General features: G+C 40.2%; 7 protein-coding genes and 1 long non-coding RNA gene across 37 annotated transcripts; 5 read left to right on the top strand and 3 right to left on the bottom strand.

Moving 5' to 3' along the window:
- Positions 1-49,490: 49,490 nt before the first annotated feature.
- KIF20B (kinesin family member 20B) lies at positions 49,491-84,186 on the bottom strand. 4 transcript variants are annotated; one of them, XM_020583822.2, is made up of 34 exons: positions 84,098-84,152; positions 83,112-83,181; positions 81,562-81,718; positions 81,019-81,105; positions 80,777-80,893; positions 80,446-80,584; positions 78,167-78,351; positions 76,853-76,901; positions 76,024-76,218; positions 75,057-75,168; positions 74,542-74,613; positions 73,956-74,102; positions 73,367-73,529; positions 72,147-72,401; positions 71,245-71,384; positions 70,521-70,671; positions 69,366-69,591; positions 68,734-68,795; positions 68,456-68,542; positions 66,635-66,800; positions 62,424-63,621; positions 60,560-60,698; positions 60,154-60,276; positions 59,627-59,687; positions 58,907-59,032; positions 58,505-58,641; positions 57,390-57,545; positions 56,314-56,490; positions 55,581-55,745; positions 54,063-54,266; positions 53,597-53,674; positions 52,714-52,861; positions 51,247-51,389; positions 49,491-49,730 (listed from the first exon to the last, which is right to left on the bottom strand). In XM_020583822.2, exons 3-34 carry the CDS (start codon positions 81,715-81,717, stop codon positions 49,653-49,655), a joined length of 5,442 nt encoding a protein of 1,813 aa, XP_020439411.2. In that variant the 5' UTR covers position 81,718; positions 83,112-83,181; positions 84,098-84,152; the 3' UTR covers positions 49,491-49,652. The 4 variants fall into 4 exon arrangements, with proteins under 4 accessions (XP_020439411.2, XP_020439409.2, XP_010408993.3 ...); XM_020583820.2 differs by having other exon boundaries at positions 68,423-68,542; XM_010410691.4 differs by lacking the exon at positions 83,112-83,181 and having other exon boundaries at positions 68,423-68,542; positions 84,098-84,186.
- A 213-nt stretch (positions 84,187-84,399) lies between these two features.
- Positions 84,400-127,730, top strand: PANK1 (pantothenate kinase 1). Of its 19 annotated transcripts, XM_019293082.3 has the most exons (12): positions 84,400-84,489; positions 84,590-84,773; positions 85,408-85,571; positions 91,541-91,627; positions 92,857-92,927; positions 96,691-96,803; positions 109,217-109,569; positions 118,267-118,520; positions 120,074-120,250; positions 120,655-120,778; positions 125,477-125,602; positions 126,236-127,730. In XM_019293082.3, exons 4-12 carry the CDS (start codon positions 91,577-91,579, stop codon positions 126,293-126,295), a joined length of 1,329 nt encoding a protein of 442 aa, XP_019148627.1. In that variant the 5' UTR covers positions 84,400-84,489; positions 84,590-84,773; positions 85,408-85,571; positions 91,541-91,576; the 3' UTR covers positions 126,296-127,730. The 19 variants fall into 19 exon arrangements, with proteins under 19 accessions (XP_019148627.1, XP_019148651.1, XP_019148631.1 ...); XM_019293106.3 differs by lacking the exons at positions 91,541-91,627; positions 92,857-92,927 and adding an exon at positions 95,554-95,619 and having other exon boundaries at positions 96,691-96,800; XM_019293086.3 differs by lacking the exon at positions 85,408-85,571.
- A 9,505-nt stretch (positions 127,731-137,235) lies between these two features.
- Positions 137,236-171,661, top strand: SLC16A12 (solute carrier family 16 member 12). Of its 8 annotated transcripts, XM_039553621.1 has the most exons (9): positions 137,236-137,357; positions 137,887-137,994; positions 158,907-159,115; positions 160,840-160,943; positions 162,242-162,385; positions 164,779-165,370; positions 166,460-166,719; positions 167,831-168,089; positions 170,975-171,661. In XM_039553621.1, the coding sequence occupies exons 3-9, from the start codon at positions 159,006-159,008 to the stop codon at positions 170,994-170,996; spliced, it is 1,491 nt and encodes a 496-aa protein (XP_039409555.1). In that variant the 5' UTR covers positions 137,236-137,357; positions 137,887-137,994; positions 158,907-159,005; the 3' UTR covers positions 170,997-171,661. The 8 variants fall into 8 exon arrangements, with proteins under 8 accessions (XP_039409555.1, XP_039409554.1, XP_039409557.1 ...); XM_039553620.1 differs by lacking the exon at positions 137,236-137,357 and having other exon boundaries at positions 137,615-137,994; XM_039553622.1 differs by lacking the exons at positions 137,236-137,357; positions 137,887-137,994 and adding an exon at positions 138,126-138,200.
- Positions 171,662-173,520: 1,859 nt separating this feature from the next.
- On the bottom strand, positions 173,521-177,769 carry LOC104696486 (interferon-induced protein with tetratricopeptide repeats 5-like). Its single transcript, XM_010410870.4, has 2 exons — positions 177,699-177,769; positions 173,521-175,589 (listed from the first exon to the last, which is right to left on the bottom strand). Exons 1-2 carry the CDS (start codon positions 177,701-177,703, stop codon positions 174,155-174,157), a joined length of 1,440 nt encoding a protein of 479 aa, XP_010409172.1. The 5' UTR covers positions 177,704-177,769; the 3' UTR covers positions 173,521-174,154.
- A 3,173-nt stretch (positions 177,770-180,942) lies between these two features.
- Positions 180,943-195,809, top strand: LIPA (lipase A, lysosomal acid type). 2 transcript variants are annotated; one of them, XM_039553619.1, is made up of 9 exons: positions 180,943-181,572; positions 183,029-183,149; positions 186,072-186,270; positions 186,559-186,668; positions 187,280-187,416; positions 188,841-188,987; positions 189,294-189,365; positions 190,401-190,472; positions 191,227-193,174. In XM_039553619.1, the coding sequence occupies exons 1-9, from the start codon at positions 180,958-180,960 to the stop codon at positions 191,464-191,466; spliced, it is 1,713 nt and encodes a 570-aa protein (XP_039409553.1). In that variant the 5' UTR covers positions 180,943-180,957; the 3' UTR covers positions 191,467-193,174. The 2 variants fall into 2 exon arrangements, with proteins under 2 accessions (XP_039409553.1, XP_039409552.1); XM_039553618.1 differs by lacking the exon at positions 191,227-193,174 and adding an exon at positions 195,513-195,809 and having other exon boundaries at positions 180,988-181,572.
- An 885-nt stretch (positions 195,810-196,694) lies between these two features.
- Positions 196,695-201,028, top strand: CH25H (cholesterol 25-hydroxylase). The gene is made up of 2 exons (XM_010410881.3): positions 196,695-197,560; positions 199,535-201,028. The coding sequence occupies exon 2, from the start codon at positions 199,655-199,657 to the stop codon at positions 200,477-200,479; it is 825 nt and encodes a 274-aa protein (XP_010409183.1). The 5' UTR covers positions 196,695-197,560; positions 199,535-199,654; the 3' UTR covers positions 200,480-201,028.
- Positions 201,029-250,985: 49,957 nt separating this feature from the next.
- LOC104696508 lies at positions 250,986-259,951 on the top strand. Its single transcript, XR_005602204.1, has 5 exons — positions 250,986-251,929; positions 252,653-255,133; positions 256,270-256,397; positions 259,380-259,530; positions 259,644-259,951. It is a non-coding gene; the product is annotated as an uncharacterized LOC104696508 (long non-coding RNA).
- A 3,174-nt stretch (positions 259,952-263,125) lies between these two features.
- Positions 263,126-276,925, bottom strand: FAS (Fas cell surface death receptor; the record flags this gene model as incomplete). The annotated part of the gene is made up of 9 exons (XM_039553993.1): positions 263,126-264,338; positions 265,157-265,181; positions 265,661-265,725; positions 265,865-265,942; positions 266,290-266,354; positions 266,838-266,949; positions 269,609-269,743; positions 270,289-270,436; positions 276,734-276,925. Coding segments are annotated over 9 exons (1,236 nt in total), but the record flags the coding sequence as incomplete, so codon positions are not given.
- Positions 276,926-285,264: the final 8,339 nt, after the last annotated feature.

Here is a 285,264-nt window from a genome sequence, read left to right on the forward strand (position 1 = left end):
GTAATTTTAAACTTTTTTAAAAATAAAATTGTGCATCAAACATTTAAAAAGCCAGCACATGGTTGTTTTCTAAATGGGCATATTATTTTCTTAGTTAAATTAAAGAAACCCTTACCACTGGCATCAAAACAGGAAGATCTAGACCAATATGCTGAAAACTATTATTATAGAAGAATTCACACAAAATGCTAGGCTTTGCATAATGTATTATGCCCAGATGGAAGGCTACTTGGAAAATATCAGGAAAAATCTAACACAAAACCACAACTACTAAAAAGCAATTGTAATAGCAGGGTAAATTTCAGTGAATGTTTCCTTGATTCTGCTATACCACAGCTTCCAATGTTTAACTAAATTAAACTGCTTACACAGAATATTCAATTTTCACCTTTGTTTACTATGTCTAAGGAAGAGATATTAAGTAGATACAAACTTTGCATTAACTCAAGGCTTTCAGTAGAAATGTCACTGGCACAGCAGAGAAAATTTTCCTCTTTAGCATTGCCAGTACTTCTTTTATCTCTACATAGAGTAAAAGAGATATTCATGTTAAAAAATACCTGCCTGAGATTTATGTCTTAGTTCTGTGGCTCCCACCAAAGCAAACAAGCAAATCTCAGAGCTAAATCAAGCATATGTTTGTGTACTGTACACAATTGTGTGTGTATCTTTTATTGGTCATTAAAAAAAAGGCAGTGAATACCTTGCATTCCTTGTCAGATAATTAAGGCAAGACTTGCATATCTGCAAGTCAAAGTACCACCCATTTAACTCACCATGTTTCATCTGTTGATTGAGTTCAATCAATTCAACATCTATTTAACCACCTTGTTTTCAAGATGCAATTGTTTCATTCTTCTTAAACAGAACATTAAACAGCTTTTTGAAACTACTGCTTTCTAAAATGAGCACTTAAAAAAAAGTTCACAATTGGTTGGGATGCTGTATCCTAGACCAATAGTCATTTAATCACCAATTTCATAGGATTATATACCATTATAAGTTTACTGGTGTAGGTACACTTTGTACTTCCTGATCTTTGGCTTTTATGCCACTGCCCTGTATATTCAGTTCACAGTGTGTGAACTGCAATCTGGATAACATGTAGGACCCAGGTACATGATGAAATTGAAAAGAATATCAGTGGTGGTCATATTTTTATTTTACAGAGAAACTGATGTTGAAGAGATATTAATATACTGAACATCTGTGGAATATTTAATCCACTTGTCCTGTTATTCTAAAGGGAGCTTTATCCCTGATTTATGATTTCTTTTTAAAACAAGGCTTATAAATATGCATAATAAAGCAAAGAAGAATTCATCATCTTTATAGCAGCAGAAGTACAATTAGAAATAGATTTATCATTCAGAGATTAAATGAGACTTTTATAAATATTTTTCAAATTTCAGAGCTTTCATGGATGTGCAGAGAACAGTTTTGATTCAGAACAGATTCCCAGGACTTTCAAGAGCATTGGATGCTTTTATAGCTACAGCTGTTTAAAGAGCTAAGAAGTGCTTTAAAAAGCTATAGATAACTCTTTTTAGTCAATGCTACTTAATTCAACTAAATCTTAAAAATAGTTTGAAATCTTTTAGAAAAAAGCCAAACAAACCAAGCATGTACTACTCCTTTCAGCAATTAGTAAAAAAAAAAAAATAATCCCCAACCAAACAATGACACTAGAAACCATGAAAATTTCAAGATGGAACAAACTCTGCACCATTGTAAGCCTGAGCTATTTTAAGTTTTGATCTCCAGCTGATCTTTATTTTGCTGAGTCACAAGGCATCAAAACCTTCCCATCCTAGCACATCAATAATGGAATCAGATCAATAAAACATCTGAAACAGACATTAGCTCTCAGCAGTATATAATAGTCTGTTTTAACAAAGATACAAGAAAAAGTAAAATGCACTGATTTAATAATATGCCTTTAACATTGGTCAGCCCAAATCTCTGAGTACACAGAACCCCTCGTGGCTAAGCTGTATATGAAGATTTTTATATGCATTACAGTATTTTAGGATTTATTAAAATAGCAAATTTACTCAACTTTTCCTTTAAAAAAAAAAAAATCAATACAAACTAAGGTTTCTGTTTTATACCCTTAATGACTGATGGAATAAGACTATAAGTACTTCAGTATGTTCACAGTTATTTACACATCTGCTTTAGCTTGAGCGAAGGCACACAATAAGAGGCAAGGCTATCAATTTAGCCCAGAAAGAACCATATCCTATAATCCTTAAGAATCAGGTAGAACCACTCTACTAAGTTAACTATTCCTTTTGACCTTCCAAGGGCTGCTCTTGATAAAAACCCTGCAACTTCACACAAAGATTCGGCCATGTTTTGACCCAAAGTCTTACTTACAGCATCATTTTGACATCAGCTTTCAAAATAAAGGGCAAGAACAAGAAATGATATTTTCCCATTTCTTTTAATGATTTAAGTCCCTTAAAGTCACAATGGCTAAAACTTTGGAAAGGAAAAGTCTTTTGTTAGAAATGGTCCTTGCTATTACCTCCAACTAAAATAGGAGACATTACTTTCTGAGATAACTGTCCCCAAAACTGTCTGGAAATATCACTGTGCTACACAAACACAAGTGGTAAACACACTTGTAGCTAACTCATGAAACACACTGAATAATGACTGTAAATAAGCATTTTAAGCCTCACTCTAGTAGCACTGTAATGACAGATCGTGAGTGAATCTAGCATTACATCTTTGACCTTTGAAATTTGGTTTCAACAAGCTATTTAAAATGCAGATTACTTGAGGCCAGATTAACATCATTAATTTTAACCTGCTTACTGATATCAGCAGGGCTAAGCTTAAATCCATGTGTTCATGATTAAAGCACTATATATATAAAGACATATATAAAGTTTTGCATACTTCGTATTTTGAAAACTGAAGATAGAATCCTGGAACAAGAACTGCAAATGGATCTGAGCATTGCCCAGTGAGATGAAGGTCTCATCCTGTGTGAACATTCGCCTTTTATTCTGTAGTTTTGTAACAAAACTGATTAACAATGTAAATTAATAACAAAAACAATCAAATTGGAAAAAAATCACTACTTTCTTCCCTCAATAGGAAAAACAGTATTTACCAGGATAATGGAATGCCCTTCGTCAGCCTAAAAATCATGACAGCATTCTAGGAGAAATTAATGATTGATTGATGGAGCAGATATTTTGAATTTGAGTTGCTCTCAGATCACTTCACAGAGCTTCAAAGATACCTCCCATGAATTTTCTTAAAGTAAGAGTAGATAAGCAGGCAGATTGGAAGCCAAGAGAATCAGCTTTACCCTAGACACCAAAGAATAAGCAACAAAATAATTAAATAGAAACATCGGAAGTTATTGTGTTAAAGCAGAGGCTCTTTTGCCCCCACCCCCTTTATAAATACTGTTAGATAAAGGGCAGGGGTTATTTTTGCCTAAAGCAAGCCAAACGAGTCTTGCTGAGAAGGGAGCATTGGTCATGAGAGGGGACTTCAGCACTGTAACCAGTGTTTCTTTAAAAGATGCTGCTGCTGAAGTCTCTGACAGAAATATTTCATGCAGAAAGCAGTGCTGTAAAATCATGTGGTTCTGCTCACTATCCAGTTTTTACACCAAAAAAAGATTTTTTCCCCCCCTTTCTTGTGCTCTATAAATCTAATATGGCCCAGTCACATTCTGTATGATAGCAGCCTCCCTGTCAGGCATAATGTCACCAAATTCAGGTATTGGCCTTTTGTCCAGAAGGGATTCAGGATGGAAAGGAGTAGATTATCATCAGTGCTGCTGTTCTCTGCCAGCAAACTCCAGCTCTAACTTGAAGGTTTATCAGGGAAACTTGCCAGTCTGTGCTCTACAGGCATGGTGATCAGCCCCCAGTTCTGTCCCTACTGTGTTTCATGGGCTTCTCATTCAGCTCCTCAGGGCTTCAGTTATTCTCCTCTGCTAGAGAAGCAAGCAAATGCACTTCACAGCTCCCAACCAAGCCAGTACAAGGACACCTATTTGGTAAAAGCTTCAGTAATGTATAGCTGAATTCACTCCAAGGCCCATTTCAAAAGTCAGCAAACATATTGAGTACATCCATTCTTGAAGCAGCTTTGGAATAATTGGCAGTATTTATCTCTAGTGCTCCAGAATCAGGACTTCATCTCTGTCTTCTCCAGGGACCTATTTCTTGGGTTTTCTGTGCACCTGCTGTAGCTTTTGGACCACTAGATCAAATATTTTTTCACTTCATTTCTTTCCTCAATTAAGCTAATAGCAAGTTTTGCTTAGAACTGCTGGCACAAGGTATAATTACAATGACAAAACAATTTTAGAAAGTTGCTGTAGCTGTATTGTATGTGGTTAGCAAACTAGTTATCTCACAAATCAGAGTGCCCATGAAGTACAAGCATTTCTAGATTGTCTGCAGTAATTACCATCATCTTCTTGCAGCAATTTTTTCCAAATATAAAAATTTGTCACAGGTATTGCACAATTATTAACATCAGCGGGTTACTTGAGTGCATTCCCTCCTGGTTTATCACAGGAGATGAGCAGTGAAAGTGTGAAAAAAATTAACTACTGATAATAGCAACTATAGAGACATACTATCTTTTACTGTGTTTTAAGAAAGGAGTGAAAGATTCTTTGGGACATTCTTAATTCAGTCTTGTGAACATTGTATGTTTAGCTGGTCAATCATACTTGCACAAAAGTACAATAATCCCAGGGAAACAACTGTGTTGCAAATCTTCACTGACCAAGTCTCACCTGGAGCAAAGTAAAATTATTACCAGTTTTCCAGTCTAATCTGTATTTTGTCCTTTTATTATCTGAAATTTTTAGACTGCGCTGGTCGGTTCTTTCCCACCAGTTCCAGATACAGCTCCAGTGCCAAGCAGGCTCAGTTATGAAAGGCTGTCGTTATAGAAAATCTAAATCACATGAATTTGTTATAGACAGCATGAAATCCTTGTTAGAGTATTTAAATGTGTTTAGCATTTGTGAGCAGAGGATTCAGAGAAAGATTCTTTTTGATATTCGTATTGTTATAAACAGATTTTGTGTTTGCCTCAAGATGCAGCAAATACATATGGCTAAATAGTTATGTTATGGAAGTCCCTTTTCAACAGCATATTCAGGATTTAATCAATGGGAAGAATACTAAACTCTGAGCCAATTTTAAGGCCCACTTTTGTCAAAGCAGTTGATCTTTCTTAGAAGAATTTAGCCTTTGAAAGTCAAGAAATAATTTTCTTTTTGAACAAGAGTTGAGTGAAATCCTGAGAAGGGGGGTGGGTTTCTTTTTTTATTTAGGGAAGAGCCTGCATGCAGAGGATATTCTTATTAATATCCAGCATTGTAACAGTAAATGTAATACAGTAATTGGCACAACTCCCTTAGCAGTTTGAATTCACAACCTTCTCAACACATTGGCAGTTTGGCCAAAGGGCTGCCCAACGTGCTGCAGCAGTCACTGTCAGACCAACACTGTGGCTGTTCCCAGCCAGCTCTTCTCCAACTGCTACACCAGAGTCCAGGTCTCTGAGCATTTTTTTTCCCCACAGCTCTGGTGCTAAGACACTCTCTAATTAATGCAGCTCTACAGCAGAATATCAAACTGCTACCTTTTCAGCATTCCAGTTTTCAGGCATCTTATGGAATACTGCAGGGTTTTTTCTATAATACAAATCCAGGACATGTGCTGTACTTGGCGTATCTTCAACATCTGGGGGACTTTGACCTGGTTTCACTGAGCATGTTCACAGGAACATTCTCTGTTCACTGCTTTGTCACCTCAATATCAGATCTGGTGCATGGTTTACAAAGAACAGATGATACAAGTTTAGTATCTGATTTAGCACCTCACACATTTGCAAATTTGCCCATTTCTTCATAACAGCTTTCTTCCACTTTTACCATACTGCAGATATTTTCACTTTGAAATTTTAACCTGCCTAGTTTTTTTCCACCTCCATAGGAGACAGAAGATAACTCTCTCTCTCTCTGTCGTAAAGCAGAAATCAGTAACACCATGCCGTTCCAGATGGATGCCTGATGATGATCTTCAAGAACATGTTAGACATAGTGATTTTAACAGTCTCCCTTGGCTGGTTACTGAAGTGCTCCCCTTTTGCTCCTTAGAGCTTTTCTCAGTGCCTAATAAACCACTTCTGTTGTAATTCAAGCATGCTGCTCATTATTTGTACACAGAGAGAGAAAAGTTTAATCCTTTCTTACCTTTCATTTATCTGAAAACTGTAGTGCAATAGACCAAAGTTGTCTTTTTGTCTCTGGACAAATTCGGCACCAATTCCTGAAACCTTTTTTCACAAGTCATTTTCTAGAAGTTCAATTCGGCCTTTGCCCTTCTCAACAGCACAACATTGTAGATACCTCTTCAACTCTTTATCCACTGTAAACCTCAGTCCCTCTACACCAGTCCCATCAAGCAGATAACTCCTGCTTCAACTTGGGGAGGCAAAACAAAAGAAGCTAAGCAGAACAGTTCATGAAATCACTTCCCTATCAAATCTCTACTGCACATGTACAGATTTAGATGTCCTCTCCAGACTGGGCTCTTAGAACAGCCCTGCTTAGACAGTTTGCACACATCATTCTCTAGGAGACACAGCTTCATTTTAAGGCATCCATAGTATGGGGTAGTCAAAGTACTCATTTATAGACTGCAAAGACAGGTGTGCGTTCTAAGTAGTATACAGTACACTTTGTACACACACCAAAAAAAAAAAATCAATGACATTGAAGTGAAAAACAGAAAGCATTCAGATATTTTGCCTTAAAACTGAATATATAGTAATAAACACCTTTTTTTTTTTTTAGAAAATACATGTTGTCACTATGATTTCAGAAACAGACTAAAGGGTAATGCAATTGACATTAATTAGAGGGACTGCAAAATCTTCAGAGCCCCTGACTACAGGACAATTTTACCTGTGGAAAGAAATAAAATTGCAGCTTCTCGGCCAATTTCTGTCATGGGCATCTAGATTTTCTAAATAAAACATGTATCACTTCCTTCTCCACAAACAAAAGACTGGGATGAAACAACATGGCCAAGAACACACGGAGAAGTTTACAGATCAGTTTAGAAGCAAACCAGATCTGAATTCCAGAGAACATAGCTTCCTGATAACATTCTAAATATTGAAGGTCTTGAAAAGGAGCATGCATACACAATTCTAACAGTGTGTAATATTTACAGACATTAAGCATCTGGAAAAATCAAACTCCAGATAAGTTTGGCCAACAAGCATTTCTAGAAAATGCAGCCTGGAAAAACCCCATTTTTTACTTCTTATCTGACAGCAGACTGCATCATAGCTTCCACTAAGCCTGACAAAAAAGAGTTTGTAAGAACATATCTGTGCTTCATGTTATTGAAATCAATGCTTTCTTAATATTTCCAAATAAAAACCCAGCTAAATGGAAAATTCCCTGGTTGAGGAAAAAAAATTTTTAACTATTTCAAGACAAAAAGTTTTGTGCACTGCAAGCCTTGGGGAAAAAAAAGGTGTTCTGGAGCTTTAAGTCTGCACTTTTATAGTTAAAACACTTTTTAGCCTTTGAAATAGAGTGCACATTTAGCTTTCTCTGAAACTCCACAACTTGCAGCAGCATCTGATGGAAGTCCTGCAATTCCCTAAGCTCACATTCTGTTATGATTGAACTCCCCAAACATTCAAGGTGGAACAGGACCTTTTCTACAACAAAAATGTGGAAGATTATTGCATCTATGCTGGTTTTTACAACACTATTCTAGTGTTGTAAAATGGGATCCAGTGCAAAATTAGAGACTGACTGGATCTCTGAACAAGAGCTCCAAGTATGTTAGCAATACACATTATTATATTCAGGAGCATATTCTGCTTCCTGCATAGTGTGCCTGACACGGCTGTGTCTGCCTGTCACCTTCTAGGGCACTTATTGGGGTCACTGCTGTTTGTAGAACACCATTTTCCCTTGTCTCCTGCAGTGTCTATATATGTTTATTTCAATAAGAGTCATCAAAGATGAAAGTAAACAGCATTTTCTGTTTTATGTAGTGAAAACAGAGCCATTATGAGACTGTCATAAATCAAGGGATTGAGTAGCAAAGCAGCAGCTGGGGAAAAACGCATATACACACAAACAAATATTCAATTCCAAATATAAAAAAGGTGGTTCTGTCACAAGTAAGGAAATGCTGATTGTGTTGAACTGAACAGCAGGAGTTTGTATTGAATTGATCTGAATAGGTATTTTGTGCAAAGTGGAAACACTGAAAATGTTGAAGTAAATGTGTGGAGGTGAGTCTACAAAAGTATCTCAGTATAACTAAGCAAAATGCAACAATTATTTTTGCAGATCTTAACACATGGAGCACAAGGACATAAGGGATACACATTCTAAAGAGATTCTTTTTCTGGCCAAAGAAAACAAAGATCTTTATTTCTTCCTATTTTATAGGCACACAATCAGGATAGATCTTGACAAACAAGCACCCCCAATGAATTTGGGCAAATGTAGTAGAGCTGAAGGAACACAGCATGGTTTAAACGTATTGCACTGACTAGCACAGGCATCCTTTTTAGTTTTGTTTCAGTCAACTGCAGAAACTATGTTAGCTGCAAATGTTGCCCAAGCCTGTCAGATGTCACCCAGAGGAGAGAAGAGCAAGAGAAAAAGTCACTAATGCCTGTAGCCTTTTGTTTAGTCAAACAACTGAATTACCCTGACATAAGTATCAGTGAGCTGGGCTTTGGCAGGTTATCCTTTGCATTCTCACATTGTGCTAGAAACTCTGCTGAAAATTAGGTAAAAAGCTAAAAACACCCTTTGCACAGGGTTTCAGCTTTGCACTGATAATAGTTATTAACTCCTCAGGCTATGCAGCATTTTCCAGAGTGATGCTACCACTGCCTCACTGCCTTAGATATTCAATACATGCTTCATAAGGCAACATCTGTTCTGCCCCATGGATACACCATAAATGCTTTTATATTGAGGTTTCAAGATTTATAGCCTGGCTTGAACATGCAATTAATTTCCGACTTAAAGCACAAGTATATCTTCTTATTTCAAGCCTCCTAAGTGCAGCCCCCTAATACTTTTCCTTTTGAGAGAAGGATAAAGGAAAAAATGTTATGTGGATCAATGCAAACTTACCTGTTTGATCAACTAAAAAGGATTATAAAGTATTTATAATCACACTGGTTATTAAATATTTCCATGACTGTTGATTTTTGTTTCTGCAGCATAAACTAGTGCTTTCATACCAAAGCCTAGATATTTTTTACGTAGTTACTTCTATACTTCTATACAAACTCCTTACTTTTGGTTTTCAGGTTTTTTCTGGGTGTATTTAAGGTTATGGTTGGTTTGAAAGGCCACTAAGAGGAAGAGGAGAGTAATGACAAAAGGAGGAAATGTTTTCATATACCAAGCATGTACAAAGTTTAAACTTATCAGTGTTTCCCCAACAGTGGGATACATCAGGTTACCCGTGTTAGGTTACCCTGGATGTGCTGAGTTCACACTCAATATTGCATTTCAAAATAATAATTTTCAAGAAGTATCCTCTTCATACGCACATCATTACTGATTCATGATTATCCACTGGGTTGCTTTACAGCTCACTATGTTTTATGCATCTGCAGGCAGTGGAAAGTTCAGATAATAGCCAATATGCTGAGGTATAGAGCTCCTGGCGCTGAGCAGTTACTGCTCCAAATAGGCCATAAAACTTCAAAAGACAGATAATACTCAGAATTAACTTTGTTTCCTGTTTTTTCTTATTCTGCCATTTCAACTTGAAAATGGTCTCCAAAAGCATTTCCAAAACCCATATGAAAGAGTAAAATGCTATAAAAATGTCTGGTAAGCTGAAGGTCAATTTTGCTCATCACCTCCTTCCCAAAATTTTACATCTGTCTTCTCAGTTTAGCCTGCACAATGAATAATGACAGTTTTGGAAAGTGCTGCAGTGAGGAAAAATTCAGACAGCAAATACGAATCAAGAAAACTGAAGAGCTGTAAGAAGAAGAGAATCTTAAGGATATTTCCAAAAACAGGCACCTTTCTGCTCTCCATTTCACTACAAGGACACACAACACACTAAAAGATAAACACATCTGTCCAACAAGATCTAGTTGAAGTTCCCATAAGTCAGTGTAAGGAATTCATGTACTTGAAAATACAACAGTGGCAAAGATTCCTTACTTATAACTTACACAAACCAGTATTTTAGGAACAAAACAGTGCACTCAATTTCAGCTGCCTGAAGGCAAAACAAGAGAAGCATCACTTTGACCTTAGTTATTCATAAGGTTCATTACAACAGTCATTTTTAAAATCTGTCTTCTGGACTCCAGGACAGGTAGGAGTCCAGAAGGATCATGACTTGGAAGAACAGGTTCACAAAGTTTGCAAAACCACCATATATTTGGGAATGTAACTTCAGTGGTAACAGTTTGGGACTGGCTTTCAGGTATCAGTCCCATATACACCTGGAGGCACACAGCTGATCCGGTTACCATCCGTACAGCCATGTCTCATGTCTTTGTGCAAAAACAAGCAAATGCAGGTATGAAGATGTGGACAGGGCTGACTCCTGACTGTTGAAACCCATCTCCGTAATCATGTTCATCATCACACTCATCATTAACGTATTACACATGCTACATTAACTTTGCGTTAGTTCAGAGCTTTCAGTACCTAGATGGAAATCTAAATCATTGCCCATCTTCCTTCTACTTCAGTAAGTTCAAAGGCACCTGCCTGCCTTTTTCTGGAGAAGAGGAATATAAAAATGCCTTCAGCTTTTCTAATCACATACACAGTACAGTAGCAAGGATTTACCTTAAAATAGGCTACAAGCAATAGCAAATTTAAAACCAGGAATAGCTTGGGCTACACACTTCCATCAGCACTGATAAGATGTTGCCATCTGAGGTTTTGGCCAATATTCTCTTTACTAAGTTGTTAGTCACTGTTGCCTTCGACAGATAATTATTATTTTAAATATTTATCCTATTTAAACCCTAAATATCAAAATAGGTAGACAAGATGTCATAAGCCAAGGGGTTTTCCCAAATATGCTTGTTTTTCCATATGCACAATATGCACTTTATTAAAAATTTTTAAAATTTCAAAATCCAAGTAATCTAAAGGTAACACCTACTTTCCAAAACCCTACTAAACTTTACCAGGGAGGATACTCTTAATAACACAAAAAAATTTTTTGTCTCAGAAGAACATTTGTTTTTTTATGAAACGGGTCAGTGAGAGATTTTGAAATTTATATGTATTTTTATATGCGTGTTCATCATACGCACATATAAGATAAAAAAATTACACTAATAAATATATTACATGGTTTGTATGTTTATTATGTATAGATTAAATAGTTATAAAATACTGTATTATCTTAACAATGCACTGCTTTGTAACATGTAAAGACTTGAAAAATTGCTGAAGAGATTAGAAAAACATTTTAGAAATTCCTTGGGTGACCTAAGATAGTAGTAGAGTCACAGGTCACTTTAGCAGTCTTGGGTCATGTCAGTGCCTCAGAATAGTTTAAAGTGGTTTTAGAGGCATCTCAGTTGGAATGGTGCTTCACAGTCCCCCACCACCTTTATTCTTTCAGTGGCCATTCAGATGGCCGTGTGCAAAACTGAGACTTAAAACAAGTCATGAAATGATTGGAGAACGGATGAGCATCTGCTTCTGTTCATAGTGCATCATTGCTTATGCTGGTGGGTAGGAAGCAAGAAGAAAATGCACTTTTGGAAACACCTGAATGTCTTTAAGGACACCAGTGAAGCCATTCTTCCTCCATTAAAGAACTTGCCTTTTCTTGAGAGATTTTAGTGATGTATCATCCCACTTCCCTCGCTTTAGTAGCAGCAGTAAATCCAACATTATGCATTGTTAGCACAGCAATTACACTTTCCACTCCACAAAGCAGCCTGTCATCATCTGGAGCTCGGTGCCATCTGGAGGGCCAGCTGACAGCACGCTCACCTGGGACCAGCGGAAACCGAGCGCCAATCGCACGGCTCGCTCACATCGCAGCCAACAGGCAAAGAACAAATTCTGTCAAGCCATTCAGAGTGGCTTGTATTGAAAACAAATTTTGTCAATTAAAATATAACTATGAATGCTCATTCATTTAAAACAAGAAATAAATTTTTCATGCTTTGAACATTCTTTTTCCAGAGCCTTTGTTTTTCTCTTCTCATCTAGAATGGCTAGAAGCAGCCTCAACTCCCAAGTGAAAGATAGCCTTTTATTAGTTATTCTTTCGGTACTCCTCAAGGAAAATAAGATTTTTGAAATGACCTGCACGATTTAGGAACAGAAACCCCATCTGAAATTGAAACAGGCACACAGAACCTGGAATGATTATATATTCTGGGTTATGATGTTCCTTGTCAAAAAGAGTTCTGGGAAATAATAATGCACCAAAAAAGTTACACCCTACCTTGAATCCCTCCCCAGCTTTGTAATCTTAATGTCAATAACCAAAAATTAACATACTGAGAAGTTTTGAATCCTGCTGTAAGACAGTTTGACATTTCTGTATTTTTTAATAACCACAGGAAAAATTATCATCATAGCTACTTCCCAGTAGGATAAATCAATTAGTAACTAAAAATACAAAATCAGATTCAGAATTTATCAACTGATGCCTCTGTGAAACCCACACACACTGCAGCATCAGCTGTTATTATGCATGTTCTGGTAAAGCAACTCAATTTCTCTGCATATGCTTCAGCTGACAATATAGTTTCTTTTTTATGTCCTGCTATACAAGACTAAAAAAAATTCTGCTGTGAATAGCTTTCAAGTGGCAAATTCTCTGATGTGTGAAGAAAACATTGTTCAACCTTAGGTTGCCCCTAGTTCACAACAAAATTTATACTTCAAATTTTTTAAAATGATGCTATGACTGCATCTCATCAGAGCAAGCAGAGAAATCTGTTATGACACTCTTGGGCAATGCCACTGGAGATTTATGTCTTATCTAAAAGCCATTACAGCACAGGAACAATGACTTTCTCAACCACTGAAGAGACTTGAATGCTCTAATAAATGATCTTTGAGCCACCAAAGCGACTTAGTTCTACCCATAACTGCTCCTATATCTTTGCAGTGGCTATCTGTAGTAAGTACTGTTTGTACATATAAAATGGTTGTGCACAATGAATCTTTGCCCCAGACTACTTCCAACTGATTAACAACAGCAAAACTACTCTTACTTTTCAAGCTTTACTGCAGACCATCTAATTATTTTGTTCATCCTAATAAGATCTGGGGTCTCTGAAAAGCCTGCAAAATAACTCAGACTATACAGCTTAAATAAGTACCAGGAACTATCACTACAAATTAACTACTTGTGAAAGAAAGATTTCAGAACCAGGAAGGTTGGAATCACATTACAGACAGAGCTCTATGCTGGGAAAGGAATAGCGCAATATTAAATTGAGGTGAACATAAATGAAGTGGCAGAGTCTTACTTAGTAAAAATAAACCACCAAGAAGAAACCAAGCCATGATAATAACAGTTTTGTCTGCATATTGCAGCTTCATTAGGAGTTTTGTGAGCACAATATTGCTCATGATTTACTGTTTCCCCTAGGGAGCAGAAATTAAAGATTAGAGCATCACTGTTTTCCCAGTGTCATTCACATGTGCAGATAATTCTCTTGGCTGAAGGGATAACTGCTCCCACAGAACTCATTGCTGCAGTTTCATGTAAGGATGCCTGCTGACATCTTGCACTCTCCTCTGTTTCTCAGTGAGGTGTCCTAAGTACAGCTTCTTTTTCAGCCCTAAGACCAAGAAAGAGATGAAACCCATAAGTCTTATACACAACAGCCCTGCCACACAGAGCTTGCACTGTTTTCAAGGAAGAATATTTCAACCTTTACAAAACTGCGTGAATAAAGTTTCTGTGAAATGACTTAATTTCTTAGCATATGGATTTCCTTTCCTGGCATGCTACTGCGATTCAAACTCCTTTAAAAAAAACCCAACAAAAAACCACAACCCCCAAAAAACCCAAACAAACAAACCCACACTATATAAAAGCAGTGAAGCTGTGTCAAGGGAGGTTTAGATCAGCTGTTATGAAAAATTTCTTTTCCCAGAGAGTGGTTGGGCACTGGAACAGGCTTCAGAGGGAAGAGCAGCACCAAGTCTGCCAGAGTCGAAGAAGCTTTTGGACAACACTGGTGTATGTTGTGATTCTGAGGGCTGCCCTGTGCAGGGCAAGGAGCTGGACTTGTATGATCTTTGTTGTTCCTTCCAGCTCAGGATATTCTATGATTCATCTCATCACCAGTCCCATTTTTTGGTCTGCCTTCTATCATATACACAAACCACAGCTTTTATAACCTGGTGGAAGTGAGCTGATGACTGCACTACGCTCTGCCTGACATATCCATGGCTGACTGCCCTTGGAGACAGCCTTCAGGAACTTCAGGGTCCTCTACTCCAAACCCACAGTGTTACACCAAGAGCTTACTTTAAGAGCAAGAAATTTTCATTTGATTTTATCCCAGAAATCCTTCTGGGTCAATGACTCCCTTGAATACTAGAGGTACTAGCTAAATCCTTTTAACCTGATGTTTTCACTCCAAGAAAGACTATTCAATCTATACTGTAGGGCAAAAGAGGACCACTATAAGGAAGAATGAAAAGATGGTGATTATTCTTTTCTTTTCTTCTTTTCTTTTCTCTTTTTTTTTTTCTTTTTTTTTTTTTTTTTGATTCGGGGGTTTATAGAAGTGTGAGATGAATACTTTAGGAAGGGGTTTGGGGGGTGTAAAGGTGATCTAATGATGTTGCCAAATACCAATCTCTTGATTGCAGACTAACTATGTATTAACAAGTCACAAGAATCTCAACTATAAGGCAAGGTTCGAAAAACACTCAGTTGTGATGGAAAATAAACAGTGAGTAAAATTTAGAGACCTCAGTCTTCCTTTATATTCACTAATAATAACATTTCCCACAATATTTGTTCCACCAGCACAAGGCTTACGTCCCCAATAAAGAGCTTTTGTGTTCCTAATCTTTCTTTGGCACCATATTCAAGACCAGCAACAGTGCTCAGTTACTACAACTAGAGAGAACTGCAATCTTTGGCAGAAAGTAATCATTATATTAAACATTTGCTCAATATTCAAATCAAGAATCAGGTATATAACAAGGTAAGTATCAAAGAAGCATGAAATACCATTGAAGTTCTAAAAAAATTCCTTAGAAATTATTGATATCTGACCTTTTACTGTAAAATTGAAAAATCAAAATTGTTCATTGACCTTGGCTGGTCTGGGTACAGATATATTAAGTATATCCACGTAGGTTAGGTTTGGTGGATTTATATCACTGACAAATATGGTGAAGAGAGATTACTAGCAAGATTTAGGAAGAGGTGGAGAGACGCTCTGGAAAAAAACAGGAGCCCATTAGATCTTTTCATAGATTACCTTTCACATTGTAAATAAAGTCCTCCCAACGCAGAGTACCACAGGAAAACCATATTACAGCCAGGTCCACAAATTCAATTAAGGCAGTCATTGGTTTACATTATTAGTCTCTTTTCAGAGAAACAACTACTTGGATAATGGATGAAAACAACCTTAAATTACACTAGAAGTTTTTTTATAGAGCTGTGATTTGCCATAGTAATTAAATAATAAAAAAAAAACATGCTACATTTTACAACTAGATGGCACTGTCCAAATAAACTGTTCCGGTCAAGCCCATTTATCTGCTCATTAGACTGAGTTTTCTGTTTAAACAATTAGTTATATTTAGAATAATAATTACCAATCTTCCCAAGAAGAATTTAAAATAGGTTTTTTTTTTTTGTAAAAAGAGATTCTTTGCTAAAACAAAGCCCCAAACAAATTTTCTCTAATTTCAAGTATTGACAGAAATTCCAGCCTGAGAGGATTCAATGGCAAAATTCCCAGGTGACTTAGGCAAATATGGGGTTTGATTCATGATGCCAGCATTCATTAGTGGGATTATATAAGTTTCCCCAAACTTTGGCTTCTTTTAGTCTCTCTCCCCGCCATACTAACACACATAAACAATTATAATATTCAGACCAAGGAAATGATTGATATTGTCCACAGTATAGTGGAGTCTGATCGTGTTCTCTCTCCAGTAGAAGTAGGCAGGGGTTCCAGGTACTTTACTGGCAGTAATTCCCAGCATTATGGGAACTGATTGCTAGTAAAAAAGAAAACAACATCATGAATGAAACACCAGAGAGTCAACTTTCAAAAGCCTTCAAGCAGTGATCTGTACAATGGGATGGAATAAAAAAAGCTAGCACTTCTGAAAGGGCTGAAGTTAGCTCATGTTAGAGGTATTTTTGAAGAATTTTCTATTATTTTTCATGCTTTGCTTCTGTTTTATATATGTATGCACTCATGCATCATTTAAATTATTGCCTGGTGAGTAATACAGCAGATAAAAAGGAGAGCATTTGGTGCCTATGCACAGGACTTGTGAGAGCATTCAACAGTAGATAGTGCTCCTCAGAGGCAGCCTGGCTGCCTTGTTTAGCATCCATCCTGTTAAACTTGGAACTTATATTCTTTACTAGCTTCCAACTTATGTGCTTCAAACCACAAAATGTGCATGAGGTAATTTGTCTCCTGTATTACAACTACTGATAACTTTTTTGGTGTAAGTTCCAGCTTAAATGCTAATTTTTTTTTTTTTTTTTAAATCAACACAAAGCCTATAGAGGTAAATAATTACCTCAAACCTGTGTTGCTTGCTAAACTTCATCTCCTGCCACAAGCCTGCTGCAGAGATGCACAAGCCAAGTTTCCAGAACAAGAGACAAACAAATGGCCTTTGTTAACAGCCCTGACTTTTAGAAACAGGGAGAAACCCCTGCAGCATCAGGAAAGTGTCCCTTGCATGCAGTCACTACCCTTGTGAGAAGAACATCGGGACAAAGTGCAGTGAAATAAAGCCAGAAGGGAAAAACATTCAAGGTATTATAGTGGTACTCCTATAATTGTATGATAAATTTATTTGCTCCACAGACAAATAAGTTTTGGTCAATTTTGAGCAGACAAGCCTTGTTCACCATAACCCTGCACTGATCACTGCCAGTGGCAAGCTTTCCAGAAACATGGGGTTGCTCTTTCTGAAGAGGACACCGGGAATAGTGTTATCCCCCAGGTACATGGGCGTCCCTTGAGCGAGCCAGTCATGCATATTGAGAGAGGTACAAGCTCATTTCCTTCCTCCTTTTGGCTGGATTTTGTCCCACACCCTGCTTATCCTGGAAATGCCCTGAATGCAGGAATGCAGTGGGGTGTCCTGGCAAAGTCTCCTTTCAGTAGGAATGCTTTGCCTTTATGCTTGCTTACCCTCTCCAAACATACACAATATAGTTTAATGAGAAATTTTTCTCCTGTACACTAGCCAAGATCTGGAGAGAAAAAATTAAATAAGTAATAAAATTACTGGAGCAGAGAATAGAAGCTCTGTGTCCTGGCTGAAGAGTGCATCCTTGCCGGCAGGCTGGAAAGCTATTCTTTTCTCGTTCCATCTGATCGCCTATTTAATTTTTTTTGTACAAGATAGGACAGGTCTAACAGGAAGGCAGGGCATCCTCCCAGGCAGTTCAAGTCTCCCACTTGTCAGGTAGTCACCTTCACTACCAGATTATTACAAAACAGATCAGCCCATTCCTCCAGCATAACAAACACAGATCTCAGTTGTCTTTTCTTGCAAGTGCAACAACGTAGTTCCGCATGTTATAAAACCTGCTTTTCTCAAACCTAGATTGATTAAAATCTATTTTGAGCTTTTGCCTTTGATTCCTTTTTCTTCACCTCATAACAGACATAAAGGTGGTGATAGGATAGGAAAATAAATTAATTTATTCCCATCACTCACAGGACCTAAACAGATTTCCCAGTTGGGTCTGCTGAGGTCTCAGAGGAGAGCTGTGAGCCAAGGACTCCAAGTACAGTGAATACGATTTTACGTGAAAGAACAAGCACAAGCCTGTGAGCTAAAAAGTTGGGTCCACATAGAGGCTACACAAAGGCTCAAGGAAACAGCTTGCCCTCAACCAAATCATGTCACACTGCTTTGGTTCACTAATCCTTTTACAAACCACATGCTTTCAAATGCAAACACAGTGAATGTTTTAGGGGAACTTTGCTGGAAGTATCCACAAACCAAATACTTCAAAATATTATGCAGATTGCAAGTTACTGTCATTTTGATTGACTAATCAGCTTCCTGAAAAAGAGCCCTCTATATACTACGATTACTGTCTTGATTGGAATTCAGCTTTGCCAGCCTCCTCTACTTTAGCAAATCCATACACTTCTCTTCATTAACAAAGATTCTGGAGCTTTTTCTTTTGTTGTGATTGCTGTGATATTTTTTTCTTTTAAACTAAGTTAAAAAAAAAAAAAAAGTGTTATCCAAGATCAGTAAAACTTTTATGTGATTGTGTTTAAAATGAAACATGATCATATTGAGACTGACAACTCCTGCAACACATTCACAGTTTGGAAAGCATCTGAAAGGTTTTATTTAAGAAGAGTGAATTTTCATTCCATGCTTGCTTTTGCTAACAGTCTGATTCTGAAGCTCAGCTGAGGCTCTTTGGCTCAGCTCTTCTCAGAAAGAAGAGTGTTAATCTAGAAGAACTGTTGTTTTCAAATGACCTTCTCTCCTTGAAAAGCAGATGAAGCTAATGAAGGAGAAATTTCAGGGCTCCCCCCATCTTCCTCTTTTTGTGGGAAATACTGACAAACACAGGCAAATATATAAAAAACCTAGATCATTATCAAAAATAAACATATACTCAGGTCAAATCTCCTTGTGCCACCTGTTCAAAGTCACATTATAGATGCTCCATTTCCTGCACCACAGCCTACAACCAGCAGATACTCACAGCTCTTCTCTGCATGCCACAAACCTTGCAAGCTCCAACTTTCAGATTACTTCCTCTACCATCTCTCCCACTGGAAATCTGAGTCTTTTTCCTCTGGCATCCAAAAAAAAAAAGCCCAAAAAAGCCTCCCCAACCCCCAGCTTATTTCTGTCCTAACTTTGGTCATGCAGCTGTCCTGCTATCAATATGGTTGGGCTAACTAGCTAGCTCTTCTTTCTCCTGTAAACCTCCTACCTGGTGTTCATAAGGAAAGTAGATGGATCTACACCAGAGTAAGGTCAAGCACCTCAGTAATCACACGTAAAGGGAATAAAGGACAACAGGGGGAAAATAATAGAAGAAAACTCTTTTCATGAGCCTTCTCTCCCCCTTTCTCTGTTAACAGACCAGGCTAGGTGGACCTTTGAGCAACCTGGTCTAGTGGAGGGTGTCCCTACCCATGGCAGGGGGTTTGGAACAAGGAGATCCTTAAGGTGCCTTCCAACCCAAACCATACAGTGATTTTATGACAATACTGATGATCTCTTGTGGCTTTCCTTCCGTGATGTCACTGTTGGGTTAGAAAGACAGCTTTTAGAAAATGACATTCTAGGAGACAATTCAGAAGGGGAAAATCTACACTACATGTAAGGAAAAACCAATTAAGTAAAAACAGAAAAGTGGTCCATTCTCAGCAATTTGAAATATACATGACACTGAACAAATTAGTCACAGAATTAAAATTGACTTCTTTTGTTTCAAAAGAGTTTTAAAAACCATCTCAACCACCTGTTGCCATTATGTGATTACTTATGTGTAGAAAACCCTTCCAGAATTGTTTTGCTACATCGAATTTAAGTTACAGAGGGTATTTTAATTTGCACAGAATATCTGCATTCTAACAGGAATGAAGTTGCCACTGAGCTGATTTGTGTTTGGGTTTTTTGTTTGTTTCCTTTGCTTTTAGTTTCACTATTAACATTTAGGTCTTTTCTCTTCCAAAAATTGAGGAAAGTTTTCATTACATTTGCACAAGAAGTCTCCAAAGGACCATGGCAAATTAAGTACAAAAAGCCTTTTTGGACGACACTAATAATGACATGAAACAAAGCAGCCAAGAAGGCAAACAGAATACTGATTGTGGAAGTGTAACTTGTGTGAACAAAATGACAGACTTGTATTTATTAACACTTGTCTACACTTGGAATTTTATCAGAATAGTTATCCCAGAATAATTGCTTTGATTGAAACCAAAATAACTATTCTAGAACAATTACCAAGAAGGTTTCTTCAGCATGGGAACTAGTTTAGTGTTATAAAAGAAATACTCTTAAAATTTATTTTCTTCTTAATTCAGTAAATGTGTTTGCACATTTCCAGTACAAGATCACTACTCTATCACGGCCTAATTCCATCCTCAAATGCACTTTGTTCAGTGCTATGGACTCTGCTGAGAACAGGGTCAAAGCATTGCAGTCAATGAGGAACAACTCACCTTCTGTACCAGAACAATTTAGGACAGTCTCCAGACAAAAAACCCCAAGGGATGGACCAAGCAAGCAAAGGTTCCACAGTAAATGAATCTGACCCTTGAGAAGGCAGGTGAGGAGTCAAGAGTAGAAGAAATTTGGGGTTCAGCTGCCTAGTCTGGAAATCCTGACTTGTTATCACAGAGTCAAACAAAGCATATTGGAATGTCCCTTGGGGAATGTCACCTGCATGAGGAGCTCTGCCACAACTTGTCTGCAACTCATACGTCTGTTCCCAGGGAGGTGTCCAGACAGTGATCTGGGAGTCCATAATTGATGGCAGAAACAGTAAGAGGAGGAAGGCAAAATTTCATCAACAAATTTCAGAATATCCATGCATAATTTAGAATTTCAAAATTATTTAAGCAGAAATATCAGCTTATTTAATAGCTTTACAGAACCAGCAGAGCTTCCTCTCATGTCCTCACTGTGGTCTTGACCTCCTTTTCATATAAATATTCACGTTCCAGTCTAGTCATAATAGGCAGGCAGGTTATTTCAGGCTTCAAAGCCAGGCTGGATTTGTCTGGGGCACTGCTGAAAGCCAGCTGGCAGTCTTCCTTGTCTATTGTTGTGCTTCCCTTTGCAGAGGGGGATAAAAAGAAAAGAAAAAAAAGGCATATTCATAGTCTAATCAAATATCTTGCCTTTGCTTCCCTCCAAAGCAGTGAATTACTAAAGAATCAGGATCAGTGCCACTGGAACAAACCAACACTATCTCTCAGCAAACAGTGCCCTGAGTAACTGAGGCCACTGCTGCTTAAAGCAGAAAGCAACACAGGAAAAGTGTACACACATGCCTGAGCACCCCTCCTATTTTGTGTGTCCATTTGTTTTGTTCACACCTGAGGCTGCTCTTGCTCTTAGCAAATTTTCTCCAGGTTGAACCTACACATTTTAGAGGTGCAGCCTTGGAAAGGTGTGAAGCATTGTGCAGTTGGGGTAGAAAAACAGAAAAAAAACCTGCCAGCAACAAAAATAGAAAATCTGCAGTTATGTCAGGCCGAAGTTCAAAATTGAAAAGCAACAAGAGACATTTTATTTTTGTAGTCTCAACTGAAATATTTGAACATCACCCTAGAAAATACGTTCTCAGAAAACTACCAAATAAACCTGTTAGAAAACTAAAAAGCTCATGAGAAAAAAATTTGTCTGATAAAGCATAGCTATGAAAAGTCGTTCTAAAAATTTATAACTAAGAGACAAGTGAAAGTATTTTGGAAGAGTCTGGCATATTCTATTTAGAGGGAAAGGGTAATGATAGGAGCCAGCACAGTAAAGATACACATTTTAGCCCATTTTTCTCCTCTCACATCCACTTAACTATATTGTCTCTGTAGCTCTCTTTAAAGGTAAACTTTTATTCAGGTTCAACTAGGTTTTTGCTGGCTCTTACTGTTGCTCTTCATTTCTACTCTAAGAGTGGCTAGGCATCAACCACAAACAGAAGTCTATCGTGCAAGGCATCACAGACAGAACAGCAGATAATATTTAAGTGCTCCCAGTACAAGTGTATGGGAGGAATAGGATGGGAAGAAAGGAACCCAGAGCAGCAAATAGAATGAAAAATGACACACGCTAGACTGGAGTTTGCCAGGGGCTAGATATGGCTAAGAGGTATGGTAGTCATGGGAAATGAATACAACCAGGTGGAAATGGGGAGACAAGGAAACACAAAGTGAAGCCAAGGTGAAATATCCAACTCCTAGCAATTCTTCAATTCATAAACATATGGGCTGTAAAGCTGCAAATAGGGACTATAAAACTTGATTGCATACCAAAGCTAAATTTCAGTTGATCCAGAGTAGATATTAATCTCATCTTGCTCCACATCTATGAGAGCCCACCTTTGCTGAGTGGCCACTGAGAGAGGCCGCTGATAAGTCTACTCACAATATCTATGATTGCTTGGTGAATTTGTTCAAACTAGGAATCTTTGAAAGCCAATTTAAACACCAATTATTTTTGCTAGAGTTTTCACAAGGTTTTCCCTTATGAAGACTGTTTTCTTATCTGAACTGCCTGCCTCTCACTGTTACATCTGTAGAACTACAAACAGATTATAGCCTATAGTACTAAAAAGAGACAAAGAATCATTTGCACCTAAGTTCTGAAACCCCAAACATTGTTTTACTGTCTTTGCTCAAAAAAAATATAAAATAAAGAATAAAAATTAAAAACCCTACACACACACAAGAGCTAGAGAATGGAAATGGTGATTAAAGTATCTTCCATGCCAATTTTAAAGCTTGAATGAGAATGGCACAAAATGCTTCCTGCAATCAACCTGCTATTCTGCAGCTCCCTGTGGAGGGACTGGAATAATCCAACTAGTTTCACATCTGTGAGCAAGACCTGCTTGCCTGCATTAGCCTTTCCTCAGAAATAAGTTATCAGACAAGTCAGGAAAAAGTCATCTAAGGACAAACGTTTTGCTCTGCCTACTTGTACATAAATTATTCTTTATGTTTGACGCTTCCGATTTCAATGGAATGCCATCTACATGAAGTTACTGTCCCCCTTTTTAGAGGGGCAGAGTTTTATAACTTATCAGGATGAACTGCTCTTCACACGCAGAAGAATGAGTAAGAGGGAAAGGCCAGATCATTCTCATGCAGAACACACTAAAACTGTAATATAAGCCAAGGCAGCAAAACAGAAAAGAATGTAACAAGCTACTTTTTGAACCAAAGAAATAGTTTGAAAGACCAGATTTTCAACAGCTAACCCTGAAGCTTTCTTCTCTTGCTTTTAATAAGCTAGACTTGCCCGGGGTTGCCTTGCTAGGGTGCACAAACTCAGCTGAAGCCTTCAGTTACTATTTTGCTGTTTGCTTTGGTATTAGGTTGTTTTGATTGGTTGGTTTGGGTTTTATTGCTGCTGTTGTTTTTAACATATGCATTATTTATATATCCTTAAAATACCAAAAATATATATCCATGTCTAAATCTTCTAAGACTACAACTACAAAAAGTCAATTTCTTCACAATCAAAAGCATGAGGAACAAATGATTTTCCAAATGCCTCAGCTGAATCTGACTTAATGGAAAAAGTCACTCAGTAATAGCCCTATGTAATAGAGTTTGAGGTTATCAATTAATTTCACAGTGAGACTCAGTAGAAGAAGTACACTTGAACCAGAAGAGGAAAAATAATTTTCCAGTGAGTTGCAAGGAATAGTGCATATCCGGACCAGACATCCAGACAGATACCCAGGCATAACAGCAAGTGATATTGCTGATATTGTAATCCCCTCTCCTTAGACACAATCCCAGCAGAGCAGAAAATCACTTAGAATAAGTTAATCTTATTTAAGCAACACAAGTTAACTTTAATTACTAATTAATCCCCCAAGAACTTTCCTTCTTCTGCTCCCTGAATAGATAATCCATCACCATTTACCATTTTTCACTTGAAGAAATGAAAGGCTTATTACAAACCAGGGTGAAATACTTCACATCAGGTTTTTCCAGGACTCTATGACTGAAAAAGTTGATTCTGAAGTTAAAACTTCCCATTCTATTTTTCAGTTTTGTAATATTTTTTGAGTCTTGTCTGATAATTTTCTTATATAAATTTAAAGTCAGCCATTTTAGTTTGTCATACTCTTACCTTGGCACAGACCAATCAATTAGAAAGTGTTTAAAAGTTGATAATAATCTAAAATTATAATATGTAATAATTATGATTGATTAAATACAAATTAAATGGTTTGTTTTTTTAAAACAGTATTATTACTGATTATATTTATTTTTAAATGCTCCGGAGTTCAATCCAAAAGTTTCCTTAAAATCGTTTTGTCTTGATGACCACCTGATATTATTTTATGTATTAATTTTGCAAACTGCAGAGCCTTATATACATAGGCAGCTTTTGTCCTCAAACAGGAAAAACAAAGCCACATCCAGCCTCATTTAGTCTTTTCATTTATATCAGGAAGCACTATTGTAGAGTGCTTTTTTGTAAAAAAAGAAAAGAAAATGAAGCAAAATAAAACCAAAACCACCACACTAAAACACCACACATTGAACAACAACAACAAAAAACAACAAAAGCACCCCAAAATCCAATATAAAATGTCTACCCAGGACAAACACATAATTAATCTTCACATTTGAGGGTGGAAAATACACCCCTGCACAGAACTAAGCTTTCTGTTCATCAGTGAATCAGGTCCCAGAAAAAAAAAAAAAAATAGACTACAGGCTATAATCCCCCTTATTTTTCTTTTTTTTTCAAATTCTTTATATAGATTTGACTCATTTGCCCAATATGTTTCCAAAGCACTTTCTCCTGCATTGTTGGAAGGGATACAATTGTGGAACCATTTGTTCAGCTCAGCTGTGCTAATCTATTTTATTTCACTGGTTATTTTCAGCAGCAGAAATATTCTGTGTTTATTTTCATACCTCCAAATAAGAAGCTGGGGAGTGTTTGGTGAAGAATATTCGTCAAGAAAATGACAAGCTGTCAGTCACCCCAGGACACAAGCATAGCATGACCTTTTCCCACCTGCCAATTCTCGAGCATTAAGCTTCCATCTGATGTCACAGATGATGAAAATCCTAAACATATTTCCCATTCACTTCCAAAGGAACAACTTCATTTGCTAAAACATTCTGAGCCATCTAGTTTAACTAATCAGAGGGTACATCCTGACACTTTCCAGACGACTGTAGTAATCTGACACTAAGCTACCTGAGGTGGTAGATGTGACATTCTATTTCAGCATGAATTGTTTAGAAAATTCAGAGTTAAGGACAAAAAAAGATACCTATGTCAAAACAGAAAATTATTTCAGCAGGCAATCGGTTACATCTTTATGTATTCATAAAGCTGCAAACTTTTCCCTTACAGCATTGAGAGCCCACTCTCTGATAGCCATAGGTTCAGTTGTGAAAGAGGATAAAAGGCAACTTGGAGGTGACTTTACTGCTGCCATCCATAGCAGCGCATATTCACATTTACTGACCCCGCAGACCTCAGAACAGATGACATCTAACCTGTATACTACGAACTATAGACTCTATCCCATACTGACAGCAGGCCCAGTTTTCTACACCCCATGGAATACAGATGGCATCATACTCTATTCATAAATGACTGAGGGAAGAGAAAGCCAATGATAATAAAACTAAACCAAAATTCACCACAAAAAAACTTCACATCACCACAAGGCATGTAGAAAGATACACTTTCTTCTGTGTTCTTAAAAGAAGTTCATTGTAGGGAACCTACAGCAGCAGTCAGAACCCTATCTATATTTTTTTCCATGGAAAAAAACTTCATAGACCTTTGATATCTTGTTATATTGGTCACAGAGAAAGAAGGCAGAAAGATTTAAGGCAAGACTTAAAGTTTCAGGTTTTAACACTCACTCTAAGTAGGTTCTCTTGGAACTCTCCTGTTACTGGGCTCTTAATACAGACAACCAAAAATCAGGAAATTAGAGCAGAGATAATTTTAATTTCACTGCCTCCTGAAAGGTGTATTTCCAGGCCTACTTTAAAAATAAATACTGTAAAAGTGAAATCAGTAAGTTTGTCACATTCTTTCATGTTTTCAGCTCCTGTTTCCAAGGAAACATAAAACTAACCATCCAGGTGAATAGTGTCTCACCCAGAACTACCAGAACGCAACAAGGGACAGTTAGCAATGGCAAAAATAAAAGCAGCTTGTTTCATAGAATCACAGAATATTTGGGTGGGAGACAAAGGAAGGAGAACAGGAGGAGACAGCTAGAAGAACAGATGACTGAACCCAACAACCGAGAAGGGAAAGGAAACGACTTAATGTGAAAAATACAGCTGGCACAGAGGTGAAACAATAAGACTGATCCCAAATGGCAATTGTATGACCATTTCCACCTAACAGGAGTTCCACAAATTTCCTGAAGGCAGGCAGGACAGTATTAGCAAGCCCTCTATTTTAAGACGAAATGCTGAGGCATCCAGCACTGCCTGTTGTATACGGAGGTTCACTGGTTGAGTATTTTCTTTTTCATGTTTAACTTTTCCGTCCATCATGTGATTTTTTTTTTTAATAGTCTCTGTAATTAGAAAACTTAATAAAAGCTTAACCCTAATATTGGTATCATACGCTTGGAAAAATATGTCAGTTTTCCCCACGACAGAGACATTACTTTCCTCATCCCAAGCAGCACAGAGGCATACCATTCCCCTTAATTTCTCAGGGGAATCAGAGCTAGAGGTTTGACCACTACACCAGAAAGACTTTTTTACCCCCTTATTAATATTCTGGCTCATACCTATTTACATTACAATTCTACCAGACTGAGAGCCAGCTGGCTCTGGGCTTGTCTAAAGCAGAAAATAAATCTGTAATAGCTTCCTATTATCTCAGGGTGATTACTTACACAAGTTTTGGCCTTAGTACTTTACTCATCTTTGATAATATTCTTCTACCTAATTATTTTGCACTCATTTTCCAGTTTTCATGGCTATGGTCTATTTGTCCTTGGAGTGATAGAGCTGCATCAAAGAGTTAACTCTTACTGCAAGGATTTAAGATTTAAAATAATGAGATGTGTAGGAGGGAGCTGAAAAGAAAGGGAGTCTGTAACAGCAATATGACAAATGTTTTAGAAGATCTCCATGCAATTGATACTTAAAAATTATTAAAAATAGGTAACAGACAACAAATTATTTGCATTACTTCTTATAGGTATGTACGAAAATGGAAGTTTTTGTGTTATGTTTTTATGACTTATTTATTGAGTCACAAAGCCCCTCTAATAAGTACTTTAGAACAAGGTAAAAGAACAAAATAAATGAGTATTCACATATGATGGTAATTACGCAAGTTGGCTCTTCGTGCTATTATCTCCTACACAGAGATGAAGCAGAGGTGGTGAAAATTTCTGTTAAGGTTAAGAATGGAAAACATTGACAAAGTGGCAAAATGTTGAAATTTCTGCATGCTGAGTATCACATTTTGGTGCCAACAATGTCACATCCCCATAGTCTCTCGACAGGGCATTGGCGGCACAGGAGCAGCATGCCCCATTCAAGCGGGGCAACGTGGTAGACCAAATTACTCTGAGGTAAAAGAGGTTGGGAAAGGATTTTTTTGCCTTTTTTTTTTTCCCCCCCTGTTCCTTCCTTTCTTTCTTAGAGAAGTTGAAACCAAAGCTCAGCAAGAAACAGAGAAACCTACCAACCTGCTGAAAATGGACACAAAGCCGCAGGCTGAGTCAGAACTACATTTGCAGTGTTACTTTTTTAGCTTGTGTGTCCTGCAGAGTAAAGTACACAGCAATAATTTTATTGGCATGAAAAAGGCACAAGTCATTAGAGAACTAAAGAAAAAAAAGAGAGGACTCCAGTGCTTCATTTTACAAGTGGTATAAATTATTTCATTTGCTATCTAAATAGCATAAAATTTACATACAGTAGTAATAACTCATCGTTTACAGTCTCCTGATTGGGCCTAACATTCCTACCCTTTGCCATGGCATTTGAGCTTTAAAATAGATTTAAAGGTGAGTTTCAGACTGATAAACACAGGATTGTGAGTAATGTTCAATACAGCAAAGAATGGGTATAAATTGGAGAAGACAGAATAGAAATTCCAGGCCAAAAGAAAATTGAGCCATTGTGTTATAAATAGATATTACTTGGCTGAAGGAGATGCACTTACTCAACAGGGCTAAAATCCAGAGCTGTGATAGGAAGTTTCTTAATTGAAAGCTTGACATGAGTAAAACTAATACGTTGCACAATTATACAGAGGACCCTTCACAGGAGGAGGAGATGAATATCCCTGCAGGGTCCCTTAGTATGACATATCTGGAGCCCAAAGGATGATAAGAAAGCACTTGCTACCGGCAGGCAAGGCAGCACTTCCTCACACATGCAGGGGTCCTAAGTTTAAGAATGCTTGGAAATAACAGAGCAGAATATTGGTGAGACAAACATCCCAGGAAATGAGCTCTGGACACTGATAGGTAAAATGATGACCTCATTTTACTTAACTGTACAGCCTCAGCCCTTCAGCTTCTTCCCTTTTTACCATCTAATCACTTTTTCCTGATATGCACAGGATCTTAAGCAAAGTCCCTAAGGATATGGGGTAAAGCTATTCCTGGCCTGAAACAAAAAGGAAGGATCTTCTTTCCTCACTCATTTTAATAAGACCAAAACTCCGCTTAGTTTACAATTACTAAAAAACTTATTTGATAAGACCCACTTGAAGTTCTGTGGTGATTAAGTTTAATGCTAGAGTAGTCATTGCATAAACTACTCTTGTGCAAAATTGCCAGTTATTGTAGCCATGCTCCAAATTCTATTGGGAGTTTTTATTTTTCACTTCAGCAGTTTTCATGATACACCCCAAATCATGATTTTTTTTCATAATCAGTTAAATTAAGGTATTATACATTGAGTACAAGGTGGTTTAGTTTTTATTTTATATTACATTATATTAATGTAAATGAAGACCAGCAGTGTTGCTTACACCAGATCCATTAGGCAACATAACATTACTGGGAGGAAGAGAACACAAGGAAAAACCGAAGTTTTTGCTTGACCTCCAGACCAGAAACATACTCAGCTGATAAAACTCAGTTTTGAGAGTTACATTTTAGGGAAAGGATGAATGTCCAAGGAGAAAGTTTTCAGGGGCTTTATAGAGCTGTTGCACTTCAAAAGCTGGCAGCCCAAGTCTCTCAACAGAAAGGCACTGCTGCAGGAGGAGAGGGGAAGAATCACACTGGTGGAACACGTGCCAGTTTTTCCACAGGCTAATGCACATGTGCTGTCATCTGTGATGTGGTAGAGGACCAGGAGATATGGTAAGATACAAGCAGGAGAAACAATCCCCTATTCCCCTCTGCATTAAGGGTTTCTCCTCATTTGGAAAGTTTCAGACTTGCTCCATTTTAGATCTTTACTACCTGGCCACTGCCAGCTGCTTGGCATTCTCACTCCCTGTACTTCACACAGCTGATAAACTTTATAGCTTTTTCCCCAGCTTTATTGCAAATGGTGCTAGCGCTTGAGATGAAAAATGAGTGCTCTTACACAGTAGTAATTTGCAGACAGAAAGAGTAAAGAAAGGGGTTACTGATACGGATCTGAGCAGCTCCATCCCAAGAGGAAATGCAATCAATATAATTCCTTTTTCTAAAATTGATTAGATTAATTTTGTGTTTAGTAAGAATATTTTAACAGTGCACCTGCTTAATTCTCACTAACATTCCCCAGCAAAACCGTGTGTACATTAAGTACATATTAGTATGTGATAACGAGAAAATTAAAGTTTTGTATCTCCTTCCACCCTGCCAGCACACTTGAAGACACATTTCTTTAGCCCAAGAGTTGTTTTAGCACTCCTGTCGTGCGCATTTAGATGTATTTGGGTATCCAGGAGAAGAAGACATAGGCAGAGAGCTCAGGCTAACTTCAATGTTAAAAAAGTCCAAAACCAAGCCAAACCACAAACACCAGGAGTCAGTTAAAAGTATAAATAATAAGTAGCAACAGTAAGGTCAAGTATCATTCAGAATCAGGGCTGTGACTACTGCAGTTACCTAGGCAACATCACTTCTTCTGTTTAGGATTTCATGTACAGGGACAGGAAAAGTAAGTGTTTCCAGAAATTATTCAGGTCCTTTAATTAAAGCCATAATGTAAGTGTGAATACATGTCTATGTGTTAAATGCTGTCTTACAGGGCAAATGCCAGATGTTATACATGAAAATATGATTTTAAAAACCTCAAAAATATTATTTTATGTATTAAGAATGACAAAAAGTTTAAGGCACCTGAAATGAACGCCTGAGCAAAAATAGGCATCACAATTATTTCAATACAGTGCATAACATTTGAATGATTTATGTCTTGTATAACTAAAGCCAGTTGGTGAATGAGTTTTATTCATTTCAGAGAAATCTAAAATGCTGACAACAAAGAAAACTCAAGACAAGAAATAAAATTCCCACATCATGAAAACCTGTTAAGGGCATTCAGGATTTTGTCAGATTGATGGGGACTATTCAGCTAAAAAATCCAATGGAGAATTCACTGAAATATTTCAGAGTTAATGGAAGAGTTGAATCAATCACCTCTTGTAACTTGTGTAATGGAGTACTCCAGGCAGAGAAATAATATGATTGAATTTGGTTTCCTTCAACACTAATATTTACTACTGTTAAAATCCTTCAGCCTAAAAAGAAAATGCTCAAAGGCAAATTTGTATCCAGGAAGACAAATTGCTGCATTAACTGAAATTCACTAATTTGCCCTAGCTGAAAAATGAAAATAAGAAAATAACAGTTATCAGATTAGAGCAAAGAACAGAATGACATTTCTGAGACATTAATCTTTACAAGATGCTAAATTACTTATAAAAATCTCAAGAAAAATGAAGGAATTAGTCAGACTATCATTTTTTCAAGAAATGAGAGTGACTGAGCTAAATGGATTATGTAACACTGAGGACATAATTCTTCAGTAAGTATGGTGAGTTTAATGGGGTTCAGTAAGGACAGCTGACTTGCCATGGACAAGCAATGAAAATGAGAATCAGAAGGTTTTTGTCACTTGTTAATTTTGTCTTTTTAATTTCCAACCTGATCTTAAGTAAGACCTTGTGACCCTGAAGAGAATATGAATTGAACAATGTATAGGCTTTTGGAGACAGGTGAGAGAAAGGTTTGACTACATAAACTTCAAGAAAAATCTCCCTAATTACGTGGAAAATGGAAGCAGATAATTCCATTGACATTAAAAATGGATAATAACTGGTCTCATCTCTATAATGATTGTATCAACTTTTTGGATAATCACTGCACATAACCTAAATCCCAGATAATCAATGTCATTGTCTGGCTCTTAAATCCCAGATAATCAATGTACCTGTCTGCTTCTCTATCTAAACCTTAATTATTTAGAACATTCAAATTAAAGACTTTTAAAATCTTCACCCAATCACTATGATCTGGTTTTATTTTGCCATTACAAAGGGATGACACACTTACCCTTTTTAACTCTGTGAAAAGTTACCTAGTTTGTTACTACCCAAATGCACATTATAGTTTTGAAACTGGCTTGCAATTGTTTTCCAGGAGTCCTGTTCCAGTTTGCTGAATGTTGAACAACTTTTCTTGATTTTTTTTTTTTTTAAGTATTTGGGTAGCCTTTTCTCACTGGGTCTGTTTTTTCCCTTGAGACCTTCCGTTAAGGATTTTTCTCTCAATGGTGTCACCCCTAGACACAGCCGTGAGTTCTGTATGAGAAGAAACTGGTGGCTTTAACAATGGACTGAAGAGAGGCAGAGAGGAGCAATTTTCCCAAGTGACCAAAATCCTATACACAAGGAAACCTGAGCCAGGTGGGGAAGGTGCCCCTCTGCCCTGCTTCCCCCAGGCTGCTCTCCAGCAGCAGGTGCCAGCTGACAGCACAACCACCCCTCCCAAGCACAGACACTTGCTGCCTTTCCTAACCTTCCTTGCTCACTACTCTGCTTTGTCCCTCAGCCTTCAAAAGTTCTGTCACGCCAGCCTCCCTGGTGATTTCCAAAGAAAACTCTGTGCTCCAACTTGGACAATTTGTTAACACTTCAGAGACACAAATTATGTCTATACAGACCAAACACCAGCTCTCAAACTGCAGCTGCATCTAAAATGCTTTGTGCTAAAATTCTTTGGTCCTTGAGAATAAAGCAGGCAGCCCTCAGGACCAGCCAGGCATAGTTCACATTCCAGTGCAGCCTTTATGTAAGACTGTATAATTGTCACAACAGAGGAGAGATGGTGTCAGTCTCTTCAGTTAGAGATTAAAATGTGCACGAGCAAGGTGGGATATTTATGAAGTACATAAAACCCACATTCTAACCACTGCATTTTACCCTCACACAGAGCAATGATTTACTGGATGTATTTTCTTAGAACTGTCTGAGATCTTCCACTTTTCAGGGGAAAAAATGTACTTTAAAAGGCATCTAAGCAGCTTTATTAACTAAAAATTAAGGGTGCCAAATGATTTTTAGTACTGTTCCAGCATAGCAAGTTAAGCAGTACTTGAGTAGAAAAATCACATTTCCCCTCTCTGAACTCTGGTCTCTTTAAGCAACAGCCCACATTTCTACTGCCCTCATCCCCCACCCATGGGAATGAGCCCCTGTATAATAAGCTTCGAAGTCCTACTGGTTCCCACAATGCCACCAGCCCACTTCATAGTAATTACCTATCATTACATCTCAAGTCCCACTGATACCCACTTTAACCACTGAAGATCTACAGGAGGCTCACCTCCACATCTCTGCAGTGAGGAGCTGCAACAGATGCTTAAGCAAAACCTTCTCAGATGCCAAGCACAGTAGCACAAACCCAGTAAGCTGAGACTCTAAAGCGCTTCATTTTGTCAGAGTCTCACAGCACTGCCATACAACCCCAACTAAACTGACAGCCTAGTTACACCCAGAGCAAACAGAATTACCTGCAGGCATCCTCTTCAGCTACTGCCACCTTCAGAGAAAAGTTGTACAAACCACTGTATACTTCTGCATTTTCAGATGTTTTGCTCTTACTGTAGTGTACTGTTTTGCTCTTCAGTATTGTGAATAAATACCTAACAACTTTTACTGCATTTAATGACAGAATTAAAGTGGATCTATGCAAACAACAAAGCTTTTGCACTGACATGCAGACAGAAACAACTTGCAGGCAAAACTACCCTTCTGTCAGAGTCAGTTCTGTCCCTCCACAGGAAGGCAGGGATTTCAGGGAACACACTACAGCTTGTAGTGGTACTTCTTCATCTTTGTACCACTATTTAAAGTTTCAGACAGGTTTTGCTTTAGCCACCTGCTGAAAGTACCGTCCACAGGTGTCACAATTAAAACACAGCTAACAAAGTTCAGAATCTGAACAGAAGCACCTGATATTGTATTGGCAGAGCCCATACTGACAGAAACCAGACCTACAGAAACCAATCATGGCTTATTGAGCAGAGCTGACTTATAGGTAGAACTGTCCTTCCTTCCCCACCTGCCACAAGATTTGATTTCAGTTTTTAGCCGTTTGTTCTTTTGCAATTAAGTTCCTATGACAATTAATGAAGACTTGTGAGAGGAATCATACTATTCCGGAAAACTCTGTATGTTTTAGCTAACAACTTGGTGTTTCAGACTGTCACATTCCAAGAAAGCCTGTTGTTACTCCCAGCCTGGACTGCTTGCAATGAAAGTCAAAGGACCAAGCAGGTTCAACAAAACTCTTAACAGAAAACCACACTCAAAGTCAGCTATGGATCCTCAAATCCCCCAAATCATTTACACTTCATGCAGCTGTTTCAAGCCCACTTCTACAGGAGAGCATTTGCTTCAAGTGCATCCCTACATTTTGTTTTTCTGAGCCAGTCTTTATACAAGGAAAGACATGAAGCGATTTGTCTGCTCAAATTCACCAAAAGGTGGTTCAGCACAACTCAGGCTTTCCACTTACAATTAAGTGAGAAGAAGCAAAACAAAACCTTCTGTTTAATATTTCATTACATTCAAATATTTTATGCCTTAACAGCACCATAATATTTACCTACACATTTATTTAAAATCTGCTAGCTGAAATACAGATGAAAACAACATATTGCACTTATGAAAACCCAAAGATTCACACAAACTTAATGGAATTCATAGTCAAGTATTCACTTCCACAGCACTGAACACACAGCCCAATACACCAGAAAAGGCAAAGCCTTTTCAACTGCTGCAGCAATAACTGTTCTTTAAAATGTTTACTTCAGTTCTTGTGTAAGCAGAACACTCTTTGAAGTGAAATAAAGTTTTACAAAACACAGGCTAAATAAAGATCAGAGAATCTGCAAAATCTTTGGTATTTTTATCTCTTTCTGCACCACAGAAGATAAAGCCTACATCAGAAGTCTTCTTCAATAACCCCCCAGACAAACAGCAGGAACACTTCACAGATGAGGAAAAGTATTAACCTCTTGAGATTTGATAAAAGATGGAAAGAAGAAAATAAATCCCCAACCCTTACCTATCAGGGAACTGAAGCTACACAATCTTGCTCAAAGTCTTCAGCAGGCAGAGCCCCAAACATGTGCTCAATACTCCAGACCAGAAACTACTCCTCAAAGACTTCCTTTTCCAACATCCACTGCCCTGTTCTTCCACATCACACATCCCTCCTCCCCAGCCCCAGAAAACTTCTCTAGCATCTGATTTCAGTGCTCCTTTATATATCTCAGATCAGGCCTCATCACAAACACCTGAACAACTCCTCAGGCATCAAATTATCCCTGCAAGCTTTCACACCTTGAATCAATTTACCTCAGTAAATAATTCTGCTGAGAGTCAACAAGTAGTAGCACATCTTAGTTCTTATATTTCCCTCTAGAAAATTGTGAAGTGAAAGGGGCATTTTCTACTTTATACAATTTTCAGCAGTCAAACATACAAACAGAAAGAATCCAGTGTCACACCTAAATCTTTGAATATGCTGCACTTTAGGCAGGCACCATGTCCAGGCCTGGTCACTCTGGAGCTAACTTAAGCTGTGCTTTTCTGGATGTTGATGAGGCTCCTTTTCAAACTGAGCTGCAAATTCTTCTAGTCCTTGTTGCTCCCACTCAGGGATTGCTGAGTAGGGTTGTTTGTAAACATTTTCACATCACAGAACATCTTCTGTGGGCTTTTACCTCATCTTGTGGAGCATGTGAAATGGCATCATGCGCTGCCCTATGGTGACATTGCAGGTAACAGGAGCACAGCTACTAACAGCCTTTGCCATTTCCCTGTTTCAGGTTTGAAGGGAACCGAGGCCAGAAGGGTCCATAAGGAGATCAGACTGATCCCTTCTCAGTCCCAGATTTCCTTGAAATTGTTTAGAACATGTGAGAGTATTTAATTGAACCCACTAAGCTTAGGTTTTTCTGCTAAAACATCTTTTCCAGAAAGGCTTGGGCACATCAAGCAGTGGGTTTGCCTGTTCCTGGAGTGATATCCTAGAAACACTTAAGCCTTCTAAGTCTAAAAAGTGATGCCTATTTTCCCCGTTGAATTGCCTTGATCTCTGTAGTCCTAAACAATTTTTCAGGTCCTGAGCTTGTAATTAAAAACAACACAGTGGTGTCTGATCTGCAACCCTGCAAATGTGCTCAGCAACACCATATTCCAGAAGCATTCCTCTCCTCTGTAAGCATGACCATCCAGCATTGCTGCTAGATGCTGAACTTTGTGTTTGTTTGCATTTAACCCACATCTCAGCTGAATGTGCTCAGCTTACCCCTGTGATTCACCTCCCAACATAACTTAACAACATGAAACTGTAAAAGATTTTATATACCTTTGTCATATTTTTTTAATAAAACCCAGGGTTTTTCCAGCATTGGTCTTCACAGCTTCATTGGAAAAACTGCTGGTTTATGAACAGTTTTGTGGATCTGCCAGTCCATACACCATTTCTCCTAGGTTTTGCTCTTACAATGCTATTTATTTTTGGTTGGTTGGTTGGGTTTGTTGTTCTGGTTTGGCTTTTGTGAAGTGACACAGTGAAGTTCCTGGATTCTTAGAAATTGCTGGAACGCCTTTGAGAAACATTACTGAATAGCATCTCTAGCTGTGTTTACAGCCCGTAAGAGAAAGCCTCTTTATCAGAATGTTCTCTCATATAAAGCACGTGGATGCATTAGGATGTTGCAAAATCCATGAATGAGGGGCATCTATAACCTCCCTCACTGAAATATTCAGCAGCTCAGTGCTGCTACCTCTTGAGCTGTCACTTAGGACTGAAATGATACTGCAGGTCCTACAAACACTTTAACAAAGGACTCTTTACCCGATGATGATTTTGGCCTCATGACGAAGGAAAACTAACCAATGCGCGAGGATACAGTTTAATTTCTGTGCCTAACACACTAATCAGATGTTAACCACCCTGGGTTACATGAGGATGGTGAGATCAGGCTGCCTTGAGGGAGGTCAGACTTTGGCACAGAGATTCTGAGCGTGGGAACCCAGTGCTGGAGCCCTGGCTAGAGCAGAGACATCATGCTGCTCCATAAATAAGCCAGGGCAGCTTCTCCTGGCACAACAACGTGCTCTGGCACCAAACCCTGGTGAGACACATTTTGGGAGACTGTCTCTCAGTTGTAAACAGCAACTATTAGGCTGATCAGAGACTGAATTCAGGAATGATTTTTCCTCTACTGGGAGAACCTGCTTTGCAGTGATGTATCAGACGATGTCTGATATAAGGTGCCAAATGCTTCTGTAAATTGCCATGTTCGATAGCTTACAGTGATAAGAAGTGTAATGCTAATTGGTTTACATTACAGATGCTCCCATAAAAGAGTTGATAATTCCTTGTTGTTCAGGTCAGAGCCAGAGTGTGACCGATTTCTGTGCCCTCAGCCCTGCTCAAGACGATAGGGAAAGAAGACATGTCCCCTCCCCGCCTGGAGAGGTGTAAGCAACAAGCAGGACAACAGCCATTTCGGGAATTTCCTTACTGACAGGCAACATTGTGCAGACTTTCTGCGCCCTTCAGTGAAAGATACACAGCAATGGGCTAAAGCCCTCAAGGAATCTGTGTGGAAAATACAGAACAAAACCATCAGAATATGTCTTCTGCAAATCCAAAAGTACTCAAGGGACTGTTTGAAGAAGCAGCAAAACCAATTTCACACTATGGAAAAAAATCATGCACTGCTTGTGCCTTCAAACAGCCATTCATTTTCATGAAAGATCTGTCTCCTGTTCCTTGCATTTGTGTTTAGTTGGAATTGTACTTCACCTGTTTAAATTGAACATGAGGGAAATTTCACTTAATTCTCTGATCCCCATTTCCGAAGTACCAAGACCCTGTCAGACATAGAGACAACACTGTCAAGAAAAATACAGTTTACACTAGGGCACCTTGGGGTGGATGAAATAAGTTCTTTTTCCTTTCCCTGCACACTTACACAGATATGTATTACAATGACAAGATATTTAACCAGCTTTTGTAATCATCTCTTTCCAAACACTCCATGAGACAGTCTCCGTAGTTCTGACATTGAGGCCAGCAGAATTCTGCATTGGGAATATCACATCAACATTTACCTTCTCAGTCCTATAGGGGCCTCACTTCTGTGGCATGTTTAAATCTAATTGTTCTCCAGAGAAAGAACCAAAAACCCCAACATCTGTACCTGGAATTGTTGATATAAGGCTAACTCAGCTTCAGGATTCTCAAATTCAGTGGTAAACAATGATCTACCACAAAATGGGAGTTCTAGACATTAAAAATCACAAACAACAAAACATAAAATGTTAACTTTGGAAAGAATCTATACTTTTCAAAGTCTTTATGGAAAATTTTAACACATAGTTACAGCCCTTTTCTAGCCATTTACAGCTGATTTTGAGGTCAGGCCGCTTTTTCCTATCCTCCATGACTTAGAGGGCAATTCTCTTGAAGATCCAATTATACCATAGAGTGTAGTAGCTATAATTAAATGAGAGGGAACTTGATCTGTGCTCAGCGACACTGGGTTGTTTTAAGGATTTGTGAGTAATTGGCTTAACTGTGAACAGCTGTAAAATTATGCCAACAAATCAGACAGAGCAAAGATTTGGCTACCATAATCGAATTTGGAGTTTAAAAGTCTTTTTCTTTCCCCAATGCACATGCACATACACTACTTTTTTTCGTTGGGGTGTTTTTTTTTATACTGAAACATCCTGAAAAATAAAAAGGAATTCCATAAAATCTGAATTTAGAGAAAATTCCAATAAATCTTACCCAGAACCTACTTCAGATTAACTCCTTTGGACATAATAAATGTTTTCCAAGAATCCTTTGTGGCACTCATTAATGAAAATCAGGATGCTGAACTCTGTGAAGGAGAAAGTTTTGCTGAGAGTGGGGATGCTCCTGGATTTTTCAAAGATAGCCTCATGTGGTTTCTTCCCTAGGGGTTTTAATTAAATTAAATACAAATACTTTCAAAGACAACAAAAAATGCTAAATTACGTCTATTTTTTGACCCAAAGATAGATTTTCTCCTATATTTTTTATAAGTTTTCTAAGAGAAAAATATTTACCAAGGTGCACACCTCAGCACACATCAGGTTATAATGGAATAGATAAATTGTGTGGACAGAGGTAAAGTAAGATGCCAATCCTTTACCAGTGTAGGGCTTCGCATCATAGTTCTGTGTATCACTTAAGCTGCTAAAAGGGAGGTCAAATGGCCTGAGGTGGAGGTAGAGCCATATGATCTTTTGTGGGGTAGTTTTGTGTGCAGAGTTAAGAGAAGTGACCAAGCTCCACCTTGGAGACAGCTGTGACCTGCAAGAGCGCTATTCCACGGGCACATTTGCCTTTCCAGCCCTCAGCCCGAGTAAACCAGCAACCATCAGTGTCTGGGGAGAGGGGATGGTCCTTGGCTTAACCTCTGTGTAAGGCCACAGCAAGGCACTTCAGCTGTCCTTTCCACACCCCCAGCTAGCAGCTGGGGCAATCAAGGAGAAGCAAAACCTGTAACTAAGTAGGAAAAGGGGCATATCTATCCCAAACCCTTTAAGAAAGCAGCCACTCATCCCAGCGTTATCAGGCACTGTCAGTAAGAGCTTCCTTGCTTTGTTTATACTTCCAATATACCCCAACTAAAGCAAAAACTGCTTTTGAAGGAAAGGCTTTCATTGCAGAATTTAGTGCAATTTCTCCCTCTTTTTGCATTGTTGTGGTGCAGGAAGCACAAGAGAAAGCTCTTGATTTATGGCCAGTATAAATCTGAGAAGGGACCAAGAATGGGCTGCACAGAAACTAATTTGTCTGGGAGCCCCAGAAGAGTTTGCTAAACACTAGAAGATTAGCAGTTCTCACTTACCCTAGAGACAAGAATGTGCCTTCAGCACTGATAAATATTCAGTCTATCAGCTGCTGACTGCTTGCTGTGTTTTCACAGAACTGTTCAGATTATCTCCATAGGGAGGCTGAGAGGGACAGAAGCTCAAGCTGTACAAATTCTGAGATTTCAGCATGCTGCAGGGACTGAGAAAACCACAGGTCCATGAATTCAGGGAGACTTCTCCCCAAAACAGGGTTATGAAGGGCAGTACAAGTGCTGTACTCACACAGAAAACTGCCTGAAGCTATTCATAGGTATCCTTTACCACAAATCTACAGTTCTCATTCTTTCAAAGTTACATTCCTATGTTTATAGTGTTTCTATAAACTTATCAATATATCAGCGTTTACCTGGAGATTTTAAGTATAGATGCTGCTGTGTACCTCCACCTCAGAAACAGTATTACAGTTCCAAGCACACCAGAAGCACATTAGCTCTTCAGAAACATTGATTTATTAGCCATTCCTTCACTGAGAACTACATTAACATCCCATTAGAATTCTTTTCCATAATTCCAACTCTCTTCCCATAACACCTGAGGCACCAAGGGCACGACTAGCCATCTACCACCAAGAAATTAAGAGCAAAAAGTTTTGTTGCCTTTTTTATGTGAAACTGTTACTGAAATTCTAGCGTGAGTCAATTCAGATATCTAGAGACATACGCACAGAAAAATAAACCCCAAAATTTAAATTAATGCAAGGAAAAGGTGAAAGGGCAGGGATAATGGGACGGCCATATAATAACTTTCCAGGGCAATATTCTTCCCACTATGTTTGATACACCATGGTAAAAAAAGTCTGGTAACACTAGAGGGGTGTGTTGGTTTTCACAGAAAACATGACTGGTACAGGGTGATCCCCACATTCCTCCTCCTCTCAGGCTTTTTCATCCCCTTTGCATTTCATACCATTTGCTCCCCCAACAGACTGGATAAATTTGGCTGGATGTGCCTCTGAGTACAGCAGTCTCTGTGAAACCCCAGTCTTAGCTCAAAAAGCAGAGAACATTACTACCAGACACTGAAAGACACCCTAACGCCACGCCACGCCACGCCACGCCACGCCACGCCACGCCACGCCACCTCCCTGCCCTCACTGTTGTGGCCCTGTGTTCTCATATCACCTGTGGGCCCTTCACCACCTGACCCTACTCCCTAAATCAGCAGAAACCCACCCCCCATGCAGCAGTGCCCACAGCGGGCCAGAGATGAAACATCTTGAACCTCAGGTGGGACAAACTAAGATTTGCTGTGGAGGAGCACACTGCAGCTGCTGACAGACATCCATAGTTAACTCACTCTGTGTTCTGTGTTTGAAAGCAGGAACCAGAAGCTTGTAATGCTACTCCATCACTTGTCTTCAGCTGTTCATCAAGGTGGAATCTTGTGGATAAAGACTTTGACATCAGTAAGACAAGTGACTGGGGCTATAATTAATAGAATAACCTTGCTCTGTTTTAGAGGAGTCTGATGACAGCATTTCCTGAGAACTGATCTTTTTTTCTAATGAAAAAATTTACCTTAAGTTTTATGTGCTAACATGTGAAAATTACAGGTGGAGCACATCTTGCAACAATTCTTTTTTATTCCCTCTACAGAGTAAAATTATGCTCCATTTACACAAAGTAAAAATTCATCTCTTGATAGAGAGAATTTTTATGATCATTTATGTATTTTATTTACTGTTATTTATCCCTGGAGAGCCTGAAATCTCATAGTTAAAAGCAGATGAAGATTACTTTGTTAGCTTTTTCCTTACAAGCACATAAATCTCATTACATATAGCAAATATTTGTATCTAGAGAAAACACATTTTAACCTCCCCTGAAATTATAAAAGCTCCACTAAAGCAAGAAGCTACACAGAGCCAAAATGGCATCTAAGCCTACCCCAGTCCCCTGTGAAGTGACCAATTCTTCTCATGCTGTCCAGGTTTGGTCTGCTGCACCACAGGGCAAGATGCTGCCTCAGAGCCAAAGACCCTGACCCTGCTCACCCTTTCTAGCCCAGTGTATCAGGCACAGGATCACAGTACCCTGGGAAGAAACCTGCTGGCACCACCTCCAAATCAATCTCCAGCAAGAGCCAGGCAGCAGCTGGTGAGGGAGATGGAGCTGGGCAGGATGGTGACCAGGAGAACCCCCCCACACACTGGATACAACAAAAGGGGAGCACAGGGAATGAGCTGACATCTAGAAAACATGACCTTTCAAGAAAGGCTGAACATCAGAGAACACAAAAATGATTTTTAAATGCATTGAAGTAGTTATAAAGTTATATCCTGGGAGGACAGAACAAGGAATAACGAACTGATATTGCAGCAAAGAGATCCAGAGGGCAGGGAGACCTGAGGGTAAAGAGTTCTTAGACTAGATTTCCAGAAGGGTTTGGACTCCAGCTCTGAAGGTCTTCGGTACTGGATGGGGCTACTGTCTGTTATGGATGCAGCAGAGAGACCTGATTCTTGACAAACCCATCTGATCCAACCCTATTCCAGTCTCTTATTCCTGTAGCTTTTTCTTTTTATTTTTTCCTTTCTTCAAGACATTTTGACTCCACTCAGTTATCCTTCCCCTAAGTTTTCATGGAGATAATCCACCCTATTTTTCCCTTAATTTTCTGTTGTTAAGCCTACTGAAACAGTCAAAATACAAAAAAACCCAAAAAACAAAACAAAAAAAAAACCCAAAAAAACCAACCCATAAACGGCATTTGAAGTCAGCAAGATCAAAACAAATGTGAAATGTTTATGCCTGGATGTTTTCTGAAGTTTGTGTCATTTAAAAGGGAAAAACAAATCTCACAGAGATACGCAATGCAGGGCATTTTCTGAGGATTGTTTCCCACAAAAGTTGACTGCAGCTACTGCTGAAATTAAGAATTAGCTTTAGCCTTTCCAGAGATGTGCTCTCCTTTTGTGCTTTTGTTGTACTCCTCTACAAGAGACAACACCTGACAGCCTGCAGACACTGCTAATCTCTATTACAGGAAAATCACATCACTGACTCAAGAAAGTCTTTTTGCTGATGGGCAACTTAGATAAAATCTAAAAATTTAGAGCCGCACATTCTTATCTTCCCTAGCTTCATGGATAAATTCACAGCTTTCAGGGAATGTTTTTGACAGAATACAGAACAAACCGGGGAGAAGTGTGAATTCAGATTTCTGCCTGGTCTTTGTTCTCACTGGCCACTAAGGGAGCTCTGTGAGGTTTCTCTGGTCCTAAAGGCACTGACACCGTAACTGTATGCAAGAGAAGGTTGATGCTAAATTGTGGAGACAGACTTGCAGAACTGCTTTTTGTCAAAGGTTTGTGGTGTTCACTAAGGGCAGGAGGCTAAAAATGTGGTGGTTTTGCTTAATTCGTTTGTTTTTCATCCCTTCATTGTTTGCAGCTCTACAAAGAAGCACTGCAGAGACTAAGCACCCATCAATGAAAAACTGTTTAAAATATCTGAGGTAGTCTAAGCTTTATGCTTCTGCTGGTTTGAGGCTTTGCTCTTCATAGCAGCTGCCAACAGCTTCCCCAGCTCCCTGTTTAAATAAAATCACTTTCCCAGCACTTGCCTGTCAATGAAACTCTGATAACACCAGCAAGTAATTCAGTACTTTAGGAGCTTTTTTCTGATCAGCATCCATGAAACAGTAACTTTTTGTTATTTTGGCATACACCAAGCCACACATTTCTTACTTTTCATTCAGAACTCACAGGCTGTGTCTTCTAAAGCATTTTCTTCTTATTACAGTCCCTTATGAAACCACAGGGATAAATTCTGTTTGCAGGCAAATGTCCACGGAAGCCAACCCAATCACGTAAAATTGCACTGAAGGATGGATTTTGGCACACTGTGAACAGTCAGTCATGGCAGCTGGAACAATATAGCAGCTAAAACAGACATTTTATTTACCACACAGGCAAATTGTTCCAATTTGATTTACAAATTAAATCAATTTCCAGGCTGGGAGAGGATGTTCTAACAAAAGGAGATGTATGTTCCCAACACAATGATGTAGTCTCCTCTTTCTGCTTTAGTTCTTAGTGTACGTATATTTGAATGGCAGCAGTGGAAAGCAAAGCTGTGATGTATGAAAGAATGATTCCATTGTCTAAAATTTTACAATTGCTACATTCTCATATCAGTTTTCTCTGCCAGTCCAGGGTGCTTGGCTGATAGCCAAGTACCTAGAATATCCAAGTACATAGAACAAAAGGCAACAGGCAGAAACTGATGCACAGGCTGTTCCACATGAATAGGAAAAAGAACTTTTTTACTGTGCAGGTGACCATGCCCTGCAATAGATTGCCCAGAGAGGGTATGGAGTCTTCCTCACTGGAGATATTCAAGAACAATCTGGACACAATCCTGTGCCATGTGCTCTGGGATGAGCAAGGAGGTTGGACACAATGGATGTGTCGTTCCAACCCGATCCATTCTGTGATTCTGCCATAACTGGTGGTCTGCAGAATCTCATTTCTGAATGTATTTTTAGTGGGTCGTCCAACACTGCATCTATCATGACCTGTTCCCAACCATCTGTAGTTAGTTTTAGTATTTCATGTGCCTTTAGTTAATGCAAGAAAAACTGACAGCAACCAAGAGAAAAATATGTCAAAAGAAAGAAAAAGTAAAAGGTAGTTTTGAAGTTCTCTGCCTACTCTTTTAATTCAATTCAATGTTGTGCATGTGGTAATAAATTAATCAGTTTTCAGTCATTTGTGTGTTGACATTAAGAAATACTATTTAAGGGCTCATTTGATGTGGAACCCAGTTTTTGAATAAAACAATAAGTTAACTAATAGACTCTTCAAAATCTGAAAAATTAGATATTAAAAAGATGTGAGAGGTGTTACTGTGCTTTAGCAATAAGATCTCTCTCAGTAAAGTTAAAAACAAAACCAAGATTGATATTTTGATCCTGCACGTAGGCTGGGAGAAAAGAAGTGAAATAATGTTAGATGAAAAGGGAACTGAAAATATTCAGCCCATTCCAACTGCAGTAAAATGTACCTTCAAGTGCTCTTTTACTGTAGATGATACATTATTGAACTGTAAAATCAAAATATGATAAAGAACATAAATCTTTATAAGAGAATGGATAAACAGTGGAATAACACTGCCTCTATTTTGAAAGCTGTGACGTATTAGAAAAAGAGCAAGAGAGGAAAAGAAGGAAGGGTAGAGAAGATACCCACTGAGACACTTGTTTGCTCTCAAGATGGCACAACTTCAGCACTTTATAGGCACCTACAAGAGCAGAAGAACCTGAGCACGGAGCGAGTCAGCCTCTGCAGCAATTTCAGGTGCCAGTCAGGAAACATTAGCCCAGGCTGAGCTCTGTGTTGGTGAGACACCTGCACCTGCAGCCACGGGGCAGCTCTACAGAGGGGAGGCTCAGCCATGTCATTGTTCAGCTCGGTCAGGCACAGGAGTCCAGGGCACTGCTGTCCTGCAGACAGCAGGAACTGCTTAGAGGCACAGGCTCATCAGTACAGCCATAGCCCGGCTGAGCTGGGACTGGCCCATCTGATGCTCCAAAATGAGCCCTGTGATCTCCCAAACCAAAAGTTCAGCTGGCAAAACTTCAGGTACTGACCGTGCTGTAGCTGTTTTAATTTACAACATGTTTTCCCTAGTAGCTATAATGCTAAACAATGAGGAGGTGAAAAAGTTCATTTTACGCAGGTTTTTGAAACTCTTTGTAACTAAAAGTGAAATTTCAGCATCTTTGGGAATTAAATATTATAAACGTGTTTGAATCAAGCAGAACATTTAATTCCTGTAAATCACAAATGACAAGCAAATAGAGCTTGCGTGAAGTATGGCTTGCATATATTTTACTGGAACACAGGTTTCTACCTCCCACAAGACTGAAATGTTTAAGTTACAAAGAACTTTGTATTTTGGCAATATCTGTATAACAGATATTTCTTTCATCAGTTATGTTTATTACATTAGTAAACAGGAGTTACTCTTTAAGGGAAATTCAACTCCAGGATTTTTCTTTCAAAAGCTGTCACAAGAACCAAAGAGACTGACTGTACTTGCTATTTAATTTTTTATTAGATTTGCATTGCTAGAGTCTATGTTTATGAAATTTAATGTACAAGGAAGAGAAAACTTACTTTGTGTGAGACTGTCCAAGTGATTTCCTGCTGGGAACTCACTGTTCCAGCTTTGCTTAAGCAGTGTCTGCAGGAGTCAGCATTTCACTGGGTGTTTTTTCATAAGCAAGAAGTTTAACAGCCAATATTAGTGATGAGAACATCTATCTGATCATCTTAACATTATTAATAGATGCTAGTGGAATTAAATACCATATGGCATTTCACACATGGACATTATATGCCTAAAAAGATGACATAAATTAAGCTCAAAGCAGTATCTCTTTTTTTTTTTTTTAACAGTTGAAATTGCTATTTGAAACACAAGGATTATTCAAATTTATTATTTGGATAGTATGTTTTAGCTGGCTAAACCACTTGGAAAGAAAGACATCCAGAACATCTTGCACACAGAGTTTCCACAAAACCTTTACTTCCCTAATTTCAAAATTATTTGTTGAAGCACCTAAAACAAGCAGTCCAAAAGTGTTTCTTGGTGGCTGGAGAAAGCCCAAGACTCTGGAATCTGAATGCCAGGTGATTTGCACTTCAGAGTGGGAAAACTTAAATGGGTGACTAAAATATAGATTCTTTCTCCTGACCTTTTATTACAGTTAATGAAAGACAGAAACACTTCAACAAGTGAAGCATTTCCCGGGATGTTCAACAGGAACACCTGTGTTCTTTTCCAAAGAGGAACACATGTTATTCAAGTACTCACATGAGTATCAGATATAATGCTATCAGATCAGGGCTAGTGACATTCCTCCCTTCGAAAAGAGGGACAAGTGACTTTTTTAAATGCCTGTGAGCACAGACGTGTCTCTGTAAAACCACTTTCCTCAGGAATTCAGTCACTGCCTCTATTTCAAAAACCAGAAATGCTCAAAGTAAAATATTCCTTCAAAACCACTTTTCAAAGACTTCCCTATTACAGAAGCAGCATGCTTCTGTAAAGGCATGGACCTTTTTATCTCTCCTACAACTGTCTCTTCCTCATGAAGATCTTAAACCCCAGATACAAAGATATAAAACATGTCCAAATCATCATGATTGATAAAGCCAGAGTTTCTTGTGGAAGGAAGGGAGGATATAAACCTGTGCAGCAGCATCTCAACTATCACTGAAACCTCCTTTCCCACAGATGATCATAAAAAGTTTCTTCCAATAAGGAAGGATTTGGAGTGTGATTGTAATATTTCTTACAGAGAAGGAAGGTGTGACCTCATGTGTTGAGCAAAGCCTGAGACCTCCAAACACTTCTTGCATTTAGATGCAAAATCTCAGTTCCACTGAAATCACAGTCTAAATAATTCATCAAAACCTGAAAAGTAACATCATGTTAAATGTTAAAAGGCTGATGTATCTGGGAGTAAATGCAGGTAATTTTATTCCACTTATCATAGGGCAATAGGGAGCTTAGAGACTTTGCAGAAATGACAAGCCAGCCAGTAGATCTGTTCCTGAGCCAACTGCTGTGCAGTGCCCAGGGCCTGGCTCTGGATGAGAACACCGCAGCAGCCCAGAGTGCTGGAGTGAGGAGGCAGTACTGTCATTTGCTAGGAACTTCTGCTAGCAGAACAGCAGTGCTGAAAATAATTTTTGTAGTAATAATGTCTCTGTTGCCTTCATCATCTCTCAAAAGACTTAGCCTTGATGGAACTCACTGACAACATGGTGTCTCAAAAAATTGCCAATAACTTTGTATGACACTACTGTCACAGCAGTTAAAAGTCAGAGGGTGTCAAACTGATTAAACTGTTGTCTTAAATGCTTAATTACTCTTTTAAGTGGAGCAACTTATCTTCCCTGCCAGTTGTGCATTATGAAAATGCACACAAATAAGTCTGAAAACCACCAAACACTGACCTTTTTTAAAAGGTCAATTTTGTAGCAGGAGAACACAAGTAAATACACTGGGGGGGGAGGGGAAAGGGAGGTGTTGTACAGTGGAAATGAGTAATTAGGCTGTTCTCATGATGAAAATACTGTTTCAAAATAAAAAATAGCTCTTTGGTGATATAATCACATATAAATGTTTGATAGAGGTGAAACTGAAATAGCATCTCTTGTTCTAGATTGCTCACTACTAAGCCTCTGCCTCCAATGTCACATAGTCAATAACTGTGAGATTTCTAGAATGGAAAAATCAGTTTAAGTAATTCAGACTGCAGTTAATCAGTCAGTTTTGGCCTTGTGAACACTTCAAGTTACAGTGTTTGATTTTGCAATCTGGTCCTGATACACACTGCTGTCTACTGGAACTATTTGTCCCGGTATCATTAACACTGGAAGGAGACAACAGCTTTTATCTGATTAGATTCTTTTTTTCTAGGTACTTTTGCCTCCCATGTTAGCATTAATTTTTCCCCTTTTCAGGGCTATCCTAAAACCCAAATTATAATAAGTAATATGGGATAGATGTAGCACACACCTTTCACAGTGGAATAAAACATTGATGCATCCTCTTACAGTATTCAAACCAAACTTCTAAAACCTATTTCTCACAAAGTTCAAACAGTGTTATATTGCAATTGTTACATGTGGAACAGGTTAAACCCCCCCCGAGCATAGCTAATTTCAAAGGCATTACTTCTATAAATTCCTTGGTTTAGTACTTGTGTAGCAGCTGCCTGTCTCTCCTGGGAGCATGATTCTATGATCCCTCTCGAGATCAGACTAACTTCCACATTGGAATCCATATGCAGAAGTGTCTGGTTAACACCAAGCAGTTAAACCTAATGAGGTATTTAAATACAAACATGCAATTTCTCTTTTTTTTCACCAATCCTTTTTCCCCAGAACACAAATGTCGACATCCCAAGTCTACAAGCAAAGAAAAACTAATTTATACAGTAACAAATACTGTGATTCTCTCTTCTTCAGAACATAGAAGTATTCTATTGCCAACTGCTTTTAAGGCTCCTGTCAAACACTCTCAAGTAACGCGTTCATGTCAGCTTACTTCCATGCTTCTATCCTTTAAGAAATTGAATCTGTACGAGATTGCATGGGGACATGCTGCCAGCCAAGAACCTTTCAACAGGCTCATCTGACTACAGCCAGCGTTAAAGGTCACTGAGGGCAGCATTAGTGTTTGGTTTTTTGCACAGAGCCTGTGCAATCATTTTTGGTGTTGCTCTGAGGCAGAGCAGAAATACTCTTTAAGGGATATTGACCAAACCCCGCTGCTGCCAGGGCTCTGTGCCCATTGCTGTGTGCGTGGGCAGGTGGGAGCGGGGAACAAAGATCTGGAGGCCTAGGACTTGGGCAAGAGAATACAGTCCTGCAAGGCCCCGCTCCGAATCTTTCTTTGCAAAGCTCGGCTGAAACGGGATCAGAGGCGGGGTTAGCTCCGAAGCAAAGCGAACCCCGCGGTCCCTCCCGGCTGAGTGCCCGTGCCGCGGCCGGCGGGTCCCGGCGCCACCTCCCGCGGGCTTGCCGCTCTCGGCGGGGCTCGCCAGGGAACCGGCCTTGCCACAGAGCCTGCGGCCACGTCTGCTTAAAGCAGTTTTAGTTTTCCTCTCTCACAGCACGAATCAGGTTTCAACCACGTTCAAATACTTGCATTATCTACGGAAACACCCCAAAAATATTCTGCTCCCTTTTTCACTTTAACTCCAGGAAGTCACCCCCCTTTTCATCAGCTGTCTGATCAAATGGTGCCACTGTTCCTCCTTGTTTTCTTTCCCCAAAGATAAAGGCTTGACCTCTATGAAACAGTGTCCTCATATGTTCCTTCCAGAAGCCTTCAGTTTGTCTGTAACTGGAATGCCATAAGGATGAAAAAAATTCACCCCAAAGGAGCTGAAGTTGAGGCAAGCAACTTTTTCAATATTTTAAAAGAATTTAAGGATAGCCAAAGTATCAGTGTGTACTCATTTCTTTCCACTCAAAGTCAAGGTAGATAGGCTGTGTGAAAAAAAATAATTTAAATCATTCCACACAGGCATTGCTCTTACTGCACAATGAGTAAGTTATGAACACTTCCAAAGACACTGTTCCCTAGTAAACAAAAAAGAAGTTTCACACACAAGCTCTCTTGAACTGCTCAATTTTAATAGAGTCAGAACAATTCTATACAACTATATACAGATTTTGAAGCATGACTAAGTATCTATTACTTCCTACATATAATGAGCAAGAATAATACAGTGGGAATAGGTCCTAGCTAAGAAATATAAACACATTTTTGCAAGGTTATTTTGCTATTCTTGATCGCAGCCGTCGCTTGATGATTAGATGATCACTTTCCTTCTTTTTTTGTTCTACAAGGATCTGAAAAAGATGCATTAAAATATGGTTATTCAGCATTTCTTCAAAGATAAATGACATTCACTTTTTAGACCTGTGTGCCCAACACCATATTTTTTCCCAGAATCTGTTTCCAGAGTTTTACCTGAGTCACTCTGGTGAAATTGACCTATTCACTGAGAGGGTGGACAGTCAGTGGAACAGGCTGGCCTGGGAAGTGGTGGAAAACATCATCCCTGTAAGTAAGTGTTCAAATAATGTGTGCATGTGGCCCTTGGGGATATGGTTTGCTGGTGTTAATCCAGTGGTGCTGGGTAAACAGTTGGGCTCAATGGTTTGGGAGATCTTTTCCAACCTTAATAATTCTATGATTCTGTTATGTCTTTTGTCAGAGCTCTCCAGGATGGAGAGACCATCTTAGTGCATCATAACAAGCAACAAATTCCATAAACATACAAAATCCCTTTTTTGCTGGAACAAATAACAAAGTCCAAAGAAAAAGATTATCTGAATGCAGCTCTTACTTCTAGTCTCTAATATTCATTTTCTGATACTGGAAGTGTTAAGGAAACACTTTTAGCTTAAATTTCTCTAGCTTTCTCTGACTTCCCCACAATCCAGTCTTTCACCGCTTTTTTCACTTCCAAACTTCTTGCCTCATTTTGCTAAGCATTTCTGCCATTTTCTTCTTCCTCTTATGGACAGCATTTTGGGTTCTGCTGCAATTCAACAGGCTACCTTGTATGGGCAAATGCTTACCATAGCATAGGGAAGAAAGGACTGAACAGAATAAAGAGATGTACTTCCAACAGAGCAGAAGAATGCTCAGCACTACAGTTAACTGTCTAAAGCATGAAGTTGGATTTCAGAAGCAGTACCTCAAACCCCAGCCTGTAAGACTCTTAGACTGGTTTAGACAGAGCCACACAATTTAAACACATCCAGAACACTATTTAGACTGTGCTTTGAAAAGCATGGATGTATCCACATGCTATTATGCCCAAATATTAGCTGGCCATAAATGGAATTGAAAAATACCTTTGGTGCTCATGTGTAAAGTTAATTGTACATGCAGACCTTTATCGTTAGTGTTTCAACCATGTCATTCCAAATCCATGGATCCCTTACTGGTCTCTGTTTCTATTTGCCCTTTATGCTACACTTAAATGAACTGCAACTACTGGAAAAACAAATTAAGACTTCACTGCTGTAGCAGAGAAAAAGTAATCCTCCACACAGTGCCACAACTAAGATATCTGTGAATCCAGATGTGAAGGTATCTCTGATTGCTCTATCACCTATACAATCAGTCAGCAGTCAATGAAAGATAGGTGAGAAAACAAAAAAAAATAAGTAAAAGAGCAGAAAGAAAAGACCAAAAGGAATGGTTAGGTAGAATAAAGAAATAAGTTGGTATTTTCAAACCTCTTCTGCAACTCGATTAGACCTTCAGATTTGTCTTTTTCCCCTAATTGTTAATTTTAAGCTAAGATTACAGAAAAAAATTACAGTGGGCAAAACAGGAATCTTAATCACTTACTGAAGAACCAGGGATATCCAGAGGGCAAGAAATGTCAGTTGAATACAGCTTTCTCTTAGCCCGTTTTGGCTTCAGCTCATTTTCTTTGACATTTTCTGGTTCTGCAGACTTGGGAGAGCTTATTGTCTCAATAAGCTTCTTTGCTAGAGGACAAATTTTATCATAAATACATGTCATGGTTTTGTGAGCCTCAAAATTCATGAATAAAGCAGGCTTTATTAAAACAGTTTAAAAATTAAACCAGTGTAGTCCAAGGTTCAAATAAAAAAATTCCGAAGTGGTATTTGACTGCAAGTTTTCTGTAGCTGGAAGGAGTTTTCTGTAGCTTCAGATGCAAATGCTTAAAGGACACATTTAAATGGCACATTAAAAATCAATTAGGATTCAGATCTCATTGAGATCTCACTTAAAGACTTTTAAGTTGAACAACAGGCTTAACTTCTCTGTGCAGACAGAAGTACAGTCAATTTTCTCTATACATTTTTATAGTTTTATCAAACTAGTACTAGTTCCATAAAGAGAAGAGAATGTGCACTAGACAAAAATAAGAAATATAAGAAATAAGCAATACTATTATACAAAGAGGGAAACCATACAGGACATGGTAATAAAGGTTACAAAACAGAACTCATTTGCTCAAATTAAGTATCCAAGTTAAGGATGAAATTTTAAGTAGTCTGACTTTGGCTTCCATTGATAATAATAAATACTGTGCTCATGGTACCAATATGACAAAGGTAGAAATTTTTTTAAAATTTCACACAGTTATTAATTGCACTGTATTATGCCAGATAAGATGTACTCTGTAGCAGGACAAGCTTTCAAGTTGGTGAAGGAGTTTATTTTAACTGTCCACCTTAAATAATGACCGACTTCGTTCTAAACAAACAAATGCAAGTGTCTTTTAGAATTAAATACTGGTGATTCTCTGTGCCCTCTGCTAATTTTAATTTTTTTTTTGTAAGAAGCACAGTAACCCAGAGATCATTCTTACTGTAGGAAAAAAGAAAAACATATCCTTCAACAGAAAGTCCTAGCAATTAATCTTCCCAAGGCTATACCTAAATTTAAAAAAATCCATTAATTGCTCTATATTCAGTTTAATGAAGTCTTCCAAATATTTTCATGAGTCACTGGCTTTCAGATTTCATAGAAATAACATACATCAAAAAACATTAATAAAGTTTCCACAGCAACAAGGGGTTGCTTATAAAACAAGGTAAGATTTAGAGTTTGGATTCAGCCCTTGATTTTGTTAGAGCAGCAGGGTGAGTTTCTAAGAAAGCACAGAGTAACTACAACATTTTGGGCCTAACAGTTATCATTGCTTTTATGATAAATATGCACATATTTCACACTGCATCTTTCATATTCTACCTGGTCCTCACAACCAAGACAATCTTTTCTTCTCTGCCATTCTGCAATGGCCAGAGAATAGAAAATAAGCCTTACTTATACTGTACAAACCTTTAGAATGAAAAATAGTAGGAGAACTTTGGAAAAAATCACCAATTTTCTGTAATGTCCCATCTTTCTTCTTAGCTGACTTTTTACTTAGAGTAGATTCTTGCCTTCTTAAGGGATATTCTTTTCCAAGAGATTGTGTAGTAGACATCTGTACAGAAATACAGGATCATTGTTTAAGCTAAGAATTGACTTAAGCTTCAAGTTTAATTTCATTTTATTTTACTTCAACGTTATGTCCAAGCTGACACATTGAACAAAGGTGTCAGTAGCAAACCTCATTTTCATAATATCACTACAGCAAGTAAAGTAGACAACCTCATTTTACACCTAGAGGAAAGAAAATTGCCGAAGTTTCACAGAATGCATTTAAGAGCATGAGTCATAAAGGAAACAGAGAGTTGGGTTTTTTTAAATAAGGCAGATTCGAAGTTGTAAAGTATTTTATTAGACAAGCTGTTCTAATTATAAATAAAAGAATCTGGTGGGGCAAATAAATCTCTCACTCACCCTCTGAAGCTGCCCAGGTTACTACTATGGCCTAAAATAATCTTAAGGCCATGAATATAGATAAACTTTAGTTTTACTTCAAATGCATTGCCTATAACAGCACATTTTAATAGCATGCTCTATAGTCTTTTTAACTATTTAATATGCAACATCCTTCCCCTTTGAATCACTACACACTGCAGCTGGGACACTACACATTCTTGGCAAATACAGACCCTATGGCTTATAGAATTTAGTAGAAAGACAACATAAATGTTGAAGAATCCTACTGAAATACATAGATAAGGATAAGATACTGCTGGCATGAGAATATTTGCTCCTTTCACAAGTCTACCTTTACAGATAAACTAACTTCAAAAATGGAACAAAATCAAACCATTTTTTTGTTGCTTGCAGAAGGTGAATCAGCCATAGCAGGTTTTGCATTTCTTTTGTTCTCACTTTTCACAAAATCCTAAAGAAAATTAGAAGAAACTATAATTGATACCAATATTTTTATACCAATGACTGGCTAAACAAAAAGAAACAATTTGGCAGAACTGATCTGTAATCCCACAGATCAGAGCTGGAGACAGGAAGAAATGGCACTGTCTGGGAGAGAGAAATGTAAAAGGTAAAGTACAAATCAGGCACAAAGGGACAGAGTTTGGATCAGTTGAAGTCTATGACCTTATTCAGCAAAGCCCAGAGATCCACCACGTGGGGAACATGGGGTTTAAATAACACCCTACTTATATCCCTGGGATCTCAGCAGAAAATCAGAAGTTAGAGTTTTAACAAATGATCAGAGTAACAAACAGAAAAGTTGCACAGATGATTTTGTCAGTTGGTCTAGTTCACACCTCATTCATCTCTACACTCTTCCTTTTCCTTCTTGGCCTGAGCATTTTAACTGTAACTGGTGAGGTGCTGCCCTGGTGCTTCACCTCCATCTTATGGGGTTGCAGAGGTGTGAACTGGATTTCCATCTCTGGTTTTGGGAACCGACTAGTTTTTCCATCCTCTGTGGATACTTCTGTAGAGTCAAGGACAATTTCAGAATGGTCCTGCAAGTATATGGAAATTGTAAGAAAACAAGTTTTAAACTAACTATGAGTTAAATACTATATAATACATATTACATGCCCCCCCCAGTGGATTGCAAAGTAGGTGTTCTATTTTCCAGCTGTTAGCTTTCAGAACACTTATAACAGAAGTGAAGAAATCTGCTTCAGTTACAGCAGAGTTTAACCCTTATTATCTAAAACCTTTTTTGTTAAATTTTGAACTTATTTGGATCTATGATCACAGAACTTTCCTTGCTGAACTCAGCCTGATACTTTGTTTCCAAGTCATTTTTCCTCAAGGGTAGAGAGCCTTAGTGATTGTCTCCATCCTAACTCTGCTGCTCCTTAGAAAAGTGTATTTCTCTAGCTTATCTTTAGGGATTTCTCTTCCCCTCTTACACTAGAGAATTCCCGAGTAGCTGATGTTCCTCCTTACATTGGTTCACCCTGAAGGGTACCTCCTTCCTCTTAGAAAGGAAAATGATAAAAGTTCATGGAACGCCAAAAGGTAGTTCTCCAACAGGCTCTGCTGGGATTCTGAGAGGGAATCCCACCCAGAATCCCAGCAGCACTGCATTCCCAAGAATGGAGCAGACTAATAGGGTTGCCCAGGAATGGTTAGTTCATTAGCTAACAAAGCTACACACAGGATTCCTACAGTGGAAGAAAGCAAACCGCAGTCTGCCCTGCTATTGGTCATCCATTTAAAACGGTTTATATTTTTTTCCCAGACGACTTATCTAATAATCAGCCACTTCATTTGCAGCACTGAGAGGTAAGTTTTCAAGAGCACACAGCTGAATTCAGATATAATTATTCACATGATTATATTATACAGCTTTTATTTCTAGCTTTGTGTACACTTCAAATACTATTTTGGTTTGGTTTTGAGTAGGATGTAAGATACTGTTTTGTTCTTATGAGCCCCCATATGGACTGGTTAATTACAGAATCATCTCCCTACGTGACAGGTGACATCGTGAAAGTGCTGTGAGTTGAAATTCCCTTAACACTGACATAATCAAACTGAGATGACACTACAAATACCAGGTCTCCAGATCTCTAGAACCTGGATTAGTTAACTAGTTTTTGCCTCAGGTGTAAAGGTTCTATAATGTATAGAGAGGTAATACTCGATTAACTAAAGTACTTATTTTCTGAGAGTGATTGTGAAAGAATGAATAAGAACTTAGAACTGAAGGTACAGGTAAAGTACAAAGAAGTTTTGGGAGATTTGCAGAACTATATACAGAAATATATACTGAAAAAAACCCCAGAATTATTAACATATCATTAGTACATAAACAAACATACCTCTTTGTTTACAGACTGATCAATTTTAACTTGTCCTTCTTCAGGTAAAGGTACTTCTGCCAAAGACTGAAGATTTTCATGCTTAATCTGCTGTTTCATATCCTTTATAAAGTCATCTTTCTCTGCCAGCTGTTTCCTTAGATCTTCTATGTCAGTTTCCTTATCCTAATAAACATAACGAAAATTGCCACAAATTTTAGGACTGTCAAAAGAAAGTAATATATATCACGAGCATCATTGTGATTACTTGGTCATACCAGTTTTATAACTGCAGGCTAAACCAGCCAGGTATCCAATACAAAGGCAATAATTTAATGCCTCTATGTAAAGTGAAGAAAAGTTTTCTAAGAGTCTGAGGAAACCTAACGCAAAACCTTCTATTTTACTATACTTATTCAGAATTCTAAGTTCACCTTCCATTTGCTCATGAAGTTCTTAGTGCAGTGAAACAGACAACAAATGGGAGAGTTGTTTCAGATATCCAGTCCAAATTCACAATCAGTGTGTTTACTTGCACTACTAAATATTTTCAAATTCCAATTACTATTAAAAATTCAGTTTCAAACAAACATAAAGCTTTTCTTTTTAAATTAGCTGCAAATGGTTTCAATATGACAGTGTTTAAGAACAAAAAATAGAGCCAGAATGCAAAGAGCAACTACAGTATTTTGCAGAATTAATGAGTAACAAAAAACCCCCAAAAAATCACACAGAAAGAATAAAGAGAATTGACCTTTTCTGAAGCCATTAGTGCAGCCTGTTTCAGCTCTTCTATTTCTTTATCTTTTTGTATGACACTAGAGGCCAAAGTCTTGAGCTGTACTTCCAAAGCTTCTACTAGTTCATCTCTTTCTTCACGCCACTTCTGAAGATTGCTGTCCTTCTCTACCAGCTGTGCAGCAAGTCTTTCCTAAATATTGAAAAAGGTAAGTTAGAATAGAACACCACTTCTAGGCAGTATCTGAACTCTTCTGCTAGTTTTGTTTTGCAGTTAGCACTATTTTATGGCTTTAGTCAGCCTAAGAGCCTATGCAGCTCTTATAAAGCTCACATAGAACTAGTTTCAGTACAAATATGCAAGAGTAAGCCATGTTGCAATTAGAAAATCTGTATTTATACTCTTTGTGAAGAGAATTTTCTTTTTGAGAACCACAGCTCCTATTTGCTCACTTGAAGATTTTATTAATAACAATTCTCAGGCAAGAAAAGTCACAGATAAAGTAAAAGTAGTTGTAAGCTCCTAAAATCCTCCTGTACTGATTGCAGGTCCATAAAGGCATTGCTACCTACTTCTAGATGCAAATGCAATTTTAGATTGCAGAAGTTCATATAATAATTTCATCTGATAAAAAAATTACAACCTTGATGGAGTCCAGTGAGCAAGCAAGGTGTCTTAGTCAATAACTATCAGTCTCCCCAGTGCTAGCACATATTAGCACAGCATACTGACCAAGTATTTTCCAATGTAAGTTTTCTTTGCTTTTAAGGAGCAATTCATTAAAGTGTAGGTTATTTATTGGTGTTTTACACACAAAAGGAAATCTGAAGACTTCATAGAGAGGTGGTAGTGATGGGACAGGAAGGAACAGGCATGTTAAGCTCCATTATGTACAAAGTTTTTTCATTTTATGATCCTCCTATTCTTCCTTTTTCGTATTGAGAACATCTCATTTGGGCTTTGTCCTGTGAGAAAGTCAGGGAACTGACTAAGGCCAGCTACTCTCAAGTGCCCCCACTGTTCAACACTTGACATGTTATTTACTCTGTACTGAAGACACCACAGGACCCTGCTGAGACAAAGTCACTTACAATTTCTGCTTGTTGCTTTACATGATGTTCTCTATCCTCCACAAACTTTCTCATTTCCCTATTGCGATGGTTCTCAGCTTCTTTTACTTGATTTATGAGTCCCATTTTTTCCTCAAGCCACTTTTTTCTATCAGTTTGATACTTTGCCTCATTTTCCTAATTTGATGAAACCAGAAACAAAATTGTAAGTAGAGAGAAAAAAAAAAGACTTAAAATTCAGAATACCATTGAATGGATTAATTTCAGAAACATAACAGAAGCAGTAGCATAGTTTTACTCTAGCATGCTCCAAGATAAAAGTATTATACTCTCATTTGTTCTTCTATATTGAAAAAAATTATCAATTTTAAGCATTTCTTATTCAGATTGACACATCTTCATGGAACAGAGTTTTTTTTTTTTCCTCAAAGCATTCTGAGTAAATCACAGATACTAGAAAAGTTACACCAAAAGTAATGGTAAAGAGACACTTCTACCTTACAAATCCCCAATCTTTTATGCTACCTTAAAGGTCATGTTAGAAAACTAACCTCTGCTTCAAGACTGAAAGTGAGTACAGTTCAATGCAGTACAGTTTGAATGGCAGGCAGAGATAGCATGTACCTACAAATGCCACTCTAATCCACAGCAATTTTGTCTCCTTTTCTATCACAATCAAACCTGTTGTCAGACATTCTACCATATAAGGCAGCAAGCACCTGTAAAGTTGCTTAGAAAGTAAGTCTACTTTCCATTGCAAGGAGAGTTAAAGGAAAGTCCTCAGCATTACAGGAAGGGCTTACAGGTTATGCAGCAAGCACAAGATCTTGAGAGAGTCTGGTTTAGCAACTGATAGGAAAGATCTCTGGAGCTGATATCAGGAGTTGGATTAAGACAACTAAGAGGAGACCAGCTACAGAATCACTGTGCATGGCAGTAGCAAAATGTAGGGCAGGGTGCACTCCATTATGGGGCATCAGTGATGCCGCATGAAAAGATTCTTCAGAGGAGGTTTCCTTTACCAGTGTAATAACTTGTCATATCATGCTCTAGGCTCTTGAAGACAATGATCCCCAAAAAATTTAGACTCCTAAATGGCCTTAGATTTAAGTATGAATTATATCATTATGTTTTACCTTCAGCTCTTTTTGCAGTTTTATTAATTCCTCATTTTCATTGATGGTATTCTCCTCATTTTTGCTCATCTTTTGCTGCCAGTCACTATTGCACTGGTTATTCAGCTCTCTATATTTCTGCTTCCATGCTTCCAGTTCTAGTCAGAACACAAAATGAGATCACATAATGCACAATTTTAAACATGTATTTAAACATGTTCACATCCTTCTACTAAAGTTGCTTGGGTTTATCAGCTATGATCACAGACAACAGAAGCCTTTTAGGAAATTGCTACTTGTTACATAAAACTAATGCCTAAATAACAATTGACAAGTAAAACCAGAAATGTAAAGCACTATTCAAATGTAAAACACATTCAAAACAATTTTGCTTCCCTGCTCCCTTTTCCATGGAGAGATTACCCAAAACTAATCTGTTGGTCTCTTCTAATTTGGCTTCAAGCACTTGATCTTGTTCAATCTGAGTCTGTTCTTGTTCTTCTAATGTCATCCGCATATCTGCAATTATTTTTTCCTTTGCACACAGATCTGAAAATTTGAAAATAAATTTACAGATGAGCCTCCTAGTTGCCACCATTTGCTCCCAAAGTGCTTTAATTACAAGTCATTACTCCATTCCCTGAGATCAAAAATTCTATTAGAAGGAAATAGAGCATCTGTCCTGAACTATCCACATCCCAAACTCTTAAGCAATTCTATGCTCACCAACTTAGATGTGTGTTTTGGTGTTAAATGTCAGACTCTGGCTTGTATGCCTATGAGAAACTAACTACTTCAACGACTAAATGTTTATTAAATCTGCAGAAACATCATGCCAGCATGCACAATATTGTGCTAGTTCATGCTTTTGTTAAAATGGGCAACTAAAATAGCAAGTAAACCCCACTATTTAATAAGTTAACGCTAACACTTTATCCGAGGCTTATGTTTCTTTGCTTACAAATATATCTAATAACAATTCAATAAAAATTACTTTCTGACTGTGAGATTTTAATGTCCAGGTTGGAGTGTCTTGGTACTCTAAACATACAAGACTCCCCAAATTTGTTATTGGCATGATCAGTCATTATGTTGTCATTGCACACACACAAAAAAATTGGAACGATAATGGTTCTTTCTGACCTTTATGTGTTTTCTCGTATTGTTTGGAGACTTCTTCCAGCTTTTCTTTATTCAACTGCTCCTGAATATCACATTGAAAGCAAATTAAAGAAGTTAAAACATGCTGAAAGGAACAAATACCTATGCTAGAAATTAATAGCTTTTCATTTCGAACTTAATAAATAATGAATAAAGTACTTGAGACAAATGGTCCCAATGAATAAGTTCTTCATCTAGTATAAAGTAGAGTTCCAGCTGTTTAAAAAAATAAAAAGAGACATTACTACTAATGTATCTAAGTGCCCTAATCAGAAACTCTGCAGGTATTAAGTACTTATTACTAGACAGATTGTCAAATTGTTTTAAATAATGTCCTTATTGAGAATTTCTTTAAACATTTTTCATTCATCTGTTAAAACTAATTTCAGGTGGCTACTCTTATTTTTACCCCAGCTTCTGTAAGCTTTCTCCAGCTGCTTGGAAAACTTGCCTCGTTAGTAGATTAGTTAGAAAATTAAGGGCAGGTAAAATTTTAGAAAACAAAATACCTTTTTAAGTTGCAGGATTGTGCGCTGTTTGAACTCTAATTCTTCACTAAACTGCTGTTTAATTTTCTCAAGTTCATTAACTTGTTTTCTCAGGGATTTTTCCTCAGTTTGCATTGTACACACCTGCAAAAAGACAGCAAGCAAAACCTATATTTAGTTAAAAGCCTTTTACAATCTCTGTAAGTTACCTAGATAACCAACTACTTTAATCAGAGTCAAATTTTTGCAAGCATCTTCACTAAATTTGAGGGGCTGGTAGTGCACAAGCAAAGATACTCTAAATGTATCACTCAAAATAGCCTTACTATGAGTTTCTTTTAACATCCATAGATTGAGATTTGTGAAAACAGGTTTCACTAACAGAAGTCCAAACTTGCAGAAAAACATTTTGCCTATGGTTACCAACCTCTTTTTGTACTTGCTTAATTTGTTTCTTGGCATCATAAAACTTCTCTTTCAAATCTGTGTATTCTTCCTCTTTCCTCTGCAAATCTTTTTTCAAACTTTGTACCAGGGCAGAGCTCTCCGAAAGATCTTTACGTAGCCTTGGGTTAGAAATTAAGAGACATAAATAAAATTAGTCTTATATATTAACTCAGGCTCTTCGCTGGTTTTATTTGCAAACAGAATCTCAGCTCTATCAGATCAGTGACAAGCCTTATAATTTTATGTTTGGATTTCCATTTCTTATTATATGAGCTTGAAGTAACAAACTGCTCAGATTCACTTCTGAACACTCAATTTTTTAAAATATTATCTTCTAAGCACAGTAGAGCAACCATTTTTGTCATTAGGTGACCTTACAAATTAGAAAAACCCAAGGTTAATATCAAATAAGTTTGAAGTTGATAACTACATCCTAGTTCTTGTAAGTATCAAGACAAATAAAAAGAAAAATGGAAAAGGTCAATAATATTGCAATAACTCCTGCCATCACAAGTTCTGCAAAGTAAACAATAAGTTTGATGGGTTTATTTTGTGATCACATTTATTTCAAAGAGTTTCTAAGAAGACATCTTGGACTTTTAAACTAACTAAAGGAAGGTTTTTTAGGTCCTATAATTGGCAATCCAATACAAGGCCTCACAAAAAGAAATCCTTTCAAAGTCTCACCAGCACAGGGTTGGGGATCATCAGACCTTCATGCCAGATTGTACTTTGGAGCATGTGCAGTTTGCACAGATATGGCACTAAAGAAACCATAGCCAGGAGAAGGGCTGCATAGCATCTTAAAGCTATTTTTACATAATTGAAATTTCCTTGCCATATAGCAAATATAATCTCTCAGATACATGTAATCTCCTATTTCTTAGAGATTTAAAAAGTAGAGGGTACTAGGGAAAGTTCTACCCTCTACACTGATACCTTAGGTTTTAACTTTTATATTTTTCAAATCCTCTACTGCCTAGTGTGCAACTCTGAAGTTTCTTGTGACCTGTTAGCTGCTGTTATGCTGGTTAGACATAACAAGCCTCTCTAGGCTTCCACCTCAAGGACAGCAGGCCCCAAAATGTGTAAACTAAAAGCCTCTGAACGGGGGGGCCAACTTGGGGTAATTACATCACGAACTGAGGTTATAATTGGAGAATTAAGCCTGAGATGCAAATGGACCAAACTTATAAAAGGGTGAAGAACCCGTGACTCATTGTCCATCTTGGGTGTAGCCTTTTGACTGCCCAGGGTGTACCTTTGAAGGCCCTTCAAACAAATACCTCCTTTCATTCTCTTACTCTTGTCTAGTCTCTGTGTTTTAGGGGGCCACCTCAGGCATCAACACCCATTATTCCTTTGAGTCTTACAGTAGAATAGCCATTACCAAAACCATCTATTTATCATCTGCTTCCCCCCCCTTTCTTCCTTTCCTTTTACCATTCAGTCCTTTCCAAAGAAAACATATCCTACTTTTATACACATTATAGGATATAACATTATACTACATAATTTCTTTCAGAAAGTATCTCCAACAAAACTATTAGAAATCCCCAAATAATTAATTTCAATGTATGCTCCTATTTCCCTGCACAATAGTTCCACATGATTTAGATGTATATTTTTGAAAGAATATACAAACATGTGAGGAAAACATAGCCAGCAGAATATACAAATATAAAATTCAAGTAGTATATTCAAACTTTTCAAAGAAGCAGTTTGGTTAATCAAGTTTATAAACATGCAAATATGTTATGTCAAAATAAACTGATGTTGACATAAGGGAGTTTTAACTTAATTTTATTCTCAAAGGGTTAGGAGTAATCTCATTATTTACTTACAGTTCTGTAGACTGTATTTGCTCATACTCATTTTTCTCCTTTTCCTGAAGAACATGTTTCATGGTCTCCAAACTGCTCATCAACTGCTCAACTTCATCCTTCAGATTTTCTTCTCGATCACTGAGTTCTTTCAGTTTTTTGTCTAAACTGGTACATTTCTCTTGCAGAGCTACGGTATTACTTTCTAGATTTAAAATAGTAGATTCTTTTTCTTTTAGTTTTTCTTCTAATTCTCTCATGCTGTCATCTTTTGCCCTAAAAGCCTCCAACAGGCATTCAAGATCTCGTATTTTTCCCTCGTAGCTGGTAACTTTCTCCTGAAACTGTGCAATTACTCTCTGATCTTCTGCAGCCTTGTTTTCAAAATCCTGGGTTTTCTTCTGGATTTGCTCTTGTAATTGATTCATAAGGTCTTTTTCCTTTACAGACTGATGATCTTGATTTGTAATCTCATTTAATTTTATTTTTAGTTGATTATTGTAGTTCTCACTATCATAAAGTCTCTTCTCTAAATCTTCAACTCGTTGAAGTAGTTGTTGAATCTGATGACTTTTTTGTGAGGAAGCCTTAATCATAATTTTGCATTCTTCCCAAATACTTTCAATACTGTGGTGAAAGGAGCTCTCCTGTCTCAGATCTGCTGTAGAAGCAGTTTGGAACTGCATGGATAGAGGACTCATCTGAGCTGTTTGTGGTTCATCTCTTTGAGGGTCTAAGGAATCCTTTAGGTTAACTGAGTCTATATCCACAGCAGAAGATTCTGAGTGACACTTATACAATTCATCTACCTGGGACTGCATTGTTTTAATTTGTGACACTTTATCAATTATATTTTGTTTAGCGCCTCTTACATCGTTATTTAGCTGAATAATCTTCTCTTCTTGTTCCTTATTTATGGTTTTCTGTTTGTCCAATTCAGAAACAGTCTCCTGATATTCAGCTCGACATTGTTGAAGTTCTCCACTTAAACCAACAGCCCTTTCTTCAGAAGCAGAGAGCTTGAGCTGCAAGCTTGCTATCTGCTGATTTAACTCTTCTTTTTCCTTTTTTTCTCTTTGGCATTGTTCTTCAAGTGCAGCCATCTGACCTTCCAAAGTTTCTGTTTTTTCCTTCAGTGCTAGTATTTCCATGTAGGTGTCAGAATTATTAGCTCTCTTTAGATCAAGAGAGTAATTTTCCCAATTCTCCCTCTTATCTCCTAAAAACAAAACCAAAATAACATCAAGAACAAGTAAATCCCCATATAGCTGAGGTTAATTAAAATCAACAAGTCCCTAGCAACATCAAATTGTAATTGCTGTGTGGAAAATTAGCACCACCTAAAAGCCAGACTCTTAGAGCATTTTAGAACCTGGAAGTTGTTATAAATCTCTGAGATGTTTTATATGCAATAAAGTGCTTCTTGGACTTCTAGGCATAACTTGCAGAAAGAGGTGTCCAGAAGACTTAAAAAAATTTTGCTACAGTTCTATTCCAACCTTCTATTCTGCCCCACTAGCAGAAAAATCTAGCTAATTTTACTAGTATTTGCAATGCCTATGAGCTAGATAACATTCACAGTGATATCCAGTTTCCACCTCCACTGACTCAACAATCTCTTTAAATAGAGCCAGCAATTACCCATCCTCCATTTAGGGAAGCAATGGTGTCATATGCTTTTCTGAGAAGTTTTATGCACACTATATCACCTTACTTTAAAAACAAAGCTAAAAATCCAGCACAAGTTTGTTTTGGCTTTGTGTTTGGAACCTTCCTTTCTTATGTATTCAATAGGTTTCCAAACTAGATAAAAGGATAACTATTAATGCCCACACCTAATACGTTGCAGGTAAAGTTCTCCAAGAAAGATTTACAACATATCATCCCAATCCAAAATTTCCATATTTTATTAAGACTATTTTCACAAAGTAATGAGCCATTCTAACTAAAACCACATGTATTTCATCACTTTCCAAACTGACTCCAGCTGTATTTCACACAAGTGTTTAAGAATCCAGTTGTGTCCCTTTAGTAACATTTCACTATTAAATCAAGCCTGACTATCTCTAAGGATTAGGCCATCATAGCTATGCACTACAGGAAGCTGCTATGGATTCTTGCGAGTACTGCACCTACAGTAAGGTAGAGTTAGTTAGGCAACCATCTCACTTTGGGACCATTAAGCACATGTATACTGCATGGAAATATCCTCTGAACAGAGCCAACAAGTTGTATAGTCACTAAATTTGAGTCACTAACAAAAGGCCATTCTGAAACATTAGCAATAGCGATTTGGTTTTTGAATAATCAAAGCCAACAGGACACTTTGCTCCTGCTTGCCCATAGTTTTCCTATGTTAACAGGATACATCAAGGGCTTCTGCTAGCTCAGCCACAACAGCAGCTTTACTGTAGCATATAAGGTCATATTTTTAAATCCTACAAGATTAAAAATTTTGGATTTGGAAATGGTTTTCTTTGAAAGCCCAGTTGTGTAGTCGTAAGAAAACAGATCAGACAAAATATTAGATATTCCTCTCCCTGGACTGGAGTTTTGCAAACTTCACTAAAAGGGAGAGGTCCTGAGGTGTCCTAACACATGGTTTGCCAAAGTCACTAGTCTTGGCTTCAAATGGCACTTACTTCAAGCCGTACAAACAACAGAAGTGCCCTACTGGATCCCACAGCATCAGCTGACCTAGACTAATATTTTTATCTCCTTTTGCTACTGCTGGGAGGCCCAGCCATTTTCTATGGACTTTTCTTGACACTGAAGAATTGAGACTATACTGCTTCTTAACTCTTTCAGTCTCTATCCATGAACCTGTTGGCTGTTACCTTGTCTAACTATGCCAGCAATCTGAGAATTACCTGCCTCTCCCCACCTTCTAGGGCAGCAAACATTAGAGGTGCAATACCCTCTGCATGAAGTGCTTTGTTAATGGAATCATAGAAGATCTTGAGTTCAAACAGACCCTCAATGATCATCAAGAGCAGGGCTGCTCTCCAGCTTCTCACTCCCCAGTCTGTACTTAGAGCAAGGGTTACCCTGGCCCAGGTGCAGAATAAGGCACTTGTCTTTGTTAACTTCATAGGGTTGGTGATTGCCCAGCTCGTTCCCTCTGCAGGGCCTCCCTGCCTTCAAGGGAGTCAACAGCTATCATGGGCAAACTTAAGATAGCTTTGGGTCCTGCATCCAAGTTGTTTATGAAGATAGTGAAGAGAACTGGGCTCATTATGGAGCTCTTGGGAGCCGCACTAGTGCCTGATGTTACCCCATTGAGTAGAACTCTTTGCTCCATAAACTTAAGACTGATGTACTACTGTGAGTGGTCCCTTGTTCTTTCACTGCACAATGTAATAAATGACAGTCCAACATTCAGTTTATTCACTGTATCCTCATTTTTCTGTGAATATGTGAATTTGACAATTCTCCTTTTACAGAAAGGAAAGGCCTTTCACCTTCCTTTTGCATATGCTTTCCATAGTTCTATGAGAAACTAAAGCAAGCTGGGCCCTGAAGTCATGTTAGAGGCAGACAGCTCTTACAAATACCATTTTGCACAAGTCCTATATAGCCCACTTATTAACAGACTTTATTCATCTGATAAGTTGACAGATAAAGCAAGAAACGCAAAAAGACTGAAAATGCAAGCATGAGAGCTGTACAAAATATGCCATTTGTGGACTTAACCTTTCCACTTGAATGGAAGTAAAATTCATTTTCCTCCTTTACCAGCCCCTTGACCAGAGCTGGTGTGTTCACAACATGCACACAGAACGAAATATCAAGGTTCACAGCACTTACTATTACTGAACAATCAGTAAGTCATTGACACCTTTGATGCTTGCTTAGGCAATTTTCAAAAACTTGAGCAGGAGTTGCTACTTTCTCAGAAGTCCAGCAACAGAAAATTTAGTACAACAACAACTGTTAAGAAATTGCCTGAGAACTACAGCTGGGTATGCAGGTATATACACAGATAAGAAAAAGCATCAGAAAGGAAAGAGTCTAAAAACTAACTTTTATTTAAAGCATTTAGGAGTAAACGATAAAGGGCCCTCTGCAAAAGAGATTACATTTACAGAACAGTTATTTCCTTTTACAGTTTAACAGAGCAGATTTCCTCCTCAGAGCATAATGTTTACGCTTCCCAGCTTTTTGCTTCTGTTCTGGAATAGTAATCAAGCTTTTTTTGAAGGCCCGCTGTTGAGTGATGGTAGAAAATGTACCTTTCTTTGTAGGTGGCTCTTCTTCTGCAGTAGGCTTATTTTCCAAGCAACGTTTTCTTCCCACTTCCAATACAGTTTCCACACAATCCTTTAATTGGCTGCTTTCAATCACTTCCTTAGAGTTCTTTTCTGCTAATTTTCTCTTAATGGTAGTCAAAGTGTTCTCCTGTGTTAAAATAAGATTAATTGCTTAGAAGCTGTACAAATTGAGCACTTAGAAAGCTTAGTATCTCTTTATTTACAAATATTTTTACAAAACTTTATGGGTAAGGTGCACAGGGGTTGTCAGAGGAAAAAAGTCAGTGACATAAGTTAGTTACACCAAGACCTGGTGTACCTTCAGATATGAAGAAACACAATACTTTGCATTGTACAGGAATCAGAGCAAGAGACTAGAGACCTACAAAATGCAAGACTCACATTAAGAGGAGTTAGTTTACCATCTGAAAACCAGCGTCAAAAGAGTTGATGTAATTCCCAATTTGTTAAAAGCACACACAGTCAATTCTACGAATTTATCCCTTTCTGATCATGGTTGATAGAATTGGGAGCTTTAACAGCCTTCAGAAAAGCCACAAATCATTTTTGTCATGACACATTTGATGTGATTTGAAAGCCTAGTCAGTTCTGCCATACATACTTCATATATCTATTTGACTAAGAAAAAAAGTTGTTTACTTGCAAGATGACACCAGTGGCAAGCCACGTGGTTGTCAAGGACCAGTGATTCATCTATAATTATTTCATTAAAAAAACCACAATAGACTATAGAATAGAGTTGAGATTTGTGGTCATGTTTAAAATTTAATGCCACACAGCCTCATAGAGATACTAGACAGTTAAAGCCTTGCTCTTGGAAGGAGCAGTAATAGTAAGTCATCACAACTCCACTCACTCTTGGAACATTCTCGCTATTGACAAGTTAAGCAGCTGTTCGGCAGAGAGAGAGAGAGAACACAAGATTAAGTATGGCCAAAGCTTTGAGTTTACAGCGTAAGAGAAATGGATCAGAGTACTGACTAAGTTTCATTTAAAATGTTCTCAGAACTACTTCAGGTTACTGGACAGCAGGCTCAAAAAAAAAAAAAAAAAAAAACAAAAAACCAAAAACCCAAAAAACCTCTAACAGCACTTTTTGATTTTTTTTTACCTGTATACATTTAGCCAAGCTAGTCTTCTGTCATTCAGCAGACATCACTAGACTAGATAACTCCAGTTTTATTAATCACATCAAAAGCAGAAATACCTATGTCACACCTTCTTAATTCAAACTCTGCTCATTACATTCATACTAACACTCTTCCCTTGGAAGTGTGCAAGCATGCTGGTGGTGGGTGGAATACACTCTTTTTCCCCCCTCAATTTAGAAAATTATTGTCTTTTTTACACTCTTAGAATCTAACTTCAACTACAATTGACCTATTGTTGCAACAAAACCTCCTATTCCTCTTCTTTCATTCAGGCAAAAAATAGAGACAGTGATGAACTTCCTCTATTCCCACTGTTTAACTCTGCACAGTTGGAGGTGGTCTTATTTTATTTAATGGCTCTTCAGAGTCTCACCAGGAGTCCTCCAATAACAACTTCAGATCACTACTTCTGAAAGTCCCATTATTTACACACATCCCTGAAAACATTTTTCTTCGGCTTTAGTTTCAATGCCAACTGACCTGCTATCATTTCAACAGCAATTATTTAAAGAAAACTCCAATTTTCCAAAGTGACATCCATTATAAGCACATACTAAGGCTTTTTTGTATAAACACAATAGAGATGCTTAAGACTTACATAGTCTTTTATGATTTCTTCTGAACGTGTTACCTGACCTTGTAGTCTCACAATAGCTTCATCTTTTTGCTTCACAATATCAATTAGTTCTTGAATCCTTTCATTTTGTATATTCATTTTCTTGAAAAAGAGGAAAAAAAAGTAGTTCAGTGTTAAATTGAACTCTACCATGCTTTTAGAAGCAAGATCAGTTAAACTACGCTTGATATAAAAAAAAAAAAAACTAGAAGCATAGTGTAATAGCATTTTAAATTCTTAGAATTTAGAATTAAAGCAAATAATTTTGCACAAGTCTTTTTTGAGAAAGTTACCTCAGTTGCTTCTTTAAGCTGCTCAGCAGACTCATCCAATTTAATCCTCTGTGTTTCAAAACCTGCAACAGGAAAAAAGCCTACATCAAATAATCAGCCACCACAGTTCACTCAGTAATCCATTTCTTTGTGTCTTCTGGTACTTCAGTAGTTTCTGAATACATTTATTTTCAAGTTGACTTCTACTTATAGGAAGTTTCAAAAGTTGTTTATGTTTTCTGAACTGGACATTTGGGACTTGCAACTCACACAAAATACAGATTGTATCACAAGACCTCTGCTGAGATCACTATGAGGTACTGCTAGTTTTCCCTCCATCAAAGTTCCACATGATGTCTGAAAACACGGCATCAGCAAAACAAAGAAGTACAGGGATTACAATACAACAAGGAAATCAAAAACTTTCACGTTTTACCCCACAATTCCTAAGTCTGCAATTGACAATTTTAAGGTTCATCTTAAAAATGCAATAAGGCCTGTAGAATTGTTTAACATACACAAAACAATGGATTACCACTATTATATATATGATTTGGTCACACAATCCTGCTCAACTAGATTATTATTCCTGTTTTACAGTACTCAGTCATTTCTTTTTTGTGTCCTTCACATCACACTTAGATCCAGCTTACCTTTGGTTTTCTTTTCCAGCTCTTCCTTAGTCTCAACTAGTTCTGCAGTTAATTTTGCCAGCTGTTGTTCAAGACAACCTATAGTTTCCTGTGGGTCCTCTAGGGACACAATGTACTGGTGTGCTGCTTCTGCCTGATTTTTGATATCAGTGATATCATTTTGCAGAGAATCAATAACACCCTCAAAATCAATGTAGGCACCTGTGTCTGTGCTGTTTTCTTCATTCTGGAAGATAATTTATATTCATTTAGAAGTGGCAAATAATTACACAAAAGCCACTATTTCTACAGAAAATATGGAAGATCACTAGGAGTTCAAATATATAAGCACAGTTACTTCTGACTTTAAAACCATCTTGTAGTTTCATATGCATTGATTGCCAGGTTCTGACTACATTCACACACTGGTCTCCAGTACCAAGAGCTACTTTATTTTTACAGCATTTAATGACCCACCATTACATTCCCCCTTATATCTCCACATCTATCCAAGTTTACCATAAAAGTTAGCATATTTTCAACCAATGAGAATATTGAATGAACAGAGCATGCAAACAGTTTTAGAAGGAATACATCTGAAATTTTCATATAACAGGAAAAGTTTGTGAGGTCAAATAAATCTGAAGTAACTTATAACTAAATTATACCTGAAAGACTGACTTTATATCTTCCCTCTGTTTTTTTAAAAACAAAGGGTTTCAAAGTCTCAAGAGACAGACACAAGTTAAGAGTCTAGGTATGGCTTAAGTGGATAAATAATTCTCATTGCTTCAGTTGTAGCAACTACTGCCCTAAGAGAGAAGTCTCTGTGACTACTCCAGCACAGTCCATATATGGGGCCTAAGAAGTCAGCCTCAAAGATTTTAAATAGGCACTAAATGCAATGGATTTTATATAACAAAAAATGATTTCCCCCCCCAATTTCTTTGTATAGAACGATTGTCTCTTTGTGCTGGATAAATGCAGAAAACACCAAAAATTCCTGAATCCCAAGGCTCAGCAACCTCATCTATTAAATAAGATAAATATATCTTGCTGATGACACAGCTACAGTGTGTGCAATTCCTTGAATTCATCCTTCTAACTCTTGAGAAATACCATGACCATAACAGGTAGTTAGTAAAAGGGACATTTGGGGCAGGCAGATAAAAATACCAGAGGTCCAGCTTGCTCACTGCAAGGCCGATCTTGTAATTTACTTTTTTCATCTGCACTTTTAGTATAACTATTTACAAGTTCCTTGAAGATTTCCAGGCGTTTCTCAGAATTTTCTTCAAGCTGTGCTCGTTCGTGAGAAAGGCACTCTCTAGAGTAGAAAAAAATAAGTCAACTAAAAGCTAGCTATGAGAGGCTACAAAGTTATTAGCACAGTTGCCTACAAAGATGCTTTCTTCTTTATTTTGGCACAACAAAACAATGCTGCTACCCTAAACCAGAAGTATATTTCACACATGCAGGAAGAACAAGAGGGAAACAAATACACAGATTATGGATAGCACTTAACAACAAGCATTTTTTTCTAAGCTGCTTGAGACAGTATGTTTGGAGTATCACTAAAACAAAAGGGAACCAAAGAATTTGCACATCATTCTTTCTACAGACAACTTATCAAAGCAGCTCTTCCCTTAGAGTTCTACAGGAAGAAACTGCTTACAAATTATACACACATTCCTACTCATCCCACAGAAAAATCAAAGCCTTTTCTACAGAGCATTTTTCTTGAGCTCATAATCCAAACAGAAACCAGCACATTAGCTGACGCAGTAGAAGATCAGATCTAAGATTGTGGTCTCTTACAACCAAGAGAGATTTAATAAATAAGTAAATTTACTTTCACTTTCTTAACAAGTAACTTTAAAACCACTTAAAGACAGCTTACTTGAAATCTATTTCCCGCTCAGCAAAATATTGGGTAAATTCTTGTATCACTTCTTCACGAATTTTTATTTCCAGCAGTAACTTATTTTTCTTTTCAGTAATAAGTTTGCTCCTCAGGTCTTGTACCAGACTCACCAGCATCTAGAATTACAATCAGTATTATACTTTTCATAAAGAAATACTTCCCACAAGTGAGATTTTTCCCATTCCTCTAACACTACAACACTTTACTCTGCAGCTGGCAAAAGTTTTTCCATTTCTTTTATTAGCTTATTCATAAACAGGAGGATTTATGAGTAGATTGAACTAACTGTTTGGTACTAACACAGCAATTTAGGTTTGCACAGAGTGAGTATTTCCAAAGAACACCAAGTTTATCACAAAAATTCTTGAAGTTATCTTTAAAGATAGGCTTAAGATCCACAGAATTTGGCCTTTTTTTCCAGATGCCCCTTTTCAGGTATTAATGAAACCTCCACAAACTGGTTTCTAGTCCTCTGTTCCCTACTCCTTATCTTCTGCACAAGTGACTAAAATTGCTGTTTCTTAAAGAACAGTGTCCAGAGTTTTCTTGTGCATAAAATAATAAAGGAAAAATGTTTTGTGTTGGTAAAAAACAGGTAATATTTCCTGTGTATTGACCATAGGATACCAAAAGAAGAGAAAGCCAATGCTGCAATTCTTACTGCTCACTTTGCACTTTGACACATTTCATAGTTTTCCCACAATAAGCACCAAGTTATAAGTAATCCCACTTATAGTTTTAAACACTGGATTTAGGTAGAATAAGGTGATGAGGAGGGGAAGAAAAAAAAAAGAAAGGGTGAGATGGAAGAAACCAGAAGAACACATTGCTTCAAGATTCCATGCTATACTAATTCTTAAAATAGCCCTGGCACATACCATATATTTTTCTTTCGCAATAACAACTTCACTTCCTTCATTTTCCTGCACTGCTTCTTCTCTTGACACACTGGGCTGTTCCTCCATCTCATCATCATCATCTTCAAACACATCTTCCAAGGTTCTGTCCCATAGGATAGTACCTCTTTTCCTTGGGATTGGCATTCTAGTGACATTAAGCAATGATGATTCTCCTGCCAATTTCTGGCCAAATGACTGATCTTGGGGAAGAATAGATGTGTCCATAACTAAAACCTACCCAGAAAATCAAAACCAGAAAGTTATTGTTATTTTTTAAAGCTCCATTGGCACTTTGAAGACCTGCTGCACTCTCCTATATGTCTTCTGAGCAGAGCACTCTCCCAGCTCATCCTCTGTTCAGAGTCACTACTTAGACCAGTTTCCAGCTGGAGTACAAAGTTGTCACTTTATAGCCTAACCCTTCTTTTGATCCCAGGAACACCAAGTTTCACTAGCTGGATAACCTACAAGAGGCAGCAACAGACTGTCCATTTCCTGTAGTCTGAGTTTCCAATTGCATTACATGAATGCCATCCTACAAAATCTATTTAACAGCTCTATAACCCCTATGGTCTGCTCCTTCTGGTATTGTCCTTAACCTGCCCAAAGTCCAAAGGTATGGACTTAACTGTCAACAAAACTTTTCCATGACTTCCATTAAAGCTACAGCACTGATGTTTCACACTTTCATCTTCCAACTTTGCCAAAGATACATCACTGCACTTAGTCCTACTGACTCTGCTTCCACCTTCCCACTGAGGCCCCTGTGAACATAAAGATGATCTTTCACACTCTCTGGTGCTCAACCTATTTTATCATTTTAACATTTCAGGTGAGCAATATTCCAAGTTAAGAAAGCAGTAGTATACGGGACAGCTAGAAGTGAGAGCATGCTGTACCTGCAGAAGAAATTTAGCTAAATCTCAGGGGAATTCTTCCAAATATAATAAGTTTCTTATTAGGCTGGATGTTTCCTAGGAATTACAAATTTTCAGTAGATGCTTCCACCCCCACACTCCAAAGGGAAAAAAATGTCCCAATAAAGCCTTTTTAAAAGCTCTAGGAGATAAAGCTCAACCAGTGTAATTAGAAATATGATTGCAACATGAGACCAAAAAATCCAGTAATTAAGTGAGAGAACCTGCTCTTTAAAGCAAATCAAAGTTACTGATCAACAAGACAGACTACAACACACTTACTTTTTGTGCAATGGCTGAGAACTTTAGCACATTGAGTGTTTCCTCATATGCTGAAGCACATTTGCTTATGTTTACTATCATGTACACCTTCCCCTTTCCACTGAAGAATCCTTGAAGGAAATGAGTTAACTTACTTTCCCGAAAGGGTATGTGCTGTTGCAACCTTTAAAAGACAAAAGAACAGATGATCAGAAGTTTAGTAAATTCCAGTCAATTAAGAGCTATCCTGCCTGAAGACTTGAAAATTTCACTCTTACTATGACACTAGTGGCAAGGGTGTTTTAAATTTAAATTTATTCCAAAGTTTCTTTGATAAGCCAAGCTCAGAACAAGTAAGTTTCAAAATTGTTAACATCTACCATAGCATGTTTAAAGGATGTTATAATTTAAATTATTTAATTGAAAAACAAATCAAGTTTAAAGATAACTTTGGTACATCAACAAGACTATGGTATAGACTTCAGTAATCTATACGTTTCTCCTACCAAAAATTGAAATGTTACTATTGTACATTTTAAACAATAGCTTTTAAACATTGTAGGAAATACCTAAAAAACACAACCAGTTGGTAATTCATAAAAGGACTTACTTTGACTGTTGACAGTTCTTGAGTGCATTAATACACTTGCCTAGAGTCAGGAGAGAGGTATTTATATTTCCACTCTCTTTCAATCTGTCACCCTCATTGCGGGTCTTGGTGTATCTTTCAGAACCAGCAAGATCACACAATGACAGTCTGAAAGCACACAAGAAAAAAATCACCGTATTTACCTTAAAGATGCACAAATTACCCACTTTTAAAAATTATCACTTCTCCTCATCCTTATGAAGTTTGCTTCCCTAATCAAATTTCCCACTAAATATTTCCTGCTAAATAGTTGCCCAACATACTTCCTATTTCACCCCATCCATCTCTTCATCCTCTTCCTTCTGGGGACTTGCATGAGTTCAGGAGTAAAGATGTCTGGCAGAACTTTGTGCTGAACAGAGGTGACAAGATAGAACAGCATTGCAACCTGATGGCTTGAGGGAGAAGGCCAAGTACTGTACAAGGGTAGAAGTGGGGAGCCACCATACATGCAGGATGCTCTGCCAGTGAGTGCTGGGTGCAGTACCAATACATCAACATGGAAGATGAATAACAACTGCATCACAAAAGACTGTTCTGAACTTACTCATTGACTCGGGTCACCCTTGGTGTTCCTGAATCTTCAATTTTTAGTACTTTAACTGTGAATATGCTGTGGCTAAAAAGAGAAATTGAAATAATCAGAGAAGTGATAAGGTAGACCAGTACTTTCAAAACAATTTTAGCCTCCACAACATCTGCTCAAAATGTTGTTGGATTTGTCAACATATCTAATCATATACAAACTTTTAAAGAGATGTTTATGTAGCACGTGTGTATTTTGCTTTTTTCTCAGATATTTAGATGGCATAAAGTTAAGTGCTTTTGTATAGTATTTGATAAAATACTATGAGCTTTAGTACATGTTCATCTTAGTGAAGGATTGAATCCCTTTGGCACCAAGCATTGTATCACATACTGCTAAAGGACACCAAAACTGAAACCTAGAAATCCAGACCTTGTTAAAGCCTCTTCCCTTCCTAAAAACCGCAAGACATGTTTTACTTTCTTCTTCCTCCCACACACTATCCTATACCCAATGCTATTCAAAATGTTTCTTACCTTCTGCTGGAGCAATTATTTAGTTTTGTGCTTGCAATACTCTGGTGTTTCAAGCCAAGTTTTAGAAGTCTAAAAGCTTCTTTAGAGTCAGAAACCTGGACCCACTGCAGATCTTCAGGAAGAACATATATGATAATTTTTTAGATAACATTACCAAAATAAGTATTATGGGGATAATGTATGCACAGCAAGGACACTACATTTAGGCATAGAAACATTTTACTACACCTGCTTCAGACAGAAGTTATATGATGACAAATCATAAAAATGCCTCCTCTCATAGGAAAAGAAGGGCAAGTACATCACATCATTTCATCATTTTATTATCACATTAAGTATGTTCCATTCAAATTAAGTGAGCAACCTTAGCCTGAGCACAGACAAGTCAAAAATGTTCAGTCTAATATGAGAAGAAAGTCACATTCAGCAAGGCAGAACTGTCTGAACAGCTTCTTTATTTTATACCTCAGTCAGGTGGGGAGGGAAAAGGGAAGAGGAGGAAGTCATATGGTTATTTTTCAGGGCCATCAACTTAACTGAAAAAGATGAGAATTTTGTCTGCAATATGATGACTATATATCTGAAGTCTGCTTCTCTACAGAGAATACTGAAAAAAGCCCAGGAACAAAAATCTAAAAAACTGTTGAGCCAATTATAAGTACAGTTAAGAACTATTGGCATCTTTAAGAAAACGGAAAAAAAGCAAACCACTTAAAAAGTTTGTCAATTATTTCCAATATTTTTTCCATTTCAAAGAAATATCTAGGGACACAATGGCAGTGGAGCACAGGGGCTTTTAACAGTTACAGTCAAGAGTAAAGACAAAACAGTATTAAAGGTATAGATACTTCCACGTATGTAGATTATAATAATTTTGTTATTATTTTGAGTTTTCTAATCTAAACATCATTACAGGTAGACCAACTTCTCAAACTATATTTGGCAATTTGCAATGTGTTCTATTTACCTTTTAGAAAAGAACATCCCTTGATGTCTTGAGCAAGGCGCAGTGTTTTTCTTTTCTTGTCGTTCGATATAGGAATCAGTAGATCATAAAAACATTCATTGTAAATCTCGAAAAATGAAACCCAAACAGAAAACTTGATGTAATTTCTTGCAGTTGTGATAGATTGTTCCGAGTCTTCTGAGATATCTTCCAAATCTACCAAGTAAAAAAATATTACAAGTCATTATAGACCTAGGAAAGTAAGTTTCATTAAAAAATTAATAAGTAAGAATTTATACTACAGCAACCTTCTAAAGAAACACTTAATCCATTCAAAAACCCATTGACATTCCCATCCCCTTTCTTAAATATCTGGAAGTCACATACTTAATTTACATATTTGCAAGAGACACCTACTCTACTGCTTCCTTTTCTGCTTTTAAATCCTATCGAACACATACAGCTTGCTTAAAATTAGCCAAGTCTCTTCAATATCTTCAGAAGACAAACTTACAAGACACTTCATTTTGACTTTTTAAATCAGACTTAATATTTAGGTATTTTTTTAAATGCTGGAATTAAGTTAATGTAATTACATATAGGTACTCTAAAAGCCTGTCAGGGTACTACTTTTCTCTGCTATAACTTCAGCCCATCTAACATCTGTTCAGGTATTCTTCTAACCATTTTATCCCTGGGTTTTCTGTCCAAATTATTTGCTTGCTATCCAATTCACAGGCATATAAAATTGACAAATAGTCATTCTATTAACATAGGCTGGAAGTCAGTTATTGACCTTAAGAAAGCTTCTTTGTCAGCTTTAATTGCAAACCTTTTATATAAAACATACCCTTAGAATCCATAGGTGCTTTGTTGTTGGTGTTAATCTGGTGGTCTACCTATAAAAAGAAAACAAACTTTAAAACATGCTTAAGAGAACTAACATGAAATAAAAAACAGGTATGGTTTGGTTCGGGTGTTTTTTAGTTTTTTCAAGAGTAGATCTCATAATAAATTTTTCAAATAAGAATTCTAGGTATTAGGCTATATACACATATAAAACACCCACCCAAACCACACTTGCAGTAGATGCAAACTTTGCCAGCAAATTTGTAGGTTTAAGTGTTGTTCTTATAAACAGTTTCAGGAACTAGAAGGTGTATTCAAACACACATGAAAAGTTTTTCTGAAGCCCCTTCTGAAGGCTGACAGAGCTAGATTTAACTCACTCCTGTGCTTTGGAAGTCACAGTGTTTTGCTGCCACCTACCTTCCACACTAGAGCCCAGTAAACTAACAGATAAAAATCAAGGCAACAGATACATCCATTCCTTTCAACATTAGCTATTACAGCCTAGCATACCACAAGTGAAATGCTAAATTCTTTTTGTTAAAAACAATTTTAAAAAACCAACAGAACAAAAATCAAAATAGTACCTTTTCTAGTTCCAAATCCTAATGTATGCTCGGCTTTATTTTACATTATTCCACTCATTTCAGAATTAAGACACTAAGAAAAAGGTATGGTTATGCTAAGCACAAATCCCCCATAAATGTAATTGGACTAAACAGCTTTTAGGAGTTGACTCAAATTCTAAACTGGAGAGTATCTCTGGACTGCTCAGCAGTGAACTGTAAGAAAAAAGTCCAGCAGAAACCCATGTTTTATTCAAACCTTTAAGTCCACTAGCTCTATAGCTCTGTTGTTTCAAACACTTTTGCTTCCTTTAGGGATATTTGTCCAACTGAAAGGGCAGCAACCGCAAAACTACTAATTTTTTGCAAGTATCCTGAAAGACAGGATGTTCTTCAAAGGATCAGACCTAATACCATGCCCACAAACAGAGAGGGGACTATTTACATTCAGTTCTTATTAACCACCAGTAAACCCAGAGGATAAATTACCAGGTGCCCAAGCTACAGGAAAAAGGAAAAAAAGTTTAGAGTTTACATGCCCATGAAGTATTCACCCACAAGACAAAAATCCCCAGGAGAACAGGGCTCATCAGAGCTACTGCTCACTTTACTGCTAATATGAACAGTTGGCTGCCAGCAAATAGGCCCGTCCGTGGTTAAATACAGCCACTCTTCCCACTGAAAATTAAGAACATGGAGCTATCCAAAGATGCATGTACTCATGAATATAGAAAGAAGTGCTCCTCTACCTCTTTTATTAGACGAAGTAGTGAATTTTTAATAGCAGTTTCTTCTCTCATTTGGTTTTCAGTCAGCTTTATATAATCTCTACACCGATACGGTTTGAGATCCATTGCTGTGTATAGCTTTCCTTGAATACTTTTAAACAACATATCCATAGTCCTTGGCAGAATACCAACATCATCTTCTGTCCCTGAAAGGACATACAAAAGAAAAATCCAACTATTATATGGTATACAGATAAATGAGGACAGAAAACTAATATAAATCTCAAGGCATACATGAGGAGTTTGAAGACAACTTACAGCATGAAGTGGAGTTTTCTTTGTATTCTCAAGGTAAAAAAACATTACAGTTTTGAAAAGTATTTGGCTTTCAGGAACAGTTCATGCTCTATATCAATAATGGGTATAACAAAACAAAAACTGCTGGAGTATTTTGCATAAGCTTAGCCTTAAGGGAAAACAAATAAAAACTCCACGACCAACAGACATTCTTGATAAAGATTTGCAATTTTTCAACTGTATTTCATAAGCTGCCTTCACTCTGTCAAGGAAGTAATCTTGAAATAAATTCATGAATAATCTCTTAGCTGCAGTCCTGTACTAATTCCACAGAATCTCCAAAACAGTTTCTAGAAGCCTTGCAAAGACTCATTCCTTTCCCTGCCCCAGACCCTTTTCTCTGAACATACTACTTTTGTACCTAGAAGACAAGGAGTCAGATAAAAGCCTCAGTGTACACTTGATCTTTCTGAATCCAAATGCAAGTTTAAAAAGGGCTCACTTCCATTGATTCCTAAACCAGAGAAAAGGGAAGAGTGGAAGAGAAACTACTGTCCTGCCTCAGGCTGATAATTTCTCCTGCTTTTGAGACAGATGGACATTTAATAGTTACAGCCCTAGCTGTGTCACCTAAATCAGAATTTATATAAAATTTGGTTGGCACTCAGACCCCTAGCTAGTAGCCAAATACCACATTAAATTCAGGTATTCTTGCATTACATTTGTTTCTCCTCATCTCCTCTCTAATAACTTTTTGTATGCTGCAATGCCAGCTGTAATTCAACCCAATATGAACAAAGGAACAGTCACCAGTGAATAAGGAAAAGCCCTGAAAACCTGCTTCATCCTTCACTTAGGTCCTTTGCCACTGACTGAATACAGGCTCCAATGTTCAAGTGCAATAACAGAAGAGTAAATCATGGCACCCAGTAAGCAACACTCTGCCCTGCCAATTTTTATCAAAGTCCTAAAAATACAATACCATGAAAAAGCTTCTAGTCTAAAAAGATGTCAATCAAAAATTCTTGAGACCCCATACAATATACCCCAAACTTGTCAAGCACAGGGGACTGTACATGTGAGGAATTGTTGGGGTTTTTGTTACTTACCTTTATTTATTAGGACAGAAAAAACCATCCTATTATTGCTCCAGACAAATGATAACTGAAAGTACTGGCAGTTAGCTATAATGCAGCTAACAGAGGACTGCTTAGAAAATAATGTCACTTCAATAAAGACCAGTTTCATGTGACACAACTTATTGTCCTTCTACTATTTTTTGGTATAAAATAAGTGGTATGGCATCCAGATCTGCCATTTCATTATAGGAGAAACTGTTTCCATTTGAATCAAATCACCTCGTTTGTTAAAATGCTTCAAAAAATAACTGAAGAATGACATCTTCTGACCAGAAAGGATATGGAGATTTAACAGAACAGAAATAGTGCACCAGGAGACAAGGCTTCCCAAGATATTATTATGCTTGGGAGCTCAAGCCAAGACAGAAATACATGAAAATAACCAAATGTTTCAAAATATTTATTCCCTGCCTATAATAATTGAAACACCCAAATATTATTTCTTATTTGTGCATATAACCTTTATAATAATAAAGCTCAAGAAAACAATAGTCTGGTATAGAGTGACATACACTTTTCAAATCCTGTTCCATAGAACATGTATTTTTTCAAACTCCCCCTCATCCCTAGCATACTAGATACTTGGAGAAAAATAGAAAGACCACAAGTACCTGGCTGAAATTATAGAGCCTTACAAAGTAATATGACTATGTGTTTATGCTAACTCTGGTAGTGACTCCATCTGTTGGCAGTTAAATTTGATATAGGAGACTTTCAAGGAGTCTAAGTACTATTCAAGAGAAGCAAATGTATAGAGACCACAATTTAAATGCAGGAAAAAGTTACAATGTTTCTGCTAGAAGTAAGCCTTGCTTTAAGGAAAAAAAAAAAAAAGTGCTTTCAAGAACTCATTTCTACTCATACCTTGGAAAGTGTAAGTTTTCCCAGCATTTGTAACACCATATGTAAAGACAAGACGATTATATCCATCCAGGAAATCTTGCACTGGTTGCTTCATGGTACCTTCAAAGAATTCTTCCTGGGTTGTTTCAGGTCCAAACACCTGAGTATTACCAAGAAATATTTCTACTTTGAGCAATTAAGAGACTTTTAAAGAATCTTTTAAATTCTGTTTGTTTATAATGTTAAAGACTATAGAGTTAAAAAACATAGTTTGCTTGGTATTCAATAATGTAAGTTAAAACAATCTGCACCAGAAAAAAAATAAAAAAGCTTTTAAAGAAAACTCATTTACTTGTGAAAAAGTAAACTTCTGTAACATCTGTCCTGCACTTTTTTCACTTAGTCGACTCAAATAGTGTTGAGGGGGCTTCAGTACGATATTTGTTGAGTCTTCAAGTGAAACACAGTCCTATTAAAAGGAAACAAGCAATGCAGACACAAAGAGATTATAAAAAGCTCAGCTTACAGGGAAAACAAACAAAAAAACCCCACAAAACAAATTTTAAGTGTTTTTAAACTAAGTAAATGTCACACCTGCGATCCGTTTTCTCTTTCCAGTGACGTAAATGGCCTGATACGCAGGCAGACTTGTATGTGTCCCTTAGACTCCAAACTGCTCCTCTTCAAAAAAAAAATTACAACAGTTAGAAATTTGGTCCTTTTCTTGATAATTAGCATGTCAAAGCAGTTTTATTTCATCAGGCTGATTTGAACAGATTTATCTGATAACACCGGAATCAAAACTACTTTACTACATCAGTTTTTACAAGTGTTTAGGCCCCTGCAGAAGTTTGCTGTAGTAAGTTAATGTTGCAGCTCATATACGTAAACACTGCATTCGGGCCAACAAAAACATTCTATGAACTGGCAATCAGCCTCAGTCACAGAAAACTGATGTGCCCAATAGGGCATCAACAAGTGCCACACAACTTAGTCTAAATCCTATGCATCTCTTTCAAACTAAAAAATAACAAAGCAGCTTTTCATCTTCCCTGTAAAATTCTGACTGTTCTTATCTATGAAAGCACTAAGCTTATGTTTTAAAAAATAAATATCCAAACAGAAAAGTCTTCTTACCTGGCTTGTGTCTGAGCTTGAAGAAACCAAAGAAAATTCAGAGGAGAGATCTGTTTTAATATCTTCCACACTTACTGGTCCTGCTCTTGGAGATGGCTCAATGCTAGCAATATAGGATGGTCTGTAAAACTTCTCATTATCCAAAGTTGGTTCCATTCTGCAAGAGAAAAAAATTATTTTGTGCTCTCTGATCATAAAACATAGAGCTCCTGAAGCCCCTTAGAAGACAATGTGAAACTGGTAATTTTTTTAAGGAGAAAGTTTTCTTCACCCTATTCATAATTTACATAGCAAGTTTCTGATGGCTGGGGAGGGGGTCTGCAGGGGGTTTTGCATCATGAATCGGGAACAGCCACTCTTCTTTAAACGGAAAGGAAACGTTTACCAGGGAAAAGCCTTACATACCACAAACTTGCTAAAAACCATGTCTGACAAGAAAGATAAAACTTTAGAAAACCCTAATTCCACATCAACTTCATCATCCCATTATAGTGTCCATTTAGAATGTCATGGTTATCTCTGCAGGACCTGAAAAATACTTGGTGTTATAAAGATAGCACAATGTAGCTTAATACAAGACACAGTTCAGAGACATTCCAAAGACTAATAGATAATTTTAAGCATTAAAAGGGCATGAGTAAATTAGAAAACCTCATGCCAGAGTACAAGTATTGCTTTTTAGTAACTTTACGCTCAGCAATTAATTTATTAATCTATAATTTACTTATTTTTGTGCATTTCACAATTTAAGCAGTGAAAATTTGCTATAGATAATAAAAGTAACATGATTCAGTGTTGATAGCTGACAGGCAAATTTCAAAATAGCCTTTAAAAAGGGCATTTTATTTTAAAATATTAGTATTTTTTTCCCCGCACTTTACTCTCCTACTGATTTTTCCTGTGATATTATTACAGATGTGATGTGGCAGCTTTTTTTTACAGATCAAATTTAAAATAATCCACTGGGCAATTACTAATAGACTATGGCAGCAAGGGATCCAGCAAAAAGACACCTACCACATGACTGCCTACATTTTGAAGCTTTGGACACAACAATTGAAGAGCCTATTAGTGCTACATTGTCATGTCTAGGCTACAGCAAAGCATATAAATTGTTTTACTAAATACTAATGGAGAACATGAAGTGTTCATTAAAGCAATGGACAGAGTAGGGCTGGTTCAAAATCCTTTTGCTCATGAAGAGTGTTGGTTTCCTGCCTATAATGCAGTCCCATTTTAATTTCCCCCAGCATAAAACCTGAGTTATGTCTGCACTTCAGTGTCAAAACACTTTAAGTGCTCAGTCTTCCCAGCTAGGCTGTAAAAGCCAGACACAACTTTAAGCAGTTAGACAAATACCACCAGGCTGCAAGAGAGATAAAGGTATACATAAACTAAGCACCAATATTTACTTTGCTTCTTCTAATCTACTTTTTTTTTTTTTTTGTCCAGGCATCTGTATGAAAACCAGGAAAAACTTGGCCTGGAATATCATCATGGCTTGAACAAAGACTGACCTGTGAATAAGCTACTGTTGGAAAGAAACATACCTGTGCTGTCACGATCTGGAAGACTCATTCATCAGCTACACAAAGCCACACTGCAAAACTCTTATCAGTCCTTTACAGGAAATATATTTGTTAGATGACTGACATTTAATTGCTTTAAAACTAAGCTTAAAGTGTGATTTGTCAAGATTACGCTCTAATTCTGTATCTTTTTCCTTAAGGAGAAAAAGACAAATATTAAGCTGTGTATACAAAGCCAGAACAAAAAATATTTGCACGGCCCAATGGTCAGAAGAGTGAGGTTCAAGCCCTCACAGGGTGCAAAGCCCAAGGTGCGGACTGTTTATCTGCCACCACGTTGAGTCACGCAGCATTGTAAATACTTCAGGTATTCTGGTGTGAACAACTATACGGCCCGGCTGCAGGCACTAAGAGGTACTCGTATCCTGGGATGTATTATTATAAGCCTGCTAACTGTGGCAATAGAATTTAGAGCTGTAAACACCCTAAAAGGGGATCCCGAGAAGCACACAGTAAAGTACGGTCACAGCACACATACACAGACTGTGGTGCTGCCAGGCAGAACAAAAAAAGGTAGAAAGAGCTCCAAACTACACAATAAGGATAGCAGCTTACACAAAAGCTAAAGCACCAGCCCTTACACCTACAAAAAAAAAAAAAAAAAAAAGGAAACTTTCCTCTGTGCAGGTATCATTCTTTCACTTCCAGGCTTTGCACTACCTGCCTGCTCCTACGGGACACAACTGCCGCGGCTTTGGCAGCAGCACAGCCCTGGGCCGGGGTTACCCAGGCCCTGTAGGCCCCACCGAAAACTGCTCACACCCCACAGCCCCTCCCGCGTAACCGCGATGCCAGCGGGGTAAGCCGGGGGAGCGGCCTCCACGCCGCCGCCACAGAGACCACCCACGCCTCTTCCCGGCCTCGCAACCCCCGCGTCACAACCACCACGTCCCCTCTACCAGCGAAGGCCCGCCGCCCCCACACGTCCCGGTCCCGGGCCCGCTCACCCGCCGGGCCCCGGCCGCTCCCAGGCTCACGCTCCGCTCCGGCCGCGGCTTCTTTTCGAATCCGACCAATGGCAGCGCACGGCGCCGCGCGGCCTCCTGGGAGGACGGCCCTGCTGCGGCGCAGGGCTCGATGGGAAGTGTAGTCCCGGAGGGGCGGGGCCGCCTGCCCCGGTTTGCCCTCGGGCGGCAGCCGCGTCCCGGTGGGTCGGAGCGCTCGGGGCGGCTTTGCAGGGGCTGCGGGGCCGCCGCCACACAGGGCCGCTGCCGCCACACAGGGCCGCCAGCGCCCGGCCCCGCGGTGACGGCAGGAGCTCGGCTGCCGCGGAAAGGCGCCCTGGCCCCGCCGGGCCTGCCTTCACCTGCCTGCGGCGCCCGGACTTGGCCTCTCTCAGGTGCGGCAGAAGGATGAGTGTAAGTTGGAGCTCGTCGAAGCTCTGGGTGATTACAGGCCTTTTGCTGTCTGTTTATAAACAGGATAATCACTGTTTGCAGGTGGTGAGAGGGAAGAGGCCAAGTGACCTGCTGGATGCCTTCTACCAGAACCGAGATCAGCTGAATTGGGAAACTCCCGTTATAAGATGAGGAGGTGCTTGTGCCTTACCCTGGGTTCTACTGCTGACAGGTGACAGCTGTGGAAAACACTTAGTACGGCACCTTTGTTTAAAACCTTCTCCAGGTAGAAATTGTTGCTATGTGCCAGGTTTGCATGATGGGCATTTAATTTCTTAATCGGCAATAAGAGAAATTCTTTGGCTTTACTTTCAAAACAATGTCATAATGCTGATCAGATCATCGGTTTCTGGAATGTCAGGGTATGGAAATGTATAGGATTTGGTAACAAAAACCACCATGAGTTTCTCTTCAGAATCAGACAGAAAATCTTTTCAACCTTACAAAGGAATGTCTGCCAGTTTTGAATTGAAATAAAAGGACAAGTAATTTGAAAGTAGTCAGCTTCTGCCAAAACCAAACGTTTTTCATTTGAAGAAAAGAATGCCAGTGAAAGTAAGCAATTCTGTAAAGGAATAATTCTGCACAGATTTTGTAGTAGCTGCTTTGGTGAGGTTGTCTTTAACATTAAATCCTATCTTTCTTTAAACAGAGGCCGTGTCATATCAGTAAGAGAGCTATACTAAAAGATTTTAGTTCAGTTGAATGTCACGTTGTAAGAGTTGGACTGTTTTAACAGCAGAAAATGATGCGATGTTGAATTTGAAATTGTTTGCTAGCAAAACTGAAAAGTTCTTGAAATCGTACTCTAGGACTCTGGCTAATCTTTTCAAAATTATCTTGGTTTCTATCCTAAACAGAATTCAAACTACTGAACTTACCTAATGCCAAACCACCTTTTTCATACCAGGAGGGGTCTAAGAATGGCTCTCAAGGGAAAAATTAGCTCCTGGGAGAAAACTTGGAAGTTACTGTCTTCTACTTGTTGGAAAGGAAAACTGAGGATCTCGGAATATTTTGCAAGGTATATTCTTAAAAACGTTGGGGTCTATGTCCTGCAGAAAATTATTCTTGCTAAGTTGGGACATAACAAAGCTCCTGGTACAAGCAATATTTTGATTTTGTTTGAGTATTGGATTTCTGAAACTGTTTTTATGATACTGCACATGCTGCATAAATTAAACTAGTATCTCAAAGGACCCCCATCAGAATACTGAAAGAGCAAACTAAACCACAATCTGACATGTGTTCCTAGCCTCACACAAACCATGATAAAACATTAGGTCAATGTAACCAACCCAGCCTGCTTTGGAGTGGGAGATGATGAAACTCCATCTATGTAAATAAGCTTTATGGCTTTCTACCAATATATTCTTCTTAAAATGGTTTTTGCAATAACAATAGTTGCAACAAAAATACCTGCTGCTAAAACAGCATTCAGCAACTCATTTGCCCCTGAAATTTGATTGTGATTCTTTTCAAATTCTCTGTAACTTGTGTAGCACGTTTGCCACTCAAAAGAGGAAAAGGTTTTTATAAAATACTTGTTAGAACTGTTACCATTACCCTTAGAAACTTCTGTTCCTTGTATTTGAGACAGGATTCAAAAGTTGTGGATAGTCTGCCCATGATGGTGATGAGATGATGCCCTATGAGACAGCATATCTCAGCTTGCTTTTACATTGCTGTCAGAAGTAATTAGAGACACAGTCAACATTCCCCAGCATCCTTCAGAACATCTGAGTAGCAGCCAAACCTGCACTGGCTTCAGTTTCATTGTACTCAACTCACCTTCCCCAGGGAATTAACCAAGTACTTGAGTTTTCTCTCATCACTCTTGGTTCTGCTGTGCTTCCCCATGCCCTGAGAGCACTGCCTTTCATCCTGGGCACAAGCCAAGTCCTTCTGCAGGGGTCATTTGGAGCTGACTGGCAAGAGCACTCCTGTTCTTGTCACAGAGATGTCTTGGAGGAAAATGGTGCATCGTGTAATCCTCCTGGTAGTCTGCCATGTCAGCCCTTTTTAATTCCTATATTTCAGGGCAGTGCATATAATTTATCCTGTTACTTGCACAGTCTGGTGGATGCATTTCACGCTTCCTTTAATTTGATCCTGTACCCTCATTGCCCCACTCCCATCAGTTGCCTTCAGGCTTCTAATGTACATACAGCTGATTTTATGAACTTACGGATTCACTTATTTTTCTTTAGCAATGTAGGTATGTTTTCTGTTATCATCTGTTTTAAGCAATGAGCTACTTCTTCAGTCTCATGGGTGCTCCCTGGCTTGCAAGGCTTTGCCTTGGGGGACAGGTGTTGGCTTTAGGGCAGGGTGCTGGACAAAGGAAAGCAGTTGGCTGAGGCATCAGGCCCCCCTCTCTGGGGGAGGCAGGAGCTTTCTGTCCTCAGCTTGCAAATGCTGCTGCTGTTTCAAAGCTAGTTTTGTTAACTGAATAATTGTGGGGTTTCAGGTGGGGTAGGAGAAAACCTTCACTGGAAGGAGCTCACAGATGGTTGTGAGGCTGTTCCTTTGAGGTGCTGTAGGAATATAAAATACTGTTTGGAAAATGAGTCATAGCCTCATTGGCAAAGATGGGACTTCAGGAGTGTATTCAAACATGACAGCGCCAGTCAGGAGCCCAGAAAGGAAGGAAGGGATCACTGATGGACAGCTGGAGGCACCTGTAACACCTGGTGCTGGACTTAGGCCTTAATGCTTGTCCTCTGGACACTGCCATGCTTGTGCTTCTCACAGATGCAGTGAGGCCAGGTCCCATGCTGGTGTTTTATGTAATGAAAATGTGCTACATGTGCTCAACATACAATTTTTAAATCCTCAGAGGTTCATGTGAAAATCTGTGCATGGCAAACAGAGTATTACTCCTTCAGCAAGAGCTGTGTTATCTTAGATAGGAGGAGATTTGACATTTATTTTCTGAGATGTATTTCTTTCTGTTTGCATAATTCAAGACTTTGTCTTTGGAAAGAGTGCAGTTGAGACAAAAAAAAGCTATTGCTGTGTCTTCCTGTTTCTCCCCCAACCCTCTGGAATTCCTTCTGTCCCTCTTTGAATTATTGCATAATTCTCTGATGAGCTAAAGACATCATTTCAGCTGTAACCAACGTCTAAATCTTGTAATTAAACCAAAAAGTTTCAATTATTCTCTGTAATGCTTTAATATAAATAATGTCTATTTTTAAGGTCAGGTCATGTATTTTGAAATCAGAACGTTCTACAAATGGTAAGAACTGTTTTCACATTGTGACACAGGTATTTGTCCTATAAATGTATCAGCTGTTTTATCGGACTAATAGTCATATGGTGAATAGTGTAGTTCGTTTTTAGGTGTTTAAGATATGAGTATTCAATAGTAAAACTATTGCTAATATAATAATACATAATAGAAAATAAATAAGAATGTAATTAATAAAATATACAGTCAATGGTTTTATTCTGTGAAATTCTGTGTATTTTTATAAGAAAAGATGACTACTCTTAAATTGTATGCTGTCCAAGTTTTAGGAACAAGTGTGCACAGGTAGCTCTTCCGTAGAAGTCTTTTCCATAGAGATGGTTGCTAAATATAGTTTGTGGGGTGGTTGTGTTGTGCCCCAGTAAATGAACTCCAGCCCAGCCAGACCAGCTGTAGGTCACAACCCTTTGAGTTGTGATCATGCTGAGTCCTGTAAACGAGGCATTTTTGAGTTACTGGTAATCACATAATTGAAAATCTTGACAGAGAATCCATGAGCAGGAAGGCTGATGGCTGGTATTGAATAGTTTAATATTCTTTCCTCCTAGTAAGCATTATACTGATAGCTCAGGACATACTCTTAGAACTGGCTCTACAGGTGGAATAATAAATTGCATACTGTACTTGCAGTAAGTCAGGATGAGCTTTGGCACTGTTTTCCTGTAGTCTGGATCTTGCATCTTACTTTTCCTGTGGATTTCAAGTTCTTGTATCCTTTTGTCATAAAAATGCAGTTGTATTGCTGATACAGAAGATACAGTCCAGAAACACTGGCTACTTCATGAGATTTTTTTTATGTGTGTTGCTTATATTTCATGAAGGATATTTGAACTGTGGATCCAAATTTTGTTTGGTTCCTTGAAATTCTTCCTGCTTTTTTTTTTTTTATTTTTTTTTTTAATTTCTAAAGCTGTGCCTAAGTTCTGCAAAGATTTGCATAATGTCTTTTTAGCTTCCAGGTCTGAGCCTAACTAAGTCTGTTGCCACTTCTTTGTATACAATGTTAACTATTTTGTTTGCAGACAGTGTGCTAGCTCCAGGTTAAGGGCTGGAGATGCATTCCAAATCTTATTAGTAAAACTTTATTTCTCCCCATGTGCTACTGATTCTGTTTCAATCATCTGCTGAGCTGTATAAATACCAACAAGGGTAACCATAATTTGAAGGTAAAATCTCAGGGTTGGCTTTCCCAGAAGTGAAACATATGTTTGAGTTTTATTTCAATTGAGGTTTCAGAAATCTTATTTCAGTTCCAAGTTGCTTGGGGAAATTATTCATGGTGTAAGAAATTCAAGCTTTAATCCTTAGTATTGCTTTTTGAAGAATATTGCTTGGGCTTTTTTGTAGTGTTGTGTAAAATACAGTCTCTAAATAGCTGTCTAATGGTCCCAGAACTTTCAGAACAGTCCCAGAAAATTTTACCGAAGACATTCTATTAAAAGTTACATTCTCAATTGTTGCTCTGTCATCTTAATAAAAACTTAAAAGGATAAGTAAATTGGAACATGAAGTCAATACATATCTAGACTAAGGCAATTCTGAAATAGGGAAACTGGCCAAGATACAAGTACATATCATATATATATATAGCTGTTAGGTGAAGAAGCTGAAAGAATTCCAGTAAAGGGGTGGGTGTGTGTACACACATATGTAAGTTCTCTGCAGAAGCCAGAGGACTGGACGATTCTGTGTCTCAGAAATATAAGGTGCCTCAGAAAGACATGGATCAAGAGCAGGAAGTTTACTGCTCAAATAGCATGGGCTAAATCCAAGGAGCAGGCTATGTTAGAGTGTAGTATCACTCATCTTGCTGGCTCTGACACCCAAGGCAGAGTTGCTTTCATTCTTGCCAAATGTCAACCATCTGTCTTGACCTCAGGAACTAGCGCCATTCTCTGACACTATGTACCTTTCCTTGGGATGTCATCCTGGCTTTGGGCACTCAGGGCTTCTGCTCTAACTCACGTGAAGGTGTGATTGGTGTGGGATAGTCGCACCAATGACCTTCAGATGTTTTAACTTGGGGTTTCTGTACAGCCTGTGGTGAGAAACGCTCAGAGTGGATTTGGGCCTATGTTAAATTCTTGTTCTGGAAGTGCACTTATGCTACATGGTACAGCTAAGCTATGTAATTGTAACCCAAATTACCCTCTGGAGGAACCTTTCTTTCTTCACTAGCCTCTTAGTTTAGGTACCAAAACTAATGTCTAGTTTTGGGTAACATGGTTGTCCTACCGCATGATAAAAGGGTGAGGAATGAACATTGAGAAAACAAGTTTCTTAACCAGCAACATACCTTTAAAAGACTGGAAAGTAATGGTTCTTTGATAATAACAAATGGCCAGGATTTACATTTTACTGTATTACCAGCTGGGCATTGCCCATCCTGTTGGAAAAACAAACCTAAGGCAGAGAGCTTAATACATGCTAGACATCTGCCCTGCATAGAATGAAATCATACTCCTGAATAGAAGAGCCTGCATTTGTGCCATGCAATTGGACTGCAGTGCTCCTTGCAGTCCTTGAAGAGAAACAGTGTTCTTCACTCAAAGTGGACCAGCAGATGAAATACTATGAAAACTCATGAAGTCTCAGTTGCTTCTCAAAGGGTGGATTAATGAGCAGCTAACTTTTTTCTTATGCATTCTTATGCCATTATTTTTAGCCAAATCGGCAAGTAGATCTGTGTGGCCAAACAGATGCTGGGGCAGCAGAAGAGAAGGCAGAAATGCTGGTAGGACAGGAGGGCAGGGCTGCTTCTCTTGCGTTAGGCAGTCTTGGATTGGCTAAATTGTTTGTAAAGTTGTGTGTTTGGCAATTCTTCAGCAAGGACTCAAATATGCAGGTGGCTGCTGGGATTGCAGCCTCTGGCCTTATACAGGCTTGCAGAGTTATAGAGTATTTCCAAAGGTAGTTATATGTCTTGTTCTCAATTTGATGCTGCCCTGCCTGATGTTGTCACAACATGCTGCAGCCAAGGATGAGCAGAGTTTTGAAACAGGCTTCCTTAGTGAAACTTTGCTCACAGCTGAAATCTGAAGAAACGGAAAGGTTGAGTGCTACTAAGTACTGGCTGATCTGACCCTCAGCAGTCAGAATAAACCCTGTTTTGCAAAAACTGAGGTGTAAATGGTGAAATTCCATTGTTTCTAATTCAGTTTTGTGCAACTGAATTTTCCTGTCTTGTTTAAACAAAGTACAGCATCTGGCTGCAGTTGCAGTCAGGTGCTTTTGTATAGTGTTGCCAAGTACTGTCATACTGCCTCACTTCATTGTACATGTGGATGCACTGAAGAACACACGTACATTCAGAAATTACTGAGAGATCCTTCTGGGTGAATGGCATTATAAAAAAAGAAGATAATTATTTCAACATTTAATCCGAATATTCTATATAAAGCACATTTTGGCATTTTGAAAAGAACCAAAATTTAACAATTTGGGGGGAAGAGAGGAGTCCTTTTTTTTAAGGATAATATTAGTATAAAGTTAAAAATGAGTCATTCTCTTAATTTCTCTAACTTGGTGACTCATGCTCTTGGCAAACTAATTACCCAAGACAAGTGACTCAGAAATAAATGCCATAGTTTTATGGCTATTGTTGTTCAACTAAACATGAGGCTTGATTTTGGGTATAACAAAGGTAGCTATATCCTGCAAATTATGCCACGGTGCTGCTTGAGGGCATATTGCGCATGCACATTTCTTTAATCTGATGTGTTTTTGTCATTCTGAGGTAGGATGGTGTAACTAGCTTCTGGGTGTCTAAAGCAGCCATGGCCATCAAGAATCTCATGAGTGTACTTGGACGAGGAAAATCTAATCTGGTATGTATTTCTTTCCATCCAGGAGCAGTGATTTATTGAAGCCTCACCACAGGAGCATTTCTCTGATTAAGCTTTTCACTTCAGATTCTTAATAAATTGTTTGATGAATATTACTGAGAATGTTGATATGGGGATGATAGGAAGATCATGCCATGTTTGCTTGGGATGAGTATAGTACCAGGCTGTTGGCCATAACGCTCTCTCTGTCTCGTTTGTTTTTCTTTCCATGCCCTCCCTGCTGCTCCTTGGCTGCAGTCTGTAAGGTACTATCACAATGCAGGTCTGATCTGATGAAACCACAACTAATGCCGATATCTGCCTACAATGGCAAGAGAACCCAGACTATAAACTTGGGATTTCTGGCCTCTTAATAGGCAAGTCTGTTGCTCATCTTCCCCTTTCACGCCCCTCGGTTCCCTTTGTTTCTGTTCTTCCTCTCTATTATTAACTCATATTGAAGTTCTGTGTCACTGTTTTCTGGGAACCCAATTTCACTTGGGTATACATACACTCTAAAAAAGTCATGTTACCTCCATGGTGGGAGTTCATCATACAATGAAAATAGGAAACAATTTTGTTTTAATAGTTCTGAATGGTTTTCAGCTGAAGCAATGAGTAGGAAAGTCAGGCATATTTTAGTGAAACGTTTATGTTTCTCAACTAGGATTTTTAAATTGAGAGTTTAAGTTTATAGTAGCATTAGAAATTAATCATAATTATTGCAGATACCTATACAGCCTTATTCTCAGAAAGCAGGCTATTTGCTAGTATAGCTGAAATGATTCCTGTAGTGAGACAGGAGATTGTCTTAAGAAAGCTGCATTGAATAGTAGTTTCTATTCTCTTTGTTTTGTTCAGTTGTAAGTATAGCAGGCAACAGATGAAATAACTATTGACGTAGAGAATAACACAAATCATGTCAAGCAAGGACTTCAAACACCGTGCTTTGAGGTCAGTTACCTGTGTGCCTGGAACTTTGATCACACTGGTAATGGCCAGATGACATAACTTGTGTGGATGCACATGCAAAGATAAATAGGCAGCTTTTCATTGAATTTTACAAGCAGAACAAGAAAATGTCAGTGAGGCGAAAATGCATGTTTCTAATATGCTCAAGGAACTTCAACAAAGGAAGCTAATATTGATGAATTAATTTGCTTGAAACTGCAAGCAAGGGGTTTTGTTTGCTTGGTATTTAAACTTAAATGGATCCTGTTTCCAATAAGCAGCATGAAGGAGGAGTCTTTCCAGGGCACTGCCATACCAAATGGAAGACAGCAGGTTCTCTGCCTGATGAAATGTAAGTTTGACTGCTAATCAGCCTGCCTAAAGCACTGCTAGAGTAATAGCCAGTTTTCCTGAGAATGCAGCTTCTGGGGAACTGAAGCTGTTTCTTAAGTTTGTTTTTTTTTTTTAAGAAAATTGAGATATTCTGATGTTTTTCAAATAGAAGTCTTTTAGATTTCCATTTCAGCACTTACCCTGCCCCGGCAAATGAGTTAAAAATCTGAGAATGACTGGAATTCTGCTACTAAATTTTTCAGTTTAGGGGCATGGGCATTTAGATTTCTGTTTTGGGTCAAACTGATCCGAATATAGATTTCATTTTGGAAGTGAGACCTGCCTACAAGTCATTTCTCAGCTCTCTTGCTACCTTTTATTTTAGCATTGTTGCTTTTCTTTCTTTAAATGGAAGGTGAGAAGAACAGTTATTCGCAGTTTGTAAAGCGTTTAAAGATCTCTGTGCACAGAGCACTACGTAGGTGAAAATTATTATTTGAATTCAGAACTATGTTTTGTCTTCTTCCTTTTTGCCTTATGTCAGTCTGTGCTGTGACTGAAGTCAATCTGCTTGTAATCAAAACATGGTTGGTGATTAGGGATGGCGACTTTTGGGATTTTTGTTTTAATCACAGACTTTCTAGTTCACTGAAATTAGGGTTCCAACCTGATTTCTCTCTGCACGAAAGATAAGGTTTTATTCTTAATGTTTTCATTAATTGTTTGTCTTTGCTTTTCCTATGAAAATAGTCACGATGAGTCCATCACTGGTGCTCTTTGCTTCAAAATGTGGGAATGAATCAGCTCTAAATCTTACTTTGTCTGTGTATGTCTGTATATGTTCTGGGAGGATCTGGGGTCTGAAAACTGTCAATGATAAGGAGGTGATAAATCAGACAACTTTTTTTTTTTTTAGGATTTTAGGTCACACGTGTCAATTTCAGCTTGTATCAGATTGCAGTTGTGCCTGTGAATGAAGGCTAATGTCATATTTGTGGGCATTATGTTATCTGCAGTCCATGACCACTGATGTCTCATAACCACTGCATCAGTATTTTTCTTATACCTTTATCTGATAGGGTATGTGTACCTTCCTTTCTGATTTGTGTGCTTGTTTGCCTGTTCTTCTCATTCCCAATCTTTTTATTTTCCTTTTTTTTTTATGTGCATGTGTATGTGTGTGTGTGTGTGTGTTGGGTTTTTGTTGGTTTGGTTTTTGTTTGGTTGGTTTTGGTTTTTCGTTTAGTTTCCCCTTTCCTTCTAAGAGGAAATGAAATGAAGATAAGATACATGTCTCCTCTGGTATAATCATTAAATTTTATAAATGAAGAGATAGCAAACCAATTGGTGCTTACTACTTTTAGAGCAGTCAGGAAAAAGGTATGAGGGATAGATGTCTTTGCTGTATCTGTTCTGTTTTCAGTGGATATACAAAGGTTTCGTAAACTGAAAAAAAGTATCTTTGTCTCCTATTTTACAGGAGATACACAATGCTTTTGTTTTCTCATTCGATGTGTGAGATCACTGGCACCAAAAGAAGCTGTAGCTTCTTTATCTGATGTCCATGTCAAAATTAGGGATAAATATAGTAAATTTGGTTAACAGTGTTCATGAGATCAAGGAGTCTGATTTACCATTTTGGGTTGGAAAGCACAATAAATGTGTATAATCAGAACTTCATACGTGAGTGTCAAAGTAATGTCCCAGGGAGTTACACCGTATGTTACAAGACACTAAATCTTTCGTGCTCCATGGTACTTGACATTTGTTCCTTAGACCCTTTCATGTTAATAATTGATTCAAAGAACTTGTTTTGATCACCCATATGGTATCTTTGAGTCTTAAATTCCCGTTAGACCAAGTGTGTGTTTGTATTAGATACGTTTTATTACAAGAAAACAAATATTTTGGTGGCACTAAGATCCCTGCAGTGAAATACAAGTCACCTCCTATGCAAGAGAGACCCTGAAAGTTGCTTGCTGTTGTAGGGGTTTTTTCACAATGTATCTAATGAAGAAAACAGAAGTCTATGACTATCATTCTGGTATTCTTTTTTAGTGTATACATAGTTTGTATTGACCTTTTGAAAACCTGAAAGCTCTAAATTTGCGTCTTGAACAAAATAAAATGCACAGCACAGAACGTATTTACTTTAAGGTAGAGTCACTAGTTCCAGAAATATTCAGAAGATATAACTATGGCAAACCCACCCAATGCTAGCATAAGGTTCCCTTCTTTGTTACCAGGTAGTTGGAGCATTTAGGGACAAATTTCTCATTTGTAGCATAGCTCCTTCCTACACAAGACTCATTCTTTGCAAACGTGGATTAAAAAGGTATATTTAAAGCAATTAGCATTTGTGTATTATTGTCTGTGGTTTCAACTTAATCTCACAAGGATGTACTAAATGTTTTTTTAGCCTAAACAAATCTTTGGTTTATCTGTCTGAAAGCATATATTTTACTAAATTTTTAACTGCAGATGAGTTGTGGCATTTGAATTTAAACCCTGTGCTTAAACATTCATTCAGACAAGCTTCCTTGCTACTGGGGAAATACTAAAGGTGTGGTGTGTTTCCATTTTACACTAATCCCCATCTCTGGGCTAGCTTAAAGAGGATAATTAAACCTCTGTGTCCTTTCTAGGCTCTGATGGACACTCTCTGTTCCCTCCTGAGTTAGAGGAGTAAGCCAGTTTTGTCTGCATTGGAGGTATGTGTGTGCAGCTAGAATAGTTTAAAGATTTGCCTTTTTTATCTCTTCCATACACAGGCATAGGAAATCAGGTTCCCTGTTGTTACCTGATTCATTATCATTAATATCCATGGAAATTTCATGTCAGCATTTAAGCTCTGGAGTACAGAGTAATGCAAGTAAAAAATCTCTGTGCAGCTGACTATTGATAGGAGAACCAGTTTCTCCTCCTGTTTAGATGTGGCAGTGCAGAATAAGGAAGAGGTAGTCTTTTGTACTTCTCAGCCATTCTTTCTTTCGAAGTGCTTGTTTTGAAACTGTCACTTCCTGATTGCATTGTGGAGGACCACATAAAAATGCTGAGTTGAAAAGAAAGTGAAGACATTCGGCTGAGCAAAACCAGTATGTATACATACATGAGGATAATTGTCTATGGGGGAGCAGTCAGGAGAAAAGGCCATTGTTTTCTCTACCAAGTACTCTGCCACTTGTTGTAATTTTTTTTTTTTATGATGATGAACAGTATTTCTCAATCAGTGGATTGTGAACTTGCATGTTTTCCAATTACATTTTGTATATTTAAGTTTGATAGTTAAAGATAAGCAGCAGTACACTGAGCCAAATACTTGGGTACAAGATAGAGTTTATGGGGGCAAAGGAGAGTGTATTTGAAATGAGTTTTTTAGATTTTTTACATACCTAATACTTTGAATCCATTACCTGTTTGTTTTCTTTTTTAAAAAGTTCTCTGCAGAATAGAAAATATGGCATGGGGAAAAAAAAGATTATTTGCCTCCAACACCTACTTTATCTTCACTGTCTGGTACTCGTAAGAAATAATCAAGGACCCTAAATGCTACAAATTTGGGGAGTTTTATTTGAAATGGCTGAACTAAGGCACTTAAATCTTTCATTTCCTATCAAAGAAGAGCACCAACAGCTCTGCCAGGGATCAGTTAAAGTTGGAGAGAGTAAGTGTAAAGTAAGTTATAATTGTCTAGTTGGATATAGAAACAGATGTATTAGCAGGGAAGGCTTCAGAGAGAAAAGGTTATCACTGCTTTATGACTACTGCATGCTTTTTTTCAGTTGGGATGAAAGACAGCAACCACAATCCCTAATCTCATCTCAGAGCTGCCAGAGGAGAACTGTAGAAACCACCTGGACCGCTGCAAAGTCTGGCCACAGGGATGGGCAAGGTGGTAAGACCAGACTACACCCATGTACTTTTCTGACTATTATTCCCTAGTCTTTTTTGTTGCTAGATGTGTAAGTCAAGTCTGTTACACAGGCAGGCAGTGATTGGACAAGGGAGAACGGTTTTAAACTGAGAGAGAAGAGATTTAGATTAGAAGTTGTTAGGAAGAAATTCTCTGCTCAGAGGAATAGTGGGGCGCTGGAAAAAGTTGTCCAGAGAAGTTGTGGATGCCCCATTCCTGGGAGTGTTCAAGGCCAGATTGGATGGGGCCCTGAGCAACCTGATCTGGCATGTGGCATCCCTGTATGTGGCAGGGGGGTTGGAACTAGATGGAATTTAAGGTCCCTTTGACCCCAAACCTTTCTGTGTCCTTGTCCAGACACATTCCAGGTAGCATTCATGCTGCCTTGCCTGGCCACTGACCTTGGCACTTGGGCCAGGAGATCTATTTATGCCCTATTTGTCATCAACAAAGAGAAAAAACATTCCTCCTAAGGGCTATTCAGGCTGCCAAAGCAAAGTTCCTGCTTAGACAGAGTGCCCTTTTCCATGTTTCTCTCCCTTGATAAAAGTGAGAGGGAGATGAGCTTCCACTCTGTGCAGGGCTTTTCTTCATAACACCAACAGGTTTTGTTTAAGTGCTACAGAAGGCATAATTGAAAGAAGCCTGCACTAGTTGGTGGGTGAAAACGGAAGGAGCTGATGGTCTCAATATAATCTTTATTGGCCTCAATCTGACAAGGATTTAGGCATATGACTAAATTTATGCCATTCATTTCCTCTGTCATCTGCAATCAGTTTCCTCTCTCAGATGCATTAGTATTTGTGGGAAGCAGAATTCTCATATGAACTAGCTGTTGTGATAGTAAGACTTTTTAGCTTTCCTGAGTCACACCAATAATTCTAGAGGTCTTTGGGTCCATTTTTAAATATTCTGATGTTGCACTTTCCAGATAAGAATTTTGCACATTTTTATAGCTGTTTTGTCCCATTTGATTTACACATCTATCACTTGTCATTATATAGTTATGTTTGACTGTTGGTCTTCCAGCCCTGCAATTTATGAGAAAAAGAACTTGAAAAAAACATGTATCTGCCAAAGCTCCTGCGTATACCAAAACAGTATGGGTTTTTTTCCAGTTCTGAAGAGATATTGAGAAGAAATACCAGACTTTTAGCTTGCCACTTTCTATTTGATATGTGCAATATGTGAATATACCTAAAACAAGTCAACAGTATCTGTTTTTTTGTGAGGAACGTTCTCAATAGTTAAGTTATTCTGCTTTACTGCGTTTGCTTTATTTCAAAGAGGAAAAACTGAGTAAGAACCAGTATGACTGGCCTGCAGTATAGAAACAGGATAAACATGGAAATAATTTGAATAGAAATACAAACAGGAATGGCAGAGTGCCAGCAACCACTTGTATATAAATCCTCAGGCAGCTATACCAGAAGTCTCTTTCCTTACATTCTTTGCATTGCATAAAAGTCTGGGTAGTTTGAGAAGATACGTACATGTGTCTCATCACCACTTCTCTCCAAAATATGACCAAACCTTTACAGCTGGTTGGCTTTGAATTAGAGTAGCACCACCGGTGCTCTGTAAGATTTTTGTTGGTTTTTTTGGATAACAGATTTACATATGGACGGCACCTGTTTTATACTTATTTTAGCTTAGCCTTAGACCACGGATATAGGAGGCCCATGGAAAGAAGGAGGAAGAGCTAATCCTCAGAGGTTCCTAAAAAATTTCAAGCCAGGTTGCCTGATGATAATATACCTGAAAGGGTGGTGGTTTGGGTTTTTTTTTTCCCCCCAGTTCCATTGGTTTTGAAACTGTAACACGTGGAGCACAGCACTTTTGATCCATGGCAAAGTATCCTAACTGCAAGGGAGTCAGTAGTTTGCTGAAACTGACAGAGAATTACAGACTTGCCCTCTGTGTTTTTAAGCAAATAAAAAGAGATGATAGAAAGCTGAGTGTCTGAAGCATAGGAAGGTATGGAATAGTCCATGAAGTTTTTGCTGTGCAAATGTGTAATGTCTAGTGAGTCAGTATAGCAGACTTGTTCAGTGATCTAAGTCCATTTGTCCTGGATTGTTCAGCATACAATGTGTAGTCCTTTTCCCACCAGATTGCTGGTTTACAGTGAGATATATAGAAAATATTTTAAAATAAACTAGGAGCTTCCACCTGCTTCAGTTGAAGAAGAAAGACAAAAATACTTAGTAAATGTTAATTTTGAAAGAACTGAAATCATCCTCGATTTTGTTTGTCAATATTGCACCTGGATTCTATTTAGATTGTCTTACAAGTTAGACTGAAAACTGAACTGGCAACCAGGTTTTGTTTAGAAAGTTAGGGTAAAAGGAAGAGGAAAAATTTACTTTAGTTGCACTAAGGTGTCAGAAACTTAACTTGTAATACACACTATGACTTCATTGACAGATTTTGTATGTTCCAGTCCACTTCTATCTGTGGCATAATTGTGCAAAATTAACAGCAAAATGTTAGGGAAATATTTAATTAGAAATAAAAGATTGGAAGGAACTTCAGAAAGATGCTTTCTCCTTGCTTCAGATCTGGATCAGTTCTACCTAAACTGTTCCTCTCAGATATTTAGCTTCTCCTAAAAACTTGCCAGCAATGAACAGTCAAGTCTTCTGGGTCAGTCTTATCCTTGTCTAACTTCATGCTAGGAAATGTCTGCCTCCAGTGTAAAGTAAATTTCCCTTCCTGCAGTTCCCACTTACGAATTTTCTTATTTCTCAGCAACCGTGATGTATTTCCGTTGCTGCTACCTGCTCCAGAATGAATACCCCTCCAAATCTTTCATTTCATAGGCTAAAACTTGATGTTTTCATTTAATTCTGTTTGTTATTCCAAAAGTTTTTTAGAAGCCTAAAATTGGACACAATACTTGAGCACAGTATTCCAGTGAGTCAGTGGAAGGACTGTTCGGCTACCATAAGGAAATTTAAGTGTGTAATTAAAGGTGCTCTTGCTTTTGTTGGAGTGAGGTAATAAGTTGCCACCTTTCAGCTGGGATACAGTAACTGCTCGTGTGTCTGCTCCCAGCAAATGCAGAGAAAACCAGGCTTGAATTCCTGTTCCATATCGGGCTGGCTGTATGTGCAGTCAGTTTCTGTGTCAGGGATGAGAAGGGACAACTGTTACCAGCTGGGGACAGCAGCAGCAAGGATTCCTCATATCCTTGGTTGGACTTGACAAGTTCATAAAATGTACCCAGCCAGCTGCCTAGATCTGCCATCAAAAGGCATGAAGGTCTGTGCCAGTCCAGGCAGCAGCCTTCTGCTGTGTAGTTTTAACATAATCAGGTAAGTCAGGGACTTCTCAAAGAATTTCAGAGTTTTGGAAGAACGAAAGCTCCATGTAGCAGTACATGTGTGTAGCCTGTCTTCCTTCTTACCCTCTTCAGGGCAATCACTTTTGGGCTGGCAATTAAAACAAATGCTTATGCATTAGGATATGAAGAAAACTCTGTTTAAATCATCTTCAGAATATTACTTGCAGGCTTTTAGGAAGAAATTTTTACTTTATTCTCAATCACTCTTTCTTCATTTTCCCAACATGGTGTGCATGTTTTTCTGTTGCTTGCTCCCAGCTACCTAAACATAATTTTCTGGTCCCAGGCAAGAAGTGGAGAGAATACCACATTACCTCTCATGAGGCCATTTCTTAATGCAGTATCCCTTTCTGGAGGCACTTATAATAGCTCTTCATTCTTTGTACATGTTCTGCAGTGGAGGGGCCATGTCCTGTACTAATTCTAGGTGTAAGAAGGAGCCATTACGAGACCTGTTTTACTTTAAGGACAGCCATCCATGTAGTTACTGGCAGTTTGTATAAAGAAATGACCTTCATGTGCAAAGCAAAATTTAATTAGTGTTTCTTTTCAAGTATACACGACACCACAGCATAGTTCACCCAGTTTTATTTTATCTCCACTTGGTATTTGATATATTTCATTCAGAAAAATGTGTTTTTACACTTGGATGTCTCAGCGGTCAGAGAATAAATCACAGTCACAAGATTATCATTGCTGTGCAGGGAAAGCCAAGATACTAAAAAAGCATGAGGTCAAACACATTCAAGGTCACACTAGTCCCTCTAAGCTGTTGAGTGACACGTGACAATGTAGACAAAAACTTGAACGTTCCTGCCGATGCACGAATAACTTTGCGTGAGGTACAAGGTGTACCTGGGAGCACACGCACCGAGGCCTCCGAGACACAGATACCTGAGTCACATGAGGGTGCGCTAGGGTACGCCGAAGCGAAAATGACACCGCGGCCGGTCCCACGGGCAGCTTGCCCAGTATGCACCAGGGTCGCGGGAGTCAGGCCACACCGCAGTTGTACCGGGGACAGCTTGCGGGTGGCCGTACCCCGCCGGGCCGCCCCGATCCCCCGCCCCGACGCGCTCCCGGGGCCGCTGGCGGAGGCCCGCAGGTGCGGGGCGCGGCGCCGGGAGCGCGCACGTTGCCCGGGCGGGGGGGGTCGCCGCGTCCCCGGCGAGGGCGGCGGCCGCCCCTCTGCAGCGCGCTGCGGGCAGGACGCCTGCGCCGTGCGGGGGGGCGGGCGCCGCATCCCTGCGCTCGGAGCTGCGGGCACGGGCGCCGGCATGAGCGGAGGCTCCGCCGCGCCCAGCCGGAGCTGAGTCGGGAGACAAAGGGGAGAGGCTGCCGCCATGGGCGAGCAGCTCCGCGCCCAGCCCGCCGCCCCGGCGGGGCCGCCGCCGCCCGCCGCCGCCTCCTGCTCGCTGGTCGGCGGGCTGCTGCAGAACGGCTTCCACCCCTCGGGCCCGCCGCTCAGCAACGGCGGCTGCGGGGAGGCGCCGCACCCGCTGCTGCTACGCCCGGAGCTGCCGCCGCTCAGCCACGGCTCCCCGGCCAAGAAATGCAGGCTGCGCCGGAGGGCGGACTCGGGCCGGCGGCATAGGCCACGTAAGTGATGACCGCGGCGGCTCTGGGGAGCGACGCCGGCCCGGCCCCCTCCGCCCCGCGCGGCGCTGCCGCAGCCCGGCCCGGTGTCAGGCGCCTGCGGGTCCCGCGCCACCTCCTTCCCTGCGGAGCGCCGCCCGGCCGGGGCTGACGGGCGCCCGGCTCCGCGCCGCGGGCGTTCCGCCCCCCAACGCCGGCTGCCGGGCGGGCGGAGCGCGGGAGCCCCGTGCCGGCCAATGCGGCGGCGCCGCCCGGGCACGGCCCCGCTCCCGCGTGGGCCGGGCCCGCCCTGCGCCAATGGGGCGGCGGCGGGCGGGGAGCGGCGGCCCGGCACAAACGCCGGCGGGCGGCGGGCGGCCGCTCCTTGCCGAGCTGCGCGTCGGGCGGTGCCCAGGGTCCTGCCCGCCTCGCCGCCTCCTCGCCGCACGCATGAAGCTCATAGTGCCCAAGCAACACTGTGAGTAACGCCCGGCCGGGGCCACCGGGGCGCTCTGGAGCGTGGGAAGGTTCTGCGGGCTTAGCGTTTGCTCCTTTCCCAAACGGTGTTCGAATGAAGAAAAAAGTGCATCGGGGAACCCAGAGCAAGTTATTCTGACTGGCGGGGAAAAAATATATTGCAAACATGTTAAATTTGTAGTATGCTTCTCATTTGGGTAGTCTTCGTGAATTGGCTGTCTGTTTCAGGTTTGGTTTTAAGGCTGTGAGACTCAAACATCCTATTTGTTAATTTTATGTTTGCTTATTTCTGTATGGTTGATTGATTAGTAGTCTTGCTTACTTGTAGGTGGGGAGGTATTGAATAATTCCGTGGTAAACTCTGCGAGTAAAACAATCTACGGGAAAAAGTACACCGTTTCATTTCGCTCTCACTTTGCTAGCCCTTCAAATAAAGCCCACAAATGTTTGCTTCTTTGTTACAAGTTCAGCATGTTCCAAAAAGGGTAATCAGGGATAGTCAGGATCACAGCTGCCTGCTGCCAAAACTTAAAGATGTTTCTACTCAGTAGGAAGTAAGTGTGCGTTCAGCTACTCTGGGGTTTGTTTTTTTTTTTTTTTTCTTTGTTTTGAAGTGAATATTTAAAAAACTTTCCTGGTTAAACAGAACAAAATATTCAGAAACAGCTTTGAAGAGCTGCAGCTTTCACAGAACTGCGTATTAGCCAGTGCCTTTTCTGGCTTTTTCAATGCTTTTGGTGAGCTACTCATGCCACTTTCCCTTCTCTGATTGATTAATCATGGAGTGCTTACAGTACTTGTTGATAGTTAATTTAGTCCTCTATCAAATTTAACCTATCAATGACCAAACCATTCTCTGTCACAAACTGGTTTTGTAGTCTTTGTCCTGCTTCACGTTGTCTTCATGAACAAGACCTGCAGAACCTGGGCTAGCTTACATTTTGATTTGGTGTAACTGAGTCAGCACTTGCATATCAGACTCTCCATAATAGTATAAACTATTTTGAAGCAAAGAATAAAGCTTTTAGGGATTCATGTAATCACTTGATTAGGAAAGAATGAGGCTTTGGAATTTCCATCCCATCTTGAGGGGAAAAAAGAGCCCATCAGAGTAAAAAGCATAGGTGACTGACTATATTAGCCAAGATATATGACAGCTGAATCTTCAGGTGTGGGGTTTTAGTGAAATGAGGCTTTAATAAAAACAGCAGCTGAGGGAAGTGCTTTGTAGAACTATTTCGTGGTCAATTTCTTTGCTGATTAAAATACATGAATGCTTGCTGATATACTTTTATATATATATATATAGAGTTTATTTTGTACGGGAAAAAATCTGAAATTTAGTATTAGTCATGCAGGAAATAATGGTAGCATACTGTCACCATCTTTAAAAATTCATTACCTTATTACTCAAATTGTCCTGGTACTGTGTATCTTTCCACTTCATCCTCCCCTAGTGAATACTACACAATACCATTTTTACTGGTTTGTTTGGTGCTTTTAATCCTGGCCTATGCAGATGTTTGTTCTGTTCCTAAGGACAGATTGCAAAATGAAGTGCAGTTGCCACATGGCATGTGAGACCAGTATTGATTGCAGGGTTTGCTTTGTGTGGTGGAGAAGATGAGATAATTGGCATTTCCCAATATTTCAACAAATGAAACCTATCTTTCTGCAGCAATCACTCCTTTAAACCCTTACTTATATGTTCTCTTGATTGTTTTTCCTTTCTGACAAAGTGAGGTAGAATTCTATGTTCACAAGTCTTTTTCCCTCTCGGAAGGGAAGATTCCCCATGAAATCAGTGTGCTTTGCTGATAAGCCTGCAGTGAGAGAGCTTCTGCTGGGAATCCTGTCTTTGCTTTCTTTTTTCCTTAGTTTAACTAGATGGGTTGTCAGGGATATTGGGCTTGTGTCAGTTTTCTTTTTCTTTAGAAATCAGTTTGTGGTAATATAAAAACATTTGTGTGGATGGTCACACCTGTTTAACCAACAGCTCTCTGCTTTTGGGTTTGAAGTTTTTGTGGGGTTGGTTGTAACTTTTGGGTTTTGTTTGTTTTTCTGGTGAGGAAGAAGACAATTAATAAACACTTGCTACCAAAGATGAACTGGAAGGTTTCACCTGATATGTGTGCATGATTTAGCTCTAGGTTTTTAAGGTTTGAAGAAACTGTAATTACTAAGCAGATATAATTAATTTTTTGAGCTACATATTCTATTTTCCTTCAAAGGAAAAAAATGCTTCTGTCTCATTTCTTTTATAACTGTGTAAAACAGGAAGAAGTAATTGAAAAATATGTGTAAGCTATTATCCCTTTATTTTTTAAATAAAAATCAACTTTCAGAAGCTGTAAGATTACTATGCCATAATATGTGTGTCTTGTTCTGGTGTTTTTTTTTTTTTTTTCCTCTGTTACTGTTTTTGGCTCTCACTTATTCTGGACCAAATTAAAACAGGAAGTTCTTAGATCATCAAAGTGTCAAGCAATGCAAATGAAATGTAAAGGAAGTAGTAGGATTTCAACATATGTGTGTCCAGAAAGAAAAGTAGCTGAAACTAAGATAATTCATCTGAGATACTTAAGATATCAGAGTATTAATACCACCATTCAAATTATTGATAAAAAATTGAAATACTGTGCCTGTCTTTGAGGGAATATAGGTCTTGTAAAAGAGGTTTATAAGCTGAAACAGTTTTGGCAAAAGAAGAAACTCCTGCAGATTGGTCAGGAATAAATCCAGGGCTCAGGTAGAGAGAACAATGTTCTACCCAGCAGGATTCAGGCGCAGCCTCTTTCTAAAAGTTGAGGAGTAAAAAGATTCAGCTAGCCTTATGTGGTGGTTGTTTAAATGTATGAAAAGGATTACCCTTGGTTATCTTCTTTAATGGGGGTAAATGTTATTGGATGACCCAGGAATACCCTTTCATTCTTGCTTCTCCTGAGCTCTTGTCCGTGAGGAGAATGTTGTGATTTAATATTTACTTTCCACATGACCCCTATATATTGTATGTTAAGCATAAGATTTTTAAAAATCTAAGGTGTTGAAATCTGAATATAATAATGCCTTGTAGAAGTAGCCTAATACTCCAGAGTTAATGCAGAAAGTAGGTAAAATGTATCATGGAATTTCTCATGAGTGAACCTTTGCCCCAGATACACAGCTGTTGGTGTGCATCAGATTACCTACTTATGCAATGCTGTAGATACCTTCTGTTTGCATTGTCACATGCTTCTGCAGCTAAATTTTGGACTAGTACAGATTTTTATCTCAAGATAACAAACCATTAAGTAGTTGGCACAGTTTATTAACATAAAGGGAATTTAATTTTTTTAAAGAAGATAAGTAGAATCTTTGATTTATGCTAGACTTTTAAGAACACATGATGCATCTTGATGCTTTCTGTATTGGTTCTATGGGACCTAAAACTAGATTTTAGAGTTATTTTTTGACTTACTGCTGTGTAGCAATGCAGTAGAATAGTTCTGTTTTTGTCACAGTTATAGATTCAACTGATCCAATAGGTATGTTGCGTACCTACTTAAAAGAGAGAAGTCAGCTCATAGGCTCATATCAGACAATTTTAGTCAAGTGCATTTTTTTATGTTATGACAACATTTCTGCAACATATCCAATGTCTTTACTGCTCATAGTAAATCACACAGTTTTGACTAACTATGATTAGCCTGAGATGTGGGTGGGAAGGATTTTACTTTCCCCTCCTTGCTTTCCTGGCTTTTTGTGATTCAGGGACACTTACTCAGGTTATCAATGAAATGCTGGACTTCCAGTTTAAAGCAAACCAACAGAAACACTGCTCAAACAACAGAAACAACCCTCAAACACTGCTCGCCACCCCCCGCCAAAAAACCACGAACAACAAAAAAACCCTACCTCCACAATTTTTTCCCCATTTTCCCTCAAGTCTGTGGAAAACTTATCTACACAAATACCTTTCTTTCATACCCCCTGGTTGTAGTACTGGGCAGGCTCTATTAATTTTTGGTGGCTTCTGAATCATCTTTCTGTATTCACAGAGGCAACAAAACCCAGGAGCACCTTCAGTCTGTGCACACTTCCATTAGCACCATGTTTAGTGGTGCCAGGAAAGTTGAAGGGTGTAGGTACCAGCTGAGATGAACTATATATAGATACAGAAAAGAGCTGATGGTGGGCCAGTGGTGCATTTTTATTTGGAACATACTGATAGTAAAAAAAGATACAATGAATACATTTTAAAATAATCACTGGAATATAGAAGTGTTTCTACTGTCACTCCAGTTGTACAGAAGTTCAGTTGTATGAATTTCAGTGTGACTTGTTAGAAACTTTGAGACTTGGTTTTTGTCCTAATTAGTTAACCATTCAAGATGGCTGTTGAATTATTGCAAATAATTCCAACAGAGAGGTGGTGTTAGAAGTTGAGAAGAAAACTAAGCTGTTGTTCTGCATAACTGAAATATCAGTTTTCGTTGACTGATCTTGGGCTCTTTATTTGTGCTGAAGAAAACTGCTGGTGTTCTAAAAGCAAAGTTCATTTCTTTCTATTTGGCTCACAATAAAATGAAAGGAACTTAAATTCACAGAGAGAATAAGCTAAACAAAAAGTGTCCTGGGATTTCTGGTCACTTTATAAATGCAAGCATTATGTGTAGCTATCCCAAGAACTATGCAGAGTTGAAGAAACTTCATAGTTGTTTTCTACAGTACTTATTCTTTGTGAATGATTTGGTTATAACTCCTCAAAATGTTAAGATATAAAATGAAATGTCTTGGCAGTCGTTTATGAATAACTATCAGCTGTTAGTACTTAACACATTACTGGGCTTGTGTTTGATAGGAGGATGAAATGCTTCTTGCCTCTCTTAAAAATGAAATCTGCACTATGGCTTTAAAACAACTGTTGGTGCAGGTAGAGTGTAGCATGTTTTATGCCCTTAATGAAAAATAGTGGAAATTGGCTTACACTTAGCTACAGGCTGGTTCTGTACTGCATAGTCCAACTATGCTGCTTTTAAAATTAAACTTCCTGCTTGCATAGTTGATACATCTGAGGAGGAGACTTACTGTTCCAGTGGGACAGGTAATTAAAGTTCTCATTAGCTTTAATAAAGATTTGTGTAAATCACTAATGGGATTGGCATCCTGAGCTCCACTGCATTGGAATGTTGTGCAGTGTGGACCAGACAGCTTTTGCATAAATATTTACCTTGTGCTTTCAAAAACGTTTGAGTTGCAGGTTAGTCTATGATAACATATTTTTTCTCTTTAAAATAAAGGCTGTTTTAAAAACAGTTGTTTTGAATTCTTCCCATTTCAGGGAACTCTCATGTATCTTCCCAAACCTCAAACTTAATTTTACTGTCTTTGTGCAGCTTGTATAGCATGGAAAAAAAAAAAAAATTAGACCTTACAACAGATAACATCCACTTCATTGGAGTTTGTCCGTAGGGAGCTGGGGGGAGAAACTGATGATTCAGTTACTTGGCATACAGCAGTGGAGTGAAATAACTGTTTTAAATGTCTGACATTTAAGGATTGGTTTGGGTAGGGAGCATATTAAAAATCGGGAAATTTAGACTTTCAAATTATTCAGCCAGATGATACTGAGACACTTGTGGTAGACTCTAAGCCTCTTTCAGCCTGAAGCTGAGTGACTTAATAGTGATCTGTGATCACATGAGGAAGGACAGTGTGATAAGTACCTCCTATGCTTATTGAAGTGTTTGCCCCAAGTTGTTTATTTTTAGGTTCACTAGCAGAAAAATCAGCTATGCATATGGTATTTATGGTTTCAAGTTTGTATCAACACTAAGTTGAGATGCCCTAGTTGGTAAAATCATTTTTCTAGCAAGTCCACCTGATTCTCCCTAAAAAGCAGGGAGGTGACTGTGTGACTGCTATTTTACAAGTGTGTCTTAGATGTTAATTGTATACTCAGTAGTTTTAATTATTTTTCTAAGAAACATTGTTAGCTCCCTCCATCTGCAGTGCCTGTGTATAGATTTTGTATTCTCACTTCTTATTGCTTCATAAAGTTACCTGGCTTACTATTTAAAATGCATGCGTGTATATATAAATATATATCTATAAATATAAAAGTGGAGCAGGTAGACCAGCTTGATTCAGTTACTGTCTTCTGCTGGGTGTTCTCCATAGTAATTTTTTCTTGTTATTAACAAAGCAAAGATTTTGGAGGACCTAGGCCAGCTGTGGCAAGCTGAGAAGCAAATAGTGTCATTTCTTATATAATTATATGATTGACTAACACATATAGCAGCAAAGGGAGTCTACGCTCAAAGGACAGGTCTGTCAGTGGGAAATACTGAACATAAGCTAGCTCATTTTTGGCTACTATCTACAAGTATTGCAGTCCAACAGAGCTGCTGGTTCTGGTGGGTTGGAGTCCAGAGGCCTCCAGCATAATGGGAGCTCTGTATTGCTGCTCTTCAGACACGGCCTTGTGACCGTGGAAATTCTGACTGAGCTTGGAAAGGCAGTTGCAGATGTTACACAGTGGGAATATGAGTTGAGAAATCTTGTTCTCCTGTTTGTTTGGTTGTTTATTCCTCCTCCACCCCCCCCCCCCCCCCCCAATATATTGGCAGAATTGAAGCCAATTGGGTGAAACACAATTTCATTTCATTTCTCACCCATTGGTGCCGATTGGGTGAAATGCAGTAAATGTGCTCTGTCAGGAGGTGCTGACTGAAGAGTAAAATGATTTCCTGGGAAAAAAATGTGTTCATTTTATTAAAACCTGCTTCTTCAGACAAGAATATTTTGAGGGGTTTTTTTTCTTAACTGGGGCTTTATGATGGCTTAACTTAGAGATGTGTTTAAAGCATATGAATTGGACATAAGTGACCCCGAGTTCTCAGGAGTAGATACTGTGACTGCACTGAATTGTGATTCAGCAAATGATTTAAGTGGTTTGTCTAGCCTGTACATTTATAGTGACTTTCTCTTTTTGCCTCTCTAAACCCCTTGTTCTTAGCATTCCCATGGTTTGGAATGGATATCGGTGGAACGTTGGTTAAACTGGTCTACTTTGAACCTAAGGACATTACTGCAGAGGAGGAACAGGAGGAGGTGGAAAACCTGAAAAGCATTAGGAAATACTTGACCTCCAATACAGCCTATGGTAAAACTGGCATTCGCGATGTCCACCTCGAACTGAAAAATTTGACTATGTGTGGACGCAAAGGCAACCTGCACTTCATCCGCTTTCCCAGCTGTGCCATGCACAGGTTCATACAGATGGGTAGTGAAAAGAACTTCTCCAGTTTGCACACTACGCTCTGTGCCACGGGAGGTGGAGCTTACAAGTTTGAGGAAGACTTTAGAACGGTACGTGAATGGTTCATATGGGTTCAATGGGAAGTACTTTGGGAAAACACTGTGAGAGCCCGTCTGTTAAAACTTGCTGGGAAAATAACTTTTTTTCAGTCCATCCTAACTGATTAGGACCAACAGAATCAATTCACATTTGTTAATTGGTGACATTGCTGAGAACATGGATGGGGGAGGGAAGGGTATTCTACTGCTGGGTATTCTACTGAAGTATTGCTGTGCAGGATGTTTTTAGTAAATGTGGAGTTTTTTTAGAGTACAGCTGTGATGATCAGATGCTTCATAATCGACTTAGAGTATGTTATGACAGCCTAGAAGCCTGACACTATAGGTACTTGCAGACTGATTATCTCTTGGAAACCAGGTATGAAACCATACAGGCTGGAGATTTGATTCAGGTTCCCTTCCCTTTGTATTAACCTTCAAACAGACTGAAGTCAAGAGTCTGGAAGACCAACCATGGAGCATGGGGGAGAAACAGTGTGTGGGAGCATAATAATACCAGCTAGCTTTTGATTTCAATTCTGTGAGTGTGTCATTTAAAGAAAGGCAGTTCATGAGATGACTAGATCCCAGATCCCCAAGAATTTAAAAAGAGGCTTTGCAGGGAACTCCAGAAGCTGATGTAAATGTGAAGTTTTGCATTAGAGTACACTTCAAAAATTGGCTGTGGTGGAGAAGCATGGAAGAGCTGTTGTACAAAATGTGTTGGAGAGAAAAAGCATTCAGGAGGCAGTTTTCTGTTGTGTATCCATCTATACTGGGACAGATCTTCATTAATTTTCTGTAAAAAACAGACTAATTTGATTGTCCCAGAGCAGTGTCACTAAGATTAATGTGAATGTTTTACTTGACTGGTGGGTCTGGCACTTCTGTCCCTAACTTTTGACCTGATCTTGAGGGTGAGGGACCTGATCTTGAGGGTGAGGGATGGCTGCTGGGTATCGCAGGTTACAGTGGCTTTTCTGTCTCTGCTTCAGTCTAAGGAACTATCATACTGAATCACCAACTGCTGTTGACTGCAGTCCTTGGCTCTGTGTGCTTCATTTTTAACTCCCAAGCATGCAATTTTGCTGTACAAGAGGTTTTTTTCTTTGTCAATACCCTTCTGTCATCAATATCCTCACATACCAGGTGACCAGGATTCTAAGGGGGAAAAAGAATGCTGTAAGAGCTCAACATGAATTCCAACTGTTATGCTGTTGTGCAGCCACTTTCAGTAAATATTAGGCTGTTTCCATGTCCAAGGAAGGACTACCAAGTTTCTGAATTGGTGTAGTAGTCCACTACTAGTGCTAGATTTCTTGTTCTTTAGGCTGATTGCAAGTCCCTTGCAGTTTAGAGTCTACTGATGATTAAGTCCTTAAAAGCTTGTTTGCCTCGCATTGTGTAAGATTGTTGGCACCACAGTAGGAGGTGAGTTTTAGTTCTAGTAAGTGTGGCCTCAGTTGAGGTGGTTTTGAGTATCTTTTCATGTGTCCTAGGAATGATTCAGGTCATGTTCTTAGTGACAATGGGAGGTCACTTCAGGACTTTCTGAAGAGGCTGACTATCCCCTTGGAATGGTCAGTCTCTCCAGATTCATTCTTCCTGCATCGTATAATAACAGCTACCGTTGCTTGGTAAGGAAGTTCATGTCCCTCACTCCCACAGCTGTAGAACTGGACTGGAAGTTACCTGGTGGCTCTCACAGCTGGGCATTTCTCTCTGTAGCTTTGGCCTTACATGCTGTAAATATGCAACCTACAGCAAGGGATCAGTCTTGTCTCAGCTGCAATATAGCCAATGTAGCAGGGGAGGCCATAGCTGGAGTTTGGGCTGTTTCGCCAGCTATTGAACACAAATACGAGGTCACATAGCAAATGACTGGTGGACTTGGGCATGAAATTCCACATCTCTGCAGTGCTGTTAACATCCTGTCTGCTACAACACTTGATGGTAGTTTAAGACAAACCCTATAAAGGCTGGCTGGGGAGTTCTCTAGCATAAAGCAATCAGTGAAGTGCACTCACACTAAAGTGAGTGCTTTGGACAGCTGTCCAGTTCCACACCTTCCTTTATAGCAAGTGTTTCTTGGCTCAAACTGTAATATCCATGTGGAATTACAGAAGCAGAATATTATCCATTACATGGAAGTTTGCTTCCTTAATCACCCTGAAAGGGCAGAGTGTTCTGGGTACTGGCACTTAAATTGTCACACTTCATTAGCCATTGTAACAGCAGCTGGCTATCAGTGTGTTCTGCTGAGTATGAATTGACACCAGACAACAGTTTCAGGACTGCTCTGTCAAAGCTCTGAAATACCCATTTCAAGTGTTTGACCACTAACACATCTCTAGAAGTGGAGAATATGAGCCAAGTCTAAATCTTGCTATTGCAGGATTCAGTGTTGTAAAATTACTTATATGGAGGAGACTTTAAATGTTCCTGTTTGTTACTTAGAAGCAGTGTGGAAGAACTAAGGTATGTTTGTGACTGTTGTTATTTTCACTAAAAAATCTGGCTGAATGCTAGGAAACTCATTTGATCTAGCTAACATGCTTTTGTTCTGGCCCTTTATTTTCTTGTGTATATGCTTTTACATTACTTGTCTTTCATAGTATTTGTCAATGTGACAGTAAGAATTGCATAGATTTAGGACAGAAGATCCAATATATTGCAAAACAACATTCAAATCCCAAGGAAGGAAGCCTTCTAAGATTATAAAAGCTTTTTCTCCTTAAAATAGACAGGCAAATACCCTGTTGTTACTTGCCTCTGTTTCATTGTCTAGTTGTGAATTCCTAAATGTGTTAAATAGGTTTGATCTAGACATCTCTGTTGCTTTTGTGTATTAAAAAATAACACAAAATGGTGAGACACATTCTGTTTACCTTAAATCTGTTTTTTGTATTAGAAAAAGGCAACTAAATCTACCAAGGTACCTAGGTTTAGCTATTTCACCTCCCTCATATGGTCTGCAGTGTTGGAGAGGTGGATACCTGAAGAAGTCTCCATGATCTACTTGCTGATTGCTGGCAGTATGTTGGATCTTTTGTCAATCAGTAGCTTGGCAAATCATGTGATTCATTCTGAAGATCTGAGTGCTTCCCCTAGAAGTAGGAAAATTGACTCTATTCATTAAACTAGACCACAGAAATAATTTTACCAACCATATGGTTATACTTAATGTTCATTGAAGAGAGCATCAGTAAGTAATTCAAGTAAAAACCAAAAGGACTGTTTCCAGCCTAGGGGGTTTTTTCCTTGGTTTTTTTTCTTTTTTTTACCTCCTTTCTGAATGACTGTTCTATATGGCTGTCTGTCTTTATTTTCAGGTAACAGTGGTCTTAAGGCATGCATGAATCTGCAGCATAATTCTGATAATCCTCCCTCCTTTCCCCAACTACATACTGTCACTTCACATATTCTGCAAATGCTCAAGTATAACCACTTCTGTAAAAGTAAGGAGTACTTAGACTTAACCTGCTTGTGAGATGAATCTCTCTGTGCTCTGTGACTCCTCCATGATAGCACAGGCACATTACTTGCACAGATGTATGCTGTTAATGTAATGACAAATAAATTTTTAGGCTGCCACTCAGTTTTGTAAAGCAACTCAACATAAAGGATGGCCAGGATGCGGGGAGGAAGGGCTATTCAGACTTTTGATTAAAACCTGCTCTATTATAAAATTTTTGTTGATTGCAGTGGCTCAAAGGTGGGATCTTTGTATTCCTTTCCTGAACAGAGACCTGTAGAACCTGACTTGTCTTGATAGAAATTTTAATGCTGTCTCCAGTGGGAGCAGCATCTGGGCTAAAAACCCTAATCACTTAATCAAGAACATTTGGGACAGGGAAAGAGGGAAATCTCTTACCAACACAAACTCAAACTCAGGCCTTGACCTTCCCATAAAGGAAAATGCTTTAAAAGGGAGCTTGGCTGTTGGATAGTGATTTTCTTGTGCCAGTTATTAGCTAATTCTAAGGCTTGACTTTGTGGTATGAACTGAATGCCTGAGGATGACTTATAAACTGTATTCATCTTAAAACAAATAAACTCACTGTCCTGTGTTGTAGTATGAGTAAGCTGTGTAACTCTTTCACAGTTAGTGTGAGACACTCAAAAATCTTTCTGTGGAGGCTGGAGGCAGCTGCTCAGGCCGTAGAGGCTGGGCTGGAGTTGAAAGCAGCATCCAGAGAATGGGTAAAGTAACCTCTTCAGAGGGAATGGGGAGAAACAATGGGCATCTCGTCCCTGTCGAGAGAGAAGAGATCCTTACGGCTCGCTGTGCAAGAGGGCAGAGCTCTGCACGGGATTCCTGATGAGTGCTGGTTTTGCCCAAAGCTGATACAGAGTGAATCTTTTCTTCTGCTTCAGTGAATGTTGGACTTGCAGTTTATTTGCATTAGACTTTGTCTGGTTTGAATGTGAGTGGTTATTTTCAGCTCCATAAAGAGCTCCATAAAGTAGCAGTATTGGGGGTTGAAGTGAAGATAATCAAAATATAAAGAAAGCAAAGTCTTTATGAAAGTGGGGGAGAGGTAATGGGAGGGAGATGGAGGGCAAAGCTAGATTGTAAGCTATTCTAAGAAATAAAAACTGGAGCAATGCCCAGCAGACATAAAAGCCAGAGTGATATAGTAAATGAGGCTATTGTAATTGATAATTAAAACTTGCAAGATATTATGTTCTTAACAGTTTTTTACAGAAAAAAAAATCATATTTCTCATTGAAAGTCCAAGAGAAAAATGCACTTACAACTTCATCAAGGTTCAGACTTTGTGTTTACCAGAGCTCGGTAACAGTAAAAGTGAGTAAAATGTTTCATGAGCTGGAGCTTCACTGAAAATATGTCTGCACACCAATGGTGATACATTAGTCTTCAACCCCAGTGCATATATATCATGGCTGCCCTCAGCTCACTTCTAGAGGACTGGGATGCTTCATGTTTACCTTGCTGAAGTGGAAATATTTGCTCACCCATAGTAAGAAACAAGTGGGACCCAAGTCTTTGACTTATGTCTTCCTTACTTGAAAGCAGAAACAAGCTGGTACCATGTTTTTTCTTTTTATACTGCTTGGTACTTGAATACAACTGATTTATTTTTCTTTTACGTTATGCACAATATTTAAAAAACAAACAAGCCAAACAGCAAAGAAATCCAAATCTACATTTCAGCAGATAACACTATTTTCCGGCACTTCTTGGAAGAGTACAGGAGATGGGCTTTCACTCTTCTTGGAATAGCATCTATATGCAGTAACAACAGACTTTTTGTATCCTTGAAATAAGCTGAGTTTCAGGAGTTTGTTGCTAAGGTCATAGGGGTAGGTGTTGGCTACTTTCTTGGTGTGTTGCACCTGCCTGGAAGCATGGTTGAAGTCCTTAGTCGCTCCTTTTGATGGTCCTGGAGAGTTTCTTGAGGTCTAAAGTGTTTTGTTCCCTTCCCCAGTATTCAAAAAACAGTCTTAAAAAAAAGAGGAGTATCTATAGTCTGGTTATAATGCAGAAAAATTATTCTTTTAAAAAATGTGCATGTGGTTTCCCTGTAATTATCATAAATTTTCCCTCCAGAATCCTGTATACTGCTTTGTTCTGCAGTTGTTCTCATAGCACAAATTTCTGACATGACCTCTAGAGAGGCACTGTACTGAATATTGTTACAGGAGTGCAGAGTAGGGTAAGTTGACCATTTTGCTGTCTGCCTTCACATTAGGAATTGTAAAGGGCTGGAAAATATCCGTAAATGCTGTAGGAAAAGCATCCAATTAAAATGTGCTTCTAGACACAGCTTCTGTTTTTGTTATGCATATTTGCACATAAACTTTGGTTCCTCTAAAGAGATGGGATTTGAACAGCTGAAAGTTGAGGGTAAGTAGAGTGTGGCAGGTCAGGTGATGGCAGCAGGAAGAAATGTTTGCTTACTTGTAAATTTGTTACAATGGTTACAGGCACGTCTATTCTGCAATGCAGTTTTGCTGCTTTGGGACATTGTGAGCAAAAAGGTAGTTCTCTCTGCAGGGAAAGGGACTGACTTGTGCCCCTGGCTCTATCATCGCTTCTTGTACACGATTGGGTTACTACATTACTTGAAACTTTGCCCTAATTTCTGTTTAGACGTAAGAACAGTGGTGGCTCACAGAGCTATTTGGAGCCTTGGGTGTCTGGTGGCTGCAGAGCTTTTGGTTCTTTGAACGAAGGTGGATTGACGTAGAATACTGATGCCTGTCTTGCCTATTCCAGAAGTCAAAACCTGACTGCTGCAACAACACAGGAAAATAGTTTTCAGTCTGCTATGAATATCATACATGAAAGAAAGCAGTAATAAGACTTCTCTGCCTACAATATATCAACTGTTAAATATAGCACAGAGCTATAAAAAGCAGAACAAATTTCAGTATGTCTTTTATACACGGAGGGCTGGACCTAATAAAACCTCTCTGTGTAGTGTTTCAGGAAGAACATGATTAGTTTCTCTTGTTCTGTTCTTACAGAATTGGTGAGCTGACTGGAGAGTTTGTAGAATCAAGGATTTTGTCTGTGTTTTTGCACTGATGCCAGAAGTGTTTAACTCTGATTTGTATTACTTGTTTGTGTCTTGCAAGGTCTCTGACTAGTGCTTACCTGTTTGTAAAAGTGCAGCATGGATCAGACAAAAGTAGCTTGTGGCTGGGTGTTTGGCTTACATTAGAATAGAGGTTTTGATAATAGGGGGCATAAATCTGCTAATGACTTGTCTTTGTACAACAGCTCCTGGTTCACAGCACGTTTGTGCATCTGTGTTAGATCACGTTTGGTCATGCTGCATCTGGCTTATACACTGGGGTGAGGAAACTGACACTGCACAGCACATAACCTAGGGAAAGATCATGGGTAGTATAGAATATTTCCTTATGTCATCTAGGTATGTGCAATGTTTGTTGAACTAAATAAATCATGTAAAGAGTGATGACTTAGTGGACTCAATGCAATGGTCATTGTGATAAAGAGTGCATGAAGGGTTTATTATGTTGATAGCTTGTGTTGTGTACATCTTGGAGCTTTTCCTCGGTCTAATGGTAAGAAATTGATTAAATCCAAGATATTTGCAAAGTAGCCTTAAGAATTCTGTAGCATTTCTTGAAAAACTTTTTCTCATGAATTTTGCTTATTCTTTGTATTTGCTAGCTAAATGCATTGTTCAAGTCTTTTATGATGCATTTCTCTAATTTAAATTTGTGTACCTATGTGGTAGCCAAGAAAAAAATATGAAGGGATTGCAAAAGTTGCAGGAGGAAATACAGAAACAAGGAGAAATGATCTCCATCTCTCTCACTTGTCCTGTGAATAACTGGATTGTATTGAGGTCTTTGAGACTGCTGATTTGGGGTTCTTTTGGTCTTATTTCTTTTCCCTGGTTACAGGATTTGAGGAGTGGCAAATAAAACAAAAGGACGGACCCAATGAGTGGGATGGCTTTCAGTTGTGCCAAGTTAGAGCTGTGTACAAATAGAGCAAAGACTTTAACAGGGGAGATTTAAATAGCTTAAAAGAATGTAACCTATTGACCGTGCCTGTTCCACAGAAATATCTTCCCTCTTTATAGTGACTTAATATAGCTTCCAGAATTAAAAATAGGACATAGTTACCCATGTAAATCTGCTCCATTAGCTATTATAAAAACATCCTGCAGTATGCAAATGCTGGAGAACCAGCTGTGTATAACTCCATTATACTCCGTTGCTTTTTTTTTTTTTGCTAGAAAGTAGAGTTAGACGTGACCTGCTTTGCATGTGTGAGGATGAAAATGACCTCAGGGTCTGGACAACCTTACAGGTTTTTTCACCCTCTCTTCTACCTAAAAATGGAAAGGAAACTTTCTACAGTTGGTCAGTGTATCCTGTTTTGAGAAAGGGATGTTATTTCTAATTCTAGTGAATAGAATGCTATGGCAAGTAGACATGTCTGTTGAAGTACAGTCATGGTGACCTGCGAGATCGCAGAGGGAATGTCTTTTGTCAGCTTCTGTTACTCGTTGTCTGCCTTTTCTTAAAGTGATATTCTGCTGCGGGCATGGGCCTGACAGTCTTTTTGTTTGGACGTTTTATATGGTTTTTCACCAAACAGGGGTTATGCCTCTATTTTTCAGGAGGCATTTTAAAGTGCTCATTGTAATTTAAAAAAATAATCAGATTAACTGGTGACATATACTAAAAAAAAAAAGGTCCACTGTATATTTAGTGCATGCTAACATAATGTGCATATCATCACGTTTCTATTGAAAATTTCATTAAATTGTTGGGAAATACAGTTGGATGATGAGCTAAAGTACTTTGCATCCTGAGGAATGCTGCCGTGTAGGCATATGTCAGATACTACCCAAAAGCTGCAGAATATGGCTCCTCTTGGATTGGGAATGAGGGAAAGAAATTTATTGCTTCAGAATACTGAGGGGAAGACATAGTTCCTGCTTGCAGAGCCCAGAATGTCTCAAAGGCAAAGGAGCTAGATGGCATTACTGCATAGCACATCCTTGTTTTGTGAGGTACCTGTTGACAGGCAGATAGTGAACTTTTATTTCAGACTTCATGCTTAGATCTTTGTACTGCTTAAATAGCATAATGTGTTATTATTAAAGTGATTAAAGTGCTTCAGTGGAGCCTTTTGTCCTTCTCAGTGTTGTATTATACTAGGAAATGTGTGTTTATTAATTTCTTGTTCTTTTACAGATGGCTGATCTACAGCTCTGTAAACTGGATGAATTGGACTGTTTGATCCAGGGCCTCCTTTATGTTGATTCTGTTGGTTTCAATGGCCAACCAGAGTGCTATTATTTTGAAAATCCTACAGATCCTGAACAGTGCCAGAAAAAGCCTTACTGCCTTGATAATCCATATCCTATGCTGCTGGTTAACATCGGCTCAGGGGTCAGCATCCTAGCTGTGTATTCTAAGGACAATTATAAAAGAGTTACAGGATCCAGGTGAATTTACTTTTGTTTCTTTTAATTGTTTTCTTTTCGCCTTCACAGTCGAGCAGGTGGAAATTGGACTGTGTGATCAGTAGCTACAGCCCCAAACTGTGTATGTCTTCCCATTTCTTTTAAAAGCCTGCCAGTAGCAAGGCTGAAAATATCCTTGGATTCCTTCAGAGAGGAGATCTACATCAGGGAAGTCATTGATCTGTTCAACTTTAGACCTGCCTTAGTCTCTTGTTGGTGTTCTTACCTGTTTCCCATCTTTTGCTGTGAATTACCAAAACAAAGCTGTCCCAGCAAATGAATCTTCTCTCCCCCTGCATTCTGTTCTATGGTACATGTTAAAGTTTCTCCTGTATACTGCACATGACTTGTATATATGTCTTCTATTGCCTGACCTAGGGCATATCTTTGCCACAATGGTAGCCATGAGCTATTTTTCTTAGACAGTACAGATGGACACAAGTTCTATGGAGGACATTGGATTTCCTGCAGTTCTGGGTCTTTTTCAAGCACAGAGATTTGTCATCAATAGGCGTGCTTCTAATCCTTCCCACTATGGAAGGAAAAACATGACTGCAGTGGTTTGTTGACTTGTTATAGATGATGAAATCAATACTATCTTGTGGCTGGTGTGCAGAGCTTTCTTCTGTTCAGATACTGTCTATTACAGTGCTATGAGATGTGTTCTGAAAAACTTACCCAGTAATCCAGGAGCATGGACTAAACAGTGTTCCTATCTGACCTCCTGTGCTTTTTCATGCAGTCCAAGTGTGGTTTCTCACTGATCCTCTTGTTTGCAGTGGCTCCAGTTGCTGTGACTGCAGTCACTGCAAATAAGTGAACTTTGTCAGTGGCCAAGAAAGAATGAGGAAGGATGTAGAGGTTAGTAAGTTGAAGTTCATGTCTATAAGACTGAAAAGTCCAAAGTAGAACTTTAATGAGTTAGCAACATATTATGCACAGTTAAATACTCCCTGATAAATTTATGTAGTCAGTAAATATTGTACTTGAGCCTTTACAAAATATTCAAGTGAGTGCTCCTCGCTCAGAGTTCTTGCAGGGAAAGAACATTCGGGACTGATGCTGCGCTTGCTTTGAAAAGGAGCCAACCAGACTGCTTCCTGCCACTGACTAGGGGGACAAGATCTGTCTTGGCTGCCAGCCCTGTATAGCTTTACCTTTGTTCACTGTTCATTCTTTTCTCGCTTATTTGAGTGCTCTGCTGGCTAATTATTCTTGTGCAGAAAACTTGTTAGAGTGCTACGAATAGGGAAGTGGTATCTGTGATGTTGGATTGGACCTTATTTTTAGCTAACCCTTGAGTATAATTTCTCCTATTTAAGTATTAAAGACTCAAGTCTAGGTCAGTTAAAACCACACTGGATGACACTTGTGTTAAATAGAAACTCAATGTACGGTGTCTGTGTCAACTCCTCTGAGGGAGGAGTTGCTAGATACAGTTGGCACCTGTGTACAGCATGTTGTAAATGGCAGTCTAAAGAGTTGTGGTAAAAGCTGGTTCAAGCTGCTGGTCTGAAGGGAATGTGCTTTTCTAGCCTTGGAGGAGGAACGTTCCTGGGCCTGTGCTGTTTGCTCACTGGCTGCGAGACATTTGAAGAAGCGCTGGAAATGGCTGCAAAAGGAGACAGCACCAATGTGGATAAGCTGGTGAAAGATATTTATGGAGGAGACTATGAGCGCTTTGGCCTTCAAGGATCTGCTGTAGCATCAAGGTATGTGTTAATTGAGCTGTTTGTAAGGAGTCCCTTAGGAAACTTCCTGTACACGCTAAACTGCGTGCGTAATCCCTGGACTATGCACTGTGTCCATGTGGGAACGTCTCTGGATGTATCATGGGGTTTGTCCTTAGATCTCTCACCTACTTCTTGCTCTTTTTTTTTTTTTTAAACAGGTGTAAGTAATGCCTGATGTAGTTTGCTTCTATTTAAATTGCAGTTATTTTGGAAGTGTCCTTACTCATTGTTCTGCCTTTGTAGTGAGATCCTTTTTCACATTTCAAATCTGTCACAAATGAATGGATATCAAATCCAAGCAAAGCTTGCTAAACGGTAAAATTTTATGGGCTTTTATCACTCCTAAATATCTCATATTAAAAGACATGATCTTCCTCACACAGCTTTGGTCATATGATGAGTAAAGAAAAGAGAGATTCCATCAGTAAAGAGGACTTGGCCAGAGCTACTTTGGTCACCATCACCAACAACATAGGTTCTATTGCTCGCATGTGTGCATTGAATGAGGTAAGTTATTTACCATGAGCTTAAAACCTTTAGAAACAACATAGGGAGATTATCAGGATGCAAAAATGCAAATTGCTGGCATAGTAGGTGTGTCACTGGCCTTGGTAAATATGCATATGTTTAATGTAATGTCATAACTCTTGTGATGTGTTATGTGTATGCTTTGATGCAAAATGTAAGGCTGTTTGAGCTTCAAAGCTAGGGGAGAGGGGAGAAAAATTGAGTGTAAAGATGTCTTTGAGGCATTGAGCTTCAGCCTGGAGTGTTCAGTTGTTCTCAAGCTGTAATACATTAGATATTAAAATGTTTGTAATACTAATTATCTCTGTTACTTTGTAGTTATGTACAGATTTTACTATAGCATGGCATAATTTATTTTTAATACTATTTTACTTGGATTGTTTCCATAGCAGGATGGGTTCAGATTGTGTATTGTTTTAAATGTTTGGATAGATGTAAGTTCCATTGCATTGTGTCAGAAAGAAGAAAAATGTAGCTCATTTCCCTGCCTCAAACTCCTATCAGATGCTTATTACAATCTTTTTGTTAGGCATGATAAATATGGATGGATGTTCCATCCATACACTACAGCTTCCAGCAGTTAAAAAAGAAAAAACAAATGCAAAAATCCCCACCACAAACCCAAAAATTTAGGCCCTTGTTTTTATCTGCAGATTGCATCCTTTAGTATTACGTGGTAACTAGTACCTTTTATCGGCTCTGAGCAGATAATGAATTTATATCAAGTTTAAAAAAAAAAAAAATTTACAGGTGTTTTACCTGCACAGCATTCTGTTGGTAGAAGAAATTGCTGCTTCTTCTATATTTTTCATCAACAACACACACACACAGAGCCAAAAAAACTGCCAACAAAACAAACCCAAGAAACTCACCCAACTGCCATCTAATTACTTTAATGGGTCTCATCTAGCTTATGGCTTTATGAGAAACAGTAAATAATTAATTGCTAGTACTTTTGGTGGGTGTAGGTTTCAATTTGATTTTTAATAAACCTTTGCCACATCTCCCTCTTGTTCTTTCCAAGACAGGAGGTCCTAGTACTTAGTCTCCTTTCCTAAAAAAAGAGAAGACACTCTTTTTGCACTGCTTCGTTTTGTCTTTTCAGTCTTTTTATGGTTGTAATTTTAAGATTGAATTATCAGATCTTCATATGGTATTCAGAGTGTGGATGCTCAATGAATTTATGTGATGGTATATTGATAAATTTTGTGTTCAGAGTTCCTTTACTCACAGTTCATAATATTTCATTTTTGTGAGCATGGAACTCATTTCTAAGAAATGATCAACAGTCCCTCCATGATATCATCTTAAAGTGGCTAATTTGGAGCCTGTCATTGTGTCTGCATAATCAAGTGTCTCTCTTTCCCATTTTAGTTGTGTCATTTCACTTTTTTGATTTGAACTTCACCTGCTATTTTTTCCTCAGTCACAGGATGTGTCTTCAGCATTGCTATGCTGTTAATTTTTTATTCTCTTTTGATTTTCTATGCCATTTTTATGGTTTTTTCTCATATTCCTCTCTAGAGGACTTTTAAAATATATTGAACAGCACGAGTTGTAGTGTATGCCCCTATCAAATGCCACTGATAACCTTCCTTCGTTGTGAAAAGTGGCTACAGGCATGCATATTTCTTTTTTTCTGGGCAATTCCACTCTTTCGATCAGGATGATTCTCTTTCAGTGTTCTCTTTGCTTTCAGCTTCTTTACAGTGTTGCCTTGTGGCATGGAGTTCAAGCAGCATTGTACAGGGCTATCAAAGCATAGAGAGTTGCAGCAGGGAACCACATGCGGTGCATTCAGAGGAGGAGATAGGCTGCTAATGAAACTAATGCTTCTGAGTCATTGTGAGAAAGTTCCTAACATCTTTGTTCTGGGGGCAGGCTTACTTAAGAATTGGATGTGATCCATAGAATCTTGTGGAGGAATGTGGATTAATGTGTTAAATAATCTTCATTTCACAGTGTCAAAGTAGAATTTCTCCAACATTTGAAGTAAATTATTTTGTAGTTCTAAGGAATGAAAACTTCATTTAGTCACTTTACATACTATTAAAAAGAAAAATCAAACATGCAGTATCATTTTAAGTAAACTAATCTTCAGATAGCTTGCTCTTGGGAAAAAAAACTAATGCTATAATTCTGCTAAGTAATCTAGACACTAAATTGCCTTTGGGAGACATAGCTCTGACTTAGAGCAAGCTTGATGAATCGAATCACTGAGTAAGAGCTTAATAAACAGTTGAATATCATATTCTTTTGTGGAGCTTGTATGTATCAGATTAGGGTTATGGTAAAGCTCACTTTTAGGTTGACAGAATCAATTTATGCCCTGAAGCATGACTTTTGATAAGTTTTTCCCAATGATTGCAGCTTTAATATTATGTTGAAAATGACTTGCATATGTGCAGGAAAAAATGAGGCTGGGGGATAAATGAAATATTCTGTCTGCAGAACTTCAAAGCAAATTTGCTTGCACAAAGTTGGCAGTGGGGTAGAAAAATTCCGTAGTCTGGAACCATTTGGCCACAGACCCTTTGAAATGGCCTGTCCTAGGCACAGCAGAAGTGCATAAAGGAAACCAATCTCCTGGTTTATACTTTCCTTACTTGCAGAACATGTAATTTTGCATCTGAACAAGCTGCCTTGCAAAAGTATGTGCAGGGTTTTTTATTGTGTTATTGATTTAGATTTCCCTATTCAATTATATTGGCAGATATGTGAATATTCTGTATTGAAGGTATACTGCAGCTTTCTGCTGCAGGGTAGTTGAACAATTTAATGAGACCCCACAGAGTGAAAGAGTGCATGTCTTTTCCAGGATGTTGTAATTTGATTAGCTTAAGTAAGCATGTCACCACCATCTCTTCATCAGTTTAAGATTCCTGTCTTTCAGCTTTGAAAGTTTCAGCAGTGGACATTGACAAGACTCCCTTAAGAGTAGCATTTCAACTTCTGAAATATGCTAAACTTGTTTTTAGTTCAGTTCAGAAAATCTAGGAAACTTGATATTATCAATACAATTTTTAACCTTGTCAACTCAAGGAATGTCGGAAAACAAAATTGATATGAAACTTGCATGTTGATATGCACTGTTATTCTACTTAGATATGACTAGTACTTTTAGATTCAATATACTCTGCATTAGGTATTGCTTCTGGTAACATTTTTATATTCAGAAAAAATCATATGCATGTGAAACTGAAATGTAGATTCTAATCAATTTTATGAAATGGCATTAAAGGAAATTAATTAGTTGCATATTTGTCCCTCCTTTGTCCCGAGTTACTTCAGAGACAAAACTGCCTTATCCAAGGATGCAAGGTGCTCTTGGCCGTGTTCCATAGCAGCCTTTTGAAATTTAAGAAGTTCTTATTTTCAGTCATAAATTCCTAGGAATGAGTATGAATGCGTGGTGGTGTGGCTGCAGAGCCTAAGGAGACAGGTGACTGAAGCTAAACTATTTCAGTAAAGTTTGTGTTGCTGTGTTTGGCTTGAGGGCAGTCAGGCATGTCCCTCAGGCAGCAGACTGGATGAATGACTTACGGCGTGTGGGGATCGGCTCTGTCCAGCACCGAGTGTTCCAGTGAGGATGTTCCCTGGGCTGTGTCACCGGCGCAGTCCGGGACACGGCACAGCTGTGGCTGTAGCACAGGAATTGCTGCAGAGCCAGCTGTTGGGCTTTATAGAGCTGGATCAATGCAGAGGGGTAGCCCTTGCTAACCCTAGCCTTTATGCAGCTTTTCTGGCAATCTTCTGTGGAAGACTCTTGAAGATAGCCGTTCTAGGGCTCTTCAGGACTCCTGTAAAAGCTTTTGTCTCCAGGATGTGGCCTCCTACTGAATCTTCTAGACCAGTTCTAGTGTCTGGTCAACATCATCTGGTACACTAACGCAAAATGCAAGTGCAGTTTTGTGTATAACAGGCAGAATTGGGCTTGGTGAGATAGTTATGGGCATTGTTTAAACACCACACAGAGCCACTGCTCACTGCAGTGATGTACATACAAGTAAGGATAGTCTGTGGCTTTCTCATTGGCAGCCTAGTGCTGATGGTTCAAAAAATCTTAATTGCCTGAATGAAACCTGAGTTCAAATGAGCTTTGAAACAAACGAATGCCATACATGTCAAGTATTATGTCAGCTCCATTTCACTTGCTTTTTGAAAATGCAATCGCAGTCCTGATAATAGATAATGAAAGATGCTTCTTCCCATCTATAACATAATCCTTGTCAGATACCCTTCAGAAGTTCTCCATCTGGACTTAATAATCAAAGCGATCTCTAGAAAGTTGCTTCATTTACCATGCAGGGGGTAAAGATGTCTTCAGTGCAGCCATATACAATTAAAAAAACCAAAGCCACCATCAAAACACTCATAATTTGAGTCACGTTGGGAAGGTCCTGATATTTATTCAGTATTTTAAGGAAATATTGATCATCTATGATAATAGCCTCTCATTTTCTTTGGAATAAAACTCTGCACCTCCCTGCTCTTGCAGCGTCTCTTACTTAGCGGTCAGTAACTGCAATATTTTTTGACTTTTCAGTCTGAAGTATTTAAATGTAACCTAAAACTCCCATTTAACTTCATAGTAGGGGCAGAGGTACATGTTGAATGAGGGAAATAATTTAGCTGAATATAATTTTTCTCGTCTGTTTTTCAAATTCAATTTTACAGAACATCGACAAGGTGGTGTTTGTTGGCAACTTTCTCAGAATTAATATGATTTCTATGAAGGTGCTAGCATATGCTATGGATTATTGGTCCAAGGGACAGCTAAAAGCTCTGTTTTTGGAACATGAGGTGAGGAAATATATGTTGAACTTATACTTCTATTTGTAAGTACAAAATTCTTGTAGTTCTTTATTTGGTGAACTTGAAAGGGGACAAATGCCATTGCTTGGAATTGAATGCACAAGCTAAGTTCTGCATAAATGCTATTTAGTTTACAAATTCATTTGAAAATATTACTTGTTAACTCCTTGGGTTGATTGCTAATCTTGTGGTATGTGTTGTTAAACATTGCCCATTTCTCATATTTGCTTTCTGACCCTGATGCCAGCAACGTTCATTTGTGTGGGCTGGTATATGAAAACCCCAAGTATAATTAATTTTTGCAAGCATAATTCTGAGGTGACTACCAGATGGACAGGTCCATCATGGAAACTTCCCTGCCTCAGTACAGCATCAGTATTATGGTTCTGTAATTTCTTTTTTTTTTATATAATTTTGGGGAAGTATGTAAGACTTCTTCCAGTATCAGGCCCTTTCTTCTACCTAAAGAAGATCTTATTAAATTGTATTTTAGCTAGAGCAAATATTTGGTAGGGCCGATACTCCTTTCGTTGCTTTAACAGAACTGAAAAGTTTGTGTTCATGCTTATGTCTTATTTTGGAATTTGATTTGTTTTGGTTTTCTTTTGCCTTTGTTCAAAGGGTTATTTTGGAGCTGTTGGGGCTCTTCTAGAAATGCTTAAAATGACAGATGATCAGTGATGAAGCTGTCTGAAGAGATTCCTACTGCAGATGCTGCTGGATAAGAGTGAAAGCCACTACAAGGATGGAAATGAAGCCATTACGGTAGTTCTACCTGCTGGATTTGTAAATAATTTAAAATCCTTTTAGCTGATCTTTAATTTCTGGGTTTTGACCTTATACTTCAGAATTCATACTGGGAATTACGAGATTTTTTTTCTGTACACTGTATTTTTTAGGGGAAAAATGTGCAAAGTGGCCAAACATACAAATTTTATGAATTTATTTTAAAAAATTGATACTGTTTAATGTTGGACCTGTGATATGAGGCATCTGCTTTTCTTCTGGGGTTTACTGATTAGTGTGGTAATTTTAATTTCATTTAGTAATCACTCTAGGAGATTTTTTAATCTTATTTTCATGACGTTTCATGATTTGTTCTTGGTTTCAAATGAAACTACAAAGCTGATGCATTTTACTGTGAAAACTAGTCATTTATTTTTTTGCCTTTTCTTTCCTCATGAGATGAGACACTTTTTTATTTAACATCTGTCTGCCCCCCCAAAAAAAAAAAATTTGCAAACCATTCTGTGGCTAAACGAGTTTCTTCAAAGGACTGTGAGGAAGCTTGGTAATAGCAGGGGGTTTAAGACTGTGATTTTTCAGTAGTCATAAATTGCAACAGGAAGAGACTGCCAGCTGGTTTTGCAGGACTGATTCTTCTCTATAATAAAAATTTTAAACAAGATGTGAACTAAAGTTTTAATTATTCAACTGACACTAAAATGAAAATCTGTTTCTGATGAAAACATCTGATCAACATGAAGAGTTCTGTAGTAAAGATGTTATTCACACTTGGTATTAGATGACAAAGGGAGATTGTTTTCACTTATTTTTCTGTAATCTGCGAGTTTTAACTTGTTCATAATTGAAAACAACTGATAACAGCATTATTAAAAGCCCAATTACTAAAATTAGAAATATACTGACTAAAGTCTTTTCTGTTTTTAAACTAGTGTTAACTTTCCCTCCAGGACACTAAAATTTGAGTGTTTATTCCAATACAGTATTTTCTACCTTTTCTGATTTGTGGACCTCTCTAGATTTTTTTTTTTCCAAGTTGAATTGAGATCCCTTTGAAATCTATGTACTTAGCTTGCTGCAGAGCATGTATAAACTTGCTTTCTGTAGACACCTTGAGGGCTCACAAATGAGAGGCTGAAAAACAGTTCATAAATTATTTTGTCTTGCAAGACTATATGTGATGTCACATAATGTAAATGACTCATAAGAGGGACAGTATAAAATTCAGTATATTTTTGGAAGGGGACTTATTTCACTTTTTTAAGTCATTAACTTAGATATCTCCCAAATGTTGAAAGATGGTAAAATGAACTGAAGTGTTAACTTGTCTGATGGAAATAAAGACCACTACTGTTTTGACAGTTTTAATGTATCTGTGGAATTCATTTCTTGGAAGCAATGATGTGACATATGTAATACTTTTTTTTGTGACATATATGACTACTTACTTCCATGATAATTGTTTGGTTCTTGACATGTTTTTAGTCTTCATTACAAAGCTTTAGTCTTTGAAGCCTTTCTCCTGCTTGAAGTTGACTTTAAAGGACTGTAAACCAAAAGCTGAGATATTAGTGTGTGGAAGTTGATATTTTCTGTAATATTGAACTTGAGATAAGTGCAGATGGTTCTGCTCAGTGCCTTTATTTTTTTAATAAAGAAAAAAACCCTTTGATTTAGGTTATTGGCTAAGTTTTGCCTGTGAATGAAGATTCATTTGTACACTGTTTTTTCTTAAGGAAAACTTCAGAATGTTAAGAGGTAACTGTGCTGCTTCTGATAAACAGTAGAGGGAAGCACAACATCAGCCATGTAACTGCTTGGTTGGTTTGTTTCAGAGAAAGATCCTGTCGTTTTCTCCATTGTCTTTTTTTGAAGGGAATTTGATATGGGAATGTCTGTCACCTAGGTGTTCTTGAATTCTTCACATTTGAACTTATGTGAAAGAAGACTGTAACGTTAAGTAAACAAATAAGAAATAGCAGTTCTTTTAAGATTAAAATCCTTTACTTCAAAAAAAAAAAAAAAAGAACAACAAAAAAACCCCAAACAAAACAAAAACAAACAAAAACACCCCAAAACAACAACCAAAAAACCCAAACAAAAAAAAAAACCCAGCAAAGCAAAAAACCCACACACATTCAAAAAAACCCTAGCAAGCAATTCAGAGATATATAAGGACTTTAAAGATGCACAAATTGAGGCTGTGTGGTTGAAGAAGAAAAGCACAATTATGGTAGCCCTGAAGTTAGCTGTAAGATTCTAGGGACTGTCAGGTAAGTTGATCACAATTCTAGGAGAAGCACAAAATAAAACTTTACCTTAAAAATGCTGATATGAAATTTAAAATGCTTAATAGGTGAATTGCTGTAGTTAAAAGAATGAGAAAAAGTACTCTGAACTGTATACTACATAAATGAGTACATCTGGTTGGCAAAAATATTAGCAGACTTAACAGGATAAAGAGTTGTGGAAAGTCAAAAAATAGGAGGAACTAGAGGAAAATGACACTGTAAGTTTAATTCTTCCTTTCCTGAGGGAGAAAACCCTACTGCAAAACTATTTCTTTGTTGCCTTGAAATCTACAACTGACTGCTTTTTTCTGTGTCCCCATCAGTACCATCATAGCGATGTGCTAGTACTGTAACTTGCTACTTTGCCTGCCTCCACTAATCCCAGCTCTTGTTTTCCTCTCCATGTTCCCCCTCCATAGTTAAGGTAATGGATGAATGACAGTGTGGTTGATTTCTGGCACTGTTACAATATTTTTGCCATAGGGGAATACTTTGGGGCATTTCTAAGATCATTGGTGTTGTCTTGAATTTTTCTGATTGGGTTTGGTATCCAGTTGCTGTCTACAATCATCTGTTGGAAGGGGTTCCCCAAGGTGCCCCACTTCATCATCCAGAAGTATCTAAAGTCTGAAAACAGCCTTGCTCAGGTACATAGATAAATCTCTACTATAACTGGTACAAACTGGAAGTTTGTGCAGGCAAAGTTCAACTCCAGCACTATCGAAGAGTATTAATGAGAACCTAGAAATACCCAGATTCTTGGATCTTTTTTGTTTTGGAAATGGTGAGGTTGAATAAGCAGCCTTCCCTAAGGTAGATCAGCGAGTCTGCAGTTTAGTATGTGTTGAAAATACTTGTTTTGGTATAAATTAAAGAGACCTCTTACCAGGCCAAGCCTTGTTAACCTAGCTTCTCTTTCTGAAACATGGTAAGGTAATTACTCAGGTAAGTTGGAGTAGAATGCATTGGACTCGTTGCTGTTGATTGTCTTGTCCTGTGCTGCTTTTGGACTTGAACATTTGTTCTTTTATCACATGCTACTCTCTTTATTCTTTCTGCACCACCACCAAGAAACCCCAATTTTTAATGGTTTTGACAAAAAAAGTCTAATTGCGTCCCCTAGGAAGAAGGGTCTGTGTTTTAAAGTAAGATTTTTGGACTAAGGTACTGGGGGAAAATCTGTAGTGCTGGATGAAGAGTGAGAGACGACTAAGAGTATTTACTTTGTCAAGTTTGGTAGAGAAGGCTAGCATGGGGTGCAGGGGCCAGTACAAGAATCTGACTTCTAGGACAAGTAGGGTGCTTGCAGTTCATTCCAACCTCAGCGCAGCTGTCCTGGTGTTTCACTGTTATCAGCACTTCTGTTCCCGTTAGACTGTCACAAGATACTTGCAAGTGATTTTTGGCAGGACACAGCAGAAGTTTAGAGGTGGGAGAACCATATGGGGTTGAATTGATGACAAAATAAACATACATGATTGTTTCCAGTCGAATGAGGAGTTCTACTGGGTTCTGTTTTTAAAGTACAAAAGGTATCTTTGAATTTGGGATTAAATGGACGCTATGAAAAGGACCGTGGTCTGGTTTGTGTCTCGCTACCTCTTGGTACCTGGAATGAAGGAGGGTAAACAGCATGAACTGTCATCATGCTTTACTTAAAAGCATGTGTCATTCCCTGTTCTTAAGTGGTTTTGCTTTATTTTGTTGTGATGATCAAGGCGCTTCCACCTTCAGAAGTGTCTTTCCAAGTTGACAACTTCATAGTTTTCCAGGTTTTTGGGTGGGTGACCCATTCATCTCTTTTCAAACTTAAAGGTTTGAGTGAATCTGGGCATTTAATACTGATGCCTTTTCCTGGTCTTAAAATCAAGAATCAAACATGGTTAGAAGGGAAAAAGGGATTTTACCTTGGTATTTATTTTAAGGATCCTTAGGTGCATTACATCCAGGTCGAATGCACCCCAATGCACACCACAATGCACACCTCCAAAAGATCTGGTATAACATTATAGGTGTTACTAATTAGCAGATCTATCAAAGATTCCCCAGTGAGAGGCTTGAGTAAGCCCCCCTCCCCAAGGAACCTTCCCCTGGATGGTTCTATCTTGGTTTACAGAATGTGTTCTGGAGAGCACCTAGGGGTCTGGGGCACACTAACCCCTAGCTATGAAGCTTCTAAAATGTTTAGTCTCCCAGCTGAACAAACAAGTCCAAGAATGTAGGCAAAAAGCACTAAGAATACAGAACTTATAAAAAGGTATACGAAGGATATAAAAGAAAAGGCAAAAAATTATCATGGTGTCAATAGGAAGCAGAAGTTGCCCTTGAGCAGATGCTGCTCTACCAAAGCAGCCTTGGCGGTGCAGGTACAGGGTTGAGTTTACCTGTTACTGAGATTTCCATTTATGCCCATCCATGAGGATGTCGTCTCAGCTAACCACTTTTCTCATATAGTATGTTAGATTTTTTTTTTTCCAAATGGCTTTTTTGGGTTTAAAATCTTTTGTGAGATGACCTTTTCCTTGCAAGGAAATACACGTTTTTTCTTGCTTCTTTGAAAGCGTCAGGGAACAGTGCTTAGAGCAAGACAGAGTTTCATTGTGGACAGACACCGGTTTGATAATGCCTTTTGTCACAACAGACATATCAGTTCTTCAAGCCAACAAGATGGTGTGGCCACTGGTATGCTGTGACTTGTTCAGAGGATTTGTTTTGCATTAATATGTTAGCAAATTGCACGAAAATAAAACAGCTGGTCTCAGCTTGTAGGAATTTCTAATGCAGATGCTGGGTTGGGTGGAAGTTGAAATACGTGTGTTTCAGTAAGGATGAAGAAATGAATGTCTCAAGCCCAAGGAAAGACATGCTGACCAAAATGCTCTTTCCTACAAGCTTTTATAATAGCTGCATCATTTGGGAGGCTGCGATTGCAATAATTCTCCTGTAAGGCAGTAAATCATTACCAACCTGCAGATGTTATACTGAGTTGGGATAGCGATATTGTTATCTACATCTGCCCCCTCTGTCCTCCCAGTGGAATTACCCCACTGATATACTGATAGTCAGCAGGAGGCAATGGAGGCAGCACACCAAATGGGGTCGGTGAACATCGGTTTTGTGAAATGCAGTAGTGTAATGTGGGCAAGACAACTGAGAAGCTGTGAGAGGCTTCTCCTCTGAAAAGATTGGATAGGCTTCATCTGGAGATAAAAACTTATTATTGGTGTTGATTTGAACAGTAAGAACACTCTCCTGTTTTGAAAATTGTTCTTACTCTTTTTATATTTTAAAAATTAACTGTGAACTAATGCACATTAATAAAAAAAACCCCTAAATGAAAAAATGAATTTAGCATTTCCAAAGATGGCTGGCTAAATGATTTACAAAATGCTGGGTGTACTTAAAAATTTTTTTAGTTCCTTTTGGTAGAATTGTTTTGTTTTTTGAGCAACCTGACCCCTACTGCTATTTGAATAAGTGAACAAAAACATGCTGTTCCTATGTCCTAAACACGGAGCATGCTGTTACCCAGCTAGCTTTCAGCATATTGCACTTGGCTATAAAAGGCTGTGCATAAAAGAATCCAGAAATATTTACAAGATAAGCCAAAAACGCTCCCAAATTTCCAAGTGTTTGTCACTTCTTTTTCAGCTTAGAACATAAGTTTTCTCTTCAAATATAGGAGGTTTGTAGACTTCTCTCCAGCAGATTTGCCTATGCAGTGTAGCAGCCCCCAAGCATCACTGGTTTGCCTCTTCTTTGAGGGGGAAAAGCAGTGCAAGGGAAGCTAAAGCTGCTTCCTGATTGTTCAGCTGCTCGCTGACCCATAACACACTTCACACTTGCTCTTTTACAGCTAGGGCAGAAAACATTCAGGAACTGAATTTCTCTCCACTCCTTGCTCTCATCACATAAGAAATTGTATCAAAAAAAAAAAAAAGAGCAGAAAAGGCACCAAACCCTGCAGACTAATTCACCTTTTATTCGTGGGTAGAATCATAGAGGTCAGCTTAGTTTTAGTCAAGAAGACTTCTTTTTTCAATTTCCTGTCTTTTCCCCCTCCATTTGGAGCTTGATTTTCTTAAGGTGTCATGCAACGTCTCTCTCTGTTCCAGCTCTCCTACCCGAAAGGCAATTATAAAAGTGCCTATGTGAGATTTTCGTGAACATCTGCTTCACAGCATTGCAGGAATTTGCTTAAAGTTTCATTTTATGTACATTGCTATAAAGTTCTAAGACACCAACTCTGGAATTATAAGCCCCTTTATCAGGCTAGGAGCAGAAGAGCTGTTACTGACACCACTGTTGAGGCCATTGACTATGGGCATAAGGCACTATAGAAGTTCGTCTGTCCTGTGTATGGTCATTGTTGGGCAATTGAAATCTTTTTATTCACAGAAGTATAAGAACTGGCTTTTCCTTTTCTAACCTATTGCCTTTCAGACCCATGGGAGGAGAGAAGGTAATTGAGAGTCAGTTCCCTTTCAGTCCCTGACCATTCCACTTCCCCTGCTGTGCTAGGAAGTAGTGGTGTATGACTGGCAACTCAATAAGGGGAGCTTTGGGACACACAGAAAGAAAGGCAGAACAACAGAGAACTTTTTAAAAACACAAACAAGAAAACACTTTAGTAAAATATTATTCAGGCTTGAATCAGAAATCTGTCTATGAAGTTTGTGTCACCAGTTATAAAGCTAGCAGCACTAGTCTTAGAGGAATGAGATGCTAGGTAATACTATTGCCCTGTGGGGAGAAGAAACAGAGCCCTGGCACGCAGCAGCCTGGCCGGCCTTGCAGCCACGTGGCCGATACCAAAATGCAAGGCCATGGATAATCAATGTTGTAATATTTACCAAAATATTGTTCTACTCAGAGCAGATCATTTCTGATGGACTTTTAGCTGACTCTGGTTTAGGCCTCTGTCTGTACATGCTTAACTTGGAGAGAAAAAAGCAAGCAAATGAGGGGGAAAAAATGTTGCACCAAGCATAGGGTGAAAAAAAAATTATCTGTAAGATTCTGTGTTGCATAAGTGCCCCTGGGACTAATCTGGTACATCTCCAAATAAAACAGGAATCTTTGGTGCTTGTAACTTTCTGTGTGGAATGACAATAGTTTCTGTGTTTGTTAACTCTGTAAATGTTTGCTGTAGATACTATCAATGAGAATATTTTATTTAAAGGAGTGTATTAAAGTTTAAACCAAAGAAACTTTCCCCCCAGCCCGTGAACACAACAAATACAACAATTAGGTAGTAAAAGCTGAATTGAAAGTAGGTCTAGGTGTTAAGCTGTGTATTTTATAGGTGAGCTGGAGCAAAAACTTGTCTAGAGGCACAGCATACCCTGGGCTGGATGAGGAACTCTCTCTGAAAGCCCCAGCAGTCAGCAAACACCAGCCAGAGTTTTGTCTGAGGTACAGCAAATTCTTGTCAAATGACTGGTTTTCTGTGTTGTGGAGGTGTGAAGAATTGGTGGTGGTTTACCATCTTCTTTTACTTGGTTTTGTGTGCTGATTTGGAGAGTAGGATAAAGACCACCTGCACTGCCTTCAGGCCTTGATCCCCAATTCAACCTTCTTTAGCTTGTGCATTTCCCTGAGAGCTGGGACAGGCAAGGGTGTTGATGATGAGCAGGATGAGCTGCTAACACCATTTCTTCTGCAGAGCACAGCAAGCCATACTTTTCATCCAGAAGAACAAAAGCATAATGCTATGAAAAACTATAGAACGATGGAAATGGTTAGGTCTCCTCAGACTGGAGTGACATTACAGCCTATATTTGGGGTTACCCTACTTGGGGTCAGATTTCTGTATGGATTGAAGTAGTCCAAGCTTCTGGTCCACAGTGAATATGGAAGAAAGACTGGAATAGCTGTGCAAAGGCTTGCTTCCAAGTACAACTAATTCAAATTTATTATTTCCATGCTGTGAAAAAGTGCAATGTCTAATTAAGTTTTTCTTCTGATGGGAAATTTCAAGATGTCTACATTTCATTTCACTTTTTCCGCCAAAAAAAGCCTGCTAGCAAGGAAACCTAGCAGGCTGCCCAAAGCAAGTCATTTGAAATATAAGGACTTTTTTTTTTAAAATCTTTGGCTGCATTTTTGCAGCCAAGTTTTGTTAAATGATGTTTCCATAGGACATTTGGAGTGATGAATCTGTGTTTTCCATAGGACATTTGGAGTGATGAATCTGTGTTTTCCAGTGAAAAATTGTTGCACTTGCTAGCTGGAACGTAGGTCTTTGTAAAATAAATGCATATAAATATGTCCAAAAATCTTACAGTGTGTGCTTGGACCAAGGACTTCCATGACACACGAATAAAGAGGAGCAACGCAGGAGATTTGAAATGTGGAAGTTTTTAATCAGTAAAAGGAGGATGAATTATCCTCTTGTTCAACTAATATTGAGTATTGATTTACCTATATTTATATCAAGAAAGAGAGGATACTTCTGCCAAAATTTCCCAATATTCTGGAAGATGATGCACTCAGTAGGTAGCAAGACATACCCTCATCTAGTTTTGAGTGTCATTAGAAACTGCCTGGTTTTAAATGCATCTTTTGGTCTGATGCCGAATGATGGTCTTATGTTCCAGGAATTGCTAGTGCCCATGAAAAAGTGAGGAGGCCATTACATACCCTTTTTTTCTATCTTAGGTTACATACGTGATTTACACAGCCACATATTTTTAGGAATTTATCGCAGTCTTTTGATCCCTTGCTAAAATCTTGTGTGTTGGTAAGAAACAGAGCTTGCCTTCACCTCCAGAAAGGAGCCTCAGCTCTCAAGTGGTGGGTGCTTTACCTTCTTGCCTTGGAGTTGGCAAAATTTGGACTTATAGCTGCAGAGAGGGGGCTGAAGGAACCATAGGGACCTACAGTTTCCTCAGTCCTTGGCTTAATTTTTAGAGATGCCAGGGAAGCTGTGTTCCCTTGGCTATAGGATGCCAAAGGTTGTAGATCCAAGTGTTAGTGACCAGATCTGGAAATGTTACTCTGAGCATGCCGTTACAGCATTTCCCTGTACTGTTGGCTGGCTGCAACAGGCAGATGGGAGAAGAGGGCAGTAGAAGGATGGTAGTGAGGTTTTCAGTTTCCAACAGGTATTTCTACATAAAGGTTCAGTTTAAGAACACTCATTGCATAGGAAGGCCATATATCAATGCCATGTATCATGGCACCTAACCATCCTCCAAATTGTAAAAACATTTATTTTTACCTGTTGAATTCTATAGTAGTATACTTTCTGTTATTTTTGTGGTTTGCGAAGTGTGAAAGAGTGTAAAGGAATTACTCTTGTTTGCACAGGAACCAAACTAAAACAAGCCCTTCCCCAACTGTGTTGTCTTTGCCCGGTCAGACACTCCAGGTGAGGACATGTGTTCCTGTCCTATGTTGATTGCAGCTCTTGAGAAAGCAACACGCATAGTCCTCCAACTTTGGAAGGATTAAGGCCATTATTTGTGACTTCTTTTGTGTTGTTTGTCCAGCTGGTGTCAGCAGTTGAAACTTGCATGAGAAGAATTTGTGACAAAAGGAAGCCTGTCATGAATGTGTAAAACACGCGTGTAACCCAAACCCTGGTATTTCTATAGAGTTTTGATCCAAGAACCAAATGAAGGCATGCATTTTGATTTGGCAATATCCAGCTTCTGATACTTCAGTGCTTAAAATGAATTTATATAAAAATTAAATAGCACAAAAATGTTTTAAAGTTGTTGTAGCGCCAAGGGCAGGTCAGCAGGGTGTGAGTGGTATTATTGCCTCTCTGAGTTTCCCTGGCATGTACAATGAACAATGGGCTGTAGTGCTCTGACAATATCCTTCAATATCCTTTCCACACCACAGAAAAGCATTACCTGTCATTGAGCCAGGTGTCAAAATGTCAGTAGCCAATACAGATAACCACTGTCATTCCCACTGCTGATGGGGAGTTGTCATAGAGGTGCTGCCAACCAGACTTGCAGAGGAAGTTTGCTGCAATTTTGAGATCCCCAGTCTCTTGGCTGGTAGCTTAATGCTCAGACCATCCTGTTCAGAATTTTATCTTGCAGTGTTAAGGAGTTCAAATAAAGCCTGCTGCAATTATGTTAGCAGTGTATTTTGGCAAAGGAAATCTTCCAACATGAAGCACAGTTTAATACGCATAAGATTAAAAATCTTTCTAAAATACTGAAGAACTATAAAAATGAGGGGAAAAAAATCAAAAACTCAACAAGAAAGTAAGAGCTGCACTTTTTTTGTTCAAGGACAAGTTTTATTAACCACATGCATGGTGGGGAAAACCTAGCCCCTTTTCTCTTGAACTACTGTGGGCCACACGCCACAGGAGGAGGTGTACCTGTATTAGGGAAGATGTGCACAGGTGGTGTGCAGCTTCATCCCACAGTGTGCAGAAGGAGGGGAAAGATCATTCTCTCCTAGCTCTCTTGTGCTGCTGTATGGCACAGAGCAACTCTAGTCACCTAGAAAGGGAAGTCTTTTCCAATTAATAATCTACCCTGAAGCTGCCATGCCCACGCAAATCATGTATGCTTGAACTTTTCCTGAAGACCAGCAGGGCAAACACTTCTCTGCCACCCTCCAAGGGCTCTGCTTGCATGCTGCTGGGAGCTTTGCACTTGCTCTTTATAGAAACACTGGAAGGCAGCAAGGTCCCAGGGGAAAGACAAGGACCAAGCAGCTCTTGTCTGGCAACAAGAAGGGTAAGAAAAGATCCCATTTTATCTTTGTTCTCATGGAAAGTGTCACAGGATGTTTAATGTCCTTTCTGAGCAAAGACCTGCTGCTTTCCAGATCTTGCCTGAAAACACATGCAGTATTCAGCAGGCCACTTAGTTTATCTTTCTTGGATAAACAGAAGGCTGCTGGAATTTGAAACTTGTTCCAAGAGTCTAGGGTCCAAATCTACATGAGCCCTTCCCCTGGTCTGGTCTGGGGTTTTGAACTGTTTGAAAATTTAAAGATTGCCAAACTGCAGCATGATTCCTAATGGGGAGGAAGGGCTGGTGTCTGTGACAGAGGGCCACCCTTATGCACAAGTTCTGGTGTTATTTCCACTCTTGAGTGTTGCCTGACTTTGGAACCGTTTAAAAATATCTTATGAAATGCCTGAGAGCACTGATCCACAAATCCCAGTACTGACTTTGCTTCCACGGGAAGAAAAAAAATCCCTCTTAATGCGATGAAAGCTCCCGTGGCACTGCTGAGACGCACTTTTTCGTGTTGGTGAAGGTACCACGAAGGAGAGACTCCGATGACAGCTTGACGGAGCCGGGAGAGGGGCAGCGCTCGGCCGAGCCCACCGGGGCCCGCTGCGGGGAGCGGCAACCAGTCGGCCAGGTGGGCGACCGGGGCGGCCGGGCAAACTGCGGCAGGGAGGGGAGCTGAGCCGAACCCAGCCGCTGCCCTGCCTCCTGCGCCGGGGGCCGCGCTGGCGGGCGGGCGCGCCCCTCCCCGGGCCCGCGGAGCCACCGCCCCCGCGGGGCAGCGCGCACCGGCGGCCGCGGGGCTCCTGCCGAGCCTGCGGGTGGGGCTGCAGCCTGCAGGTAGGGGCTGCAGCCTGCAGGTAGGGCGTGCGGGGCTGCGGGGCCCGGGAGCAGCGAGCAGGGACAGAGGGGTGGCCGGAGCGGGGCGCGGAGCGGGGCGGGCAGCGCGGCACCCCGGCGGTGAGGCTGCAGCCGGGTCGCTTTCCTGCCCTGCCTGGCTCGTGGTAGAACTGCGGAAACATTGAAAAATCAATAAAAATGAATGTAAACGCCACTGTTTAATGAAGGAACTGTATATACGTGCATACGTAGGTATAAGTTGTTGGTCTGGTGAGATGTTAGTCAGGTAAACAGCGCTTAAGGATAAACAGCGGTTCAAGTTGCTAGATGGTATGAGGAAACTCAGGTATCTTTTATTCCTGTTGCATAAGCAGAACGAAAGTACCTGTTTCAGAAGCAGGTGTGAGAGGCAGTGCTGCACCTTGCCGTCGTCCCCGTGTGTGCGGACCCGCGGCTGTCGCCGGGATGCCCGTGCACGGGGGTGTGTGAGTGTGCCTCTGTGAGTGTGTGTCTGTGTGTGTGTGTGTGCCTCTGTGTGTGTGTGTGCCTCTGTGAGTGTGTCTGTGTGTGTCTGCGTGTGAGTGTACCTCTGTGTGTGCCTCTGTGTGTGTGTCTGCGTGTGTGTGTGTCTGTGTGTGTGTCTGTGAGTGTGAATGTGCCTCTGTGTGTGTCTGTGTGTGCCTCTGTGAGTGTGTCTGCGTGTGTGTGTGTGTCTGTGTGTGTCTGTGTGTGTGTGTGCCTCTGTGTGTGTGTGAGAGTGTGTGTGAGCGGCTGGCTCCCCAAAAGCTCCAAAACCCAAGGCACAGGCTGCTCAGATGGGCTGGAGAGCTGGCCTGTGGCCTTCCACAGGGATAGTTAACTAATCAAAGCAATCCTTATCCTGAACAGCCTTGATATTTCTTCTGGGATATTAACCCAATTGATTTCCAGGAGAATTCTTACTCCCTTGTAGGACAACCAGGTGTGCAATAGACTCGGGCCAAGTGGCACATGTCTTGTAGGAAATTGTGTGCTCACAGGCTGACTAAATTCAGGGAATCTATTCAATGAAAAAAAAAAAGCCAGAAGATACAGTGAGTATTATCCTTATTTTGAACTTTCTGATAATTTGCCACTCATTTATCAACCTATTCTGTTTAATACCTCTACAGGTAAGCTGTTAAATTGGTATTTGGGATGAATTTAGGATTGTGTGATATCATTCTGACTAAATTGATTTCATTAAGTTAACAAGCTGGTTGGGACAGCTGAGTCTGTTGTTGTAGGTCTGCTCCTACAGTGGCAATGAGGAAACGTTTCCGTTAGTGCTGGGAAATTGGAGGATAACATGAAACTTAATGAAGTGAAACAGAATTGCAGTTTCCTCAGAGTGATTCTATTATGCCTCAGTTAGGGCTGTGTTATTGCTCACCTCAAATCATTAGCTGTTACTGTCTTTTTGTATTTTTTTTTTAGTGCTGCATAGCACATACTGTGTTCTTGTTTTATATTTTTTCAGTTGCATTATATTTAATGTTTACTTTTCCATCTTTTGCAGCAGTGTAACTGAAGCTGTGTTTTAACAGAAGGTTTCTCTGGGCTTCCCTAAGGGGGTTTCTACATTAATGCCTTTAAAATTCAATCATTAACTACTGCCTTAACCTGAAGCTGGAAAGTGATGATGAAAAATAATATGGCACAGTGTGTAATTTAATTTTACAAAGCTTTATCAGAATTGATTCAGCTGATATGTAAACAGGGGAAACCTCAGGAACTTTCTTTTCGCCCCAGCTTTCACATTGACTTCAGCTTCAAGCTGTGCACCGTTTACCTGACAGCTGCATTGCTACAGCACTGACTGATCGGATCTGCTGAGTTGGTTCTTGTCTGCAGCTGTGAGGAAGGGGACCAGGACACCCCCAGGGATCCCTTCCGGATCCATATTCCCAGGCCAAGGTCCAACAGACTGGGCACAGGGGGGGAAGATTTTTCAGATGTTTTGGTGCAAACACAATTGCTTCCTGAGGGAGAGATTTGGCATGTGTTTCCTGAGTGAACTGTGCTTGCGTAAGCAGCCCCCTGCCACCCTCTGAGCTGGACTAGCACAGCCATTTGTGGGGCTCAAGGGGAACTGCATCGGGGAACTGCAGTGGGTTCAAAAGTGCCTTTTCTTCTTTTTTATTGATTACTTTTAACTCTGATCTGTCTGACTGTGGGGTTGCTGTGTTGGGGTTGAGAAGGTGGCCTGAAAGGAGGGAACATGTGGCAGGGAGTAGGAGGTAAGGGCTGTTTCTGCTGGCATCACTGCTGCTGAAAGAAGTAATTGCTTATCAAGCTGTGGTCAGAGGTGGATGACATGTGGTTATGGCAGTTGCCTGAAAAATGTAGCTGAATGCTCAGATATCTTATTGCAGTTAGTTAGCTGTATACACGAAGATATGATGCTCTGTTTCTGTTGTAACTCTGAGTTTGCACCTAATGATTTTACTTTCGTGATGTATAACTATGTGTACAACTTCAGGATACGTTCCCTACACTATTCTCTCTTGGAGTATGAGCATTTTAAAAGACCATTTTTCTGGAAAACAGACCTAGGCATCATAAGAATATGAGTTTTATTAATCAGATTATATTTAGCTGGATAGGTGAATGCCTAAAATTCTAAACAGGAAGATTAAACCACCCCTAAGAGGGTGCCTCTAATCCTAGAGACCATAACTGTGACATGCATGCACTTGACTCTGTTTTACATGTACATAAAATGTTAACTATACTTTTGAATGTAGTGTAGACCTGCTGTTAAATTATGAATGACAGAAGAAATTAGACAAGTAGCACTGTTTTAATTAGTATGGTGAGACTAAGAAGTCAGTTCAATGTAAACTTTTCATAATCTGCTACAGTTTATTTTAGTCTGGAAAGCATTGATGCTTTTGTGCATTGTTTTAGGACTTGTTCTCATTCTCACTTTAGACACTTTGTTTCTCTATCATGATCCTATTGTAACTAGTAAAAAACCACTCAGAGCATATTGTTCATTTAGCACAAGTGCATATTTAGAGAATGATGGTACTCATTCTTGTTCACAGAACTTGAAGGTGAAATTATGTGCTATTGCTCTCTTTATTCAACAGAGAAAAATCCCTTCTTCCTTCCAACCTAAAACAAGAAACTTCACAGGATTGAAGAAAAGTTTCTTACCTTTACTGTCCTGTGGTGGGTCACTACATCTGCGGTTTGGATTATCTTTGTAGAGTCTCATGTAGATTTTAAAAAGCAGATTAAAAAAAACCCTAAAATTTTAATTTTTTCCATTTTTTTTCCTAAGAGGAAAGGGTTTTCTTTCCAGCAGCCTTATGAGAGCAAAATACATATTTTATGAGCTATATTGTTGTGTGTGTTAATTGACACACATTGATGTGACTGTGAGTAGTAAAACTGCAAGCTACAGCTTGCCTGCAGGAAGTGGGCTCCCAGCCTGTGGGATGGAGAAATTTGGAAAGGTGTCATTTTTAAAAACCAAAACTGTAGCTGTCCAAACTAATCACTCTGTTTTTCTTCACTGGAAATGAAGGTGCTTCCTACTGAGCTTATTGAACTGATGGTTTTGTTTTCCTCTCTGGAAGTGTTCTGCACTTGCAGTGGAGTGGAAGAGCTGTTGCCAATGGGGCTGTACACTGAGTTGGCTGCTCTGGGTGAACATACATACCCAGGTGAAGACTCTCTTTCCCTGGATTGGCTCCCTGTTCCTCCTCAGCTTGTAGGATGCTGGGTATAACTACATACAGGGAAAGCTGTGATTTTCTAAGTATGAAATCTTCGGTGTTCAGGTTCCTCATCCTCCTGTTTTTGGAAGAAGCATTTTTCAGTACCAGAGGGTGGGTGCTGCTCAGGTGACACCTGTCTGGCATGGTCACAGACACCATGGCAGGACAGAGGAGCCCACAGAATTCAGGTGTAGCCAGGAGGCACTTATCTTTCCTTACACCGAAAGATCAAAATCCATCACTTTTGTCTCCACAGCGTTTTAAGCTGTGCAAGCCCCTGAGGCAGCAGATCATCTCCTCAGCAGCAAGATGAGCTATTCAGTGGTAAGATTAGCCAGCAATTTGTGGCAAATTTCTTCCCCAGAGCCTGCAGCAGCTGGGAATTGTAGAACTGGCTTGAGGGCGTGCAGCAATGTGTTTTGTCAGCGAGTTAGGATAAGTTTAGTCTTCATTAGTAAAACTCTATCGGTTACTTTGCATACAATACAAATGCTACTGAACAGTCATTTCTCAGCTGCAGTTCAATGTTGGAGAACTACAAGTTATCCACAAACCAGGATAATCTTGCTGCTTTTACTTGACTTAAAAAAAATGAACAGCATTTTTTGTTCTTATTTCATTTCTGTGTCATATTTATTAGTTTTTGCTTGTTCTGTTTGATGAGATAATGAAGTGAGAAGGCAGTAAATGAATCTTTAGTATTTACTTTTAGACAACATTACTGGTTTTCACTGAAAAACTGTTGGTTTCTTTTTCCTTTTTTGGTGTTTTATTGTAAGATGATTTTCTGGGCTTTGGTGTGAATGCTGTCTCACAGCATTATATAAATAACAGAGAAAAATGAAGCAACTGTATTTATTTAATATGTGTTGTATGTCTGGTCTGTGCAGGGGATGTACACCCACACACGCATGAGGAATCAGGCTTATGTTTTACGTCAACTGGCAAGTTAGTTAGTGCTATTTAAGTGGCTAGGATGAAAAATTAATGTAAAAACAAGACATGGGAAATAATCTGGGCTCCTTTTACTATTAAACATCATTTTCTTTGACTGTTCTCATTGTCACTAGAATTTATTCAGTTTCTGGGGAACACTGTCCTTAAATGCTTTTTGAATGGTAAATACATTAGTTGCTAGCAGAGGGTTGTCATAAGTGTCCAGAAATATTGATCATGGGAAGCCCTAGACCGTATGTGGATATTTATTTATAATGTACATTTTTGTTCTTTTAACCTACTGGCAGGTAAATAAGGAGAACTGATTTGCCGCCCTTTTCTTTCCAGCTCTCCAAGTTTCTTGTGCAATCTGTGAGTGACTGGGATACCATCAAAATTATTGCTATATCTTGCCAAGAGATGTGACCAAACTTCAGGGATTCCTCAACTGTCGCAGTTTGCCAGAGTACTCGCCTACATACCATTTATTTTCCATTTCTTCTGGGATAACAGTGTACCTAATGTTTGAAAGCTTTTCTCAAATCCTTTTGACGCATTAGGTGAGAGTGCAGATGAAAATAGGGTGAAAGAAATTTCAGTTCTTGATTGCAACGTTAAAAGCAAAGCTCCTGATTAGAAAAAAAAATAGAAGAAGGAAATATTTTCTTTGGATGTTTAAAAAATGAAAGTTGTTTCCCAGCTATTGCAGAAGGTCCTAGAGGCAGGTTTTGAGTACCAAAACAGAGAAGATGTTTAAGGCTAGCAACCACCAAATTCCTGCATCCCCCTTTCTGAATAGGACCTGAAAATATTTTTGGAGTTGGGAATTCAGCTCCTCATCCTCAGTCCTCAGCAGGACAATGCTGACATTTTTCTCTCCCTTTGTTCAAAATGTAAACAGTCTCCTGTCTTTCACCTTTTTTTCCAAACTCAAAGTTTCTTTCCTTCCTGCTATTTCTGGATTTCTCCCAACGTTGATGTAATGATACATATTTCCCAGATGTGAAATGCAAATGTGGAAAGTGGGATCTTTCTCCTGCCTCTCTCGGGGTTTCTTGGAGTCTGTTATGCTGTTGAGTTTCCTAATTAACATCTCTCCTGATTCAAATGGTTTTCCTGCTGGCCATAATGTTTTGGAGGCTGTTTCAGTACTTAATAAGTCATGTCTTGGAGTGTTCATAGTAAACATATCTTAAACTATGTTGGCTTTGAGAGCTTCTTGAAGACCTCACAAAAGCCCCTAATTTAGTCTGTAGACATAGTCAAATACCTCCTCCTGTCTGTTTTAGGCCTTATCAAGTTGTCATGTTTGACAATATCAAGCTCCTTCAGCAGAGGAACGTTTGGAGCTTGTTCAGGCAACCTGCTGGTGGGTGCACAGCTGAGAAGGTGGCAATGCAGGGCTGTGCTGCTTCTCTCTGGTCACTGTCCCAGCTCCTCTCTGCTCTGTCGTCTTTGGATCACACTGCAGTGGAGTATGGATTCCATTTGTGTTACTCCTATGCGTTCCTAAAGGTATCGGAGTATTTGGATTGGTAATTTCTAGACTTTGTGTTTATTCCTCTCCTCCAGAGGCCCCTGTTATCAGCCCTTCAAGCTCTTCACCATTATTTCCCATAAAAGTCATTAAAAAAACACAGAAAGGGAGAGCTGAAATAAGAAGAATCAAACCCCAAATGGTTCCACATTCAAGGCATGTGCCAGCCTCATCTTTCTGTCACTGAAATGCTGAATCCAGTCTCTCAGCTATTGAGCCTGAAATTTCCTGGGCTAGGGGTGTCACACTCAGCCTTGCCTATACAGGTGGGCTTCAGTGTCAGCATTCAATAAATATTCAAAGCTGGTTTTAAAGTGAGTTGATGCACTGAACTAGATGGGAATAAAGGTTTCCCTTTCATCATATGGGCTAACTGATCTGAGTCAGCCCTTGAAGAATTGATTTGATGTGCTATTTGCCATTTGAATGTGTTGATGTTGTTACACGTCTCATAGGCAGCAACTTCTCATGTTTTAAAAGAAACAAACATTTCTTGTAGTTTGCTTTTTGTTTGTTTGTTTGTTTTTAGACATTGCAGCCTTCCAGATGCAGTCCTGTCAGTTTGGATAACAAACCACTGCCTATGTATTCTGACCATGTTCATGTCGTTGCCGCCACATGTTCCTGGAGAGTTCTCTCCCTGTTGACTGTATCTCTTGGCAACCCTGTCTTCATGCAAACATCCTCTTAAATTACACTTTCTTCCATAAAAGCTTGAAAGACACACTATCTGACCTGCTTCATCTAACAAGCCAACACTACTTGTTTTGACTCAAAACAACTTGGGAAGCTTCTTCGTAAAGTGCCCTCTGCCTCTGTTGACTCCCTTCTTGTCTCTTTCTAAACTTCTGTAATAATTTCTCTTTCTTTCTTTAGTCTGAATGGTCCTGGGGCAGCTATAGAGTGATACCACCAGCAGCAAGCCAAAGTGCATTTTTAAAATACTGAAAAAAGTTTTCCTGTGGACAGAGAGAATATTGGAATGGAAATCAGCTGAGCAAGAAAAGCCAGCTGAGAGCAGAAGTGCTTTCCCTCTTGAAAGGACTGAGTTAATACAAAGACCAGGTAGTTTCTCCACTTGATCAGTATCAACACTGTGCTCCAATAGCAGCTGTAGTTTTTTGTATGAAAGCTGTTTTCTATGTTAAGTATAGAATTAACATTTTCTATTTCCTCATCTAAAGCAGTTCAGACTATTTCTCTGTGCATCTGGTATTTTGCATTGAAAGTGACCCAAATATTTAATTTGGGAAATGCAGCTGCCATAAAATACAATTTGATGACAGCAGAGAAATTAGTATTGGATGAAAAATGTGCTGAATGTGGCATCACAGCTAATCACAAAGGACCCTCAAACTCTCAGCAAACATATGCAGTTTCTGTCATTATGTATTGAAGGACCTGGCTTCCACCCTAAATATGTGAAAAAATAAGCAGTCAAAACAGGACGCAGTTGGAGAAAAATTTAATTGGTCAAATTTCATTTTTGGTTTTGCAGGTTGGCGTGTGGCTGTGATGCAAATTGGCAGGGCAAAAATGCTTTGTTAGAGACATCCCTGTGAATCCCAGCCAGAGCCAGCTTCCTGTAGAGACAAACGCTGTTATTTCTGTACCCTATTTAGCTCAGTGGGACACAGCACAGATCCAAAGCATTGAGCAGTTCCCTTTCTGGTTAACTTAGGGATCCAGATGCAGAGTAGGCAGGGCAGTAGCGCAAAGCAGTGCAAGTGACAGTGGGAAATTTAGGATGAACTGTGGCTCATTCCCCGCCTGGTCCACCATCCTCTGCTCTGCATGAAGCCAGTGTTTCGTCTCTTGTTTGTGGTCAGAGTTCTTTCTATCAGTGCCCACTTAATTTAGCCTGATGGAGTAGCAAGCTGGAAAGAATAAATAGAATTATGCCACACAGATGGTCTATTTTTAATGAAGTTAATGGAGTGGAGAGTAATCTCTGAGGGGTTGCAACCCATATGATGTAATTCTGCCTTTGGCTTATGGTGCAAACTCCATAAAAACAGCCCACACGTGGCTGGTGGTAAGATGACACTTGTCAGTTTGCAAGCTTTGTTTGTTTGCCAGAAAGGATGAGATAACAAAGTATTTCAGATTAGAGGTGTTGCATGGGCATCTTGGGCATATAAGCAGAGGTATTCTGCAGAGTACTCCTTTAGTAATCAATTTTTACTTTTACTCAAATGAGAAAGTAAATCTTGGGAGACAGCTGTGAAAACTCAGTACACAAAGCAACTCCTAGAGAATAAAAACCCCCTTGGTTTTATTGCTTCTAGAGAATATAGCAAGCAGGTAAATGCTGTTGTCAGTGTGTCAATGCCTCCTGACAGGATAGGTCTATGTGGTTGGCACTAATGCACCAAATAAAATTTGTGTAGGGAAAAAACCCAGAGGATGTGAGTGTGGTGACAGACAGGACAGCGTGTGAAACAAGCGGAGTGTGTTTTAGGGTGGCGGTGGAGGAGGAAAAGGAAATCTGATGGCACTTGTGGACTCATTAAAATTTGCTGTGATTCTATTTTTGCTTCAGGTGAATTTAGAACTTTGTAGCAATTTAAAATGTATTAAATGCAATCTGCCCTTATGTGAAATACCCACTCAAGGAGAAAAATTATCTAACGATGAAGGATTTGGAGTATGCAAGAGACCTTGTTTAGGTAGGTGCATAGGCAGGCACTGCTGCCAACACCTTTCCAGTGTTTTTCAGGGTGCCAAGATACATCAGTGATACTTAATTGGAAATGGCAACTTAACTCTGTGAGAGATGCCATAGTTGAGAAACAGATATTAATTTAATTTGACCTTAGTTTTTGTTTATCAGTTTTAGCGTGAGATCAAGATTATCCTTTTGTTATTATGGTGTCAATGCATATATGGGTGAACCAATAGTTGCCTGCAACAATTCTTTGGAATGCTCAAAGTTACTCTTCCAGGTAATTCAGAAGATGCAATTTAAATAATACTATCTTGATAGTTATAGTTTATCTCCTATAGGGGGTGAATTTCCATTGTAAATAGAAGATGTTCTTGAAAAAATCACTAGGACCTGTTCATTTTTACAGAAAAAACTTAATTTCCTGTGAGAAGATTTTAAGGAATATCACCCTCAGTGTATCAATATAGGAATAATTTTTTCTGTTAATTCTTGAGTTATTTTTGCTCCTTTAGTCATCCGTGTAATAAGCTGTTTAAAGTGAAACTGATCCCACTAAAAGGATTTTTGATAACGAGATCTAGTTGAGAAACAATTACAAGGTTGGCTGGAATAACAGGATAAGAGGATAACAGTTGAGTTGTCCTTTTAAATCTTGTTTTCATTCCCAAGCTGACATGTGGTGAGACTTTGACCAAAGGATACTCGTATGACTGTCCAGTCAAACCAGGGAGCAAATGCATTTCTTCACCATGGTTCCTTGACCAGTAATGTCAGTAACAAAGCTGAGAGTGAAAAGCCCGGACTACCTGGTTTTTTTATAAAAAAAAAACTTTCTTATAATTCCTATGGAGTACCTCCTGGACCATGGTACCAGCTTGAAAGCCCATACTAAGTTCTACAAGCTATTCTTGAATTTCTTAGCCAGGCTTTTGTTTTTTTAAACTTTCCAATTCAGTGGTTCAAAATGCTGTGATAAATGGCCAGCAAGTTGGCCTGTAGGATCAGATGAAAAAGCAGAGCCTGCATAGTTTGATTCTGAAGTGTTTCCATTTGAGAGTTTGCCCATAGGAGCCTTTGGGTGTTTTATGGGAGATTTGGCAGGCTGTGCTGGTTCTGGGGCTGTAGATATTCAGCTGCTGTAATTAGGACTGAGTTTAATAGGAAGAAGAAACAGAGCATTTTTATCCATGTTTTTATAACCAGTTCTTACATAAATTTCTAGGTTATTTTTCTTAGATAGCATCAGCCTCTTTCTTTTTTCCCTTTTCAAGTACTTTACAATTTCACCTTTTATGGGCTTTCTTATCATTGCTGTCTAACATTTAACAAGATGACTCCCTAACGTCTTGCTCCTCCAGATGGGCTCTTTTCCTCCTCCTTTTATAGCTATCTGGCTTTACAGTGTAGATGTTGAAGAGAAAAGACAAATGTGATACAATCTGGGGAAAGTGGTTTCCTGTTTTTCTACATACTGTCTCATTTACTGCTAGAGTAACTCAAACCTCTTCTGTAAAATTTCTGCCCTCACTACTTACAGGTTTGTTTTCCTGCCAAAGGACCCTTGGGTCCTTTGGTGCAAAGCCCTTGGTCTCATTCTTTTTATGACTTAAGATAATCCTGTGCTTCTTGTGGTCAGATATTTTTTCAAATATTCTTTCCAATTACATCTCCATCACAGGCATGTCTGAACACTTTCTGTAACATTCTTCTTGCTGACAGTGTCTATGGAGCTGAGAGGATACAAACAGGTTATTTATGGGAACATCAGAGAAAACGAAAATGGAGATTAACTTTTAAAGAAGTTAAAATAGAAATCTGGAGAGCAAAGGTAAAACATACTTGAGGTATAACAGGGAGATTTTTTTTTTCTGTGTTTCACTTACCAAAACAAAAACATTCTATGAAGGGAAATGTTCTTTAACATAAAACTGAGAAACAGTGTTTCTGGGCTGCAGTGCTAACTAGCAAGAGTACACCCTTAAGTATCATGGAAAGTTCCTGCTGATCATTTCTGAAAATGATGTCATCAAGCAGCTGCACCAGTATTCACTCAGCAAAGGAAACCTGGGGCACTTTTCTCAAAGCTTTAAACCTTTCCTAAAAACTAAAATATGGTATTAAACAAGGATCTAGCTGAAACATGGATGGCTTGGTGAGGCTGAATGGAAGACTGAGCATGAAGAATGTGCTGATTTGCCCAAGACACTTGGGTTGTCTGTTAACTTTCAGCATGTGATTTCACCAAAACAGTTACTTGTGAGTAGATGCATATTTTCACTACATGCATGCTGCCTAATGCATTCTTCCTGGTTGGAGATATGTTTTGTATGGCATGCTAAGAGTTTTTCATCTTGACTTCCATCTGTTTCCTTGTCATTCATTTCAATATTTCATGTTTCCTTCCCAACTTAGTAGCTTCCCTTTTGCTGCTTTCTGAAGGCTATGTGCAATGACACACATATGAGCCTACTTGTGCAGAGATGTGTTCATGGGAGTGTACCTATGGATCTATTATAATATATTATGCTTTTTTAATAAACTAAATGTGATTTGTACAATGACTTCTCAGAAATACCTAACCTTGTAAAGCCACACTCATCAGTAGTTGCTTTTGGAAGTCTGTTTCAGGAAATGACAGACATCCTGGTTTTTTGTCTTAAACAGTTGTTCGTCCAGTACTTAGAGAATTTTCTACCAGTCCTGCTGGGGATTATGTTAATGCACCATTGTATATACAATAATTATATACTAATGTTATTATAGGGAGAATAATTTGTGGCTCTGACATGATAGTAAGGCTATCTGACTTTTTTACAGAGTTCAAGGTCTCAGCTGAAAACCTCCCAAGAGAAATAATAGTCACGGTGCAATCATATGGTGCATATTGTCCATTAGAAGAGCATGCATGGCATCAAGTGTCATAATAGCTTTGTTTCAGAATGTAAGCTTGTGTGAGCAAAAGGAAATAACCTGCCTTGCCTTTCCATGCCTGATTAGCTTTTTGCAAATATTGCACATTGAAGAAGACAATGAATTGATGCTAACAGCAGCCATAAACCATCAGATAGAGGCAATCTTCTGCATAGCTTGCTCTGTAGGTACAGAATTTGTTTTCTAAAACAGTCATCTCCTTTCCCTTTAGAAAGCACTTGTGTAAGATTCACATCTTGAAAATCAACTGTGAAAAGTATTTTTCTGTGTGAATTGCTAAAAAACCAAACAGTGCCACTTGGGCTCTGAACTCTTCAAGAACATGGGGAAAACATGTCTTTGTTTAAGTGCATCTTACTAAAACCCAGCCAGACACATCAAGGACATTAAAAACCAAATTAGTTTTACATGGCTTGAACAAGGTTTTTCCATGAACAGAAAGGCTGAAAAGGTGATAACTGTGAAACAGCTCCAAGTACAGGTACAAGTTCTGTAAGCGTATCACTGAGACTTCTAGGTGAGGGCATACCAGTGTCCCCTGGGCTTTCCTCCTGTTTTCTTGGATCTCCTCTGCCAAGCAGGAGCCTGGCCACTGGTGGCACCTCTCCCAGGACACTTCAGAAGGGCTGTCAGTGCTTCCCCAGGCTGGGACTCCCCACTGAGGACGTTTGCTGGACCTGGTGTTTATCAGCACTCATTTCTCATCAGAGAGAGACATAGAACTGGAAGCAACCGCAGGTTTTGGGTGGCCTTTGGAACTTGCAGGTATGTTCAGGGAGATGTGTCTCCATGGTTGTCAGCCCCTCAGCTTCACCCAGGTACAGCTGCACTGTTGTGCCTGAGCACTCCTGAGAGCGTCCTAATTGTCTCTGGAGAGATCAGAACAGCATTTGCTTGTTATATGATTCAGCAGGTCATCTCCAGCTAACCTAAGAGAGGTTAATTTTTGGATCCTTATCACCAAAGTAGGGGTGCAGAATCAGTGAAGAAAGGGGAGAGTAGTGATTTCCACAGACTGACTACGTAATTGTCTGAAAAAAAATGTGCTATTCTCACGTGTTCCATAGCAGCTTTGCAGTGATATTCTTTCTCACAGCAAGGTTGTCTTGAAGATGGAAAAAATAATATACCAGATGTGGGGAAAGTGTCAGTTGAAGATCATTTTGATTAAAAAGCTTTTTCAGAATTTCCAAGAAATCATGGTCAGATGCTAGCATTTCTTTAAGGATATAAGACAACACTAACAAGTGCCTGATCCAGAGAAGTGCACAGATCCTCGAACATAGGAATGACTGAGAAAAATTACTTTACTATCACATATTTAGGCTTAACAGTAAATGAGAAGTGTTGGAAATGTTTAATCATCATTAATGATATATTATAAAACTCAAAATTAACAGATATATAATGTAATTATAAGGAAATAGAAACCCTTCCAAAAACCACTGCCTACCCACCACCTGTTTCTATGTTAGGAAATGTAGCAATATTGAAAATGGAGAGATATTAGAAAAATAGCAAACATCAGAAATTTCTGACACATCTGTATGTTGACATCATAACATGGAACATGTGTGAGCATAGCCTTGCTAAGGGTGTGCTCACTGACAGTCTCAGCTCAGATTTTGGGAACAGCCATGTACTCAAGGAAAATTGTCTGGCTCTCTGTTCTTTCCATCACAGTGAAAAATTAAATGGTGAGTACTGCGCCTATTTAAAAACCCTTAAGAGTGTCAATCAAAAATGCACATTTTCAGGTGGGTTTAAAGTCAAGCTTTTCTATGCAAAGGTGTTTTCCTACAAAAATATTCCTTCATGTGTTTTACTCTCTGTAGTTACACAGTATTATTTAAGGGCTAACCTAGCCAGAAACTACATAAAAGGGTCAAGAGGTTTCCATTATCATTCACTTAACCTTTTTCTGTAGACCCCTTCTGTCAGGCTGTTGGTTTTCTGTAAGCCCCACACAATGGTTTTAAGAGACAAGGGATGTTCACATTACATTTCTCATTGCTGACCCAGCAGAGAGTAACTATTTCTGCTGGGCCTCAAGCTGCACCATTTGGTTTCAAAATTTCTGGCAACTTTAACAAATTAAGGAGCCAGCATGGCAGAGTGATTTCTGTGGGAGGCAAGCATAGCCCTTCCTATCTCAGTGACTGCTTGGTATGGGAGCAGCTGATGAACATCCTGCTGCTCTACAATCCTTCCTTTTGCCATCTTTTTCATGTTACAGCTCTGAGTGTTTTTACTTTTGGGTAAAAAGGGAGTCTTCTAAACTCTTGCCCTCATTTTGTGTCACCCCACTCACCTATGCCCCTCTCTACCAGCTGCTTAGCATTCCTTTGCTTTCCAGACTGCTTTTCCTGTTCAATCTGTCTCCAGCAACCACCTCCCTCCTATGCATAAACTGAAGCACACAAAGAGTGTTTGCTGTTCAGCATAGTGATAGGAGTTATTAAGCTGGGCTGCTACACAGTTATCTTCTCTATCTGGATACATTTTGGATGGAGGGCAAGTTTTATCAGATGTTTGTATGATGCCCAGCCCTGTGACACTGCTCCCTGGTCAGAAGCCCCAAAGTACTACTGCAATACAAATAGAAATTATTTGTATACAAATGCAAATACAAATAAATTATTAATGTTGCTCTTATTTGGTATCATAGGGAAATCCCTCCTTAAAAGTATAAAAGTGGTTACACATTTTCAAAATAAACCATCCAGATTTATTCAGGAATATATGGATAAAACAGTAAAAAGCATGAAGCACTTATTACAATCTGTCTTAATGTGCTTCTTGGCTCAGTGTTATGGCAGCAATTAAAAGTCAGGTTGGATTCTGGTTTTGTTTTGGGATTTTTTTTTAATATGTTTGTTTGTTTGCTTTGATTCTGGCAAAATTCCCTAAATGAACTTTCAGGTAAGCAGTTCTTTTTTTAACCATTTGTAACAGTGCTGGAGAGATACTGAATTTATGGACGTCTGAGAAGCTGAATGTGTACCCTGTATGTAGAGATGGGCATAATCCGCAAGATTACTTGCTTGCACAAGGAAAATTTCCATGGATTCATCTGCCATTCTTTTCAGAAAAACATAAACTTTGGTTTTATCTAGAGACTGGACAGACACATATTTAAACAGAAAAAAAGGCTGACAATATAGAGTGACAGCCTTAAGGTGCTCAATGGAGTTATTTTTATTTAGGGACAGAGGGTTTCAAAGGACCTCTTGGGTTGTTTTTAAACAAGTCAAAGTCATAATCATATAATTCTTGATAAATAGACTCTGCTGAAATCAAAAATAGCTGTTCTTTCTGAGTTAAATAGCTAACTCAGGGTGCAGAATGGGACAGCTGTTAACTGCAGGAAAATAGATTGGATTAGAAATAGTGTTTACATCCCAAGAGCTGTACAGAATTGAAGTCTTTATTTTCCGTGTATTTCAGAACAATTTAGGATTTAGCTGCCTGCCAGAATGCTGGCTGTAGTGCCTACCATGGTATGCAATTGCTAGTGTGGGAATATGGGAAAGCAGAAGAGGATGAAAAAGTGTCTTGTTTTCTTCCTAACAACAACAAAAAAACCCCCAAAATCTCCTCTTCTCCTAACTAGAACAGTTGATAGAAGGTTTGCACCTGTCTGCATCTTCTGGGCTCATACAAAATACCATGTTCCATTTAAATGTGCTGTATTCTATGAGTTAAGGGGGCTAGCACACTTCTGGGAGGACTCTGGTCAGCGGTCAGATGTGGTCATCCTTGATCCTTCAAGATGCACAAAAGAAATGAACTCTTTCAAAACCTGTAAAATATTTAATCTTATGCTCCACTCTTGCACAGAACAAGCATCTTTTTGTCAGCTAGCTTTTTCCTTCTTCTGTCTGTGATACCCATACCGTGCCCTTTTTGTTTTTTCTTTTATTAATAGTTCTTAAGTTTGTTTATTTTTCATTTCATTAAAGATGCAGGAGTCAAAGGGAAGAGAAAACAAGAGAGTACTAAAACAAGAGGTCAACATGAATGTAGCAAGTGCCTAGAAATAATATTTGGTGCAATTTTAAGAACAAGAAAGACAAAAGATCTGTCTTGGAGCTATGTGAATAGCGTACATACAAGAAGATATTAAAACTAACCTAGAGCTAGGTGCATGGGTTAAATGCAGTAAATATATGCAATTCTGTTACCTTTCACGCATTAATGAATCTCCTCCAGCTATGCTTAAACTGCTTTATACTTGTTCTTTATAAAATTCATCTGCATGAATGTTCTTACAGTGGCTTTGGAAGCTGTGTGTGTTGTTGTTCACCAGAAAAGAACAATTTAAATTCAATGGTGTGAATGAACCTGTTCTGGAAGAGTGTCCTGGCATTCTGGGCACAGAGACTGTGACAAGTTCCTCAGGCCTTGCCCACCCCATCTTCATGGTAAAGGCAGCAAATGGCACATACAGTTTATCTACCTGTATGTATCTGACACTGGTCCAGAAAGAAATTCTGGGTAAGTCTCTTTCTTATTCTTCTGACATGTGCATCTCCATATTATGGAACAGGTAAAAGTAAGCGTTGGATTCTGTGCCTATTTATGCTGGTAATACATATTTGGGCCAGCTCCTTTGGGATAAACTGCACAGAATCCTTCCATGCAGTTCTGAAAGAAATTGCAAAGGTGTCTAAACACCCACAGCCATTTTGATTTTGTGTAGTCAGGATAGGGTGAAGAATAAGAAAGTAGTGGAGTGGGACCCCCCAGTATGGTCTGGAATCTGTGTGCTCCTGCCTGGGGCAGCTGTGATACAAAGCTCACCTTATGCCTGTTCCTCTGGCTGAAGCCATATCCCTCTGCAAATGGAGCATTTTCAAAAAGCACCCAGACTGTCTGGCACTGGAGGTGGCATTTCTTGAGATGATGCCCAGGTACATCAACACTGCAAATGGAGCAGCTGAACAAGGCAGGAAAAACCCCACCTCTGGTCCCTGGGCAAGCCTGCATGACTGTACCTGCTGTTCCTCTGTCCTTTGTCATACAAATGCTTTGCATCTTCACACTGCTGTGATATTATTGAAACGATTTCTTTAAGAAGGAAGCCTTCAGGGTGGCAGGAGAGGCGGGCAGAGGGAGCAGCGAGCGATTTGCTGGCTGTGAGCTGTTTAAAAGGTCAGTGGCTCCTGTCACTGTGCTGGCTGGTTGCTAAGCTGCTGTGGATTTTTGTGCTCCTTTTCCTGGCTAAAGAGACCTTGTGATGAGGTGCAAGGTTATAGCAGTGCCTTTTTAGTAACCTCACCCGCTCCTTTCTGCTTGCTGAGCAAATGAGTAAGGGAAATGCTCTCAGGAGTGCTTGTTTTCTTTCCAGGGTTCTCAAAAACAGCTGCTGAAGTAACTGATAGGTTATTTGTCCTGCCAAATTAAACCTAATGTTTTAACCTGGGGCAACAGTGTCACTGCTTAGTGAGCTGCCAGGGCACTTTGAGTAACTAAAGCTTTCTAAGGGATGACCAGTTTGTACCATCTTCATCCCACTTGCATCTTTGAACTCACAGCAAATCACATCGGCTTAGTGCTTGAGTGAAAATTATCTAGCAAAGGTTGCAAAGTATAGACTGTTTCATGAGATTGTCCTTTAACCCTGCTTTTCTTGAGATGTCTCAAGCAGGAGGAGCTTTTATGTACATCTGAGATGGTTATAATAGCAGCCGATGCTGCCAGGCCTGACAGTGGAGCAGATGTGCAAAAAGAGTCTTATCCATACCAGAATGGTTAAGAAAAAGATGCAACATGAGAGCAAGCTGAGGTTTGGGAAGGGGGAGGACATGATTGCTCAGATAAAGTGTGCTTTCTTGCTGTTCAAATTCATTTGCAGAATCCATAAGCCGTACTATCCACCATACAGATAATTAGAAAACAGCACCAGGGTGTAAGCAAATGAAGTTTCCTAGCCTCAGAATGAAATTTTCAGGTTGACATAATAAGTGCTTTTAGACATGTGCAGCAACAAGAAAGGTAATTATTTAACTTGCTTATTAGTTCAGTGGCTGTGAAAGTCACAGCACTCCTTGAAGCGAGTGGGGAGTCAAGGAGATGAGGATTGCACTAATCTGCCATAGGGAGGCTGGGTGACCTTTTCTGTTGGCCAGGCATTTCTTATAATATGGTTGTTTTCAGTTGCTTGTAACCTCATTAAATGTTTGCTGGCAGGGCTCTGGGAAAATAACAGCAAGTAACCATGTAACCAAATAGCTAATCTACGTTTACTTAGCCTGATATGTCATCGGATTCTTCCCAAGTACGTTAATGTACAGCTAAAAATGCAAACTAGGTTCTCAACCCTGATCTGAAGCTTGCCTGGGAAGTTGGGCCAGAGATCTAGGCTGAGGCCATGCCACCCAGCTACTGCTGTTTGTGCATTAAAATTAGTTAGGGCTCTGTATGGGGAGATTGTTGACTCCTCTGAACATTTTTGTGTATATTTCTGCTTATTGAAGAGTTACTGTTATCCCTTCTGGCATTCCTGGAAGTTCCTCCTCCACCCTAAATAATCATAACTTGGAAAAAAAATCCTGTAGAAGGGGCAATGAAAGATACTGCTCAGATTCAAAATAAGAAGCCTCTTCTTACCAAGACTGTGGAAATGCTGAAGTGGTATGTCTGAATTGCTCAGGATCCCTCCGTGATGGATCATGTGCTTATGCAAACCCCACCTAGCTATATTACCTGTGATTGCCAGGAAACTCTTAAGCTAAATAACTTGAACGTTATGAATGCCCTGTTAATTCATGGGTTCTTGTGGGCTATTCAATCATCCAGGCATTTGAACATAACTTATTAAACTTGCAATACTGCCATAAATCCACGCTGAGGCCGTCAGTGTTAGATGCAAAATGTGGTGGCCACATGGTACAAAACACTGGTACTGGCTCTGCTTGTTCAAGTGAATTTGACAGGATAAGTTGACAGTAGATTTCACTGACAAATCAGGATATAATCTATTTGTGACCCTCTGGCTTAATGCTAGATTATCTAGCAGGTTTTTTGTGACTAGGTTACACGTAGACACAAAAGTGAGTTGAGCTTTGTTTTCCATTTAAGTAGACAGGGGTGTGGTGATGGTTTGAGTAAATTACACCACTTGATGATCTGGTCATTCACTGATCCAACATGAAGAATCATGTAACTGCTGCCTTAGCCATCAGATAACTTGTTCATCCAATGTTTGCACATATTTTGTAAGGCAGTTGTTGATTGAAGCTATACAGAAAGCTTCTTTTGAAGCTACGATTGACCCTATCAATTAAAAATAAAGAATCAGTCATTAGCTCATGTCCACTTTCTTGAACCATAACATAAACCCTGCAAAACTGTCTGTAGCCTGGATGGAATCTACACATGACAAATATGGTCTGCTCACAGGTCATGGTAGGACTAGGTTTTATTCATCTAAGCTTTCAACATGTTGTGGTTTTCGTTTGTCATACATGTTTTCTCCTATTTTGCTCACCTTTAAGTTTGGCAGTGTGCGTATGTTTTCTTAAAATAACTCTGGTTTTGGTTTTGACGTGCAAATCTGGGTATCTCAAGGTGGCCACAGACGAACACTTCTCAAATGTTCAGCTATGGTGGAGTTTAGGGCTGGATTTGGGGTGCCTTGTTGTTTTGGGTCATGGAGCTCTGGGTTTTCAGAGTCAAGCCTTGAGCATCATCTGTCTGATCAGCTTCAAGGACTGAGGATGCTCATTGTTAGCCATGTATCTGTTTTCTTGAATGGCCATTTTAAGTGGCTCTGTAGCCCTCTGACCTGCTGTAACAGGAAACACTTCCTGGGAAGCCTGTGGTTCTTGTCAGTGGGAATGTTGCAAACATAGCATCTGTTGTAGTTAGGTGAGATAGAAGTATCTGAGCTTTCTCTTCAAGCAAAACTGAAAGACATCCCAAATATTTTGCTTATGCCTTATAAATGTTCAATCCATCCAGAGGCTAAGGGCTTGCTGGTGATGGCAGAAACATGGTCTGAAATCCAGCACTGACAGCCAGCACTGTGTGTTCCTGCACTGTGTAAATTGAGGCATCTCAGGTCCCTCAATCGAGCCCTGCCATTCAGTCACTGATGCAGGAAGGACTAAGGGCTGCTGGTCCCATTAGCAAAGCACATGACTCAGTTACTCACCTAGGGTCCAGTGGGTGTCATTTGGTCTCCTGCAGTGTCCTGCAGCACTCAAGGTGCATTTAGAGACCATTTTATGGCCTGGATGCAGGCACAGTTTTGACTTACGTGGTTAGGAGAGGGGGACAGGCTAGCTGTAACCTTCTGTGAACTGTCCATGCTCAGAAAATTAAGTTGCTTGTCCTGCTGATTATAGCTTTCATCTGCAGTTTATCTTGTGGGAACAAGGAGGTCATTTTATCATCAGATCTGCTCTGGCTGTGCTGTGAATATTCCCCTCTTGTACAAAGGTGAAAGCTGTATTCTCTCAAACAAAACTTTTGTGCTAAATTTTGTATGAGGAAGAATAGCTAGTTTGAGTAGAGATTGCAATCAAAAATACAGTTCAGGCCAGGGACTGGCATGAGTGGGGAAGCCAACTGGGGGTAAATGAGTGACTGGCAGCAGTAAAGTGTGACTTGTACATGTATGTAATGACACATAGCGAGAAAGAGGGCATTGTGTGCTCGGGCAAGTTACCCAAATTATCATGAAAAGCATGATACCAGACACTGGGTCAAATTCTGATGGCCCTTTGGTTTTCAACAAGTTTTCATAAACTTCATGTGAAAGCAAACACTCACTTTTGTGCCGTAGAGCTGAGGCAGGATGTCCTGTCCAGCCTGCCCAGCCATTGAGGTTACAGCCTGTGCAATGTGTCCTGACTACTGCTCTGCCTGCCTTCTCTCCCCAGATGGCCGGTGACCCATGTGCCCAGCAGCCCCAGCCCGTGCTTGGCATGAGGGCCAGAGCCATCTGCTGCCACTGAGGCGAGGAGCAGGCAAGGATCGCCATGGCCTCATCCCGGCGGGCCCGGCACACAGGCCCTCCCGACGGAGGCTGGGGATGGATGATCGTCGCTGGTTGCTTCCTTGTCACTATCTGCACCAGGGCCGTGACCAGGTAAAGGCACTGCTGCTTGTCTTGCTGACCTGTTTGTGGCATCACCTTTTATTTTTTCCTCTTAGGAGGAGGGTTTGGGATCTCCCTGATGTCCTGCAGCTGACAGGGTTATTCTGGCTAGGTACAGAGTCTCTCCTGCTACATTTTTCAAGGCTTCCTAAGGCTGCAGGGAGGACCGAGGGATTATGAGCCCTCTGGCTTTAATCTTGCCTCCTCTGACAGCTGCTGTAGCTTTCAGCACCCACTCCTTGATTTCTTACAGAATCAAGGCCTGGGGCAGGTAGTGCTATTTCAGGCTGTGGTGGTTTGGCTGGGGAAGGAGGAATCATGCAGGGTCTCTTTGGGTTCACTGTGTCCCTCTGACCCCACAGCCATGCTCATTTTTGCCAGTCTCAGCGAATTACCTTGACCCCTGAGTCAATGTGAAAAGCAGGTAAATACTCCCTTCTCCTACTGCAAGCATTTCAGGTACTGTCCTGCCTGAGAAGGTCCAAGCCCTAGAGAAGAGACCCCTCTCTATACCCTTCTGGTATCTGAAATATGCAGAAAATATTTTCTCAAAAATAGAACAGGAATAGACTGCTCCCTTGCATAAACATAATGCAGTCTGGGATGAGATTGCTTTTACAGTGATTTTGATGTCGACTGGAGTCAGAGGAGCCTGGTGTGTGTGAACATGGACATTTTAGCTATATTAAGCAGAGAGATAAGCACCCGGGTAAGTGAGGAAAACTGAATGAGTGTCTTGTTGGACAATCAGTATAATGTAGATACAGTGTTTCCTACCTACAGTTCTTATGTCTTTTAAAATAAAGCTGTCTGGTTTAGGGATCTGAAGTCTTTAGGGATCTAGGGTCTTAGAGTCAACAGCATAGAAGGGCATCGAAACATGGATACAGTGTTAGTTAATGTATACAAATGTACCAGTTCCATAATAACAGTAGAGAATTCCTAGTGGATTTAATTCCTTTTTCATGTGCGAAGTGTATTACATCCCGGAAGTCATCCAATGGCTGGAACACATTAGACTATATAGAAGAATGAAGTGTGTGCAAGAAAAAAAGCTGAGGGAAGTGGTTGTTCACTGATTTTTGGAAAAAGAGAGGGGGAAAAGGCATCTCTTGTAGATCCAGAAAAGAGAATGAAACTAAGAAGCCATTTGATCTGTTCCTCCTCAGGGACGTGTTGAACAGTAACACTTGTTAAGTACACAAAGTAACCCCTCCTGGAAGCATTTTATTGAAGAGTTGGAAGGTCCAGGGGCTCCTGCTGTGTTTTGATTCTCTGGTTGTGAGGAGCTGCTTTGCACTTGTCCATCCATGAACACATAGCGGCAGATGGTGTTTGCTCTGTAGGTACCATACTGACCCTACCCTCACAGTTCGTGCAGGTGTGGAATAGTGAGTGACAAGGTCAGTGAAGAACTGGGAAGCCAGGGCTTTGTGTGCCGGGGAAGCAACATCATAATACGGGCTATAAGTTGCTGGTGAGAATTACAATTTCAATTTCCTTTCAGTTCAAGATACTATGAGTTTTAAAAACTCTAGCAGCAGACACCCCAGCAAGAAACATATGATAATGTTCGTGACCACAATTTTGATTTTCCTTGGAGCTGGAGAGGACTTTCAACTGGGTACTTTTTATACCTAAGGAGTGAGGGCAGTGTTTTCTGTGACACAAATATTCCATGTTCAACAGATTGGTATACATGTTTTCTGTCCTAGGTGCATCTCAATTTTTTTTGTGGAGTTCCAGGCATACTTTGGGCAGGATTATGCCAGAACTGCTTGGATCCACTCCATTGTTGACTGTGCTACGATGCTCTGTGGTGTGTATTACCCTTTTAAGTGTAATGTGGCTGCTTTTGCATCAGCTCCATCTGGTTTTAGCATGCTCACAAGTTGGTGGAGTCAGCTGGGGAAGAGTAATACTGTGGGATCTCTGGGGTATGGTATATCCAAGTTGCTTCCCCCAACATAGTTGTGCAAGGAAGGGAGTGTCTTCATACTGAAGAGAAGAGGCAGAAGTTTGTTTTGTGAAATGATCTAATTTTTCAGAAACGTACTTTTGTTGAGGTCTATTGGGACAAGTCATGTTTGAATGCTGTTAACTGACAACTTGTTTCTTTTGCCTTTTGATCGGAGTTCGTATTTGAGACAGAACAGGATGTAGATCTTAACTCCAGATCAAGTCAAACCGTGCTCCTTTTATCAAAACTGTGTATTTACAAATAGACTTCTCCCTTAAAAGAAAATTTGATATTACTAAAAATTATGTGCATCAATGCAGCAGTTCTCATGCTCTCAACGTAGAATTTCTCGTGGGTTTGCTTTAAAGCTATGCAGCTATGTGAAAATCCATGCCCTAGTTCTGTGGAAGAGGGTTCATCCATAAGAATTGCTAGAAAGGCAGAGGGACACAGCTGGAATGAGATACAGCAATTCACCTATGACAGCCAGGTTATATCTTGGGGGAAAAAAAAGATAAATAAGGGTAACTTTGCCCTGGCATTGCAGGTAGTGGAGGGGAGAGGGCTGGTGATGACATCCCATGGTAGAAGCAGGGTGATCTGGGAGCCATCAGTATTGGAGAAGTGCAGCAGAAGTGTAGCAGCCCTGGACATCTCCAAAAAATGTGAGACCTCTCCTGTTTGGGTCTGATCCAGAGCCTACAAGGCCGGTGAGTTGTGAGGAAGGACACCTGAAGTTACTGAGGGTTGAAGTGCAAATTCCAGGTGGGGAAAGGTCTGAGTGTTGTAAGCATGGAGTAATGAACAGTGTGGGCTGTTGCTGTGGCCTGTCTTGACCCCTTGACACTGCAGGTTAGCAGTGTCCCATGATGACTTTGATCTATGAAAATGGCTGCTGAGAAACTTGCTGTAAGTTTCAGGTTTATCCTGACTTTCAGGACAATTACTGTTAGAAGGTTTTTTTTTTTTATTCTTTCTTTCTTTTTTTTTTTTTTTTTGGTGCTTATGCCATTGCAATAGGGGGGTGTTGGAATACCACTCTGAAGCTGCAATCATTTTCTTCTGCTTTCTCCTTCTTCCTTTTCCTTTATGACTGTTGCAGTGAACTGTGTGTGAGGACCTGCCATTAACTACCACCTTTATTCTTTTCTTTAAAGCCCCACTTGGGAGTTTAATCAGTAATCATGTATCCTGCCAAGTTGGTATCATGCTAGGAGGGCTGCTTGCCTCTACTGGACTAATTCTGAGCTCATTCGCCACCAGTCTGGAACATCTCTACTTATCGTTAGGAGTCCTCACAGGTAGGATGCATTCAGCCCCTTTGTTGCTCCTGGAACACAAGACAGGAATATTAAAAATGATGGCTGATCTCTTCTTCATGTCATATCAACACTGCACTGGTCAAATAAGATACTCAGACCTGTTCCCACCATTGTAAAAGAGAGGCTTTGGCTGCCACAGTGAGAGCTTCAGCACTGACTGATCTCATATAACACAAGTGCAGCACCCTGCAAAAGCAACTCTTACCCTCTATTAGAAAGAGGGCTGTGAATAAAGTTCTGAAATTATGGGAGGTCAGGAAGGACTGCTGTTGCAGTTGATACACATGAAAAGGTTTCCCTGTTTTGCCTGGGATTTGGGAGCAGTTTGTTATAGCAGGAGTTCTAGGCTGCCTGAAAATATTTGCATATTTGGAAAAAAGTTTAAATCAAAACATAAGTGTAAGTAAGAGATAGAGGAGCACTTGGGGAACACCAGGCACCTCAGCCTTACTTTTGTCTGCATTACATTCGAGTGGAAAAGCAAAAAAAATTCTGGTTGGTAGTCTTGCTGTAGCAACTCTTCCATTTGTGCTCAGGTATGGTGATAACAGATCTTTGCTCTGTCCCATCTGCCTGTGTTTGTTGTGCACAGAGGAACTTGAGAGGGGCCTGTGCTCACGCTGACATTCCTTCCTCATTAATACTGACCTGGTAACCACGGTGATAAAAGGCTTTGTACTTGGTCCCCTGGAGTTTAGTAACGAGTTGGTGGAATTACTGCAGTTCACATGCTGCCAACAGCTTATTTGTTTAAAAAAAAATCCTTATTGTAGCCCATGTTGCTCCTGTATTACGATGTTAATCTTTGACAAATGTGTTCATAACAAATAAAAAGGCTTCTTGTAACTTGAGGGACTGTGCTACATACCATGCTAAAACCTCTGAGGCTTCCTTAGTGGGAGCTGCTGTGAATACCAAGGTGGAAAGGCTGTTACAATTTGTACATGGAGTTGCAAAGAGCTAATTCTACAAGCAGTGAACTTCTAGTTTGTGGGGACTGATTAACAGAGAGGTGAACTGTTGATAAAGGCTGGACGTCGTGCCTTCACCCCAGAGAGCAGATGGGACCATAAAAAGTGAATGTCTAAATCCATAAAAGCAGCTGGACTTGAAACCAAAAAGTGAAGCAAGGGAGAGATTGGGAAGTGTCAATAAGTAGCAGAGTTCCTTCTAACACATACGAAAATGTTTTCAGCCCTAAACTTTCCACTTTTCACAGGACATTTGTTGGCTTTTCTGAGACCTATTTCCCCCTGCCAACTATCTGAAAAATAAATGGTGTGTATGCCTAATAGAGTATGATTTTCACAGCACTCGAGTGACGATGTCCAGCCCAGGGCTGCTCCTCTGGCTCTGCTGCCTGTACAGGTCCAACCCCAGCTCTGTGCCCTGCTTCTCCCCTTGCCTCCTGAGGGGTGCCAGACTGGGCACCCGCAGCCTAGAGTCCCTCTAATCCACTTATTCCATCCTGGCAGGTTTAGTGCCTGCCCCACACAGTGTGGCCTTTGAGGAGGATGTGGCAAGCTGGTTATGGCACTGGGTGATTATCTCCTCTATCAGCAAGTTCTGCCAAAGGCACTGGGGACCGTTTTACCCTCAATGTAGGACAAGCTCCAAAACCATAGTCAGGAACTTGTTTCTATTACTGATTCAGAAATACATATTTTAGTATTTTAACCACTTGATGATTAAAACCTGCTCTTTGATTCTGCAGCAGAAAGCACAATCTTTTTCTTGGTCCAAGAGATTAATCTTATTTGTTCACTCCACTCAACCTGGCTTTGTTTTCAGAGGCTTTTCTCCTTCCTTGCAGGCAGGGATTTAAAATCATCAGGGCTCCAAGCAGCTGTTGCATGGAGTTTGTTTAGCTGACCAAGAGAGTTTTTTTGTAGAATGTTAGTAACAGAGACAGGCTCTCTGTACTCTGTTTCAGAGAACTGAAAATTAATGGTCAGGGTTGCAACAGACCAAAACACAAAGTGGTGCCTCATCAGGACATGTATCCAGTGCCAGCATTGGTGCAGACCCTGGGGCAAGACCTCATCTTGAATGCAGGAGAGGCTGGCACACCAGTTCTCGCATATTTAGTGATTGTCCTTGTTCTTGTTCTTAAGTGAACCCCATCACTTCTGTCTGAGTCTTATTATTGTGGATTATTGGTCATCAGTTAGGTTTGTCAAGTCAGTGACCCTGCCAGTGGAAGAAACACGTCATCCTAGTTTCTCATCACACTCAAACTGGGCTGCGTGATACAGAATCAGAAAAGGCTTCTATTCATTTGTACTAATGAAAATACATTGCGTGGTTTGATTTAATATATGTCATATGTCATGCTTAGTATTAAGCCATCTGCACTTTGCTTTCTCTTCTAGGGCTTGGGTTTGCACTTTGTTATTCTCCAGCCATCGCGATGGTGGGCAAATACTTCAACAAAAGAAAAGCACTGGCGTATGGAATAGCCATGTCAGGCAGTGGAATTGGTACCTTCATCCTGGCCCCTGTGGTCCAGCTCTTAATTGAGCAGTTTTCCTGGCGAGGAGCTTTGCTCATCCTGGGAGGTTTTGTTTTAAACCTCTGCGTCTGTGGTGCCTTGATGCGGCCTATTTCTCTTAAGGAGGATTGTAAAACTGCTCCTGAATTTCTTCAACAGGGTTATGTCCCTGAAACAGAGAAACAAGACTTAAAGCGAACGTTCATCTGTTCACCTTTAATCAAATTATGGCCTCATGAATGTTTATGCTACTGTTCATGGAAGGAATATGACTTTTTGCTGATGCCAGGCTTCATGGTGCTGGCAGTGTCAGTTTTATTTATGGCATATGGCTGCAGCCCTCTTTTTGTCTACCTAGTGCCTTATGCCTTGAGTGTTGGAGTGAGTCATCACCAGGCTGCCTTCCTCATGTCCATACTTGGTGTTATAGACATCATTGGTAATATCACCTTCGGATGGCTAACAGACAGAAGGTAAGGGCTTCTGGCTGATCAAGTGTAAGCTTTAGCTGGTGGGAGGCTGGCTGCAAGCGAGGTATAATACATATAGAAGTTAACATGATGGACTCTTTCTGTAGCATGTGTAACTTAAACCCCCAACAACACAGTCTAACTTTCAGAAATGCTTGCTACTTAATCTTTCTGTCTCTTCTGAGTTTGTTAAATTCTGCTGGGTAAAAATTTTTTTTTCCTGGAAAAATGATGTGTTTGCATGTGTGATAGTGGAAATATAACCCCTTGCCTGAGGTATGTTGAGCACGATTCTCTGTATCTAAGTCCTAGAGGATTTCACCCTGCTTCTTCTGCCTTTCCATCTCTTTTGTGCTGCTGGGGAGGCACAGAAGTTATGGAAGAGGGTCAAGGGTCTGGCCCAGTACCGTCAGGCACATACTAGGAAGGACTGACAGAAAATTGTTGTATGTTTTCCAGTGTGTAAGAACTTAACATGCTTTATGAACTGAACTCACTCCAAATGTCAGTGTACAGCATCTGTAACATCAGTAGATACTGGCTAAATTAACAAGGATTTTGATTCTAAAGCATGCATTCTTTGTGCTTAACCAGTTTGTGGGAAAAATCAATTATTGTTTTTGTGGGGCAGGAAGGAAGGGAATTGCCATCTCGCTTAGCTCACACTAACTTACATTTAAGGGCTGACTGGAAGAGTGACAGCTAAGAGAGGTATACTGCAATATTTTATGCAGAATCCTGGGAGCACCTTGCTGACCTGGGATGTAAAGCCCAATGAAATACTGCTTTGAACATTGAAACTTCAGGGGAATGCAAAATCCTGGCAGCAGGGTTCTGTCACTAGGAAGATCCTGAAGAACACTGCAGGCAGCATGGGCTGCTGCTTGCCAGACGTTTCTACAGCTGTAGGAGGGCAGCTTTCCCTACCTGGGCTCATCAGTGTTGAGTTTTTAATCTTGAAGACTGTGTAAGGAAATGGACTTAAATTTGAGCCTTATAAGAGAGAGAGAGACTGAATCATTGCATGCCATGGCATAGAAGATGAGATACTGGTTTCAGTGATAATTTTCTTTTCTGTTTTGAAATTTGCAGGTGTCTGAAGAAGCATCGGTACTTTTGCTACCTCTTTGCTGTGGGAATGGATGGCCTCTGTTGTCTTTTCCTACCAATTCTCCAAAGCTTCCCCTTGCTTGTGCCTTTCTCATTTACCTTTGGCTACTTTGATGGAGCATATGTAACGCTGATCCCTGTCATGACAGCAGATGTAGTGGGAACTTCTTTGTTATCATCAGCACTGGGCGTTGTGTATTTTCTCCACGCCATACCATATCTAGTGAGCCCACCTGTGGCAGGTCAGTTTTGCCAAATGATTTTTCTATAATCTCATCAGTACTTCAGATTTATCTATTGGTGTGATGTAAAAGGGGAGGAAGAACAGCAAATGCACAGTGAATGAGTGTGGAGGTAGCCTCTGGGTAGAGGAATAACACACCTAGACATTCTTAAGTCTTTAGATGTCCCATCCTGGTTTTGGTGGGATGATTTCTACATATAGAGTGAGATGAAAGTTTTAAAAAAACCCAGTATGGAATGGGCTCCTAAGAGCTATTACATCACCACTTCATGTAGTTTAAAAACTGTGCAAGTAGAAGGAGTAAAGTATTTTGCTGTGAAATGACATAATTTTGTAAAATCTAAATCTCTCTAAAATGAGTTTAATGCCAAGATTTTTTTGTGTGTGTGTATGTGTAAGACTTGTTCTTTTAGTCTCTACATTGCTTTGAACAGGTGGGTGAGTCAGCTCCACTCCTGTTTGGTCATAAGCTCATCCCTGTAATATCTAACCATCATTTTTCCCATCTGTACCATTGCAGTGAAGTAAGGAGGAGAGCTGCACCCATATTATTCTTTAGAGAGCACTTGACACAGTTTTTAATATTGTAGAAGGTCAGAGATCTTTTTCAAACAACCAAGTATATATATCTTGCATATTTTGTCTGATGTTTACATCAATTACCAATTAATCACTGCTTCTGAAGCTTTTAATTTAATTTTCCATAGCAAAAATTAATGCAAAATAGAATTGTTCTAAGCGAGAGCCTAAGGCATAGCTTAATAAATGCTTCTGCATGAGGATCTTAAAGCTCTCTAAGCCTTCTAAAGACTGCCAGTTAAATCCATGCAGTTGGAAAATGTTTATTTAGTAGTGTGGTGGTGACTGCTCTGCCTTTTCTTGTGGATTTGACCTCCAAACAAAAGGCCATAAAGATATTATTTGCCTGCTGAGGACAAATCCCTTCCTGCCCCAGGATGTGGAAGTATAGTGATGGTGATGTAAACCTGTATTGTTTGATCGTATTTATATGTGATAATTCCAGAAGTTTTTAACTGGATCATAGGACCTGTAAATTATCCACCAGAATATTGGACCTTTAAAAAAAATTTTTTTTTTTTTTGCTACAGGCTGGCTTGTGGACACAACTGGCAGCTACACTGCATCATTTCTCCTGTGTGGATTTTCTATGATATTTAGTTCTGCACTATTGTGCTTTGCAAGACTAGCAAAGAAAATCAAAAGAACACATTTGCAGTCCCTCGCTGGTAACACAGCCTTGAAAGAGCACATCTGGACAAATGGAGCAATAGCTTATTCTGTCACAGCAGAATTAGACCAGAAGGATGTTGAATTTTTGGCTGTGGATACAAACAGCTTCAGCAACAGGTGACAAGTGCCATTGAGATTCAGTATGGCACAGCCTGAGACAGACATGGTTCTGTGGTGTTGCACTCTTGAAGATACTTCTGTGAAACAAGACATCTCTCAATTAGAATTTTCTGTCATGTTTTAGTTGGCTTAAATCTATGTACAGCAAGAGTAATACTAAGTTAATGCAGTAATAGAAGAAAGCTAGACTGAAAATAGGGTTTGCATATACAAGTGTTCACAGATTTACTTGAAATGCAATGTTGACTCCACAGGTATCAGTCACCAAAAGTGAACAATAACATTTACATTCACAAATATTAATTACACAAGCTTTTTCATTTTGTGGTCTAGTGTGTTTCAATGGACTAATCACATACACTGTGAAAAAATCTCTGCATTTGTCAGTCTGCATGAAACTCTTTGCAAATCATTGCTTCAAATGTCAAAGTAATAAGTTTGTTTTGCTTTTGGTTTTTCAAGAAAATCTGGCAAGAAATTGATTTATGCTGAAAGTATCTCTGGAGCAGTTTTATTTTTACAATGTGCCTGCACTTTGTACATACATTGCAATTTAATTTCAAATATGGCTTTAGACCTGCTTTCCCAAGCCCTTTACAGCAAAAAAAATTTTTTTTTCTTCTGTATAGCTTTAAAATTTGAATTTCTAAACAGTGACATTCTGGGTGTGATCTTCCAGCTGGTCCTTGTCTTGGAGGGTGGAAAAGGTGCTGTGGTGGCTCTACTATCTGAAGAGGAGTAAATTTGTGCCAGGGGACTGGGTATGCTGATAGACAAATGTGCTTTAGCTGCATTAGTTGGAAGAAGCCCAAAGGCAGCCCAAGAAACCTGAGAGATTCCTGTGTTTGCAAACACAGAGCCTCCTCCTCTTGTAAAATCAGCACCTATTAGAGAATTTGGACCTATCTGGAGTCCATGCAACCAACTGACTGAGAGATTGCCCACCCCACAGGCTGACAGGGGAGAGGATGTTGGCAGAATTGTTTCTGTGTATTGCAGTGGCAAGTCTGTCTCTTTTCAGAGCTGGAAGCTGTATCTTCAGGTGGTGCAAATTGCTCATTGCAGAGCTGTCAGGTCACTTTTACTTGATGGCTAGAACACAAGAGCTGTGATTGATGATTTCCTGCAACTTGTGTGAGGAATATACTCCAATTGGCTGCTTCACAGAAGCTAGGGAGTGAATGTAGCTCATGGAGTAACTTACTGATGTGATGGTCTAATGAATACTGGGATGTTCCTACATTTCCAGAGTGAAAATATTGTCAGCAATGGGGGAACTTCACATTCCGGAAACACAAATAGTTTCAGTGTTTTAATGCTGTATCAAGCTGTATTCTGTTCATTAACAAATTTATCAGAGTCCAAATAATTTTCATTAACACTGAACCAATAGTTTTGTTAGTCTGCAGAGTGTTCAGTGGCTGCTCATGGTGTCCTTTTCCACTCTGTGCCTTGGAAGGGAAAGCAACATAGACTGATGTTCACCAATTTGACTTAGACCAAGAGTACAGCCATAGGGGTATAATATATTTATACATATATACACAAACATATATATATATATATATATGAATAGCATGTGTATCAAGTAGTTTTATTATCCAAGTGTATTTCAAATATATTAAAGTTGTTTGACTTCAATTGCCTGCGTTTAAATAAAGTATTTCTCACTGCCCTGCTTCAGGAATGTAGTCAGAGCCAGTAGCACGATATATGTGCACAGACCACAGAATAAGTGAGAGGAGTGCAAAATCTTCTTAAAGCCAACGATATAACTTTTCTTCAGCTCAGCATGAAAATTGACTCTTGGGCCCCAGTTTTGTTTCTAACATATATTCATAAAAAAGACAAAAATTATCCATGGGTGTTTCTTACTGAGTTAGGAAAAATATGCACTTTTGGAAAAAAATGAAGTGTTTTCATTAATTAGCATTGATGAAGATAATGTTTTAGATCTTAATGTAATATTTTGTTACTAAAAAAGGAATAGTGTGAGCAACAAAAAATGTAAGTTATTTTGAATAAGTTATTAATTACCACTGTAAATAGATTTACAGAAGTTTAATTACTTTGTTTATGACATCACAACACATCACCAGCTCTTCATGCCAGAACTGCATATTGTAAAAGCCTGTTGGAATAATGCCATATGCTTTTTTATCAATGTAAACTATACCATGTAATACATTATTAGCTTTTTTTTATTATTATTTCAAGATTTTTTTCATAGGCTTTTCTCTTTATGTTTTTTAAGCAGTACTTCTTGTTTTAAATATCTTATTTAGCAACAAACATTCAACTGGTTTTATATACAGACCTTTTGTAGAGAATGGTAAAGTTCTTTCAGGGCTTTCTAACACTGTTTCTGCTCTGACTTACGCCAATGGAAAAGAGCTTATATACCAGAATGATAATTTTTGTGCATAAAACACACTGTGAAATATCAGCCCTGTCATGAATGCCCCCAGTAACAAACAGAAGGAAGGAAGGAGTAACGAGAAATGACCTGCATGTGGAAGAAATGAGAATACAATCCAGGCTGGTGAAGCCTCATGCCAAACTTCTAGCTCTTGGTCCACACAGCACAAGATGAACTGTTCACCTTCATCCTGCCATGTGAAATATTTCAAGCAACGCATTATAGAAGTCTCTGGCTTACAATATTTTTGAAGAATGGTTTAGTGTATCTGCAACATTTTGTTTCAGAGATCATAATATTCAGGCTGTCCTCCATGGAGGACATTTCCTGGCATGGCACAGTGTGGGAATAAGCCAAGACACCCGAGCTAGCTGTGAAAAATTTGCCAGACTAACACTGTATGTTTGATGATTTAGGGGTCTTTTCCAACTTTAATGATTCTGTAATTCTATGTTTCCACCAGCCTTGATGGATACAAGCATTGATGGATATGAGCTCGGCTGGAGAAGTGCACTGCTGAGCCTGTCTGGCTCTTTCCAGGACAGTGTGGTGGGACTTGGGGTGACATCTGTCCGACAGAGTCTATCTCAGATGGGAGATATCCTACCTGGGACTATGTTCTGTTCTGTGCAGTGGATGGAAATTCAGTGTAAGTAAGTGAAACTGCTTATGGCTGCTGAAGTTATCCCATCTGTTTCCATTCCATGAGGTTTGAAATGGGGAAATAATAATTATTTTCAAATTATTCATATTATAGCGATAATCTGGAACATTTAATAAATTGTACCTTGAAAAGCTGTGTGAAAACAACATTGGAAAAGTCAAGCACCTTCTGTTGAAAAATGACTCTTTTTTCAGAAAAAGCATTCATTAAACTTTCCTGTCAGCTTGGATAATAATTTATCTCCTGAAAGAAAAAAGCTATGTTACTGTAAGGTGAATGTATTTTATACTGCCACAACAATTCCTTGTCTGCTCTCTAATGTGTTACAAATTTATGTGAGAAGGAAGAGCTTGTTTAACTTAAACTGTAACACTACTTCATGGTCAGCATAGCAGAGTCCTTAGTGGGGTTTGCCTCCATAAATAATAATACCTTCTTTTTAGTGATTACTCTGGTACATTTCAGTAAATTTTTCTATATACTCTAGAAGTTGCTTTTGGTTCATAAATTAATACTTCCTGAAGGGTTGTCTTCACTCATTTTTTTTCCTGCACTGCTAGCATAGGCTCCAGTGATGTATTCATAATTGAGTGTGAATTGAGAGGTGTGTTCAGCCTCTGTGCAGTTCTAGTTTTGCCCAATGGATTTGGACTCTCCAAAATGTGTGTTTCATTTTGTCTACCTCCCGAAGCTCGAGCTCAACCTGCTCCCCGTATCGACAAGCCAGGCAATGCAGCAGCACCCCCATGTGGGAAATAACGTTTCTCCTCATTTACAAGACGGGCAAAATCCAGAAGGCTGTGTTTGCACAAGCATCCCCAGGTAGTACTGTGTTCCAGAGCACTCCTCCAGTGTACAAAAGAGGTGAGGCACAACAAATACGCTTTTTGCTTTGCTATGTCACACAGTCAGTTTCTTCACTGTGCAGATCGAGCTGCTATGACTCTTCATAAAAATTCAGGCTCACTTTTTTTTTCCCAAAATAATTTATAGCTTTTTTTATAGGTTCTTATTCCAGAAGATGTCCTGGTGGCAGAATGTGGAGAGGAGAATAGATGGGCCATGGCTTTGAGAACCTGCGCCACCTCCTCCTCAAATTCTTCCCTGCTGCCCTCCACCTTCTATGCCCTCAGTAGAGTTTAGATAGCAATGGTGCTGAGGTTAGAAGCCCTCAGGATTCACAAAGCCAGTGAGGTGGTCTAACATACCCTTTCATCCCCATAGCTGGGCACACCAATGTAGGTAGTCACTAGTTCCTCGCTGTTGTTCCAGCCAGCTTTCAGGAGTGGTCTGTCAGAACTGTTCCCAGACCTTCCTGTTCCCCATCCTCACCTCTCCTTCCCTAGGTAGGGTTGCTTTTGTTTGTAAAAGAGGAGCTGGCAGGTGGCTGGGAAACAAGGGTGGGTTTTGCTCCAGCTCTTTCTTAGGTAAAGGGTGTTTGTAATTATGTACACTTGATTGCTTTTGCTTGTATTATGAAAGATTCTCTGATGGAGAGCTGAGAGGGAAGAGGCTTATTGATATTTTGTGATCTGGCATTGGTGTTTTGCACTCCTTCATGGCTTGTCATCCTGTCTGTACAGGGGTGCTGTTGCAGGTGCAAGAATGCTCCAGGATGGCTAGAAACTAAGGTGCACATTCTTCCTGATGGACTCTGTCACCAGTTTGCTTCATGCTACACTAGTGGCTAGGGCTCAGAAGTGTTTTGGAAGTGCAGCGTTACTTTTTCCTGAGTACTATGGTCTATCAAACAAAGGTACGTTCCTGAGGAGTTAGGCCAGGGTGTTGCAAAGAATATTGAATTTTAGTTGGACACCTGAAGATAATCACCTTGTCAACCCATTCTGTCATTTCAGCCCTTTCTTCCATTCACGTAGACTCTGTGGGCACGCACTCCTTTTTCCACATGCCCCTTATGTTCCCCTGCCCTGCTCTGTGGTGCTCACCCAATTCTGCTCTGGCTGTGCTCTGCCCTCAATGTCCAGTTCAGGTCATTTCTTGTGTGTGTTTGCTATCCCTGGCTTGTTTCACTAGCATGGCCACAGCCCTCTCTTTGGCAACTCAAAGGCTGCCTTTCCTTCCTCTCCAGATGTTTGCTGTTGTGGTTCCTGATAGGGTGTTTTGGGTAAACTAGACTGATGCTGTTTTGTGCATAGTTTAATTCTTTGGCGCAATGCCCCTGAAGCCAGCTTTGCTGAGAGCTCCGGGAAAATAAAGGGGCTGTCTCCTCAGCCTTTCATATCCTGCCAAAGCTCAATCCTTCTTACTTTTTTGAATGGCTATTTCTCTTTACTTAATCTACTAACATGAAGGCTGATCATCAGAGAGATACCCAGAAGCAGCAGTTGAGGGATTCAATAGACTTTAGTAGTTCACAACAATAATACACATTCTGTAAGCTTTCCAGCGGACCAGCTAAATAATTAAAGTTCTAAATTAAACTAAATAATTAGTTTTCATAATTAAACAGCATACAAGGTAGTAAACTGAACAAGCCTTCAACAAAAGTTTCTTCTACAAAAGATATTTTTGAAATACTTAAAAAACCTTGAGGAATTCTATTTGTGTATAAGCATGCCCTTCAAGTGTACAGACAAAATACAACAATATGATTCCTTTACCTTTTTCTCAGTAGACAGTAATATCTGATTTTCAGGTTAGAAGTTCTCTGTTCTACAGATCATCACTTAAATACAACATCTATACCCATGTTATTATTGAAGAGTAAGTTAGATTAGCTATAAATATATATCATATATGTTATATAGTTATCCAAGCATGCTCTCTATTAGTGAATGAACAAATAAACAATTGTTGTCTGCAGTTTCTACATTATGACTAGAAAGTGATGCCACCTGTGTTTCATTGGGTCATAATGTCTACCTTCAAATGAAAAAAAACCCAACAAAAAAGTTTTGAGAATCTGTTGAAATGTCCTTGCTTTAGGAGATTTTTCAGTACATAGGATTTTTGGGATCTTTAGCTTGAGATGGAAAGTTGTAGCTCAAATAATGCATTCCGATATTCTTCATTGTTGGGATCCAAAGCAATGGCTTTCTTATAGCATTCAATTGCTTTTTGTTTCTCACCATTTAGGTTATGAACGAGTCCAAGTGTACCAATATCTGTAGCATCTCCTAAACGGCTCTCAATCTTTTGTTTCAACAACGTCTCCACAGCTTCCCTGCACTTTCTTCTTCCAAAAGAATCTTTTTCCATTTTCAGACCTTCTATGTAATACTTGATGGCTTTCGATTCTGACTTCATGTGAAAACGCTGAAAATTGCCATAATAGAAGTAGATTTCTTGTTTTTCACCACAGGATAGATAATTTCTCTGGAGCACTTCCTGAAATATCTCTTCAGCTTCTTCATACCTCTTGCATAGTGCATATACGTTTGCTAGGTCAGTATGGGCAGAAATAAATGTTGGCCTTTTGTCTATCACTGTTTTGAAATGAAAAATGGCAAGCTGGATGAGATTCTCCACTTCCTCTTGAGGTGTACATCTTGTCTTTTTCAATTGAAATATCTTGACTTTGTAGCAGAGTCCTAGTTGGTGATGCAGAAAGACAGACTTTGGTGTCAGTGGCAGGGCCTTTTTCAAAATCTCCACTGCCTTGTCCACTTCTCCTTTCTTTCTGTAAAACTTAGCAGCATACCGCAGGAAAAAAGGAAAATCAGGGGTTATCTTCAGTGCCTCCTCAATGTACCTCTCCCCTTCATTAGCTCGTTTCAATTGCTGAAGTTGTAATGCAAGTAATGCCAGAAGGGAAGTGTTCTTTGGATTCAGTTCCACTGCCCGCTGCAGGACCTCAAGGCATGGCCTCACCTCTTCACAATACCGAAAAGCCAAATTTTCCAAGCGATACATTGCTATTGCATAGCCAGTACAAAAATCTGGGTTATCGGGCTCACTCTCCAGAGCTTTTTCAAAGCAATTCTTTGCCCTCTCGTAGTAATCAGACCCAAAACGTAATGATGCCCATCCTTGCTCAGCACAGATCTCTGGAAGCTGAATCTTCCCATGAGCAGTACCTGAAAGCTCTTTGCAGGTGTTTTCCACTTTGCTTACATAAGTTTGAGCTTCTTCATATCTCTGCATGTGGTAATAGACCCAGGCATAGTTCCCCCAGGTAACAAGACTTCTCCTGGCAATTTCACCTGGGGGATGTTTTTGAATAGCTTCTTCAGCTTTTTTGAGATTTCTCAGGGCTTCCTCATTTGAATTCTTTAGGTGACATACATAGGAGAGTAAATTATAATCTGTAATGTTGGATTCGTTGACAAACTTGATATGATCAACTATTGTTTCCTCTAGGGACTCAAGACTTACATGCTGCTTCAACAAAGTCCATGTAAAATGACATTCTAACTGCAGCAGGGAAGTCTTCAAGGAATTCTTGGAAATGGTACTAGAAGAAATCAAAGAAAAAGTTGTTTACATCCCATTTGCTTTTTGCTATTCTTGTTTTAAATCCAGGCATGACGTACTTTAAAGGCAGTCAATACCCTACCTGGTGCCCTTAGTCCCCAATACTTTAAACAAGCCAAAGCTGTAGAGAGCCCTAGGTCTAAAGTGCTGAATAGTGATTTTAGTAATTCTTCTTGCCAGTGTATGAGGGCACCTCTTACATAGGAACAGATGTTGCTGTGGTGTTAAAGTGGAGGGCTGCCCTCTGTAGTAAAGCTGGCACAGCCTTGGGCCTCAGGAACATATGTCCTGCGCTGGGAACAATTGCTGAAGCTTACCCAAAGGACATAATCATATAAGATTCTCCTAAACTATAGAGAATGTGATTTAGTGTCTTTCCTAAATCTTTGTACATGTTATGATTTGTGTTACAAATTTAATTTTGAATTTCCTGCATTTTTAAATCCTTGTATGTTAGATCATAGCACCATTCTTATGTTATGGTTATACGGGTTTTATGGTTAATGTATCCAGGAACTGGCTCCCAGATCTCACCAGTCTCTTCAGTGGCTGGCACTTGGATGTCCAGCCCATGAGTGTGCAACCCCATTCCACTTGCTGGTACAAACCACACACTCACTAACCCTATGGCTCCTCGGGTGCTGGCTCTGGACATCCAGTGGCTGGTTAGGGAGCTTCTCTCTCACCCCTAGACACACACACTCACACACCCTTATTAACCAGACCCTGTTGACATACAACTGGTCCTTAATACCCCTTTATGCCTGTTGTGGTTTAAGCCCAGCTGGCAACTAAGCATGATGCTGCTTCTCACTCATCTCCTCCCCCCATCCCCCACTTGTGGAACGAGGAGGAGAATCAAAAGTAAAAATTGTAGGTTAAGATCAGAATTTAATAATTTTTAATAACAGAAAATAAAATATAATAATAATAGTAATTAATAATAATGATGATAAAAGGAAAATATAAAACTTACAGAAAAACAAGTGGTGCACAGTACAATTGCTCACTACCTGCTGTCCAATGCTAGACTCTCTCCCTGCACCCCAATCAGCCCCCTTTCCAGGTAACTCCCCCAGTTTATATACTGGGTATGATGTTCTGTGATGTGGAATATCCCTTTGGCTAGTTCAGATCACCTGTCCCAGCTGTGCTCTCTCGAGTGTTTTTGTGTACTTCCTCACTGGCAGAGCATGAGACACAAAAAAATCCTTGACTAGGATAAACACAACTTAGCAACAAACAAAACGTGTGTTTTCAACATAATTTGCATACTGAACCCAAACCACTGCACTGTACCAGCTAGTGAGAAGAAATTAACTCCATACCAGATGAAATCAGGACAATCCCTCTCCATCTTTCAATGGCTTTTTCTTCCTGGGGCCTCCGAGCCACCAGGGCAGAATGTTATTTGGGTTTCCCCTGCTGCCATAGCCTACCTGTGTGCCTGTGAGGGTGCACGGACTGGCTTTTGTCACACAATCAAGGGGATATTTTTACAACACAGAAATGACATTTTAGTCCATACTATGCTCTCCCTTAAAGAAAGAATGACATACAATTCTATTACTGAGGCTTCTCAGTCAAATCCTCATTTCTTAGAAAGACTCCCTTGCTGTCCCTCCTGTAACACCTAGCAGAGCTAACAGCCTGTGGAGCACAGTGTGTGCTGCTGCTCAACTGCATAATCAAGCCTTTTGGGTAAAAAAAGGAGTGAGTGGAAAGACAGCAAAATTATGAGGAGGTAAATCAAAGAGGAATGTCACAAACACAGGTTTGAGATACAGATTACACCTCTTTGGCTGGGCATCATCTGCAGCTTGGATTTCACCCCTGAACTGCATGCACAAAATTTTTCTGACTTTCAGTTCTATTCACAGAGACTGAACATCATTGGAGAAGCAATAACATGACAAAATTCAAGAGCATCCTTATTTTATTTTGATTCTTCTCTAAACATTCTGTAAAATATTTTCTGTTGTTTGGATGCTCAAAGGCCCTCACTGCTTACATTTATGTAAATAATAAGCATTATTTTCCCGTGGCATAGAGAAAAAAGCATCTTTCAGAGACTGGGTTGCTCTCTTACCTCATAGTTTTCCTTCTCTGCTCACTTGCCTTCAGGCAGCCTCAAAGCCAAAGGAGTGCTGCCCACTGCTGTTATGCTTTGCATTTTATATAGTCCAGCCCTCATGTGATGTGTGACGAAAATTACTGGGAAACAGAAAGTGAAACTTCAGCTTTTCCCTGGCTTTGCCAAAGCAGAGCAGTCAGTCTGCAGCTGAAGAAATGAAACTTGAGTCACTAAGCTGCTCTTTTTCAGCCTGGCTCTGTGCCATGTATTACTTTGTGTTGTGGAGAATATGGCAACAGCTCCTAATGCTCCCAGCGTTTACTATGTTCAAAGGCAGGGACATCCATGATAAGGAGAATATTTCAGGCTAATATGGGCTGACATGTCCCCTAGTTATCATGCATAGGCTAGGGAAGGGTCATTTGCCCCTTCTGCCTCTGCTGATGCATCTTTGCACAATTCTGTGCCACGCTGTAGGCTCCTGTTTTATTGGTGTTGTGTCACGCACATAACACACACACCCCCTTATCGCCCCTGCCTGCACTCCTTCCTCCTGTGCCTCCACACCACGAGGTCTCTGCTGCTGTACCAGGCCTATGTTTTTCTGCACTATGCCGTTGTCTAAGAGTACTAAATATCCCATCTGCAGGAAATGTTTGTTGCTGCTCTCTACATAAACCCACAGCTATCCTTTCGCAAATCAAATTAGATAGAGGCAGTCAGTTCAAGAAGCTGCTGTCACAGTTGTGCCAAGCAAAAGAAAGCTGCAGGCAGGTCAAGACAAGGTCAAACTGAGCAGACCTGGCAAGCCTTGGTCCTGAGGCCATGCAAAGCCAGTGCAAAGCCTACAGCCTGTTGCTGGCAAGAGCAATGCCATGTTACAGGCTACACACATGGCAACAGAGATGGGAATGGCCTGGGGACTGGAGCATCTATGAACAACGCATTGATGCTTAGTTTAAAAAAATAAAAAATGTGGACCTGTCTCTGTAAAAGTGACTTTGGGGGTAACAAAGAGATACAAGAAATAGTATCTAACATACATACATAGCACTATATATAGTAAATTCAGATGTAACCTGAAACTGCAGACCAGGGAAGAAAAAGAAAGGTGTAAAAGTGTGTTAGCAAACTTATAAAAATGACTCAAAGTGGTTCTGGTGAGAGGAAGAATAAACCACAACCATCAGCATCACGGCAAAGATGTTAGTACCTGGTAACTGTTCTTTTCCCTTCTTTTCTTCTTCCCTTCTTTTCCCTTCTTTCCCTCTTCCACCCTTTTCCTCCTTCTAAAAATCCCAACAAACCAGTGTTACGTATTAGAACTTCTGGTTTCTACAAGAATTTGGAGAGCCTCAGTAACATCTCCCCCCCACACACCTTTTGTGTCTCATTTAAGTGTCTGTGTGCTTGTCTGAATGTGTGGAGGGATTGCTGGAGCTGGTGCTTCAGAGCTTAAGATAAAGGTTAGTACAGCTGCTGCTCTGAGTAGCATTAGAGATTCTAGCACCCACGTATTTGATAGGTGATGAAAAGAGGCAGTGGATTGAGAAGGAAAAGGCTTAGGGTATCAACACAAATCCGTGTATTTTATGGTAAAGAAAGGTTGCAGGTAGTTACAGAAAAAAAAGCGTTTAAAAGGTTACTGCAATGCCAAAACCAGATGTGGACACTAATGATTTATTATGCTTCTAAGTATCTATGGGTTTCTTGTCTCTACTTCTGTCCCAGGCATCTGTTCTCCTTGGTACACTGCTTGGTACATATGAGAAAATGCAGGCATCTTCCTTCTGAAATGCAGAACTTTGCCCCAGTTTCCTTATTTTTTACTAATTTAGTTGCATCTATATGCTATGGTTTAATATGAATACCTATTAAATAAAGTAAATGCAGGAAAGTGCTTAAATTAGAATAAGTAAGAGAACAGTTATGCAGTGCCTTTCTGCAGCCAACTCTGTAACTTGCTAGACACTGCACAGGAAAATTCACAAATCTTTCTACAGCTCTGCTGCTTTCACTTCAGAGCAAGCTGTAGCTGGGCTGACTGCTCTCAGGGAGAGCTGCACTGCATAGCAGCAAATGCAGAAGCTTCTTGGAAAACATGTCCGGAAATGGGCTGGGAACAACAACTGCGTTCATATTTAATACAAAGTCTTTGTTTACTTGAGTGGTCTGTACATACGGAAGAATAGGAAATGTCTTCAAACAGATCTACACATTTTATGAGAGAAAATTCATATCTGGACATTTCTTTGGAGCTGAAATGGATACATGCTGACAAAGAATTCTCCCTGGAATCATTATCCCAGCCAAACAATTGCCTGAAATGCAGTTTTCATCTTTAAAATAATGTAAATGAACTATACCATGGTAAATTACAGGATCCCTTTACATATGCTATTTTATGCTGCTTTCAATTTAGCCTAGGTTAGTATATAATCACTACTTTTGACAGCAGCGATTGTGGCATTTTATAATTTGGGTTTTCCCCTAGGAGGGAAGAGTAACTTGTAATTAATTTGACAAAAAACTCAAGTGAATCACCAAGCAATGATTTTTGCCACCCAAGTTCTTTAAAATCAAACAATTCTAAGAAGTGGGGTCCAGGAATGCAAAGAGTCACATAGTATCTCTGTATCTAGTGACATATCCACATATCAACACGGAGGTGCTATAAAAACTTCAATGATTTTTTTCAATTAAAATCTTAATGCTTTCTAAATAAACAGAAACACTTCTGTTCTTGATGCCCTCTTGCTCTAGCACTGTGTATTTAGTATCAGGTTTCTGTATTATTCTATGGATATTACTACGGGCCTGGGCAGAGTAACACGAATATTTATTTTAAAGGATTGAATTTTGTCCAAGTTTTTGCAAGCCCGGTCACACATCCCCTGACCACAGACACGCTTCTCTGGGAAATCGTAGCTATGCAATGCAGTGCCTGCCAATTAGTGGCCGCAGAGCATGAAGATGAAACAGGTTTGCAGGAAGCTGTGATGGTAACCGCGCCTGCAACTTAAGCCCATTTGTACTAGGTTTGATACGTTTAGACAATGCTCGAAGATGACGGATGGATGATCTGTGCGTGCAAGAGCAGCAGCGATCGCTGTCAGCGCTGTAGGGCCCTTTGGAAGGACGGGCGTGCCCGAGGCGCAGGTGTCCGGCACCGGAGGCACCGGGCAGGTGTCCGGCACCGCTCCGGCCACGGGGAGCGCCGGGCGGGCGAGGCGGCACCGCCGCCCTCCTCGCTGCTGCCGCTGCCGCTTTCTGCATGGAGCCCGCTGCGGGGGCCAGGGCGGAACCCTCGCAGGCCGGCATGGTGCGGGCTCCGGAGGCCCCAGAGGCGGAGCAGATGCAGAAGACCAGGAGGGCAGGGAAGCAAATCTACGGGCGCCGTTCTCGAGGCTGCAAGGCTTCTGGAAATGGAGCCCGGGAGCGCAGGGGGATTCACACCACACAGTACTGCTGCGGAAACGCTGAATCACGCCGGGCCGGGAGGCTCAAGGCCGGCGCTGCGCGGGGCCGGGCGGGCGGCGGCACCGCCGATAGGGCCGCGCCGTGTGGGCTGAGCCCGGCCCCGGCGGCGCCGCCCTCCGCCGCTCCCTCCGCGCTGCGACCTGCGGGGCACGCCCGGCCCGGCCCGGCCCGGCCCGGCCACGCCGCTGCCCCCTCCCCTGTCACGGAGGGGCGGCACAAAAGCCTCGACCGGGCCGGCTCGCAGCCGCCGCAGCGCCGGGTTCTGCTTCGCCGCGGTGTCCCGGCTCCTTCTTGCAGGACCAGGATGCGGGGCCTGGTGGTCGCTGCTCTCCTGCTGCAGAGCATCGCCGGCTCGGGCGCATTCGCCGCAGGGAGGAGGAATGTGGACCCCGAGACGAACATGAACATCGTGAGTGGCGCGGCCGCGGGGAAGAGCGCCCGAGCTTTGTCTGCGGTGTGGCCGCGGGCCGGACCGGGGCGAGGAGCGGGGTGGGGGGAGGCCGTGAGAGCGGTGAGAGCCCCGGCGGCTTCAGCCACCTGCCAGCGGGCAGCCCGCTGCTGCAGCCGCTCACACCCGAGGCTTACACGTCCTCTTTCTCTACTCCTCTTTCCAGGTCGTTCTTGGTTCGCTGTTGCCTACAGCTGATCTTTCTCTCACATTTTTTCTGACCCACACCTGTGGATTTTTGCTAGCGGTTTTTTGCGGCAGTCTGTCGGAACCGCTAGAAAAGCGGGTCTTTGTGAAGCTCCTAGCACCATGCTCCTGTGTTCTTACCCACGGCTGCTTTTCTTCCCGTTTGGGATTTACTCTCTTAACTTTAGTCTCCTTCTGCTGCAGTAGCTAACTCCTGAAATATTTCCTGTTGGTAACTGGTATTAGTTGCTCTTTCCTCACCCTATCTAAACTGTGCCAGTTTTTCACACATGTGAGAAGATGCTTCAAGATAGAAATGCTTAAGGTGTATAAGAATAGAAGTGCTTGGATCATGTAAATACAGTTTCAAGGACTAAATAGTAATTTACTCTAAGGCTAATAGCATTGGAGTAGTCCTCAGCCTTAAAATAATTTTGGAATGTTAATGTCACTGTGAATAATTAAACGAAATAGCATGCTTAATTAAATTCTCCTCCTCTTCCTTGCCCAGCAGTCTAAGAGAAGAACTCTGATCATGTCTTGCATTTCTTTAGATTTTCTCAAGGCATGGTTGGGGTTATAAAATCAATGACATAGCAAGTTCACTGCCCTAGTGGAGTTTCATCAAAATAAAATAACATAAAGCCCAAGCCATAAGAGATGGAAGATTAAACCTAATAATGAAATCATAGCATTAAACAGGTGAAGGGATCTTTATTATTATTTTCCTGTTTGCTTTGACAGCTAAGTCACTTAAAAACTCTGCACTGGGCATAAGGTTTGAGGAGAAAGGTAAGAAATGGCACATCCTTCTCTCCTTCCATATGCTGCAGTGGTGCCAGTGACTTTATTCTGTTCTCACTTGCTCGTTACTTGTTTTCTTGAGAGCAGACAGTTTCAATTTTTGTCTGCCTGATCTGCGTCTTGGTGTTTTGCCCTCTTACCATAATCTCCTTTCCAACACTTCATCTTCTTTCTCTCTGTAAGCACCATGTGGCTGGGACAGTCCAGGGAGTCCTTGTAGATTCCTAGGATTCAATCTGGCTAGTACCTGAGTCTGTACTGGGATGTCTTATTAAGAAGATCTGCCTGATAGACAGATGGTACATTACTACCACACCCTTTAATTCCACATTCCAGCCTTTAGAAGAAACCCAGGGTACTTCGCCTATGTTCCTGGACTGAGGAGCCTGACAGTCTGGTTCCAAGTTGGTTTCTTTTCTCTCCTCAGAGTGAAATTATTACCTTCAGAGGATACCCTAGTGAGGAATATGAAGTAACAACAGAGGATGGGTATATACTTTCCATTAACAGAATACCTTATGGAAGAAAAGGCCGTGAAGGAAGCAAAGGTAGGATTTATGTCTGTTTGGAAAAAGAAAGAATGAAAATGAGAAAAGCTCTCTTTGGTTTATAAAACTTTTGTTCCTGTAATAATCCAGAAAAAGATTAAAGACTACTGTGATTTAGACCATGGAGGAGACGCAGAGGGTGTGCAGGTGAGGCAGTGGGGGAGAGAGAGAATAGGGAGAATGTAAGCTCAAACTTAAAAGGGTTGAATGCTAGGTGCTTTAAAAATGAGACAGATTGATGTGGAAGAGGGGACACACGTACCTTTTGACTGGCTATCCTTGTACAGTGAATATGGAATTAACAGTGTATGTGCAGTGGCTGAATTTGTTATTAGTCTTGCCACCATCCCGAGTTCCTACAGACATTCATATAACAGCAGCCCATTTGCATAGAGATTACATATTCTAAGGACTGCCTCAGAAAACTTTGGACTGAAAAAATCCTAGGATTACAGGTAAAAACATGAAGCTCACAGAAGAAATTTATCATTGTGCTATAGCCTTGGGTGTGAACGAGACCTGTGGAAAAACCCTCTCCCCTGTCAAAGGCCAAGCAACAGCCTTCCTGAGCTTATCTGTGGATTTTGTATGAGTTAGGATGTTTGCACTGTCTGTTGTCTTTACAAGGAGCATGTAAAGATCAGTGCATGGAGAGCCCCGTCAAAACTGGCAGGTGTCTTTGTATTTGATTTCAGAGAAACCCTCAGTAAAAAGGCTGCCCTTTTACCTGCTGATTTTGTTGAATCCTTCATTGATGACATAAGTACACAGAAGTTTCCTGACGTCTGGGAATTCTGCACATACCCCTTACCACACCCTCGACCCCAAGTTCATGTTTTTCAGAGTGCTTTAATTTTAAAAAACAAGGATTACTGACCACATTTGTGGAAGTATGAGCTCCTGGGAGAATGAAGATTTCAAAGTTCATGTTGATCTTCAGTTTTTATAGACTTGGTATCTTTTCTCGGAAAGATACCAATGGTGTGTTACTGCTGACTTAGCGTATATATGCTGTATTTTTCTTTTGCAATACCTGCATAATGTGAATAGTATTCCTTGGAATTATGTATCACATGATGTTTTGGAACAAAACACACAGTTCTTCAGAAAAAAAAAAAAAGATTTTTGGTTTTACTAGCAAAAACCCCCTTAAAACCACTGCATAGCATGGGTAAGAAGGGTGTGGAAGTAAGTCTGTCTTCACCTTCTTGGGTTTGTAGTGAAGAGAACAAAATGGTCTATGCAGAAAGGGTAATTTAAGGACCTAGCTTTTTTATTCCCCCTCTGGGGTTTTTGGGATCACAGGTGATAGAAAGTCATTATTATTATCTAAGTCAGTTTGTCATATGATTATGCAATTCACGTGGAGGTCTGGTGACTACTTGGTAAAGTGAAAAAGGAACTGGCAGAAATTGGAGGTTAACATGAGAACAGAATTAAAGAATTAAGGCAGTTTAACAGTTTTCCCCTTCCAGTGTTACGAAACGGGAGCTTCAGGAGAGCCTGTTCCTCAAAAATTCAGAAGTTGGTTAATCTGAGTTTAGTAAAAGGGAAGAAGATATCAGTGGTAAGTGGAACATTACTGAAAATAAATTCAGTGTTAGGCTTGAAAATCCTGCTTATAAGACAATAAATTATCGGTGCAACAGAGTAAACAGTTATGTTGAACTGAGCTGGGCACTGCTGGCTACTTGCTCTGCTTGCCTGGACAGTATGCCATGTGGATTTTTAAACAAAATGGGAAAAGCAGGCACTCAAAAGGTTCCTTACTACAAGTATAAAGATTTCCAGAGAAGGGGAATATTGTTAATTTGGAATTTGAAACTTGCAGCAAACATTTATGGACATGAGCTGTGATGGACGATATAGGTGACTGAAAGTTGTAATTTATCTGTTTCTGCTGAAAGATCCAAGTCTAAGTTATCAATGGAGGAAGTGCTGTGTGAGTCTGTATCGTAGCAGACTGATGTGTCACTGGAGGAGGTAAATTCCTGAGTAATCTCTGGCATTGAGCTCATTATCATGTTACCTGTTTTCAGTTATTAGAGCAGAAGTAAAACCCAAAACACCTGTGCTACTGTGAGAACCAGAGACAGTTCTTTGTAGTTTCTGAAGGCCTTGATTCCCCTAAGGGATTAGATGTTAATTTTTTTCTCTGTGTAGAAGCAGGAACCTTCCATTTTTAAATCTGTATTCCACATAAAGGTGCAATTTCCCTTTTTGGGATGGGGAAGTCAAGAGGGTCTTCCTAAGTTCTATCTGAGTCTTAACTGTGGTTCTTATAACTACTTAAATTAAAGGGAGAAAGTCCTTTGAAACACAGACTCCTTTGTTGGCTGCTGTACTGCTCTTGAAGTTCTGCCAGAGGTTTGGTGATGGAAAGGAGTTGCACAGAGATAACATCAGTACCATTTGCAGAGCTTTCCACAGCTCAGCACAGTAGTTTGACATTGCTTTGACTGGAAAACAAAGACCTCAGTAGCACATATGAGGGAATGCCTTCCCCAGGTTTGAGGGCAGGGCAAGGTTCATAAGTATTAAAACTACCACCAAGTTTGGGCCACTTTTCTGAGTCTTTGTGAGCTTGGAACAGTTGAAAGGACTACCTGTGCTTTTCTTGTAGCTCCTGCTTTTCTTGTGTTCATCTGTTACATGCTTTTAGTGTGTTTTGAGCTTCAAGTTACGAAACTAAGACGTTTCTAGTTTAAAATTCTTAATGATAAAAAGTAGCTTTTTGTGAAAAAGCATGTGATTTCATGGCACTATGACCATTATACAAATTGCTAGTCTTAGTAGATTAAGTCAAGTAGATTAAATACTCAAGTGCAAATCTAAAACAGACTTTCAATAGCTCACTTGAATTATTCTTAGGTGTGCAATGCCAAATGAACAGGAATCTATCATAAGTGCTTTCTTTTTCAGGTCCAAGGCCTGTTGTGTTTCTGCAGCATGGTTTGCTTGCAGATGCCAGCAACTGGATCACAAACTTGGATTACAACAGCCTTGGCTTTATGCTGGCAGATGCTGGCTATGATGTGTGGCTGGGAAACAGCAGAGGGAACACCTGGTCCAGGAAACACATACACTTCACAGTGAAGGAGGAAGAATTCTGGGTTTTCAGGTATCCTGATTTTTCTATCCACAGTCACATTGTGGACTGGCAGGATATTTTTTCTAGTCACATGTGTTGTCACACATGTATGGACAGTAGAGGGGAGTTTTGAGGTCAGTATAGTGTGCTGAAACTCATAGGTGGTCAGTAGAAAAGTGAAAACTCAATCATCAGTGTTCTGTTTCATGCAAAGGAAGCTTTTCTTTATGTCCACACAACTGATCTGTGCAGGAAAGCTCTGTGCAGCTGTTCCTTGCTGATTACTTACACAACTGACTTTCTGTCTTTGCTTTGTAGCTTTGATGAAATGGCTAAGTATGACATTCCAGCCTCAGTGGACTTTATTTTGAAGAAAACTGGCCAGGAACAAGTATTTTACATTGGCCATTCACAGGGCACCACAATGGGTATGTGGAGAGATGCATTTGTTAGAATATGTTGTGTTTGAAGTGGTATCAAGTTTCACATATGTGGATTAGTGATTGAAAACTAGGGCTCTTGAAAATTCCTGCTTCTGGTTTTTAGTAGCTTTCTGGAATATTCGTCAGCATTAAAATGAAAAGACAATCTTTCTGTGTTTATTTAAAAGTGGAAAGCTGTTGGAATGATAAATTGAAGTCACAGGTAGCTGGCAGTACAGCTTCTATTAAAAAAAATCGATGAATTATACATAATAAAATTAGATTAATCAGACACAGAGATTAAAGATTCCTATTTTCAGGATGCTTTGCTGCATGTAAGGCCTTCTAGTAAAAAGAGGTAGGCAAGCTGGGTTAGTAAGCATTAAATTGCTATTTGGAAGAAGGCAAGTCTTCTGAATTACTGTGTTTAGTTCAGGCTTTGTAGTAACTAGGTTAATTTACATTATCTAACCTAATTATAGATACTGCAGCTGAACTATTAATCTACAAGTACATTTTCACACTCTCTCTCAGATTTTTGTAGAATTACTGCCAGGTAAAATTCTTATCCAACTTGTGTCGGTGAGGTTTGTTAATTATTCTTATATTATTTACAGCTTTTGTTGCTTTTTCAACTTTGCCACAGCTGGCTAAGAAAATCAAAATGTTCTTTGCCTTGGCACCAGTAGCTACAGTCAAGTTTGCCACTAGCCCTCTGGTAAAATTGGGGTTGTTTCCTGACCTGCTACTCAAGGTTTGTATCTGAGTGTAAATGTTTCAAGCCAAATGAGGTATGCCCCTTTCTATCTGAAAATAGCATAGCAGAAAATGTTAATAGCTGTGGATTAGAGAGTAACATATGACAAGGATTCTGGGTCAGTTTTACCATAATGATGCCGTTGAAGTCAGCAGTGTCTTCTCTGGCTTTATTACTGTCTAGTGAGACAATTTGCATCAGTTTAAAGTAGTATTTTACAATTACAACTTAATAGATGGAATGAAATTGGCTTTCCATTTATATGTTTCTAGAATTTAAACTAGAGAAATCATATTATTAACTAGTCACTGTGTCTTAGAGTCATATAATATCTTTATACAGAATACGTATCTTCTGAATTGTCATGAACTTTAACAGATTTGTTTCACAATCAGCCATTTAGTATTGGAAGAGGATCCTTCTGAGGGTGATTAAGAGCAATAGCTTTTTTTATATGCTGTGAATCATCTACTGTAGGAGTTTACCTCTTCCCCATTAACATCAAGGGGAATGAGGCAGACTGCAGTAAGTGCCTGAAGTCAGACATTGTGAACACCCTGCTGTGTGTCTATTTTTAACCATCAATTTTCGTTCCACCACCCATGGAGATTCCCACACAGAGTTGTTTGTTCTGTGACATAAACCCTCTTCTGATCTAGCTTGTACTGATTTAAAGTCTGTCTGTAGTACTAGGTCCTTGCTCTAAAGGCAGTTAACATAAAAGCAACATTAATAATTGTGATCTCCTATTCCTGGCACAGTGAACTTCGTCTAATAAGACTAGCAGCTGATCAGTGCCCTGTGCAGATGTTCATGTTGTGCTGAGGAACTTGATTCTCATGGTGACTTGCAAAAAAACTGGAGTGCAGGGACAACCTGGCAGTGACAAACCCATGGGTCAGTCATATATTTAAAGAACTGTGTCACTTTTAAGGAAGTTTTCAGTGGGACTTTTTTTAAATCCTTGAACATTTTAAAAATACTCATCAAGAGGAAGTGGTCACCACATCTCATGCATCTTGTTTTTCTCTCATAGTTTGAAGAGAGGAAGCTGCAAGTACAAAACCATTTAACATTAGCAGGCAGGGCTTAACATACTTTAGCCTTAAACAATCTGATGACAAGAAGCTGTACAGTGTACCTGTAAATTGACTTCAAAATTTATTTGAATTTGAGGTTAGGTTTGAAATTCTTGCAAGATTTTCCCAGTTCCCAGATACATTTTGTGGGGTTAATGGACTGCACCATTTGTAGCAGAAGTAACTATGACAACACTGATAAGGAGATCAATGATTTTCATATGACACACCTGTCACCAGTGCAAATGGAAATAATTACCTCAAGAGAGTTGTTTTATAAAAACTGAAAATAGGTCATTCTGTGCAATTACATCTTTGCCCTATGTGTTTGTTATTTTGTAGGACATGTTGGGAAAGAAACAATTCCTCCCTCAGAATTCCTTGCTGAAGTGGCTTGCTACCCATGTTTGCACCCACAGAATACTCGATGACCTTTGTGGCAACCTATTCTTTCTTCTATGCGGTTTTAATGAGAGAAACTTGAATATGGTGTGTTCTAGTGACTTGCTTTAATAGCTAAGTTATTGTGAACTCTAACACAGTATTGACTGAATATATAAAAATGCTTAAGGGATACCATTATTAGGTTTAAAATTCAGCTTGAGTGTTCTGTTGTTCATTGCAATTAATCCCCGAAAAGTTTTAACTTCTTATCTGCATGTATGGCTCCAGTTAACTTTTGTTTATGATAGTTTTAAGAGGATTAGAATAGTTTGTTAATTGTTCAGGAAGCAACAATGGGTAGAACTGATGCACTATGATGAGGAGTAAGCCATGTTAATGATCTTGTTGCAGAGCCGAGTGGATGTGTATTCAACACACTGCCCTGCGGGAACATCTGTACAAAACATGATCCACTGGAGCCAGGTAGGGTTTCCAGAATCTAAAGTGCCCATGACTCTGGTTTGTTGGTAGAATATTGATGTGTCTGGTATTTAAATGAAATAAAATGCCAAAATATATGTGCAGCCTAGCCCAAGAGAAATTTGGAACAGCCAAATGTCAGAATGGCAGCTGTTTACTGCAGCTGCTGCCATGATAAGGAACTAATCTGGTTCACCCCTCTTCCCTATTTCTTTGAAAATTTGCCAGCTGTAAGTACCTCAACCAACAAAAAATACAGCAGAATTACTTACCTTGGAGAGATGCTGTAGTGAGTATTTGTTTCCCTTTCAGCAAACCCTGTTTTGATTACAAGTTTTAGCCAGTGAAAAGCAGCAGATTTTCTGTTCTATTCGGTTTGGCTTCATTTTATATTTTATTAGTATGCTAATTTTGATGCTCATCTCAATGCACAGTTTCATGCCTTTGATGCTGTTGTGCCTGAAGCTTGGTCAAAAGGCTGACAAATGAGACATTTGCCATGGAATCAGTGGTCAGTGCTAATTGTGATCTCATAGCTGGATTTGGGCACGTAATCAGAAGCAATGTGTTCTGCTGTACACAACTGTTCAAGTGTTGGCTCAGGAAGAAACTTGTAAAGATTTTTTTTTCCAGATCCCTATTATATAAATTTCTGTTTCTGAAAAATAGAATCATGCAGAGTAGACTTGCTAAGAAAGCTCCCTGCTTTATTCATGCACATTTAGACATCAAGGTAAATATTTCAGAAGTAAACATGGAACTGCCACATCCTGGCTTTGGATACACTAAGCTGTTTTCCTTAATCTTTTCTACCATTGCTATGAGAGAATGTGAAATCTTAAGGGACGAAGTCTAATGGTATTTAATGTTAATGTTTTCCATTCCTGTGACACTGGGCAAAGCAGTGACAGTTGTCCTTGTTAATGTTTGGCATTCCACTGTTTTTTCTGTAGGTTGCCTTGCCAGTTCTCCAGATGATGATGCTTTTTAATTCTTGTGGTAGTAGTGTTCTTTGAATGTGTATTTTTTTATTTCTAGGCTGTGAGGACTGGGGAACTCAAAGCTTATGACTGGGGAAGCAAGACTGCAAATATGGCTCACTACAACCAGGTAGACACCTTTAACATACATAATTCTAGAGTGTCACAGAAAATAGTCCTTGGGCACTTCTCTGGGTGCTGTATTTATGCTGCATGCTAAAGAGCTATTAGTGTTATACAATAACCAGACAGGAGATCTGCTTTTTCCAAAACAACAAAAAGAAACCAGATGGGACTGTAGAGCTCAGAGGTAGTCCTAACTCAGTGTGGGACTCATGTTTGGATATGAAGCTGTGGTGGCACACTCTTTCTTGAGGGGAAGTCCTGCCAGCCTAGATCATGAGATCCCCCTGCACTTCTCATCATAAGGCACAGGCTGTCAGTTCATGCTTATTGTTTATATTTAGTCTGTTTAGTCTCATGCATTTTTGTTTCTAAATTGCTGTGTATAATGCCAAAAATATTTTGCCCCTTCTCTCTTAGTGACTGAAAAATATTGCAGTATCATACTTTCAGAGTAGCAGTCACTTTTGGCTTTAGATTAGAGTTGAAATATCTTGAATTGGATGCATTCTCTGAGATTCTGCTACCCTGCTGTCTTTGTAAACTCCTCAAACCACATACTGCTTCACATGCTATAGTGTTGCAGGACTCTTGCAGTTATATTTTTGGTTGAGGCAGGACTTCATCTCTAGCTGCCCAAGAGGGAAAATGAGAATCTGACACATTCCTGCAGTTGCTAGTATGTTACACTGCAGTGTAGTATCGTACTGAAGATTTTTTTTTTTTTCTAATGGTTTTGTTTTCACTTTCCCTTTCCTCAGTCTACTCCCCCTTTCTACAAAATAAAAGAGATGACTGTACCAACTGCAGTGTGGACTGGTGGACAGGACTGGCTGGCAGACCCGAAGGATGTTGCTATGCTGCTCACTCAAATCACCAATTTGGTTTACCACAAAAACATTCCGGAGTGGGAACATTTGGATTTTATCTGGGGCCTTGATGCGCCTTACCGCATGTATAATGAAATAATCAACATGATTAGGAAGTTATCTCTAAACTGACATAGTAGTTCAGGGTATTAGTTCACCAGGAATTTGTCATTTTTTGGAAAATACACTTTTCTGGCAATAATGCTACATTGCTTAGGATGATGCATTTTTAAAATGCCAGCAATGACTACTATCAATTGGATAATATGAATTGGATTCATATTTGGTTATTTTTTTCTCAGTATTATTTCTCTCTCCTCACAGTATTTTGCTGATTTTGCACAAAGTGACATGGTACTCAAAACACAGCAGTAAGACTTAGCACAAAAGGAGTATGTCAATTTAGGAGCATGTAAATTTAGTGACCTGTCTGAAAGACACATTAGACAAGTTAGTCCATTCAGCACCTCAGGTGCCTGACACTTAAAACAATAAGTATTTCACTTTGCACAAAACACAGCCATTTCTCAGTATGTGGCCATTTCTAAGTACCTTTGAGAAGTACTTCTTGTACTGCAGTGACCTATTTGGTGCTGGCACTTTACAAAGCACTTAGTGATTTTTTTGTTGTGTTGTTATTTTAGCCATCACATAAAAGATCAGATTACTTTCCTTTTCAATATTGCCCAGAAGAACTGTGGTGAAGCCAAAGACACCACTGTCAGTTAAAATCTCTGATTTTGGGACTGATTCATTGCTGCATTTTCTTGCTTTGATGGTGTCCCTGAAGCCTTTTTCAAGTGTTTCACATACCAGCTGTGGACAGAGGTCACAATTTGCCCTGGCAGGTTCCTGGAACAAGAGCAATGGTTCAAACAAAACCACTTTCAGTTAACTTTGTCAATAGGTTGTGGCTTTCAATGAGAGTGATGTAACATGTATTTTGCACTGACCACTAACTAGAAAGCAAGCTCCCCCAGTCTATTGCTGGTGAGAGCCAAAGCATTAATTCAACAGCTTGAGTGACTTAATTTCTGTGGACTTTTCCCTTTAATCATCTGCTGCATTGATGATCTGTTTACTTCTTAACTGCTTATAGGGCATTCCCCACTACTGTGTGGAACTGAATAACAACCTGGAGAAACCTGACAGTATTAACAGCAGTTCCATTTGTCTCAGCTTCTGCTTCAAACTGAGGCTAAGACCCCATTTAATGGGGAAGAGGATTCACATCTGTCTCAGGGGCCTGACTTTGGAGCTCTTTCCTTTGACTGTGCAGAGGACTTCGTCTCCTCCGAGATACATAAAAGTTCTGTGCCAAATGAACAATCTCCAGAGTCAGTTGCCTCAGTCCAGATGATAATTTCTGTGCCATAGTTGGATTCAACCCAGATTTATTCAGTAATCCCAACAGGATAAAGAGCCTTTCTACATGTCATAGGAAATAAGGCATTTTAAATTGAGGCAAACTTATTTTGTAAAAAAAATAAAAAAGAAATAAAAAAAAATTTGCAGAAATATACCCAAGTTTTAAATTAAGGCTTGTTTCTTTGGTTTTTTTTTTGATTCCTAATTCAGACTCAGGGAATTCTCAGGTGTTGTTTAGGGACAGAGTGGTTCAATGGTTCATGATATTTTGGTTGTGATTCCTACCTGCACCTTTAAGTGTGCTTTACATTTGCATCAGCCAGATTTGCTTTACCTATGCTGAAAGGAAGCTTCTGTAGGAATCCAAGGTGGCTAACAGTTGTGAGGGTATGTGGTATGGCAAGAGCCATATGCATCATGTTTATTAAGCTTGAGCTATTTCAATAAACGTAAGACCTGCCTGGAGTTTGAAGTGGTGTGGTGTTTCACTTCTGTTTCATGAATGCATGGGAATCATTGGGACAGAATCCAGAAAGCAAGGTCTGTTTTTCACAACTATTCATCCTTAGAACAAGTACAGGAAAAAAGTAAAATAGCTAAGTAAACTTCCATTTTACTTTTTCCCTGAAAGAAGCTATTCCCAAGCCTAAAAGGCCATTCTTATTCTGGTGGATTTCTCTGAGACTTTTAAGTAAGGTACTAATTGTAAATAATTACTCACAAGATGGAGTCATTTTCTAAGCCTCCAGGTGAGGCTTCTTTTAAACCACTGACATGGTGGGAAGCTGCTTGTATCATATTCTTAAACCTTGGGTAATTGGATTTCTTAACAGACTGTCTGGTAATCTCATAAATAGCACTTAATCACACAGTAAGGCAGGGAGCTAATCTTTGCCACAGTACACATGAACCTGCTTTTGACCTTTGCCACCTTCAATAAAAAATGTGCTAAGGCTATACCTTTCTGGACATTCTGAATACTGTAGTTGTGCAGTCAAGGCAGTAGAGTGTATTAAATCCTATATGTTGCCACCTTTGTCAGCTGCTGAACACCCTGTGTGCCTGGAAATAAAGCCAGAATACTGGAAGCTTTATACAAAAGCTATTATAGAGGTTCTCTGCTTTGCTGGAGTAGGGATGGTTATGGAAATTGGGCTGCTTTAGTTCTCCCTGACTCACTAAAGTTGCAGGCCCTATGTGACAGAAACTTGGAGAGCTGTCAGTGGAAAGAATTGTGCAAAATAAGACAGTCTGAACATAGAGATGAGTGAGAAGCTTGGTCTACTAAGAATCAGCTGTGATGAATTAAGAATTCAGTGATGAACAGTACATTTTTCTAAGCAGATCTTAAATGCTGAGTGCCTGTTCTATGGATGTCTGTGTGTTACAGGTATGTATGTACATGCTGTTGAAGGTTGGCTGAACATTAGCTTTGGACATACCTCCGTATAAAGGTGCACTAGCTTAACAGAGTGCATGGGACACCTTCTGCTGGCTTGGTCTCAGCCAGCAGAAGGTGTCATGTAGTGACTCTGCTAGAAAGCACAGAAGAATGTAGTCCCTGTTCAGCTGATGGATTGTCAGACTCGCAGAGCTGTGTGCAGCTGAAAAGTGCACAGTTCAGGGCCTTGACTTAAGAGATTTACAACAATCAGACAGATGAGGGATAACACGGATAAAAAGCCTTAGTTTTGTCCTCATGTGCTTGAAACGTGACAAGGATTTTTAGTAGTCACCTGCAATTATATTTAGTGTTCATTTCCTGCAGAAGGCCTAAGGGTGGTAGTGTGTGTATGTTAGTGGAGTGTACTGAATAATGCACTAGCTCCATGCAGAGCATTTTTACACTAGTTAGTTATTCCATGGCCAGTGATAACACTGATAAAAGTTTATACATCAACTCAAGCAGTATAGAAGTGCCTCAGCATAGGAAGAGGTGGTAAAACAGAGCTCCTACTCTACTTGGGCCCTGCAAGAGAAACAGTTTTGTCAGCTTGGGAATAAAATTTTTCTATCAATTATTTACGGTGAATGTGCCATACCAAAAAACCCGCAAAACAACCAACAACCCAAAGTCCCCCAAAACAAACAAAAAAATCCTCAAAAGAAATAGAAGTGCCTTAATACCATGAGAAGTTACAAGTGGATTTACTCTGTAAAATGTGAGAGAGAAACTTTGATGGCGGGATAGTTTTTTGGATATCTAGTAAAATGGCTCTTGGTGGAAGATTTTCTGGTAATTAAAGCATTTGTAATGTCTTCTCCCTTTGTTGTCTTATAACTCATGCTGCAGCATTGCCTGTCAGGAGCTTGCCTTCCTTCCCCAGCAGCCTATTTTTATAAAACTTTGCATGACCAAAATCATTGAAATCATCAGTGAAATAAAAAATTATGAAGGTTGGCTGGACAGTAGCCACACCTGTAACATGATTGGCTAAGTCTTATTTTCTGAGCAGAAGTGTCTGCATTGCATTCTCAGCCCTCCAGAAGCTATGCCTGTAGTTGCAGAGAATGCAAATCAATTTCTCATTCCTGAGTTATGACTTCTGAATGAAATAATTTTAGGATCTTTTCCTGAAGGTTATTATTTTGAAAACAGATCCTGTTAAAGTAAAACTTGGGAATTAGCAATTTACTTCACTGGCAGTTTTCCATCATCAGCCATTGTTCTGAACTAATTCAAGTGACCTTTGATTATGCTTTTTGCTGGCTTGGAGAGGTTTTCAGTGAAGCTTGGTTGGGGAGGTGGAGATTAAAAATTTGATTAAATAAATGTGTAAGTTATGTTAAGAAAAGTATTTTGTGTTTAGGTTAAAGTTTTTAATCAAAACTGAAGAGGAATACATGCTCTTCATCCTGAAATTCTCAGCATCCCTGTGGGCTCAGGGTTCAAGCTGCTTACCTGGCATGCGGGGAGGAGAGTTTCATCTCGCTTATTTGTATCCAGATCCTGCACTTGAATATACAGAATAACTAAACAGAAGGATTTAACGGAAGGTTAGAATCGTAGAATCATTTAGGGTTGGAGAAGACCTCTAAGATCGAGTCTAGGCTCCCTCTTTCCCTCCAAACACCTATTAAGCTTGTGACAGACCCGTGCCTACCGACTTTCTGTGCTGCTGCGAATCTGTGTGTAGTTCGTCGTCGCTGAAGCTTCGAGCCGAGGAGCGTGTCCGGTGCCGTGTGGGCGCTGGGCGGCGCTGCCGCTCGCGGGGAGGCCGCAAGGGGCCGCGGGAGCGCGGCGGAGCTGCGGGCGGAGCTGCGGGCGGAGCTCGGGCAGGGCTGCGGGCGGAGCTCGGGCGGGGCCGGGCGGAGCTGCGGGCGGGGCTCGGGCGGGGCTCGGGCGGGGCTCGGGCGGGGCTCGGGCGGGGCTCGGGCGGGGCTGCGGGCGGGGCTCGGGCGGGGCTGCGGGCGGGGCTGCGGGCGGAGCTCGGGCGGGGCTCGGGCGGGGCTCGGGCGGGGCTCGGGCGGGGCTCGGGCGGGGCTCGGGCGGGGCTCGGGCGGGGCTCGGGCGGGGCTGCGGGCGGAGCTCGGGCGGGGCTCGGGCGGGGCTCGGGCGGGGCTCGGGCGGGGCTGCGGGCGGGGCTCGGGCGGGGCTGCGGGCGGGGCTGCGGGCGGAGCTCGGGCGGGGCTGCGGGCGGGGCTGCGGGCGGGGCTGCGGGCGGAGCTCGGGCGGGGCTGCGGGCGGGGCTCGGGCGGGGCCGGGCGGAGCTCGGGCGGGGCTGCGGGCGGGGCTCGGGCGGGGCTGCGGGCGGGGCTCGGGCGGGGCTCGGGCGGGGCTCGGGCGGGGCTGCGGGCGGGGCTCGGGCGGGGCTCGGGCGGGGCTCGGGCGGGGCTCGGGCGGGGCTCGGGCGGGGCTGCGGGGCGGGGCTCGGGCGGGGCTCGGGCGGGGCTCGGGCGGGGCTGCGGGCGGGGCTCGGGCGGGGCTCGGGCGGGGCTCGGGCGGGGCTCGGGCGGGGCTGCGGGCGGGGCTGCGGGCGGGGCGGGCCCGCTCCGGCTCGGCGGGCAGGTGAGTCCGGGCGTGAGCACCGCGTTGTGCCAGCACGGTAACAGCTTCCTTTAAAACGAGAGCAGGCAGTGCTGCTGCCTTCCGCTGCTCTGGTGCCTGTCCTGCTTCCCTGGCGCTGGTTCTGAGCAAGTCACCAGCCCTCTTCCCCACCACGTTTTTCCCGGTAGAAGGCTCAGCATGTTCTGGGATGTTGCCATATCTCTGGTACAACAATACTACCATACAGAAGGGAAGAAGAGGAAGAAGGAAAAAGAATTTTTCCCTCTGCTGCTGCATAGTTTCAATATGTTGATTCTAGTTTCCCCTCCCGCTAACTTTCCTCGTTTCCCTACCCTAGATCTAGTATTTTGCTGTTTGCGTTATAGCTTGTACCTAACAGCGCAGCCTCGGGTAGGTGCCTGTATCTTGTACTCATGTGGAATCTATTTAAGACCCTTTGTGGGGCCTCATTCCAAACTATGTGCCCTTCAACCTAAACTCTGTAGCAGGAGTGAGTTTTTGAGAGAGCCATTTAGATTCTTGTAACACATGGGAAAGTTTGGCAGCAATGTAAGCTGAGTGAAAAAAGCTGGGGTTGTGTTGCTGAATTAGGTACGGAAAGGATTTGCGTGTACTTTGCCTTTTTTTCGTGTCGTACAAGGGAACCGAAGTTAGCAGAGCGGAGATATGTGATAAATGCTATTTGGTGGCTAAGCCAGACGCCTCGCACTCGGATTCTGGAGGATGAGGGTCTGCCCTCTCTGATGCTGAGGATTCATTGTCGCCAGCCGGGCTGCCGGCGGGGCAAGCCGTGCGGCGGAGCCCCTTCCCGGGTGCGGAGCCCGTCTCGGGGCGGCGCCAGCCTCCCAGGTAAGCGCTGCTCGCTTGCGCCCTGCTTGGGCTTTGTGTTGCAGGGTATCCTAGTAATAGCACTGCCGAGTTCCGTTAGTTTTCCTTAAGGGATTTAAGAATATTTTTCTACGACCTTATCTGCAGGCAAAATGCCTATTCTTTAAAATTTAGCTTGTAGGCAGCAATGGCTCTAAAACTTTTTGAGACTTTGCGTATCTGTAGGGATTAGTCAGAGGAGTGTCTTTAAGGCAGCTGAGTAATTTCTGTCAATCTCCCTTTAGTGAGATTTGGAATACATCATAGAAAAAAAAAAAATCCCTGCATAATTCTAATAAGAGAGGATCACTTATCCCATCTGGGAGACTTAATTTCTGATTGTAACTGTATAAATCAACAGAAATCACATGAATATTCTTGAACTCAGGTGGTGATCATGTTATAAATGCCTTACTGTGAAACAGAGGTTAGGATAAAATGCAGTCAGAAGATTGAAATGAAGCTCTTGGATACAGATCCTCATCTATTAGTGTCTTGCACTGGGTTTTAATTTATGACAGTTAACAATCTAAATAAATTAATTCAACAGAACAGTCTCATAACAGCAAAGAATCTGAATTTACTTCCAAAATATATGTGGAACAGGTAGAAACCTGTCTCCAACAAGGAACTGCTGATTGCCTGAATAATAGCACAGATAATGTTACTGTTTAAGTAAAATTCTTGAAGCCTAAGGAGAGAGCAGAATCTATTGAAAACAGTTGAGACTGAAAGCAAACTTAAGTGTTACAAATCCATGTATATTCAGAAAAGGTCACTGCTAATTAATCATTCTTGATTATTGAGAAGCAAGGAAATACAATCTCACACTTCCCCCCTCAGATTACTTTTCTGATTAGCAAAGAACTAAAATCATCTGAACAAGCTAATAAAGTCATCCAGGAAGTTGAGCTCATTTCCAATATTAGAATAAATGCTTTACCGACAAAAGAGGTGAGTTCATAGGAAGCTTATGGCAAGCTTTGTTTCCCTAAATGTTCAAAGCTTTGTTTTTCTTTTTCTAAAAGCACAAAAGAAGTGATGTCTTAGTGGTCAAATCAAAACTTCCATCATTACCGCTAAACGTTTTTAGCAAATTAGGAATGTTGGGAGTCAAGCCTGCTGGCTTCTGCCTGTGGTGTGCTTGCCTGTGGTCAGAGAAAGATCCTTTAAAGGACATAGGTCTAACTGGTGGATCTTTCAAGTTCGTATGTTAGTTTGATACACAGGTAAAGGAGGATTTCCATATCAACTTGCTAAAACAGCTGTTGAGATGTGGAGTGACTATTGTAATAATGTGATAATACTGGTCACTAAGCATCTGTCTGGAAGCATAATGAGATTTTACCCTATACTCTCTGCAACTGGGGGATCTTATGTTCTTCAAAAGTTGTTGGCTCAATTTTGCATCTAGTCATGTCAGGTGAATTTTTCCATATTAAGTAGATACAGGTACGTAAAGGAGAACATGACCTCAAATGTCATGTTAGACAGAGAGAAGTCCCAGCCACCACGTCCAGTCTGGAAGTGTACTGTGGGTCTCCTTAAGGTTTTAACTAAGGCTGTTGTATAACCAAGGGATCATTAAGAAAATATGTGTTTGCACAGAGCCATTATCCACCAGGTATCCACAGGTCAGACCTGGAGTTTAGGTAGCACTCACATTAAAAAAAAAAAAAAAATCCATGGCAATTTGTACTGCTTTACCTATAAAGGCAAAAGGATAATAAAGGATGACACAATTCAAAATTAATAAGAAACAGCAATTTTTTAAGTGTCTGCACTAAGTGGAGTGGAAGATGTTCCAGCTCTCTTTGTCTGAATTCCAGCATTAGAGTTCTGCACTTCTGCTTGTTTTTCCTACAGTGCCAGTCTTTTGTAGAGCTCTGCTGATTACCTTGGCTTGCTAATTCTGTTCTGAGATTGTAATGCATTATATCACATTCTGTATGACAGGAAAGGGAACTTCCCCTTTAAAGCTACACATACTATGTAAGTGGAGTGGGGTGGAGTCACTGCTTGAGCAGGCTGGATAAAAGCCTGCAAGGAGTTCAGCTGCCTCAGACTGCAATCAGCATGAACTGCAGCCTGTCACACCGAGTGCTGCTCAGCTCTGCGATGGAGGCACAGCGGGACAGGTTGTGCCTGCAGTCTCTTTGGGACTTTGTCACCGCAAAGGAGCCACTGATCAAGTCACCGTTTTTTCCAGTGCTGTTTTCTTTTACAGCATACATGGCTTTCTGTCTTCCATATATTGCACTGGACTTTTTAAGCATTAGACTACCAGACTTGAGAAAATACAAAATCCAGCCACAGAACTATCCAAGCCTTGGAATGATGGTGCCTTGCATTATTCAAAGTGTGTATCACCACGTTGTTTTGATCTTCCCGGTGACATTTCTACACTGGTACTGGAGACCCATGAATCTACCAGTGATAGCTCCGGAGCTGCCTGAGGTCCTGCTGCAAGTAGCAGTTTGTCTGCTGCTATTTGATTTTGAATACTTCCTGTGGCATTTGCTTCATCACAAGGTGCCTTGGCTGTACAAGACCTTCCACAAGGTGCATCACAAGCATGTGTCGACGTTTGCCCTTACTACACAGTATTCCAGTGTATGGGAGTTGCTCTCACTGGGATTTTTTGCTGCTATAAACCCACTGCTCCTCGGATGCCATCCTTTGACAGAAATGATTTTCTTCCTTGTAAACATTGGTTTGTCAGTGGAGGACCATTCAGGATATGACCTTCCGTGGTCAACTCACCGACTTGTGCCTTTTGGATTGTACGGAGGAGCACCACATCATGATCTGCATCACCTGAAATTCAAATCAAACTATGCTCCTTACTTTACACACTGGGACAAGCTCTTCGGGACATTCATGGAGTCACACTCTAATTAAGAGTATTTACCTGTGGATGAACTCTTATTTTTTATAGACTAAACTGGGACATTATTTTTTTAAAGATATACAGAAGATTGTATATTTGAAGCTGCCTATAAAAGCAATAGCTATTTATAACAAATCCTCTTAATATATGTGTATTTGTATGTGCACTTGGAACTGCCTGTGCTAAGTGACTGCAAATGGGAAAGTGAATATCTGTTGCTTGAGTTTGAGTCAAAGTTTTAAGGGAAGCATTAAGAGACATTCTCTCTCCTTTCCTTCTTTCCAGCTTTCATAAAGCATGTATCATGTTACTGTATGATGTTTTATACATACGCCAGAACATTATCTACTGTTGTAGGATGATTTATGATGTAAACAGAAAAGGTACACATCATGGATTTTGTGGAGTTTAATCTGCCAGAGAAAATTATTGCGCAATGATTTTGCAAAATACTGCTGCCAAGCCAGGGTGGTTGGCTAACTGTTAAATAATTTTGATATTTATATTTTCAACTGTGATGTACTGTCTCTTTTTAATAGAGAATAAATATGGTCATTTAAAAAAAATCATATTGCATTTCATTTTATTAATTCCTCTGTTCGTATTAAGAACAGGTATGGTTCCTTTTGCATAGGTATCATTTGCTTGAATTATAGAATCATGGAATTGTTTAGCTTGGAAAAGATCACTAGGATAGAGTCCAACCACTACCCTAACACTGCCAAGTCCCCCACTAAACCCTGTCCCTGAGTGCCACATTTACATCTTTTAAATACCTCCAGGGATGGCGAGTCAGCCACTTCATCGGGCAGCCTGTTCCTGTGCTTGACAACCCTTTCAGTGAAGAACTTTTTCTTAATATCCAGTCTACACCTGCCCTGCCACAACTTGAGGCCATTTCCTCTTGCCCTTTCCCTTGTTACCTGGGAAAAGAGACTGACATCAATTTCAGTTTCAGAGTTGCAGACTTTTATTATTAAAGTATTGCAATGTTATTTCAAAAGTGAACCATTTACTTTTTCTCTAGAGTCATATGTTATTTTAAAATAGTTTTCAATTTTATAGAAACATAATATTGAAGAATGCAGTTTAAAAAGTCATAGTGCAATTGTATTATTATATTTTTGAGAAGCCTGAAAAATTTTCTCTAAGCAGCCCCTTAAAAGGGAGCATTGGTCCTTCACAATCATATAAATTAATTGTTACTTGCATGAAAAAACCTGGGAAGGAATATAAACAGGTTTTCTACAAAGTAGATTGTTCTTTCAAGTAGATTTCAGAGGAATAGAATCAAACCTTTCAGGATCCTAAGACATAGAACAAAATGGCTATGTTTTGCTAGAAGAACATTAAATACAGAAGATCAAAATGTAGTCTCACAGAAGTCACACTGAAAAACTTAGGCATGAAGAGATATGCAAGTCTTTGATGTCTCATTCAGCAGACATCCACTTGGATGTCTAATGTCCACTACAAAACATTTTAATGCTTGTAATCATCTATCCTGTATTACTAATAATAAACTTCCCAGGATAATGATGGAAACAGAGAAAGCACAAATAATGTAGAAAGTGTGGAAAGAACACTTACACATCATCATCCAAAAATGTCTTTGCCCTTATGTTATGTCTAGAGGGTTGTGTGACCTTACAGAGGCTGTTTGTCCAGTAGAAGAGAGAACCCTTAGTATTTCCAACAATGTGGATTTATAAAGGGAACAGCACTTTGAGACGCAGCATCTTTTTGATAACAGGAAATAATTTTCATAAACATCTACATAAACAGTAAAAAATGCTGCAATCTTAGTACTTAACTACTCTCTCTGCTCTCTGGATATCATAGAAGAGCAACCCTTCTTTTCCTTGCTAAGAACATGATGCATATTTAGAGCAAAAACTGAGGCTTAAAAAAATACTGGAATCTGCCATTCATCTATTAAGCTGTGAGAAAGAATCCCCAGTCTTTCTGATGGTTGTAATCTTAAGTATTTTGGTGTGTTCTAGAAAGACAGGGAAGTATTCCTTCTTTTCTGCCAAATGCAAGAGGCAAAAAACATTTTCTGATTTCTTTGAGCTGTTTATCCATTTTGAGATGTCCCAAAGTTATCCTTTCAGTTCTAGAAATCTCTCTTAATTCAGCTTAGCACATTCTGATAATCTGTGGTTTCAATGAGTTATACCTTATACTGTGTTTTGTAACTGTACACTATAACAGCCTGTTTCATGTACTGTTGACTCTCTGAGTAAGCAAGGGTAAGGCTAACTGGTACTTGGATATGTTGCCGTAGGAAGCCTATGAGCAAAACCCACAAGAAAGGTTGTAACTAAACTCATGGGGATTATTCTGCTATCTGCATGAAGCTTAAGAGTTGATACAGTACTTTACTCCTGGAGGGAGTTCTGGTCAGCTGCAGGCAAAACTATGCTTGCTATTGTCAAGACAAGTAAGACGATTGTCTGATTTGGCATAACAGCGTAGCCTGACAGCTACTGGGGATGATCAAACTGGCAGTGGAATGTGCTGTGCAATGATCCTGCCTACTCCTCTCCCTCACATCCTCAACATTTGCATCAGTTCAGACACACAGCAAGAATGCATTTCCTCAAATATGGAATTTCCCCCAGGTTATATCTGTACCTAATCTCTAGCCAATCAGACCTGGAACCTCAGTATAAAAGCTCATTATTGCAAGAACTTGGAACACTAAAAAAACCAAAAGTTGTTAAATGAATATTTGACTAATACATGCGTGGATCCCATACTAGAAATACCTGTATTTCGTCCTCATGATGTAATCCTAGCATACATTTTCCCTATTTCTCCAATCCTTTTGAAGGTAGCTTAGGTTCTAAACTCCGAGGGATTGAATCCATTTGCATGTTGTGTGTACTTTGAAGTGCTTTCTGTAGCAGTGTACTTTAGTCAAAGTTTAGATGTACATGTGAGAAAAAAGTTCATGAGCAGAAGACCCAAACAAACACGTAACTTCAGGCCTTTGCAATTCAATGAAAACATATACTGGAGATAAAGCAAATAAGGGTTGACTTTTTCCTGTTTTCATTGAAAGCTCAGCATATACTGTGCCACTGAGCATGAGAGGACAGCAGGTTCTGTGTATTGATAGTGCTGAGATTTTAAAACAGGATTTTACAGATGTTACTTCCTATATTTGCATTTCCCCGTGGCCTTTACCACAAGTCTTTACCAGACAAAAGGAAAGGCATGACACTTGCTTGTAAGGGTTTATGTAAGAAAACCAAACCAAACCAAACTTTCTCTCTTCTGTTCCAAAATGCTCCTAGCTTCCTTCCTCCTTATAACGTGACGTGTTGTTCCACAGACTTCCTATCTAATCTGCTGAAAGCTAAACTGTGGTCCTTGTGAGTAAATAGAGGATATTTGCAGAGACTCTTGAAGCTATAAAATGATTTTTTTTTGCTGTTGCTATTGTCCACTTTGTATCTTCAGAAGAAATAAGATTTATTTCTCTATCTTAATTCTTAGGCACGCATTAAATATTGAACTCTTTGTCAGCTCTTGTGAATTGCAGGAGTTCCCAAATTCTCACTGGCAATTTAGTCCTATACTTCGCTTGAAATTTAGTCTGAGTCTTTCAAATGATACTCAGTTTGGCAATTTTGAGATAACAGTACAACAGTGCAAGGCACAGGTTTTTACTCAGTAGGTGTGTTTTCAGTCCTGCTGTAAAGTGGGCTCCTCATGAGCTTCAGAGTGAGCATATGACACTTAAAACCATGCTGAGCCAATATTCAGCTCTGGAAAAGGCCTGGTCCTCCCCTATGTTGATCAATGTAAGCACTTTACAGGGGAAAGCCTACACAGTTCCGGTCTATAATTATGATTTCTTATGATTTTTTTATGATTTGAAAAATAATCTGTATCATTAATGGATTTAGTGACTTGGTTAATCTAGAGTGTTATCTGGATTAAATTAAAAACTAGCATCTCTTTGGGTAATGCTATGTGTAAATTAGTTTTGAAGCAATTTGTGATGACAGAACATGTCATCTTGCCTCTCAATATCATTGGAAGGAGTGACTCACTGATGTGGTTTTATCTTAGTGAACTCAGCAGTCACTTCAGTTTCACTTATTCTTGCTTTCATGCACAAGTATTAAGCTTCCACTATTACCTGCCTACATCCATGCAGCCATTTTTGAACTGGTAATGGTTCTGTATCTGAAAAAATCGTCTGTCTTGGACTCTCTGTAAATACGAACCCCCAGTGGTTTTATCCTCAAATTTCCTCGGGGAAGAGAACGACTGGAATGTGAACCAACCATCACATTTACATGTAAACCACGTCAAAGGCCCTGGCTTTGCGTGCTCAGATACTGACTCTGGTCCTGCATTGCTCAGTACAATCCAACCTGAAACATCTTTGTAGCACAGCCTGGAGTTGTGTTTGCAGCATGGTTTTCTTGTAAAAGCAATTGCCAAACAATTGTTTTCCAAAACTTAAATGTGTTTCTAATTTATGGAAATTTGAAGTTGTTTACTGAAAAAAGTCCCACACTCTCCCCCAAACCAACCAGCATAAGCATTCCAAGCTTTAAAGGGAACAGAACGCAGAGGGCCCTTTAGCTGTGGAAAATGATGCTGAGTTTTTAATCCTTCTATTCAAATTGTCTTCTTCTTAAAGAGAAGATTTTAAAAGCTTACTAATCACCTTGTCTCCCAGTCTGGAATGATTGCCATGACCAAGGCTATAGGTGTGGGCAGGGGAAGAAGAGAAAGGAGGGTGAGAAAGCACTTCCATTTCTGTCCCTTGGTGCAGCACACAGTGCTGCCAGGCACGGATGGAGTGTTGCACTGATATATCCTTCCCATATATCCCATATATATCCTTCCCAGAGCACAGATGCTTTCATCCCTCAGGTTCTTACTGCTGGAACGGTACAGACCCCACATCCCCACACAGCCTTTCCTTATTGTTATCTCTTTCTTTCTGGAAATTCCCACAGCAGCAAAACACAGTGACCTGCAAGAGGGAACTCCACCTTTGGTCAGCAGAAATGCAAATATATTTTTGTGTCACCAAGCATAGCTTTAAGTTTAAAAGACCTACAGGCACATGGACTGGAGTGCCTCTTCCATGCTCAGTTTTGAGATAGCAGGTTTTACTTGTGGAAAATCAAAAAGCCAACAATCCAACGTGGATGGTTAGTAGGCCAGGCAGGCAGAAATGTGACTACTTTGATTTCAGTCTACTGAGAGAGACTTCAATACTACAGATATGTGATTTACAGGGATGTGGAAGGATGTGTTACCTATACTTCCAGGGAGAATTTAGATGACACATCTTTTATTTGTCCTCAGAACTAAGCAGCAAAGAGTTCAGGGGGTTAAGTAGTCCAAAATCTAGGATGAGCTACAGAAAAAACTGTTTTTAAGGTAAGAAAGATGCACTCTCTTTCTCAAAAGAACATGAAAAAACACTGCTAGAAATTTTATTGGTGTCTATTTACACACCTTTTCAGTCATTCACAGCAGCTGTGAAAAATTACACCCCTAAGAAACAGCACACATGGGTAATTGCACAGCGCCTTTAAGGGGTTTATTTACAAAACTTCCGGAACTAGTCTAAACAGCTGAGACAGTGGAATTTGTCAAGCTCTCTAGAAAAATGAACTCGGGAAATGGAGTGATTTAAAACTGCACAAGCAGCTCCCCTGACACTTGCAACTTACAAAACCTGTAAGATCAGAAGTGGCCTTCTCAGTTGAGCTTACAGAAAAAGCAGATGCCCACCAGCTGCCTTCCCTCTGTTTTTATCCTAGCAATCTCTACTGGTATTCTCCTTTCCTGGTAATGCCAAAATACTTCTCCTGAGCAGCTGCTGACAACCTCCCCTCGTCCCCTAAGGAAACTGGCTGAGTCCTGCCAGCTGCTTTGCCAGGTTTGCCACGTTCTATCCCTTGGGCAGTCAGATGATCACTCCCAGGTGCCTGCATCCCTTGAGAATCTGTAATACACTGCACACACATAAGTCCTGCTGCAAATGGAGGCTTATCCCTCACAACCTGTCCTGGAGAACTATGTCTGAGAAGCCAAGCTCTTGATCTGGCCCTTTTCCTCTTCTATTCAGCTCCAGGCAGGCTGGCTTCAATTTCAGGTATTTACTCTCAAAGTCTTTCCCCCTGGGGGTGGGAGAGCCTCTGTTGCCTTCCCACCTGCCTCTCTAGAACCTATTTGACAGGCTCAGAGAAACAGGGGAGAAAACTTTTCTGTCCTGACTCCTAGTTTAGGGAACTCATGTTGGACTTTGCTGCTGTGGTGGTGGGGAAGATCAAATCCTCCTGTGGTCTCCTGGCTGGGTGTAAATCAAGGGCCAGGTGCTTTGGTGAGGAAGCTGGGCAGACACAGATGGTGAGTGAGGGGAAGGGGCTCTGGTGGGGCCAGCATGGTTGGGTCAGCAGGGCCGTGCTGATGTAGAGCTGCAGGATGCAGCCTTTGAGGGTGTCAGAATTTCTTGTCAGCAACAATTCCAGTGTGATCAGGCCTAACCCAAAATTAGAGCCTCAGCACAGTTAATAATGGCTTATTAGCTTTGCTACTACTGTGGTAAGGAAAGCAAAAGGTTATGTAATTACTTGTCCTGTGTGTTTGATTGTTTCCCATGTCCTTTCTCTGTTCCCACAGCTGTGGCTCATCATTGATTCAGCTGAATTCAGCTCATTCACCCTTGTCTGGTGTTTCTTGTGACTCACCTGTGGAGAACTGCTTTTCCAGTTTATGTCATCTCCATTTTGTATTATGTAGCAGGCCTGTTTCCTGAACCAGAAAGCTGAAGAAAAATCACTAACTTGGACCTTGCCACTGTCTGGTGGGTAGCAAATCGATGTAGCAACACCCTTTTGCAAGTACCATGACTGAGAGTTTACTATTTTGTCTGACCCTGATGCTATGCTCATAAATAACCTCACTTCCCACCCCTGTTGAACCTGGGCTCTATGCCTACTGCTCTGCTTCCTTTTCTTTCTGGAGATCAGTTGCATAGTTTAGCCAATATGCTGTATGCATTTTTTTTGTTTCTCTTTTTGTGACTCAGATTTGTATCTTGAATAATTGAACCATTTTTCAGAAGAAGGAATTTCATTTCCCTCTGCACTTGGCACAGCTTGCAGAAGAGCACTGTTAAACTCTGAAAGCTACGGACAGATAACAAAAGAGCAGAGCATGTAAAATATGGAAAGGCACATGCACTCAGCCATACCAGCACAACAAGCTGATTCTCTGTTTTATTTCCTTTGTCTATTGAACTTCAGCTTACTGCCTCACTGCTTTTCTTTTAGACCTCTTAATCTTAGGGTAGTGGCATAAATTAGTGCTTGTGTACTAGCATCAGTCCTGTTTCTAGAAGTTAGCCATCCTGCTAGATCCTAGTATTTGCAGTTAGAACTAATTCGATTACTATTATTTATTTATAGTATTATTTTGAAACCCTGACAAAAATCTAGGTGCCTGGAGCTATATAAATAGAGGAAAAAAACTGTCCCCCAAGAGGCTAAAGTCGTAGTGTGGGCCTTCTGCATTCAGAAGTTACTTAGTTCTGGTAGCTACAGTGAACTCTTAAACCAAGACTGAAGAAATCTATCATGTGTTTTTTGTGAAAGTTGTATTTACTTCTTTGTTAGAAGAATTTAATCAAAACTTTCTCATCACAGATGCCTAAGTTTGACTTGGCAGTAGGTGGTCCTCTCAGATACCTGAAAAGCTGATGTGTGTGTGTTATCTACAAAGCACTAATACTTAAACAAGTAATGTGGCTTTTAAATTCTTTTTTATTTCCTAGTGCTGTTATTACAAATCTTGGTTATTTAATGTAGGTGTAACACCTACTAAGCTTCCAACTGGCTATGGCAAGGAGAGGGATTTAGAAGTTTGTTTTGCTTCTGGCAACGTACATCAACCGCGGTGTAAAATCCACTGTTATAAGAGGTTTCTAATAATTATGCTGTTGCAGCTGTATACTTAAGGTACTTCTGCCTTTTAATGTAAAAAATCCTGACAGTGGCATAAGAAAAACAGCAGGATTCAAGTTTGGACTTAAGTTACACAAAGGTAGCTGGTATTCTGTCCAACTACCTTTGACAGTGGCTCTCAAGGTCCAACTGCATTTTCATTCTGTTTCAGCGGGAATTCCAGGATGAGATTATTAGAAATGGATGTGTGGCACTTCTGGTGATTGTCCAGCAGTACATATGGTGATTGTCCAGTTCAGGGTAGTGCATATATATCTCCATTTTATTTCTATATGAAAACATATACATATAAATATTATATATATGTGTGTGTGTGAATTCCCCATTCTTTTTTCTTTTGGTATTTACATACATATATATAAAAAACTATGGCATGTAAGGTGCAGTGTGGTGTAAGAAAGCTGCAGATGACAACAAACCAGAGTCATGGCCGGTAGTTAGAGACAAACATCTGCAGAAAGGACCATGAGTGAGCAGTGATGGGGGAGATGTGGACATGCATGCTCAATCTCAGGAGCAACCTAAGGGTTTTCCCCCCAGGTAAAGACCAGGACAGCTGAAACTTGTGTGGTAGTGATAGTGTCGTTTTTCACTCAGTTTCAGAAGGAAACAAGTTACGCAACTGCAGCTTATGTCAGAGTCTTCCAGTAATTTGTGGGCTTGATACACAGCTCAGCACAATTGGACAGAGCAGGAGAGGTCCCAAGATATTAAGTGCTCTCACATTTTGTGGAAATCACTAGCTGGACAGAGGCAAGAGGTATTTGCACCATTTAAACTGCCCGTTTAGGGGAGGAAATGACCCTGGTTCGCTCTGTGTGAAAGCAGTGTGCTAGCCCTGCACAAACATTAACTGCAGCCTGTACTGTCTGCTCCCCTGCTTAAGGCCAAGCAAGATACAAGAGAGATGTTTTGGAGGGGTATATGTGTGGGGTGAGCTCTGGGGACATGGGAGAGGAGTGAGGACTTTGTGGGACAGTATAGAAAGCCTGGAGGTAGCTGGAGACACTGCTGCATCAAGGCAGGCCTGGCAGAGGTTCTGTGGTTTTTGTGGTTGCAGTGTTTAACAAAGTCAGTAATTCACAGGAAATGAGGATTTACAGCTCACAAGCAGTTTCTTTGATTTGATTTTATTTTTCACTGAAAAGAGTGACAAAATCAGGAGCCACTTCATGATCCCAAGTGAGCAGTTCTGCAGAAGAAACCTCATGATGAGCTCAGCAGTGTCACACTTCTTCACAGGAAGGTGAACACCACCAGGGCCATGACCCCTACTCGTGGAGAGCAGCTCTTGGTCAGTGCTGTAGGAGAGGGAGTGGTGGCAGATTGACCACAGGGAAAATTGAGTGGTAGGAAGATTGGAACGAATCCTAGGAGGTAGCTAGCTTCAGAGCCCACATGATTTTACAACTGATGATGGTAGACAATGAAGCCTTCCTACAGAATGTCAGCAGTTCTAAGTGAAGGTGCAGAAATGATGTGATTTAATCGCATGCATGTGTAACTTTCTGTGTTTTTAATACTCTCTGACCAAAAGCTGTTTCTGATATCATTATTGTATATCTTTTTCCTAGGTCAATCACTTTTTTAAAAATTTAACTAGTTTAGATGAGTTTAAGACACAAGATTCCATGATAATAATGTAAGCCAATATAAATTTTGTGAGTAGAGATATTAATTATCAAATTAAGAAATCTTTTATGAGAGGAAAAGTACTGCACATTAAGTGGATATGAAATCAATGTGAAGAATTTCCTTAGAATTGCAAATTGCTTTTATTTGTCTTTGAAAATTACTAGCCCTCACCTCATCCAGCTCAGCACTCCCAGTTCTGCATCCCCACCTCCAGAAAGCCTCCTTGCACAGGGTGGTTCCAGTGCTTTCCCCATTCTCCCTTTCCCCTCTCCTGCTCCTACGTCTCTTAGTACTTTCTCAGAGGGGGAACAAATTCAGTAGCATATCTGAAAATGAAAACTCCAGCTGTTTTTCTTCTTTTTTTTTTTCTTCATATAGTTTCTCTTTAGCATTCTGGTATCATCTTGACCAAGTGACAGCTGACTGAAGCATTGTGTTACCAGTTCCAGAAATCTCTTTTGGAGGTTGGTTGGAACAAGCTGTGCTGGCTTTGTTTGCGCAATACTCTGAAAGCATTCCGAGCTGCCTGCAGGTATTTCATTGATCTGAGTTGTGTCATCCTGGCTGATATAAGTGGTTTTGCCTCTGGAATAGAAAGTTTTGGGGTTTCCTCCCCCTCATTTTGAGTAGGCCCTAATCCTTTCCGCCAGGTAGAAGCTTGGTTTTGGCTTGCAGCATGTCAAGATGAAGTTTAAACCTCCACTTCAAGAAAAAGGAAGTGCTGATGAAGACTTCAGCAATGTTCCCCAAGAGCCAAAATTAACATCTGAATCTGGAAGGGTGGGGAAAAAAGCTTACTCAAAAATAAAAGGATCTGAAATATTTTCTGGGGTTTTCTCAACTTTGTAATGCAAAAGGGGAATAACAGTCTTTAAGGACAGAGAGAGCAGAATTTTTCTTGTGGTGAAGTGGGAGTTTCCTGTTCACGTGAAATCCTGGGTTAGACATCAAGCAGCATTAAAAAGGTAGTAGGATGAAATCTGTGGCAATAACTAGTGCAAACACTGGCTGGGGTTAAGTATCTCTGCCTTTGCAGCAAGGAAAATTGCTCTTCACTGAATATTGATATTTTTGTACTTATAGTTCTCTTTCTCTTGGATGGTTTTCCCCTCAACCTTCTTTTTTTCCTGATGCCATGCCACTCTGCAATGCTAATTTTACCTCCAAAAACTTTCTGGTTCTTGGTCAACTTTACTCTCAGGCTTCCTTTTGAGGAAATGAAAATTGAGAGGAATCAGAAGTGCTGTTAGTTCGCAACTCTTCTAATCACACACTGAGAAAATAAGACAGTGTCTGTCAAAGCCTTTCCTCTATCAGGATTTTTGGGTATCATATTATCAGCCACTGTCAGCCTTTATTGAAAAGAAAAGGCTCACTCATGAATTTATACTTTTTAAAATTTTTTGATAGGTTATAACATTTTGGAACATTTTTTTTCCCCTGGAAATTGGGATAATGGAAGTATTTTCTTGGAAATAGGCACAGTTCTTGTAGCCAGTTCCAAACTTTACTGTGGCTGTTAGGTGACTAGACTTCATTTGATTGAAAATGTTAATTACTGGTCCCCCAGGAAGCAATGAGCAACACAGATGCTAAATCTTAGCCATAGATCTGTGCAGAATATATTCAACTGGTGTTGCCTTCATCTGTTGTACTTAATAGGATGCAGGCTGGCCAAGGTGGAAAAGAAAGGATTCAACTTTAGAGAGGGTTGAGCGATGCTGATGATGTGATGGTCCAGAATTGTAATGAAGAATGTGTGACTCGTGTAGGAAAACTAAGTGGTGCAGATAAAAGTTTGAGAAGAGAGAAACTCACAAGTGGTCACCCAGTGATGGACTTGCTTTCTGTCTAGACAGTGAAGCTGCAAATGGATCACAACATGTGCCTAGCATCCACTGTGACCTCTTTCCCTAAGAGTTGCAGAAACAGAGAGCCGGTCTCCTTGCTCCTTTCCTAGTCAGGTGAGCTGAGGACTAAGCAATTAAAACTGCTCAATACTGGGACATATCAGCTAAGTGACATGCAAATATTCTGCAAGGAATTAGATAAACTACATTTGTCTAATATAAGAATTTAGATAAATTACATTTATGTGATTTAAATTATGTATTTAAAGCTCACTCTGAAGTGAAAACAGAAAGTGAAAACAGAGACTTGTTGTGATTCCATTGGGATGCAAAGCTCTGGCACTTCACTCAAAAGTACTTCCTAAAATGTCTTTTTGGGTTTTGTTTTCCTTTTTGCTTTTATCCCCCTCTATACATTCAGTCTTATCCCATCCTTTAAAGTTTTCCTTACCGTCTCCATATTGCTCCTAATGATGAGTCCCACAGACTCTTGTTCCTCTGCCCTCAAGCTGTTTTTCTCCTCCTTAACTTCTGCTGTTTGTAACCTTGAGCTCCCAACCCCACCGTGCCTGTGGCCATAACTCCGTGTGTCTGCAGGGAACAGCTTTGCAGCAGCACGGGAGGCAGGCTCGGGGCTGGGGCACAGCACTGGGCTCTGGTGTCCTCACCTGCCTCTGCAGGGGCAGAATCTTGGCCTTCCTCTTCCAGGGACCGTGTGGGAAAGGTGCCCAGATGTGCAGAGCTCTCTAGAAACAGCTGCACACAGCCGAACACTAAAATCAGAGCTCTGTGACTTTAATGGCCTCGCTTGGAAAAACAGTCATTTGGAATCAAACCAAGTGGGATATTTTAAGTTCCATTTTTTCAAAAAGGAATGTTACATAATCTATTCCTTGACACTTTAAATTTTTATATTGATTCAGAATTATAAGTTTAATTTGAAAACAAAATTAAAAGCATTTGCTTTTGAAAAATGAAAATTAATCATATAGAATTGTTGCTTTAAAATTTGATCTTTCTCTCAAGCAAGAATAATAGAGAATTCCTAATTGTTTTTAATAACCCAAATATGCATCTTTTCAGCAAAAATTTAGTTTTCATTCTGAAGAAAATTGTCTAGCTTCTATGTGATCATTTAATGCATGACATAATCTCTGGAGGATATGTTCTTGTATTTTAACAAAAAAAACAAGTGTTTTCCTTTCTTTCTTTACCTTTCTTTACTCTGCTTTACCTTTTGGTATTGTATAACAATTAGGAATGCACACAGACATCTATTTTTTGCATATTATTATGCATATTTCATCTAAACCTCATAAGCTCTTCCTAGTTGCACTACTGACAGTGTCTATTTTGGTTTATTGGGTATTTTAATCCTTTAATCTATTTCAATGGATGATTTGATGTCAGGAGGGAATGAAGAATGTAATCAACTTTGAAGGTGCTGTACAAAATCTGTACACTGAATTTACATAAAGCAGATCCTGAAAATAATGACATTTCTGCTACTGGGTGCTCATTCTGCTTGAGATTTATTTTGGCTTTGTGGATTATCTGGAAGCAAAGCCTGTAAATGCAGCTTCTGTTTTCTAACAGTGCAAGCAAGGCTCTGCATCCCGCCACTCCTGAAAGCAGTTGGTAGTTCTGCAGTTTGCAGCTGAATCATCCCTGTGTGTTTATTTTACAGACTGGGTTTTTTTCACCCTAATTGCTGTGGGTTATTTCATGCCCTGGAATTATTTTGCCACATACAAAGCAATTTAATTCCTGCTTGCTTAAATTGCTTAAATCCTGTTCTGAATGCATGTCTTCTAGCTTGACAGGAGTCATAACCATAGGTGCTAGATCCTATAGAAAATACCACATGTAATTCAGAATTGAGGCTAATTATTTACTGAAGAGGTCACTAAAGCTTGTATGAGTTTGGTCTACAAAGCTCTTTTGTTGAACTCTGTTCTTTGCTGAAGGCCAGTGTAATCCCTAATTGTGTATCCCACAAACAGGAATGAGACTGAGCAAAGAATTCCTCAGTAACATGCTGGGCAGGGCAAGATTAAAGAGATGTAGGGCTTCAGCCTGTTGGAAATGGGCTGAAGTGGAGGGTGGCCTGTATTTCAAAGGACTTAAAAGTCACATAGAGTTCAGCAGCCTGGGACACTGCTTTCTGCAAAAAGCACAGTCAGAAACAGAGCTGAGATTCCTAATGGTGCTCTGCAAGTTTAAAAGATATTTTGAATGTGAGACTGAAGGAAGAAAATGTGTTCTGGCATCATTGTCTTTTATTTTCTTTACAAACAAAAGTACCCCACCCCCCAGCCCAAAAATAAAAGAAAGGAAGAAAAAAAAAAAAGAAAAAGCAAGCTTCTGTGAAGGCAGATTGAGTACCTTTGGATACTACTGTTTTCCTTAAGGAGGAAAGAGACAAAATCCTGATGGGTTATTTTAGTTGGGAAACCAGTTGAACCATGGGGAATGTGGAGCTGAAGGAAATCATGAACAGGGAGCAGAACTGAGCACAGTGCAGAGGAAAGGAAGCCGGAATAGCAGGGCTGTCGGATGTGATTTATGAGGGAGGAAGACAGTTTAAGGTGAGCTGTTGGATCCCCAGAGAGGCAGGGGAGGAGGCTTGTAACAGTGGATTACAATCACTTACTGCTAAATTGCCTATGACAAACTTGTCTTTGTGGCATGGGTGCCCACAAGGAGGAAATTGAAAGTATATTGCAACAGTTAGTAGTTTTTGAGTGCTTATAGAAGCATTTTCTCACTTAGAGGTTAGAGATGTGTTCCCTATAAATTCAGCTTAATTAGAAACATTCCTCTTGAATATTAAAAACTTAAAGGAGGATACTAGAAGTTATTAAATAAAATAGGTCAGCACCATCATCTTATTTGTCCTCCCCACTAAAAACTCTAAGTTCCTTGCCACCATAAAACTCTGACTTACTGCTTCCTGGAGAAAATTTTGATACTTTTCTATCTTCATATTATAAGAAATAAATTTTATGGCTCCACACTAATTTATTGTTCCATAAATCACTGTAGAGCAACAGTAGATCTCTGATTGGACCTGACACCAGGCCCAGGTGTGCCAGATGTCTTCCCAAAAGAAGCAGTAGATGACTCCTGTAAGGTTTCCATTGAACTCTGCTTTTGAGATGAACTTAGAAATAAGGACAAAGAAAAAAACAATATTACTGATAATAAGTATGAGATGACTCATTTCCCAAACATTACCAGACACTGGCTAATAACAAACCTAACAGCAGGACCAGGAAATTAACTAACTCTGTTGGGTCAACTGGCTTACAACATTCCTGCTGATATTCAAACAGTGATATAAAATATAAATACCCAGATGCTTCTGTGGAAAAAAAATTCTACTGCTCCCACTCCCTAATTGGATTCTTTCCATCCTCACCCAAAGTCCAGCTCTCAACCCACTGTCTGTATATCTTGATTTTTAATACTTATTTTATTTTTTAACAATTAGAACAGCATCTCAGTATGTATCTGTGAAAGTGGATTGGGATAACCATCTTCTTTATGGGCTTCTAAAAATCTAGGTCAGAGTGTATTCAAATTCCGACTGATGTAATCACTTCTGGTGGCAGAAAGTCTGATAGAGCAAAGCTGTTTGTACTTGAATGTCAACTCGAATGCTTCCCATACTGAGGGTTTTGATGTCGTTCCTTCACGAGCAGCACAGATAATGAAGAAGCCTGTGACACAACGTCTTCATTGTACAAATGACTCTTGGCACTTTGTCTTTTTATTCTTGCACACAGATGAAGAGGCTGCTCGGCTTTCCAGCAGAGAGTGAACTGCATCTCGCCAAAGATGCAGAGAAAGCAGAAGGGTGGAAGAACAACTGTGTGTGTATGGTGGAGATTCCTTTGATTATGGCACTGTGAACATTCTTGTGGTGTGTTCAGCCTAGTTAATGACACCTTCTGTTTCAGTTACTACAAACATTTGACTTCAGCTCAGGCCCTGAAACCCATCAGCTCTCTGAGGCTGGCACAGAAACAAGAGTTCCCTGAGGTATCTAAGTGCTATTTGAAACTAGCCCTGCTGTGAGCAGGGGGCTGGACTAGGTGATCTCTACAATTTCCTGCCAGCCTCCAGAATTACATGGTTTCCTCTGTTTCCATAGGGGCGTGAGACAGCCAGGGTGATGCTGCTTGTGCCAGGCACTGCTGCTCACTGGGGAAGATAGGTGGCTTCTGAATTTTCTCCAGTTCTCTGCTGCCCCCAGTATTTTTCACCCTTACCTGTGCTCAACCTTCACAGTTGGAAGAAGAGCAATGAACCCCAAGTGCAGAGGCTTTTATGTTACTTTCTGCTAGCAGGGAGATGAAATCCACCTTCCCCCGTTCCCATCGCAGTGTGATGCGGTGGCATCACGCTTCCTTCTCTTTGGTGATGTAGTTGAAGTGGGCTCTGCCGATTCCCTTCCCCTAGCATCTGTTGTGATGTCTCTGACCCTTTGAACTTGCTTCAGTCTGTCAGCAGAGTGTGGGTAGGGCAGTGAGCGCAGTCATCTCAACAGGAAAGCTCTTCCTGGGAAGCTGTGAATCACTTTCTGGGCCTGCTGTCATGATTTCCCATCTTCACTGCAAACACAGGAGCACCAGACACCCACTCAACCAGGAAGGGGGTCTCCTAGAAGCTGGGGTGCATCAGTGCAAGGGTCTGCTCCAAGTCCCCAGCTGCCCAGGGGGACACAGCTTTGGGTGCTCCTGTGAGATGGGTGGGAGTGGAGCTGAGTGTTGGGAACATCAGGAACATCCTCTTCAGCGGCACCAAGCTGGAAGGAGAGCAGCTGTGAAATTTGTGCTGTGCTGGGAAGGGATTCAGCATTCCCAGCCTGGATCAAGAAGCCTGTCTACTGGAACATGCTGTTTGTGTTTGTTTATTGTCAGAATGCCCAGGAACTGAGGTGATGGATGAACACCTCTGTTGTGGCTGGAACTGTGTAAACATGTGGTGCCTACATCATTCCTTCCCCTTCTCACACCCTCTCCTATACAGCATGTGCTCTGGCTGTAAAGCACGGGGTGACAGAAAGGCCCAAGCAGTCGGAAGAAGGTAAGGAAGCAGTTTCTTATCTGTGTACCATGGAAAAAGAGTTGTGTGTCCTTGGGAAAGGACAGCAAAATGCTTTTTGTTCCTGTTTAATGGGTACTCCTTGCACGCATGCATTTTTGCAAGAGGTGCCTTCCTGGTTTCACAGTGGTGATGAACAAACTGAATGGTTCTGGGAGCTATTCCTTCTGTGTAGATGGACAGATAGGCAGCAAGCAGGAAGGCCTTGAAAGATAGGATTAAGAACTTCAGTTTTGTGTGGGGGCCAACAAGGAAAGGATGTCATGGAGAAAAGGTGAGAGAGTTGATCTTTTCAGCTGCTTTCTAGGTGAACTGAAGCAAGACAAGACTGTGCTTGATAGCTCCCAAGAAAAGGATGTTGAAATACTCAACATGATGAGAATGTGGGTAGGATTTTTGGCTGGTTCTTTGGGGCAGGAAATGTCATAGAAACAACTGCTGTGATTTAGCTGTGGGCTGAACCTGAAGACTCAAAGAGAAGCCAGTGTCCAAGTCTCTTCCTTTGGTTTTGGGTAGAAAAAAGGCATAGCTTCAAGGGAGAAGACAGGAGGATAAAAGGAATTAAAAGCTGTATTCAAGATGCAAATATAGTAATATTCTTTTTGCTTGCTTGGGAGCACTTTGCAGCAGACATCTGAAGTTCATTATCCTTTCACGATAGCCCCTTCATTGTTTATGAGCATAAATCAGCCATTTGGTGAGCTACTTACTGAAGGTTTCTTCTTTTTGTTGTCAAAAGCAGAAGTCCAATAATTAATGTTGTGCTTCTAGTTAGCTTTATTGAAGCTGCCAGTCTGTAGTGTGGAAGCAAGAATTTCTGTAACATCTAATGTTATATGACTGGTGATGTGGAGTGTTTAACACGGAGTTAGTTGGGGAAGTGGTTGCTAGCTGTGGAAGGCACAGGGGAAACAGGGGTTTGATTTAGATTAAAAGCTAAGCATGTCTGGATAAAAGTAAATGGTTGGATTGGAGCTCCTATTTTACAGGAGTTTTTATAACTCTTTGTTAAGTAGTCATGCCCGTGGTCTGCATTACAGTTCATTGGCACACTAGCGAGGCACATTCCTGGTGGTTTTATTAGGAGCCTGCCTTTTAACTCATTTCCCTCTTCCTGTAGACGTTACTCCCTTTTCAGTTTTATGTACCTTAGATTTCAGATTGCCAAAACCCCTCTGTTATCTAAGTAAAATTATGAGAATAAATAACAACACTTAGAGGTAGAGGATAGAAATTGGTTATCAGGGTGTGCCTTGTACATAGAGGAAAAGGAACAAGGGGTGAAAGGAATGGATACCAAAAGTCAGATATGTTGAAAACAGACTATGGTTAAAATACTGATTCGTAGGAATATAGAAAGTGTCAAGAACTTGGTATGCAGGCGGATTAAGCAGGCTAATTTTGTAACAAGTGTTTCATGGTTATCCACTGAGGATAAAGTCAAAAGCAGAGGGAAGAGCTAAACAGATCACAGGGCATGAGAAGAGAGTTTAGAGAGAACAGTGGAAATCATAAGATGAAGAGACAGAGTTCCGGACTACACTGGAGCATCTGCTTCCTAGTAATGAACAAAACCGAACTTAAATGTACTTCTCTGAACCCTCAAAATTCTGAAAAAAGGATGTGTGGTGTTTGAGTGCTGACTTTCCAGTTGCAAGTCTAAAGTAGGTGGGTTTTTAATGTTTAGTTTTATCACCTTCTGTTTCCCTATGTTTGATCTGAACAAATATAATGAGTGAAAGTGATTAGTGTGTTAAAATGTACCATAGGCTATTTATAGTTTATCAGATACCAGTCAAGGCTAAGATGAATCAGTGCTGAATGATGCGATGACTGTCTCACTGTCTTCTTAGCAGGGCTCAGTTTCCCTTTAGCAAGGGTTTGTCTCTCTCAGACACACTGCTGAGGGGATAATAGCTTCTCACAGACAAACATACTCTTACAGGAAACTGTGTCTGTTCAGCAGGAAACTTGGAGGGAATTCTCTTGGGTTAAGCAGACTGTCTGCCTCTCCTGTATTGAATACCCAGCATCATCTTCACCATATACAACACGGGAAAACATCCGTCCTTGATTTTTATTTAGAGGCAATTACTGTGATTTTATAAAATGTTTAAATTGTTTTTCAATGTTTAGAACCTAAGTGTTATATTTTTAAGAAGATTTGTTTTGGTCAAAGCATAGAAGTAGGTCTTGTAGCCTGGAAGTTTTTTCACTTTCATATTGGATTTGCAAGTTTGATTTTTTGTTTGCCAGATGCATTAGAGACTTTTGGAGTTCTGACAGATGGAAATGTAACCAGAGGCCTGGGCAGCTGAGATGTTTGCACTACAGTTTGTAGATTTTCCCACATGAGAAAATCCCTTGTAAGCACAGGAGAAAGTCTGGCAACTGAAGTATGTGGTGTTGCCACAGACATATCAACTCGTGAGGTAGCAGCACATGTGAGTTGTGATGGTGTGAAGCCAAAAACCTCTGCTCAGCCACAGGTGAGCTGAAACTTTTATTTCCCCTCATCTGGTACACAGATGCCAGGCAGACAGCTAATCCCTCATGTTGCTGCCAGAGGAGATGGCTCCCATGTCTGGATGACATGTGGGTTAGTCCAGTCACAATACAAGGAAGGACGATGACATGAGGCAGTAAGATAAGGCAGCATATTTGCTCCTTTCCTGTGCTGGAGACCAGAGCTCATCAGAGCAATGACGGGAGCACACTTCAGCAGTCCCACGGGTGATTCTCTTGCCTGCCATTTCTAAGTGGCTGGTAGGAGGGAGGGACAGTGGGGCTGAGGGATCTGGCTTCCTTTAACCTTCTAAGTCTAAACCTAATTTCACAGCTGAAAATTTTGTACTGATCAGAATTAGACCCAGCATGTATAATTTTTGTTGAATAATGATGAAGTCCCATTAAGTGCAAAGCACATAACAAAGGTTGAATTTTTATCCAGATATTTGAGTTAATTTCTCATGCAGAATGATGCACACAAACACAAGAAGCAGCTCATAGTGGTAAAGGTTAATGTTAAAGTATAAAAAAACCAAAGTTTATCTTTAGACACATTTAACACTGATACCTGAACACTCCATTCAAACTAGATTGTAGGTAAAGCCATTTGTTACAGAGATTGGCAAATATACCAATAGAGACTCTAACCTTTATCAACTCAGCAACCATAAGGAACAATGGAACTTTGCATTACTTGTTTTTATTATAAGCTAAATGGGAAAAATTACTGAGCCACACTATCAGAGTAATTTTTTTAGTTTGACTTCAGAGAGAGCTTGACTATAGAGAAAGTACTCTGTTTAGTTGGTTTCCTCCGATGACAGTGTAGCCTCTTTACTGTGAAAGAAGAAAATACCTTGTATAGGAAAATATGACCATATACCCATGAAACCTGATGTGGGAACTTTGGCAGGTATAGCTCATAAAACTACGTCGAAATAGTTTCTTCTTGCTTGGTTTTACCCTGACTAGAGTATTTACTGACTGTGCTGCTTTTATGTTAATTTCCTGTTAATTTCGGTGCACAAGCTGTAAGAGTTCTTTTTTGAGAAAAAATTCCCAGTAGTTCATTTGTGTCAAAAAATTCTTCTGGCTTGCACTAGAAGATAGAGTATACAGTACAAAACAGTGAGAAATGGCTATTTCATGAGCAGAATTTCACAGCCTGGTGCTTCTCTCTATTAAGCAGAACTCTGCATGGTTTGTGTTTGCCCTTTGGCATCAGAGTGCCTTGGGAAGTACAATGTCGGAAATGAGCTGCCTTGGACATGTAGGTGTTACTTGCTTCCTTGTCCTGCCTTGTGCAAGGCATGTCTTGTCATCAAGCTCAATTTTCTCTTTATTTTAGTGTTATCTTTTAGTGTTAACAAGCTCTGGGTTTGTGGTTTAGTAGGTTACTGTAGTGTTAATAGGTTCTGGGAGGGGAGCTTGGACAGTGTTGTGTGTGAGGTCTATGACCATTTTCAGTGCGTGGGAGTTAATGCTCCAATCTCAGGCAAGGAGCCAAAAAGGCTGTAACTCCTATGTACACGGTTAATATAGACAGCCCTTGGAGAGCTCCTTGTAGCTCAGGGAGCCTGAGATCTCAAGATCAGTGCAGTTCTTCAGAACATGGGCTTGAACACACCTGCAAAGGGCCTGAGCTTTAATCCTGATTTATATATACTTCAATCCTGATATGTAGGCTGTTAAATTTCCTTTCTGCCCTGCATTGTCTAAGATTGCTACGCACTTGTCTAAAAATAAAGTCTCCACTTAAGAGAGACAGGGGTATATCTTGGGCAAGTGACCAGTATATACCAGTGACTGGTAAATCTTGATGCCTTTCTGCTCTTAGGTCACTGGCCTCTGGGCAACATGTGCCATTGTTTCATCACCCTCACTGTAAAAAAACCTGTCCTTATATCTAGCCTGAACCTACTCTCTGTTAGTTTAAAACCATTCCCCCTTGTTCTATCACTACATGCCCCTGTAAAAAGTCCCTCTCCAGCTCTCTTGTAGCCCTTTAAGGTACTGGAAGGTGCTCCAAGGCCCGCCTGGAACCTTCCCTTCTCCAGGGTGAACAGCCTGAACTTTCTCAGCCTGTCTTCATAGCAGAGGTGCTCCAACACTCTGAGCATCTTTGTGGCCCTCCTCTGGATTTGCTCCAAGAGGTCCATGCCCTTCTTATGTTGGGAGCCCAGGGCTGGACACAGTGCTCCGAGTGGGGTCTCATGAGAGCAGAGTAGAGGGGCAGAATCCCCTCACGCAGCCTGCTGGTCCTGCTGCTTTTGATGCACCCCAGGACATGGTTGGACCTCTGGGCCATGAGTGCACTTTGCCAGCCCATGTCCAGGCTCTCATCCAGTAATTAATTAACACTGTGTAATTAAGTCTGAGAAGAGCACTTGGGAAATGCAAGTGAAGCTGAGGGGTGGAAATTCTGAAGAATTCCTGCAGGGAACTTTGCTTTTGGATCTCATGGCTGCAACCCTTGTCTACATCCTGCAGTTTAAAATCTTTTATCTTGTAAGAGGACACCACAGGCCAAGTGTTGTGCACCAAAGCAAATGTGACTGGTGTGATTGTACCAGTTCCCAGTCTCAAAGGGGTCTTACCAATTCCAGAGACTTCTTTGTTTTTCAGTCTTTGTTATGTACAGCATGAAAAAAATGTAACCAAAGATGCTTTTTCCCCTTTCTATTATTTTTCCTATTTTGACCTGATGTATATCAGATGATTCTGGTTTTTGGAAACACATGTATTTAAAAAAAGAAATGCATGTTTTTCTTTCAAGAATACAAATAGTTCAGTTTAGTAAACCTTTTGTGTTTTGTTGTTTTCTGGTTTTTTTTCCAAATTAAACATTCATTTACAAAATCTACATGGAATAAAAAGCAAGATTCATTTTCTAGTTGCTGAAATGTTTAGCTGCTATAGAACCATGATTCATGATAGTCAACAATTCTAGTTTTATTTCAGCTATGCCTTTTCCACTTTATTATGTTGTTTTCCTTAGTACCATGTTAGTATTGAGGATGTACTGTAACTCTTCTTACTACTAAAATTTTTTCAAGGATGTCTGTCATATACACTCATTTCCTGTCTTGAAATTATTGTTCCAGAAAATTTACCCCTGGTGTGTTTATCTTAATTACCACCCTTATTATCTTAGAGTTTTCTCTAAGGGTTTTGGAAAAAAAAAATGCAGAAATAACCCTTTCAGGCTAAAGATATAAAAATTTCCAGAACAGACTAGTAATAACGCAGTTGTGGAAACCCTAGTGTCTCACAAGTAAAGTCACAGCTAAAATATGTAAACCAAACAAGCCCTGTTCCCTAAAGGCTGTTTTCATTTATGAGAAAATGCTCCTCACTCTTATATCAGATTTCAGATGTGTATAAAAGAGAGGATAGCACACTTGGCAACCGAATAAATTCTCCTGAATGCTCCTTATTTTGGAGAATACCACACATTCCAGTACCAAAATTACTTCTATTCCATACAGATTTATTGTTCCTTCAGCTTTGTTATCAATAATTGCTTATTTGAAGAGCTGTGAAACGGGTTTTACCATTCTCTCCCAGAATAGCTCCTAGAGAAATGTGGTCGCATCCTGAGTCTTCCTTTTGCATCATATCCAACTTCTTGACAATGGAATTCTGAGAAATCTAAATAGAAAAAAACACCCAGTTTGTCTCAATGCAAAGAGCTTAACTATTACCTAGTTCAAGCTCAATGAATAAAGCTGTATCTTGTGAATGATTTCTTCAGCTGACTTTGTTTTTTTCCAGCTCACAAATCTTTTGGTTTACATTTTATTTATTATTATTATTACTGCCAGTATTATTGTAATGCCAGAAAAATGTAGTTACAGAAGAAGGCTCTGTTTTGACCATAGCACAGAGTAAAAGGTTCCTGCTTCACAAAGGTTGCAGTTTAAGTGTAAAACATCTGAAGCGTCTGGAGGACTCATGTGCAGCGACAATAGGACAGCAGTAATCACAAAGAGGGATGGGGGTCATTGTACACAAATTGTTTTCAATATTCTGTAAGTATCACAGCTGGGGGACGGTTTTAAGCAGGTGCTTGAAGAAGAGTAATTTTTATGTTGCAAATATTGATGGAAAGATCCTCCAAGTTTCAAGTGCAAAGTGGATATAAACACAAGGGCAGAAGTTTAAAATGAAAATGTAATGATTAGGCAAGAAGCATGGCTGGCAGTGGAAGCTGTAATCTGACCTTGATTTTGTATGAGAAATGGTGAACATAAATGGATTTTATTATGAAAAATATTTAAGGGGAAGATCTCTACTTGATGGGCTACAGCAAAGTTAAAATGCAGAGGACTAAGAAATTTAACAGAGGAAAGAAACTAATTTTGAAATAGCATGGAGACTATGTATGCAAATGTCAAGAATGTCCTTTTTTAGGGGAAAGGCAGGGATAAGATGACCTGAAGAGCAAGACTTAGATATGTAAAAGACTTAGATATTTATACGCTTCTTGGTGGTGGTGTACCAAAAGAATTTACAAGACTTAGTTATAACCTCAGTTTGAGGACTTAGGGACAAGCCAGTGTCAGAAATAGTGAAATTAATGTTTTAGTAACACCACTGCACCTTATTCATTGTGCCTGCAAAAGGGTGAAAGACATTCAGAAGGGAATTATGAGTTCTTTTTAGGTTTTCCTGGGTTTGAGAAGTAATCTTAACATCCCCAAGAAATGTTTGACATATGAAAGAAAGTTTTGTTAGGACAAAAGGACCTGGTGTTCAGGGGTGGATCTGTAAACTGTCAGATGAGACATGGGAGCTGAATTTGTAAATCTTTGGATTTACTGGATTAAGGTATAAATGGAGAAGTGGAAAGGATTGTGTATTTATGATCTCGGGAAACAGCTGACTCTGAAAAGGGATAAGCATCATATATTGGTTTAGAGGCGAATTAAAATCCAAACTTGCTTTCACTATTGAGTTCAGGAAGGATGGAGGTGATGGATTGTTGCATGAACACCTAATTTTAGCAAGGAAGAAAGGAAGGAAGCCAAGTAGACTACATAGCAATTTAGCCATTATAAAAATAAGTAACAGCATTTGTAGGAAGTGTACAATGTTTTGCTAAACCAGACAAAGTTGTTGGAGAATAGCACACCTATACCCTGGTTTTATTCAGCAATATTGGGTTGCCTAATAGAATATAATACTTGAAATAATGTTTGGGTTTTTATTCTTATAGCATGTTCAAAACCCAAATATATAATGTAAGGTTGATAATAAATATAGGGTTGATAATAAATAAATAAACTGTTACTTTGCTTCAAAGTAAAAGTTTGATATCAAAATAATATAAAAACCTAGAACCCACTTACTTTTCACTTACTTTTTAATAGCTTTGGGACTCCTAACAGCTTTTTTTGACCTCCAAAAAGCATTCTTGCTGAGTGTCTTCTTTGCTTGACATTGGCTTTGTTTTGGTGAAATTGGTTATCTATTTCAAATGTTGCAGAAACATTTATTTTTACATCTGGAACTTTCGATAACTCAGTGTGTTAGTATTACAAAACTTAAGAAGCAAAGGCATCTTTGCAACATTTCTAGATGAGGCATAGTATGGATTTCATAGTTAATTTTATTTTTTAAATTAATTTTGTTTATAATCTTACTGTATAATTATAATAAATAAATGTATTTTTATAGTAGAAAATTAATTGTAGTGATTATATTAATATAAAATTATTATATTTTAGTAACATTATACATAAATATTGTACTTTATAATATTAATATTTGCATTTATTTTAACAAAACAGTTCACTTACTATTTTAAGGTTTTAATTACTAGCTGCTAGACGTGGTAAAAGCAGAAAATATGAAGGGCATGTTTTACAGTTTAACTCCAGAAAAACATGAGGAGAGATCTAAAAAAAAATTGTTGCCCGTCTATGACAGGTAATGGAACAAAAAATAGCAAAAAATTACATTTAAAAAATATGCTCAGAAATTATGGTGTTTTGGGTTTTGTTCATTAATGACTTCACAGGAAGTCTGCTAGCATGTATGTTCCTTCATTCAATCATTTTCTTTCAAGTGCAGTACAAAAGCTTGGCTCAGGAAATATAATGGGGAAAATATAATCAGCAAAGTGAACCTTAATGAGGAAGTGAAATTGTTGTCATCCAACTTCTGAATAGCATTTCTTTCTCCTTTTTTCCATGAACAAGACACCATTCTTACATCATTTGACTAAAGTTATCATTGACACCATTGTAGAGGGTATGAGGTAACCCTTTTCCTGTCCTATTGCTCATCTCTCAGAATGCACTCTCAAAAGTTGGATCTGCTGATGTCACTTATGCAACCCTCAAAGACTGCCCAATTCATGCAGGTACAGCTTGCCCCTCAAGCCTGTCTTGCTCACATGCAGAAGGCTTTGAGCTTTTATCACAGGGGGAAAAAAGTCTTATTCTAAGTTTGGTGGCAGCTGGGATACCTGTGTTAGAGCTAGGGATAGTCTGTTGTTTGGGATTAGGCTTAGTATTTGAGGCTGGAGATGGAGAGGAGGGCTTACTCATGGGAACTATAGAAACAGAGCTGACTGACTGCTTCAGAAAGTATTTTCTCTAGGTCTGGTAGTGACTAAAGTGCTTAGTCTCTGGTTATGGAGATGGGTAAAATAGCGTTTTGGTTAGAGATCATTGAAGAAATCATCCAGAGAGGATGTTTTTCTGCTGGATGTTGTCAGGTAGAGTGGGATCCTAAGCACCTGGGAACAAATACCTTATGCTTGTTTCTTGGAGATTTTGAAATATCTGCTATGTTTATACAAAACTGTGCTCAGGGACAGCACTTGAGAAAGTAGGGCTGGGAGAGCAAAGCTTGTTATTGATATTTACTGTAATGCCTATGAAGAAAAAAATGAATACTGTGATCTCTGAATGCAAATGTCTTTCATTGCTTTCTCAAATGTTAATTCTAGTTCAAAAATTCAAGGCAGCTTTAGCATCATGTAGTGCCTCAGTCAACTGCAGAATGAAGTCTAGAAAGGGCCTTGCTGTTTCATCATGAAATGTTTATGGTAATGCAGCAAGAGAGCTTCTGTGGCCAGTAAAGATTATGCTGATTTCAGGGTCTGCTGAGGAAGGCTTAAGGTGGGGTTTTGGCTTAGAAATAGCCTTCCAGCAAACATATCCTGGAAAACAGTATTAGCTGTTTGAGACTATAGAGACTGCAGAGATAGAAATGAGAGCCTGTTTTGCCTGCCATATTTCAGATACTCGGAGATGGCTGCCCCAGGCATAAGGGTAGGGTTTGGGAGGATCTGTTGCCCTGGTGGATTTGGTTGGGATGATAGTTGATCATTCCTTTTTAGCTGAGTGCACCTAATGTGACTCTGTTTCCATTTGAGCTTTCAAAGTCCTTAGATGTCCAAGAGTTTCTGGAGGATCCACATAAGCTATAAGAGAACTATGAGTGATGTCTATATGCAGATCAAACCAATTTGCTTCATGAACATCAACCCTACAGCTTAACTCTTGAGTATTGAGCTGCCTCTGCAGCTTGTGCAGCTGGACAGTATTTTCTTGATGTCCGTAACTCACATATTTTGTGGATTTCAAAGTGCAGGGTCTTTTTCTTAACAAAAGCACATTTTAAGCTTTAGCTTCTTCTTACTATGATCCTTGTTTCCTGTCAACCCTGACATTTCTTGGGCACCACAATTTCACCAACAAAAAGCCTCTGCATATTTGTGGGATATGGGAGTAGGAATGTATTTTCACATGTAGAAGGATCTAGGAAAGCGACAGGCTAATCCAGTGAGTGTCTGCCTGTGTGGGAGGGAAGGAAGAGGTTGTCAGTGTGGAAGCTGCTGTAACTCCTACAGAACAAGGAAGTTTCCCAAGTTGTGCAACTCACCGGAGATGATGAGATTTTTCATTGTAATCTTTAGAGCCAAGGTTCTTGGAGGACCATCTAGTAGATAGTTCTACTTCCACATCGGAAGAGTAGCATTTCTGATGCTGAAATGGGGCTCCAAGGGATTTTTCTCTCATTTTGAGGATTTTCAGGAATAATTTGAAGTAATTTGAATTAAGGTGAGAACCAGCCTGGCTAGATATACTGCAGCAGAATCTATGTTTAATTTTAAATCCATTCTTGCCATACAGAATTTGTTCATTTGAAAAATAAGTCCAGGGGATTCACTATATTTGAGAGGGTATGAGCAGGATTACAAACATATTTGCAAAATACACTTTTTTCCATTTCATAAAATAAAGCAGAAATTAATTTCTGCACAGATGAGAGAAGAGCCTCCTTCTATCAAAGGATTTCTTTCGGCTGGAGAGCTTGCATCAGCCTTTGCTGGCATTAACAGGATTAGCAGCAATGTCTCTTCTTTCTGCAATCTAGAAAATGCTAATTTCCTATATGAAACTGACTTAATATTACTATGTCAATTTTATTTTTATGCCATATTGCTGTTAAAACATTAGATGCTTTCAATTTTCAGAAAGAACAAGCATCTTGCTTGAAACTGAAGTTTTAGTCCTACCAAGAGAATGCTTCAACAAACAGTTTTATCATTCTGATTATACCCTCTCTTCATGAGGCTTAGCTATAATTATGGGAAATTAGGGAATTTTCTGCTGTGGAAACATAATAATAACTTCTGTTAGTATTTTTAGATCTGTTTTGAAAATGTAGTTATGAATGTTACTTTCAAATCTCACACTAATCAGATCTTTATATGCTGGGAAACTCCTGGCTGACAGAGACAGCCAAAATCTTCTTAGTGGGGTAGATCAATTTGCATGTTCTTATGCTGAGAAAGCTGGAGGTTTTCAAATTTATTTTTTTAGTGGTAGCAAAAAGAGGTTCAGCAGAATAGGAAAAAGAAAAGGATGGCTGGGAGCAGCCAAGCAGAGTTTGGGATGAAATAAAAGAAACTAAGGGTGTTCTGAGAATGAGATAAAAATAGAGTCAGTTTTGGATGAAGACAGCATCGTCTTTGCTTTTTTTCTGCTTTCCTTTTGTCTCCTTTCATGCTCTCTCCCGTGTACCTCGAGAGCCCCTCGCTGCCACCACCATTCACAGGCCTGTCTCTTCCCTGCAGCTGCCTGGTGCCACCACCATTTCAAGCAGCAGTGACCACACCTGAGTTCTCCTGTTCTCCACACCTATTTTAATGGTTATCTTACATGACTGACATTCTTGGTCAGCACCAGCCTGAATGAAATATATGGATTGTGACATACTGGAGGTCAGGTTGGCCCAATTATCTCCATGGCTCTAATGAGAACAAGCATCTCAAGTGGTCAGGGATCAAAATGGTTGAATATGGATCCCTTCCTTACAGAGAAAAGCACAGGATGACATGAATATGAATCATCTTCTTTCTGTGAGATTCTTAAGTATAAACATTATGACCTCTTGTTTGTCTAAGGACAAAAGGAAATAAGCAGAGGATTTTAGCTTTGGAAGAAATGGGGTAGTTGACTCCAACTTTGTTTCAGACTTGAGATATGGGCTGCTGACAAGTTTCTGATAAAGCTGACCTTGCACATTGCTGGTCATATTGAAACCAACTCTAATTCAAAGAAACCCAGACTATAAATCTCTTTCTATACAAATGGCTTCAATCCCTTGTTTAACATAGTATCTTTGAATAACACGGGCCTCTGTCCTGAGCAGAGACAGAGTGCTCACAAAAGTTTGTTCAGTCAAGTGCAGGCAGTAGAGCTGGAAAAAAACACACCGAAAGTTGAAGAAGGTGTATTTTGAGAAGGTGTTGCCAGAGCTGTGTTCACCCAAATGACAGGTACACAGTCATCTGTAGGCCTCAAATGGGCTTCTTGATGCTTTGAGTACATCCTTCCTTTCTTGTTAAATATCTGAATCTCTACATACATCTAAGTCATTATCTGACTGTTTAGAAGGCTAACAACAAACCGAAGAGAAACAAGTTTCTTTCCATCTATGAGAGACTGAAAATGTGCCTTTTGGAAGAAAAGGATGTGTGCTGCCTGATCTGTTCCTTCAGCAGAGGTTTGTACAACTTATGCCTGAGCATGTCCTTCGTAGAGGTGTCCATCTAACTATGGATCTGACTGACTTTTTTTCCGGAAAGAGTTGGAAAATATTTAATTTACTGAGTCAAAACATGTGCCACTAGTAATAGGTGAACACTTCCTTCACAGAAGAGAATATTTCTAGAGCTAAACAGATTTTTGTGGAAAGCTCTACTTCCAATGAATCCAGCAACAGTGAGGAATGTTTGTCTTGTTTCAGTTGCCTGCAAGCAGAACTTAGGTCTTTCTTCAGAAAATACACAAGGACTCAGCCTCCAAGGTCCTTCTGATGGTGAAGGCCATGAATTAGGTTGCCTGGTCTTGTAGATGCACCATGGCTAACCTGAGCAAACAATTTCATTAATTTCTTGAGACTTCTGAAATTTAGTTCATCAGGAGACATGCCACAAAAACAACCCTTAGAATTGTGTTGAGAAGGCCACTGCCAAAAAATTCTTTGGGTAATGTTCTTTTCCTGCAGGACTCAGGTGTTAAAATTCTCATTGACTTCAACAGGAGCTTGTTTTTCAGCTTCACCTCAACACAGCAAATATTCCAGAGAAAATAATTGTGTATGTTAAGTATTGGGTCTTGTTTTTGGTTGGGTTTGCTCTGTCAGGCCAGAGCTTCTGAGCTGCTTTGTGGATTGTTCAAGCAGTTAATCTTTCTGGTCCATCTCTTGACCTTGCCTTCGGTCTTTCCATTCTGGGAGCTGGCTGGGAGGAACATGAGAGAGGATATGCACTGGTTTGGGCTATTTTAAACTTATTCCAACATGGGCAATGGAAACTACAGCAATTAGCCTCAATTAGTCAGTGGTTAATTAGCAGCTAGTCGGCAATCTGACTGTTTATGTGCTCTTCTCTATTCGCACACAGGAAAAAGCACTTTAGTTCAAGACAGGCATGAATTAAGTTTCCCAGTGTCACTTAACCCTAAAAATATGGAGAAGCACTTCTGCAGCTGGGTGCCAGTTTTGCCTTGTCATCTTGGTGGGCATGGTGCCTGTTGCTTTTCAGCTGACTCTTTCCTCATCTGGACTTAGCAGTAAAACAAAAAAAAGGCTTTGGGACCTCATGCTGGCCTTTGACTTCTGAGAATTGTGCAGTGCAAACTGGGTAGGTTGGAAGATGAGAGTTACTTCTCCTTCCAGAGGGAAAAAAGGATGAGTTAAATGTCATGGTAGACCTTTCTGTTTTCAGGAACATGCTAAAGTAACCCCAATGAGTTTGATTTTGAGAATATTAGGCAGGAGATAAAAGGCAGGACACTAGTATTGATTTGCTATGACTGTGTTTGTCACTTTGTCATACAGATTGATTCCTGAATTTTAAGTGTTTTAATTCTTGGCTCTGAGAGAAGCATAACAGATATTTTCAATACTCTACTGCCATAAAAGTTTTCTATTTTGGGAGCTATTCAGAAGGCTATTCAAATTGTGTCTATGAAATAAAGGGTGAAAAATGTTGTGTTAATACATTCCTTTGCAAGAAAAGGCAAGTTGTAGTGAGGGCAGCAAATTTTTTCCCTCTTATTTCTGGAGTAGTAATTTACTTAAATATAATCAGCTCTGCAGTTTATTAGCAGATCACCCTGGATAGTAAACTATAGCTTAGTTTTGCAATTTTTCTAGTGGTTAATGCATCACTGCTATTGCGATCACTATTTTATTAAGACTTTCTTCCTGAAGACGTATTCAAGTGCTTCATGTTAGTTGAAATATGATTCATGTGTATTGATTCTGGTAGAATCTCCCCTACCCTTAAACTAAGTTACCTCCTGGACACAAGGACTCTGCAGACTGCATCAGTGGCTATCAGAATAGGCAAGAGTAATTCTTGAGGAAAACTAAACATGTAAGTACTGACAGCAAACGTTTATTCTTAAATTTTTATTGTGTTCCATTTTTTCCTACTTAGCATCATCAAAAGTATTCCATTGAAGTGTCTTTCAGTCGCAGATGATACAGCTGATGTCTTTATTTGAGCTCCTGGTGACATTCTAGGTATGAGCACAAAGGCATGCTTTGTCAGAGGTCTACTGCCTCTATTTGCCTATACGCAAGACCTATAGTTTTGGATTTAGGCTCACGGTCTCAGGTGTGGTTTAGCAACATTCTTCTATTTGTTTTCCTCTTGACAAATTGTTGATGCAAAGTGCCACTTTTTCTCAGAAATGTGTTGTGCCTGTCTATCCTGTTGTCTGATTAAGAAACTTGCCTATAATGTTACAATGCAGAATCTTGAATTCATTTTCCTGTGGTCCCTACAGGGCTCATTCTCTTTATGTTGGTGCTAGTGTCATTGCAAGAACAATGTGTGCATTCAAGACTGATACATGATATTTAAGTTAGACAAGATGAATTATTTTAATGGTTTCAGGCAAGCCAGTAACAGCAATTCATCTCAGTGAACACTGTTATGGAAACACAGGAAAAGCTAAATTTTACTTCATTTTCCTATAAAGGCAATGTTTACTGACAAATTGGATGTCTTTATTTAAATTATAAGGTATATGGATTGTAAATGAACATAGTATTTTTGATCAAGTACTGCATGAAACAATTACCTATGTTGTGACTAAACATTTCAACTTATCAAATACCATAGAAGTTCCTATTTCTATGATGCTTTCCCCAAAGCACAGCAAGTACTTGAGGAAGTGGTAGCCAAATCCATGTATGAGCTCAAACTGTGTATTTCAAAGCAGCTTTTTCAGAATTTTTGCTCTTTTATTATGAAGTTGGATAACACATATTTTCCAGCTTGTTAGAACAGTCGCTTCATTTCCAAACTTCCTCCCACTCATCTGGATGCATGCCTCTCCTCTGCACACCGTAGAGATGACTGGATTCAAGTCCGAAGTGATTTTTGAGTGGTTATGCTCCTTCTCAAGCCAGTTACTGGGTAAAGTCAAAGGTAAGAAAAGAGACCCAGGGAAGTATTTTGCAAAACTAATTGCTATCTACATTGGTATCATCTTGCAGGGACATCTGAAAATTCAGTTGTTCATCACAGTGTGCTGAAAATTCATGGTACCTTTTATTAAGTAAGTTTAGAGTAAGAATCAGAGTTTTTTTCTATAGTGATACTCATTGATATGAGCAGAAAAGTGAAGCGTGTGCTGTCCTGGTGTGCCAATCAATTCGACTGACAGCAGTGGACACCTCGTGGTGCTCTGTGTCAGAAGGGATTACCAAAATGTTAGTGTTCTTTTGTGAGAAACATCAAAACAAGTGGAATCTAATTCCAGAAAGTACTTGCAGAGAGATCAGCCTAGCATAAACATTCAGGACATCTGAAGTCAAGGCCAAATTCAATTCCATTTAGGAAGCAAATTTTATGATGTCAGAGAAATTTGTATATGTTTGCTTCTTTTGTAGACTTGAAAGATTCAGCCTGCTCTCAGCTGCTTTTTCCATCACTTGTCAAATGTTACCAAGTGTGAGCCAAGACGCTGCAATTTGGCAAGTACTGAGATTTAGAAAAAGAGATTAATTTGGTTTCAATTTTCACTGTACAAAACCCAGCACCCTTTGATTTTAAAATTAACTAATTCCGATAATGAAAGATTTGTCTACAGTGTGTTTATCTCTGACAGAGTCTTCATGTCACTCATTGCAACTCGTATATTTATTTTCTTCACCAAAGATAACTAATCCTGTACGTCTTGTGAAAATTAGTCTTCCACTAAGGGTTTTGTGTACTTACGGAAAAAGGTAGGCTTAAAAGATTATGTTTCCCAGAACCAAACAAGGTAAAAAGCCCTTGATCTGTCCAGATGTTTCCTCTAGGGACATGCCCTTCTCTTTGGGATTTCAACATTTTCAGTTAGTCATTATGTTGTCCCTTTCAGTTTTCAGGACTTTGTTAAACTACTAAAGGTTTCCTTTCTTGGTGAGAGCTGAGTAAGTGGAATACACAGATGAGTTACCTTTGAGGTCCAGATAAATGTTTATTCTTATAAGGTTATTAATGAGATATTTCCTCATGTTAGATATTGGCAATCTAGAATTTCCTCAGTTGGAGTTTTCACTATCAGTGCCTTTGACACCTGCTTTCAGGAGCTCAAACCACTTCTCAGGTATCAGATTTTGTCTAACATTAAGCCTTTAGGTCTTCCTCTCTTCTCTCAACTTTTGCAGCTAAAATGCAAAATCCTTACAGGTTTTATCCAAGACGTGGATGGATGGAAGCAAGATCAACCAGTTAATTTTACTCGTTAGAGAAAGTTGGCCATGGTAAGCTTAGCTGGATGTGTCATTGCATCTCACAGATGTGTTTTTGGTTTCAGTAATGGCAGGAATGTTCAGTGGTGAGAACAAATTGCTTTTTTGATATAAGAAGTAAAATTAGCATGACTGCAAGTGAGAATTGGACAGGCCAAAGCAAGCTGTAACTCTTCTTTTTCTCCCAGGAAATACTGCCACCAGAATATTTACTTTGTGACAGATCGCCTGTTTTATTTTCAGGGTCTTTGTTTTTAACGTGTGAAGTGGTAACAGAATCAAACAGGTGAAAAATATGTTAAGAATAGGATTGTTTCTCAGAGGAGTCAAAATTAAAATCATAACTTTGAAATGTTAATATTTCTTTTGAAATTTTCCTCCTTTTTAATTTAATTTTATTTGAAGGGCTTCTTTTTGCTATGAATCTGTAGTGCATAAAACAAGTTGGCTGAAAGCAGTGTTGAGATTAGATAAGTATGTGTCCATTCATGATTTTTTTTCCCATTAAACATGTACATAAAAGCTCTAAGTTTTCCAGAGAATAAATAGTTAAAATAAATTAAATCCAAGAGCTCTAAGCCTTATGCCAACCTGCGTGCCCTAACACATAGGAAAGAATGTGGGAGCATTCCTCTCGATTTATAAGGGATTCCAGTTTCTTGAAGCTGAATAGGTGAATGAACATTTGGTAATGAGAATTATTAGCTACTCATGCTTCCCTCCAGCAGTGCCACAACTGGAAGACATACCTGTAGTTGACTTGTTTTTACTAGATAATGTCAGGTGGTTGAAACTGGAGTAGGCTGTGGACTTTCACTCAATGAAATATAATAGTTTTGCACTCCTACGTGTTCTGTGTGTCAGCATTTGGACATATTCATACTTTCCATTCCACCACTGAGGTGTCCCAGACCTTACCTCTGCCCCAAGGGCAATTTGCATAGCTCCATGCAGAGTGGTAATTTCACAGACAAATTCTCCTTTCTCATTATGGAAAATTGTGAATCATCTCAAATAGCTTGCTGATGCCAAGTCCCACTTCCTTGTTCTAGATTAGTCCCCAAAAGGTTTCTGTCTACATTAAGTAGTACCACAAATATGGGTGGAAAGTGTAGTTCTTACACGTTTTGGAAGGTTTTTATAGGTGATTCTGTAAGCACAAAGATATTATGGCAGGAAAAATAAGCTCCTCCTGTTAACTGGTTGCTACTTAATCATTTCAGTTAATGTAATATATGCTGGCAGCACTCCTTTAGGAATGCCTATTTAATAAAAATTGAAGAAGTACATGGTACACAGAGTAGTGCCTTGCATCATTGCCTTTGGCCACATCTAATGTGAGAGGATCAAGGCTGGAGCACAGGCAGTATGTGTGCTAAAGCCAACCAACATGGAAAATTGCAGCAGCACTCCCCAAGAAAGGCTTTCACGGTGGATAACTTCTGGAATAATAATATGAACCACAGCTTTTCAGAGCTTGACTGGACAAGGCCTTGAGCAGCTTGATCTGACTTCAAATTGACTGTGCCCTGAGCAGGGGGTTAGAGTAGGTCTTCTCCAACTTTACTGATTCTATCAATATGTTAACTGGTCTTTTAACTGACTAACTTCAATGATTCCATGGGATCTAATGGATGAAAATATTCCTTTTTCATAACAGTAGAAAGCTGCAGAAGTGTCTGACCTTCTGGAAGATCCTGTGTTACTGCAGTGAACTGATCATAGTGGTACTTTTTATCCCATAATACATTTTTTTCTGTTATCTCCTTGCATACTGATGACTTCAGTGACTTCATCTGCAAGATTCTGCTGAGCTGAGCTGAATGTACACTTGTGTCTATTGCTCAGATGCTCTTTTTGTACTTTCTCTGTATCAGCGAGGAATAGGAGAGAAGAACTGAAGGCTAAGACTCATCAGCTTAGCTTAAATTCACATCATAAACTAGGAAAGGATTTCTAAACAGATCATCTATTTCCCTTCTTAGGCTCCATTTAACTGACCTTGTGAGAATGGAGGAAGGAGTAGGTTTCAGATGATTGTGATTTTACTGAGGCTTTGGTGCTGTTCAGATAAGCAAATCAGGGAAACACGATGTAGACAAATCTAGTACAGGATGAATAAAATGGAAGAATCAGGTTCTTCATGAACATGTCTTGTGCCTGACCATATTTTCAGTAAATTGAAGGACAGCAGAACTCAAAACGGACTTGACAATTTGAAGAAATGGATAAAAATAGTATGTGTTTTTAAACAAATCAAGCAGTCTGTCACAGATTTTTGTGGGGAACCAGAGTTTAAGTGGCAGAAAAAAAGATTGAGTGGGTGAAAACACGAAAAGGTATCAACAGTGCTGCTATTCTGCAAATGACAAATCCTGGGTCATATAAACAAAGCTTAGGTTGCAGGGAACATCAAGGTTTTCCACTTGACATTAGCAAAATGTTAGCTGCAGCTCTGTGTCTAGTGGCAGCAATATGGCTTTAGAAGGATGCAGACAGATTGTAGGCAGTTCGGAGAAGAGCAGTAGCAACAAGGAGTCTTTTAGGATACATGATCTATGAGGAAAGATGGAAAAAAATTGGCACTTGAGTTCCTTAGTCAAAAAGGAAGACTAAAGGGAAACATACATGTTCAGATGCATAGAGAGCTGCTTCAAAGGTAGAAGCAGTAGCTTTTTTTTCTCTGTACCTGCTGTAAGTAGGATAGAAATCATGAGTTTCAGCTGCAATAAAGGAAGGTTTGATTAGACATTAAAGAAATGTAATGTGTTAGGGAGACATATGAGAATTAGGGATCTTGAAAGTCTAGAAGATGATTCTCTGGTGAGTTTTCAGTCATAATCATCAGAAAGAGCAGTTCAGAGATATCCATTAAGATCCATGTGGATTGGTGATCCTGCCCTAAAACAGGGAGTGCTAGTTAACAGATATATATTAACAAAGTTCTCCTGTTGCTCAATTCTGTACAGTCCTTGGGAAAACCCAGAAGCACGTGGCTGGTAGAGACCAGTGGCACAGATCTGTCAAATGCTGTGTGGGGCATCTTTCTGCCCTGTCAGCAGCACACTGCTAACTTACACTGAGAACCTGTGAACTCCCACTCCTCACTGGGTTCACGTGTTTACCTCTCTTCCTCTGAGTACTTTCAGTTCAGTTCCTGGTGAACTGCTTATTCTGTGCCTCTGTGTAAAAGGAAAGAATGTGTAAACTATAAACAGAATTATTAGTAAACCAGGAAAGTTAGTATTTCAGATAAGGAAAGCTCAAGTGGGTTGGAAGATGGCCCAGCTGTGTTATATGAGTGCTAATGTGATCTCAGCAAACAGATTTGATGTAACTTGGAAAGACTGAAGCAATGGTCTCCTGTGAATTTAAGTTGCTTTCTCTACTGGCTCAATTTTTCAGGTCTCTTGTACTGTGTCTCTGCATTTATAATCTCATATTCAGCTAAAAATTAACTGCTGGCTAATGATATATAACATAGTTGTCTCCCTTCTGTTACAAAATGTGTACTTGCTTTTAAATGTGAACAGGGACATAGACAGGCAGCAAACCCTGAAACCTTGGGAAATTCCCTGTGCTCTTTTGTGACTATTTCTGAAACCTCAGTTATTACCAACATAGTAAAGAAATGGGAATTTTTCAGCTGCTTTATTCTAAGTGACCTTTCTTGGTTTTCCTCAGAAACATTCCAAGTTCTCAGCAGTGTCAAGTGTAGTGTGTTCGACCTTCCTTGTATTCAAATTCGTAAACAGTCTCTGCTGAAAGCTGGAAATGTCTTCAGATTTCTTTAAAGAAAATTATTAGTGTTTCTACTTTTTGATGCCAAAAAGGACTGTGTAGTTGACCATTTACTATCACAGTTGCTATCTGACATGAAGCTTTTACATTTTCATTGAGGCCAAACTTCAACAGTTTGTCTCTGCAGAACACACACCAAAACCAATTGTACTTTAGCAAGAAAATATCCATGGAATATACACAGATCTCTGAAAATATGCATACCATACTATTAACTAAGGAGAACAAGAGTCTGGTCATAAATGACATCCAAAATCCTGTACCTTTGCATGCAACTTTACATGGGATACATGATCTTTTACCGACTGTGCAAAGCACTGCAAAGGGCAGCTTTGATTGTGGAAGAAACCATAAAAAGTAAAAATTCTGAGCCAGTCCCCCATGAAAGTCACTGCACAAAATCTGCTTTAAATAATTCAATGTCGATCATTCTGTAGGACTAGGAGGATAAAACTGAGAATAGTTAAAGACAGTGGATTAAATCCCATAATAGACAAACAAAAAGGGCTAAGTTTATACTAGGGATTAAAAATTATTTTGTTTGCAATGTTAAAACTATTCTGATGACCATCTTTCAGGTGGTCTCTTGCCCTTGTGTGTCAGCCTCAAATATCAACAGAGGGTGGTGACCTTTGAATACGTAACAAACATGTTGCTTTTCTAAGCAAACATGTCCCAGATATGGCCTACTGACAAGTAGCTCAGCACTAGCTTCTTGAAATAGAAGATGAAATTTTTCTGAAGGTCTCTCATAACAGAACATGCTCAGTCCTTTCTGACTCATGGGGGCAAGGGACTGTGAGATGATTCCCCACACTTGATTTAGTTGCGAGGAATCAAGAGCCAGACCAGATGGTAGTGAGGGAAAAGATGCAGGAGTGACATGAAGAGTGTAAGGCTGCAGCTGGTGGGAAGAAGAGAAAACTTCCCCCCCCCTCTTCTTTAACCCTGTCTGTCTCTGAAAGGTACCTCAGTGCATCCTGAGAGAGCCTGTGTGTTTTCCACCAGTCTATGGAAAGCATGGTGTGGAGCTTATGTCAAGAAACACACTCAGAGTGTGGTAGGGCTTGTTTTAAAGATCGTGGGGGGAAGTCATCCCAAACTAACCATCATCCTGAACTTGTTGGTTTTATCTGGTCTCAGTCAAGGCCAATATACTTTAAACCCATTTGGAAAACAAATCATCTGGATATCAGGACAAGAATTTTGTGTTTCCCTCAGCAATTTCTGTAAAATCTACAAATTTCTGTCCTCCTTGGCTGTGATGAACAAATGCTATCTAATCCACATTTTATCTTTAGTCTTCATTATTGGTTTAAAGTGACTCAGAATTTAAGGTTTTATCCAGTAGTGAGGCTTTCCTCATCCCTCTGTTTAGAGAACTGATGAGCTAGGACATGGCCTTGTCTCCACTACCCCCTTTCTCCATTGCAATTACCAGCTTTAAGCAGTGAATTCTTGTAGGCCTTATGGGGTAAGGGCTGGCCTGGGATACCCTGGAGACTCCTCAGTGTGCATCTCAGTGCTGGTGTCCATGCTTGAACAGCAAGGATTGGAAAGCCCTTCCTGCTGCCTGCATGCAGATGGGCCTGACTGATGATTTCTGAACTTTTAAATTCTTGACTTAACAATCACAGTTTTTCTTTTAGATCCATGTGTCACATTCTAAGCCATTTTTCTTGGCTTTGATATGACTAGTCATTTGACTCTCTCTTTTCTCATTGTCTTTCCTTCGTGTTCTCCCCTGTCACATGATTTTGTAGCCTTATTCTTCTACTTCTGGTAAAATAATAACTTTGGTCTGTCTTAAAAAGCTTAACTGAGTCACACAGAGGAGTTTAAGCACTTATATCCTCATTGAAATCACTTACTTGTTTAGTAGCTATACAGTAATTTGGTGTTCACCACTGTGAAATTGGCACTTGAACTCCAAAGTGAAGCACAGTAGGTGGAATACACTTTCACTAACTCTTCCCCCTACCTTTATCCTCTCATTGCCCCAAAATTGTGTAAAAATATAAAAAGATTAATTTTGGGGCACCTACCACAAGTCACCATAGTCTCCATGGTAAAATGGGCCTCTGGCAGCAGATGGGTAAAAATGCTGTGGAAATGCTCTGGTGACAACCTTAGGAGATGTACTGACCCATTAATTGCCTAAATACCCTGGGCTGAGTCATCTGGCTTCTTTGTTGTGTTGTATCAGAGAATTGAGACAATACAAATACCTTTCCAAAGCTGGCTGAGGTAGAAGAACAAGCCCTTCTACTTGGCTGAGAGGGCATCAAGCAGGAACATCCTGTGTTTGAGGCTCAATGGCTTTGAAGGGCAGAAATACCACAGTAGGAGGTCAGTGACTGTTCTGATGCCTGTGATAGTATTCCTTGCAAACCCAGGCATTCTCTTTTGGAACTCCTGGCTGTTAATTGAGGTTTAACCGGCATAAAATGCCCTGATCTGATCTCATCTGCAACTCAGTTCCTGGGGGGATAAACAGAACACTCACTGAATGGTTGATTGTCTTGCCAAAGTTGAGAAAGGTTAGCTGGAAGAAGATGTGATAGGATCTGCATACCATGTGGAAGTCCAGAAATCAGTGAGATGTGCTCTTGGGAGCACTTAAAACATGGGTATGGCAGATCTGTCTGGTGAAAAGTTTTGAGACACTTGAAGTTATGGTTCTAGTTGGATCTGACTCTGGTAAGTAAGATCATAAGAAAATGATGATTTTGTGCTGGCATGAGCTAGCCATGTGCTGTGTCACAGATTTTCTGATGTATAATCTGTTCCTTTGTGGGGATTTTGGTGGTTCAGCCTTCTGTTTCTTGGATCATTTACTCTCTGGGGAAGTAGCTTTTCTAAGCAATGTCAGAGCTAGTCATTACTTGGATCTTATTGTGAAAGTAGTGTTCTCCTTGAGTCTCCTACCAAGAATTACCAAGGAATGCTGCAGCAACCCTTGCAGCATGGATCTTGGCTTGGCTAAGCTTCTTCAGCCTCTGTGCAGAGAATAATATGTTGTCATCTTTGAGCTTCCTTCAGTGTTAGGCAGTATGGAATACAGAGATTGCAGAGTGACAGTACTGGATAAAATCACAGACAGAGTCTTCCTGATGATCAGACATGAGGTATACTTTGCAGCCTGCTCTTGACAGCCCCAAATCATGGGTCTTGTTATGCTGCAGTGTGTGCTGGAGGGGTTGGGTGCATGGAGCAGAGATAAGTACAGGTCTTGGAGAGGTGAAGAGGTGACTGCTCCAGGGGTGGGCTTATCACTGCACTGCATCAGCCTTCAACATTGTCTCGCCTGTACTGCTTCCATGTGATGCTTTTGTGCAAGACCTCAGGGCACTTGTCATGTGGTTCTGATTCATGGCAGACACATCATGGTCTAAGAAAGTGGCTTCCAGTCAATTCTCTGTGCCTGGGCTCTGTGGCTATAAATTAGCCCCTAGTGCTCATCCAGATTTATCTGAGGATGTCAGTACTCCTGAAATGAGAAAATAAAACCTCTCATTTTCTCCCCATTTGCTGTTAATTCTACTAATTTGTTCAAAGAGGTGCAGTTCTCTGCTTGGGCCATCTATGAGGTGATTGGCACTTACTGAACAGTCCAGAGCAGTGCTGATCCTGTATGGAGTATGTCTGGGAGGAATGCTGCTTTTCTGGATCATGCACGCTTCCACTGTGGCTATAGAGACACTGTGATCCTTGGCCTGGACCTCTTGTGTGAGCAGGCTGGACTGATATGGTGGGATCCAAGGAGTAGGGAAGTCAGATGCAGTGGAGAAAGGAGGCTCCACAAGTATCTTTTGCAGACTTGCTTAGTACAGCACCCATTCATGACAGGACTTGGCAAGACAAGAGCAGATGAGGCCAGGTAATGTGAACAGGGAAAAGTGTCCCCAGAGAGCTAATGAGGAAGCCAGCTGTCCTGATATATATATTTAGCCAGCTTGCTAAAATCTGCTCTCAGTAGCCATTGCTGGGGCTGTGCCTGCCTTGTGCCTGCACCTCTTAGCGAAAGCTGTAACTGCGATCCAACCAGCAGTACAAGCTCCAGAAGCATGCAGCTGGAGGGATGGGTGTGGCAGGGCAGAAGGCTGCTGGGAACACACAGTGAGAGGTGTGCTCTGGGATCTGTTCCAGAGCTAGTGCAGAAATGACATCTGGGACCCAAGAGTGTCATGAGGTCAGGCTGGGAATTGTCACAAAGGATGTGGCACTGCTCCAGAGGCACAGAAAGCACAAAAGGCAGAGTCTCAGGCCAGAGCAGGGTAGAAGATGGGAGCAGCAGCACTCTGTGTGAGTTGTTTCCAGCTATAAAGCTAGAAAGTAATGAGAAACTTTAATAGGTGGGAAGGACAAGCTCTTTACGAGCCAGGTAGAAGCTTACACTGACTGCCCTTCAGTTATCTCCTAGAATTGCTGGGGAGCTGAGGTTATTCTGACTGCCAAGAACCCCATTTTCATGAGGCATTTCTTCTTCCTTCTCTGTTCTCTCCCATAAATCCTTTCCCCTTCTCTTAATAGATAAACTGTTTCTGAGTGCAGGAAAGCACCACCTGCAAAGTTCTTGGGACCTGCTCTTCAGGATTTAGCTGACGACTTGAATAAACTCCCAGGAGTATCAGCAAAACACCTTCCCCTCCGTGCTGCTGTCTCTGGCTGTCCTGCAACACAGCCCCACCTTGGGCTCTGCTCTCTGCCAGCCCCCTCTGGAGCACACACAAAGCCACCTGTGTGACACTACGTGTCACTGAGGCCCTCCACCACCACACGGTGCCCTGACAGTACTCACAGGTCTGTCAGCTCCACTGGGCTCCCAAGTGGAGCTCGTGGTGTGGGATGAGATCCAGCAGAAGGATAAGATATGAATCTGTCACGCAGTGTGCCAGACACAAAACAAGGGGATGGAGAGGGACTGGGGCAAGTAACTCATAAAGTCACAGTTGAAGAAGAAATCAGAGGGCAAGATCAGGTTGTAGTGACTAGAAACTGGGTGAAAATTTGAAATTAAAACCCTTGGACATAAACCTGTGTTTAAAGAAGAGCAGAAGGCACCAGGGAGAAAGAATGGCTTGGTGGAAATATATGCAGGGTAGCCCCATGTTGTATGGGTAGCACGTGTTACCATAAATCCTGGGGGACCACTGCAATCAGGCAGGACTTTTTGGAGATGTTGGGATGTTTCTAGGAAGGATCTACAGCTTGTTTGATCTGCCTGTGACATTCTCAGTCCAGTAACAGAAGACCACAGCTGGGTTTTGCATATAGCCCAGCCAGAGCCTGAGACTGAAGATTTACAGCAGGAAATCCTAAATGTCATATCAACAAAGACGTTCTTGCTCCAGCTCCAGGCACCTGTGGCATGCTGCTGCTCTTTCAGGAGCACTGGTCCAAGTGTTTGCCCAGCTATCCCATGAGCTGCCTCAGGAAGTGGTCTGCCTGGGAAAATAATGCTGGGGGGAAAAAAGAGAAATGGTCATCTTTGGTTTCTTTTCTAAAGTCAAATCTCTTCCTTATTTCTGTGGTCTGGCATGGTGGGGAAGGTCAGTGTGCCAGAATTAAATAGCTAGCAGGCACTGCTTTAAGGCAGTATTGCTACATAATTTTTGTGTAACAAAACCATAATCAAAACATGAATTTTCCTACAGATGCCAGAATGGCTGTGACGTGGTGGTGGATAACCACACTGCTTTTCTGTTTCTACTAAATCATTATATTAATATTTCTCCTTCACATAGAATGCCTTACAGGCACAAAAGAACTGATTTTATATTTGATAAATTATTGAATGGCAGAGCAAAAAATGCAGAGGAAGACAGAAGTCTAATAAATAGAAAATGCCTATGGAGAACAATCCAAGATTGGTCCAAGAAAAACTAATACAAGAATCTTGTATTAGTTTTTCTCTTTCTCTAATGATGTCATGTTTAAAATAGAGAACTCTTGAACAATCTTTGCTTGCAGAAGAAACTTGTACTGCCTTGAAAATTAAATGTTCTCCATTATGTTCAGGTTTGAGAAAGTTCTGTGTTTATGGAAGCTGCTTCATAAGTAAACACTTCTAGAAGCAAATTTAGTTTTGACAATTACTTTTGTTATATTCTGGTAATCTTTGTCTAAACAGATTTATGTTAGTGACTAATAGAGTTGTCAGCTATCCACTCGTTTCCTTTTCCCAAGAGCTTCCTACCCAGCCGTTGGCTGCCTTCAAGCAAACCTGATGCTGGCATAACAGTCTTAAGGACAGAAATTTCTCCAGGCGAGAAAACAGTGCAGTCAAGAACCAATTTTGACTTCCTGTACTGATGACATACCCAGTTTCCCCAGATTAATATCCAAAGGATTGAACGTTTCTGTGGGCATGACTGACAAAATGTTGCACAAGCACAGAGTTAATGGCATGCTGGTCTTATGGAGTCATGGCTTGTACCTGGATTCCTCAGTGTCTAATCTAAGTGGCATCCCCTCTCTAGCCCTTTCTTCACTATAAAATCTGTCTCCTCATCTGTTTTTCTGCAAACTGGAGAACACCTTTTCTGTGCCAGGTATCCTGTTGTCAGGTTTGCTTGAGGTTGGCCAGAGTGTGTAAAGCCATTGGGAAAAGGAGGCAGCAGCATGAAAGGCTGACTTCCACACACTGTCAGAGTGATCACAGGGAACTTTGGGTTGAATGTGGCTGTTCTACTGCCCTGTGATGGCAGGAAAGGGAGGCAGAGTGGAGCAGAGGGAATGGTTCTGGGGGATTCTCTAGTCCATGTACAGCCTGCCATGGATAGCTTTCCTCCACCAAGGCACACAGTGGCCTTTGTGAGCTGCCTGCCTGTGGCAATGGCTCAGTTGTCCATGCCATAAACTTGAGTAGGTCACTACTGTGGGCTGCAGGAGCAGGTGCCATGCAAATGGCACAAGGTATGCTGTCCTTCTGCTGCTGGGGAGGCCTCCAAGTACTGCAGAGCTCTCATCTGCAGGAGAGCAGGAGCCCGTAAACCTTTGTTGCTATGAAGAAGAGGAAAGCCGGTGCTGGAAGAGTCTGCTGACTTTTCCCTCTATATCTCTCTGGAAATCAAGAATCTGAAGGTCACTTCATGGAATTTCTTCATTCCCGGAAGCCCTTGCCTTGGGAATGCAGCCACAGGATCAGTTCCTTCCAGAGTGCAAGCACAGTCACTCTGAATGTCTGTTCTTCCTTATTTCTTGCTGTTTTCCTTTGAGATTAAAGAGTATGTTGCTAGTATTCGGCTGGATTTAATCTGGGTAAAGTGGAAAAAGCCAAATTGCATCCTTTTATATAACTCTAGCCTAGCCATTGGGACAACTCTGAATCCATAGGAATCTACTGGCTTGTCTTCATACCTGGATCCTATCCTCTGTGTTGCTAAATTTGCATGACATTAGTAAAAATAAAACACTTAGTAGAAGTTTTCTGATGGCAGTAATTGAAAAGGCCATGTGATACATAGAAATTATTTCTTATTCCACAAATCTTTTGAGGGACTTAGTAGTATCTGTTTGCTTCTCTGCCATATGGTCAATAGTTCCTTGACTTGTAAAAGTGCATTTATATGCACAACAGATCCATGGAGAGCTCCATGGACCAGGAACAGCACCTGCCCAGACCACAGGCAGATTCTCTTTGGAGAGGCTGAATAGAAATTGAGGAGAAGTTTCACTGCTTGGTGTCAGAACAATAACTAATGTCTAATGAATTTTCCGGTGGCAAACAGGCAGTTTTACCACTCTTATGTAACATTATTGATGTTGTTGCCAGCTAAGTCAGATGGCATTAAGGGGATCTTTGAAGAAAAATATTTGTGATTCTTTTTCTAATTTGAATGCTATGTTCAGAGCAACTTGCTGAGACAGAATTTTGAAAAGAAAAGTATGCAAGTTTAAGGACCTTGCCAAGTACGGGCACCCTGTTACCTGCAGGAGCATTTCCAGACACTTAACTGGTGTTGGCTGCACAACAGCTTCAGGAAGGTCTAAAGGTGAAGTTCTGGGCTGTGCCTCTCAGGGGTGCAGTATGAAACTTAAGGCTCAGTGAGCTGTGGGCTGTGCAAGCCCATAATTTCTTTGGGGAGCTGGAGGACACTTGGCTGTAGCTCAGTAAAATTGGGAGTTTATGTAAGTGGTGAATGATTTATGGTTCAGAAGTCAATCTGGGCATTTCATGGTATTGTCTCCTGTGCAAATGGACTTCCCTCCCCTATGGCTATACTCCAGGCAGTTAGCACCAAGGGAATTCTCACTGAGGCCAAACTGGAGGTTTTTTTCCATTTTGATGAGGGGAGATAAAAAATTCTTTTCTAGAGGCTTTCGAATGTTTCCTGAAAACTAGTAAAATGTAATACATCCTATTCAAACAATGATCCTTCTTTAAAAAGGTTTTATTTTTAATTAAAATTAGTCAGGGTAGACTTGATCTACTTCCACTTCCAGGGAACCTACTGGAGCTGTTCCCATTGAGTTCAGTGTATGCAAGATCAGACTTGCCTGGCTGGCTGTTTCAGAGTACAGAGCACTTTTGTTTCGGATGAGACTTCCTTGTCAGGTGATTTTATTTGAGATAAAACCTGTACTTTCCAGTCATGTTTTCATTTGAATCTACTAATTTGCTATGGCAAAGTTCCTAAGTAACCTCTGCTGGCTGACAGACCTCCTGACTTTTGACCAAATGTTCTAATAGTTTTCCTGTTAGCAATAACCAGACTCAGTTTTGGATGGGACTAACTTTGTAACAAGGATTATGTTTTGGCTTTTTGTTGTTTGCTTGGTTTGATTTTTTTCCCTCCTCAGAGACTGTTCTTAATTCTTAAGAGAGTTCTCTCTTATGAGAAAAAATAGTAGCACAGAAGATGAATTGGCACATTAATCAACAAAAAATTTTGGCTTTAATATACTACCAGAAGTTGTTCATGAGTCCCTGATGTAGGAAAACATCTCTACATTGTGGAAGTCCAAGCTCCAGTGACTGCTTGTTGCTACTTTTATGGGGATCACTGCATTTGATCTGTTGAGAGCTGTTGTTGAGAACTAGAATGTTCTCATCGGTGGCCAGAGGAAAAATTTGTATTTAGATTCTGATGATTTAGATAGGTGCCAGCACACAGGTCTAAGCAATGTGAGCAGCAAGTTTTCTTATGCATCAGTGTGGATGTATTGAATTCAGCCCTTCTCCCACTTAACCAGCTGAGAACCTAGATTCTTTTGAATCTTGAAAACTTTGAATTGGTTTTGGGCTTAGTTCTGCTCTTGATTGCTGGAAAAATCTTAGTTATTTCACTGAGAGCTCAAACTACATATCAGATTAAAGTTTACATAGAAAGAATTACTTCCGTAGTTGCCAAATTTGATGATTTTTTCAGTGATCTCTGGATAGTTTTGTTCTTCTACATTCTGTGTACAGGTGTTGGTCCCTGCCCCATTGGCAGCCACAGTCCCTCTGGGTGTGTGAGGTGAGAAACTGTGCTTTCAGGCACAGAGCTTCAGTCTGTGACCTTGGGGAGGTGTTGATACCCTAGTTTCTGGTGGGACCCAGAGGGCAAGGACAGCCAGAGGGACTCGGAAATGGCATCAGTGCTGTTGGCAGCTGCTTCCTGAGCCACTGAGCCAGAGCTATCTGGGTGTGGCAGTGCCAGGCTGGTGCCTGCACCTTCGTGCCATGCCAGGGGCTCTGGTGGCATCTCCAGGTGCACGGTGTTCTGGGGCAGGAGGCTGGGACACCCTGCAAGAACATGATATGAGAAGTCTTGCTTGGCATGTGGTGGGAGGAAGTAAAGCAACTGCTCCCTGATTTTGAATATCCTCATGCAAGGTCAGTAAAAAAAACCCCAACCAAACAAAAAAAACCCAAACAAAATCAAACCAAAATAATAACTTCCCGTATCATCGAGATGACACCTTCTCCCAGTGTTAATGTTTGTATTTGCAGCTGACTTTAAGAGAGCCCGGGCTAGGGAGGAAGGGGTTGCAGCACGTGCATAGTTTTATAATGGCCAGAAAAGGATTTGCCCACTACTGCAATAAAACTTTTGCTTAGGATGAGACTCTAGAGTGGAGAAAACAGACAGAGGAAGCAAATGACAAATAAGCAGCCAGACGAAACCAAACCACTTCCATGTAAACACTCCCGGAAACTGCAGGCACTAAGCCATGCCATTTCAGAGGAAGAGGCAGATCACAAGATTTTCGTACACTGATTCCATGTGAGACATGTTCTTTTTCCTTTTTGGTCAGATGAAGTGGAAGTGGGCGGAAGAGCCTTTACCACCAGCACTGTGGAACAGAGACAATTTTAAGACCTTGTTCCAGGAGAGGAAGTGAGAAGTGGTGGAGTAGGAAGATGGAGGGACTTAGCTAGCTCTGGTTAGACTGACCAGATGTTTGTTTTTTTAAGGGACAGAGGCAGAAGATTGTTCTTGCATCTTTTAAGGAAGAGGAAGATGAGTTGGGTCAGATGAGCAGTGGTGGAGCTTGGGCTGAGATCCGTATCTTCCCCTGTCATGAAATAATGATGAAAGCAGAACAAACATGTCTGGTGCTGCTGCTTCATGGGTGAACACTCAGTGTTGGAAAATGAGAACACAGAGCATCCTGGAGCTGTTCATCAGAATGGCAGAGAGGTCTACATACTCTGGAATTGTCCCAGTCAAGGGGTATTGCTGATTCCCCTTCCTGCAGTGGCATATCCATTTCTACAGAATCTCTGTTAGCTACAGACACACAAACATGACACAACCAGGCATCTTTTGCTGTTCACTCAACTCATATTCTCCCCATCTCTGATCCCAGCATGTTTTCTCTGTCCATGTTTCAGTTGATGCCATAAACTTCAGCTGCTTCACAGACATATCCTGGATATGTCTTTATTTCTTCTCACTGGCATTAGCCTTGTTGTTCCTACTTAGTAAAGCAGTATTAAGAGGTCTGCATTAAGAATGCAGGAAAAAAACCAGTTATGACCTGTGGAAACAGCCTATTTTTTCTTCCCCAGTAAACTCACTCTGGACAATAGTACTGGGAATAAGCTCTTTTTGTGAAGTGTTTTTAGGTAGATGCATTGTGGTGTATGTAAATTTCCAGACACAGAGGGTCACTGCCTTTCCCTGAGGGAAGAGAGCAAAGAGACACCCTAGGTTTGCCACAGTGGAAAAGCAAGTATCTAGAAATTCTTCACAAAGGTGCTTGAAATGTGGGCTATTTCCCTTGGTAAGGGTGGATGCCAGGTCAGGAATCAAATGCTGGAAGCAATGTGTCCTGAAAGGCATCGTTTCTGATCCCTTCTGCTAATTAGGACAGAAGAGCTGTGGGTTTGGAAGAAAGTACACTTCTACTAAGCCAGCAGGTTTTCTATCCCTGTCACTGTCCTAGAATGTACCTGTGACAGAGGAGAGAACATGAAGAACCTCAAGGAAAGATGGATAAAATCCCTCTGCTTCTGGGGTCAGTCTTGCATGATCAGTGGAAAGTTTCTGTGCGGAACAGGATCCTTGGCAAGAATGCACCTCTGCCAGGTGAGAAGCAGATGCCCTCAAGACCAGGCAAAGCATCCAAAGTTTTTCTTCCTGTTTGCTGCAGAATTATATTAGCAGGCTATGGGAACAAAGCTGGGAACTGTCTCTTTGCCTGTCATCCTGGAGTGCACATGGTGGTTTCCAAGCTAGAAAAGGATGGGCAAATATCAGACTGGAGGGGCTGAGGAGCTCAAGGTGCCCAGGTACAAGCTATTTCTCTTGCCAGAACAATTCTTTGGCTCCGTCCCTCTGTGCTCTCAGGTTGCACCTGAGAAAGAAGGTGGCTGGCAGTGGCTTGCACAAAATATTCTGGCAGTGGCAACCTGTTCCGTGCTGGTGTCCTCCCCAGGCATGCAAACACTTCACTGAGGGAGTGCAGCATGCCTGAACAGTAGCTATTCTTGCTAATTCCACTGCTTTCAAGGAACACCACACTGACAGTCTGTGCATTGCACACCCAGTTTGTGTGCATGCAACAAAACCATTTTTTTTTTTCACAATAGCAGCAGATCCACTCTTCTTTTGGAAATAGGCTGACCAAAAATGTTGAGATATTCTGGTGTATTTCTGTCCTCAACACTAGAGATGCTAGAGGCCATGACAGAAATTAAAGTACAACCCAAAAAAAGAGATTTAAGAAGTTTAAGAATTGGAGGTGATAGATGGGAAGAAAGGTATGTGGCCATTTATGCAGTTTGGCTATTATTTTTTGACATTTTCATTTAACAGTGAAGGAGGAAAACCAAATTTTTGCAGATGTAGCTTATGTGGAGTCACTGTCACATTGTTTGTCATGCAAAAGTTTTATCTTGCACTTGAAGTGGTATGGCTGCAGCTGTTGAAACAGTCTAGCTTTCTGAAAAACAGTAAAATATCTGTGTTGTTTTATTTTTTTAACTTGAAAATGGCAAAACTGATTATTTACATTTATCCAGTTAATAAATGGAAAAGCCAAGTACACCTTTCTATTTAAATTTAGGACCTGGAATTATTTCAGATCAACATGTCATTAAGTATCAGCTGTACGTATTATAGTTCCTTTTCCTTTCTTCTTGCCTATTAGGTAACAGGAAGTGCTTTTACTGTGATGTACCATAATGCAACACATCATGGCCCTTGGTTTGGGCTTTTTCCTACACATATCAAAACCCGACTCTTCTTCAGTTCTCTATTTTGATTCTTTCCACAGATGGATGGAACTGAAAGTTTCTGTGACAGGCAGCCTTCCAGAGCAGCTGTCTGGAAGGTCTGGTCTGAGTCCTGTGGTAAGGAGACATCATCCTGTTGCAATTCCAGTATAACTTACACTGGTCGAAATTAAAAAATAATTCTATAGAAATGAATGAGTTACGTCAGCCACCTAAATGTAAGGAAAACTCAATCTACTAATTTCCAAGGGATTCTTCTAATAGGCCTAGACCAGTTGTCAACAAGGAAGCTACAAGATTGTAGCTACATAACCAAAATTTGCTGTGTTTAGGTGTGTTACCTACAGCAATGGCATGGGAAACACCTTATATTGACACTGGTCAGGCCAAGGCAGAAAAATGTCAAACAAATATACAGGCAGCCATAAGACCTGCTGTTTTGTGCTTCAGTAGTGCCCCTTATCTTCTGCCTTTTATTTACAGTTATGTTTTTTAAAAACAGAAATAATTTCCCTATGGTTTTCTTCCCATACAGTCTCCATATTACTATGTCTATCTTCTTCTCAGCTTGGTTTCTTGCCAGGTGCTTTCCTGCTCCATCTCAGGTGCCTGTGTGCATCCCATATGCAATCAGCTGTGATTGCTGGTTGGGTTCCTACCATGTATATACAGTTCTTCCTATTTTTTTGGGCTGTCTCCCTACAGTCTATCCTGTATCTGCCCTATGATAATGCAATTTTGAATACCCACAGAGAAACCTGCTGTCTGTCTGCCTGGCTGTCACCAGTGCTGTTAATCCCCTGGGGAGGCAGGAAGGCATTAGGTTGGTGTTGTGGTACCAGTGAAGGTATTCTTATCTGTGATGCACCATTGTCTTTGTCGCTTTCATTCTGGAGGTGCCAGTAGCTTTTTGTTATCTGGCACAACCAAAAGTAACAGATGCACAGATGGAAAAAGAAAATCAGATTTTTGAAGAAGAAAGTAAATTTCGACATCTGTTGCTTATATTCTGAACATCTGTACCACTGTGGCCACTAAAATGATGTCATATTTGTTCCTTTATATGCAATATCTAGATGTCTGCAATAACAGTGCATTTGCAAGTAGTGCTTGGTGTATTTTAATATGGATATTCAAATGCTGCTACAAATGTAGAGCTTTGGCAACTTAGTGGGAGTGCAGAGAGGCTGCTGAGATGAACTTCTGTCAGACACCACCATATCTCAAACTGCAACAAACCTGAGAGGCCTCAGAATGACTTTTTAGATGCTGGTTGTGTTCAGTGCTTGCCTGGTTTGCTGAGTTGAGCTGTGTTTTGGCATATGGTAAACATTGTGACTGATGTCCCAGATCCTGGAGCAGTTTCAGCTAAGTGACCGCTGGCAGCCCTCTAGCATTGTGTTCTTCCAAACATTTATCTGTTGCTGTGGCACATGCTGTTTACTTTATTTGCATTCAAGTGGGCTTTCTCTTAAACATTTTCCATATTTCTTTTTCTTTTTCTTATTGCTGCATCAAGAATGCAGCAAGTCTGACTGCTTGTGAAGGAAAAGGTGCCAAAGGAGCCAGTGCACAGCTTGGGTCACAGAGCTTCCCTCCAAGCTGGTAAGTCATGTAGATCCAAATGGATGATTAGATCCCTGCCTAGGCTTGAGCTCCAAAAATTATTTAGAATCCAAAGCTGTACTGGTAATAAACTGGTTCACCATTGTCATCTGGTGGTCTTCTTCAGGGTAGTGATGGATACAGTGAACAAAATAATTACACCTGTAGGATCTTAGTTGTGTGATATATACACCCATGACATCAACAACCCCTGGTGTGAAAGGAAACCCATCAGTAATGAATGGCACTCAGGACACATGGATATGTGAGATTCAGAGCACATAATGCCTGTTTCTTAGTGTTCTTCAGTGTTTTGTTCATCTAGATTATTGCATGTGTTCTCATAACCCATTATATACTTACATATAAAGTTATGCCTTTGAATTAGGGACAGAAGCACCTATTTGCCTTGCTTGCTTTAATGCATTTAGTATAATTGATATCCAATTATCTAATTTAATTTCAGATCTTATTTTAGCAATAAGGTATTTTAAAAAGAGTTTCCTCTGGCACTGAGCAGTGTTCTCAATGAAGGTCCTATCTACACACATCCTAAAACCTTCTCTGAATGAGTACCTGAATTTGTGAATTTAGGGCAGGGGTTGTTTCCTAGGAGGTTGAAATTTGCTACTGATATTCAAGAGAAAGCTTTAATTTTGAATTTAAAGATATTTGTGTTTATTTCATTTGTTCTTCTGTCTCATTCTCTGTTACTGTCTACAGCTCCCGTTGGTGTGCTGCTGCTGCAAAGCAATGATGTGTGGTAGAGCACGGTGTGTTGGCTGCCTGTGGGGGCAGCAGCTGAGGTAGGGCACACCAAGAGCTGTATCTTAAAAGTCAGCACCTTCTTTGGCTGCCTGCAATGTCCCAACAGCGGGGAAGGAGTTGATTAATTATAATAATTCAGAAAGCCATCACAATGATTCAGAAAGAACCACAGTCACAAAGATCATAAGAGGTATGTTGAAATTAAACTTTAAAGAGTAATTCCAGGAAAGAGCTAATTTTTGACAGGCCACAATTCCTGGTACTGGTCTGGCTGTATCTTGTAACTAAATAGAGAAAAGATGGGTAAAGCAGCAAAACTGTGATGGCAAAGGTCAGGGGTTAAAAATCTCTGGATAGCATAAAATGTTAAAGTATTTTTCTTGTAATTTTGAACTGATAACTCCTAACATTTCCAGTGATTTAATGATCCCATAGAAAGTTAAGAAATGTATTTAAGACCTGACACGGTAATAGAAAATCATCCATTTAAAGAAAAAAACTGCATATTTGTGGCCTTGTTACAGTAAGGATGAGGCAGGAAAGAGAGAATTCCTCAGCAGACCCTTAGCATGACAGCAGAATAAAGGAAACAGATACACAGAGTTCTTTCAGATTATTTCTCTAAACTAGGTGAGTACAGACTTCATCCTCATGAAAGCAACATTTCCTCTGGAAATGAAATCCAAAGCATTGAATATCCAATATTTTTGTACAGAGCCCAGCTCCGTGGGACTTCTCACAAAGGATATGTGAAAAAAGAGCCAGAATAAGACAAGGCCTGGTTGTGACAGCAGACTTGGTCCTGCGTAAAATACCTTCACACTTGCAAAGCATGCCTGGTTATGAGCCAAGAATACTCATTTCAGATGCTATATTTTTGCCAAGTATTTGTGGAACTAAAGCACCAACTGCATAATTTCTGCTTCTTTTGCTGAAGTGGCAGTGAATACAGGAGATTTAGCAGACTTAGACTGAAATAATTGAGCATAAGATTTTCAAAAAGAATCCTGGATTAGACATTGTATATCCCTAAGCCTACCTACTGCCTTGTGAGGGAAAGTCAGAAGTCCCTACTTGTTGAATTCTGGATTGCAATGTACACAGGAATGTATACATCTAAAAGTACACTCTTTGGAGACTAATTAGTAAGTTCCAGAGTTAGACAACCATAAGGAAATTCAAGAGTAACTGAATTAGCAAGCTTAATCATGCTAATATCATCATGCAAAAAAGGAGAAAAACAATGTTCCTTTCATTTTTGTGTGCTTGTCATTGTGAACAAGACATGCCTCTCAAAGAAAGGCTGGACAAACTGGTGCTGTGTAACCCAAAGGTGCAAGAAAAAAAAAAAATAGGAGAGCCAAAATGCATGACAATGATGTTCAAATATGCAAAAGGCTGCTGTTAAAAGGGTGGGAACAATCTCTTCTCCATGTTGTACTGAGTATGGCAGGGCTGGAAATACACTAAGTGTTCATTTTGATATGAAGAGTAGAGGTTGTGAAATATCAATATGGGGAGTTTTGGAGTCTCCATCTCTGAGATAAGACAAAAACATTTAGTTAACCCTTCCTCAGTGCAAAGGACTGGCAGGGCAAAGGACTGGCATAAACAACCTTATGAATATGAGAAAGTACCAGTAGCTTTTGGAGCTTTTGTTCATCTGTTTTGAGGTGGTTGGAATTTCCAGCTCTTTCTTATCTAAATAGGAACTCTCTCTGGAGTCCATTGTTCAACAGGAAAAATTCCTGGGTTTCACCTTAGCTGGAAGACTTAATTTCCTGTTTGATATTATAAAAAGAACTGTGTTTTCAAAGAAGAAAGTCCCAGACACGTTATTAGGAAAAAAGAACAATACAAAAGAAAAATCCCAAAGGACAGTGTAGTGCAACCAAGTAAAAAGCTTTACAGTGTAACACTGTCTTCACAGCATGTTTTTTATTCTTGCTAATTCCTGCAACCTAACCCAAATTAGATCCACAGAAAAACTTAGGTAACCTAATGTCTCAGTAGATGCCAGTGTCAACAAGTTCTCAGTGCTGAGCCCCTGTGCATCTGTTGGGTTCACAAATGATGATCCTTGGCTGCCTTTCCCATGACATTTGGCCCACCAGATGACTAACATGGCTAACTTAGGACACCCTGGAACAGAGAGAATCCATCTCAAACTTACTTGGCAATGAACACATAGTGGAACAGGCTCAATGAGAGTGATGAGGAAAGAGATGTCCTCAAATAGCCCAGACTTACATTCTGGAAGGTGAGGGACTTACCTGCAATTTTCTGCTCCAGAGCAGAGAAGGGTAACCCAGCCAAGTTCTGCTACAGCTCGTGTCACTGTTGACATCTCCAGCACCAATTAGTGTGAGGTTAGAGCAGAAGAAGGAAGAAGAACTTGCACTTCTGTGTTTGATAGTGTGTCAAGACACCAAAAAGGTAGGCATCATTGCATTTTAAGTAATGCTTTTATCTCCATGAGTGCTTGTAGTGTGCTTTTATCTCCAAGAGTGCCTAGCATTTTTAGGTCTTAAAAGTCTGCTTTGCTTTTTGACTCTGTCATGCATGGCCCTGTGGACTTATTTGTACTAAAGTTTTCTGTAAGTCTGACCAGATTTGTTAAGTAGTGAAAGCAAACTGATGATTTATTAGATCCTCAGGTGGAATGCTGCCTAGAAAAGAAAAAATCTCCTTGCTTTCTAGTGATAATAGCTTGTCTCTTCAATCCTAAGAGCTAACTTGAAACCAAGTAGAGCAGGATTGCACTTGAAATCCTATTTTGAACTACTTACAGATTCTGACACTTGCTTTGCTAAAATTTTCTGGAGCTGGTTGCTGTCCAAACATAATGTATTGATTTTATTCGAATTAGTGACATTTGGAAGAACCATTTCCTGCATTTAAGGAAGAAAATCAATACATTACTATCTTCCTTTGAAATATATCCACAGCTGAGAGAAAAAAGTAGGAGAACCATATTTCTTTTTGAGAAATGTCTTCACATGTCCTGTTGATGGTTGGTTTCTAGTTGGATGAGTTAGGGGATGTTGAAAACGGCATTTCCTGGAAGATCTGTGCACTTTTATTGTGATTATGTAGGAATGTCTTCGGGTGAGGGAAGATGGAGCTGGTCTCAGACTGTTGACTTACGCATAACAGATCTTTTGTTTCCAGCCCCCATACTCCAGCTCATTAGTTTACTCATCTGTTCTCACTTACAAATAAGAAGAGACCTTAGAAAGTTGCACTGACAGCAGGTTAATAGCCTTACAGTTGTAAAGGCAAGCAGTGATAAGAGGACATAGAATCCCATGAGTTTTCTAGGCATGTTGCTGCTCCCTACAGTGTGTATTCCCTGGGTCACCTGATAAAGGTAACTGAACTGCAGTCATTGGCCCCAGGGACCTTGCAGTGGGGCCATAGCTCAGGAACCCTTGGAAGCACTTTTCAGTGCAACTGTTCATCAAACTGCTTGCCCTGGGCTCCCTAAAGTCTGCCTGTGAGTACCTGTCCATGTAACCTGTTATTATGATTTGGGTGCCATTGAGTAACGTTGCTCATTGCTTTCCTTACAGCATCTTTATGGACTGCTCTCTAGTCTGTGGGCTCCTTATACCAGCGTGTCTGATGTCAGAGTGCTGTCAGTGTTTTGAGTGCTGCAGGGAGATCTGAATAAAGCTCCTACAAGAAGGTGCTTTCTCAGGTAAGGCATCTCAGTAAAGGAGCTGGGTACCTTGCACAAGTCTTTGCTGACTTGCTGCTTCCCAAAGATGCATAAATAGACCAAACAAAAAAAGTACAACACATGGAGTACTTTGCAACCTGTGTCTGATGTCTCCTGGTACAGGATTATACATTTTCAAGCACTCATAGCTGTTCCAGTTTTTCTGATGGAAGCAACAGCCATAGATTCTGTAAGATTAAAAAAACTCTTGGCAACAAATTTCCTGAGGTGGTTGTCCCAAACATTTCTGTAGCTAGAACAGAAGTCAAGACTGCATTTAATGTATAGTTATTTAAAATGATAGGCTAACTTATGAGCCTGGAAAAGAAAGAAGACAAGACCGTTTACAATAGCATGTTGCAGTAATTAAGGTTATTATTCATAAGCCAATTCCTCCAGAAAGCCTCTAAACTGTTACCACCCACTCTTTCTCCTCCCTCAGCTTTACCAGTTGCTTTTCCACTTGATTATGGTGATGCAAAGACTACCCTTCAGAGGGCCAAACTTTAGGACAGCCATCCTGTCTTTCCTAGGCTTTCACAGGCACTGCTAAACTAACATTGCCTTTGATTGCATTTCAGCAGCTATGTAAGTAAGAATTAAAGTGAACATCTAAGTCTCAAGGGATTTGATTTATTTGTGAATATTTTTAAGGCAATGCACATTCATGTTGGCACAGGTATTGCAGCACGTACTTCAGTCACAGTGCCAAGTCCAGATTTCAGAGAGCTCAGTTTGCAGCCTGGATGTGTATGACACCGTTTTTCCATGTGGTATTAAATTTAAAACTAGTGATGCCAAGTGATCTGCTGTGCTGCAGTGGAGTTTGGCGTTGCAGCGTGGGACTTCCTTGAGCCGCCTGATCCTAGGGCTGGTTGAAGGGAGTCAGGCTGTGCTCATTCCCAAACCCGAGGAGCGTCACAAAAGCTGCCGCAGAGTTTTTATGTCATCCTAGGTGTCATTTTAACTCTTGTGGGACATGACTTGAGGGATCCCATGCAAATTCAGAGCTGGCACTGTCTCAGCACAATGACAGGCTCAGCTCTGCCAGAGAAAGGCTTCCTGCCCACGACAAGCCCGTCTGCGGCTTGCTTCGTGTTCGAGCTCGTTTCCCGTGGGAGCAACTCATCCCCGAGATCCTGACAGCCGGAGGGCTGGGAAGGAGCCGGGGGAGGCGGCGGGGGAGGGAGCTCTGGCAGGCGCGCTGTCCTCGCTGAGCCAGCCCGGGGCTCGCCGGGGGACGGCAGGAGGGGACACGCGTGGGACTGCGCGGACACGGGCTGCCACCTGCCCGCGGGGACCGGCAAGGACAGCCGGCAGCGCCTCGGCCCCGCGAGCGGCCGGGCAGCCCCTGCCTGCCACCCCCAGCCCCAACAACAGTGCCCACTGCCCAGCGTGGTTGTTTAAAATTTTAACAAGTTTAAAGGAATTTAAGTCTTGAAGAGATGTGATTGGGAGGTTTAAAAATACTGAATTTAGTGATCACTGTTCATTCTTGGATAAATGAGGGGACACTGGTATGAAGTTAGTTGCCCCCCTGCCCCCTCAAAGTACAGGAATAGGTGTTGCCTCATATGTTAGAGGCAGACCTTGAACTTCAAGACCCTTTGAGATAGCCCAGATCACAGCCATCCTTCCCATGAGCTCCAGTGACAGCCGTGGTCCCCACCCGGCAGAGCCAGGTGCCAGGGCACAGCCAGCCCCAGCAGGGATGGAGAGTGGCATGCCAGGGGCCTCACTGTGCTTCACAGTGATTTGAGGAGTATCATAAAACGTTCCCAGAGATAAGTCTGGAGAGGCATCTTCATGTAGTTTTAAGGAAGGACTAGGAAAAGACCAAGAAACATAAATTTTCAGATATTGATAATCTGGAGAATGTATCAATCCCATTACTGACTGTAGGATAAACATGCAGGAAATGAAACTGGGTACTTCTGTATCATCCGTTTCTTGTTCATATCCCAATGACACATATACAGGCAGATCTATCCTGTCCTACAGAGAGCCAGTCATATGGACATCACTGTGGGAAGATGTATGGGAGGCAGGGTCAGTGACCTCTGTGTCCTGCTTGCCCCTGGGGTGTGGGATGCTCAGTGCTGTCTCTCCAAGGTCTGTGCCTTTGGCTTCCTCCTGCCATTGTTTCTCGTCACTTACTCCTCTCCTGTATTTGTTCAGGACCTATTTTTCCAGCATCCCTTTGGTCACAGGCATTTTTTGCTGATTCCCTACTAGGTTGAAAATAAATTGCACTTTGTCACAGTTGCTGGTATATTGGGGGAGTGAGAGACCACTGTGTAAAGTGATGGGAAAGGGCTCTCTAGCACTCCAAAAGCTTTAAAAATCTTACTTTCTGTTTGGAAGGGAATTTCAACTAAAACCACTGAAAAGCTGTTCAGAAAACACTGACTGTACATTGTTTTGTGATTGTTCCCACATCCCTTGTAATTCTCAACCGCAGCTCTGCACTAGAGGCTAGATACACTTGGTGGGTATTTTTGCTCTTGCTAGCAGTGGGATAGCAGGAATGCAAGCTTCCCTTTGAAGTCCAGAATCAAAGTACTGACAAACAGTAAGAGAGTGATGTGAGTTTTGAGGTTGTATCTTCCCTTAAAACAAGAAAACCGTGTATCTCCAAGGCTTTTCCCAATACTCTTTTATTATTCTCACGAATTTGTTGGTATTGTTTTCCTTTTCTCTCCTCCATACAGGAAATAAGCCTGAGCTCTCTCACACTTTAATATGTTTGTCATGCTACCTGTGCAGAAACATTTCAGACTCTTTGTACTGAGCACTTCATTTCTCAGCCACATCTTTTCAAGAACTGGCAGCCTGCAGAATAACTTTGAAAATAATTTATTTCATATTGCAGCAGTCCTGTATACTGGAGCTGTCTTTAACTATTCCTGTGTTCTTCTGGTACCACACTGTAATACTGATTTTGTTTCTGTCATCTCACAGGTGTTTGGTTTGCTTGCAGAGCAGCTGGAACTGCACTACATTTTCCAGCATGGATGAGAAACTGGTGTGGGTGTGCACAGCAAAACAGCCTTTGGAATTTCTGAACAAACATCTCACACATGTGGGCACTTTCAATTTGCAGGGAACTTAAGTAAGATCATCCCTCTGGCCTTTTATTTCTATGTTCCTGTTCTTCTGTAGTAGATATTTTAAAATAATTGTTTTGGTTTTAATATTTGCATAACAAACTGAATTGTTTTGCAGCGTTTTGGGTTCCTGAAGAGCGAACTTTTCCTTTATAATCAGCTTTTCAAAACGTGACAAGTCATTCCCTGTGCAAGTTTCTGTTTCAGTTTTCACTTCCGTCGCGTTCCACTGAGGGAAGCTGTAAGGAGTTCTTTCAAAAATGGATGGTCAGGAACGAAATGAGGCCAAACGAGACAAACATTGTATCTGAGAACCGTTTATTGGTAATGAAAAACTAAAAAAAAAAAGGAGTTACCCTACTAAAGACGGCTGGAAAGGACAGAAGAGAAGGAAGGAGAACGGAAAAGGAATAGGGGGAGGGGAGAGAGAGCGGGAGAGAGGGGAGACCGAGGGGAGAAGAGGGCGTTCCCAGCGGAGGCCGGGGAGCGCCGTCGGTGTCCGTACGGCGGGGCTGGGCTGTGCTGTGCACGCAGCCTGCCGGGGGCGGCTGCCGGGGGATGCTGCCGGGGGATGGCTGCCGGGGGCGGCTGCCGGGGGCGGCTGCCGGGGGATGCTGCCGGGGGCGGCTGCCGGGGGATGCTGCCGGGGGATGGCTGCCGGGGGATGCTGCCGGGGGATGCTGCCGGGGGATGCTGCCGGGGGTTGGCTGCCGGGGGATGCTGCCGGGGGATGCTGCCGGGGGATGCTGCCGGGGGATGCTGCCGGGGGTTGGCTGCCGGGGGATGCTGCCGGGGGATGCTGCCGGGGGATGCTGCCGGGGTGCCGGGGTTGGCTGCCGGGGACGGCTGCCGGGGGATGCTGCCGGGGACGGCTGCCGGGGGATGCTGCCGGGGGATGCTGCCGGGGGATGCTGCCGGGGGATGCTGCCGGGGGATGCTGCCGGGGGTTGGCTGCCGGGGACGGCTGCCGGGGGACGGGCGGCCGGACACGAGGTGAGGGCCGCTCGGGCAGCAGGGCCAGAGCCCGGACAGGGTCGCGGCGGTGGGCTGGCTCGAAGGCCAGCACGGTTGGATGCAGGTGGCTCAGGCAGGGACACAGGGAGGCAGGACAGGCGTGAGGGCGAGCTAAAGCCAGCGAAGGCAGGAGAGCCAAAAGGCAGGCTGGCGTCAGGGCAAAAACCGTAAGGCTCCAACAGCCCCGACTCAAAAGCAAGTTTTGAAAAGTAAGTCTCAAAAAGCCCCTCGAGTCATCAAGCCTCAAAAGCAAAAGCAGAGTGTCGAAAAAGCCCCAAGCCAGGCCCACACTCAAAAAGCAAGTTCGAAAAGCTGCGGGGCTTGTGACGCCGTCCTTTTTATGCCCCTGGCCCCTCCCAAAGTCTGCCTGCTGGCAGGAGAGCATTGGCGCAGTGCAGTGTCCCGCTGCAGTCCGCTGCAGAGCTTTTGCCGTGTGATTGGAGAGTGTCTCTGCAGGGTACAGTGTCCTCGGTGTTCCCCTGCTGGCTGCCTGTCCCATGGGAGACATGAACTGGTTGCCAGGCAAAGTCTCCCCAGAGACAAGGCTTTCTTTCCTCCATCTTCTAGCTGCCTCCTGGACTTGCACATGTCCCCCACATGCCTCTGATTGTTTAGGCAAATCAAAACTGAATCGGCTTCTCACAACTTGCTTTTCTGATGCTGCGTTTCCATAAAACAGGAGAGTTTGGGCTTTGGTTTATTTTTCTTGTGCAGCTCTTTTGAAAATTATGTCAGAGGCAGGATGGAAAGAAAGCTGGATGTGCTGCTGCAGGTCAGCAGAACTAAACCACTTTCAGTCCCTGGTCCAGGTAGTCTAAGCTTGATCCAGCTCTACTTTGCACTGCTGACTGCAATGTAGACACATACAGACTCCTACAGAAAACTAACTGCACAATATAATCAATCCTCCTATTTTGATGCACAGTGTTCCAGTTAAGAACAAAAAATTAACCACCAGAGTTAATGGCAGTCTGAGTTCAGCCTTGCAGACCTCTCCTAAAGAAAATGTGAGTCATTGCTCAGGGACCTTTTTTTAACCATCCTCTTTATACTGAGGTTGGGGAATTCCAGTTTGATGAAAGAAAAAAAGATTATCGTTTTATTTCACTGTCACAAATGTATGAAGTTTGGTGGCTCCATTTTGAGATCAGTATAGTTCAGATTGGTTATAGTCACTTCTCCATTGAAACACTGAGAGGTTGACTACCTTTGTTTCTGCTGGTCAGATGCCTCACTTGGAAAGACAAAGACACAAGCCAAGGGAAGCCAAAGTTGAAGTCAAGCACCTGCCAATGCATCTTTAAGCTGCGTTCATGCCTTCCTGGATGGGACATGGTATAGGGAGCAGCCTATCTACCAGGGCTTGTGAGAGCATGGAGCTCTCCTTTCCTCCTTCATTCCTGTCTTGGCTGTGCTTCTACACAACTGCATCCTACAAAGGATGGCACAGCTGACACCACTGCTGTGCTGCTTTTATGAAAGGCTGATATTTTATTCTCTTATATGTGTGGGGCCTGGCCAAAACAGGACAAGGAGCAACACATTGTCACAGCACGTCAGATCTGTGCACAGATAGCACAGACACAGGCCATTTATACAATGCCAGCTCTTAATCAGTCCATGGGTGCACAAGTTTGGCCCATGGCTATTAAACCATCTGACTGCAGCAGCCTGAAGGTTTTCCTTCAAAAAGCATCAGTGTGGGGATTTTAGCAATATAGTAGTGGCAAGATGATGGATTAGACACTTAGAAAATGCAGCTAGACTAGAGGCTACAAAGTGGGCTGGAAGGTTTTTCTGAGTGCTTAGCATGGATGGTGCTTGAGAGCTGTACAACATAAACTGGGCCTGGGCAAAACATGCTCTGTGTCATTCAGACCTTTAACAGGTCAAGTCTATGAAACATGTAATGAGTTCACAGCTACGTCCTGCCTTTCCTCAGGTTCCTGCTTGATGCCATACACAGATTTCTAGCTGTTTCTGAAGGCGATATACTGCCCTCCCAGTTACCTCACTTGCAGCAATGTGGTGTTTTGGAGGAACTCCACATGGCTGTGGGCACCCAGCATTGGCAGGGGTTGCTTGCCAGCCTCTGGCACCCTGTGGCCAGTCCTGCCTTGCCCTTTCCAGGTCCTGTGGTCAGGTGGCAGCCATGGGACGCTACTCCACACACACACACTGGCTGGCAGGCGGGAGCAAGCCCAGATAGGTCTCTTCCTGTTTTGGCTGAGTTGTGATACTGGTTGGAGATTTTCTCTAGAGAACTGATGACAGAGCCAAAGAAAGTCATCTTTCCTACTGTGCGACCTGGGAAAATAAAACCTTTGCAGCAAAGTCTCCCCTTCTGTTGAAAGACTTTGTGAGATTTGCACAAATGGGTGTGTGCGAGGGAAAGGGCTCACAGCAAACCTCCCAGCACTATGCTGGTGTTTGAATTTAGGAGCCGAGTCCTCTGCACTTTGTGATGGAAGAAAGGTAAGGTGTTTCCATGAGAATGATCTCCTTTTTTCTGATTTGCTAAACTGAGTAAAAGCAAACCTAAACATGGCATCTATATACTGCATGATAAGAAAAACAGAAGTCATGTATTATGCAGATTTTTTTTTTATAGCAAAGATGCTTTCATTTTATCAGTTTCTGCATTACAAAAGCTTCATACACTCTGCAGGTTGCCTTCCAGAAATCATGGTTCTATTGTGCTGCTTCAGCTCCTATTTCTTTGAAGGGTTCTAACATTAGAAGAGGCTTATAAACATTGCTGAGAACAACAAAGATAATTTTTACCTAGAACTGGGAGCTTTTTATATAGAGAACTTGCACACATATGAAAAACTCAGTATACACACAGAAGTGCTTTTAGAAAAGATAGAAATGGTACTTGCAGCAGAGTAGAATCTACACAGCAACACCTATATTTCAAATTAATCAGGTGTAAAGCAATTAACTTCTTTTTTTTCAAGTACTCTTCCTGGTACGCTTTGTAGACTCATAACACCAGAGTTTTCCCTTCAAAAAAAAGGCACATCCCGCATTTTCAATGCAAGCAAAACCTTACATTAATTAAATAATGCAGGACCATGCATTTAAACAACATCTTTTCTCCAAATAATGGCAACTTTTTTCCTCTTGTAATGAATCCTATAGCTGGAGTCTTATATTGCGCCTTGTAGTAAACAAGTCGTAAAACGTCTTCTATTCCTTAACAACCAAAAAAGGCTAAAACCTTTTTTAAAGGATATTGCTAAAAAATTTGTAGTTATTCCTTTTGCATATAATAACTTACTTGAGTTCAATCAGAACTGCCAATGAAAATGCCATTTTAAAGCTTTGTTATTTATATTAGAAAAATACTCATTTGGAAATAATTTTCAAATTACTCTGTGCTATGTCTCTTCCAAACTAACAGTATAGGATTTACTTAGCTCAGCACTATCATTGTTAGAGTTTCTACCTTCATGACTGCAAGTTTTGCTTTGCTCAGTGTCACGATTGTAAGACTGTCCCCCTTCCTGAGAGCTGGAAATAGCTGCCTTCAGTTTTTCCTCAATTTTATCAGCTGCAGCACACATTTTTAACTCTCTCAGGCTGCTTATTAGGGTTCCATAGGCTCCCTTCATCCCATGTCTTTGATACCAGACTCGAAGCAGCCTAATCTTCTGTTCAGATGTATCACCAGGATAATCATGAATGATTTGGTCTATGGCAGGTTCTGATACATGGTGGTGACGAACAAATTTCTTGACTTCTGCGTGTGTCATCTCTGCCACAATACCAGCAATGTGGCTGCTCAGGTCAGCATCTAGGAGTGTGAAAGGAAATGAATGCACCTGGCACTTGTATCTTACTGGGTTTTATCACCTGCACTCAGATTTGATACTTCTCCTATCCAAACCAGATTAAGTTTCAGGTATTCATGATTCAGTATGTTTTACGATTTTACAATACATGGCAGGTCTGTTTTAACATGTTCCTAGCAAATGCTATGTATTTCAAAGATTTAGGCTTGCCATCCATATTGCTTTCTACCACCTAAAACAGAGTATCAGTTTCCTCTGTAACCTATACTGTCCTTCTCTATCATTAAAGTGGGGTCACCTCTCACATACCTGTTTTTCTCAAAAGTCTTGGGAGAGGTCCTAAAACAGGACAACTCTTCTATTGTGATACAGTCTTAGAGCTTGTATTCTTTTCCTGTTGTATATCACTCCTGTGGATTTGCCCCTGAACATAATGTAGGTTTGTGAATCTTCAGTCCCACTGTTCCATGTAGGACTGCTCCCTTATCATCATTTTCCATTATTATAGAAACACAGTTTACTGTCTCCTAGTGTCTGTCCTACATACAGAACTGAAATTCACTTGGAGAAAATGAGTAATTGCTTGCTATACAACAGAAATTCCTTCTGAGGCAAGACTTCCATGATGCCACCAAATGCTTTGATGAGCATTATATAAGCTGGCATTTCTTTAGTAAGTGTTTGCTTTTGTGCAGGAATGACAGGTCTGGACAGTGGCAAAGTCTACACAAAAATACTCTTTTTTGTTAGTTTAGGAGTTATGTATCTATATCTCTGTTTTTTCTTTCTACTGAATTTTGAGAAATTACTTGTCTCTTACCTGTGTCTATGAGAGGTATGTTCTCCTGAAAAAAAAGCAAGAGAGAAGTAAGTAGAAACAAGTATTGTAAAACACCAGCTTTGTATAAGAGGATAAATACATTTCATGACACTTTAATTTTCTTTTAGTTTTCTCCATGACTCCTGTTTTGAGAGTGAGAGACCAGACAGATAGACCTCTTTTGACTTGGTTAAATTTGGGGAATCGCCTCAAAATTGCTATTGCCTAAAATTATGCATGGGGATGGGAATATCCTGGGTTGGTGGAAGCCTGATGATTTATGAAGTTTTGATCTTGGTCATGTGATTTAGGAAGCATTCCAACAATCCTGAAGAAGTACAGGGTTTCTTTTATTTCTCCCAAAAGAGTCCTTGTGGTGAAATTTACTTCATTCATGTCATAGAAGAGAAGCACACAATGTTTGGGGAGTCCCAATGTAATTTAAATGGAAAAAAGTTCTTTGCATTAAGCTGAGTTTTTTATGATCTAAACAACAATACTTACATAAGGCTTTGGTTTGTAAACTCCTTTATTTTGGTTGATTGTAAGACCCTTCTGTTTTTTCATGCCTGAAACAAAAAAAGCATTTTTTAAATCCAAGGCAGGATATCTTGCCTTTGGACTCCATGAATATAAAATTGTATCTGAGTAAGCAGCTGAATATCTTATTAAGAGTATAACAGGAAAAAGTAATAGGGAATCACTTACACAAGAATATTGCTCCAGTTGTTGCTAGTAGTACTACCATAGCTACCAAAAAAATGGCCCACAACAGTGTTCCTGGTTCTGTTGGAACATTGGAAAATTTACATGAAAGTTAACTCAAGAAATGCAATACAGCAGCACACCAAATTTTAAACAAGATTGTGTCAGATTTTAAAAGTCCTCCTGTTGTTTCCTAACCACAAAAGCCAAGTATCTTAAAGACATACCTATCATGAGTTGCCCCTAAAAAGGAGCAACAGCTCCTACACCTGCACGGTGATCAAGGGAAAATCATACTCTGCAGGGCCCAGGAGGACTGATGCCCCGAGCTGTCAGGAATCACTATGGCCAGTGGGTAGAACAGGACAATTGCAGTTGCCTCTCAAACTACAGCACATGCTGGACCCTGCTGTGTTTTATAATGGTACCTTTTGTTCCACACAGAGTGTCTGAAGTTGAAGTACATTGTTTTTCAATTACACCACTTTCACATCTGCAGAAAATAGGAACAGAAATTATGATGAGATTTTTTTTCTCTCTGTAAACTCTGAAGAGAGCAAATCAAAATCTTCTAACGTTTTATCAGCAAAATCTTTCATATAGCAAGATCTTGGGTTTTGGAATTCAATAGGTATGAAAACGGCATGGAAATTTGTGGCAGCGGGAAAATGTATGAAATTATTTTTCAATGTAACAGTAGATCACACAAAGACAACAGGGAAGCTCAGATGATTTATTACACTTTTTAAAAAGCATATACAGACTCAGTGGATATATAAGCTTTTCTGCATGCCTTTGGAAAGCCTTCATGGCTGCAAATTGAGTTGACTGAACTAAGTCAGCTCAGGTACAAAGGAAAATTAGTATGCTTTCCCTGAGGTTATAGATTACCTTAGCCTCTGTCTTGAAACCAGCTGGAAAAAAATGTGATTACATATTAACAATTTCATATGTAGTGATGAAGGCATGAACTTACGTGGTACATGGACTGCAAACCGAACATGATAGAGAACCATTGCAAAAATGGTTCTTTACACAGGCACATTTCGTGTCCTCTACTGGGGTACAGTTCTTTGCAATCTCCAAACCTAAAAATGAATTCCTTAAAGTGTATTAGTTTGAAAAAGCAGATTTCTGCCCACAAGTTCTTGTTCTCAGACTTGCTGCTAGCTCTACCTCTGCTGGCACTGGCGAGGCTTAACTTTATGATACATCACACAGCTTTTTATGGAGCCGGGCTGCCAGAGCACTGGGAATATGGAGCTGTCAGAGAGACCTCTGCTGGACGAGAGCTCAGAAAACTGATCACACGATAAAGTTCTCACTAGAACAGGACTCATTCGGCACTGCTGAATCCCAACTTCTTTTTCCCATTCAGAAGTGTAAAGCCAGAAGGAAACTCAGAAGATCACACAGCCAATCTCCCCTCTTGATAATGGAGATGGGTTCTTTGCACTCCCTGACAGACAACAAGTTTTACCTTTTCTTGAGACCTCCAATTCCACTCTCTCTTTTTAGCTAACATATCCATGTTAAGTATTCTTCTTAAGAATCAAACAAATTAATTAATTTTCTCCTATCCTCGGTGTATACAATGATGCTATCTCCATCTATGAAAAAAATACTGCATTAAAAATTACTGTATCTACCTACTATTTTCATAGGCATATAAAAATAAAACAAATTTTTGAGTTACTAAATTCAGTGCCCTGCTGTAATTTGAAACCACTTTATGTTTCAAAATTTGATGAAGCTCTGCTGTGAAACCATTGCTGAAGCAACTCACAGAAAAAGCAAACATGAATGGTTTGCATAAGAATGGTTTGCATGGAACTTCTGTGGTAATTTTCCTCTTGCCTAATGTCAGTCTACTGAGTTCTCCTCAACTATGTTATTGTCTATGGAATATTGTGACTAGCCATCCCATTACCCTTGTCCTCCCTTCAGTTTAAATAATTGTGACACCATATAAAATACTGAATTGTTTCGCTCTAGCCAATTTCATCACCCATGCAAAAATGCCTATTACACTAGCAAATGGGAGGAAAGTTTTCTATCCATATTGAGGTCCTAAAGGAAGGGGAGAGCACCAGAGATTGATATTCCAACAGGTGATCTGAGTGCAGCCATATTGGAGTCCAGAACTGTCTCTCACTAAACTTGATTTTGGGTATGAGGAATGAAGAACTATCATTCCCTAAATCCAGGTAGAGCAGATCTACAGGACACCTGGTGGAACTTGTAGGAGATAAGTTTAATGGATTAAAAAAAGACAGATCTGTGATGGGTATTTATGCAACAGGTAGTGAATTTCTGCTGCCACTCAGCAGGTTCATGAACAAAGGGCTCATGAATAGACACTAAAATGACTAGGTAGGGATGGATCTTCTAATGTCCTTTCCCACAGCTGTGGGTGCTGATAGACTGTAGGGAAAAGACCACAGAAAACAGACAGGTTTCTTTGTGTTATCTCTAAATAGCACCTCTTGCCTCCCCTGCTGAATGCAGAATACTGGGGTAGGTAGGCCACTGGTCTGACCCAGCAGGGCTTACTTTATACTCTTATACAGGTATCCCACCCAACATCTTGAGTGTTTCAAATGACAACAATTTTAATAATTGTTGGAGTGAAAGCTCCTCTGGACTCAGGCCCAGAGGAAAGCCAAAGCATAGGGGTTGAATTAAAACCTTTGGACAAGCTGAGATACATGAAGCCACACCAAAGTGAAATAGAAATATAGATTTTTTTAACTTTTAGTAGAAATATATGCTAAGTGCCTTAAACATTAAAAAGCTGTAGCAGAGACCTTAAACACAGTTGTTACTGCAGCACTGTTACCTTTTCACAGAATTCTTTACTTTAGACAAAATATAGATAGAATTATACTGTTCATATTTTTTAGATAGAGTGTTCACATAAACAATAAGAGCTGCTAAAAACTGTATATACAAATCTGTGTAATACCTGTGTAACACTTGTGTAAGGCTTATGACTGTTAGAATTAGACCAGGAGAGGTTAAGAAAAGAAAAACTAGAATTGGGTGTTAATCTTATTGGTCAGTTAACAAATATAATCCACACTTCTGTAAGAAAAAATATAGAGTCTAGAAAATAGAGTCTAGAGTATAGCGTCTAGAAAACAGAGTATATAGAGTACATGGAGCATATAGAGCATATAGAAGACAAAGAAGCTGTTTTGCCTGCTGTTGCTGTTGCTGCTTGCCTTTATCATGTAACCCCCTTCGAACTCTGCCTTCAAGAAAGCTGTGAGACTATGAAATAAAGAACTTAGCAGAACAGCAGCCTCCTTTGCTCTCTTACCCTGGTCTGAGAAGGAAGGGTACCCCGTCAAAAGCTCAACAAATAATATTATCAATTACATGAAAGACTACAAAAGAAACCCTCATTGCTTCTTACACCCCTCTTTTAAACAGAGGATGAAGAAGAGGGAGAACTTGTCTTCCTTGGCCTAACCAGTTTGTACAGTGTCTGCTTTGCAAGGACTTTGGCTAAGCAAAGGCAGATATATGGAGAAATAATGGGCCAACTATTTTTCTTCCTACTTTGTGCTTGATGAAAGGGAACTGGAGGATAAACTTATGACTTTCTCATTTATCCTTTCATGTTCTACCACTAAAAGTTTTGAACCTACATGCTAACCATGGTGCAGGTATTATGGAGACTTTTCAGTGAAATCCTGGATGAAAGAAGAGTCATTGCTACAGTTGCTATTTCTGTAGACATACCAAATTTGCTATCGCACGATTTGCATCTCAAACACTTCTCCAAGTCATTAGGGTGATCCACGAATTCTTTTCCTTTCTCACATGGAACACAGTGTTTGGTACTATCTGTTGGGCAGGTGACATTTTTAACAAAACCTATAGAGACAGAAAACCAACCATTTAGACAGAAGCTCTAAGACTTACATCAGAATTGCATTTTTAATCCCTAATACTTTTTGATTCCAAATATGGAATCTATATTCTTTGTGCATGTGTAGATGCACTTCAGGAATGTAGTACGCATAACATTTGATTATCCCCATTCTTCCTCCAATTTAATACTGAAGGAGAAAACACCAGACAAAACTGTACATGAAAAATTGGAAAACCCATGAATGTATGGAATCTTGTAGGCAAAAGCATGTGTTTTCACTTTTTTAGCCTCTTTAAAATATGTGTATCTTAATTCTTGGCTGTTTTGTAACAAGCATGTTATGAGAGAACTACTGTCTGTAGTGAGAAGTTATTGGTGCACTGAGCTGAAGAAGTATTTTTGGAGTGGCTTATGGCCTGAAACAAAAAAAGATACAGCTAGAATGAAGCACTGCCTCCAGCAAACCACCTCATGCCGCTTCAGTATCCCTGCACAAAGCGATTCTGCTGTTAAGGACTTCTCAACAGAGTCTTACAATAATACTCACCACTTCCACATTTCTTGCAACACTGAGCATCTAAATAGTATTCATCCTTGTTACAGGTAATTTGCCTCCTGGCAATGATCCTCCTATTGTATGTCATTAGAGCTTCAGTATCATTTTTGCACTGTGTTTCAATAATTAAGGCAAACACCTAGGAGAGAATAACAAAAAATTAGACAAAAAAACTGTTTAGGGCTATAGGTGTGCTTTAGCACTAGCAGAGTTACATTAATAGTGTTACTCTATAACTAAACATTGATATTCACTCCCTTATTAAAACTGTTTATTCAAACTCATTACTTTGGATTGAATGGAGTATGAGGGCCTATATTAAAGCCATGAACCCTACCTCTACAGACATTCTGCTTTCAAATTAATTTACAGAAGATCCATTTCTTTGAATTTCTTTGCACTGTCAAGTTAAATTGCACAGTGCTTGGGGTTGTTTGTTTGTTTTTATTCCTGTTACTAGTCAGTAGGAACTTTACTAGTGGTCCCTGCCCTGCCTCTTCTCATGATAATAATAAAACACTGTGGCCGAGAGGCCAAACCCTTTTTTTTTAATTTTTTTTTTTTTTTTTTTGTCTAGCTTGGAATAAGGTGGGAAAATTATAAGAATAAATCTGGTGTAGTTTGCTGCCTTCTCAGCAACATTTTCTGGGGAATCCTGTTTTTACTCTGCATGCTAAATATGAGATATCTATAAGATGGAGCTATGGATGCTGACCATAATTTCAGTTAGATGCAGAAAACTCTTTATGTTAAATTACTGAAAAATCATTTTGGATATCAAACTGGCCTCTCAAGTGAAGGAAGTGTTATCTGTTGCTAATTATCTGAGGTAACCAATAATGACCATTGCCTTCTACAGTAGCCACTTCTTTTGATCCTCTAGTCTATACAGAGGTGGGAAAGTGGTAAGCATTTTATTTTTCTAGCAGCCATCTGTTTAAAATGGATATGATATTAGTTACTCGACTGAAATTAAAAAGGCCTTTCTTTGCACCTGGAGGTGAAGCTCCAGCAGCTGAAAGAGCATATTAGCACTTGAGGAACTGTGGGTATGGATGCTCTGCCCATCACTTCCCCTGTTCGGTGCTCTCTCTTCCTTTGCTGCCAAAGCTTTCAGGGTGCTCTCCTCTGAATCCCAGGGTAATGATGTTAAAAAATTAAAGTCTTCACAGAAGTTTTCAAATGGATGTATCAAATTAGTGTGATTTGTTTTCCTTTTGCCTAGGAGAACTGTCTCACTAAACCCTGGATTAGATAGTCCAATTAAAAAAAATTACTAAAATACAGTCAGGAATGTAAGACCAGTCTGGTTTGGTTTTTCGTAAAGCAGTATGAAGAAAATGTCCAGAGAGTCATGCAGAAAATAGGATATAATCAAAGAAGGAATCATATTTCTAAATTACTAATATCAGGAAAACTTTGCTGATTTTACCAAATGTCTGCGAACATGATGTGTGCAGAGACACATGTTCCCTCACACGAACAAAGCTCTCTGCCTCTTGTTTATCCTTTTATACAAATGAGCTATGCTGGAATGAGGGGCTGCAGAAGCATAACATCTTTAGATGGATGCCCTCCACTCCTGCTCACGAAGATGAACTTCCTGGTACACTTACAAGAAGTGGGGGTCACTTCTGAGAATTTGACACTTAAGCAGCACCAAACACCTACATTGGTTCTGCTTGTAGGGATGTCTTACAGCATCTTCCTGTAGAAGGAATAATGATAAAACTGTGAAGACTTTTTACAAAGCAACACCCTGATTTTTTCAAAGTTTTTTTCTCCTGGTTCTGCACCCTCTTGAAAGCAATCCCTTTGCTATTTACAAATTTTGGTGTGTCTTATTGGAAAAAAAAACAAAAAAAGAGTCAGTAGTCATTTAGCTTCCTGTGTACACCTTAGTTGCTTTTTCTGTTGTCACTGAGCAGTAAACACTAATATCAGAAAGGAAACAGTTTAGGTACTTTTATAAAGGCAGGGATGATAGGTGCTTTTTTATGACGCACACACTCAAACAGTGGCTGCATGTTTTCAGTCTAAAATGACTCACAGAGGCTCTCTTTTAACTTTCTCAACCTAAAAAAAAATAGTTTTCATATCTACACTGAAGACTTAGATTGCACTAAGCAGTCAGTAGGAACAAGATCAATCGCTTGGGAACATCTACCCTTAGCAGAACCCATAAAAATTATCATATGAGCCCAAATTTTCTGTTTTCTCTCCATTTGCATTGCCCAGGCAATGAAAAGAGTTTTCTACCTGCTCCCTCTCCTTTATTCCAACAGAGTCCTCCAAAATGCTTTCACCAACAGGTATTTGGTAAGGACACCTATTAAACCCGGTTTTGTCTGCATTTCTAGGGCACAGTGACAAGACCTTTAATTTCTTTGATTACTTGTGAAATTTTGGGATTCTCAGGCCTCCAGTTTTTCCTCTATCAGGGGATCTTCATAACATGTCAATCTATTTCAGCTGAAAAGCTTCTGCAAAACACGGCTCATAGGTATGTAATCTCAGCTTTGAAAGTGTGTGAACATGTAATTTGCATACAGGACTTTTTAAAAACTTTACAGTGTTAACCCTGATAAAAACAATGTCTCTGCTTTCTCCTGTTATCTTTATAATACATTTTATTTTTAGCAAGCCATTCTTCCATTTCTAATATATAAATGCTGATGAATGAGAAGGCTGATGGCCACAGAATATGACGCTTTTTTTTTTCCACTCCACATCTGTTGCATGGACCAAAGTGCATGAGCTCATCAGGGGCTTTCTAGGTGTTAAAAAAAGGAGGAGGGGAGATTTTTCTTGTTTTTTTTTTTGCCTTGTGGAAGTTGGGTTGCTAGAACTAGCTCCATTTTAATATGCTTTTCTCTGTAATTATTGTCCCTTGTATTAGCTCTGTCAGGATGGCCCTTTCAAAGAGTAATTTCACTCAAAGGGTAATCTTAAGAGGATTCTCTACTCCAATTCTTTCACTATGACAAGAAATTTCTGCTTCCAAAATCTGCAGTACCATTTTTCCTCCAGCTCCTTTTTTCCCCCAGCAAGGCTGAATCTCATAGTTAGCACCAAAATAACCTCTAAAAATAGTACTTCACATTCTAAAATCTTTTATAAAAAACCAAAAAAGAATCCAGTTCCATTGTTTAAATCCCAACAATGGGAGTTGGTATTTCCCCACAACTAGAAGCATCCTGAGCTTCTTAAATTCTGAGAGAAATGCGTGTGTTTAGTGCATGTGAGAGCAAATAGCCTCGGCTACTGTCCAGCATCTTAAAACACTCACTGTCCAAATTCAGTCCACTACTCTTTCAAATCTCACCTGACTCACATGAAAATTGCAACAATATATTGGGGCTGGAAGTTGTATGGTTGGTTATTTCGTTGGGTTTTGTTTTTTAGAAGTACTGTACTAGAGAGCACCTAATAAATACTACACAATTTGGAGAGTTGGGAGTGATATTAACTTTGTTGTGGCTAAGGATGAATTGGAGCTGGACAGATAGAAATATAGCAACTCTTCCCCTTTTTCTTTTGTAACACAATATGACTTTCTCTTTGTTCAGTGAGTTACTGCAAAGATAAAGGTAGTTACTGTGGAAACATGCACAGACATGTTTCCAGAATTGGGGCCCTTGTACTTTTCATTTGAGTCTTGGGTCATCCCATCATTTTATGGCTGTTTATGCATGTACATGTAAATGTGTGTATTAGTTTTCCATGGTATGAGGAAGAAAGATCAATGCAGTAAGGTTGGAGCCCTATTTTCAAAGATACGTCTTCTGAAGTTCCGGAAAGCTGCCTGCTCTGTAGTCATATGAGATAATTACAAAATATTTAGATAACAGTTCACTCTCTGGCCTGTTCCCTTAGAGTGTTGTCTTGGGGTGATTTTATGATGATACTTTATTCCCTAATGGTCTGTTGTATGCCCCGAAATGGCTGCTGTAGCTCTAATGTGAACCAGGGGGCAGGGCCAGAGCCTGGGAACCCGGCGTGGGTTTTACTCAACGCGCTCCAGCGTGCTTCAGGCAGTGCCATGGATTGTTAGTTCCTTGCCTTTGTTGGATTCGGTTTTTTGCTTGCTTAGGCAAGAAGCTGTTTTTTTTCTTTCCCCACCTTTTTCCCTGGGCTCCAGGGAGATTCTTCAGTTGCTTCTTTTTGGTTTTCTTTTTCCCATGAACTGTCTTGATTTGTTTTATTTTCGCAGTCCAGGGAGCCTGGCTGGTTGGAAGCCCGGGAAAGACGAAGCCAACAAAAGAAAGGACACTAAACCCCACCAGTTTCACCTGATGTGAGGAGCACACCAAAGCCAGAAGCTCAACAGGTTCCTAGCTACTTTTTGCCTGAGCTGCTGTGTGGACTCTTCCCATCCTGGAGACAAACGGAGCAGCTGCCATCTTTGCCTCCTGGCATGAGGCTGGATTGGGGGGTGTGGGGTGTAAAGTTCAATATTTTTCTTTCCTGTGCCTTGTGGGTATCTTGCTTTGTTAATAAACAGGGGTTTTTTTTTCATTTTCACCCCCTGGTATTAATTTCTCTCATTGGCAAAAAGGGATTATTGGAGTCCTTCTCTTTAGAGGAAACATTAATTCCAGAGTGTTTTCTCCTAAAATTTGTCTCTAAACTGAGACAAGTGTGTCTCTCAGTGGTACGTAGTTTTGTAGCTTTTTCTAGAGAGAGAACTCAGATGTTTTCTAACTGCATAGACCATTGCTATTTTTGCACGACTATCGCTAAAAACTTCTTTTATTTGAGTGCACTTTGCAAAATTGAGGTCTCGTTCAACAAACTATTTTTTCATATTCTGGTTTAACCAAAATAATATGCCAGACTCTGACCAGGTTTACTATTTTATAAGCAGTGAAACAACATGCTAATTAAAACAAATAACTTTTTAAAAATAGAAATTATGTAGGAATGCTACAGACTTTCTAAGGTGTACTGAAATTTGGAAACAATTGGAAAATGAGAGCAGAGATTATATATTTTCTGTAGCAGTGTTATAAAAGAAAGTATTTTTAATCTTTATATATATTCTGAATAGTTTCAACATGCTGAACTACACTGACATTTCTGTCACTAGTTGGCTGCTCCTGTACAGGAACAGGTAATATACACTTCTGTCAGCAGATGAAAATCCTATGTATTTAATTATACTTCGATAATTTGTGGAGGGGCATGGATAGAGCTCTCTGAAACACTTTAAATAATTTACTAGCTGTTATGCAGTAAATCAGATCACAATTTGAGTGGTTTATACATTAAGACTTGATTTTAACCCGACAAACCACAAAACAAACTGCGTTTGTTACCAATATAACCACGAAGAGACTTCGAATGTCAGCTCCAGGGAGCTGTCTCTGAAACGGGAGAATTGGGGCTGGGGAAGCAATGTGTGCTGCATCCACGCTTCCAGGCAGGTGGCGGCTCTGCTATGCAGCAGGGCTCACTGCCACCTGCTTCATCCCCCCTCTCCAGGCCTGGGGGAGCAGGGCTGCCTCGGGGCAGCTCTACCAGAGCGCAGGCCGGGCCCGGCCATCCCCACGTCCCTAGGTCTCCCTAGATCTCCTGCCCTGGAGCAGAATTCTTGCCACTACAGCTCTTCGGCATAATGCACCTGTACCAGTGAAGATCCCTGTGCTGGCCACTGACACTTTTCCTGTTGACGGCAGCCGTTCAAAATGGATCTTTGTGAAGGTAACTTTACTGATGAGAGTGAGACTCGAGGCCGAAGCTCTCAGAAGCTGCAGGGACTCATACTGTGTGCACAGGGCATGGTTCAGGCAAGAGGGGAAGGCCCTGTCCTATTGCTTCCCGTAAATGCTGCACACTGTCGCCAGGCTTGGACTATTCCTCTAGCTTCTCCTGGGCCACTATCATAGGGGTTTCAAACTCCTCCCCAACACGCATTTGCTTTTATGCTGCTTTACCAGCTCGCTGTTTTAGGGATCCGCTGAGGTGCAGTGCAGGTCGGCTCCCACCGAGCCCAGTTTTAGCCCGGGCAGGTCCAGCACCTCCCCGTGCTGGCAGTGCGGGGTCGCTCCACCTGCCTCTCCCGCGTCTCTGGCCGCTATGGGTGGCTACGGATGGAGGCCAGCGCCGGCTGTCCCTGGATCTCCCCACCTACAGCTCACGATCCGGTGTCCGAGACAGCCACCTGCATCCATCCCCCTTTTCTTCCGTCCCCTTTTACACAACACTCACTTCCCTTCACTCAGCAGCCTCAGCAGTGCCTGAACTTGAAGGTGAGCTTTTTCCACTCAAAACATCACCTAACGAATTAACTGAAATGTCGGTAACGAGCTCGTCGCGGCCGGCGCCGAGCAGCAACCGGGCAGCGCTCCTCGCCCGGCGGCGCCGCACTCCCCGCCCCGCACCGCTCGAACCCGCCCGGCCGCCCGCCCGCTGTCCCGCTCGGGCGGACACTTACGAGGAGCAAGGGAAGGAGCCCCCGGGCCATGCCACCGCTCTCCCGCACCGTCCCCATGCCGCCGCTGCCCAGCGCTGCCCCGCACCTTCCGGCAAAGCGAAAGTCCCTCCCGGCGGGACAACCGGACCTGCCCGCGCCCGGCCCACCCGGCTCCTCCCATGTTGGCAAACACGGCCCGGCCCGCCCCCGGCACGGCACGGCACGCCCGGGGCTGGCGGGGCCGGCGGGGCTGGCAGTGGTGCCGCTGCCCCGCGGGAGCTCGGGCGCGGGGATCCGGTCCTGGACAGGGGCTCCCGGCGAGCCTCAGGCACCGGCGGGACAGCCCCGCGCTCAGTGCCAGCGCCCCGCGGTGACAGGGAACGAGGGCACGGAGCCTCCGCTCGGGTGTCCCGGGCGCCGCGGGGATCCCGGATTCTTGGTCGGGGACCAAGAGTGGGTACTCGGCAGCTTGTGGATGCCAGGCACGGCCCCGAGGTCACGAAGCCAACGGCCTTAGGGCTGGGAATGAGGCATTCGACTCCTGTGCTTCAGCTGCTGGGCGGAGCAATTGCCTCCCCACCCAGGGCAGACCCTGCTTTTCTAGCGTTGGCAAGGTCAGGCTTGGGGCAGGCAGTCCTGTGTGGGTAGAATGGAGTAGGCGCTCAGAACAGGCTAAACTCACTGCAGCAGACAGTACTGCCCTTTGCTGCCTTACTGAAAGGGTTGCTCAAGCCCGTGACTTCTATTTTGTAACTATTTCCAGTCACTTCTTATGTTTTTCCTGCAAGCTTTCAGTGGTTTGAAATGCTGGTAGTCTGGCCTCCTTTGTCGAGTTAGAAATAACGTGACGGCGTTAGTTACCAATATGTGTTTTGATCTTTCCGGTTTTGACATGATGCCATTGCCTTGGGAGGACCATGGTTGCAATCGAACCAGCATTTTCATTTTAAGCACCATTTTTCAGTGGTTTATGACTCAGATTTTCAAAAACCCTTCAGCTTTTTGGCTGGTATGGCTCTTAGCTGCAACACATAGAATCAACAAAAAATAGTTACTGTTTTAAATACTTCAGTCTTTTTAACCACTTCCGGATAAACCAAAAGGTACTGCTGACACATTTTTAGAGATGCTGCCTTTGGAGTACCCTTGAACAATCAACTTTTTCCCTTCCCAGTGGCAGTATGGAGTATAATGAGTGTGAGACACCTCTCTTGGGTGCAGTGCCTGGGTTACATGTCTCTAGTTCCTACTGGGCAAACCCAAATCAGCATGTCTGTGAGGCTGCTAATTTTAGTGGAAATTTGCGTGCTGGTAGGGGTGGAGTAGGGACTGCAAGCAATGTTGTCCAGATCTGGATGGTTGCTGCAGCAGAAAGCTTGGTAGAATTGTTTCCAAATCCATCACTTGAGGGGATTGTGTTTTGTCCTAAAATCAAAACGTTATGTGACTGGGCCCTCAGCAAGCATTGCTCAGGGCTCAGCGACACCTCGGTGTGCCTCTTGCACTATTTATCCGATATCTTCCGCTGATGTCACTCGAGTCTATTAGGTGCATGTGGTTTGCACTCCTCCCTGCCCCCCCGGTAGTGATGACTGTGTGCCTATAGCTGCTTTGGGGTGGAGCGCTTTTTTCTTGGTAGGCAGCTTTGAGAGATGTTTGAGAAGCCACCAGATTCATGTCAAAACAACGGTATCTGCATATGACTTGAAGTCATACCTTACATAGTTAATAACTGTAGTTTTGTGGGGTTTTTATATAGATAATGAAGAAAGAGAAATGTGTTTGGAGGACTTTTTGTTGTGTGACTATTCTGAGTTGGTATCAGTGAGTACTATAAGGCCAGTGTTTTCATCTTTGCTCATCTTTGCATCTTAGCAGCTTCTTTTTGGCTGGTAAAAGTGGCAGCGTTGACTCTTTCCCTTACTCATCCTTCATCTAAAGGCCAATTTATGTGTCAGCAGCAGCCTGCTAAGCAGTGCAGGCTCTGCGGTGTTTCTCTGCCAGCAGATGGCCTTGCGCCTCGCCTAATGCGGGAACAGGGATAAGACTTGGGTGGGATCCAGCTCGAGGAACAGTTAACACACACTTTTTAGATCCTTTGCAATTCCACCTTTAAAAATGTAAGGTTTTGGAATTAAAGTGAAAATGTTGAGGTCTTTTTTACTGTGCTGATTTGATTTGTGTGTGTTTTGTTTCTTTTTTCCCCTTGTAATTGTTGTCCTATGCCTACACATGTACACTGATCATAGGAAATTCTGGTCTGTGCAAAACCACCCAAGGATTAAATTTGGACATACATGGTCACAGTATTCTGGCATTTAGTGTTGCTGAGTTGGAATCAGTATTCATGCCTTAACTGGCATCAAATGTTTCCTTCCCTCTCCAGCAAGCTGCTTGCACCTAAGGAAGCTGACTCTGTTGGTGTATTATGACGTTATGGATTGCTAGGTTTTTGAGAAGATTAATTTATCCAGTCTCTCCAGGTGAAGAAAAATTTTTCAAGGTGCAATAGAACATAACTGAGGGCCCAGAGCCCTGTGCATTTTATTGGTCTCACCTCAGAACGTTGAATTCATATTTATGTTCCAGAAGGAAAGTAATGGGAGAGGAAGCATGAGATCTGACTTGCTTTCTACTACATTTTTCTTTGTTAAATTATTACAGATTTTTAAATTTTTAAAAAAATATTTGGTTTAGATTTGTTTTGGCATATTAGTAATCTGTACAAGTTCTTTTGTACTAAGATTGGGCAATTAGATTAATGTGGTATAACTTAACCAAAGTAGTTCCATCAAACTTAAATTCTCCTTTGTCCTAAAATACACATTAGAAGATCATTGTTGGTTTGGTTTTTGGTTTGTTTGTTTCACTTTCTGTCTGTGTTTTGTTTTATTTCGCTTTCCTGTTTTTTGTCTCCCCTCCCTCATGTATGTTTAGAACAACCAAGCTACTTTTGACTTTTTGTTCAAGTACTAGAATGAGTGATCCATTGCTCATGCAGCTCTATTGCATCTCCTTCATCTTTGATTCAAACCTCTTGAGCAATGTGACTTGTCACAAGCATCAGCTAACACTATTGAGAAATGATGAGAGTAGCATCAGTTTTAAATAATCACCTCTTACTCACTACAGTTTTATGGTGGTTTTATTGTTTTCCAGATCTGTGAAACATTAAAGCAGTGACCTTGCTCCACCCTTTGCGTTATGCTCTTGTAGACCAAAAAATATCTGTAGCCACTGTAACTATTGGCTGTTTGTTGCAGTGTGGTATGGCCAGATTCTGACAACTGAAGGTTACCCTTCTCCCTTTTTTCATAAACCCTTATGTACTACTTACAATCACCCAGGTTTGTGGTGTAGTGAAAGGTTCTTGGTCAGATGATGTGGTAACAAAGTGGTTTGTTCGCCCTAACACCATGTTCTGCTTGTGGAAAAGCTGATATGACAGCACAGAGGAGGGAAAGCAGGGTGTTACCAGAAAGGTTTATGAAGATCCTGTGGGGTTTTTCATAAGGGTGCTGCCTGATGTTACATCAAATCACAGATCAGGGTGTTCTGGCATGCAGTGTATTTCTTTTAGAAGTAATAGTGATCTGATACACCCACCTGTGGAGCCATAGATGCTTCTGTTTATCTGAAAAAACCCCACACTAGCAAGAAAACATAATGGAAACAAAAAAAAAAAGCCTAGAACAAAACAGAGGAAACCAAAACTCGTAGCAAGTCACTTGTGTCCTCTAGCAGTTCTCCTCTGGAGGTGATAAAGGAGAACTGGGCATAGACCCTGTCATTCTAAAAGAAAATTGAAACAGACGTGTGTCCTTTTTCTCATAATTCTACTTCCTGACACAGCCCTGGATCCATGCTTTTGTTCAACAGACCCAGTTTGATGACGTCAATGCATTCTTCACAGCAGGGAAAAAAAAAATCATTTTTCAAACAAACTGAGCATTTCCTTAGACTGGAAAAGCAAATTGGCTGGATGCCTGGTGGCTCCCACAGCCAATCACTATAACCTTACCATAAATGTAGATGTGTTTCTGTCTTAGGGTTGATTATCGACTTTATTTTAGACATGGGACCATCCTGTCCCAGTCCTCTGTGTGTGCACTGTTCAAGGGAGTGCTGAGATCCTGAATGCTGCAATATTTACCAAATATTTTGCACGTTACATGGGCTCACATAAAATTCAACATTGTGACTTGATAGATTGTAAATGCATCTCTTTTAATAGTTTTGCAGAGCTCTGTATCCATCCAGATCTTGCAGCAGACAGCTTTGCTTCAGAGGCTGGCTAGTGATATTTTCTCTTTTTTTCAAGCTAATTGGTCTTAGCTCTTTTTGGAGGATGCTATTACTAAGATTATGCTTTATACTTGCAAAGCTTGGTGTACAGCAAATGATAACTGTCAAATGTGTGACAGATCAAGTGTAAAAGCTTTTGAGATAATGTGCTAGGGATGTTAGGTGTTCTCTAGAGGTGAGTCAGAAAGTGTTCAAACCTTTTCTCTTCAGGCACTGCCTGGACAGAGCACTGCTATTTAATTTGTGAGTATCTTCCATTTGTGAGATAAATCCAAGGCTGAATCCTTGTGCTAAGGATGAAAGAGGAAAGATCTGTAGAGAAACGTCTGGAGTTAAAAGGTAAATGTGAATAAAAGGAGATCTTTAGTTCTGCTTTTGACCTTCAATCTGAAGATGTCCTTAACAGGTACACCAGAAGGCTGCATTTCCCATGTTGAGTAAGTGATGCTCAAAGAGCCACCCTTCAAGGAAGTTTTCATTATAATTTTAAAGTAAACTAAAACAAATTTTATTAAACGTGGTAGTGAGGAGAAGAAGCTAAAGAAACATTTTAAAGGGTAGCATGCTGTAGTTTCTGATATTGTAAGAAATATTACGTCTTTGGAATTCAGTTCCAGTGTTTTGCTTTGCTCTGTCATGCTTCTCTTTCTGGGGTATCATCTGACAAGTGAGACTAGCAGGCTTAGATAAAAGCAGTGCCTTGTGGCTGAGACTCCAAACGCTCTTGTTTTGGTTTCTTTTGATATCACTTAACCTTTGAAATTCTTTGGGGGTGGGGAAGACATGACAGTGATGTGAAAAGTCTTATCCCTCCCACTAACATCTCAAATGCAGTTTGGCATCCGCCATGACATCAAACGTTCTTCAGAGCCCGAACAGGATGCAGTGGTCTTACTCTGAATGTTTGTCTCCTGGGCACTGCTGTGTGCTTGCAAGCAGGACTTCTGCTTCAGGTAGATGTTCAACAGCTAAATCCTGGCAGAGAGGATTGGTAAGCACAAAGTTTGTAGGTCAGGGAGTTATCACTGTTCCCTGCCTTCACCTACTCCCCCACTTCTACCACACATTTGCACAAATAGAAGAGAGGCCTGGGTAGCTGCTGAAGCTACAGGAGTGAGTCATGTCTTCTCTATTCAGCTTCACAGCCCACTGCATAGGAAGGTTTTATGAGCTGTAGCAAATGAATTGAGTATGTAGTACAGACTGATTTATATTTCTGTCAAAATGCAGTGGATTGTTTTCTGTCAGTGGTTCTCATCAGCATTAAATGATGTGTTTAGATAGTTGTGCATCTCTAAGGATGGTCATAACAAGAAGGGATACAGACATGTTAGCTGTCTGAAGCAGTCTGTTTAATTCCCAGACAAGACATCAGTTATTTTTCAGCTGAATAATTTCTCAAATACTTCTTGAAAGCCATATTTTGAAGGAGGCATCCTTTCCACACAGCAGAATAGCTACCTCTTCTGCTGTCAGCCAGCTCAGATGCAGGAATGGGAGACTGGATGAGGGACTGAAGAGGGATGGACAGCAGAATATGCATTTCTGGTTCCCTGGGATGGGCAGGAGAGTCTAGTGCTAGTGCAGGCCATGGCTTTTAAAGCCACAGCTTTTGCATATGTTTTTCCCAGCTTGGGGATGCTCAGAAACCTGCTGGAGGCAGCCAGCTGAGAGGAGAGCAGTTCCTCAGTTTCATGTGAGAAATGAAGAGGAACTCACATGCCTTTGCTGTACGTGTAGGGAAATACACTACCTCTGGAAGTAGAGGTTTTGGACTGAATTCTCAGCTTTCATTTATTCACTTCAGTGAGCCATGATTTTTTTTGAGATCAATAGTAATTTTAATATTGCCTTGACTGAAGCTAAGATTTCACTACATATGCATAAAGCATATGTTAAGATAAGTTTTGTCAGTATCTGGAGACTTCCCTCTCTCTGAGAGGCAGGGCTGGCCACCAAACCCTTGTCCATCAGCTCCCGGAAGGGGCAGCCCAGTCTGCCCTGCACTGGGCACATGGCAGAGCCTGGAATGTCACAGCTTGGTGCAGTGAAAGGCTGTTGATACATGGAGCTTATTCCCTGCCCTCCCAGCTACTGTCCCACTATTCCTGAGTGACCTGGCACAAACCCCATGTTTTCTTTTCAGGGGGCCCACCTGAAAAACAGGATCTGACAAAAACAAATTGCAAAATAATAACTGTAAGTTATTACAAGTAAGGTGATAGGGAAGGTTTAGCCCTCATGAAAACAGTAGCTTGTATTGTGCATGCAGAGTAAAAGAGCACAGATGTTAGCCCTTTTTCCCAAGTGGGGTTGTTCCCTGTTCCTTCCAGCCCCTTTTCCTGAAAGGCCTGGCCATTTGCAGTGTGAGTGGTGTTCAGTTCCTAATGCAATAAAATGCTACAGCAACACTGTTTTATTTAAATATGATTCAGAAAGGGGGATGTGTTTGAGCTGAAGATCTGCTAATTGCATAATTTTCTCCTTGTATTAAACAATGTGTTCATGCTGTGTAGTGCAGAGTAATCAGTGTGCAGGGAAATGATTTATATTATATTGAAGAGGTCTGAGCATTTGACCTCGTAAATGAATTCCCAGACACAGCTAAACACAATGCAGTAAGTAACAGGCTCTAATTAGGAAGCTGGAAGAGTTTTACATAGTTCTGGTATCCTGATGTGGCAACTATCCAGCAGGCATTTTCAGGATCCTTGTACAACAGTGTTTTGCAGCAGTGGAAGGACTTACTAAGCCTCCAACAATTACTAGCAAAGAACTGAAAGAAAGAGAAACTCGGGAAGTACTTACAGGACTGGCAACACGGTAGAAACTATAATTCTGAGACCTTTTCTTTATTTTAGTGATGTTACTGGCTTGCAAGGAGAACAGAAATAGATCAAAAAGCAGTTGAGTTTGCAGAAGTCTCCCACTGGCAGGTTAGAGGTGAGTCTTGACAGTTTTTATCCCCCATGAGACCAGTAGTACAACAATTGGTCCTGAAATGGGCTGGAATGAGGAAAAGCTTTACAGAATTCTTGAGTTTTTCCATGGTTTGGGAGGACAGTTATGTTTGTTTCAGAATTATGTATCTAAGTCTTCTTTACAGTTAGAAAAGGAAAAGAACTTGTTCTTTGGCCTGAAAGGGAATTTAAACAAACAGTTAAAGCTGGGCATGTAAAACACATTTAGTGGAAGAGGAAAAGAAAACCCCAAGTTTGATTGGAAAATGCTTTTACACTTTCAGAGAACCAACCAAGTTATTGAACAAAAATAGCATGTTATCTGTACTTTTCCATAGTTCTTACAACTGCCTGTAAGAAAGAGGAAGAGGAAACTACCTTATGTAACTAAGATGTGTCTGCAAAGCAAGGACCAAAAGCCTGCCTGCTTTAGTGTTCTTGTGAGCCTTTTGCATCATTTGGAGAGCAGTTTATAAACTGAATATGCTAGAGCATGAGACACAGCTGTGTGCTAAATGACCAGCCATCACCAGCTGTCAGTATCCTGGGGCACCACACTTTGTAAGGGGAGGGTCTTCCAGGCCCAAGCAGCAGCCAGGATGAGTGCAGGAAGGTGTGACAGAGCAGGCTGAGACTGCACATGGGGCAGAGGAGAGCACCAGTGAAGTCCTGTCCTTCCTGCAAGCTGCAGTGAGTTAGGCACCACGTCCCTGGGTGTGTTTTCATTTGCCAAAATGACACTCAGCAAAAGTACTGTGGGGGGATGGGGTAGGAATCCTTCTGCACAGGTCACACAGGCAAAGAGCCTTCTCAAGCCTTCCTACTATAAACAGATTCTGTTGGGGAGGAGTCTGTTTTATCTTAGATCTGTAATGTAGGTTGTGGCAAGTTATAAAAATACATACACACACACATTTTGTCTGTGACATTTTTCTGTAACTTATGTTATTGTTCAGATCACTGATAAAGGCATGAAGGTGTGTAGCCAGTGGTGGGTCCCACAGAATTCCACCCACTCAGCAGTGATTTCCCTGCACTGTTGTGCTGTAAGACTTCAGCTTCAGAGGCAGTTCTCATGCTACTCTGCATAGGTTGGATCTGCAGTTGGATTTTTTTAATGTTTTAGAATGTAAAAGGGATTCAGATGGCTTTTACAACTATGTTTATAATATTTCTTAAAAAAATTTACAAGAAGTTGTTTTTATACAGCCTTATTCTCAAAGTTTATTATATTGTCTCTTATTTTTTATCATTTGAGTTCTGTATTGGTAGCTGTGGTAGGTTGAC

The sequence above is a fragment of the Corvus cornix genome, chromosome 6, assembly GCF_000738735.6.
Source record: "Corvus cornix cornix isolate S_Up_H32 chromosome 6, ASM73873v5, whole genome shotgun sequence".
NCBI classification, from domain to species: Eukaryota; Metazoa; Chordata; class Aves; order Passeriformes; family Corvidae; genus Corvus; species Corvus cornix.

Coding starts and splice junctions, on each gene's coding strand:
- KIF20B (XM_010410691.4), bottom strand. CDS start 81,717: ATGGAACCAACTTTGGATAATGAGAAGTTTTACAGACCATCCTATATT. Junction 78,352..80,445: donor GAAAACTTACACTTTCCAAG/GTATGAGTAGAA, acceptor ATGTCCTTTCAG/GGACAGAAGATGATGTTGGT. Junction 76,219..76,852: donor AGCACCTATGGATTCTAAGG/GTATGTTTTATA, acceptor TTTACTTGGTAG/ATTTGGAAGATATCTCAGAA.
- PANK1 (XM_039553496.1), top strand. CDS start 101,511: ATGGGCGAGCAGCTCCGCGCCCAGCCCGCCGCCCCGGCGGGGCCGCCG. Junction 109,570..118,266: donor TTGAGGAAGACTTTAGAACG/GTACGTGAATGG, acceptor GTTCTTTTACAG/ATGGCTGATCTACAGCTCTG. Junction 120,251..120,654: donor GGATCTGCTGTAGCATCAAG/GTATGTGTTAAT, acceptor TTCCTCACACAG/CTTTGGTCATATGATGAGTA.
- SLC16A12 (XM_039553621.1), top strand. CDS start 159,006: ATGGCCTCATCCCGGCGGGCCCGGCACACAGGCCCTCCCGACGGAGGC. Junction 160,944..162,241: donor CTGTGCTACGATGCTCTGTG/GTGTGTATTACC, acceptor TTTTCTTTAAAG/CCCCACTTGGGAGTTTAATC. Junction 162,386..164,778: donor ATCGTTAGGAGTCCTCACAG/GTAGGATGCATT, acceptor TTTCTCTTCTAG/GGCTTGGGTTTGCACTTTGT.
- LIPA (XM_039553619.1), top strand. CDS start 180,958: ATGGAGCCCGCTGCGGGGGCCAGGGCGGAACCCTCGCAGGCCGGCATG. Junction 186,669..187,279: donor TTCACAGGGCACCACAATGG/GTATGTGGAGAG, acceptor TATTATTTACAG/CTTTTGTTGCTTTTTCAACT. Junction 189,366..190,400: donor ACATGATCCACTGGAGCCAG/GTAGGGTTTCCA, acceptor TTTTATTTCTAG/GCTGTGAGGACTGGGGAACT.
- CH25H (XM_010410881.3), top strand. CDS start 199,655: ATGAACTGCAGCCTGTCACACCGAGTGCTGCTCAGCTCTGCGATGGAG.